At 41.3% G+C, this 202198-nt stretch overlaps 2 protein-coding genes and 1 long non-coding RNA gene across 8 annotated transcripts; 2 read left to right on the top strand and 1 right to left on the bottom strand.

The window, feature by feature from the left end:
- Positions 1-387: 387 nt before the first annotated feature.
- Positions 388-186298, top strand: PLCB4 (phospholipase C beta 4). 5 transcript variants are annotated; one of them, XM_068186058.1, is made up of 39 exons: positions 388-479; positions 20148-20207; positions 101578-101678; positions 103835-103915; positions 104217-104276; positions 105491-105634; positions 114645-114724; positions 115270-115323; positions 120491-120572; positions 121282-121382; positions 122016-122073; positions 126812-126920; positions 129871-130081; positions 130669-130762; positions 131328-131407; positions 131856-131940; positions 134869-134959; positions 136077-136172; positions 137263-137363; positions 139067-139102; positions 141650-141791; positions 142481-142565; positions 142798-142922; positions 144911-144962; positions 147254-147356; positions 148974-149138; positions 151908-152112; positions 155842-155930; positions 156311-156461; positions 159123-159172; positions 159293-159358; positions 163943-164058; positions 167881-167956; positions 173386-173561; positions 177839-177940; positions 179082-179139; positions 179601-179687; positions 181712-181748; positions 184485-186298. In XM_068186058.1, the coding sequence occupies exons 3-39, from the start codon at positions 101595-101597 to the stop codon at positions 184571-184573; spliced, it is 3621 nt and encodes a 1206-aa protein (XP_068042159.1). In that variant the 5' UTR covers positions 388-479; positions 20148-20207; positions 101578-101594; the 3' UTR covers positions 184574-186298. The 5 variants fall into 5 exon arrangements, with proteins under 5 accessions (XP_068042159.1, XP_068042160.1, XP_068042161.1 ...); XM_068186059.1 differs by lacking the exon at positions 139067-139102; XM_068186060.1 differs by lacking the exon at positions 181712-181748.
- On the bottom strand, positions 185190-189174 carry LOC137471626 (uncharacterized). Its single transcript, XR_010997726.1, has 2 exons — positions 188849-189174; positions 185190-186897 (listed from the first exon to the last, which is right to left on the bottom strand). It is a non-coding gene; the product is annotated as an uncharacterized lncRNA (long non-coding RNA).
- Positions 189175-189612: 438 nt separating this feature from the next.
- Positions 189613-200202, top strand: LAMP5 (lysosomal associated membrane protein family member 5). 2 transcript variants are annotated; one of them, XM_068186080.1, is made up of 7 exons: positions 189613-189782; positions 190224-190322; positions 190596-190768; positions 190955-191086; positions 191166-191271; positions 192700-192888; positions 199047-200202. In XM_068186080.1, exons 2-7 carry the CDS (start codon positions 190283-190285, stop codon positions 199223-199225), a joined length of 819 nt encoding a protein of 272 aa, XP_068042181.1. In that variant the 5' UTR covers positions 189613-189782; positions 190224-190282; the 3' UTR covers positions 199226-200202. The 2 variants fall into 2 exon arrangements, with proteins under 2 accessions (XP_068042181.1, XP_068042182.1); XM_068186081.1 differs by lacking the exon at positions 189613-189782 and having other exon boundaries at positions 190018-190322.
- The last annotated feature ends 1996 nt before the right edge of the window (positions 200203-202198 follow it).

Raw genomic sequence — 202198 nt, 5'->3', positions numbered from 1 at the left:
GGGAAGGGGGATTTCCTCCTCGCCCTTTTCCAATACGTGTAGTGAGCAGAGGCGCGCCGGCGCGGGCATCCTCCGGGGGCACGTGTGCGGTACCTGCGGGTGCCGGGCAGCGCCGCGGATCCTCCGCGCCCGGGGCCGTGCGGGCGGAGCTCCGCGCCCGCGGCCCCGCCGCCCACTTGCCATGCGCTGCCCGCAGCCCTGCGCGGCGGCGGGGGGAGCCGGCGGCGGCCCGGCCCGGCCCGGCCAGCGCAGGCGGCGGCCGCCCTGGGGTTTCCCCCGTCCCTGCCGCGTCTCTCGGCGCTGCGGGGGTTGAGGCGGGCGCGGCGGCGGGGGAGGAGGGAGGGGAAGGGAAGGGAGGGGGGAAGGAGGAGCCGCCGCCTCTGTGGGGCGGGCGGGTCGCACACACAGACACACACACACAGACACTGGCACAGCGTGAGGAGGAGGAGGAAGAGGAGGAAGCAGCCTCGGCGCTTGAGGTAAGGGCGGCGGGAGCGGCCACCATTGAGGCGGGGGGGACGGGGGGCGGCCGTGGCTCCGTCCGCGGCTCCGTCCGCGGCTCCGTCCGCGGCTTCGCGCCCTTGGCGGCGAGCGGCGCTGCCCGGGCCCCCCGCGCCGGGCCGTAACCTTGGTCTCCCCCGGCCGCGAGGGAGGGGCACGAGCGTGGGGGGCTGCCACCAACCTGTGGGGCTGTCACCTGTGAGGGTCTGTCGCCCTGTGGGTCCCTCAGACCCGTGTGGGGCTGTCGGACATGCGGGGCTGTCACCTGCGAGGGTCCCTCACCCCCTGTCGGGCTGCCATACGTGTGTGTCTGTCACGCATGTGGGTCTGTGGTACATGGGTGTGTGTCACATCGGTCTGACATGTCTGCGTGCCGCACACGCCTGTGTGCGACATGCACGCAGGGCTGTGCGCACACGCGTGTGCCTGCGTGTCACCTTCACGCGTGTCCGTGTGTGGATCCGTGCGTGGATCCCTCTGTGTGTGCGCCTGGCGGCTGGAGCCCTCCCCTCATCCTCGCTGCCGTACTTTCTGTGTGTATCCGGATTTTGTCAGTGCTGGGCGGTGTGACAAATGTTTCTGTGTAGTTAAGTATAACTTTCTTGCAGTGGGTTTTTTTTCTTCCTTTTCCCCCTTCTTTTGTTTCTTTTTTTTTTTTTTTTTTTTTTTTTTTTTTTTTTTTTTAATTCCCTGCAGGCTTGCCTTTGAAGATTGTTTATTTTCTTTCATATATATACAAAGGTCTATGGGGATACAAGTGCTCCTGTCGCCTCTGTCTGTGTGGTTGTAATTTACAAGACATTTGTAAATCACACACTGGTGATTTTCAAAGCAAGGTGCAAAAGCAATATTTCCATTTCTATTCCATACCCATTCCAAGGCTGTGCACTGTATTCCATGCACGACTTTGAATTATGTGCAGTCAGACACCTGTTACTTAATCTTGTTTATGCTTTCCAGTTACAGTTATACAGCCTTGTCTTCTTTATTTTAAATATCTCAAAATAAAGTACAAATATTCTTTTATGCTATCATCTAGTAGAAACCCAGGGATCTAATGCACTTGTGAGGTATTTAATGTGTGTTTGTTAGGTAATACTTTCCCAAAGGGGGATGACTTTAGAAAGTTATAGAATAATCATTATCTCAGGGGGAGTTTATATAATGTTAAAGTGTCCATGGGGATGCATCTCTAGGGAAGGTGGATTTGACATGGAATCAAAGTCTTGCACAGTATAAATCTTCAGTAAACTGTGCATCATCCTCTATTAATACGTAAATAATGTCTGTGTTTCTCAAACTTTGCTTGCTGTTGCACCATGGAATTTTCAGTTTAATAATTGGTGTTAATGAGGGTCCTGGGGAAATTGTTGCATTTTGGATCCTGCTAGGGGATGGAGCAGATGCTTCCATAACACGTTTGTGTTCAGGGCTATATTCTGGAGTTTACCTGAGCAGTGTTAGCAAGCTGATACTACTCACTTCGGGTTAATTTCCTTCCAACTTCTGGAAGTGTTACGACCACAGTACTTGCAGGCTTTCACCAGATCAAGGGTACCTAATAGTGTCATATACTACAAAAGAATTATTGTTATATGCAGACAAGCAATTTTTTATTGTGCAGAGACAGTTCCTCAATACGAATTGAGAACAGATTTATTCCTCCCTGCAACTGGTAACTTTATGAAGTAGTTAAATTACAGAGCTCTAGGATGAGAATTCTCTTCCACAGCCATTAATACCAGTGCCTTCACATGTCGGTTTTGATTAATCTCTTGATGATATCATTAAAAACCAGGTATTGATAGGAAAGTCAAACCCCTGGTGAAAATATAACTGCATGGCTGTCAAAATAGAATGTGAGGATCTGACTTGATTGCTGGCTGTGGATATGCACTTGGGAGAGTAACAATGCCTTTTATTTTAAAGACATGCACCCACGCATAGGAGCTTTGTTCTAAAATACTGTTTTCTGTCACGAATTTATGCATAACCTACACTCTCTGCTTTTTCTTAGAATGCAGGGAAGACAGAACCTTGAAGGGGAAGAGAGAAAGACCAAAATGGGCAGGAAAGAGAAGTCATTTGAATTTCCCCTACTGACAGAGGAAATACTTCCCTGTTATGTTTCACGCAAAATATTGTGTTATTTTCATCTTTTCAGAAATAATGGCAAGTTGTTTGGGCTTGATATACACTGCTGACTTCTGTTGCAGACTTTGGGCATTTGTTCCAGTAATATCTGGCTGTGATGGTGAACTTGGGGCTGTGCTAGAAGTCTGTCAAGTATTTGTTACAGCTGTGTAGGAACTGATGGCTTCATTTTCACCAGGCTTAGGTATACTGTGTTGAAAACTTCTAGGGATGTAAGTTTTGTGCTTATCAAGATGACTTGTTTTGTATTTCTGTTTCATTTTTTATCTTGTCATTTTTATGGGCTTTTCAAATTGTTTGGTGGTTTGCTTTCCTTGGTGGTTTTGACAGCTCAATTGCTATTCCCTCCTCTTCATAATTTGCCAGAGACTGAAGTCTAAAACTGCTGTTTTAATATATTCCTTGAAATTGAATTAATCCCTTTTCTAGAGGAAAGGGAGGAAGGGACAGAGGAGTATTTATGAGAATTTTAGAAATGAGAACCAAAACTTAATGCAGACATCTTACCTAAGAGAGACCACTTACAAAAATTGTACCTCATTGATTTTGGAGAAGGCTGGTTTCCTCTGTAGTTTCAATCATCTGTCCCATTAGATTTTGGGAAGTGTTTTAAATTGGTTTAGAAGTGAAATTTTCCAAGTCATAAAATCTCCAGTTGGTTGTTAGTGGAAATCATTACAAAGGGTTGCATAAGCATTATTTGTAGGATGGCTAATCAGCAGCCTGGGCTTAGTTCCATTCTCTAATAAATAGATGCATTGTGCTACTTCAAAAATTGCAAAATTGATGGCTTGAGTACATTTACTAATTTTGCAAGATATGTCATGCATCTGGTTTGGGGAAGACTCTTTGATGTCTGGAGAAGTTGCACACAGTGGAGGTGTTTATGATCCAGCCTGTTAACTCTTCAAAAGTTTTTTGATTATACTATTTAGGACATCTTATTCTTATGAAAGATTCATGCATAGCACCACATCAAAATTACCTATGTGCACGCATCAAAGGCTCAGATAAATTTTATTTGGCAGGACTTTCTGGGAGCAGGTTTTTTGGTCCTCTTGCTTCTGCAGAAAAAGAATGTGATTTTTGGACTTTGTATTCCAAAGAGCTGACCTGTAGAGGGTTAGAATATATGGGATATCCCTGGTATAAATACCAAAGGTACTGTGCTTTGGCATTAGCCATCCCGCTTTGCTTACGTCTTGCCCTGTGAACACTAAGCTATGAAAATCTATCTTGCTGGTCCTCATCCATTTTATGGTGGTAGTGCTTTCTGGAAGCTTAGTAAATATGGCTAAAGAGGCTTGTGAAACCGTGGAAGAAGACAGGTTCCTAGCCATTCTGGAATTAATTCATTAGGCCTAGTAGTAAGTTCCTTGTTCCAGAAGGACATGCTCAAGTATCTGAGGGCCTGGAATAGGGTGCCACAAGATTGGAAGCAGCATCAGAACAACCCCTCCGCCACTGTCTTCAGGGTGCTGATGCTGGGAATCTGCAGTCTGGAGGGCAAGACTCTCCCAAGCGGCTTCTGCAAGTCACAGAAATAGATGGTGCAGCTCAGCTGTGGCTTTAGAGATTCCTCTCCAGCAGACTTCTGGGTGATGGGCTGCTGATGTCTTCCCTGCAGGGATCTTGGAGGGAAATCAATGCTTGCATCCCCTCCTTGTGAAGACCAACATCAGCTTGTACGAGGTAGTGAAGTGCTGTGGCTTCTTTTGTCAGATTACCTTACAAGTCAGTCATTCTACATGTCAGCCACTGAAATAAGTACTTGTTAAAGTTGTACCTGTGCAACAGCAAAAGAATCTTGATTTTTGGAGAAGAATGAGACAAAACCTTCCTCTTCCTCTCCTCTGAAGAGCCTCCAAGCCTAATATGAAGTCATAGTATCCTGTTTCCCTTGTTACTAGTTTTGGATAAATGGTATTTGTGAATGATTAAAATGTTTCATTTCACCTTTAGAGTTCTTAGAGGCACTAGTCAGTCTTCCTGTGGGAGAGAGCCTGTTCCTGGGGAGCAGTGCAGGCGTCGCTGAAAGGTTAGGTTAATGTGGTGTATCTGGTCATGAAAAGGGAGAAGTACAAAGTATCCAGCTTTTAAGGCTACTTGCCTTTTGCACGGTGTAGGCTTCTGTGGCACATGGGGCTGTTACTTGTATCTCTTTGTGGTTTCCTGTTCTTTTCCATTGCCAGTGAGTGTTGTTAAGCTCAGTCATGATCCTGTCCCACCTGTGGCTCATAGCTGGTCGTGGGAGAGACAGACCATGGATACAGCGTGGAGCATCCCTTGTCCTCCCCTGTTTCATGACCACCTTGCAGGTGAATCCATAATCTGACTTTATGCAATTGCTCCATGCTGCCTGGTAAAAAATTCTATTCTATAACCCATAGGTGCTCTTAATTCCTCATAGTGGGTTTCTCACCTTTCTGTATGCAATAGCCAGGGATCAAAGTGCAGGTTAAAAAGTTGGTTGGCAGCTGTCATACATCCAAAACTAGGGCCTTGCTTTCCATTTTATATGGGATGTATAATTCTAACACCATGAGGCCCTTCTCCTGGAGAGGTAAGAGTCCCTTGTCTGATCTTTCCTCAAAATAAGAGCCTGTTCTTTCCCCAGTAACAATAACTGGGAGCTTTAGGCAAATGAGGTGAGACAGCCTGTTTGGAATGTGCTCTATTGTAAGGGCTGTTTGCGGACTGGTTGAAATTGGTGTTGCTGAAGTAACAAAGTGCCCCTGCCCTCTCAATTCTGAAGAAACTGGTTCTGTTCAGTTGACTTTGGGGCTCTCAAATTGTAACTTCCTTTGTGAGCCAGCCTTGCAACCTAGAAGACCTTGAGCAGATGTGTAACATTACAGAAGCTGGATGCAAAAAGGTCTGTTCAAATGAAATCCTCTACATTGTTCCTTCTCAGATGTTGTACCAATAGATCATTTACTTGAAAAGTCTTAATCTAGTCTTGGTGTTTGTATTATGTCATTTTTACGTGCAGCACCATCTGAAATTATGAAGATAAAAAATTTACAAATGTCATCGAGCTATCAAATAGTTACATAGAAGTAATTTATGTCTGCAGCTGGTCTAGCAATATGCCAGCCAAGAGGGAATATATATTAAGCTACAGAAATTTTGGGTGCACTTTAGTAAGGAGGAAATGGATATGAAAAAGGTATTAGAGAGCAGGCTCTTTATTCTTGAAGTCACAGATAAATTTCCCTTTCTAACAATTTTTGCATTCAGCCTGAGCACACATGTTCCGGCAGACTGGAAGTAATCAGCCAGGAGTTCAGTGACTAATAAAGGGGGCAAAAGAGAATAAGGACTTGAAAGGTTAATAAGGAGCATCTCTTGGATTCCAATGACCTAGAGTATCCATGATCCTGTGAACACTGCTGATGTGGAAAATAACAAGTAATAAGGGAGTTCTCTGAGATGTAAGCTGTGGTCTTGAATGACATAGGTGGGATGAAAGAACTTCTCATACCAAAGGGGCATTTTTTTCCTCCTTGATCTTGCAGACCATTCCAAAACTCTACAGGTTTTTCTGCTCCCATTTTTCTACTCCTTGAACATATTTATTTACCATGCCTAAAATTGCCATGTCTCTCACATTTGCCCTTTGTTTTTCTTTCCTTGGGATGTGCACTGTTGATGTTGCTGCATTTGCTGTACTTGTTGCATGTGCAGATGTTCTGTACTCTCCTCTCAGCCGAGGCTGTGTGCTGGATCCAGGGTGCTTGACTCCATCTCTGCCATCAGACTGCTGCTGCCACTGCTGAAAGGAAACAGAGGGAAGAAAGGGATTGATAGCTGCAGTGAGAGCCCGCTTGTTTTGAAATACACAAATTAGGATAATTCGTACAGAATTCTTCTCAGTGAAGTGTGTGTTGAAATGGGATATGAATGCCTTATTGGGAAGTAGGAAATTGAGCCATGGAGTGATTTCTTTGGCAAGGCTAACGTGATCTGTTGAACCCAACAGAATTGGTATAATTTTTTCTGTGAAGGACCGTGATCATGGAAAGAAAAGCATTTCTGAAGAAGGCGTGGAGAGAGGCTGATGAATTCTCTGTAGGTTTGTTTGCAGCAATGAGAAGGAAGCTCAGATGTGTTAAAGGAGAGGCTGGGTAGCACGGTGCTGTGTCTGCAAGGCAAGGCAGAGGCTGTTGGATGATTTGATTTTACTCTTTGTTTTTCAGATATAGTTCTTGAGGATTAGTGCAGATTAATTGGGTGCTCTGGTGGATTTGGAGAGCTGTACTGCATGTCTGACATCAGCAAAGAATAGACTGAGTAATTATTGCTTTCTGGTCTTTCAGCCTGTGTTATTTGCGTACTGCTTCCCTAGCAAAATACGCTTAGGAATAGTGGTCATACAGTAAATGACAAGGGAAGATGGAATGTGGTTGCAGGTATATCAGAGCAGATTGTAAATGAGGTGCTGCAGTCTGGCATAGGAGCCGTGAGTTGCAGGTAACGTGGATACTTTGGCACCCCTGCTTGGCTTGTCGTTTTCACACTGGAAATCTCCTGTATCCGTGGATGCTGCAGGTGCGGCGGAGCTCTCGGAAATTCCCCTCAGCGTGTCTGCCATCCCTCACATGATGCGCTTATCTGCTTTGATTGGAGAATCCCCGGGCTGGAGGAGAAGGTGGGGGCTTCGCGGGGCGGGGAGCGATGTGACCTGGGAGAACAACAGAGGGCTCAAATAGGGCAGCCCGGGCGGGAGGAGGCTCAGCTGCCGCTCGGTGTCCCGGAGTGCTGCCGGTGCCACATTCCCTCAGGCAGGGCAGCTGGGGCTCGGGGAGCCTGGCGGCCTCCTCTGCTCGGTCTGGGGCTGGCAGGAGCAGCCCCCGCTGTGCATCTGCGTTTGCCCGCGGGAAGGTCCTGGCATCTCTCTGCTGCGACTGAACTGATACGGAGACTCATTTCCTTTTTCCCCAAGCCCTTCAAATCTGGCAGTACGTAGCAGTCTGGCTGTTCTTTTTGCTGATGGTCTCGGTTTTTGCTATGAAATACAGAGTAGCTTTTTGATGACCTGTGACTGTACCAGGTGGCTGGGAAGAGACATAACTTCTAAGAAGACCTTGGCCCAGGTGAGGACAAACTGGGCAAAGTTTTTTCCTAGTTATACAGGTTGCTGCTTTTCTGCATTCACATGTCACTGGTATAGTTTTGCTTTTCTCAAGCAGAGTCCTATCTACTTGGATGCATCCTAAAGTACTGTGCATGTTTGGATCTGCATGCTTTTAATTTTTTGTTTGTGTTTCTTTACAAACTGAGAAAGTACTGGAATTGGCATATGTGCCAAGCTTGGTAAACAGATGTTGATAAAATGGTCTCCTTTGAGATATCCTAACGAGAGCATGAGGTTAACTAGAAGAGCCATATAGAAATAGTTGCTGTGCCATTTCATCTGTGTGTCTTTATACTAGAAAATGTCTTAAATTAGTCTTTGCATCAGGTAACAGAAGTATTTGCACTGCTTTTATGGGAGTAATGCCATCTCTTCCCTGTGGAACTAGTGAAGAATGACACCTTGGAGGAAGCATGTGGTACTTAACTGGGAGAGTTAATAAGTTGGTGTGGTGCTGGTGGGCTCTGTAACCTGCAGGGGCGCTTTTGTGGATGGATGTATGGGCTGTGTGCTTGGGAGAGGGAACCCCCAAAGGCACTCCTGTGACCCCAGCTGCTGCTGATGGTCACAGAGCTGTCTGCATCCAGCAGGGAGCAAAGGTGCACAGAGCCTTGGAAGGATAGGAAAGGGTAACAGCAGGATCAGTCCTCTGCATTTTGCTTTTACCTCTCTAGAGAGCTGGGTGAGCATCACTGTGGAGAAATGCTGGGTGTTGTTCTTATTGAATGTTTCTGCTTGCTCGGTATAGAAGGGATAAAAATCTTCAGCTCCTGTGGTCTGGTTGAGCTCATTCAGAAGAATTCTTACTAGTGAAGTTTGTACTACAGAGCTGTGGTCCCTGTGTGGATGGAAGAATCACAGCTTGCTTAGACCTTCATCTGGTAGTCTAAATCTTGTAAAAAACCTTCATATTCTCTGCTGTATCTTCATTTCCAGTGCTAAATCTTTGGATTGCAGTCTCAGAGAAAAGATGATCTGTTGGGTTTTGGCTGCGGTGACAGTCTACCAGTTGATTGATTCAGGGTTTTGGGGGACTTTTTTTGGAGGTTTTCTTTCTTAAAGACCTAAAAAAATGCTCTTAAACGTTCTTAACATTCTTTAAAAAAAGTTGTTGTTCTTAGTTGTAATGACTTTTGTTTGTTTTGTGTGGATTCCTGTTTGTTAGTTTCTTACAGCTTTCCTGTGATGAACTAAAAGCCTCATGTAACCTAACTGCACTTCCAGATGTGGGGAAATCAAAAGAATATGTTTGCAGTAATTCTTTGCTATACAAACACATGAATTTATTTTGTAAATGCTTCTTGTATTTTAAAACACATGAGGTGAAAGCAATACTTTACAGGAGTAGCTGTGAATTGGCATGAAATTGGTTACTTCTGAAAAAAAAAAAGAGCTTTATTGTTGTTTTTTTGTTTTTTTTTTAAGTCTGTGGCACTTCAGTTTTCAAAACTGAATCAATATACCAAGAAATGCATGCTGTGATTTATATACCTCTGATTCAGTTATGCTCAGTTTATAAACAGTGCCTGGTAATCTTCCCTGATCTCATCCTGCTTTAATTTTTAATTTACCATTGAAAAGACACTGCTCACTTTAATCTGGAATAACCACCTCCTCTCCCCACAGTAGAACAAATGAATAATAATATTGTGAAAACAAAGATCTATGTGCAGCTCTCAAATATCTGACACGTTAAAAACATCAACTGAACTGATCTGAAATTATCTGGAAAAACATACAGGTAGTTTTTCAGGTAATTTTGAATCATCAAATGATTGATTCTCTGAGTGGTTTTCCATGATTCGGGTGCTGAGCAATGTGGCGACACTTCGAGGTTTTTGAAAGCTGGAAAACAGTTTTTGATCCTCACAGGTGGAAATGGCAGAGGAAATTGCATTGCTGTGTTAAGAGTTACATTATTTGGTTTTAAGGAATTGGCTCCATCCCACTGTAGTTTAGTGTCAGAATGTTTGCTGGGTATTTTCATTCTTACTTCTAAGTGCAGTTGTTTACAGAAGACAATAATACTACAACATATGAAACATCTTTTTTGTTAGTCTTTTTGGGGGTTTAGTTTTTGAATTATTTAATTTTTATAGAATCAGTTAGGTTGGAAAAGGCCTCTGAAGTCATTGAATTCAATCTGTGATCCAACATCACTGTGGCACTGAGTGCCACGTCCAGACTTTCCTTAAGCACCTGCAGGGGTGGTGACTCCACCTCGCCCTGGGCAGCCCATTGCAGTGTCTAACCACCCTTGCTGTGCCTAAATCTCCCCTGGTGCAGGCTGAGACCTTGTCCCCTTGTCCTGCCACTGGTTTCCTGGGAGGAGGGGCTGACCCTCCCCTGCTTGCAATCTCCTGTCAGGGAGTTGTACTCCCTCAATAAAGGGATACATCTAAAAGAATAGCATGAACCTTTACCAGCATTTAAATTCTCATGAAGACCTTCATGAATAATTTGAAATTTAAAACTTGTGTTGCTTCACCTGGTTTATTTGAAAGATCTGTGGAAGCATTTGTTCAAAGCATTAGTAGAAGTAATTATTAGAGTAAGGTGTTGGTTTTGTGTTTGTTTTTTGCTTTTCTTTTTAGGAGCTATGAAACTATATATGTAAACATTTCAAAATTGTAGACTTATGGTATTTTTTTAGGTGAGCTATATCTCTTCCTTAAAAAACTGACTGGTAATTTAAATTATAACCACTTTTCTGGTGATATTTCTTGATTTCATAAACCATTACCTGAAATCCTTCACTTACTGAAAAGCCAACTTATAGTTTCAATTAAAAAGTGCTTCTGCGTACATGAATACCACATTAATTATACAAATAAATTTCTGGCTGCCTTTCTTTTTGTAGAAGTTGATGAAAAGATAATGTTTCTCAGTTAATTTTAAATCATTTAAAGGAAGGCTTATTTAAACATGACTGAAAGTGGATTAATCCTTTTCCTCCTTCCATCTCTTCCTGCTATCATCACATCTTGGGTTTTAGAAATTAACAAATGTTGTCTAAAGGTCTGTGGCAGGGAATGTTTTTATTATCTCGGTGGTCTTCAGTCCAGCTGGTAATTAGCACTTCTTTTAGTGACTGAAACATAATTTTAACAAGATTTGGCTCTTCAATTTGAGCAGTGTCTGTTGACAGAGCGTGGGTGTTGCAAGCAAGTAACCTGAGTCCATTTGAGTCTTGCATCTCAAAATTCGATTCAAAATCATCCTACCTCATCTGAGGGGCCTTTTGGATAGTTATTGAAATTTATCTTTTCTCTCTTACTGCGATGCTGTTGTGACTGGGTTTGTGCATCTGCAGTTTTATCAGGGATGATTCATAGGCCGAAATGGTGTTTGTCCACTCAGTGCTTCATTCCTTTCCCCTTTCAAAGGGAAAATAATGGGAAAAAAGCTATTATATCTGAAAGATAATAGCTTCTCTTTTATTGTTTGACAGTGTGTGGTTTTGTTTTTTTCTTTTTTTTTTGTCTTGAAATTTGACCTAACAAAAGAAAGGTAATGAGAATCCAAATAGTGTCAGGATTGGCAGGGGGATTTGCCATGTATGAAGAAAAAAAATGACCTGAGTACAGCACACTGCAAGTGCACAAACCCAGCCCTCCAGAGCTGGAGATTGATTTAATCAGTCTGTGTTTTTTTGAAGGTGAAACAGTTAATTTGAGACCTTAATTTCAGAGCTTTATTTGTTCCCTATGGTCTCCACATCCGATGGGGCTCCGTTTATCCCTTCCAAAATAAAGCGTACATCCACAAAGCTGGCTCAAGCTTTCTTGTTTGTAAGATCAGATGTCAAAAGCATTCACTTTTTAAGGATGGAGAGGTACTGGTGGAATTTTAGATGGCCGTGTTGAGACTGATATAATTTCAAAACCAATTTTTAGCTCAATTTAGCTGAGCAAAGAGTGGCAGTCAGGACACTTTTGATCCTGTAGGAGGAGCGGTGGTATTCCTGGGTTAGGACGGGTAACCCATTGTGACACAGGAGGAGAGGGGCACAGACAGAAAGCTGTTTGTTGCTTGGTATTCTTTTGGTAATTCCACCACCTAGTCCTCTTTCCCTCTCCCCCTGTCTTTTGTGTATGGGCATAGCTGGTCACACTTTAAAAAATAGATTTCTTTGATCTAAAGCAAGACTTGGGTTAAATTTAGTATGACGCACACTCTCACCCACAGTGTTCTGATTAGGTATTTTTCAATATCTACCTTAAAAGTCATGATAATGCCTGAAAAGAAGGCTCACTGTCTTGTGAACCACGAGATCCAGAGCAGATTTCAGCAGTGCACATCAGAACAAGTGCATAGTTCCAGCCCTGAAAGTATGAACTGAAGTACAGCACAATGTAAATGTCAGCTCAGGAATGTGAGGTAGGTTTGGTATGATCCCTTAAGGATTCTTTGTTCATGGCCTAAATTGCAAGGTTTCTGGGGCAGGGACTATCCTTGCATTATTTATTTTATGGTATTTATTCCAATGTTTGTTTTTTTTTATTTAACCTGCTTGGTGCCCATTTGCTGATACCTCAGATGAGAGAATACACTGCAATACAGCATTTTTAATTAGAATATATATACAGAACTGATATATGCAGGTTAAAAAGAAATGGCATCCATGCTGTTCAGTTCAATGTGCTGAAGTACCTAAGGGTATAAAGCAGCTTTCAGACTGTTTAATCTCTTTATATTCCAATTGTTGAGACCTTTTTTAACATGGCGAGATGACTTCCCCAAAGCCTGCAGCCCATGAGTGTTAGCAACAGGGATCTGGTAAATTACTTCTTGACCTTGACTTGGAAATCAAAATGTAGCAAATCAGGGACATGGCCATGCTCTACCAGTCCAACTCCCAGGGGTGCAGGGTAATGTATGGAGCAAGGTGTTGCTTACACTGCTCACACTCATGTGCCATGCAGTATTAGGGGCCATTATCTTTAATACCTTTGTTATGCAACAGATCCAGTTTTGATTTGTAGCCCAGAAAGAGGAAAGTTTCAATTTTAGAAGCACAGTCTGTTATAGGGTACTTATCAAGCAGTCTTTTTGCATATGGACATTGACAGCAGTCTTGCAGCAGAAATGACAATGTTCTTCTTGGTGTTGTTTCTAAGTTTGAGGATTCCCTGTGTAAGTCTTTTAAGTCAGAACATAACTCAGGAACATTTTTTCTTTTCTTTTTTTTTTTAATTGTTTTGGCAATAAAAATGGTATGGACATAGTCTGAATCAGCAAAGCTGGCTTAAGGGGACGCTCAAGTGAAAACCATATGATATATAAAAAGGAATTTTCTTATTTTCTTTTGCAAAGAATCAAAGTAGCTGTGGACATCAGGCCTACCACTGAACATTTTAAAACTAATTTATAAGTTTGTTTATTTCTGTTTCCTCCCTCTTTCTTTGTGTTCTGTGAAAGGCAGCAAACAGCAAACCCTGAACAAGCTCAAATGCACAGCTGGATAAGAAAAGAAATAGAAGGGGCTGGGCAGAAATTGCAATCTTACAAAGCATAGATCTAGAAAGCTGTTTCAGCTATGCTAAAAATTATTTACACTTTGCAGTCTTGCAGTTCTCAGTGATCTAATAGTGGTTCTGGAATCTCTTTTAGGCGTTGTACATATTTGTTAAAAATGCTCCTTCACCCGAAGAATTTATTGCACTGGAATGGGAGGAGCCTAGAGCTGAACACAATTTTTGGTATATAAGCAACAGAATAGAAGTGTGAAACATTTCCAGCTACATGTGTTTAAGATCAGCCTAAAAATTCAAGCTGTATGTTTTAATGATTTTTGATCAAGTGGAACTTCAAAGATTTTGACTTCCCTTTAAAGTGTAAATTTTTGCATTGGACAATGTAGCACAAACCAGCATTGGCTGCCTTCAGATGAGATTTGCTTCAGTGCAGCTGGCAGCATCAGGCCCAGGATGTTTGCACAATGAGGCTTTGTAAACCTCCTCTGCAGAACTGCAATGCTTTGATCTGTTTACTGGACAAATCAAAATTAAGCTGATGTATTCTTTTTTTTTTTTTTTCCTTTCTTTTTTTTGGTTTTTTTTTTTTCCTTTTTTCCTTAGGAGAAACTAGCACTCAGGAAATCTGGCCGGCCATATCAGATTTTGCCCCAAGAAATTGCATTAGTTTAAAAAAGAAGCATTGTACTCCAGCTTAATGTTTAAACTCAGTGTCAAAACGTTAGGGCAGAATAATGCACACCGATAATGCAAATGGTTTTCTTGGGTGAATTTCAACTCCTGTGCTAGTATCTGGGAGAATATGTTTACTTTCTTGTATTGAAATATCACGCTATTTCCATCACAGTAAAGCCACTTTCAGCTAGCTGGTTGCAGCCAGGTTCAGCGATAAGAAATCAAAATTGTTTTAAAATGTATCTCTGTTTATTACAGTGTAACTTTGCTTTTATACTTTGTATTATCCAGTGACTAAACATGTTTACTTTAAACGGGCTATGTGTTCCAGGAGGGTAGAAGCAAAACAAAAGTGCGTTTGAACTAGTTGTAATTAAATTTCAGCTCTGTACATTTTCTCAAGACAAGAAAAGCTGCTGGCATTTAAACCTTGCAATGCATTATGGAGTGACTACCAGTCAGATCCTCCTATGGAATTAAAACAAATTGGAAAACAGAGAGAGAAAGGGGAAGAGAGATTTGTGTGAATTAAATGACTATGGCCTGTGGTTTGCCAGGCTCTCCTGCTTTGTTGATGATGGCTGGTTATGTAAACTTCTTCCCACCACTTTCTTCTTGAACTTGCAGCAAAGCAGTTTAGTGTGGTGTAACATCTGCTGGCATAAAAGTGGTTGTAAATAAAAAAATCTTTACTGTGCAGCCCAGTAGGAAGGAAAGAAAGGATAGAAAGGAGTGTTCTCTAGAAACACAGATGGCTTTAGTCATTAATAATGTTTTATGAAATAATTTTTAAAATATGATTGCCAAAAAAGGGAATTGTATGAAGAAGTAATCTGAGTGCATCTACTTGGTACATTTGGAAGAGTTTGCTGTTAAACTTTCCTGGACTAGCATGCCCAACATGATTAGCCATGTAGTCTCCCAAGAGTGATGGGACCAAGAGGTTTCCATAAAATGACGGGCCCATTCTATGTTATTTTGCACGGTGCAAAATAATCTTGTGTCATAGTATGGTATGTAATTATCTCAGGAAATATTCAGGGGGGAAAATAATGCTGCTTAATCTCTTTCTCTTGCTGTTGTGGAGGATTGGGATAAAAAAGCATAGATCACAACATGCCGTGTTAGAGCTGCTGGCCTACATTTCAGAGCGAGGTTGGCAAGGAGCAGGCTCCCAGTTTCTGGAACACAGAGTACATCCCAAAGAGAACTATTAGGCTGCAGTAGGATTTATGTGAGGATGCAGAGCTTTCCCTGGAGACAACAGATTTTATCTTGGTGATATGATGTGCTGGCAGCTGCTGGCTTGCTGGCCTGAAAGGAGTATCCATCTTCTTCCCATCTTGTCACCTGCTGCACGATTCCCAGTGCCTGCGTTAGCTGCCCACTTTCCATGTTGGAGTCCAGGCCTGTTCCTTCCTTTCTGTTCTCTTTGAATATGGTGAGACACCCTCAAACTTTACTCTTGGTTGGAGTGCAGGTTTTTATGATAATAATTAATTTCATTGGCCCAAGCCGAGTAAAAGCATTTTTCCATAATTGACCTGGATTCTTTGTAATGCTATAAATGAAGTCTTGGATTGTTAATGCTTTCATCAGCAGTGAGTAATTTCATAGATTGGAAACCTCTTAAACTGCAGCATGATGATTTTGGTTCCAGAGAATTTCTAGAGGTGACTAAAAATTGAGAATTCCCCAGAAAAAAAATAAAAATAAAAGATAAAAGAAAGAATAATAACTTTTCTAAACCATAGGTAAAATTCTGTGCAGAAGCTATAGAATAGTATATAATTACCTCCAAGACACACTGAAATTCTCTGAGTCAAATTGCAGATTGTGTATCTTGGTGCTATTACATTTGCATACTGACAAGAGTTTGTAGTAACTGTTCTATGTTGCACAAATGCTGCTGTTTTTTATTGCTTGGTTTAAATTATGTGGGGTTTATCATATAAATATGATTCATTCTCTGTAGAAAAAGGTCTAAAATATTCTATTATCTACACATCATTTTGGAGGGTGTACTTTATTATCAATTGATATGCTTTTCATGGAATGGAATCTCTGGGCTTCAAGTACTTGACATCTCTGTGAAAACAGTCTGCCTGTTTCAGGAGGGCAGTGCCCTGAGTCTTACTCAGCAAACATCAAGGAGTGATTGTACCTTTCAATTTAGTTATATGCACATTGATCCCGAGTCAAGAGCTCTCTTGACTTAGGATTTCATGGCTGGAGGCAGGCTTTAGGACTTCTGGGGTGGGTTGTGTGTGGTACTGGTAGGAGGCTGTGTGCTCTCTTTGAGTAATAAGTTTCTGACTTAGTGAAGCTGAATGCAACAGCCCTTTATAGAATTCTGTGGTTTACAAAAGTGATTTCCATCACGGTAATCCTATGACCATTAATTGTGTTTAACTGTGTGGTAACCTGCTTCTTTTGTCTGTTTTGGGAGCCATACTGTCAAGTTTTTATTTACTTGGGATGAACAGCCATCTGTGCCTGTAGTCAGTGCCATCCAGGTCAGAATCAGTGCAGAAAAGGTGCAGAGCTCTCTGGTAGCTGAAGATGCCGCTGATCCTCTGGGTGAGCACACGAAATGTTCCAGAAGGTTATGCCAGAGGCTCAAATGATGTAATGCCTCGAGCAGGAAGCCACCGAATTATGTGTGGAGCATGTCAGCAGCAACAGCCTGATGTCCCTGGCAAGGCTCCACTCCAGGAAGGAGCTGGGCTTTCTCAGAAGCCTCACAGGAGAGTGAGTGATGTGCAGCGAGGCCCTGCTGGAGGAGCCTGGCCCGTGGGAGGCAGGGGGTGCTGGGAGGCAGGGGGTGCTGGGAGGCAGGGGGTGCTGGGAGGCAGGGGGTGCTGACACCACATTTCTCACTGTGCTTTCCTGCCCCCGAGTGTGAAAATGACAGGGAATTTTTCACGTTTTCTTTTTGCCTTGTGTGTTTGCCACTTCTTTTGCTTTGTTGTTTTTTTTTTTTCCCTTACTCCTAGATCCTGAAAGAAAAATAAAAAGAAAGAAAGGACCTTTTTAGAAGCTACACATCCAGATTAGGGATATACAGGCAATTCGTGTCTGAAAAATGTTAATAGTTGTGTATCTAAAATTAACTAATGAGCTATGGTCAAAATTCCTTTTCAGCACAAAATGAGAGAAGGTTTGGTAGGTAATGATCATTTCAGTATATTGACAGACTAAAATTGTCATGTTTAAATTAAGTCTCTAATGGTCTTTTCTAAATTGGGTACTTGAACTTCGCTTTTAATTAGAATGAGGCAAAAGGTCCTTATTGGAATTCTAAAGTTATACTCTGGGTAACTCAAGGAGGTGATTATCTGTAACCAAGTGTCCATCAATGGGAAAGTCTTGCAGAAGTGTGTACTTGTCAGGTCATTTTCTCTGAGCATTTCAGAGTGACAGGTGAAAAAGAGCCTTGAATGATGGATCCCTGTGGATAAAAACTTGTTTTCTGCCTGAAACTAAAAATAAAAGAATAAAAATCGGTTAACAAGCCCAGAGTCTTGGTGAAGGTTGCCCATCCTTCCCATAATGAAGGATCATTATGATTCAGCTGGGTCTTTTGGAAAAGTAAGTCTTTTCCTTGTAGGTTATAATGGGGTTAGGTTGAGAAGAGAGAGAAAAACCATGGGGTGTATTTAAGGTGACAGCAAAGGCCAGGTGACAAGTGAAGAAACACATTGTGCCTTACTGAACAGTAGTGAAGAAATGTGTGTTGTGGCCAGAATGAACGCTGGGCACATCAGAATTTGATGCCTCTACACCTCCCTTGGTGTTCAGGTTCAGCTGAAATCCTGTGATATCTAGTTAGGTGTTCAGGAAGTGAGGAACATCAAATCAAAGATCCTTTACAAAAAAAAAGTGGCCATCAAGGTACTTAAGACCAGCTTATTCACTAAAAAAATATTTATTTTTCTTTAGAACATGGGAAAAATGAAAATTGTGGGGGTTTTGTATTTTAGCCTTTACACCCAGTTCTGGAATGAAGGGCAAACCTGAGGCTACAGCCACTGTCTGTTCCTCCATCAGTTGTCCTGTTACTGTGAATTACAAGCTGTTCAGTGTTTCTGCAAGTGAGACTTCACTCTGGCTCTAAATGTTTGCCTCAAAGAATTTACAGTCTCGCTGAAAGGGCCACTGGAGATTTTGGACACAAACAAGCTTCTGAAGAAATACTTAACTGGTGGAAAGACAGAGAGAGAGATTTTTGGTATTTGCATAGCTAAAAAGAAACTGATTTTCTTTATTAAATTTATGAGATTGTACTCATGTGTTTACATGGAACATGAGAAATTTCAGGGCCCCGTGACAGTTCTGCCCAGAAAGCTGTGGATGATTAAAACCAGTGGGGATGCAGGTTCTGTTTCTGGTATGTGCATTAGGGATGCTGGGATGCTCCTGGTTCCAGGGGAGCTGGGCTGGATCCCACGCTGATGTAACCCTGCTGAAATCTGACTGCATGCTGCAAGGGAACAAAAATGGCTGAGGTGTATCTCTCACTGCAGACTAACAGCAGTTTGTATGCTTGAAAATAATCTTGTCATGTCTTTGTTTTCCCAGCACAGACGTGTTTTGGACAGGGAGTTTATTTTAGCATGAAGCTGGCTCTAGTTGATCCAGAAGTAAGTGTAAGGATGCTTTTGTGTGAAGCTGCAAAGTCCTGGAGACCCAGTGATATCTTGTCATGTAATTACGAGCTGCTGAGGTCAGTCTGAAAGTGCATCAGCAGAATGAAAGAGTTTGAGGTATTAAAAAAATAATTTAAAAAAATTTGAAATCACCGTGTAGTCTCTTAGTAGAAGAGCATGCTGTCAATATTTAATGAGAACAAAGTATGTAGCCATAATCCTCTCAGCATTGCTATTTATGATTTGAAACAAATTCTGTTTTAATAGATGTTTTTGGCAACTTTGGGAGGATTCAACAGAGGAGGAAACCATTTTTTTGAACTGCCCTCATTGCTGTAATTGTGATTGCTGTGGTTCTTGGTCCCTCTGGTCTCATACTCGGGGCGTTTTATGTACCATGAGTTCTCAAAGCAAATGCTAGACCCACAACATGCTCTGGCTTCCCTTGGCTGAGACACTTGTTTCTGCAATCTGTTTCTAATATTGAGATTTTTTTCTTCTTCTCATAAAACTTAAACCTCATAAAACTGAAGAATATCAGGTCAAATTTAATTCTGTGTATGCACCTAGTAGATATTGAGATGTTCTCAACTTTAGGCTTCAATTTATTTTTTCTATAAAGGAAGAAAGAGGAAGCTTGATGGAAGAGAGAAAAATACAGCTTCTGATCTAATGTGCAGGAGCTCTTGATAGAAATTCATTTGAAAAAGCAGCAGTCAATTTCATGTTATTTTCAATAATGCTGAAAACACTTGCTTTCTTTTAACAAAATACTGTCTCCTATAAAACATGGATTTCTAATCTGAATTTGGATTTGATTTCATTGTTGAGCACTCTTTTCATTTTCATTCCTGTTTGTGTAAACCTGCTGCTTTTCTTGCTGAAGGGCTGTTGTGCTCATGTCCATTTTAAGGTCTCACACTTAGGTCTTACAGATGGAAATCAATTGGGTTTGTGCATTTGAAAAAAAGAGGAGTGAAAAGTAACACCACCAAAGCAGCCCTGGCCACTTGTACTGCTCAGAGGTACAGAAGTGTTGCGTGCCCCTGTGCTGCCCCTTCCCCTCCAAAGATGGGGAGAGACTGAAGAAGTGGATGCTTTCATCCTTCCAAAGTTTTGGCAAAACAATGGAGGAAATGCATTCTAGCACTAATAACAATAGCATAATTTACTTTTTACCCAAAGCTAGGATGATAAAGAGACCCGATTATATGTCTCAAAATAAAATACTTTATTTTCCCTGCTCCTGACACACTGCTCCATCCTTAGTCTCCATTGTGTTGCTTTCTAGTTTTAAATGCTTGGAAGAATGGGTGCCATGTGTTCCTGTCACCTGCAGCTATGATGCTTCTGCTTAAATAACAGGAATTTCAAAATAAAATGAACTTCAAATGAAAACTCACTCAGTATTTGTTTGCTACAGTGTAAATATTCTGATCCATAAGGAGAAATTATTTCTGGAGGAAAAAGAAGGTCTTGAAATAGTTTACTGGGATTTTATTAGGTAATTAAATATGAATATGCACAATTAAGGCTTTTTTTTTTTCTTTTAAGGGAAAGGAAGACATTTTCTACAATGTGAATTTCTACGGAAAAAAATCTGATTTTCAAAAGGTATGCATTTTCTGTTCTTTTAGTATTTTAATTCTGTTTTTTACTACATTATCTACTTCCTGTTTAAAATATGGTTTACCATTGCAATGCTGCACTGTCCATGTCAGTACAATGAAAAATGTGTTCTGAAAAAGCAGCAGTTGGGGTTCTTGAGAGGAGTTATTAGAAATTTAGATCATAACTGCAAATTCAGAGGATGCTGTGCTCTCCTGAAACCAGATATCCTGACATTAAGGAAGTGTGTACATGTGAGGTTGATCAGGCACAGGCAGATGAGGGTATTCACAGTTCTCAGAGGCCTTATCTTTTTGAAGTCTAACATTCTGGAAAGTTTGGATGAGGAGAAATTGTTCTTTTGTGTGCTCTCCCTCAGGCCAAATAAACTCCAGTGATAACCATTCAAAAAAAGCAGCAAAGTCAATATAAGTTCTGGAGTCTCTGTGTTCCAGAAGATTCTTCTCACCTTATGTTTGTGGAGAACAACTTTTTTACTTTCTTTTAGTACTCACGGATGGGTCACTTGCATACCAATTTATGTTCTCTTTCTAGTCTGAGTAAAGTTTTATCCATGCCACTGGCATAAAGGATTCTTACCCTTTTGGCTTCTGCTGTCTGAAAACTACTTTTCTTCCAGAAGCACCAAGCTGGCACAAAATTCCAATTGCTTTAGCAATCCAGGCCTTGAGCAGGCTCAAAAAGTTGTTGTGGCAAATGTTTGTTTCTGGCTAATCCTGACAGACCTCAAACTTAGCTTAGATGAGTTCTTTGATTCCTGTTCTACTGCAGAGGTGCAGAGCAGGGCACAGACTTCATGCACGAAATTTTGAAGTGATAACGACGAGATGGTGCATTTGCTTTTAATTGTTCTTCTAAAACCACACCTAAATTCATATGATGTTGTCTGAAATGAAATCATGCAGATTGAAATCGCAGATGGGGATTCCAGTTGCTGATGGATCTGCTCTAAAGGGATCTTTAGTAGGAAAATTTCATTTCAGAAAAAGTCATTGACACCAAACAATGTGGTTGTGGTGTTTACCTAGAATTGTAGAATTGGAAGTAATGGTACAAAGGTTGTAGGCAGTGCTCTACCTATCCTACCTTGGCATTATAGATTAAAACAGACTTGTTTTCCTTGTTTTTCACTCCTGTATTGTTGGTTTATCCATGTAGTCTGTGCCACAAGTATTTGGGAATCTGTTGCACTGTGACCTGGTGTTCTGTCACAGTTGGTTTGTTTATTTGTAACTGATAAAAATAATTCTTCTGTGGGCACAAGTACAGTTTAAAAAAATTGAAAAATAAAAAAATAACCCTACATTGGCCAGAAATAGCTTTCTTGGAAAGTAGAAACTTCTGTAAATATCTTTGTAGAGCAATGGTCTGAAAATACAGATAGGGCTGACTTCTTATCCAGGTGCAACAGTAGAAATCTTACTAGCAAGAGACTTAGAATGAACTCCCATTAATGGCAGAACTAAAAGTGATAAAGGAATAGGAGATGCACGAATTTGCCTAGAGTGTCTGTTACATTTGATGCTTTCAAAATAAGAGTAAATATTAGAGGGAAAAGCCCCTTTGGAGTTAGTGAAGGAAATTAGGGATGTTGCTTTTCATTTTCCACTGGATCCTCTTTTTAACAGTTTTAACATAGCATGAAGGAGGATATGCCATAGGCTTTACACAACATCCTGAAAGCCAAAGACATCAAAAACTTTTTGAAAAAAGGAACAGCAAATCTCAAAACTCCTGACTTTCTGCATCAAGTAAATATGAAGAGAACTTGGCTCCATAACAAAACAAAAGTAGCCCCCAGCAGTCACAATTTGTACAGCCAGGTTTAGGGTCTGTGAACAGCATACTGCAGTTAATATTGGTTGCACTGAGGATGCCTGGGAGAGGTTTTCTGGGTAGAAGCCTGTTAAAATATCATATTGTTAAAGATTAAATGGGACCATTCTGTGCTGTCCTGTGTTTCATTACAGTGTGATCCCAGGCAGTATTTCTTCAGGAGATGAGGTCAGGCAGTGCATCCTTAAAGGTTTATTCTGTTGACATAGTGGTGGGTGGGAGGACAGGCCTGTGCAAATGGGAGATGGTGCCTTTATCATAACATATCATATACCTGTAATCTTGTTCCCCTTAGGAGAGCATTAGTCATGTTATTGAATAATCAGGAGCTGCAGGAACTTTGACCCCTCTCCTAGTCTGAAAGAGATTGAGCTGAAGAGAAAACTAGCCAAAGAAAACCCTTTAAATAAAAGGTGGTTTCCAACACTGTGGAAAGGAGAGAGGGCTGAGTCCCTGTTCAAGTTTTTAGTGTAAAACTGGGCATGATGTTCACTGGGCATTCCTGATTGGAATAATAATTAAAACAATGTACTGTTCCTCGCAGTTAGCTCATTGATTTTATTCATCAACACTTCACAGTTGATTTTTATGGAGGTGAAATAAGATCCCTGTGGTATATTTACAGAATTGAAGACCTTTTTATGTGAAAGACAGAGTCTGAATATTTGGCATGTGAGCTTTTGATTAAATTACCTGCTCCTGTGCTCCTGTGGGTACTTATGTGTCACTATATCTCTGAGTTGGGGAGCTAAGAGAAGCATTCCTTGGCCAAACCTTGGTGAAGTTCCCTCTGTGTAATCTGCCTGCTGCAATTACAGAAATATTTTGCACTTGTTTTTCTTGTACCTACTGAGCATAATTTAGGATGAGTTTTAGTCCCAAACTTTTTGCTGCCTGTTCATTATAAGGGCATGTTAGCTGATCCCAAATGGAAGTGACACTTTATAGGGGAGAGAATAAAGAAAAGTTGCCCTTCTTGTTAGGGACCAAAGCCATTTGCTCAGATTGCTGTTGTCAAAATAAAGAGGTTTTCACTACTAGCTTTAGGCTGTGTCTCCAGTGGATATCTTTTTACTGTTCCTGAAAACACAGCAATTAACATATTTTGTGGGGGTATTTTCTACTTGAGCTGGATTTTGCATCCATTTTAGCCATGAATCCCCCAACTGTTCTCTTAATCAGGTCCATTGAATCCTACAGCCTATCTGATTCTTTATCCGTGTTATCTCTGTCTTCTGGAAATTGAGTCCTTATAGGTCTGAAAACTTATCTGCTGTTCATAAGCACCAGGCATAGCTCACTAAGGTGGGGTATACACTGAGCTTCCCTTCAGATGGCCAATGTTTTCTTTATAATAAAGTTCTCTTATTCTTAGCACATTTCTAGTTCAGGAATGCTTAAAATATCTTTGGTCATTAAAACTTGGAGTCAACAGTATAAAACAAAAATAGAAAGGCAAAAGAAAAATAAATAAGCTTACTGCATCCAGATGAAGTATTGTTTTCCAAATATTCCCTGCTGCTTGTGATCGTGTTGTTGTCTTCGTGCTTTCCTTTGGAAGACTGTTCTGCCTAATTACAGCAGAATCCAGCATTGTGCAGACATTTATGTGAGAGAGGTGAGCATGGAAGGGGCAGAAAACATACTGAGAAAGATTGTTGGTTTGGAGATGAGGCAGAGCTCTGGGAGCTAAAAAGCAAGTGATAACAAAAGCATACTGATAATTTATGGCATGTGTGACTGTCTTGGTTGTTAGCATCTCTGTAGTTTTGTGTACATTTAAACTGACACTTGTGATAAGGAAAATAGAGGCTGGGAGTGAGAATGGAGACTAATTTCTTGTCCCTGGATGCTTGTTCACACAAAAAGCCTGTGTGAACAGTGAATCAGGGACTGAGCTGGCCCAAAAGCAGACCTGATAAATAACATTCTAAAAGGTCATTTATGATCTGGAGGAGAAAAGACTCCAGGGGGATCTTATTGCCACCCTTCAATATTTAAGAGGGTCTTAAAGATGAAGACAAACTTTTTAGTAGGGTCTTGTGACAGGACAAAGGGTAACGGCTTTGAATTGGAACTGGGTATATTTAGGGGAGACATAAGGGAGAATTTTTTTACAGTGAGGATGATGAAAAAACTGGAACAGGTTTCCCAGTTAGATTGTGGGTGCCCCATCCCTGGAAACACTCAAGGTTAGCCTGGGTTGGTCTCTGAGCAACCTGGTCTAATTGAAGATGTCTCTGCTCATTGCAGGACTAGATGACATTGAAAGGCTCTTTCCAAACAAGAGTATTCTAAAAGATTTTTTTTTTTAAATTTGAGTCAGTTTTCATTTTTTCTGCCAGAGCAAAAGTTAATGGTGAAAGAATGAGTGACTGGTGGACTTCTGGAGAGGATTCCAAAGTTTACCAGACTGCTGCCTCAAATTGGTCTGTGGTAGGTCTGTCTGAAACCTGAATCATCAGACATTCTAATGAAGAAAAAGGGAGAAAACAAATCTTGGCTTCTGTAAATTTTAGTTGTTTATGATAAGAGTTGTCTTAGGCTGAGAAAGGTTGTTTTCTTTGTCTGTGTATTTCTTTAAGTGACTGCCTTGTAAAACTGTCCTGAATGATTTATCTGCCATTCCTCAGGAAGGAAAGACTATTTGCTGTTTCTTGAAAAGATTATATAAAGAACTAAGTCATAGTGTTGTTTTATTCAAAATTTCTATTTCATCAATGCCTGAAGTTAAACCTTCTTCTTTTTAAATGTGTGAAGACCTGATTTTATATCCAAAAGTGCAGAGTATGGGAAGAACAACTCAGAAAACGAGAGACATGTACTAAACAGTAAAACCTGAGGGAAGTGAGGTTCTTGCAAACCATTTTATTCTGTGCAGGTTCAGCTCTCTCAGGCATATTGGGGGTCTTTATGGCTTCCCCTCTCCCCCTTCTTTTCTTTTTTCTGGTTGTTTTCTTAGTGGATTGTATTAGATCCAGGAACAAACCAGAGCACAAGAGTCTGCTGTAGTTATCCAGCAGGAATGTGTGAAATGGAGAGAGTGCAGTAGAAGGGAGTGGAGGAAGGAAACTCTTCCCTTTCATGTTTCTCAGCCTACCCAAAGCTGACATGACTCAGTGCCAAAGCTGGAGGGCAGAGATGTGAGTGACATTCCCGTGTTCCCAAGGAATACCACTGCAGACACATTTGTGGGATTTTTGCCACTGACTTCAACTGAGGCCAATTATGAGAGAAATGGAGAGTGAAAGAATTAGCAGGATGATCTGAAAAGTATGGAGAGAGCTGTGAGATAAAGGAAGCAAGGTAGCAAAAGTGGGAAATGTCATCATAAAACTGCCAGATACAGGAAATACCTACGTGGTGGGAAAGAAAGCGAGAGGTCGTGCACAGCTGAGTTTGGACAAAATGTTTTATTCATTTCTGACTCTCTTCTCCTGTTGAAACTATCTGCCAAGACCTACTATTGATACAGCAAGATTACTGGCCTGTTGGATGCTCTCTTTTAAACTGATATGTTTCCTCCTGTCAGATGAATAGTGCATTCATCTTTAACCCTTACTGTTTTCTGGCAAAGCCAAAAAGGAAAACTACTAAATTATTGCCAAAAACTGCATTGTATTTTGAAAGGATTTTTCTTTTCATCCAGTATTTTCAACTACTTTAAAATTACTGAAAATTTCACAGGGATATTTGCTCTAACTGCTTTTGTGGCAGTTAGATATGGAGGCAGTTTTGATATGGAGGAGTAGTATTTGGTTGAACATAAAAAAAATAAATCTGTAAACAGATGCTAATCAAAGGCAAAACATCTTAGTATCTTCTGGCTTTCCCAGAGCTTGCTTTTGTTCTACTGTTCATATCTTATCTGTTGTAATTTTGCTCTTAAAAGGAGTATTGCAGTAGAGAACAGGGAGTTGTGTGTGTGTGTGTTGTGGAGTCTGCCCCACTGCAGCTGCCTACCTAGACTAATCCCTTTTGATCACGGTACCTGTAAAAACTGCAGGCTTAGAAAGTGGCACGTGCTGTTCCACATCAGAATGATTTCTTGGAGGCAATGGAAATATCTGTGGCAAATCAAATTGACATGCAAAACTTCATTTATAATCGTGGCTATTATGATTTCCTCTTTCTCTGTGTACATATTTGGGATCTACTAAGTGTAAATTTTCCAGGCTCGACAGGTTGCATAAGCCAGAATAGTAGGAAATAACTCCCAGAAGAACTGCTGCCAGATCTCTGAAGCACGTATTGAGCTGTTTGATCTGAAACACAGTGTGTAAGAGGTGCTGTGCCAAGTTTTGAAAGGTACAGTCTGTGGAGTGATGAGACTGCTGTCTAGTTATTTTCTGTACCCAAAGGGTAGAGACAGACAAACAGGGAATGTTGTTTATTGCTTAACAATACACGCCACTTTTCAGTTGTTTATATTTTAGCTATTGTTTCTTCTTCTCAAACCTAATGAGACTTGTTAAACATTAGAATGAAAAGTAGCAAGCAAATCTACTTAGATTTCATAGCTGCACTTTTTGCTCTGTGATCAGTACCAGGTGAGAACTCTGATTGGAAACATGATCATTTGCAGTTAGCAAATGGGAGGACATCTCTGGAGCTACTGTAGATAGTGCAGGTATTTCTTGTGTTGATGTATGAAGTGCTTTTTCAAGATCTGCAGCACCCCTTTCTTGGTCATTTCTACATTTTTGTACACTTGGAAGACTTGGACCATTTTTGCTGGGTTTGCAGTAGGTGTTTTTATAAATGACCTGATGATCCTCCCTTACAAAGGAAGCAGTGCCTCACTCACCTCACTATATCAGATGGTCACATGTGTGTATCCAGCTCCTGGTTGTGAACATTTGGCCATACAAGTCTGCCTGCCTGAAAACTACCAAGATTATTTTTTTCTCTGCAGGCCTTTATGGTCTGCTTTTGTGCCGAGGATGTAGGAAGCAACTAGCTAGATATTGTGAAAAGTCCAAAAAATAAACTTCTGTGGTTTAAAATTATTTTTCTTTTGGTCCTTTTCTACATGTCTTAATTGAACAATTTGTTGCCTGGATTCTATAGAATCTTTTTTCTTGTTAAGTTGTGTTTAAACACAGTTGGTGAACTGGGAATCTTACCCTTTTAAAACGTTAAGCAGTTTGAGGCCATTTCCAGTTGAATATTTTGAAGAAAATCAGAGGCTTTCCTGTGCTCATCAGTGATGTATCAGCACAGAGGCTCTTCTATTGTCACATATAATCTGGAGTCAGTTTTTTCATTAGCAATACTCCTCTTTTCTGTGTTAATTTGCACTGAATTTGCTGTGAAAGTGATGGTATATTGGTGGGAGGGCAGTTGTTGTGTCCTCTGCCCAGTAAGTGTGTTCAGCAGCTTTGGCTTGGCTGTGCTTTCCCTGTCCCTTCTTTTCCTGGCAGGTGACACAGGACAGCAGGTGACCTGAGAGCAGGAGATGATGCCATTGAAGCCACTGCCTGTTGTACTTGTGGCTGCAGCAGAAGGTGCTGGAGTCAGAATTATAAACCCAAACCCAAGCTCTTTGACAGTTTACTGCTTATCTTTCCTGTGCCTTCTTTTTTTTTTTTCCTTTAAGAACTGTGTCCAGAACATGAGGTTTGTTTCCTTATCTTGAGTATTTTTGTTAGCACTTGATGTGAACTTGATATAAACATTGTGAATTTGAGTCAAGTGGTTAAATGTTAAAACAGCTTCCCACATGTGTTGGTTTACTGCCAGGGAAAGAAATACAGCAGAAATGCTGTATTTAACCACTAATCAAACATTTATTATTGTTGAAAGAATGATCTGACAAGGATAGAGCTGGACTAAAATGTACAGGTTGTATTTCATGGAAGGGAAAAGCTTTATTAATATTTGAAGAACAGCTTTAATTAGTCTGACTGTTGGTAGGTGTGTTCATTTTCTCAATGTACATCTGATATAGCATTTTTCACCAACTTATAATTGGCAGTTTCCCATAGGAAATAATCATTATTGGTATTATAAAAGCACTTTGTATCTATCACATTTGGGAAATGAAAGTTTTGCAAAGGTCAGAATAAAGTGTGCCCCCAATTATGCTAATAACTCATACCACAAATGATCCACTAGAAGGTTTAATAGCTTGGTAGTCCTCTTTAGATTTTCTGAGAACAGGAAGAATTAATATTATATTTTGACATTTTACAGAAAGGTGAAAAAAGTAATCTTCCTTCTCTCTAGCTTTGGAAGTTTGTACCTGATCTCTCTTAGTTGCTTGAGGATCTTGAAATGTTGGGTGGGTTTCAGTTAGGATTTGTTGGGGTTTTTATTAAGAATTCTTTTTAAAAGCATTTTGTTCCTCTTCACACACAGTGTCTTCTTTTTTAATGCTCCCATGGTTGCATGGTATGTAGCATGTTTTGACATTTGGAGTTATCTGTAAGTTTTATTTGGAATTTGACAATAAAGTATAATAGACTGATTCTTTTGCTAGATTGCTTAAGTAATTTAAATTAGTAACCTGGTAGGAAGTAGTAAAAGTTATTAAAAAAAACCTCTTCAAAATGAAAATTTTACTGCACACTAAATTTTAATTTTGCTTTTCACCTGAAAAAAAAAACAAACCCACAGAAAAATCCGGTTTCCTTTGAGGGGAATTGCACATCTGCACTCAGCAGCAAAGATTGAATTAACTAAACCATCCAGAGGTTTTCCAAATGTCACAACAAATCTTCAGGATATAATTAGTTAGAAATTGTTGGATACTCGGTTTTCTTGTGTAACATATCCACCAGAAAGATTTCCTTAGGGCCAGGAGTCTGTGTTGCTTGAAATGGCTTTTTCAGTTTGTCATTTTGAGGCTGAAACATTACTAAAAGGCTAGATGGAATGATTTACTCTTGAGAGTGATTTTCCTAATACTTCCACAGTTCCTGTGCATCTCCTGAGTTGTTAAAGAACCCATCAGGAGAGCAGTCTGAAAGCTAACATTTGCAAATGTCTGCAAATTGAATTATAAATGTCTCTGGTAAACAAAATGTTTGCTGCACTGTGTCAGCTCCACTTCGAGGTCTGGCTGTACCAGGTACCTGGGGTTTGTAAGATACTTTGGGAGAATATAAAAGGCAATTAAATAAATAGCTCAGATTCATTCATCTCACGGGGTTTTTTAAGTGTAGAAATGTTTTTCCTTGCATTCTTTACTTGAAACTATTGTCCCTTTTCCTGTGTTTTCTGTAAGCTTTACTTAAACAGAGATGCAGATGGTTTATTGCTTCTTTTAGAGGAGCTGTAAACAGGGAATATTGACAAGTCTGGCACTGAAATAGGAGGCTGTTAGAAATTTGCTTACCCTGATTTGATGGGTAAAGCTGCACTAGGAGAGCTGCTGCTTCTGCTTTACTGGAGGTGTTGTTTTGCTGCTTGCAGCGATTAGGGCTGTAGCAAGACTGCCTTCATAAAATGTCTCTTACAGAAATGTTCCTTTAGGACAATTTTTCAAGCAGCATTGCCAGCAAGGCCTTTCTTGCACAAACATTTCTGTATTGAGCGTGTTCTGGTACAGTTGACCACACGTATAAATAAAGAGAAGGATGGGAGCAGGCTGTTGGTAGACTTTAAATTTCAGTCTTGGTTTTGTCCTCCTGGGAATAGTTTTTTTCTGTTTTGGCATTTCTTTATTTTTCCATTGTCAGCTGTGATAAATGCTTGATGCTAAGTGCAAAGACTCTTCATCTTGGCTGGATTTTTATACTCAAGTTCTCTCCACAGGCAAATTACTCTTCTTCAGATTAAACACCTCAGTTCAGTGAGGGGACATTATTAACTCCAGGCAAGCTGGTTTTACCTAGAAGATTATTTCTGTGCAAATGTTGTGAAGAAGGGATAAAGGCAAATTTGTCAAAGCTACCTGGTGAAACTCATACACATGTGATTCCATGAAGGATTCTGCTTTTTGTAGCTACTGCAGACTGCATGGTACAGTGCAAAACACATTTTCCAGAGCAAACCCTAAATTCTGGGCATGGGGCACACAACAGAAGGTAAAATTAGGATCCAAAAGTAGTTTTACTCAGCATATGTGGTGAAGTACATGGCAGTATTTATATCTGATTAGGTGTGCACTGCACTCCTTACTCGGCTATGGTTTCATTAAACGTTCAAAATGGTGCGGATTTTATTCTGTAGCTGTGTGAACAATTAAATCCTCTGAAATTTTTCTTACTGTCCTAATTTTTTTTTCCATCTGAAGCTTTGCTAATGCAGGTCTCATCACTGCTCACTCTGCCAGAGAGTCAGGTATGTCTCCTGATGGTACTTGTGCTTTTAGACCAATGGGGACAAAGTGATCCAGTTTTTCCTTCCTTCCAGGTACAATTATGGGTCTCAATATAATAAAAATAAAATGATTGAATATCTACAGAGGTTCATATGGCATATTTTCCATTTATTTTAAGTTGGGAAGCTAAAATATCTTAATTGACAATCCCATAAGGTTTATTTTTTATGAACTCTCTTTTCTCTCTGCGGTTTTACATTTTCAGGGTATTGCTAATTCTGTAAATTTAGCTATCAGAGTATTGTAATTTAAGGCCAAATCCTTCTCATAGTTGAAAGAAAAAAATTGAATTGGTTTTATTGGAGTAGAATCAGATTTAAGGGGCAGAGCCTGAATAGTTTTTAATTATTCTAATCCCTGGACAGCTTTTCAGCCAGGACACTTCACAGGCACTAATAACATTTTATATCAGTTGAGTTTCCCCTGATGTAAAATATAAAGATCATGAGTTTGCTGTATAGCCTGCTAACATCAGTGGGACCAGTTTTTCTAGTTGCATGAACAGGCTCTAAGAAAGAAGCTGTAAAAATTTGTATTGTGGTGCATTTGTGGATTTTTTTTGCTTGTTGTTTTTCTTTTTGACCTTTCTTTCCCATGAGTCACTTCAATTTATTAACTTAGTTGGCATTTGTTGATAGGATCAGGTCTTTTCACAAAGTCTTGCAGCTCCTGTGGCAGGTTGTCGTTGAAATCCTTTATTTTGGTGCTTGAGTGTCTCGTGTTCATATCTTGTACTGATGTGGGAAAGCAGAGCATCAGAAAAGTGATGCTGGTAAATCACAGCGATTATTTTCTTCTCAACAAGCAGTTAATTCTTTAACCAGGCAAGTGTTGCCATTCCCACTCCAGTTGTACTCAGCAATTTCAAAAAGTGGCAAAGTTTTGTTTGTCAATCAGCAAACAAATATTAGAAGAAAAACTGTCGTAGAACACAGGACTGTGGTAATGGGTCAGGGGGTTGTGTGACTCTAATAAGCCAAATTAATATTTCCATTTCTTGAAAAATACAAAGAAATGTGTTTCAGGATCTTACCTTGAATTTAGCATGGCTGCAGATAGTCTTGCTGTTCAATTCTCCATTTACCTTGTATGAGAAGAAATATTTATAGTCTGCTTTTGCTTAAGAGAACCTTTAATTTGCTCTGTAACGGAAAACACCAGTGACTGAGGAAGCTGGTTTAGGCCCTCTTGTTGGGTGGCAGAGGAGATTTTGTCCCTTTCCATGCATGTGTAGAAGGACAAGGAGAAGTTCCTCCCCTGTGGCTTCTCTAATGAGCTCTAACACAAAGCTAAGCAGGTTAGAATTTCTACACTCCGTTAACCAAGCAAATCATGTGGTCACTTCTTTTTTACCCTATTCTGCTTTTAGCAGGGGGTACAAAAGTGAATAATGTATTTATTTGCTACTGTGACAACAGATAAAATTCCTGATCTTCCTTTAACATGAATGGGAGCATTGCTCTCCTAGTTTGAGATGCCAGGATTTCACCAGATGTGCCTACTGGCTGCATAATTAAAAGCTAATTCTGGGTTACCACTGGACTGATACTGCTGGAAGTAGTTCCTGGCCATGGATAATGTGCTTTCCATCACAAGTGAATTCTTCTCCCTTGTTTTTACTGCCCATGTGCAGTCCACTGCTGCTACACGGTGGCTGCTCAGCCCTTTTGCAGTGAGGTCCTTTCCCATACTGTATCAATTTGCTTTTTGAATTATGGGAGATGTTACAGGCCACTCCCAGGGGGCAGTGAATTAAAGCATTCCTGCAGAACTGCTGAATAACAGGGTAGAGCAGTGTGTAGATAAACATCTTTTGGAGTCGCTGGGGTAGATGTGTTGGACCACAACAGTCAGTGTTCAGAACTAAATTAAAGGTCAGCAAAACACAGAGTTCCTTCAAAAGTCTGAAGCACCATGTGTGTCTGACTATGTTTTGTTTCTGGAGACATAAAAAGAGATGTTCCATACCCAGAAAAGTAGCAAAGAAACGGCATTTGCCATGCCAGCTAAAGGGTGTGAAAGGGAAACCCATATAGCCCTTATTTTGATTTTTGTGCTGATATTCAACATACAAGTGGTTATGATGTAAAATCTAACCACGTCATGTACCATTTTTTGCAGAGGAAGGAAATATTATTTTAAAATTTTTTTACTGCTAATGATTAATACTTCTTAAAAATAACTGAAACCAGGACATATCAAACCTAAAATGGTGAGCTTTGAATCTCTGTGTGGGCTGTCTCAAGTCCAGCTCCTGTCTCGCAGTAGGCCCATATATGTGTAAGTATGACAGATAAGGAAGGGCTGAAAATGAAATTCCTGCATCCTTCTTGATGGAAGGAATAAATGCTGGTCTGCAAAGACTCTTTATGTAGATCATAGCCAGAAAGATGCTACATGGTGTTAAGTGTGTGTGTGTGTGTATATATATATATATATATATATATATATATATATATATATATATATATATATATATATAAATATGTTTGTGACCCATGATCTGTTTTTTCCTCAAGTCCACAACATCTCAGGTGTGTGTCTGAGTTTCGTGTGTGGGTAAGGGCCTTGGGGGTTATTGTGATGCTCCTACCATTTGTTTTGCTCTTTCTCTCTTTGCTCTTTCTCTTTCTTCTTCCCTCAGTTTCCCCTTTCTCCTACAGCAGCATCAAAGAATAGGATGTGCTCTTTCCACAGAAGCTCCTTGGATAATGTGAAGTTGAAGGATATTTAGTAACCAAAGAGGAAAAGCTGGAAAGTTTTACTTCAAATAGTCTTTGGCTAATATGGAAGAAAATGTGTAGTGCAGGCTTATCTAATAGAAGGAGCTGTGGCTGGTCAGTTATTAGCATAAAGTCAAACTCCGACTCAGTGGCTGATGGTTTCCACAGTATTTCACTAGTTCCAAGGTCTGATTTCTTAAGAGCTTCATTTGGCAGCACTTAAAAATTCTCCCTTATAATGCAGGAGAAGACAAAAGTCTCTTGGAGGTTGGGCATAAGGTTTGTTGTACACTTTTAATTTAGAAAGAAATGTAAATTTGTCTGATACTATAAAAATAAACTTTTTGTCATGTAAGCTGTTCCCTGTTTGGTGTGGATGGAAAATTCTCAGTCAGTGGCAGGTAAAGTCAGCATGAACACAGCCCGCTCCCTAAATAATTTATCATTGATGTGGTGTTTAATTCTGTACTAAAAAAATAAACAGGCACATTCCTTTCTTGTTTACATAGAGATTTAGAAATAGTTATATTGCCCTTCATTCTTCTAGGTTTTATTAGAAGAGACATTGAAGACAAATGGAACAGTGATAAAGCTAATAATAGGTCTTTTATGGAATGTGACTTATTTTGCCAAACTAGAGCATTTTTACATCCTTGTGCTTTTAGGCTGACTTTTCTGTAAAAGGGGGAAAAGGGCACAACAGAGATTTGATTTAGATTTTATTTCAGCCGTGCTGAGTCAGAGTTGTTTGTTGTTTTCTGTGAGCTGCATGTATAGTTTTTATTGTATTTTTATATTACTCTTCTTTTAGAATTGAGATGAACTACTGTTTCTGCTTTTCCTTCAGTCATGAAAAATCTCTAGAGATGTTCTGTCCAGTTTGCATATTTGCTTTCTCAGCATTTGTGCTTGAATGTATGTACTCACCTGCAGCTGCAGTTCTCATGTCAGCTCTCAAAATGGACTTGGGTGTCCTGTAAATCAACAGGCAAAATGCTGAGCCTCAGGAGCTGGAAATGGGGCCCACTAGTGCATGTTGCTTTACCCTACCAGGTTTAGTTTATTTGGTTGTTATCCTCACATGCATGATGCTCACATTGTGTGTATAAGGGATTTCACACACAAGTATTTGCCCAAGTAATTTTTAAGACAGAGCACTTCCAAGGGCAGGATGACAGCTCTTATCTTCAGAGTTCCTCCAGTGCTCCTGGCACAACAGGAACATAGAGCTGGCTATGAATAACTGAATGTCATCAATCAGAACTGTTATCAAAATAGGAAGCTACTGTGACTGTGATTTCTGCTCAATGTCTCTGTTCTAGCTGTTGTTCCTAAAACTAGTGCTCATGTCTGACAGCTGAAGGCCGAATCTCTCTTGCTTCCCTTTGGTATTATATTTCATCCCACACAGTAGTGGCATCCCATAAATGATAATTGCCATAGGTAGAAATAGTCTGCAGCAATATTAAGCACCAAAACACCCATCCCCAGCCTGTGCAGATCTTTGGAAGTCCTTGCAGTGTGGTTCTGGATTGCCTTCCTCATCCTCTCATGAAGGAGGGATTCACCTTTTCAAATATAGAGCAGTAACCTTCTTCTCCCTCCTCCCACTTCTCTCAATTATCAGGTGTGCACTATATCTAATTTTAAATTGACTTGTCACCCTACATCCCATCTGCAGGGGTTTACAATTTTAAACCAATTGCCTTTGAGGTGACTTTACATACTGTTCCATTAACATATACATATCAATTCTAGGGCACTTACAGACTACAGAATAAAATCTCCTCTTGAGCAACACATCTTCAGGGAAAAGAAGTAGCTTGCACTTGATTTGCTGTCAAATGAGAGCTGTGATATGTCAAAACCTAACACTGAGCAGGGTGGTTGAATGACTTGAGTAACTGTTTTAATACAAGACAATTTAGGGTAGTCTTAGTCTAGATAATAAGTAAAAGATGGATTTTTTTTTCTTATCTTGGTAGTGTTCCATTATCCATGTATGTTGTAGTAAAATGTAGGAGAGAATGAAACGGTACGTGCCTGAATTTGTGAGTATATGCATGACCACCCAAGGTATTGAGGTGTCCATAAAAGCATTTTTACATTCATTTTATTACAAAATTACATAAATAAAATGGTGCGAGCTTAGATTGCATATGGGAGCGTTAAACCCCTTGATTTTGTGTTGAGTATCACGTTGTTACCAGTGACATGATTCAGAGTGTGACGCTGCTGGAAGGGCACTATTCCCACTTGGCTCATGGTCCAGAGGCTGCTGTCACCTCGTGCAGGAAGAAGCTTTCTGTGTCTGGAAAGAGCACTCTTCCATTTTATACTGCACACCAAAGTCTGTGCTTCACTCTTTATCCTGAGGAAAACAGCGTTAGTGGTGTGATACAGAAAAATCACTTTCCTTGGGAGAAGACATTTTTCTTCCCTTTTTATGCTGCCAGAAAAGATGAAGTGATTTGGCTTTCCAGAGGTTGTGACATAACTGATGGTTTCTTTTAGAAAAAGGAGAGCCTCCCTCGCCCTGAGACATGAGTAACTTGAGTACCAAAAATCAGCAGGTCTCTAGCCCAGTGCCAGTAGCCTACAGGCAGCTGCCCCTGGAAGGCTCCCTTTCAAAGGAAAGGTAGCTCAGAGCTGAGGGGTCACTTGGAAATAGCAGTCAGGAATCAGGAACTGCTATAGAGGCAAGGAGAAGGTGCTCGAGAGGGAAGGCAGGGAGGAGATGAAAGAGGCTGGCAGAGTGAAGGCAAGGGATGATGGCAGCTGTGTCAAATACCTGTGTGTTTGGGCAGGAAGAAGACTGGGGATTATTTACCCCAAAGTAGCTCCAAGGAGCTGATTGCAGATCAGCTGTAATTTGAACATGATTTTCAGGAATTTATTATTCAGGCCTAATTTTCAAAGACAAATACAGGCAAATGCTGTATCTTGGGATCAAAAGGAGTAAAGTGCAGTGAAATGTCAGGTTATTGTCTCAGCCTGAGCCTGAGCCTCCGAGGCAGCCAGACCATGCAATGTGCCAGAGGCGAACCTGCAGAATGAACTCAGGGAAGCTTTTTATCTCAGTGGCAGTGGAATATTTTCCACGGCTGTGCTGTAATAGCTGGATCTGGTTTTATTTTGTGAAGGGGTAAAAAGGCAACCAAGAGGTGACAAAAAGAAACGTAAAATTGGTAGAGGAAATGAAGCTGAACCATTTTAGAACTCAATCTTTTTTTTCTCTTTTCTCCTTTTTAAATTTTTTGTTTTTTAATTTCAAAATATAAATAAAAATATTCTTTCAGTTAATTGCAGTGTGTATCACCCAGCTCTGCCTAGGGAAGGGCAGGGAAGGGTGGAGGTCTGGTAAAACTCTGGCTTATTGGCTCAGCTCTCCTTGCTGCTTCCTACCTGACTTCTGTGCTGTAGTCACTAAAAGCTTTGTCTAAAAATCCTTTCTCATGCTATTTCTTTGCTTATCGCTTAAGGAAAGTAAAATCTCTAGCCATCCAAATGTGCTCCACATTAATCCAGTGTGCACAGTAAAGGCAGTCAGTGAAAGAGAAGCCTTGTGTTCTTGGTATTTACTTATTTTTAAGTAAATGCATCCACTGGACTGACATTCACCTTTATGCTTGTGCATACAAGGAAAAATGCCAACTCTTCATGACACGCACAAGTGTCTGTAATACTTACACCAATAAAATACTGAAGCCAACAAAATGTTCCAGACTATAGGTTGCTACAATATTTTATTTAATCCCTAATGTAAGTTTATCTCAGAAAAATCTCAACAATGAAACACATGCTATATGTTGAAAAAAAGGTTCTAAAAAGTAAATAACTCCCACCTTGGTTTGATTTCCTGCTCCACTGCCTTGAGTTGGATAAGTAGCATGTTGCCCAGTTGAATTACAAATGCTTCATTCTAGGAAGGAGAAGGAAAAATATACAGAACATTTTGTCATATCTACCTGTATCATCTCTGTGTATATCTTACTTGCAAACAGCACCCATCCCTATGGGTATATAGAATATATGACTGTAAATAAGAGATTCAAAAATATTTATAAAATAAAATTATAAAATCTTAAATAAAATAAAATTTACACAGGGAGACTTGCATGTAGTTTTGTGCATGCACCCTTCTGGAATACAGGAAAACCCAATCTTTAGGCAAGAGAGAACAAAAAAGAAAAACCCACCAAAATATCCAAACAGAAAATAAGTAGCTGTTCCATTTTAGAACAAAGGTAGTCTGAGGAGAATGTAATGCAATAATTCCTGTGTTTATTTTTAATAGTTTCAAGCTGGAGTTCTCCATGCTCAGGGACTGAGGGGACTCTCCCTTGAGGAGCTGCTGAGTCCGCTTGGGACTGGAAGGATGTGCCTGTCCTAGGCTGAGGCACCACTGGAAGCCCTTGCTGGCTGCTGGAGGACACTGGGCAGGTTTGCTTCCATGGGAAATTGGTTGTTAGGCACATGAAAACCGGGCTCGAGGGAAAACTTGCTTGCATTGGCTTTTCTCTATAAAACACTTTGGTCTCTCAGGAATTGCCACGTGACTTTGGAAAAGTGTCCCGGTCACAACATGTGGTGTGGATTCCACGTGGAGCCTCACTAGGTGGATGGGCTGAGACAGACATGACCTAGCCATGGTTTTCCTCAGCTTCTGCAAAACTGCAAAACCTAGGAAGCCAGTCATGTTTCAGACCAAACTGATGAAACCTTTTATATCTCCTCAGTAACATTTAACACACTGCAAGTCACCTTCCAACTGGTAGCTTTCAGCTTTTGCCCTTTATATTTATCAGAAGGTGACCACAAAATAAACAGTGGTATTTTTTCTGTCTTTGCCCAGTTTACTTTGTGCATTAGACAGTGCTCTGTAAATTATAGCTCCACTTTTTCTCTTGAATAATCACTCAGGCGTGTTCCCGTTTCACTGTGCTGGAGATCCGTTTAAAGGTTACCCAGTCCTAGGAGAGAGAACTATGTTTTCAAAAAAAAAAAAAAAAAGAAAAATGAAACAGCAAAATTAAATGGATTGCTGAGGGAGGAATAGGGAGAGCACAGTAAAAAGAAGTTTCTTGGATTTTTTTGTTTCTTGCTTTCAGGTTGCTAATGCTCTTTCTGATGTTTTGTCCATGTCACGTACAGCTTCATGAAAAGTCATGATGAAAATAAGATTACTTTCATATCTATATCTAAATGTAAGAAAATGCCTCCTTACTAGAATAGCAGTTTGACTCCAGTTTTTGGGGGGTGAGGTTAATTAAATTGGCTCCTAAAAATACGATGTCCTGCCGTCTTAGTGTGATGCACTTTTTGTGTCCTATTTCTTTGTGTTCTTGCCCTTCCTGTTCTGTTGGGGTGTGGAATTGGGAAAGCAACTGAACTGAATGAAGTTTGGGGATAACTTTTTGGTAGGAAATGGAAAACAAAAGGCTGGGATAGAGATGTGTTACCTGAGGGAAATGTGAGAAAATTTATTTTTAAAGGTGGGTTTCCCCATTTGCCAGAAGATGGTTTGGCAGGGGTGGGAAATAGCTCAGTGCAAGGAGAGGGTAACTCTGTGCATTCTGCACATACATTTGTAATGATTTGTGAGTAGTTTTTCTTTTTAATTAGCATAGTTGAAACCTAGAGAAAGAAGAGAAAATGGATATGGGAGGGAGCAGCATATTCCAGCACAGGAAGATGTTTTGAGGTGTTAGCAAGTATTAAACCTCTTATTCCTGGTGCTACCACACACCTTTATGTAAGGAACAGCTTTGATTCTTCACTGTTCCAGTAAATTATAGTGCAGGCTTTAAAGGATAGTTTTTTGGTCATGACCTGTAACATTTTTTACTGTAAAACTGGAGATAATTTTGGTTTATTGTGTGTTACTTTTTTTTGTTTGTTTGTTTCCATATTAGTAGTTTAAATTTTGGAAAGTTGAGAGGGCATGGCAGTTTGCCAGCATTAATAAGATACAGTTTTCTGTTTTAGTTTGGGAACTCAGCAGAGGCGATTCATGGAAAAATTGTGTTTTATAAGTATGAATAGTGATTGGTTTAGATGCTGTTTCCTGCTGCCCAGCTCAATTAAGGATTCAAATAATAGGATTAGCAGTAGATTTATGGAAAAATTGCTAATTTTAAATATATAAATTCGCAGAAAAATGAAAATACACGTATTTGAGATATACGTAATATTAACTGGACAACCACATAAGTTTAACATTCTGTTTATTTGTTTTCTTTACTAAAATTTGCTTCAGATTTCTTTGTACTAAGATGTTGCTGTTGGATACATCAGCTATTTTCATCCTTTCTGAGTAAAAAAAAAATTACCTTTCTGATAGCATGCTAATAGGTGATTATCTTTTTGATTTGTTAAATGTAGTAATATACACCAGAAACACCTCTACTGTCAATTTAAGGTTTAAAAGAGAACAGATGTCAAGGTTTGTGACAGGTATATGCAACTGTGTAGTTTCACTCCTTGTAAACTCTGTACTGCAGCACAAATGCTTTATGAATATTTATTAGGGCATGGTTCAAGTTGCCCAGCCATATTCCTACACTTTCCTTATTTGTAGACTATAGGAAAAGAGGACAAAAAGATCTTTCTCAATACATTTCGTCAATAGTGGAGTTATTTCAATTCAAGTTGATGAATGTTTAGTTTTCAGCTCTTCAGGAGAAGCATTGCTTTTCCCAGATTAGAGTTCACAGTAGTTTATTGTTTTTAAAAATAAATAAATACTAATTAATTTTGCTAACATCAAAACCTAAAGTATTTAATTCCCCTCAGAGGTTTTAAAATAGGCCTTCAAATATATTTTATTCAGTGGATGATTTTACAGGGAGAGGATTTGATTTGTTAAATGTCAAGCAGTGTTATTTGTGGGACTGTTTTCATTAATGGCAGTGTGAATAACAGCTTTCCTGAACTTATTCCTGTGTTTGCTTTTACTGAATCAGAATTTAATAAGCTCGCTGTGTGGAAAACTGTTGTCAGTCTCGCTTTTGGGCTTTGTTAAGGAGCCCGTGCTTATGAAAACAGAGATAAACTTTCTGTTATTCAATGCAGAACATTTGGGAAATGAGGGCGCATGCAGCAATTTTCAACTGTTCTTTTAACTGTGAGCCAAATTATAAAGTAGAATAGCTCTGAGAAAGCTTTTAAGTTATACCTTTTTAAAGGACTACTGCAGCTTCCATCTTCTCTCACCTTTACTCCAGTGAGACTGTGTATTTTGCTGTTTAATGTAACATGCAATATATGATGGATTGTTTTTCTTTACCCCTCCCTTTTCCACTGTGAAGGGATGGTTTAGTTTTGGGTTTGTTTTGCTTTCTTTTCGAAACTTTGATCTTTAGAATTTAAATTCCACCTTATGTTTTAAAAATAATGCTACACGAAGGTGGAAATTCAGTGATAAACTGATATACCATAGTTTATACCAGTGCGAAATAGAAATGTGAATTGTAATTGCAGTCATCAAGTGGTCATTGCCATTGTAGAGGAGGAAGAGCTGGCACTGCCTTTGCTGAGAAGCTCCCACAACTCCTGACAAAAGGCTTTTCCAGAGGCAGGGAGTGTTTGTTCTGTGGCTCAGGTCACTCAGCTGTTCCTTCTCAGTGAGTAACTCAGCTCAGGCACTGCTGAGGAAGTTGATTGAGAACTGCAGAACATACCTTGTTTGACCTCTGTGTTCCTCTGGATGTGAGGGAGGCTCCAGGAGAGAGATGAAGTTCCACAGCTGAAGTTGTGCAGAGCACTGTAAACAAAGCCATCGTGTTCTCTTCCTTCACTTCAAATAGTACCTTTCTTTTAAAGAAATCAGCTATATCTCAAGTACAGATTAGAATATCTGCTGCAAAATTACAGTATCTGCTAAAATCAGTAGTTCCTGCTGGCTCCCCTAAAACAGAGATGAAAAACCAGATACTGAATTTCTCACTCAGTTCTGAGCTCAGCCCTTTTTTTGTTTGTTTATTTGGTTTTTTTAAAGAAATGGGGCTCGTTTGTCATGATTACTAACACACCTTTGAAGATCGGTCTTGGCCAGGTTCTGCCCCTGCACTCTGACATATGGGGTGTGTTTTTCTGCCTGCTCATGAGGAGGAAGCTCTGTGCAAAGCCCAGGCAAATCTGCCTTTGGTTCATCAAGCTGCCCTTGGTGTCAGAACAGCAGCTGTGCAGTGGGACCAGCAAAAGGCATTTTTGAAATGCTTTCCTCGAGAGCTTCAGCCCAGCGAAAAGGAAGGTTGTTTCAGCTCTTTTGTACATGCTTAATGGCAGGAATGCTTGAGGAAATGCCTAGTGACCAGGCAGGTAGTAGCTTGAGAGCAATGAATTTTTCTCTTATTTACATCTAATATTGTTGCAAGTCCTTGGGTGCTCACACCGGGTTACTGTAATACTCAAGTAGGTCACTTCTTCCACCTAAACTGCTTAACAGCCTTTTTAGGGTCAAGTCACATTGGTTAATGTAATGCAAAATTACAGCTTTCTTGGTTTAAAACAATAATGACAGTATTCATATTCTTTAAAGTATTTGCTTATTAAGGAATGTATTCTTGTTCTGCTCCCCTTATAGCAAGAAAATGTCAGCCCATATCTTCAGATGCCATAAACTTCAGCAAAATTTCTAGTTTTTACCAGACATGCATCCGTTCTTTCCCCTTTTCCTACTAATGAGGGAAGATATTTATTCTAGCTGTGCTTTTGTATTATTACGTTCTCCTGGTATTCACTGGGTAACAACAGCTGCCAATGTTCTGATCACTTCTAGTCATAAAATGTTCCACATGAGTTAATCTCTGTAGTTAACTTACACGGTGATTTTGAAGTAATTCAAGACCTTATACTGTTTGCTGGTTTTATTTTAATTTGACTTTAGAAAATGTCTTTTCATCTCTACTTTTGGTTGAATTGAAGAATAGTACATTAAGGGAACATAATCATAAGAGGTTAAAAAAAGCCCTCATCCTCCACTCTCCTGAGCCTTCTGTATTTCTCTCCCCACATTTTTGTACTACTTAGAAAAGAGCTGTGACTGATACTAAGCTTTTTATGATTAGTGACATTCTCAAGTACTCATTGCTGCACTGATTGTAATTTGTATTGTATTTGCCTTCCAGTAAAATGCAGTATTTCTAATGATTTTATAATTTATTACATTGGGGAAATGAGGTGAAACTTTGCTAGAACATGTTAATTAACGTGCATAAAGAGAAGCTCACATTTCTTTTTTGGATGTAGAAGTTTTTCATTTTGTAAGTAAACTTACAATGCAGTGAATGTCTCTAGATGTTTTTAAGAATCCTTTCAGTTCAAGGAGTATATTCTAAACAAGATTTCCACAATTTTAAAACCCAAAGGAACTCTAAAAAGCATCAGGAGCTGCGAGAGAGAAATGGGAGAGAAGATGTTTGCAGAAGGTGTCATAAAAGCAGAAGTTGGTTGGTACATGAGTTAAGCAGAAATGAACTATTAAGTTGCCACCCAGAAGAAAGGGCACATAAATGGCAATGTTTATGTGCCCAGAGAAGTGTAGATACAGTTTTAGGAGATAATGTTGTCTAGCCCTACAGGTAGGATTTATCTTGCCTGGCTTTGGCTGCCTAAAACAAGTCATCTTTTTAAGCTGTTGTTTTGCTTGTGAAGTCACAGGAGAGAAGAAGGCATCTTTGGGGAATGATTCATCTGCCTTGTTTCAGACAAATACCCTAGGAGGTTGTGACAGTGTCCTCTGGAGGTGTGACATTGTGCATTGATTAGCAAGCCAGACAGATAACTCAGCTGGGGCACAGCTGAGGTGGGGAGGACATTCCAGCTGCACTAAAGTCCTCTTCCACCTCTCATTTTCTCTGTGAAGCTAAGGGGATTTGTAGTTCTTCATTTTTCCAGTTGCCACACGTGCTGTTGTCCAGGATTTACAGAGAATAATTTTTCCCTTGTGTTGTTGTTTTAGTTCAAGTCATTGCTTTTACAATTGCCAAGTGCACTAAAAAAAGTTACTTATATTGAGGTGATGCAGCGTATGATCTGTTACTGAATGTTGTTCAACGTTATATAAATTAACACCTTATTATATAAGGTGGCTTATATAAATAACAAATAGGAATAGTAGGAATTTATTTTAATTCTAGAATAGCTGGACAAGTCTCTATTTGAGTTGGTTTTTTCCAGACAAGCAGATAAAAGTTTAACTGAAAACCATACTAACACAGCTTTGCTCCCCAATGACAAGTGTCTGCAAAAATATCCATTTGGTCTTTATCGTCAAACATCAAAATATCACCTGAGACTATTCACTCATCTATGGCCTACATAAATACTGTAACAATGAAGGGGAGAGAGGTCTCTGTCATGTTCCTAATGGATTAAGAATTTGATCTCAGTTTTCTGATGAGAAAGGTCGTGATTACTCAGATTGAACAGAAAGTCATTCTAAAGGTTACAGAACGAGAACCAAGTCTCAGGAATGACACAATACTCTCTTTGGCCTTTATATGGTTTGTAATCAGGCACTGTTTATTGACCTTTGCAGATTCAATTTTATTTTAAGTCCCAAAAATGAATACCTTCTTTTTATTATATGAAACTGTCATAAATAGAAGATGGCACAAGTGTTAAGCCTCTCACACAGTGCTGATACTGAAGGAAGCTTTCTTTTTCCTCCATTCTGCTGCTCTGCAGGCAGCTGTCAGCTTGTTGTGGTGGGTCTGCTGAAGCCTTTCAGCCTCAGCTGGGTGGGAGCAGGCCTCTGCTCTGTCCCACTTGTTGAGTACTCTCTGTGTTCGGGATCCACAGCCCATCTTCCATGATCTCCATCCCATATTCCTCTGCCTCATCCCTTGTCTTCAGAGTGCCACACTGGCACAGGAAGAGAGCTGAAGGCTGTGTGTTTTCAGCTCCTCCTAACACCTTGCTCTCTGTGAGGAGCCTGGTCCATGTCCTTTAAGACCCCCATGGGTGCTGCTGGAGCTGCTGTGGGAGTCCCTCAAGCCACCCTTTCTGAGGGCAGACGAGTGCTGCCCCCAGGGAAAGGATATTATCCCTGCCAGTCTCGGGGCTGGTGCTGGGCTTGCTGCAGCTGGTCCAAGCCTTCCCTGAGCGCTGTCCCCGGTGTGGCCTAACAAGCACTGAGCAGGAGGAGGTGAAACCCCTGCCCTGCCCTTCAGTTGAGGCCAGCCTGCTGCTGCTGCTCTCTCCTGCCAGAGCACGCTGCTGGCTCGTGCTCTGCTTGCTGCCAGGAAGGACCCTTGCTCTTTCCTGGGAACTGCCGAGCCCAACCACCTCGTTGTTTACCCACCTAATTGGCCACTTCTCCAGATGTAACACCCCAACTGGATAGGAGTGGGCCAGCCTGTTCATTAGCTAATAAACTTTCATTTGTTTTCCCATATTAGCATTAAACCTGTGCAAACCCTGTTGTCTGACAGTGAAACGTCGTTCTTGCTTGTTCATCACCCCATGGTAAATGGCTGCAGTAACCCCCAGTTACAGGTGATTTGCTGATACTCTCACATCCTCCTGACTCCCATGAGAATACGATACAGGTGTTTATGGTCTTTCCATATATCCACAGCCTGCTGTACACACAGGATTTTCTTTTGCTCCTCTGACAAGAGTGGATGAAATCTTTGCTTCTCAGCAAGAAGCTTTGTCTCAGTGTATGTTGATCATCATATTCCTGTGAGCAAAGTGAAATCAATAAGAATCCTCAATAATTTTGGTAAATCTCACAGAAAGCAATTTAAAAGCTGATTTTTCAGTCTTTGGTATTTGAGATTTGAAGTGGAAAAGCAGTTATTTGCATATTGAGAGGGTGCAGCATTTAACTATAAATGGAAAGGAATGAATTGCTGATGATCACTGCTAGCATTTTCAGTTGTATTTTTGTGTTGAAGGCAGACTATGCTCATAACAGAAAAGCTGAACTCAAAGCACTTTGCTTTCTCTTGAAACACAATGCTGAATAATAATATCGGGGGGGGTTTGTCTAACTTTCTCATTTGGTTTTCTGAAACTTCAGAGACTGTCAGAACTGGGAGAATTTATTAAATAGAGCATTCTGTACTGAGGATTTTCGTGCACTGCTGCATGTCCATATTGGTATCTTCTAGGAGGGAATAGATAGGTAGGATTGTAAAATGCAATAATTGCAGTAGCTCAGGATAAAGCCATTATTTTGTGAAATCAGGATAAGTGAGGGCTGTATAATTTTCATGTAAAAATCAAGTCCCAAAGGTTGATTAGAGGTAGTATGGAGGCAGCCCCACTTCCTTCCCATCTATCACCAGAAACCTTTTTTGGAGGGGAAGGATGGCAATCCCAAAAGAGAAGCATTTTTTATACAACCACTTGGTCCTTCTGCAGAGAACTGTTTCTCTGTTATTTTGTTGCTGTTACCCATTTTCATCTAGAGGTGAAAATATTTTGAGCCCTCTGCTTGTATCTAATTTTTAGGCAAGGGATTTTTCAGAAGTATTGAAAGCTCTTAAAATTTTGTCCTCTACTTAGCACAAGAATATTCCTGTTAGATTTACTGGAGCGTTTAGACGTGAACACTTTTCCTGTGTGGGCAAGTCAGAGGTTCCTTTGTCACAGAGCCTGTGATAATTTGGATAATTTGCACAATCATTTGTATGTTTGTGTGCCCTCGTGGGTTTTACATACATGGCATGGTCTGGTATTTAATGGGATTGCCTGCTAAGGGCTGTAAATTACAGGAGTTATGGATGAGAGTTATAATAGTGCCTTAGAGCTGAGGAAGCTGAGGTCCTTTGTGAGCAGTAATTAATTAAAGCTCAAACCAGTCCCATGAGATGGCACTATCCCCTGTTTTACAGATGGTGGAACACAAAGGATGAGTGTATTGTTTAAGGGTGGGTAGCCAGGCGTTGTCAGATCAGAGATTAAACCCCAGACCTCCTTTTTATAGGGCCATGTTCTAATTCACTTTGTGTTTCCAGTTATTTGAAATTTGCTGATACTTATTCTGTAAAGCAACTTTTTCATCTCATTTGATCTTTGCTGTGTGAGATGATCCTTGAGAAAAAGCAGGGCATTCCATCTATCTGCTTTTGTTGTAAGTCTCCAAAAGGGATTAGGTTACAAATTCTATCTCTTTAGTACTGTCCAGACTAACTCAAAATGTAAGCACATTCTCTTCTCTCAGATCACTGTATTTTATGCTGGTACTTTGCCTGTAAGAACTAGAACAAGATTATAATGCCACCTTTTCTTCTTAGCATGGCCATTAGCGGTGGGGTGGGAGTGGGTGTTCTGCTGCTCATATAGAGACAGCATCAGTGGGGAAAAATGGGACGAGAAAGACCTTTGAGCAGTTCAAGTGTCATTTTAAGAAATGTTGCTACTTAAAACTTTGCTCGTAGTTGTATAAAGAGTTCCTCCTGTTGGAGGTTGAATGATGTCAAAGACTTTATCTGTGTTTTGGCATTTGGTATCACACAGCAGCTGAGGCTCTTTGGTCTGTGGGATTTTTCCAAGTGAAGAGGGAGCACATGTTCCAGTAGGAATTTCAGCACTGGCGTGTGTTTCCTCTGGAGGTGATGAGGATGTCATGTTGCGTCCGGAAGGCAATCTGGAATGCTGCCCTCATTGAATTTCTTTGCATGTCTCTGTGAATGAAATCATCTGCTCTCTGTCAAAGGATCTGAGGGGAAGGAAGAAATTTTTTTTTTTTTTTTTTGAGTAACAAAGTGCTATGTAGTAAACTCATTGACAAAATCCTTGTTTGGCTTTGTACTTGTTTTAAAAGCCTTCCTAAAAACCTGATCTCTGAAGTAGTCGGCAGTAGGTTAAAGTATATTAAAGTATACTTCTGTATAAAACTCTTCTAATTAACTGAGTTTGCTGGCAACTCTTAGTCTAGTGCATCCATGAAACCAAAATAGCATCACTCCTGAGAATTCCACTGAGTGAGATAAGCCAGTAGGATCATCTGTGTTTTGCTCTTTTTGGGAAATAAAAACATTTGACAGATTTCCTTAAGCATTTGTCTTTGGTTATTAGGAATCAACCTGAGGACTGCTGAAGCTGGTACTTTCTGTTTTAATGTAATTTATTGCATTTTATATTACTTTTATGTACATCCATTTTTGCAGAGTGTCTCAGTTGGGTGGACTGGAAAACAGCTGTGGTGATAGACTTGAGAAAACCTTTCACATGGATGGATGCAGGGTTTGAGGTGCCAAGCAGACAGGCACAAGATGCAGAGTCCTCACCCAGAAATATGTGAAACTACAGCTCAGCACAATTCCTTTTCTTTAAAAAAAAAAAAGGTGGGGTGATAATATCAGTCTGATGATGACAGATTATTAATTAATTATTAATCACTGAAGAGAATGGGGGTCAGGCAAAGTTTAATGTAATCAAATGCATGTTTTCCATAAAATCTCAGTTGTGAGTGGAAAACTTTAAACCAGCCCTTTTAATAATCTGTGTCAAATTTAGAAAAGCTTGAGTAAGGAAGAAACTATGCAAAGAGAAAGTGAATTTAGCTCTGTTCATGCTGACTGCTAGTTTTCAGTAATTTATTAACTTTTGAAGGTAGTATGATCAATATTGTTGTTTTGAGGAGTGAAGAGTGAAAAAGATGAGTGGCAGAGAAAGAAAGAAAGTGCATTGGAGGGTGTGCAAAATGAAGATTGGAAGCGTTTGGCAGGGCATTTCTCATGTGCTTGGAAGTGTAAGGGGAGGCTTATATTCACCCTTGCTTTGGTAGTGTTGGTCCCTGCCCCATGCCTTCTCCTCTCTGCGATGCTTCTCCTGTCAGGTAAGTCCCCCTCTGCTGAGACAGGATGTAAAAGTGGGAACAGTAGGAGGTTTTGTGTCCGGATCCTGTGGTCTGGAATGACTCTGCTCAGATGCACACTGCTGTGCTCCAGTGAATCATGTCCCTCTCTTCTGAGATGACAGCTTTCTTTACAGAGCAGGTTTCCTATTACTGAGCAGAGATGAGTGGAGGTGAGGGAATGAGCAGCTCTGCTGCTGGGATCCTAATGGTCCTGACTCTGTCTGATGCTTACCCATGCTGATTTTGGAAACTGGCTGTTCCACCCTTCTCGCTCTGCATGTGTTTCACCTGACTCCTGAAACGAGTTATGTCTCCCCGACTTTCTTTAACTTTCATTTTTGCACCATGTTCCCATAACTACACATTGTTTATCTTCCCCACCCTCCATGAGCTCTGCCCTGAGGTATACCCTTCTCCTTGTGCTCTCTACCTCCTTCACCTCCATACACACACCTTTCCCTGGGTACCCTAGGAGCTTTTATCCTTCATCTCCAAATTTCCTGCTCCACAGCCACACATTGCCACAGCCCAGAGCAGAGATCCTGGCTCCTGCCTCTGGCTGGCACAGTGCCTGCAGCAGGGGGAGACCAAGTGGCTTTAGAGGGCTGAGCTGCCAGCTTCCAAATGAGGCTGTAGCAGCAGCAGCAGCTCTAGACCTTAGCTTATGTGTAGGATGTCTCAGGGGACAAGATGCTCTTTGTGATTTCCTATTACATTTTGTGTTTGGAAAAGTCAGGAACAGCCTTCACTGAAAATTATCAATGTACCACTCTAAGAAGGCTTGCCTACCAGATTTTACCAAAGCTTAGTTTTGGTAAAAATTGCCTTTTCTGAACCTGTCTTAAATGAGCACCGGAAGTATCAGATTGCAAACTGGTTTAAATAATTTCTCTTCATCTTTTTTTCTTTTTCTTTTTCCTCTCAAGTGACTGAGTTCAGTTTTCATGAAGGGGAAAAATTCATTGATGCAAGTGCTATCATGTTGGCCAGACACAAGGGATGGGCAACACTTTGCCCCCCAGATCTGCTACTGAGTACTCAGAGGCACACTAGGTGTCCTTGTGGTGTTACACACACAATTCATGCTCTGTAGAATTTAACTGCTTGTTCTGATTCCTCACACAAGATGTTTAACTTACCTGAGACTGGCTTTTGCTTGATTGCCTGTTAAACAAATTTGTTACTTAAAAAATTTTATTAATACTTCTTTTTTCCCCTGACTCTATATGAGAATAAAACCCAAGCATTGATTTTTCTTGTGTTCCTGCTGAAATGGCTTGGCACCAGAATTATAATTCTTCTACGTCTTGGGCTTTAGAAGTTGAGACATGAGATTTGTCAGAATTTCTCAGTTCTTGGCTCTTCCCTCATAAGTAGTTGGTGAGATTCTGAGAAGCTTCCTGGTCCCTGGTCAAACAAGTCCCATATTTTCAGGACTCTTACATATCTAACAGTTCTCACTACAGACAATCAAATTATTGAATGGTGTTGCAATCATTTTAACAATTGAGTCATGTAGTTGCTAGAATTTCACAATTGGTATTTAGTTCTCAAACCATTAACAGGCAATGCCTGGCAATAAAACCAGCCTTCCCTTTTTTGTTGTGTAGAATACTTTTTGAAAAGAGTATATGTAAAGCCTTCTGATTTTTAGTTTAAATGTTAACTTGAATATGTTTTGAAAGATTAATAGAATTACCTGTTGCTATTTTGCCTTCTAAGGCCAATAGCGTCTTCATGCTTTTGCACTTCACTGCTAAAATTCATTCTTATTAAAGAAAATGAGTATGAGCAGTATGTTAGCAATGGTGATAACTTGCGTGTGACAGAAGGAGTAACCTGAGCACAGACAAGCCACTGCATTTGCTGCCTGACATGACCCAGGGAGTGCATAACTCTTTGAGAGATACAAGTCCAAGGTACAACTTGAACTGGACATGAAGACCTGAGACAAAACCCTGTTATTGCGATGATGAAGAGAAACCATAAAGCTTGAAATCCCCTCTAAAAACAACAACAAAACTCCCAAGCCCCCAAACTCTTCACTTATCTCAGGTTCTGTTTTGCCAGTTCAGTTTTCCCTTGGACTCTTCCATGCTCACAGAGAAGGAACAGAAGTTCTTCTCAAGGTGTTGCTTTTCCAGCTGTTACTGACTCTTTATTCTGCTAAAATGTGTGTGAAAGTTTGTGAAAGATGAGTTGTTAGTTAACATGGGGCTTTCTGGTTTTTCCCATTAGTGAAGGGTAGTATATTTGGATCTCTTTATATGGAAATGAATCCATGTTCTATTTACAGCCATCTACTAAAGACTCATCTTATGAAGACAAAATTGAGTTCTGGGTAGCCAGTAAGATTTAATTAAAAGACATGATATAAAATTAATGCAGCCCATCTTCAGCTTCCTTGCAATCTGAACAGCTGTAAATAAGGGGCTCTGACTGGCTGTGCCAGTGGGCTCAGGGAATTGGTGTGTTCTGTATGTTTTCTAAGTATTGACTGAGTTTTGAATTATGTGTCCAGATAGTCTCATGAGAGCTGTTCCCATGTCTGAGGGCTAGAAGACCGGAATTCTTTTTTTCTTCCAATTTGCAGTGCCCTTTGGGGCCCACACACACTCACAATATTCTTAGTACTGTGATTGTTTTTCAGTGGTGCTTATCTCTGAGCACAACAGTAAATTGAGACATCTCTAACTAATTACAAGGGAAGTATAATCTGGAATTCAGCTTATTTTGGGGGGCTGGAATGGCCGTTTCTCTGTAGTAGCAGAGGGATAGTGGTGTCACAACTGCAGATTTCTTGTCCTTGGTATGTGAAAGTACTGGGGTGACCTTGGTTTTATTTGGTTTAGTTTGGAACCAGGGCTTTGCTTTCTCCTCAGGGTTTTCATGTCAATGGGGCCTGTGTGAGAAACATTTTAACTCAGCTTTTGTTACGTACCAAAGGGGCTACTTCAACCTTTTATCAGTAGAAGCACTGCACATCAGGCTTATTGAAGGCCTGTATTAAAAGTTTGTTTTCATTCAAAGTTTGTTTTTTTCTTTTTTTTCTGGTAGCACAGACTACGCCCACATTTACACCTTTCAAATACTATTTGCAAGGCTGATTGTTTGGGGTTTTTTTTAATCTTAAAGCTTTTACTGCTTTGCCAACTTTTAAAAGCTGTATGTCATTCTGTTTGACAACTCTTTAGTCTCTGTGTGACACCAAGTACTGTTTGAATAGTAAATGATGGTTCCAAATGCAAAAGCTTCAAATTAAGTGTGTGAAACAGCACAATGATATAAAAATGTATCCTGTATCGTCAAGAAGTGATTAAAGAAGTAGCTGAAATTATGACCAAACCTTGAAAGGAGGTGGAATAATTTGTTAGTGGTCTGTTCCCTGCTCAAAAATTGAACTTCTCTCAGCCTAATGAGTGAGGGGTATCCTGGGTACTCTGTTTTTAGTAGCAGTGCCTCACTGATAAGGGTTATTCCCCATTTGTTTTTGTTTAAGTAAAGGTTAAAGCTGGCTGAGTATAAACTGACTGTGGGAAGCTGATTTTCACCCCACCTTCATCCCCAAGGCTGAGCTGTCAGCCAGGATCCGTGGTGAATGTCAACATTTCAGGAGAGGTTCCATCCCAGGTGTGCTGTCACCAGAACCTGCTCTTGGGGAGCACAAGGGTTTCATGCTGTGTGTGCTCACCACCCCTGAAAAGTGAAGATTTTTGGGTGTCTGATTGGATCTGATTCTACTTATGGGCACACGATGTGAATTCATCTGCTGTCCTGTTAGACACATTAATACAAGTCTGTGTAGAAAGCTGAATATATTTTAGCTGGCAGTTAAAAGAATCAGACATGTTTGGCCTTATTTCTGGTGGTTTTTTATGAGATAGAGGTTTTCTTTTGCAACTTAGTCATCTTACCTCACTTTTGTATTGCAACTATCATGAATCCTTTCAAATTGAATTGCTGTCTTCATTTTAAGCAAATGAAAGCATATTTCAATATTTATGATTTGTTGAAGCAGACAATTGGCCGAGGGAGATTGAAGTTTTGGGTGTAAGTTACAGGAAGTTGGCAAGCAAAATGCTCCAGTGCAGAACCCAAAGCTGCAGTAGAGGTAAATATATATTCACAGAAAAATGTAAATCGATTGTTCACTACTCTTCCGTGGCATCAGTAAAGATTTAATCAGCTTCAGGTGGGATTTTATCCATGCTAGTTTTATAGTAGTGGTTTAAGTAATCAGGCAGGGCTGAAAATGAGATTTTAAACCTTTGATACTATACGATACTTCAGCCTTCCAGGCACAACATTTAATTATAGCAGCCAGAGTTTGCTTTGGCTTTAATGAACAATTGTGTCTGTGTAGATGAGTTGGGTTTAAAGAAGAGCAATTCACACAACTGCCCCAAGCTGGAAGAGCACCTTCCATGAGGAAAAGCCTTCAGCCTGTGTGGCCTGCTGTGCAGTCTGTGACTGCAAATCCTTTGTGAGGGACAGGAGCGAGTCATGTGGTGGTTCTGAGGTGTGACCTGGGGTGGGGTGAGGGAGGGAACCGCTCTGCTGCTGTCTGCCGAGTGCCCTGTAGCACCCATCACTTTGGTGACCTTTGGCAAATCACATAAGCTGTCTGTACCTTGTCTTCTGTGCAAGGAGAATTTGCCTTCTTCACAGTAGTGTTTTGAGACCTAATTAAGATTTTTCATGTGCTTCCATAACCTCAGATGAAAGGTGTGCACAGAAAGCATTATAATTAACAGGAGCTTATCAGCTGAGCTTTACAGAATAATTCTCATAAAAATAAAACTAAATGCTTTGTAAGAAGCTTTTCTCTATGTTCTATCCCTAAAAAGCATCATTTGTGGATATGATATTTTAAGATTAGTAAAAAGAAATGTTTATTTTCTTGTACTGGGATATTCTTCTGAGTGTTCTCATGCCTTATTGTGTTAGGGATCTTGAGATTTGGGAATGTGTGCATTGCTCCAGGATATATCCACATAAGGAGAAAAATTGATTAGACTGTGTTTGCAGATAGTTTCTCACTTCTGCTATAAACATAGGATTGTTTTCAAATTATTTTCTATTTCTCGAAGACAAAAAAACAACTCAACAAGTTAAAAATTAATCAAGTTTACTGCCACTTCCTGTGGATTTTCTTTTTCTACATTTGGTGTGTTCAAGTACTGCTGCTGCCAGAGGGAGAGGTGGAGCTGCTGATGACTTTTAAGGCCATTTTGCTTACTCCATCTGCACGGTAAACACAGGGTGTGGACCTGCATCAGTATCGGGATGGCAGCATGACTGGTGTTGGAAGGGAGCTGTGGCTGGTGCTGTACCAGGTGTCTGCTGCCAGTACTGGGTAGTTACAGCAAAAAACAAAGCAAGGAGCAGGAGTGGTGGGTGCAGTCCCACTGCTCCATAGTGCACGTGGATGAGTACTGAGTGTTTGGGCATCAGTGAGTTCACAGTGATTCTTGTCCTTACTTTAGTACCAGTACAAGGCCCAGTTCCTGCCCTAGACAAACACAGAATTTTATAGATAAGGCCCATTATGTGATGACTGTGATTAGCATTATTTACTGCCTGGAATTTAAACTGTAAAAATTTTGCTTCCAGAATGGATCTGATCTGCAGTTGTTTTCAGGGAGCATGCAATAGAATCATGTTCAGTGATCTGGGTGGTCTGCTGGGCAGGGCTGGTTTGTGTTTGTCTATAAAATCTGTCACCAGGCATTCTTCCACAGTAGTCTGTTGTCTGGTAGGAAATGTATTTCAAGCAGAATTAATATTATTATTCCTTTTGGCTTGTCTCTGCTTTTAAGGATAACTGGAAAAGAGTCTGTGTGGTGGGGCACTGAGACCGTTTGTCACAATGCTTTTATTGTCCTGCTCAGCTGCAGTGCAACATTCATTTAGTGCTCTCGGAGCGTGGCATTTCCGTTTGCAATGCAGCACAAGGGAATTCTGATTTCATTTCCTAGAAGATTTTGGCAAAATTAGAAGGCAAGTAACTTATCTTTGTCATATTTTGGCTGGATGTTTTATTTTCTGTTTTCTATTTTTTTTCCCCTTGGATCAGCAAAATGGAATACAACTGCAGAGGCAGCACTGGATAATTTGCTTTCTCAGTTAGGTGATGTTCAGGAGCAACAGGCAGTGATGATCCAGTGTCATGATGTTGTGAGGATTCAGACACAGGTATTTATTCACATTATGCTGTGATTTATTGCAGTATTTATCACTTGTTTATCTGTCTTGAATTTAGCACTTTGCTTGCAGATTTTAGACATGGCTTAGCCTGTCTTAAATGCAGACACAGTGCCTGGTTTAAAGCATTATTGGCTTGCTTAAAAGTGAGTGGAGAGATGTAGAGAGAGAGAGGGTTAGTGTGGTAGCATGGCAGGTGCTTGCAGTCATTTCCCAGGTGTGCAGCCAGGGCGAGCAGCATGCCAGGAGGGTGGATGGGATGGGTAAGGAATGCCCTCTGTGCCCAAGGCTCAGTCCCAGCCAGAGCAGGGCCTGGAACTGGATGTCAGGTGGAGTTCCTCGGTGAGAGAGGCTGAGGTGCTACAGCCTGAGCGGTGCATGGCTGGAAGGGCAAGGTCTCTGGGAGGCCAAGAGCAATGGATTTCTCTTCTTTCCCTTCCTGTCTGCTCAGGACAAGGCCTTCTGGCTTAATGATCTGGTAGTGCCCAGCAGTCCAGGCTGAGACAGCTGCATCCTCAGCAGGAGGAGTTGGTTTCCCCAGGGAGAGCAGCACCATCAGAGCTCTGCCCTTGCTGTGGGTGAGCCGTGTCCATCCCGCAGCATCAGGAGCTGAGTTTGAAGTGCTCAACACTGGGGTGAACAAACAAGCAAACCTTTACTTAGCCAAGCACTAATTAATATAATTGATGGTTCAATACATTGCTTTGTGCAACTTAAGACTTGTTTGGATAAGAAATATTCTTTCAAATTTAGTTTTTGGTAGGTTTTAATAGTTAGGAGCCAATTCTCACCTGAATTCAAAGTGTGCTGATTCTGATTTTGCCAGTTAATATTGTAACACGTTCATTTATTTTACTGGCTAATGCAATTGAACCAGTACAAGCCCAAGGGTGAAAGCAGCCATCTTAGTAAAAATTGATTTATCTTCTCTACAACACGATATGTTCTTTGTATCTCAATGATGCAAAACTGATAGAGCTAAGGTAAATCAATCTTCCACTGCAGGTGAGGCCTCAGGGTGGGAAAAACTATAATATTTGAGAAATAAAAGCAGCAAAGGAATATTTACCTTCTTTGAAGAAGTATTTTAACATTTGTGACACTTTCCTTGTTATCAGACTCTTTTTGGATCCTTTGGAATATCTGAGATATGTCAAAGGTTATAAGGTTGTTGCCAGGCACTCCAGGACTCGCGTTAATGCACTGAAATTGAAACACAACAGAAAAGAAAAGAAAGCTCCCAGTGAAATACAGATTTTTATCTTCACAGTGGTTAACATTATTTTTAAGGTCTCCTTTATGTATTCAGTAACTTAGGACCTGTCAGCACATCCTTTATGAGCAGTTTCACTGTGTGAAGCTGCACTCTTGGTCGCTTTTATTTTTGTTATTTATTTGTCTGATTTATTTTTAACATTTATGGGAGTGACAGACAGTGGAATTTTCTTTCACTCACGCAGTAGCATGCAGGAACAGCACAAGATATTGGAAAAGAAATGCAATAAAATCATAAGAATCAGCCAGCAGCTGGATAGATTGAAACTATAATGATGGGACTGTTATTGTTTTATTTGAAATGCATCAGATTCTAAGTCAGTGATATCCTCCTGAATTAACAGCCTTTCTAATTAAGGGGGAAGAGTTAAATTGTGATCGTGGTTCATTGACTTAGAGGCTGCCTGAATGATTTATGTTAAATGATGGGGAGTGCAGTAGGGACATGTGTGAGACATTTTCCTTTTGAAACATAAATGAAATAAATTATTTACCAGTTGAGTTCTGTTCATCAGTTGTGAACCATTTGTTTTTTCAGTTCTGTTTTGTAGCACTGCAAGTAAGATGAGTACACATACACAAATAAAGGCAAAACTAGCTTAACACACAGTGATTCATATGAAGCACCATTTTAATTCAAAAGTGCACTTGGGGGATGTCTTACATGCTAGATAGTAACTTGCATTATCTTTTTAATTGATTACGTACCTAACAAGTTCTGACTTTTTGGCAGAGGTTTTGCTGGCTTTCTTTGCCACAGACTTATGCCACAGCCTTTTACAGTGTAGAAAATTGGAATACTGAAGGACTTAAGAGGCTTGTTTTCTGTAAATTCTTACTCTTCACTGCTGAAAAAAAATGCCATAAAACTGCACAGACTGACAGAAATGCTGTCAAATGCAACAAAATTATACAATTTTTTTTCTTTTTTTTAAACTTAACGTATAAAGTTAAAATAATCATAGAGTGGCCTGAGTGGGAAGGACCTTAAATATCATCTTGTTCCAGCTCCTCTGCCATGGGCAGGGAAACTTTCCACTAGATTAGGTTGATCAGAGCTCAATCCAACCTAGTTTTAAACACTTCCAGGTATGGGGCATCCACAGCTACCCTGGGCTACTTGTTCCAGTGGCTCACAGTCTTCTTAAAATGAGCAGAATGGTTCAAATACCTACAGAAAAGTTATGAGGTGTAGAAGAACCTTTTAATAAATGTCAAGAACAGAAACTTTACATCCAAAGCATGTAGCTGCAACAGAATATGATAAAGCACCCCCTCTTCAAAATTCCTTGTTCAAAATTTCCTGGAAGCAAACCCCAGAGATTTGTATGTGTGGGAAGAGATATCCCAAGAGTGGGGAGTTTCTCTGTGAGGAACATCCACTGTAAATGACCATTTATGTCTCTGGTGTAGGGAAGGCTATCCCATGGAGTCTGTAAATCCAGACAGGCTCCACTGTGCAGCCAGGGATAGCTCGGGGATTAAATCTGCTGCTGAGCCTAATCATGTTGGCCATCTCAGACTTGCCTAGGTGTCTCGTGCTGACCCGGAAGCCCTGGATGTCTGGTGTGGGATTCTCAGGTCTAGTCCTGTGGGTAATTCCCTTTTCTCCTCTTTCAAAGCTCTTTAAAAGTATCTTTCATCTCCCCAGTGTAGGAAGGAGAGTCATGCTCGCTGCCTCTTTGCAGGTGGGCCAGTATATTCATGATCAGATGCTTTCAGCCAACAAGCTCTGTCTTTAAAGTGTCAAAAATCATTCTTCATGTAATTTCCTGTCACTCCTATTTCCAGACTTCATCAAGTCAATCATTTTGACAACCTGACACCAGCCAGATACACTACTGGGGAAAATTTATACATAGGAATGTTCCTGGTTTTGCATGGAGAAACAACTGATTAGACTTTCATGCCTTTTAATTTTATGTTTTTTCTAATTAAAATGGTCTTTTGTAGGGAATTGACAAAAATTGAGCTGGAGTTTATAGCAGACAAATTTAGGAAATATGGTGAACCAGGAAGCTTCTAGACGATTTTCTGGTTCTTTCAACAGTCAGACTGTATCTCACATCACAGTTTACATTACAGATAATGTTAAATAGCATATGGTTACATTCTTTGGATTAAATCCTAGTTCTTCCTGAGTTAGTGATAGAATTCACATTGATTTCAAAATCATATTCATTGCCTGATTCATAAGGTCTATTCTTCAAAAAAAAAAAAGGTTTCCTTGGGAGAAATTTCAGCCTGGAAAAAGCAGGAATGCAAGTTGTCACTAGAGTCTTGTGGAGTCTGGGGGAAAGCAGAGAGTGAACAAGTATTAACTATTTCCTGCTGGGCAGTTTACCATGGCCACTAGAAGCTCGGAGCTCAGTTCTAAAAAGCTGGTTGTGATTATGCAGCTCAGCTGTGGTTTTTAAGCTCTCACCATCCATCTGTTGCAAATAGTGACAAATATGATTTCATTGCTTTCTTGTGCTGTATTCTTAATTTTTGGCATACATAGGAGATCAGAGGGAGATTTGGATGGCTTTAAACAAGCAAACTGATGCAACTGGGTTTGTGACGCTCTTGAAGCACAGCATAACAGTGTTGTGAATTATTTCATGTGTTTTCCCAGAGCTCATTCCATCCAGCTTTGTAATCAGGGCTCTGAGGGCTGAGTGCAGGCCAGATGAAATCACTTGCATTCCACCTGCCTGCACTGGAGCAGACTCTGGACTATATATAATATGTGGGAGTAAGTGATAAGATCACCATGAATAGTCCCTCTGTTCAGTAACGATCATGGGGAATTCGAAGAATGTCTAAAGAGACCCATCTTTCTTTTGGAAGGAATTTATTCATAGCTTTAGGAGATTTAGGTTTCAAGGAGGTTATAAAGTGCCCATGCAGACTATTGCCTGTATTTTTACAAGTAAAATAAAAACCCAAATTTTTGCTGTCGAGCTGTTTCAAGTGGAGAATATTTTTCCTCGGAATGATAGCAAATTTACTTTGAAAAGTATACAATTTTTCCTTACAATTTTTCCATGGTAAGCCTCACTGAAGTAAGCACAATCACAAGATTAAATATGTACAAGATGAAAAGATCAAGGCCTCTCTGTATTGGGTGCAACTTTACACAACCTCCAAGTGGTCTTGCTGGAAGTCCTAAGTGAAATTCTTAGGTATAAGGCTTTGTTTTGGGAACACACTGAACTGACAACATCATTTCAATACACGATGCTCTGAGCTGTTCCTTTTTTTTTTTTTCTTTTTCCAGTCTCAGTTAGAAAGAAGTAGTTGACAATCTACCTTTTTTTATTATTATGTTGGGTAATCTTTAGTATAAAACTCCACAGAAAATCACTGTAAATAAGAATTATCCATAAAGTTTTATGTGACGTTTTATTAGAAAGCATTACAAAATGATATATTACAAAATATTATATACTACATAAAACCTGTTGGGTTAACATAAAATTTGAGTGAGACTTAATTTATGCACTGAAATTTATTAGAAGATTTAGTTGATGCATTAAAATCTTTGCCAAAACTGTCTTATTAAATGAAATCCAAATTTCAACTGTTTACTCATATAGTCCAACCACTTGGATGAAGGTATTTGCTTGTCTCTGCAAGTTTGCATATTTCTTTTACACATTATTCCTCTTTGTTTATTTAGTATTATTATCTATTATATCTCTAAATACATCAAACTGAAAATGTCATCATAGTTTTTATTGTTTGCACTGGAAATGCTTAACTTCATACTTTTAACATTGGAATTTCTTTAATCCAGTCCTGTGTTAAATGTCTGTATATGTTTTTATTCAGTTCTAACCAGGATCACTTGACCATGGTGAGATCATGAATATTTGTGTGTGTTCATGAACTTTTCTCTGGATAAAAAGTTTCCAGTGCTGAAACCATTACCATTCAAATGATGTGAAAATATTCAAAGTTCATCTATCATGTATAAGCTCCAACAGGAATGCTTTTTAAAATGGGAAACAGCAGTAAGTTTAGTGAGTTCCATGAGTCCTGTGTTGCTACAGATGCATTTTGGACCAACAGAGTTAAAATAAAAATATAAATAGGACAGCACTACATGTCTGTACATGCACAAGTGTGTATTTTCCTGGCACTGCTGACCCTTCAGCACTGGGCCAGCAACAAACTTCAAGTTGACTTAAATAAATCATCACCTAAGTGGTCTAAAGGACAAAAATGGATACATGCAATACTCCAAAATCCGTTATTATTCTTCAAATCTGTTGTAATGAGAGTCACTCTATTCTTTTTTTCATTTATATCAGTGGTGGAAAAGGCTATGGAGGAGAAAATCTGTTTTGATCTGAGTTTTATGAAGAAAAAGGAAATAACAAAGAGATACTAAATGTAAAATATGCGACTTATTTTATTGAGATTATATTATTTTGCCTTGACTTTATTATGTTTATTATGTCACAACCTTTTTATACTGCCAAAGTGTTCCCAACAAAAAAACTTCATCAATTATTCTATTGCCATGCTGGGGCTGCCATTTTCAGGTTTAATCCTTAAGAGCACAAGATGAAAGTTTTGGGAATCATCACTTGGTATTTCTCCTTGTTATTTTTTCTTTTCAGTCCTTCACAGAATTGTGCTACTCAGAGTATGAAGCCCTCGCCAAGTATATTTCTCTTTGTATCTGTATTCTATTTTCACTGCTTGCAGACTAGCTAGGGTTTAGCAGTTAACTTCTGTTCCATGTATTTGTTTCCTACCTTTTGAGCTCACAGCTTGGGTCGCCTTGCAGGGAGCCCCCGTGTGTGTTGCTCTTTCCCTCTTTCCTCGGTGTGGCACTCTGGGAGGGATATCCCTGAGCCCTGCTGTGCTTGGGAGCCATGGAGCCATGGAGAAGGGCTGAGTCTGAGTGTGGAGAAGGCAGTCACAGGCCAGTTTTAATCCCCTCTGGGCTGATGGTTTTGCTGCAGTGATTTCAGTGCTCCTGCTCTGCAGTGGAAGGTTTTCATCCCTCCTGAGGCACCGGGGAAGGAACCAGTGATGCCTCAGAAGCAAACAGTGGGTTCCACCAGGGTAAATGAGGCAGTTACTGCTGTGACCAAAGTATTTTCTTATGTTTTTTCCCTCTGTTCCTGCCACAGCCTGTTTTGCAGAAAGTTTTTGTTTGTTTTCTGTGGCAAGCATAGGCTTCTGTTTGAGCATTCTGCACATCTTTGCAGCTGGGGTGTGGGTATATATTGATTTTTTTTCCTTTATGAAATGGCTTTGTGGGTTTGAAAATCTTCCTTTAATATTCCAGCTTGAACAGAGGAAATAATATAAAAGATTGAGTGCTGTGGGAAAGAAGAGTGATGTATAACTGTCATTTCAAAACACAATCAAAATCTTACCAGATACAGAATCTCAAAATTTGGAATACTCTCTTCCCCACATCAACCTGGACATGGCTTTTGCTGGTCCTCTTACAACCCTCTATTGACAACCATGTTCCTTACAAAAGCAGCTTGAAATCACAGCCTTTACATCCCTTAAAACATTAATCCCTTGTTCCAACACGTTGTCAAATGTCAACTGCTTGTTAGCATGATGCAATTAAAGCACACATAAGGCAGCAGTAAAGAAAAATACAAATGTTCTGGCCTGCACGAAGTAGAAATAAAAGTGTGAGGATGCAGGTCCCTGCTGTATTGCTCTGGGTATAAAGTTTTCATAGCTTTCTAAGTTTGCTATTCCCTCAGCTGTGCTCATGTTTCTGCTTGTCAATCCAAACCTTAACCCTCATCACTGAACCCATAAGAAAAAAGAAGGAAAGAGGCAGGCTTTGGTTGGGATTTTTTCCCCTGTTAAAATAAAATAAAGACATTGCGTTTGCCACTGGGAAATTGCAATGGTCAGCTCAAACTGTAGTCCCTGTGTAATTTCTGCATTCCTTGTGTGATCCATGTATATGATTTGAAGGCCCTAATGCAGGTGTTTGCACTTGGATGGACAAACCCCCCACTTCCCCTACTCTTTTGCTGTGGGATTTTTAGGAATGTCTCTAAGAACATGTCTTCTTCCTGCTGCCAGAATTAGGACAAATTGATCCACGTGATTTGGCCAGAAGCACTACCAAGACAACTCTCCAAGAAAAGAACAAGAATACTGCTCTTCCCTCTCTCTCTTTGCTGTATCCCCAGGTAAATGCTGGCCTTCTTATTTATCTTCCAAGTGGTCTAGCAGTCCTTGTATTAAGGCAGAAATTACTGCTCTGCCTGGAATTCTGCTGCAGTGCTTCCAGTCACAAATTTTTTTTTGCTACAGCAAGAATAAAATATTTCAACTTTTAGCATACTGTACAGTTGACTAGCCACACTGGGCACCAGAGAGATTCTGTATCGTTGGCTTTGGCAGTTGCTAGATCTAAATACTGCTCCATTATATTTTTATTGTGTTCTCTTATAGCAATTGAGTGTTTGAGCTTTTAGAAACAAACCGAAAATGTTTGCTGTCCCCTGGCTGGGGGTTCCTTTTCCTGGCGGTACCCCCGCAGTGCCATTCAGGTGCCAGCTATGTGTGCAGAGAGCCCCTTTGTTGTTGTGGTCCCTCTGCTGCCCGGGCTCCAGGTGCAAGGTTCACTGAGTGCACAGGTGCAGGGGCTGTGCTGGGAGCAGAACATCTCAGGGGCAGCTGTGCAGCTGCTCATGGTGGATTTTTAACTTGGCTTCAGCTTTAGGTCAGAGGTAGACAAAAAGAATGAAAGCAGAGGTGTGTGTTTGTTGTTCCTGGTACAGCAATAGTGAGAGAGGGTTTATTCTGTGCCTGTCAGGGCTGGGTAGCTGGAGTCCAGGCTCAGCTGGGACAGGATGGATCTTGTGCTGCCTCATCCCCTCTGTTACTCAGCTGCCACACTGCAAACAGTACGTGGCACTGGTAGTTTGGGTTTTTTTCCCTGTTATCAACCTGACTGTTGATGCCATTTGTGGCTTTGCTATGATGCTGATTTGAAAAAGATAATATGTAAAATTGTTTTAAATAACAAAGGGCTTGAACAGATCTTCCATGTTGTAATTTACATCTAGCTATATGTTACTATCAAGTTCAACTAATTAGCATATATCTTAATAGTCTGAAGGGCCCGTGAACCATTTTGTGGTTTCCACTGTGTCTGGAAATTAGCTGAGTTCTGGCATGCATGGTGTAATCAGCAGGTTTCAATGTGGTGATTTATAAATTACACAACATGGTTTAAAGCTCTGCTTTACAAAACTAAGAGAAATTGATTGCCTGGTGTGCAGCTGGTCAGCTGTGTGACTGTACACTCATTTCTGTGGCTGCAAACTGAAACTCACCCTGTGCTTCAAGCCTGTTATTATTGATAAATTTAATCATATACTTCCATGTATTATCCTGTCAGTATGCATAGAATTCCCATTTGGCAATCCATTTGATAGCTTAAGGAGGCCCTGGACTCCAATTAGCACCATGTGATAGAGTTAGGCCTCAGTGCCACCTCTTGTGAATTGTTACTAAATGTTGCCAATCAGCTGTTTATATATAAAATATTCCTTTTTTTTTTTTTTTTTTTCCCCTAAGTTAAGAAGCAAGACTGGTAAAAGCAGATGATATCTTTTATCAGGCTGACTGCTGAGACCAGCCATTAAGCTTTTGGACATAGGCTCTTTTCCAGGTCTCTGAAAAATAGCTCTGATAATGTCACTTCATCATCTGTGTGGTCTTGCTCCAAAAAGATTTGCAGGACTGTGTTGGAGGTTCCAGTTCTTTCCTTATAAAAAAGTGACTGGAAATGACTTCTAAAGTTGTGGGAGGAAAAAAGAATTAAAGTTTATATGAAATATCCCTTTTTGCTTGTTCTCACAGGAATGTTATGGGGATCTTTCTTCTGTGAACAAAGCTAGAAGCTATTCCATGTTTGTGCCTTAATTTCATATAAGCCTGAACTTGCTTCTTCAGATGATGTTCACAGAAGAATGAGATGTCAAAGCCTGTCCCAGAGCAGTTCTTAGATCTCTGACAAATGGAGCTGTTCTTATGCTTGACAGGCTCACTACATGTTGCCTAATACAGGAATCCGTTTTATGCGGGACCAGAGTTCGGTTTTTTCCTGTTTACAGAAAAGTTTCAAGTAAAATTCATAGTTCCACCTGGAGTAACTAGAGTTGTCCAGCTTTGTTTAGAATCTGGATATGAGGTAGGGCTTGTGTTGGTGAAGTCCATTTACAGACTTCTTTATGGCAATGAGTGATACCAGTTGTCTCTGCAGATCTTTTTATACATCACTAGTGTTCCTTAGCCCTTATCTCAAAGTATTGCTTGCTCTTCCCAGAGATCAAGAGACTTCTGATGACTAATTCCATTAAAAAGAATAACACAGAAAACAGTATAAATTTTTTGTCTGTTCTTCTGTGAAACAGTTTCAGGTGGTGTTAGAATGTAAAGCAGAATGCAAAGTGTGAAGAATGGGAGTTAACCCCTCGATGAGACTGTTAGATCAGGTTGAGTTTGTCTTTGCCTAGTGCTTGGCTGACCTTGGCAGATGGTTGGCAGCAAGCTGGCAGGGATTTAACCTGTGCTAGTGTGGGCAGTGTTGTCTTATCTAAGGGCAGGAAAAAGAGTGACAAGGTGTTGCAGCCCCTCCTGCTGCCATGGTATGGCTGTCATACTCCTCCAGACTCAGCTCTGGTGGCTTGTCTGTCATGGCTTTACATGAAGAAAGGGTTTTATGCCTTCATTTTCAGAACTGCTATTTTAATTGGCCCTTTAAAGTTTATTTTTTTCCTCTTATCTCACAGCTCCATCTACTGTTGGTGCACTTGGTGATGTTTAGAGTTTTCCTCTAAACACACACATGGTAAATAGCTGTTTTCACCTTTTGTGCACTCTTGGGCTTTAGTACCTTCTTTGTCCTCCTTGGTCTCCCCCAGACTTCTCTGCTGCTTTCCTCTTGCCCATGATTTACTGTGAGTGCTATGAGCATCCCCAGGACACTTCTCTGAGTGACAATTTTATTTGTTACTCAGCTCTCTTTGGGTCACAGACTGAAGACTGCTGCGTGAGGGGATTGCATGGCAGATGGGGAACATCTGCTGGAAAAGTCTTCTTATCTGTGCACACATCTAATTGTTATGTTCCTGTTACTGTAGCAAACTTGCCTTGATAATTGCAGTCTTACTTCGCTTCACCAAGTTGAAATGGTTTCTTGGGTTTTAGCCTCTGTCTCTCTTGGCTCCTTGTACATCAAACATCAGCTTTCCTTTTGTACTTCCAGGGCTCTTCACCATGATTCCTGTTGCCCTTGCTCTGTTTCTCTTGCTAATAAGTAATACTCTCACCTCTGACCAGTCCAGGGCCCAACCCTTTGTTGTTAATTTTTTCCATTCTCCATTCAAGACCTTTTTACTCTTTTTGTGGCCTCTTGCAGCAAAAGATGGCACCACAACACCTGATGAACTGCCTCATTATCCTTCTTCAGTGCCTCATGTAAAGTCTCTTTTCTGTAAGCAAGGCCCACTTTTGAGGTTCTTGTGCAGAAAGTATTTCCTCACTGCTTCCAAGGAGCCCCCAGTTTAGCTGTGTGTATCTCTGGCAGCACTTTCCATGAGCTCTTTAGGATGTGGAATAACTTTGGCTCTGTTTTGGTACAATGCCAGACAGAATGGCACATGGTCTGGCAGTGGTACTAACATGTCCTTGCTAAACATCTGAGCAGCAACCGGGTGAAGCCTGGTCATGTGGCAGGTGGGATGTTTAGAAACCTTAGGAATGGATGTGCAGGGGGATCATTATCCTTGTATTTTGTAGCTCTCATGCTGTACTCCTGTGATAGCACTCCTGTGCTACTGGAGCTTGTCTGTTACTCATTCTGGAGTGAAATCTTCCCAAGTTTATGTTGCTCATCTAAGGAAGACATGAAACACAATTAAAATCAGCTAGCATTTATTCTGGGAAGATATAAATGTGGCAGCACTGTTCAGCTGCTTCTTTGTGATGATTATTAATCATTCAGGATGCTTTATGAATGTTAAAAGCTGTCCTGGCATGCTGCAGTGGGGAATGGGATGCTTCATCCAGAGCTTCCAACACTCCCAGCTACAGCCCATCCTTCTCTGTGCAAAACGTTTCCCAGGAAGGATTTAGCAATGGTGGAACCAAATCCTGTTCTGAAGTGTTTGTCTGGATACTGTACTTTTGTGGAGTGTGGGAGGGGTGTTTTTGCAATACCAAGATCTAGCAGATGACACCAGGTCTCGTACTGACCATCTTGTTTTGTTGCTTCACAGAAGGAAGAGTTTCCCAGCACAGCAGTCTAATTAGACCACTGTTTATCCACCCAGTCCAGAACTCCTTTGTAAGTTGCTCACTCATAAACTAGAAATCACAGTTGAGTAGCATTTGCAAATGTGGTGCTGATGGAGTCTGTCCCCACTCAATGCATCACCTTAAACTCTCAGTCCACTATGAGTGTGTGCACACACACATATATAGAGATATCACTTCATATATTATCCTGTACTTAGCATGATGAAACCTTTTAAGATTATCAAAGCAACTTACTTCAGCATGTAGGTTGTAGAGCTTATGTGTTTCACAGCAGTACTGGCTTACAGTGTTTTATAATGTCAGCCTAGCACTGTTTGCACTGCTTTCTGTGGAAATGTCAGGCTGTGAACCTCATCACAAGCCAATTTTGTCCTTAAGAACAAAGAGAAAGACACTTTTTTTTTGTACTGTGGTGTAGTCACTGCTGGAGTATCCTGTCTGTTGCAGAGACAGGAACAACTTGCTGGTGTTGGAGGGGAGGTCAGGGAGCTGGGAGTGCCACTGAAGTCTTTGTTACCTGATCCAATGGCTTAAGACAGCCAGGACCCAAAAGAAACACCTTTATAACTGAGGAGAAAGCTTGGGGAACAGTGGGGAGCATGGGTTGTTGCTGCTGAGAAACTGGTGTTTGGTACATTTGGAAATAGTGGCATTATTCCCACAATTAGAGCCTGCTCAGTTTGTCAGGGAACAGTCAGGGGTGGTGAGATATAAATGACCAGCTTATGAAGAGGAACTTTGGGGAGTAGCAGTTAGAAACTGCTTCTATACACCAAGGCTGCCTCAGCAGCTCTATGATTTTTGAAGTACAGCTAGGATTTCCCAAAGTGCAGTTTAACAAAGCCTTTTGGACTTGCCTAGCTCTGGTTTGGTCCATGCCAACCTCAGTAATTGTCATAACAAAGCCAGGCCAACAAAAAGGTCAGTGAAATGCTCCATCTAGTCCTTGTTCTCAGTAAATGGGAGACTTCTCCATGACTGAATTCTGAGCTCTGTTGCCATGGATGAGTGTCACACAACATTGGCAATTGGTAAAACTGCTGCAAAGCCTGCAAACTGATAACAACTATTGGAATCGGTGGCTCACATTTAGAAGTACTCATTTTTCATCCAGAAAATTCATCCAGAATTCTCCTGGAGAAATGAGGGTGAGGTTCAATGATAAACTTTGACTACTGGGTGGCCAGTCTGCCTAAAAGCTGTCATCTCCTGGGCCAATGTCACCAGGGGCTTTGGATGACCCAAGGGAATCTCAGAGGGCAGCTGAGAATGTTTCATTTTTTTCTCTGCAGTCTGTACTATGCAGAAAAGTCTTCACACAGAAAGCAGTGAGGGAGAAGGGAGTACTACCTTGTACAGGGTTTACGTGGAATTGCCTTTGTCACCCATCAAATGGGTTTAGCTCCAGGCCAAACAACTCCCACATTCCCAGCTCCATATTCTCCATGGATATACCAGAGATATGTACAGATATTGCTGTATCTTGGCTTTCCTCTTTGTCCTGGCTTGTCATTCAAGTGGCACTGATTATCCCTAAATGGAATCTGTTTGTTACTAGTGATAACCAGTGATTAGAATACTTGAAAAATATTACTGTTCTCCTGAAAATAAAGCTAGTGCTGGGCAGAATTTACTAATCCAAACTTGAGAAATTGTGGGTGGATTTTTGTATTCCCAAAGGGTTAAATAGCTGACAATAGCAAGGCAACTGACAAACAGCAACACAAATAATTTTTGGCATTCATATTAGGTCAAGGAGAATACATGCTGCTCAGAAATCAAGTGGATAATCAAGCATTTGGCTATGACAGAACAATAATATCCAGGCTGTCCTGGAGTTCAAAAAGCATTTGCAGTGTTACAGAGCTGCAGTGGTGGTTTGGTGCACGTGGATGTGCTTGTGTGTGTGTGTGTATCCTAAAAGAAAATGAGTTGCCAGTCATTTAAGCTTCAAAATGCCAAAAATTATTAGCTTGTGTTTGGACTTAGTTTTAAGGTGCTCTTTAAGAAGTATAAATAAGCATGAATTTTAAACCAATCCAAACTTCAGCACTGGAGTTCACTGTTGGACCTGTAACAAGATTTTGTGACCCATGAAGGCTCATCTTCATCAACTGCATTTGCTTTCTGTAATTAAACCTTATGATGGCCTTGCTGACTTTCCATATTTTATATACAGCTTGGAAGCTTGTTTGATCCTCTCATAGAGTCATTTTTTTCTCACAGCAGTCCTAAAAGTAAAAGCTGCACTTGAGGTCCTTGAAATAACAGGTATTAGAGAACTTTCTCTTATTTTAATAAAGTACACAAGGTTGCACAGTGGATGAGATCTGTTTAGCACAGGAACTTGCTGGAAATACTGGGAATGAGAGCTCATATTCAATAAGAAATTTCTGAAAAATTTGGGCTTCACTTAAAACATTTCAGTAGCTGTTGTGTCTGGTGCTTTTTGTATAATAAAACAACCCAGTGACTTTACAGCAATTAATAAACTCCTTGTTTTGATACTTGCTGGTGCTTCAGTGAGAGATACTTTGCAATGTCAGGCTGCTGGTACAGCCTGAGTTTTTGCCTTTCAAGGATAATATGTCACCTTTGTCAGATGTTGCCTCTTTTGGTCCTCAATCTGCTTGGAAGTTAGTCTTCCTTTCCCTTTCCCTTTCCCTTTCCCTTTCCCTTTCCCTTCCCTTTTTCCCTGCTGCTTCTGTTTGTTAATCGTTCTAAGACCAGAAGGAGACACGTTATTGTGAAGAAGGTGAATAACAGAAGTAACCAGGACGTCTTGTCTTTTACAAAAACTTGAGGACCTCCTTTGTAAAACTTATCATCAGTTAAAAAAAAAATTACTTGCCTTTTCATTTTGTACTTCAAGTATTTTATACCTTGATGTTCTCTGCTACAGGCAGTGTTTTGTATTCTGTTTGCTGAGCTGGTGAAGTCTGAATGTTTCATAAAAGCCTCTTTGGGAGGAAGAACCAAGTAATTTCCCCTTCATGCGAGCAGCTGGATTATTAGGGCTTCATAACTTCTTACTCTCAGAGACAGGAGCCAGAGAAAAGGAAGGTGGGCCAGACTTTCAGAATTAGGGAGAAAAATCCCTCGCAAGCAGCAATTTATTGCTTTAGCTCTAAGCTAATTTACTGAGTCACTGTTGTGTGGTTTAAAGGTTTTGTGTTCTCATGTTGCACTGTGATTCCATAGTTCTTTGTGTTCTCATGTTGCACTGTGATTCCATAGTTCTGAGGCCATCATAAAAATGGAGACCTGGAAGAAAATGCACAGAGACAGGCGTGGGCAGCAATCCTGCTGTCTCTCCTTGGACACCCATGCCTGGGTTCCAGGGGTGGAATTTTAGTCAGAGTTAGCAGATTAGATTAGGTATCTGTCAGCTTGGTTTTCTGTTATTTAGAGCTTGCTCTTACGAATTTAACAAGTTGATGATACAATGAAACCACATCAAGAGAAGCATTTGACACCAAAATACTGCTTATGGCTCAAAACTCCTGAGAAATACAGAATATTCTGACAACAGTGTAGTTACATGCTTGGTCTGATCAGGTCTGGTCCCCTGGGTCTCACCTCGTGGCTACCATTGCTAGAAGAGTCTTCTTCAAGAGTTAAAATCCAGTGTTTGTTGCTTCCCTTCTTTTTGAGGCAATAATCCAAACTGTGCAGGTGCTGTTCCATTGTTAGCAAGTGAGTGCCGGCACAGCACATGGGAAAATGCCAAACTACAAGGAGCTCGCAGGGGGAGCAGAAGATGTCAAGCATTTGCTTTCCTCTCTTGTTGTATCAGACAGGCTCTGCTTGTTGACTCTATCCCTGTAATAAGCAGTGAGCACAAAGACAGGGGAGTGTGTTTTGTTCCCCCACAGTGAGAGACAGGTGAGAGCCTGCTGTGCCACGTGCTTGTAAAGCCGGCACCATTCAGGCTTTGGGTTCAGATGAATTTGAGTGCAGTGATCAATCCCCTCTTTTCCAGGACTTCAGTAACAAGGATGCCACCATGCAGCTGCCTTGTTAATTCTGCTTGGTGCTTGGAGAAGGGTCCGAATCGGAGTGCTTGGCTTTGAACATGTCAGGTACTGCCTGAAGGGCCCAGTCCAGGGGAGTATTTGTATCCCCTTAGGAACTGATGTGGACTTCTCTGCACTGTGGACCTCTGGAGTTTCACATAGCAGCTTAACCATTAACAAATGAACTCCTAAATTCAGGGTAGATGGTATCAATAATTCCACAGCCAAGTTCAGCTAGTTCTGCCTAGCACACATCTATATGCTGCTGAGATAAAACAAGCAATCAAACAAAAACCCCAGACTCAACAGTGTACCTGGGTAATATTTGCCATCAGCAGTGTTACTGAAGCTGGTGACACTGTCAGCAACCCCATGCTAAGAAATTTCTGTTCTACCATATGACAGCAGTAACTAAAATAACCCAGCCATACAGAGAGCCCCAGGACTTTATTAGCTTTGAAAGTGGACAAATGTGCAATAAAAGAAGGTTTCTATTAGAATAGAAATAAACTGTGATCATGTAAGAGTTAAAGTTGGGAAGATCAGACCTGAGGAATTAAAGATATCTTTTTTTTCCTTTTGTTTTTTAATTTTCTTTTATTTCTATTTTCCTGGAAATATCTGTAGTTCTTGCACCTGTAGGTGGAGGCGACCCTTTTCAATACTGTTGAAAATGAATAAGTACAAATTTTCACATACTATTTTAATCCCCCCTTTTGTTTGCTTTTGCCTCTTTATTTCTTGCATCTCAGAAAAATTTATACAGCAATGTGTTAATTAGCTCTAGAAATTCATAGCAATGACCGAATTACATTCAATAATGCCAGTTTTAGTGCAGTGTGACACACCTGTGCAAGTCTCAAATTCCCTCTCTCCAGATTACTTTCTTAGTATTGGTCTACGAGAGGCCAAATTGTGTATATGTCTGTATAACATACTGTGCATTTGTAGACAGCCAGGCAGCGTGTTTTCCTTGTAGAACCAATTTGTGCACAGGGCTTCTTGCCAAGAAAACAGCTTTCCTGACATTTAGTGAATCTCTGAGTCAGTTCAACTCAGCACAAAACTAATTTGCAGAGGACCTGTTAGCTGGGTAGAACATCTCTGGGGATGCTGGGGACAATGCTGGGGACAATAATCACAGAGAGAGGCTTGGTTGGTATAGAGAAGGAGAAAGAAAAACCCTACATGACCCATCTGGTTGCAGTCCACTTGAAACAGACATTTAAAATAGACAGTTTCTTCAAAAGGAAATTTTAATCAATACCTTCAGAAAAATCTTTTGGCTTTGCCCTGCTCCCTTCTTGTAAGGGGATAATGCTGTGCAGAGATCTAGAGGATTTTTAGGAGCCTGGTCTCCTAGCTTTAATCATCTTGTAAAATTCCATATAGACACATCATTTGGGTTTTTTTTTCAAGTCTATATCTTATTTTAGAAGTAGGTAATCTTTGAATATCTGTATCTCAGCCTCAGCTGGAAAAATAGTTCACTTTATGTATGTTCTGATTGTTAGGAATGAAAGCTTTATTTCAGGGTGGCTGCAGGAATTGTAACTCTTCAGCTGTGCTGGTAAGAATGTACAGCCAAAAAATGAGATATAAGATCTTCTGCTGGACTACTTTTGAGTTGATCTGGGATGACAGAACCTATTTCAGGCCAACAGTTATTCTAAGGTTTCCATGGAGATTAATGATGTCACAGGAGCAACATCTGAGTGCAGTTTGCTAGAAAACAAGGCTATAATGTTGTAGTGGAGAAGTCAAGTCTTTGCATTTTTGTAAACTCACAGAACAGTGAAGCCCATTTTCTCAATGGATTGCAGTTTGCTTGTGATTTGTGCTGAATGTGAGCTGCAGCCATGCTTCCAGTGTGGTGTAAGGGATGATTTCAGGACTCCTCATACACAGCCTGTTACAGCTCCTGCTGCTGCTCTCCTCACCTGCATATTGCAGGCATTCTTGTGTTGCTGTATTAAACCCTGGCAATTTCTGTCTGCTCTCAATTGCCTTAAGGGTGATGCCCAGGTTTCCTTGTGAGTATATTTGCAATGGATGAGTATTAAAACTGCAATAAGTTACAGCTCTGCTGAGTTTTCTGAAATGTAGGAGGTGCTGCAAAAGACAGCAGGGGAAAGACAGTGAAGAAGTGACAAAGCAGGAGAATACAAAAGGTTAACAGAGGCCTAATTTAAAGCTAAAATGTGACCCTCAGGAATTTGAAAATTGTTATCATTACTTACAGTTTTATAGAGACTTAAACTCCACTCCACTGCAGAGATTGCTGCCCAAGGACCTGAATGTGTTAATAATGAAGGCATTGTATTTCTGCACAGGGCTTTTGCAGTGGTAATGATTAGGAGACCCAAAGGTGCCTCAATACCACTGAAATTCCATAGCTTTTTAGCAATTCCTGACTGGGAAGCAGGCACTGCTACATCCCTCTTATTACCTAGTGTGTGTTTTATTTCCACAACTGTGGTTTTGCTATTCACTGTTTAAGGGATCTTTACAAATATGTTTGCCAAAGTAGAAGTCAAGAAGCAGTACTTGAATTTGGCAGAGTATGGGGGAATAAAAACTTTTTCAAAATAAGGTAAATGGAGGGGAAAAGTTTTAAGATTTTTTATGCGTAAGTTGAATTCAGTGTTGTGACTAAAGTGCTTGTTGCCTCTATGAAAGCAGCTGCCTGTAGAAAGGAGTTCATGTCTACTGAAGAACAGTCAGAATAACAGTAATGATGGTAAACAATGTCAAGTCTCTGCTTCCTCTGGTTTTGTCAGGAGATTAAGCAGAAAACAGTTTTTTTCTGGAGCATCTACTGTGTTTCAGTCAGTAAACTTGGCTCTTGTTTCTTAACTGTAATTGTAACAGAAACAACTTTTGTGTAGAGGGGAGCACCAGACTATGGAAACTCGCTTTGCTGACTTGCACAAGTTATCAAAATGTACTCACATTTCAGAGAATTTAGCATTTTTTTTTAGAAAGTGAAGTGGCAAAGCACCTCTGAGCTCAGATCCTTTCATGTCTGAGTTCAGCAGGAAAGGACTTCTTTTTTCCCCCAGGCCAGTTTCTGAATTCCTGAAATGCAAAGCTTTTGCAGCAAGAAAATGGCCTACTCTGATACAAACCAATTGACAGCTCCTCCTGAAAATCAGGACAAGTTAATAGATTCCACATGTTCCCTGCCCCAGTTCTGCAAATTGATTATTTTGAAAAGCTAAGTAAGCCTATCTTTATTTTGCAGGAAATGTTTGGTGCCATTAGGCAGCAACGCTGTTGAAAAGAACAAAGCTGGAACAGCTTTTGATAATGTCCTCAGAGAAATGGCCAATTGCTGTACAAGTGCTACAAACAGGACTGTTTGTTCTCACTGGGTGCTGAGCACTTGAAAGTTCACACACTCCATCATGAGCCTGAAAAGGAGTGAAATTCTTTTGAAGTCTTAATATTGGGCCAGTTTGAAAATCTGCCTCTGTGTCTGTAATCTGCTCCGGTGTGACTGTTCTACAGTAATGCAGTTCTAAGTGCTTCATGATTACCTGGAGGGTGGCAGCTCTTGTATATTACTTGATTTCAAAAAAGGGGAATATTTGTTGTGGGATTATGTCCTATGAAGCAACAGAGTCTTTTTGCAGGTCTGGGCATAGCAGGTTAGCAAGTTTCATGCACTTAGAGCAGAAGTTATCTCAGTGTGGGAAGTGAGGCCTGGGTGTAACCACTGCAGGCTGTGATCTTGTTCTTGCTATTTCCTGTGAGAGATTAAGGTTTAATGAAATGTTCTGTAGTCCATAGCAGTGCTGAAGCACCTTTGTGTTTGTTAAATGGACAGAGAAAGTTCAGAGTGGAGGGAAGTTACTGAGAAATATTATTGTTCCATATGTTTTTAAGCACATTCCTTCAGGAGAATAATCTTTCACATCTACTGAGTCATGCAGATGGTTGCATAATTGATTGATGTGTTGTATGCAAGTATCCTCCCATCCATCTAAATTTCTCCCTTCAAACAATGCCTTTTGACTGGGTTCTGTTACTTTCTAACCATGTTTGGCAATGTTTTGGTATGCTGAGTTTACTTGACCAAATACAAAGTTTACTTAACCAAATATAAAGTAACTGCCTGACAAACACAGAGATAAGAATCACGGAGCTTGCAGCAGTGCATAGCATCTTTTTTAATATTGCTGGGGGGTTTTATACTTTGCTATAAAAAAAGAACAGTCAGATATCTGCTTCTACCTCTTTATTTTCTGATGACCTGTCACCCCTTCTCTTGGCCCACTGTGCCAGTGGTTTTGGCAATGAAAGAGCCTTTTGTAGGTACAGGCCTCCACCTGTGCGCTGTTCACTAGTGGGAGGCCACACTCGCTGTTGGGAGCAGCTGATCTTGGGCAGAAAAAGAAGAAAAGAGAGGGAACCCTGTGCCCAGGTCATACTGAGCAAATCCTTCAATGCTGCTTCTTGTTTTTAACAACTGATTTCTCTTTCCCCCAAAACTGGAAAGGCAGATGCATAAAGCACAAAGTAAAAAGGAGCGTCAGATCACTTGCCATTTATCTGTAGCCATGTCACATCTTGGTTGGAAGGAATAATTGGTCTAGGAATGAAGCCTGAGACTTCTACTGGTGGCTGTGTCACAGTTTGGGGCTCATAATTTCAGTTTTTCACTGCAGGGACATTGTCATGGTTTTGACATGGGAGGAATTTAGGGAAGGGAAACAAAAAGTTTTTGTGTAACTGGCAGTCTGTTGAACCACTGAGAATCTGGACACGCCTCTGTGAAAGACGCATGTTGAAGACAAAAGAAGAATGTTAGAGAAGTCTCCGTAACATTAACAAGAAGGAGTTCTCTCCTTAAGTAAGCTAAAGAAAAGCTATTTTAGAGGTGGTGAACTGACTGGAAATTTTAGGTTATGTTTCTTTACATTATCAGTAGAAAAGAAAAAGTTGTAGAGGGAAGAGAAGTATTCTAAAAGGTTTGCTTTGACTCTTACTACTTTTTCTCTTTTAGTTACTGTTAATAAAGTTTTCTTTAAACCCTTTTAAAATTTTGACCCTACTTTGCCTTTCTCCCAATCCTATCTCACAGCATGAAATGAGTGCACTGGTAATTGACCAGCACCAAAACCTACCACACTCTTTAGTACATCAGACTAGAAAATCTTAAAATTAAGAAAATCTCAAATTGGCAAACCAAAACCACTACACACATGAACGCTGTGCGCTTCAAGCCCTTCATTTCTGCATGGAAGTGGATGTTTGGGAGTGCACAGGCTGCAAATAGCTGCATGGCTGACTCCTTGTTCACCCCCAGCAGGAACATCTGCCTGCAGAGTCCTGCAGGTGCAGCCACCACACAAGCATTTTTCCCACGCTCTGCAGCCATCCCATCATTTTAGAGCAGGGCCCTCTAAGTTGATATCTGATACTTTGAAGCTTTGGGGTTTTTTTTTAATCGACTATGTTTGCCACAATCACACTGCTCATTTGCTGCAGGAATTTTCACTTTTAGGATTGAGTAAATCAGCTGGTCCAAGATTTTTGTATTGCCTATGTCACAGACAAAGCCTTTTAGCAAAGGCTAAAAAATTGCCAGTTCTTTACATACTCTTAAGAAAGGACTAGTTTTAATTGTGCTGTTTCATTTGCATTTTGATGTAGCAACATAAAACATCCCAATATGCCTGTGTGTTCTTCAGTTTATAAAATTGAGTAGTTTGCTTCTGCATGGGAAAAAGTCCCAAAGTTAGTAAAAACGTGACTGCTATGATTCTTTCTGTGTTAATTGCCTTGAAGGGCTCCATATTATGCAGACAGAAAGGTCTCTGGCTCCTACAGGAGAGGGAGATCTTTCGGGGGAGAGCACCAGGGGCTTATACACACAAAGCTTGGGAGGAGAGATGAGCTGCCTTACCTAGTGATGCTTAATAATAATGATTGGAATTTAGTTTTCCACAAGTTGGATTGGCGGTTAATCACAGAAGAGTTCCAGCAGTTAAGCCAGAACATTCTTCTGTGCATCTGTTTTTGATGCTCTGGAGAATTGTGTCTTTCTTCCCTGGGACTTTGGGGGTTGGCTGCAAATTTTGTCAGAAAGATCAGAAGATCAAGGGGAAAAAAATCTCTCTAGCTTCAACTTTGCTATTTCTGTTTCAGTCCTAAAATCATGGCTCTGTGTCCAAAGCTTGTCTGTTTTCAGCTCTTCTCATTTAGTTACTGGGTGATGAATAACTGTAAACTTGTCTCACCTAAGGTGCTGTCCTAGTTTTATCACTGAACCTTATCCATAAAATATGGAACCTTAAAAACTGGTGGAAATATATAGCTTTTTTCTGTCTGCAGTGCATGTTTCTTTATTTATTTAAAATCCCTGTGTAGGCTCTTTTTTTTTTTTTTTAACTCTATGGGAAAACTGAAGAAAACAACAGGGCCACATGAGGGAATTCCATATTTGCTCTTGGCATTTAATTTCCATAAAGAGGAGGATCCTGTTGACACATAACATTTCTTTTTTTTTTTCCCAACTTGCAAATGTTATGAAAGCATTAAAAGTTAGTTCCTTGTTGTCAGGGTTCCAAGATAGATGTTTGCATAGTAGATTAGATGTAATATTTGTGGAGACTTGAAAACAGCTTTTGGGCTGGTGTTTCATTATCAGGATATGAAGCTGTATCATCATAAAGTGCATTAATTCTCAAATGCATGTTTCCTATACAAAATTGATGAGATTATAGAGAGATAATGTTCCACAGTGATTGCAGAGCCATGAGCAGATCATAAGTCATGTAAAAGCAGTGGAATGTGCAGTTATAACTTGTACTCTGTGTTAAATATGGTTCATTGTACCTCAGATCTTGCCACGTTTTTATCATGGCAAACTTTGGAACGAGATGGCTTAAAACTGGAGAATTGGTGTTTGGGAAGATAAAATATCGTATACAGGGAAGTATTATTTCAAAATAAAACCCTGACCTCCACTATCTGAAAACCTGTACAGATAACATCTACCTCTTGCAGGAAATTCCCTCACAGCATCCCTAGAGCCTCTGTGCTGCTCTGTGGCACCAAAAGCTTTGCCTGCCCCGATGCTTCTGCTGGTCCCAGTCCTGAGGATAGCTGGATAAACCCAGGAATAATGTCTGTTTTCCTACAGAGATATTGAACTGAGGATTGCATTCGTTGCCTCTCCTGATCCAACTTTTGCAGTCTACTTAAATGGGACAGTGATTAGACTCTTTGTGAGGAAATTACATATTTAACTGTCAAATTGCAGAGATGGAGCTATTTTCAGGCATCCAACTGCCCATCTTTGTGCAGCTAAAAATGGCTTGTCTTGCCTCAGACAGAGGGATGGCAGGATGTGCAGGCCAACGAGCCAGTCGAGCCAGGCTGTCTTGCCCCTTCAAGACTGTACTGCTGGAATTCTTTTAAATACTCTTCAGCACAGAGTTCATGTAAATTAGCTAATTACCAGCCTCTGCTTGGGCTTCCATGAGTGCTGAGTAGTGGAACAGAATGATTTAATTTCCCTAACATATTCTCTTGGCACTTTTGCATGTGGAATATGTTGCTCTAAAGCATCCCTTGATACCAGATCCTTGGCTGTGCTCCAGAAGGAGTTCAAGTTAAAAAGCATTCAGCGTAATTCCAGGGTTGGCAAACCTAGAGTTGTCACCTTCCCTGCTTCCTATAATTTTGCTGTCTATAATGTGGGTTTTCCTCTTCTCTCACAGAAGATGATCTTGCATAAGTGTTTAAACTGTGAATCAGGGATTACAGCTGGCACTGCTTATGCATATGATATTCTCTTGGGAGAGTAATTAAGCTGAGGTGAAGTAATCACATGAATCTTAATATTTGCAAATTCATTACACTTAAAAAAGGACTGTAGAGTTCTCAGTTACATTGGCAAATGAGTGTGATTGCCTCCCACTGTAATTTTCATCTTTGCCTTGTGCTTATTCTGAAATGTTTGCTGCTGTCAGAGGCAGGAGTAGTGTATTTTAATTTCCCATTGAAATTCTTGTGAAAGAGTTTGTATGTAGGGTACAGGGACATTTTGACTGGCTGAGTGTAAATTATTTAAATCCCAAAAAGTTTTGGGATGTGGCCAGATTTAAGCTAACAGGAAAAGGAATTTAGTCGAGGTCCTGTTTCTCCTCAGCAGTTGGGTCCAAATCCTGGAAACACTCTCAGTATGTGTTCACTCATTAATTTTACTGCAACTATCAAATAAATCTAAATATAGACATTAGTACTGGCAGGTATTAGCCAGCTAGTTCTATTAATTGAAACATGCTGATGTCACTGAAGAGTTCTTTAATGGTAGCTGTGTTCTTTAGCTGTGTAGATACCATTAAAAAACAAAACATGTTTTACTCCTCAGACAGGAGGAGTAGTGTCTACATGTTATTTATATAAGCCTTGGCAGTCAAGAGGAAGTTGTAGATCCACTAATTATGTGTTGTTGATTGCCTGTCTCTCATCTTACTCCAGTGTTTCATTGGCCAGAGAGATCACAATTTCCAACTGAGAAAATAGATTTCATTTTCATGATGCTTAATAGTTCGACAATAATATTTTGTCCCTATAAAATGGCAATCATAGAACAAAAATGTGCATTGGAAGGTCTGAAGTTCAGTGTGTGGTATGTGTTCCCTTGCTCAGCAGAGATTCCTTTTGCCATGTCTTTCCAAAATCACGGATTGAGGTTCCATTTTGATTTATTTCAACAGCATCAGTCTCACAAGTACCAGAGGACACCCTCTTGCAAGGCACAGAGTGGGTGCTGAGTGAAGCCAGCTGTAGTCAGGGTTGTTAACCCTTTGAAGGTGGTGGCAGATCACAGTATTGATGTTACTGTTGAACCATGTTACTCACATGTTTTTTCAGATGGGACAGCATGGAAATCTGCCTCAGAAAGCTCATGCTGTTCGCATTCTTCCTTCAGTCCTTGCATCTTTTAAATACAGGATTAGAAGAAGCTGGATTGAAAATTTTAAGTAGTAAATCTCATGCAAGTACTATAATTTGTTTCAGTGTCCTAAACATGGTAATAAGGATTGTGTGGAAAAGTGCTTTGGTCCCTTATTTCTTTTCTATTTTAAGCAGCTAAAAGCATCGGTCTGGCACTAAGATAAAATCCAGTTTATTTTGCAGCCCTAAAAGATTTGTGTTCCTACCTACTGGGCATCCTTAGTTTAGTAATAATTAATTATAAAATAGCCTAAATTTAAAGAGGAGAAGAGTTTCAGAATTGTGTAAACTGGAAACTATGTAGCAAAAATATTTCCCACTTTTCTTTCAAACTTTCAATGGCTTGTTCTTTAAGCAAAGTACTTCCAGCCAAGTTTCATAAGTTGGGATGCTTTCAGGATCACTTCTGCCCTCTGGCTCAGCATGGGCTGGTGTTTCATCTGTCACATCATGCATGTTTGTACATGTGTCAGAGTCTGCACACCTGAATTCCTGATTATGGGTCATACTGGAAATCAGTATTTTTAATTACTGCTTGTATTTCAGGGGAAAAAAATAATTTAAACCATTGAACTTGCCAGAAATTTTAAATTAATATCTACTGCTGAGTTTTCAAAGAGCCTAAAGATAGCTCCTCTAGAAGGCAGCTTCTCTAGGCATCCTCAAGAAATTCATACAGGGTTTAATGCAAGTCCAGCAGTACAGCTAAGTCATACCTGGAGTGGTTTTGCTTTGGGCTGGGGTTTTTTAACTGTAGTCCTCTCCATGGCTTCTGAAGGAATGGTAATTACTGGTGGTGGTGTGCTTCCTACTTGTTTATGGTAACAAAATGCTGGGAAGGGTTTGGAGCACAGAACCTCAAGAGAAGCATGGTCCCTGCACCATCTGCTCTGTCATTAATCATCTTTTACAGCAGATCATTTCATCAGTTAAGGAGCTTTTAGACAGATTACAGTCTCCAGAATTGATCATTGGAAAATTGATCATGGCTTAACCATGGCTTTTAAATATTTGATAGGTTTCTGCAAAGAGGAAAGAGAAAATGCATGTGCTGTGGCAAATGCATGTGCTGTTTGGGGTAAGAAACAGGGAAATCTTTGAAGTAAAGGTTTTTTAGAGCTGGAAAAGCTTTTCCAGGGCAAAGGACAGTGAAACTTTTGAATAGGTTGCCTGCAGAGCTGGTTTCCTCTGGAGCAATAAAGGTGGAAATTTGTCACATCTATCAGAGTGGAATGGATTTGGCCCTTCCAGGGTATGAATAATGGAGTACATGACTTCTATGAGCCTCCTCCAGTTCAAGGTCCTAATGTTTGGTTTGGTTGTCTTGTATGTAGGATTTTATAGTTGGTTTTTGGGTTGATTTTTGTTTGTTTGGGGTTTTTATCCGTAAAGATGCACAGACCTTTTATAAACATCATTCATGAAGCTAATGTCATTATTTAATTTACTAAAAAGTGTTGAAGTTATTCTACATTAACATTCAAAACTGCCTGAAATCAGACACTTACTGATTTATTGGGATTTAGTCTTTCAATCATTTATTAAATCTAACATCTATGTCCCTCTGCACAAGACTTGTAACTTTTGAATCCTTTAGAAGCAATTAAAATTTGCCCAAAAATTTAAATATGTTTAGCTAACAATGAGGTATCTCAAAGCAGTCTCTGTGCATTGAAAAATCCATGTTTTATATATATACACACATATATGTGTTTATATACACATATACATACACATGTGTGTATGTATATATAAACTTTATGTGTGTGTTTGTGCACTTATATTTAAAATCTCAAAACCTGCTGTTAAGGCACAGGTTATTTTGAATGAGATTGACAGCACATCAGAAGATTAAATCTTCTGGTTACTTTGGATCTTTTAGTCACTAAATATTGAATTTAGAACAGTCTGCTCATTTTATGGAGAGAAATAATTTGAAATAGAGCTACCCAAAAGGCAAGATCTTATCTAGTAGCAAAAGCTGTGCTTGTTAGTATTTCCAAGCACATAGAGCACAGCTGAAAGAAATCAGATTAAAATAAAGCCAGTATTTATTCTTAAGTGGAGTTCACCTGATGCCCTAAGTTTTAGCTTTCATATTATCCAGATTCTGTACTACATTGATGTATAACTCTGAACTTCATATAAAGTGTTAGAAAGTTCTCTTCACAATCCTTTTCCAGCCTGAGAACTTGCAGCTTCAGGCCCAAAAAGTACGAACAACAGCTAATTGAGGAGAGCAAACTGGGAGAGTGGGACTTCGTAACCTGAAGCTGTAATTGGGCAATTAACCCCAATATGGAAATGGACCAAAACTTATAAAAGTGTGCAAACTCGTGACACACCCAAGGTGTATCCTTTGAGGCCTTTTAATAAATCCCTACTTCCTTCTTTAACTCTGTTCAGGCAGCCTCTCTGGTCATCACACCACTAGTCACATCTTCTGCAGCTGACAGTCACTTTGATGTGCCACTATACTTGATGACATCTTCATATCGATTTTAATCCATCCTTTTTAGTCTGCCCAGTCTATTTGCATTGTTTTCCTTCTCTTGAGGGATCCCTGCGAATAGGAATCTTGGTGTCTTTAATATGGTTGAAGTCATATTTTCCAAGAAATGACCATTCTGTTAAAGCACTTACATTAAGAGCATCTAATAAAAGTGATTTAATAGAGGGAATTACAAAACTAAGCAAAGTTTAAGTCCTATTATAAATTTCAGAGTCCTCTGCAGCATTTAGTTTGTGAATATTTGGAATGTACCTCAGGGAAAATGGTTTTGGATCCAAGCATATTCAAAGCATGGAATAAGAACAAAAAGCCTGCAAATGAACTGAAAATCTTGCAGATCCTACATGATGAGGTGCTGAATTTTACTTTGGCTTGACTATTAGAAATGTTGCCAGCTCTGATTGAGGAGCACCAAAATGAAGTAGAAGCAGGGTGCTTATTTCATCATTAGCTTGTGTGGTAATGGAAATCTGTGAGAGGCTTTGGGGGGGATAATTCTCAAAGTGGATTGGGATAAATCCTGTGATGACAAGAAGTAAGAATGCATGTGTTACACTTGGAATGAGCTTCCAGGCTGCCCTGGAATCATTCCATAGTGGCTGTGGCAGCATGTGACTCTCTGACTATCAGAAAGTTGACCTTATAAACAAGTCAAAAACCATAGGGAAATGATTAGTGAGCATTTGTGATGTTCAGAGGAGTGCACTGGGAGATGCAGGTAGAATTGTGACCCCTGACTTCGAGGGACCGAGCTGTGCTTTGACTTCACACGTTATTTGGACTCGATTTGCAAGTATATTTAAAGATTGAAACATTTAAATGATTCTCTGGAGCTCAGAGAAGTGTGTGAGCTGAATCCCACAGGTGTTTCTGGCCACATCACTGAACATATATATTATCATTACATCCCCCTGCTCCTGTGGAGTGTCCCTGGATTTCAGACCTGGACTTGGAGTAGCTGTGTCCATCCAGCTGATCAAACCTCTGCCATCCCACCCAGTTTGAATGTTAAAGCACGGGTGCATTGTGCAATGTCAGATTAGAAGTTCTGGTGAAAATTGCCCTTTGATATATAAAACGAATACCACTGCTCATCTGCAGAGTGAGAAATGCAATTATTCTCTTAGGTCATCTCTGTTTTCTGTCATTCATAGCCTTTTCCCTGTCTGTGAAAGGGGTCTGCTTTTCTGGGGAGCTTTCCAACCATGTGATGAACAATGCTGTGCACAGCCAAGTGTATTACTGTTATAGAATTTGATTTTCTAATCCCAAAGAGATGTAAAGAGGAATTTTCCCCTTGTGCCTTTTTTTTTTTTTAAGAACAGTTGACAATATACAATATGCTAGAAATTAGCGTGAAAATAACAGTCCTCTTCTAATTCAAGTTCATTTGTTCCTCCAGATGTATACAAAAATTTTAACTTCAAAAAGCTGATTAGCTACATGCCAGCATATATTAAATTAAAATAAGACTAGCAGTCTGTGAAAAGGTAAAACTGTGCTATATATTGTAAGATTTCAGTGGAGAAAATGTCTTTTAAGTCATTAATGCTGTCTAATATTTTCCCTTCAATTTAGTTTTGGGGTTTGATTTTTTTTTTCCGCTTTACCCCTTTCTGCCATTTACTGCCCATCAGAAATCTATTCAGTGTTTTTTCAGTAAACAACAAAAGACTTAAGCACAGATTTTGTTACTATGCACTGCTGTGAAGCAGCAGAATGTTACAGTTGTTATTCAGGAGTAGGAAATGAAACAAGCTGCCTTTAGTTTTTCTCCCTGCTTTCTGTCCTAATTGTTGTGCACAATGCACAGAAACCTTCCTTAAGTATTCTCACTTCCAGTTGATTCCACCTGTATTCCTCACTGTTCCTCTGGTTTTCTGCCTATTTAGGTGGTTAATGCTGCATTAGCAACATCTGTACCTGTTGCATGCTCTTGACTATTGGTTATGTGCAAGAAAATACCCCCAAGGTTGTATGTAGCAGAAGTGGAATCTTTACTGTCTCAATGCTTTGAGGTAACATTCTTTTGCATTCATGCTGCACAAAACAGGCAATGCAATTTAGAAAGACTTGCTAATAAACATAAATTCTCATTCATTAAGGAGGTGGGACTGCCCTGGAAGGAAAATCAAAAGTTAGACCAGATCACCTGGTTCTTCATCAAGGTGTATGTCCTCTGGGTTTGTAGTTTCTGTCATCTTTTTAAATTGTTTGCTTGTCTTACTTGGGTTCGGCACCAGAATGGTTTTTTTAAAGTGTTTATATTGAAACCATGCAAAGACCTTTAGAAAGGGTGTATAATTAAGAGTTGAGCCAAATGCTTACAGCCAGACAAATTATACTGGCTAATCTTCACACAAAGATTCCCTAGGTTAGCAATTCTGGATCCAGTGTCCCTCTGTCCCAACTAGATCTCTGTTTTTTAAAAACTATTTTTCCTTTTTAACCTATAAACTGTCTCCTATGGAATTCATTCTGCAGCCATCTCAAATGTTTGGCAAGCACCTCTTTTTTCCTCCTTCTCCAGCAGAAGAGGAATAAGATACAATTCTGCTGGTGCTTCAGGTGGTTTGTATCACTGGAGACAGGCGAGGTGCCTCCGAGTGCATTACACTGATGGGAAACAGCTGCTCCTGCTACAGCTTCAAACCCTTCCTGCAGCCAGGGCTCCCTGAAACTGTGCACACTGACTGCCCAAGGAGTGTGCAGGCGGAGCAACTGAGTGTTGTGTGCTTGCATGCAGCTATTTGTCTCTGCTCTTAACGATGTTTCAGAGACAACCAAGTCACATTTCTAGGTTTTATTTGTGTGTCTCAAGCTGTGCCAGGGGAGGTTCAGGTTGGGCATGAGGAGAAATTTCTTTACAGAAAGAATGAGTAGACATTGTGATGCCTTGTCAAGGCTGACCTAGAACAGAGGCTAGACAGAGTTAATGAATAAAGTAGGGATTTATTAAAAGGCCTCAATGGACACACCTTGGTCATCACAAGAGCCCAGCCATGGCTACACCCTAGGTGAACCCAAAATGGTCACAAAATGGACGTGCAGTCACAGGGTCTCACACTTTTATAAATTCTGCTCCATGTGCATATTGGAGTTAATTGTCCAATTACAGCTTTAGGTCATGAAGTCCCATCCTTCTTGTTTTGCTCTTTTCAGTCCACCACTGTTTATGCTCTTGGGCCTGAGATCTGGATCATTTGTCCTTGGTCCCCAGCTAGAGAAGGAATTGCTTTGTCTCCCTATTCTGTGAAGAGAGCTTACCATCCCCTAATATGAAGCCCAGACCCACACACTAAAGCAGCACAGACTCTGAAAAATATACAAGCTAAAGCCTGAGGCATCAGTTGGAATGGGCTGTCCAGGGAGGTGATGGAGTCACTGCCCCTAGAGGTGTTCCATTAAAGACTGGATGTGGCACTCAGTGCCGTGGTCTGGTTGACACAGTGATGTTCAGTCGAACGCTGGGCTCAATAACCCCAGAGATTTTTTCCAATGGAATTGGTTCTGTGATGCTGTGTGGAAGATGGATGCAAAGATTCCTGTTTAACTGTGTGCTGTCAAGGGCTTTGGGAGAAACAGAGCAAGTTGTGAAAATTGTGATGAGCATGTGCGTCTCAGACTGGCTGATTCTCTGCCAGCAGAACGCCTGGAACTTGCATCCTTTGCATCTCCCAGGTGTCCCACCATCCCACTTCTCTCTCCCATTGTTCACAGCAGAGGCACTGGGCTCCTCCCTGAAGGCAACAGAGCATTTCTGTGTCATCTCTGTATGTTCACTGCCACCATTTATCATTGTCTGCTTATGTCTTTTACAGAATAAGAACAAAATAGGTTTGATGTGCCATTCAAGGTGTTCTTGAGATGGGTCACTTGACTCTGGCCAGTGGATGGTTTACATTGAATCAGTGCTTGCAAATTCTTGCAAATGCTTGTGGGGTTCTCTTGGGTCCTTCCTAAGCAGTGCTATGTGAGCTGAGCACAGATTAGAGTCAGTGGGGGAAAAAAGCCTATTTTTCCTGGTTCAATTTGTTTCAGTTTCCTGAGTTTTAGTCGCAACTTAATCCTTAAACAATGGATTTGTTGAAGAAAGCTTTCTATTTTAAAGGCTGGAGCACAAACCTGGGGTTTGGATTTCACCCATGCTTTGGCTGTAGTAATCTTAGATTGCAGTGCACATACCTGGAGGGGCTCATAGTTGGAAGACAGAAATCTATTAGAGAGCTGTGTTTTCAGTGTCTTGCTATGTTACACAGGAACAGGTAGTCATCTTCACAACACACAATCAGTATTAGAGCAACACTGCTCATCCAGAGTGATTTATGGAGGTTTCAGTATCTGCAGGCTGTTCTTCTGAAGAAATACGAATGTTACTGGAGAGTTTTGGAGAATATTACTGCAGTCTAGAATCATCTCTGATTTCTTTGTGATAGTAGAAGGCTTTCAGCCAGCCTGTTTTGGGTGGCTGTGGATGCACTGCAAAGCAGCAGTCACAGGAGTGGTGCAGCAGAAGGTATGGCTGCCCTACACACTGTAATGGGTAGAAATTCCCAGGATCCCTGCAGCACTATAAACCAGCTGGGAGCAGCCTGGCTGTAGGAACAGGGAGCTGTGTGTGGCTGAGGAGCTGACTGAACCAGCCAGCACAGCGAGGTGGGTCTGGCACCCCAGAAGGCAGGTGAAGCACAGCCAGCTCGGAGCCAGCTCGGAGCCTGCTCGTGTGTCTGCACGGCGTAATTGTGCCCACTGAAGGCTTAGGTAGAGCATTCCCGAGCTGCTGCTTCCCTGCTGCCAGCTGTGTCTCACCTACACCTGGTCTTTGACCAGTGTGGGCACTCGGGGACCACCTCGTTCCAGCTGGAAACATCCCTTAATTCATGCCAGAGGATTTCTGTGTGTGAGCAGAAGGGTGGATTGAGGCGTCATGTTCTCCAAAAATTCTCTGTACTCTTGACACAGGAAAAAAAAAGGAAAGTCTCTTAATACCCATGTATGAAAAACAAACCAAACAAAAAACTCTTAATTTTTATACAGTTTTTTGTTTTTCTTGTTTAAAACATTGACTGAAACCTTAAAGATGTAGTGCATATTTTTTAAGAATATTTTTGTAAACAATCTTGAGTGCACTGGTAAAGCAGGTCTGTGTGGGCATGCCTTGACTGCAGCTGCAGGTTTGATTGCAGAGTAGGTGGCTTTGCTCTGCAGTGTAGAATTGCTGGTGGGATTGCCTGATGGAGCTCAAGTTCAGTTCGTGGCACATGCAGTCATAGGGGTTCAGGGAGCGTGGCTGGAGTTCCTATCTACAGCTGTGCCTTGTTAGCTTTGGATCAGGTAGTTTTTATCTCAGTGTATCAACCTGGTTTCTTTCTTGGTTTTGTACTTCTACTCCAAAACACAGCCACAATGGAGAAAGACAGGTTTGGATAGAGATAATGTTATCTTGTGCCTGTCAGGACCGGGTGTGAAAGCAAAAGGAAGTTTGATTTCTTTAATTGTAATGGAGTACTGTCTGTTACACAGCTTGAAAAGAGCAGCCTTTGTTTCCTAGATCTGATAGTTCTGCCACAGTGATAGGTTTGCCTGAGTAACTTATTCCTCCTTATCTTGTGTATGAATTTGGATTTCCAAGGAAAAGCAGGGTTTCCCTTCTTATCACATCCAGCACCTGCAGGATCTTGTATTCAACCTGATTTTCAAGTATTGCCATCCTGAACTTTAAGATCAGGTAGTTGTTTAACCACAGCTTCAGAAACAAATCAGGAATAATTTTTTTCCATCTTCGTTTTGCTTAATAGTTTGGCTGTTTCTTTGTGTTCAATTTCTTAATAAATCATAGGATTTATTAATAAATAAATAGGCTCTTGAAAATGTTTCAGCTTACCAGCTATGGTACCTGTTGGCTGTGGGTTTGCTTTTTAACATTACATTAAGCAAGTTCCTGAATGGCTTTGTAACCAGGTCTTAAAGCCAAGTTTTCAGTATGTTGTAAAATTTAAGAAGTGGCAAAATTGCTTTAGGATTGGGAGATTAGACCAAGAGTCCTGGAGTCCTGGCAAAAAGGGCTGCAGAGTATCAAAGGTGAGAGGAATTATTCTCAAAGTCAGCCAGTTTTCAAAATCCTAGTGGTCTTTCCCATCAGTGTGTGTGAGATGCAATTTGCTGCCATCTGGAATTTGCTGCTCGTGGCTCTATCTGTGCTCCAGTCTGTCCTTGGTGCTGTCTCGACGTGGCTCCTGTGTGACCTGGTCACTGCAGAAAACCAGCAGAAAAGAGCAAGAGCTTTCCATCCGTGTCTGGCTGTGACCTGCTTGAGATGGAGTCACTCAGGCTGGCAGGAATGGGATCATCACAAAGGAAGCAAGAGCAGAGAGTTAGGACTGCTCTTCTCGGTGAGAGGGAGTTGGATTGGTTCCTTTTCTGGCCCCTGATGGCTCCAAGGGGCTCAGTTCTGCTGGCACTCTGAGCAGGCAGCTGCGTGCTGTTTGTGTGGGGTTTCTGCAGGGACATGACTCTGGCTGCCCTGATCAGGGATGGCCTCCAGCACACACTGGTACCAGCTTGGGGACACAGATGTCCCCAACCCTGCCTGTTTACAGAGCTAATCCGTGCCCTTCACGTGGTTAATCAGGAACACTCAGGGGTGGGCTCAGTTCACACTTTCTCACACACAGATCTTTATGTGAGTTAGTTTGCGCACAGCAATGAGCAGTATTATTCGTTAACCCTTAACGAGCCCATGCTATTGAGATTTTGAGAAAACGGCAGAAATACAACCCAGGAAGGGAAAGCTTGGTCACTGTATTTATGAAATCTGTTATTTCTGTTTTCAAGCCAGCCACTTCTGTTTCAAGAGAAGCAGTAGCCTTTCCCTTCCCTGTGCTGCTTTTATCTCCCATCCAAAAAAGCCTTGCCAGCAACCTGGTATGTCAGTAAGCACAGCCTGGCTGCCTGCCTTCAGGAGGCTGCTGCCAGCTGCTTAGCTTGAAACACTTGCAGACCACTCTCAGTGTTCCTGGGGATGGCAAGAGAAACACCACCTGGGCCTAGTCCCTTTTTCCTCCATGTGCCATTTCACTCAGATGCCCAAAGACAATATACATGGAGCAAAGAAAGGATTTAATTCAGCAGTGCCATGACTGTGCAAAGCACCCTCTGACATGGACATGGACTGTACAGAAACCAACACTGCAGGAGAGTGTGCTGACAAAAGGAAAGATTCATTGATGATCTAAACCCTATATAAATATGCAAGCAAGCAAGCAAACAACAAACCCACAGCGTGCAATTTCCCTGGTGCAAGCTTTTAATTTGTACACATAGTTATTTCACAAAAGATTCATCACAAAAGTGTCACAAAAGTGATATCTTGCTTGGTCTGTTCTCCACTGTACAGTGTAGTTGTATAGTATCCCAGTGCTCCAAAACCAATAAAATCACCTTCCCTGGTGATGCTGAAAAAACACATTCTTGCTTTTAACAGAGGGGAATATCCTGACCTGCTCAGGAGAAATGATATCTTAAGGAGAATGGAAACCAATTTCTGGCTCAGTGGTGGGTCCATACCTCTACTGTATAAATCCTTTTGCCCGTGGTTTTTTGATGTGGAAAAACTGCCATTTTCCTCCCTTGAAACAACCTTCCCATAGATATTCCCAAGCCCTAGGCTGTTTTCCTGCAAAGTGTGTTCTGTTGTTTCTTTTTCAACTCCTTTGACTGGCAGTGCACTTTATGGTCCAATCACAAAGAACAAGAGTTAATTAGGGTCTTGGAGGGGGATTAAGAACATTTTAAACAAAAAATCATTCTCTGGATGTTAGGACTGCTTTGGGAACAAATAGGGTACAGGAAGGTGGGAAGTGGGACTTTGATTTGTGATTTGACAGTCCAGTTGTGACTGGGCCAGAGTGATGTTCTTGTCACATCACGTTGTCCATTAATTCTTTTGGCAAGTTTTATTTCCTACGCGAGTCGGCCACGAGGAGTGGTGTCCAGGGATAGTGTTTCTTCTCAGGCTTTTTCCATGGTATGCAGCTGATCTTCCAGCATGCAAGTCACCCGTGCTGACAAGAATCAGATGCACCTGTTCCTTGACCACAGCCCATTCCACAGATGCAGATTAAAAGCCCCTAAAAAGAAAGGCCTGGAGGGCGTGGACCAGTTGAGCTGGGTAATTTCACTGCCAGAGGTATTTTTAGTATAAACTGTGTGCTTGCATCTAAGTTTGGAGTGATTGTAATTATGTTAGAAGTTTTGTTACACAAAAATAAACAGCTGCTCAGGACCACAAAGCATTCTGATTCACATGTGGCAACGCTTTTCCTAATGTGCCCATTGGGATTCCTTGCCTCAACTCTACTGCCTGCTTCAGCAAAGTGCTTTGCTCTTCATCAATTTCAGCAGAATAGTTTTGGTTATTTTTGGGGGGATTTTGTTAACTGGGTTATGAGAGGTGCTGTCATCTTCTTCTCCTCAGCAATACCTGTACTTTGATTATAAACTGCAGATATTTCCTTGCAAAGAAACACTATATTTACATATATACTATATTGCATCTATATGCTTCACATTTCCCTGGGCTGGTCTATCAGATCTCAAGACTTCTGAAGATTCCTGCAATGGATTTATGGATGTATGCAGAAAGTGTGGGCTGCAGAAGGACAGCGTTCACATTATTGTGCTTACAAGGGGTTTGCTAGCCAAGGGCAAAGAACACTCTTCCTTAAGCTTTCAGTCAAAAACCGGTCTAGACATTTTTATCACATTAAACAGTCCTGAAGCATTTAATAGGTATGTGACAGGAAAAAAAAGCAGTCTGAACTAGCTGACCAGTTTTCTTATGGGAAAAGCCTGCTGGGCTCAAGTTTTTATTCCTTGCAATGGTAATTATAATGCTGGACATGCTTAACAGTGATGAAGACAAAGCTGGTTTTAAACACGTAAAAAGTTAACTTTCTACAGGGTCTGCTGTGTTTTGGGTGTGATGCTGCTCTTTGTTTTGATGGGCTGTGCCTTTGCTGAGCCTGTGTGCCACTTGTTACTGAGCTGTAGGAGGCCAGAGTGGATGGTGGCAGCTGTAGTTAAGCACCACTTGAGAACACTTCAGTTCATCCAGCCAGTGCAAATGGCAAAACATTTTCTCTCTGTCTCTGCAAGTGTCCCTTTATCAATTTTTATGATGTAACTGGTTAATATCTGTTGATTCCCACTGCATTTGATGGCTTCCAAACAGACTGCTCTTACTTTGACCTCCACCCTCACGTCTAGAATCAGTTCTTTCACCTTTCCAGGCTTCTTCCCCATTCATCTGTTGGTCTGTCTGCAGCGTGGGGCAATACTGAGCTCCTCCCCTACAGGAGCCCTGCCATCCCCCCTCCTGAGCTGCCACAGTAAGTGACCCCCTCTGCCCATGCCTGGAATGTTGGCAGTGTTCCTGCCACTTCTCTTTTTCACCCCCACTACACAACACCAGCATTGTTTTTCTTTTGGTCTTTCTTAGTGTATATTCCACCCAGTTCCTTCCTTTCCAGTTATATTGCAGTTACCCAGCTTCATACTTGGAATAATCTCTAAAAATAGCCTTGCCTGTGCTATCCCAAATAATTTCCATTTCAGCTTTACCAAACTATATGCTGTTCTCTTCTAGCATGGTGAAAGTGTGGCCATCTCGGGCACTTTGTCAGGCTGCCTCAGCCCACATCAGTGCCAGACACCCCATCCTTGCTTCCTGTAGCTTTTCCTGTTAGTTCCTTCCTCCTCTTTTCAATTCTTATGCTCTTCCCCACACATTTCACTTCTCTCAGCCCTGATGGCTGTCTGGAGGCAGGAGTGTCCTCATGGTATTCATGCTTTCACCTTTCCAGGGAGAGAGGAGAAGGCGCTGCTCATCTCCCTGCCTGTGTGGGTGTGTTCCCCGTGTACCTGTGAGGGCAGAGCTATCCTCTGCTTGAGCTATGTGTCCCTTTCCTCCTCAGCACAAGTGGGGGTCACAGCAGCAGGTGGCAAGAAAGAACAGTGATGATGATGATGATGATGACGAGCTCCGAGAGGGATCAGCTCCAACTCTCCTGTTGTTTGACACTGAAATTACATCCTGAAGTTAGGAATTCAGAGAAATTGAGTCCCCTGACTCTGGTGTTGCCAGCTGGTCCAGAAAAATCTGAATAAATGGGGTTTCTCAGCATGCAGTAGATCTTGCTGTTTATTAGGAGCTGTCAGAGAAGTGTTCCAAAGGGGCTGTGTGGGCCAGCAGGCCATACCAGCACTCCTGACTGGCAGGCTGGCCCTCCTTTCTGTCTCCATACAGGACAAATAGGTTACATACCAACACTTTTATTTTTATCCCTTTAGGAATACTCTGTCAAATCATCCACTTGGAGCAATGAAAAATTGAGATGCCTTTCCTTCAGAAATGTCATATCTATATTATGAATAGCTGAACAAGCCAAAATGCATCCAGCAGGAAATTCGGAGAGGCTGCTGGCTTGGAGCACTCCCCCACCCTGCTCTTTAACAGCTGACATGCCTGGTTTTACCCCATTTCTTCAACAAGCCATACATTCATATTCAAATATTAGTGACTTTTGAGGGTGCTGTTCTGAAGTCATGTAAACAGCTGAATGCCTCCATAATGACTGTATTAGCACTGTGAACTGTTCTATCAGATGACGTTCTGAGCAGTCTCAGGCAGCTTCTCTTCACCCCACAGAGACAACGGCTGTCAGTTTGGTGGCCACTGCAGGGATAGGAAACAGAGCACAACGTCAAGAGAGTTGTTTTAATATTTGATTAATAGAAATGAATATGTAGATTGTGCAGGTTCTCTGAGGCAGGGATTAGTGAGAGAGACTGTGATGCCATGTTTTATGCATTCCCATTTTTTGCTTGTGGTTAACTATGAGCTTACAGCTAAAGGATTGGGGATATTTTTTCTTTATCCTTGGCCACGTTTTCTGCACAATCTTTCCTATTGTTTTCAGAACTTCTGGGCAGCGGCACAACAACCGTTTAAAAAGAAATATGGCTGAAACAAATTGACAAGAAACGCTTACTCTGCCACCTACCTACCATAATGAAGGAACAATAACTAAAAGTTCAGAACCAGTTGCTTTTCCTCTTGTTTCTCTGCGAAATTCAAGATATAAATAAGTGATAACCTGGTGTATCTCCAACGTGGCTGTCTGTATTTATCCTGCTGGAAAGAGGGCTTCTGGATTTCCAAATGTTGGGCAGCAGTTTATTTTCAGCCTTGCCTAGTTGTGATACGCTGTTTAAAACCAGGGCAATCTCATTTTCAGCAAAAAGGCCCACTTTGTTAATGATTTAGCACTGGGGGTTATTGGTGATGAAAAGGGTACTTAGCATTGCTAATTCTGTAAGACAAGTCTTGCTAGCCTCATTCTTTAGAGGGAGGAAGAGGAAAGTGGGAAATAGTAAAATGTCCATCCAGGACTCCAGAGCTGTCTGGCTCACCCCCAGCTGCAGCCTGGATCCTTTGACTCCTACCTACCCCAAAGGGGAAGTGTTTTTCCTGAGCAATTGATGATGAGTGCTGGTTTTGCATACAACAGGCAGACTGACTGCTGCGGCGTGAAAAAAGCAGACAAGTTGAACCTCTGCAACAGGGTTTAGGCCAGGCAGTTTATTATTTTTTCTCCATCTGTTAAATGTCATTGTGATTCGAAGATGTGCTTTTTGCACAGGAGTGTTGAAACACACGCTGTGAACCCCATGTAGTTTCTTTTCCTGATACTGACTGGGAGATTTTCTGTGATGTGAACTTGAAATCTTGGCAGAAAATATCATCATTTGCTGTAGCAATTCAGAAAAGATAATTTCCATTCCAATCAGCTGATAATGCCCTGCCTGCATTCCCCTACCTTTGAGATGTGACTTTAGGGTGATGATAAAGGGAGGAAGGGAGGGAGGAAGGAAGGAAAGAAAGGAGGGAGGGAAAGTGTTGAGATGGAATCTGAGCAGCATTACATCTTCTCAGATAGATACCAAAATCTTACTGATGTCATGGATTAAACTGCATAATGACAATCTTAAAAGTATAAATGCCCTGTGCATTTCCATGGTGACTGTAGTTCCTAGGCTTTATCCAGGCTACCAATAAATTTGTAATTGGTTTAAACTTCCAACAAATACCTACTTTTAACACACTGCCAACTGTCAAATAATGAACACAGCTTTTTGATATTAATGCATTTTAGACTGCTGGAACAATTGCCAATTACCTTAGCTTTGTCTGAAATTTTAAGCCAACAATGTGGATCACTCTTGTTTTCTCAGAATTCATCCAGAAAACCAGCGAATTATAATGTCACTTTCCTAATTTTAGATTTTAAAGTAACATCTATGTTCCTCACAGCTTATTAGTTTTTAATATATCTGTATATTTTGAAAAAGATCCTAATAAATCATGTCCAAACTTTATTAAAGTTTGGTTTGAACTAAAGTACCTGACCATAGGAGGGATTATTTCAAACACACAGGGATTTAGAAGTTATTACAAAAATATGATCTTGACCTTTCATTGGATTTTATTAATATAAAGTCCGGGCCTGTGTCAGTGTTTGGAAACAGACAACTGTGTCCTCAGGATGTGGTCACGGAGCAGCTGATAGTTGTAGTTTGTTTTATTTTTGTTTGAGGTACTATATTGTGCTCTTTCCAAAACTTTTCCTTGCACTTAGAAAGGAAAGACTGCTGATATTAATGCAGTTTGGAAGTTTGTCTTCATGGTATTTGTAGTTAATAACTCAGTCTTAGGATCTTGCAGTTGTTTTATGTCCTTGGATACCTGAACTCCTGCATTTGTAGTTGGAGTGATGCTCACTTACTGTTGCTTGGTGCTTATCCGTACTCCCACCTGAACTGTTTCTAGAATTTTAATTTCAAACATTTATTCCTGTCTTCCTATCACGTTAAAGTACAGGAACCACTTCTGTTTCAGATGTTTTAGAGCACAATGCACCAGAATAAAGCTAAAAAGAAGAAACTGAAGTTCTAAAGGTCAAAATCACCCATGATTTTAATTCAAATAATTTGCACAAACACTTTGTACAGGTGTACCTAAAAGTGAGAAACACTACTCACTGACTTAAGATGTATTACACGTCAGCAGCAGATTAAACAACAGTAGAAATTAAGTATGGTATTAATTGCCCAAACACCATATTGAAGACTTGTTTTTTTAATAAATCTGACAAATCCCATTCCTTTAGGCTGTAATTTGCTGCTATAGTGATACAAGGTGTCCGAGTTTACAAAACTGTAAAGAGAGAGTTTGGGCTTCAGTAAATCAGGAAATACTTGAGATGTTTTGCAAGTGCTGAGTGTTGGTTGGTTTGTTTGTTTGTTTGTTTTGTTATTCCATGAGGTAGCCTTTGTTTTAACACTGCCTTCCATTGAAAGGCACAGAGTGAAGTAATTAAACTTAATAAAAGTCACTGCTGGTTAAATCCAGACCCACTGTATACATCTATCACATGCTATAGCAATTCAGAAAGGATCTTGGCAGCGATTACACAAACCATTGTTTCCATCAAAGTCCAATTTGCTGTCTATTACTACCTAGGGATGAGATGGCTTCCAGGAAATGGTACACTTGATATTATACTAAATGAATCTTGAGCACCTCTAAGACTTCTGCATGACTAAAGATAAAAATGTAGCATCTTCCACATTTTTAGACAACTTAATGTTTTGTATGGTTGGTGTTATTAGAATGAGACAAAACAGGGAAGGGTCTAGGGAGTGTTTCCTCATCACATGCTCACATGAAAGGAAGTTCACTTGACAGATCTAAAGCAAAATGTTGCTGTTAGATGCATTCTGAATAATATGTGTAAATGAAAATCAATTGTCATTTACTGTCTTTTGATGAGTCAGATTGCTAAATCCTCTGTACAATTCACAACATTATGAAATAATGCTGAAATAATCCCTTGCGGAGATCTGTGCCTTTCCCTTTTCCTCTCACCTTTGCTGTTACAAAATTGAGAATATGAACACCAAATTTCATATCAACAGAAGGAAAGGATAGTAAATACAACTTTACTTATTCCAAGAAATTTGTAGTTTTGTAGTTTTCTATGTCTGGTTTATTAATTTTTAACACTTAAGTTTTTAGAAACATCCAGTTCTGATAGCTCTGCATTTTAGCTCACTATTCCAGTCATACATTTTCTAGGATTATGTATAGATTCTCTTATTGCTTTAGGAGTGTTTTTGAAAATGAGAAAAATATTACCTTTTCTTTGAACACTTTGGTGTTGCAATTGCAACTTTATTTTTGTTTTTCCAGGCATTTCAAGTGATATCTATCTGAAGGCTCCTTTTGGTCAGTAAGTGAAACTAGTAAAGCTGGTTTACAACGGTTGCACACAAGGACTGATCCCAATGTGTGATGAGTCCAGAAGACTTTGGTGATCAGTTCAAAAGGGAAACTCTGCTCTAGTGGATCTGTATTGCTGCTAAGCAGAGAAATAATTTGCCTTCTTGGGCATACAAATGTCTGTAATTTAGAAATCTGTGAGAAATTAGACCTGAGTGAATCATCTGAGAAACTTTCCATAATGGCTTGATTTAAATGTATTTCTAATTGTCAGAACAGAGTTTTGTAATACTGTTGGAAATATACCAGAATAAGTTTATTTACAAAACCAGCAAGTCTCTTTCTATTCCGTTCACTTCTCATAAAGGCATATGCTGTCCCCCTCAAGGAGGATGGGTGGTCAGCACTTATGTCAAAAAATGAGAGTTTTCAAATGAGTAGGAAGGTTTGGGAAAACTCTAGTTATGAACAAACTAGGAAGCCATTAAGACAAGAAGAAAAATATGTGAGGAAGCTGGGGGCTGACGTTTGAGTCCTGTGTTTTATCCTAGGAATTCCACTTGTTAGAAACAGTGGCTGTCATCAGAGGTGGTGACTGAGGCACAGCTGGGACCCGAAGGCAGGACCAGGAGCAGGTACTCATTTCTGAGCTCTGCACGGGCAGCCTCACTGACCTGGGGGAAATGCTCAGCAGATGAGCTCAGAACAGGCCCATTCTTGTCGTGGTCTAAGCCCTCAGCTGCCCCTGCATGCCAGTGCATTCCAGCAATTCAAATGGAATGGAAAATGAGACAAAATGGAAATGGAGAGCAGTGCTAGGTGATGTGTGCTCAGGTATTCTTGTCGTGTGTCTGGTATTCTTCTTGGACCTGTTTTGGGGAGAACTGGTTTCAGTTGCTTGCATTAGCTGTGGGAATAATGTGTTTAAAAATAGACTGCTAAAAAATTAATCTTGAAAAAAAGGAAAAAAAAAAACAAAACTATCCAAATTTGACTGTGGAACAGCTTGGAGAGCTGGGAAATCTTGGAACTGTCTTATAGTATATATTGGGCACTGCAGAAATTCAGCAGCATGACCCTGTTACTTTTTACATAGAATTCACACTATAGTGGCTTTTATTTTCTTAAAACTTACTCTGAATTTTAAGTTCTAGAGTTGAAACCAAGGTTTCATGTTCAAAAGACATAAAACTGCATTTTGCTTTTTTTCATTTTCCTTGTCTCTGCATTTTGCTTATGTTAATGTCAGTACCTTTATGACCAAATGAATTTGACCTTGAGGAGTAAATACATGAAGTTTTGACTTTTCTTCAAGTTTCTAGAAATGTTTACAGTATTTGAATATGAAAGTACTTCAAAGCCTCATTAAAAAATGAAAGGGGCATTTTAAAAAGAATTTCAGTGCTGCACTGCCTGTTTGGTCATGGACAGTTGGATTTTCACTCTAGTCCACAGCTTTGCAGGGAGACTTGCTGGACTGGGATGAACACCATAAAAAATCCCCAAAAGTTAGAGAAATCTGCTGATCTAGATCTGGTTGTCTTTGTAATATAGAATCTTGTTTACCAAACAGGACTGATGGTGAAGGTTACATATACTTCAAGGTGGGGAGATGTCCTGGGATGACTGGGAATGAGAAATAAATTCATTTTTGGGGTTTTTTTAATTGCTTCCTTATATCTGTAAGAAAAACATCCTGGGCAAGATTACTAAAGTCAGCATAGTGTTGGGTGGGTGCTGCACAAGTTTAGGGGATGTAATTCCAAGAGGTGAAATGGCAAACACAGTGTGTAGAGCCTCCTCACCTGTCACTCAGCAAATAGGGATTCATTCCAGAGGCAAAAATAATAATGAATAAAAAAAATTTGACAAGTCCTGTTAAGATACTCGGGGCTAAGCAAAGTGCGGAAATTGTGTTTCTGTGTTTGAAACTGGGGGGGTCAGCTCTGAGGAACTCTGCTGTCCTTTCCAGCAGTGTCTCAACATTGACAGGATGTTTATGGGATGCAAGGAGTATCCTATCCATCATGCTAGCCAGCCCTGTGGATTAGTTTAGAATATCACCTCTTTCCCCAAACATTTGTCTCCTTCATATTAACAGAATCCTTTCCTCCTCCTGTTCAGCCACACCTTGTCCTTCTTTTGGTCACAGAAAGAAAAACGCCAGGATTTATAGCCCACACGCCTCAGATTTAGCTTAGTGCAGCCAAGCTTACAGAAGAGGAAGACTTTTGTGTTAATTAATGCTCTTCTGAATATGGTTAATTTTGTGTCCTCGCTCTTTGGGTACTTCAGGTGAATTTCATGTCATCCAAATCATGCCTTCAGGTATAAATCAGTGTTGGAAGAAAGGGAGATACTGCAAGAGGCATTTAACTACTGCACTTCACCCACATCTCCCTCGTAGTCATTAATTAACTCCTGAGGTGTATTTATAACAGTGTTCTTTCTACTTTTGTGAATGGTATGTATTCAGAGGAGTTATTATACTTTGAGAACTCTTAAGTCAGTAAGAAGATTTGATTTCAGTTTTTGAGGCGGTATAAAAGTTTTCAAATTAAAATTTTACTGCCTTTAAATTTAGTTCCTTAACCTTCTATGTCTCCCAGTTGAATCCTCACACATTTCATTGTTATTTAATTTCTCTAAAGAGGCTAATTCTTGATTCTCATCATAGTGAGAATATATGCATGCATATATTTGCATCCATATGAAAGCTACAATGTCATGTTTGTTTGGGTTTGCTGGTTGGGATTGGTGTTGTTTTTCACTGTCTTTGAACTGCTAAAAAAATTGATGAAAATTAACAGAGGTCCAAAGAGTGACAGGGGAATATTTTGTATTTTAGCTTGGTGATCTTAAAAGCTAACAGGGTTAAGAAGAAAATGGATTTTTGAGAGGAGTGTAAAAAATGTGAGAGACTGAAAAGAGCTTTTCTAAAGGCAGTGAGAATTTTCTTCACCTTCTGCACAGCTGCCAAAGCATAAGGCTTAAAAATGTTGTTACGATTCCTCCAACTCCTTGCTGCATGTACTCAAGCTGTCTTTCTCTCACACTTCATCTGTCTCTGTTCATCTGTAAACTGAAGTGACCTATGAGAGCAGAGCTAAAGAAGGGGCTGGGAAGGTGGGAAATAACAACGAGCTGGAGTCCCTGAGACAGAAGTTGTTTGCTGGATGAATTGTGAGCAGTCAGGCATGTTTTCTTGCCGCTAAACGCAAGGTTACGCAAATAAGATGAAGGGCTGTAGTCCTGGTTCCTGTGACAGGGGGTGGTGCTGGGTTACTGGTCCTGGTCCAGACCCCTGACTTCAGAAAGGCAGCAGGGAAAGTGGAGAGGGCTCAGGCTGACTGCAAGGTTTGAGAAATGTGCATTGCAGCACAAACTGAGGAGCTCCTTCTGTGTAATGTCTCAGCGATGAAGTAACGGGTTCATCAGACTGTGTGAGTACTCAGATGGAGGAAGGACCTCTGTGGAGGAGGCTTTTCCAGAGCTCTGTTTCTGGGACTAGATGATGAGCTCAGCTGTGTTGACCAGGTGCATGTGTGTAGTGTTAAGGTGGTGAGTCTTTCTGAGAGTTAGAGTGTGTGCCCAAGCACTCTTCCCATCCAGGTTTCAGAGTGCCAGATGTGGAAGGAGCATTAGGATGTGCCCTACACAGCACTTCAGGGCACTTGCAGAACTTTTAAATCTGGGTTTGTGTGGGGTTCAGCACCAGTATAAAAGGGGAAAAAGCCATTTCTACAGTCTTGGGACTGTGGAGGAATATTCTTCACAGCCTTAAAAGTGCCATCACATTTCTGGTGTTTTAGCACAGAATGTGTCAGCTTTTCCCAGAGGGATGGGAGCATTTATTGCTGCATGAACTACCTGTTGTATTTGAAGACCATTCTGATAATAGAAGACATTTGAATCGATAGGGGAACAGCCACCATGCCATAAAAATAGTGGTTATCACTTCAGGTGTGTATGTTTTAAGTTTCCTTTGCCTTAAGAACAGCCACTATGTTTCCAATTTGTTGTGATTATTCTGAGCTGCTATGTGAAGTCCATGAGCTGCAAAGAACATGGCCCCATCATGCTGCTGCAATGGGGTGGCTATCCTGATATCCAGCTTCCCTCATGAAATGAGGGAAAAGCAGCTCTAGGCTGATCTGAATTGGAAGAGACATGAAAATTATATGTATTTAAAAAAAAATTGGCACTTTCCTTGAAAGAATCTCAAACCATCTCATAATACTCATTAATAAAATTATATTCCTTGTTTACAGTGTGGCAAGGGCCAAATGCACAGGAGTGGCTAAAAGAAAAGGGAGCTTTTGATAAGATATTGGATATAGATGATCTATTTTCTTCAAAGCTTCACTGGGAGAAAAAAGGTACAGACTAATAGTTTAAATATAATTTAGCCTTTTTTTTTAAGATTAGGAAATAGACACCAATTATTTTGAATTTTCATCCTGTTTTCAATTAAAATGAACACTTAATGGTGACATGTATATATAACTGTCAAACAGTGTTTTTGATTTCTCTATCAATGACCAAAAAAGGGCAGGAGATGGGTTAACATGAAAATGTACTTTGCATGTTTTAAGTAGTAGGGTTGTTTTTTCAGTAGAAAATTACCAAAATAACTGTTCTTAAAGCAAATGTTGGACAGTCTTTTAACAGTTCTTTTGTTCTCATTCTTTTTCTTGTTAGAAGATGTTTTATGTGAATGAAAGCAAGACAGACAAGGGGCATACTACAAAGTTCTTAGGCTCTTTTAATCACTTGCCTTTATTCTGGGTTTAAAATTCAGTCAGAGAAGACATCTCTGTGTGCATGCATTGCCCAGGCTGTCATGCTCTCCCTGGAGTTTTATGTGACTCTTTATTCTTCTGGCTTGGAGAAATGTTCCCAGGTCTTGTGCCTGTGCTGCAGCAGGTGCAGGGCTGGTCACCCTTAACCCGTGTGGTGCCTCTGGGGGCAGTCAGGAGTGGCTAAGCATCCCCAGCTGTCACTGCAGGGACGAGCAGGACAGGCTGGGCTCAGTGGGGTGGCCCTGTCCTGCTGTCACCCTCCATGTCCCCTCTCACAGCACAATTCCCTGACATCCAGCACTCAGCTTACCTGGCCTTGCTGCTGCCAAGGGCATTCCCACTCTTTGTGCCCCAATGGATAAAGGGATGATCAGGATGCTGTGTGACCTGGATGGCATTAGGAAGCAGGAGCAACCACTTCAGATGAAAAGAACTTAAATGAAATCTCAGAGTATTTAGCTGGGGCATTTTCTGCCCCATTTTCTGCCCCATTTTCTGCCCCATTTTCTGCCCCTTCCAGTGTAACCTGGAAGGCATTGGAAAGCAACTGGATAATTTGCTGTCTTTATTGTAATGTCCATACAATATGACTTCTGGGTTTTATTTTAAATTGACAATTTTGTTGACATTTGTTCTCTTGCAGAAGTGCACAAGACAACTACCTAGTTTTATTTAATGGCCTATATCTCTAAACAGGATTTTTCCCTATGAATTTTGACATATATATTATTCACATCTTGAATTATGGATAAAATACAACTGAAAATACCCAGGAATTTATTTAACATAAATGAAATTTGAAACAGAAAAATGTATTTTGCCACTGTAGCATACAGTTTAGGATGTTAAGAAAAAGTTTAATCTGTCTCTGTAACATCTGGTGTTTTCCAGTAAAAAAAGAAGTATTTGTCTGCATTACAGGTTGTGGTATTTGGTCACCTAGAGCTAGGTTAATCCCAGCCTCATTGTACTCTAGAAGTTACAGTGCAAGTGTTTTTCAAATGATTAAGTTCATACACACATTTTACAAGTATTTTCCATTTTAAAGATATGAAACAAAATTATTCCTAGGAGGAAAGCTCTTGATTTGGAAATGCACTGTGACTTTTTAGTACTTCTGTATGAAAGAAAAAGCTAAAAGTCACTTTTTTTCCTGCTTGGCCTTTGAAATACTCCTTTTGAAGGACAGTAATTGAACTGTGCTTTTCCATTCCATTTCAGGTTTTTCGTCTGTAATCATGGCAAAACCTTATGAATTTAACTGGCAGAAGCCAGTTCCCTCTTTTATGCAAGATGGAGCTGTGTTTGATAGATACGAAGAGGTAAGAAGCCAGTTGCCTTTCATTTGCTATTCTCTTTTAAATATGCAGAAGTTCCAGAATATTTCATGTTTTGCTTTCACTATACACAAAGAAACTTTAATTTTTTCTGGTAATACTCTCAGAAAAAATTGAAAAAAAAAACTTCTCAGAAAACCCTTGTCTGTGGGTAGGCAATACCAACAGACTTTATTGCTACATAGGGGTTTTTTGCTTTTAAAAGAAATAGCTTTAAAATATATTTAATCCCTCTGATTTGACATAAGCCCTGAGGAAGAGAAAGGGAGAATTGGATCAAAATATCTGTAATGTGTATAAAACTCTCATCTTTGCAGATTCATAAAGCACATTATTAAACAAAGTGGATCCTTCAAATTTTTGTACTATCTATCAAATGGACGGAGGAAGAATGCTGCTTTTTTTTTAAATATATAAACTGAGGACCTGTCTATTACAAGGGAAAGTCAGAGAACACAGCAAATTCGTTTTCTGATTCAAATGCATCATTTCAGAACTGGAGTGGTTTTATCTACTTTAGAAAATCAATCTGCACTCTATCTGAAATATGATTACTATGATCCTGCTTTCAGCTACGCTTTAATCCACATTTATTAAAGGAATGCAAAACAGGACATTTTACACAGGCAGCTGAAATAAAGTACTGAGAAGTTTACCTTATACTCAGCATTGATATGCTGGTAAGAATAATTTTATCAGGGGCTATTTTTAATCTTGTTTGAACAGGAGATCTCTAGAAGTTGCAGGTAAATGCCTTCAGGGATATTAGTATTTTCTTATCTTTTGAAATGTAAGTAAAAGGTATTTTTTGTCACAAGGCTTGTCAAGATAGGGATAATTGGTTTGCACTGGATTTCCAGATTTGGGGCCAGATAAATGAAGTAGATAGTGGCGGACATGGGAAAAAAAAGCTTTTTTTTCCTTCAGCAAACTCTGCTGCAGAAACAGCCTGTGAGGAACGGAGTGAGGGGCGCAGCCCCTGGTTGTTCTCTCGCCTTTCAACAAGGAACAGAGAGTGGGCAGCTACAGCAGAGAGTTCTAAGTGCTCCAGTTTGGGTGTGATGGCAGGGACACTGCTGGGCACCTGGGTGTCACCGCTTGGATGTGGTGGCAGGGACAGTGTCAGGCACAACTGTTCTGTTCTCAGCAGGCACCTCTGGGACACTCCACAGCTCTGGGCACACGTGGGGCGAGAGCTGGCACCAAGCTCCTGCTCCTTGCAGCTGGATTTGCTGCCCCCCAAAACCCCGCAGAAATGGAGTCCTGCTTTCCCCCCGTGGAGCAGAACGTTGTTTGCCCATCCTGTGATGCCCTCCTGCTCCCAGTTGCTGCAGTTTGTTCCAGGTTTTCTGTGGCAAACTTGGGAGCCTGCTTTGTTTCCTCACAGAGGGCTCTTCCCACAAATTCACGTCGCTATTCAATTAAGGAAGTCAGGAAGTTCTGGATCCTCTTTTTCTTGAAGAAGTGATTGATTCTGCACACTGTTTTCCTGCATTTAGCTTAATTTATGATGTTCTAATTGAGGCTGGAGGTGTGTGGAGGAAATTTCTTTTTAAATTCAGCTAATCTTATTTTTTGCCTCGCCCAGTCTTTCTGGAATGCCATTCTTTCCTGATTTCTTCTACAAATCAATATCCTTCAAGCTCTGCTTGTCATTTACTCTGCTGCAAAGTGCTCACAGCATGTACACTGCTGTAGTGCAACAGAAAATTGCTTCCCAAATTCTGCACATTAAAAGGAAATGTGGCCATTTGATCGTGAAGGTGGCATAGGCAAATTATATATTTTTTACCTTAAAGCATTTCATTTTCAATAAATTTCTTGAAGTTCCGTTTCATTAATATTTTTTATTAGGTAAGAATCACTGCTTCTATTAAATAAATCATCTTCATTTAATTGCAACGCGGTAGGAAAATATTAATTATGTGCATTCCAGTGTCTCAAGTGTCAACAGTAAGACAAATCATTAAAAGTGATCTCTTTTTCAAAAGCCTGCCTCCCTTGTTTCTATTTTTTTGGGAACAGCAAATTCTGCAGGAGGGTCTTTGGGAAGAAACAGAACAGTCCTTTATTTTTGAATTATAAATAATTTATATTTGTTAAACTGACTAAAATAATGGTCTGTATTTTCTTTTCTATAGGAATCTTTTGTCTTTGAAAGCAACTGTCTCTTCCAAGTGGATGAATTTGGTTTTTTTCTGAGCTGGAAAAGTGAAGGAAAGGTATATTGGAATTATGTCAGGAATGTATATTATATGCTATTGCACTTTATGTATATTCTGGTTTTTTAAAATCTAAAATACTGTGTTAGTTTATTTACGAAACTAGTCCTCATCCTATTCTTTTTAGAATTAATAGAAGTGAAGAATTTAAGTGGGAACCAACTCATATTAAAGGGAAATATACTGCTTGGGTTTTATTAACAGAGTTTGCCAATAAAATTCACTGATTATTTCTGCTGAAATTCCCAGTGGAACCATGTCTCAGCAGACCTTTGAACTTGCACCCTTTTTGTCCTTTCAGGAGGGACAGGTATTAGAATGCTCCCTGATCAACAGTGTTCGTTTTGGAGCTGTACCAAAGGTACTCTATATTTACTTTATACTTTCATTTGAACAAAGAATATTTAAGCTGAAGGTGAAATGCAGGATGCCATTCATTTCTTTAAATAATACCAGTAACACAGCTTTTATTTTGCAATCATAGCCTCAGATTTGAAATTTTGCAGTGATTTGTTGTGATTGCAGTGCGCAAGTTCAGTCATCTGGTCTTTCTGATGTACTGCAGGATTTAGGATGCACTGAAAGCTGAACAGACATTAAGAGCACATATCAGGAGATTTTAATTATCTTGTAACAGTTTATTGTGATACTTGTTTTAGGAATCTGAAAAAAAAAGTTTCATTTTGTTCTGAGCTGTTTGAATTTATTTTATCTTCTCACTCTGTTGCCATAAACTGTAGAAAGATTTGTTTGCATCCCTCTTTATGCATTTAGGTGGACAGAGAGGGCAGCTGGTCACAATCTGCCTCTTAAAGAGTATCAGCAGAAGTACTAGCTAGGAGTTTTGGAGAACCCCAAACCTTTGGAAATATGCTCAGTAGTATTCAGAAGGAATATGCAGGGTTTTCTGCACTGAGTTGTGGCTCTCCTTCCAGCAGGCCTTCAGTTTAGAAGATTTGTTGTGAGCCCTGCATTTCCACTTTCACATGTTAAGCGGTTTTGTGTTGCCTGTAGGTAACTCTCTCTTAGAAATCCTTTTGGGAATCCACAGGCCAAGATCTCTGCCCCACAGAGAAGGGGCAAGAGATGTGGTGATGCAGACAACCCCATCCTCCCCATGCTCACAGCCACACCAGTGTGCTTCAGACTTCAGCTCTGTCTTTAAAAAAGTATGCCCATTAAATCTCCAGCAGCAGGGACAGCAGTTTGTGTGACACGTCGCTAAGAAACGGCCAAGGAGTCACAGAGATTGTGACTCTCAGAAACTATGGACTTAACTGGATTGGAGTAATTAACTTAGAGATTAGTACTGATCCTCTGTTTCCAGTCCTTGGAGTGATTAATTTTTCCTCTTTGTGATGAAAATATGAGTTCTCACAATCATGTTCCTAACTGTTAGAATATATTGGTTTTTCAGGTTTGCACAAAATGTTTCTGAGTGAAAGCACTCATCTACGATGACTGGCAAAAGTTTAAAGGTGTAAATGGATAAGGAGGTGAAAATGCATTTTTACCATAGTGCCTTGTATAGCAGAAGTGTTGCAAATGTAACAAGTTCTTCATTCTGTTTCACAGGATCCCAAAATACTAACTGCACTCGAGGCTGTTGGAAAATCAGAAAACGAGTTGGAAGGACGGATAGTGTGTGTTTGCAGTGGCACAGATCTGGTGAACATCAGCTTCACTTTCATGGTAGCAGAAAACACAGAAATAGCCAAGGTATTTCACAATTAAACAGTGTGTGGAAGTTGAAAGAAGAGCTCATCAGCAGTGCTCAATTGTTTTTCCTAAGTCTGCCTGCATGGCTGACTGAAATACCTGGGTTAGTGTCTGCTGCCTCGTTCTTCCAGAGGACAGCAAACGTCCATGTGGAGCATGTCTGTGTGCCATGGTGAGAGTCAGTGCACAGTGGGTCATCAAAATTCGACAGTGAGACCATTGTGTATAGCACAGAGCATTCCCTGAGCTGGTCAGTGCCTCTGTGTGGGGCTGGCTCAGCAGATGAGGTGGTGATGCTGGGTCTGTGACAGGGATGCTGAAGGGAAGTGCAATTGCTGCCATTTTCCTGGTGGGTGGAGTTCAGCCCTTCAAAATTCTGTTCTGATAACCTAATTGTATCATGTGGTTCATATTATGTAAAAAAACAAAAGCAGGAAAGGAAACTCTCTGCAGTTATGGGGATCCCAGTGTAGCCAGGTTCTTTTCTGCTTCCCGTTGACATGGAACAGCCCTAAGGAAACAATGGTGCATTTTTACACGTCATCCTTCCTGAGAGCTAGAGACTGCAGTTCTCATGCAAGTCCTGGCCTCCACCTGCCCTGGTACTCAGCTGTAAACTGCTCTGAGAAACCTGCTCAGAGTGCTGATAGTACACTGCTAGCTGAGATCCAGACATTCATGGGGGTTTAAAATACGCACTCTTTGCTTTTATTCTCTGTCTGTATGTATTTAGGGTATTTAGGATTATAATCTGTTCTGCCTGTGAGATAAATATTAAATAGTGATCGGTATCATACACCTGGTAAATCAGCTCCTTTAAAACTGTTTGCTGAATGCAACATCACTAAATCCCTTGCCAGACCTGGTTTATTTTTCATTGCTTTGGATCCATACCTTTGGAATCACTGGCAATGCTGAGTAAACTCCTTTATAGGAGAAACACTTGTATGACTTACAGGGGTACACTAAATTGATTTTACTGTGTATTTTCAGCAGGCCTTAAGGGAAATGACGTGTCAGAGTTATGTTTTGAAAGCATTTGAAAAAAGAAGCAAAGCAAAGGAGTTGTTGGCACCATTCACTTTCATACTCAACCCAGCAGCATCTATGATTTATTCTGAAAGCAGCTGCAGTTAAGTTTCTCAGCCACCTTAGATCTCAATAACCTGTATTAGATTAATTGGTTTGTGAGAATGTTGGCCCATTACAGAGGCTGTCACAAGAGATGAGCTAATTATGCTGTAGAAAAGATCTGCTCATTAACAGCCAAGCCTTACAGAAATGGTGTGTCATGCTGCAGTGGGCAGGCTCTGAGAGGCCCATGGAAGTCAGAGTCCGGCATTTGGGAGCTTTTCCACCAAAATATATATCCAGAACTGTCGGCAGTGATGATCCACCTCATCTGATATGACATGTTTGAGCATGAGGGAGAGCATGAAGCAGATCAAGCCAAAAAAAATCAATGCAGAGCTTTCTAAGTTGTCTTTGCTGGGGAATTTGGCCTGTACTGTGTTGACCTTTGGTATATGGTAAATACATCAACTTGCTACTGCACTTCAGTGCTCAAATGGAATTTTCTAGGAGTTATCTGTACATAAAAGTGCTCCTGCTTAATTCTTTCTGTTGTGTTCAGGAGGAAACCTCTTTCTTGTGGGACTCAGTAAATCCCCTCCAGAAGAACCAAGCTTTCTCATGGCATTGAGTAGCTGTGCAGCTGCTAACTGCAGCTTAAAATAGGCCTCAAATTAATCTGTTCAAAGCCCCTCCTTTGAAATGACAGAGGCAAGAGTTTAGAGGAGAAGGGGCAATGACTAAAGCTTAAGCTGCCCAGATATGTGTGAGGGTTGTAACATTTGTGTACGAAACCTGCAGTTTCTGCTGTCCCCCCCTGGTGAACAGAGCCTTGGTCTGTACCTGATTGGGATACTTTAAAATGAGGGAATTGAGTGGCAGATTCAAGCGCAAAAGCTCAGAACCTTTCTGCCTAGAAAGGCTTCTGTAGGTGATAATTTACAGTTGAAACAAAGCAGTTGTTACTCACTGAAGGCTGGGTTAGAATGGGACTGGCTAACCGTGACAAAGAAAACTGGTGGAAGTTCCTGGCATCTTCAGCCTATCCATGCAAGGAGTGATACCACTGGGAAGCAGGTTCTGCCAGGTCCCTGGCACAGGGTGGCAGAGTGGGACAGTCCCTGAGGGACTGAGGGTCCCTGGGGGTGCCCCAGCTGTGGAAGCTGGGCTGGTGCCTGCTGTGGGCAGTGCTGGACCCTCCCCTCTGGTCCCATCCCGGGCTGGCTGTTGTCACCTGTGTCCCGTGTACCCCTGGTGCTCAGCAGGGCTGGCCAAGGCATTGCTGGGCTCCAAGTAGAGCTACTCCAGCAACAAGAGTGTGTTTATTGTCTCTCCACTTGTCTCCAAGCTCCAGCCCTGGTATTTACATTCTATCTACTTAAATTTTATTGGTGTTTTCAGCTGAGAAATTGGTTTTCATTTCCACTCTTAAAACAGCCACAAAATAGGGTGTACTCTGTCTCTGATTGCAAGCAGCTGTCATGGTCTACTCCTAAAACAGCTCCACTGTGGTAGCAGAGAGTGACTGTAAAAGGTGGAATTTAAAACCTGATGTTTGGAATCCTGATTAAATCAGGTTAAATAAATTATCCTGAGCTAAAATTAACACACACATACACACACATATATTAGAGATGAGAGCATATGTGTGTATTTTTCTTTTTTACTTCCCAGATGGACTTTCTATGTCCCAATAATTGGATAATCTGTTTTCCTCAGTCTAGGACAGTTGAAAAGGCCAGTGAGTATTTGGAGGTGAATTTCCTTGGGGCAGAAGTGATCTAGTGCTGGTGTGAGGCCTCAGCCCTTGGCACATGGGCTGCCTATCCAACGCTGGTGTTAGTCCAGTAAAGCTGTTGTACTTCAGCCACCCAAAATCTGGACTTTCTGTCTTCTTTGCTTATCCACTCTGGCAGTGCATTTAGAAGTTTAGCTTAAAAGGTAAACCTAAGTCAGCTTCTTTAACATTACTTAGTGCAAATCAGGGGTGAATTTGCCCAGGTGGTTGTTCTTTCCCAGCTTCGGCTCTTTCCTTGGAAAGGACCATCTCTCCACCTCAGAGATTTTGTCCTTCTGCTTGAAAGTACTGTTCCCCATGCCCTGCTGGCAGAAGAGTTCAGTGAACACTCCTAACTCAATTCAAGGAAGAGCCTTAATGTTAAAATCATGGTTATAGGCAAAGCTCCCACCAGTGTTTAATATAATCTGGCTTTGGGAGGTGCTGATCCATTCCTCTGGCAGTGCATCCAGGATGTGAACAGTCATGGAGGAGACAGAGTGGGAAGGAGAGTGGAGCAACCTTTTACACTGGTTTTCCACCTTTAGTTGGATTTGATGGAAAATAGTTGTATTCTACCTGTGTGTCACTGAGACAGTGATTCACACTTTGGTGACCTAACCTGTGAGGCACCAGAATGAAAAGAACAGGCTAAAATGCTTCGTTACTCACACAACATATAGGTAAATGCAGGCTTTATCACACAGCTAACAATATTCATGGCATGGAAGTCAATGCAGTTGAAAACATTTCATTTTGACATTCTTAAACTTCTCAGCTGGGATGAGATTTTTTTTTTTTAAAGTTTAAAATGGTTATGACAAGACAAAGCACTTCAGGTTGATAGTTTTTGTTGGTATTTCTACTAATCAAACTCCTTGATTTACAAAAAAATTGTGTTTCATAGAATCATAGAACAGTTTGGGTTGGAAGGGACCTTAAAGACCATCCAGTTCCAACTCCCCTGCCATGGGCAGGGACACCTTCCATGAGACCAGGTTGCCCATCCAGTCCAGCCCAATTGACCCTGCCTTTTTTCCCCGCCTTTGAAACAAGCTGTTAAACATTAGCCCAAATCATATTCTTTAGAGGGCAAATAGAAAGTAGCAGAAGATTCCCATGGGAATATTCCACAAATATATTACAGAAAAGTTCTGTTTTCCCAAAGCTTTGTTTGTTTTGATGTTTCAAAGCAAAGCTTTTCAAGGAACCTGCAAAACACTCTTGAACAGATCTCTAGAAGCCTCCTGCTGTTCTCTGTGTCCCACTGTGGAAGTATGTGGCTTACATCTCATAACCCATGTGATAAACTTTTCTAACTCATTACTGCGTTGAATATATGACCACAGCTTACCTGTGTATGTTATTCTGTATATTTTTCCATGTTCTTTAGAGAAATCTCCATCTCCCAGCCTGCAGTGGACTACTGGTGCTTTGCATGTGCTTTTCTGCCTTTCCATGTACTTTCTTGGCTGTGCCACTGTGGAATCATCAGTAAATTGACAAGTTTAGCCCTGGTTCTCCATAGCCAGGAGGTTGATTTCACTGTGAAAGCTCCACTGTGTTTCTCTTAGTTTGCATACAAGAACAGCCAAAGTGGCTCTTCCAGCTCCTTTCAGAGCAGACCCCTCCAAGGCTGGAAAAGCCACTCCAGGGTAGGAAGCTTGGCTGAAGTGTGGCAGCAGTCTGGAGACATTGGGTGGTTCCCAGTACAGAGCCTGTGAGCCTCAGCTTTCCTGCTGGAATACCTGAAGGTCAGACGGATCCCTTTTATCTCTGTGATAATCCTTGCAGTGTTTTCACAGTGATGTCCTGCGAAAATCAGTGCTGCGGTTGGTCAGGGCAGCGGGGAGGTTTGGCACTGTCACTCCTCGGGTCTCCTTGCTGTGTCTGCCTGGGTGATTTTCCTTGAGCAGAGAGGAGTTGCAAGATGTTTGCATTGAGGGAATGGGGACATCTGCTGGCTGAGGGCAAGTGCCAGTGATTCCTGCCAGCCCACGCGTGTCCTGGGGAGAGGTGGGAAACGATTCTCTACGGGCTTCCTGAGCCTTCAGGCTATGGAGTCCTTGGCAGGCAGTCCCAGACCCTGAACACCAAAATCAGAGGGCAATACCTCCCTGGCTTTTCTAATGCCTGGAATAAGTGGCATGCAACCCTGGAGAGACTGCACTGGAAAAGGGAAGGTAAAATCTCAAGAGGTCTGGTAATACTGATCCCATCGGTGAATAAGCCATGCATGGCCTTGTCTGGAATTTCATGAGCTGTAGGCTATGGTGGTTTTTAACCTTTCATAGTTCTTGTCCTTTTTAACCCTGCCTAAACGAGAGGTTGATGGCTAAAATAGAACTGAAAGGCCAAACTTATTTGTGCACCCTGCCAGTTGTGCCCATGTTTCATCAGTGAACCTCAGCTAACACGGGGTCACTAAGTGCCTCAGAAGGATTTAAATCTGACAGCAAAACTAAGAGAGTGCTTCTTTGATTAATTTTTCTTGCTCCTTCTCCTTCTAGAGATGTTTGACAGTGTTTGATCTTGTCAGAGAAAAACAACACAGTGCTTGTTCCAGCCTGCAGTGTAGATTTTGGCCTCTTGTATCAGCCTAAGGGGTTCTGAGCTTAAGATGCACTGGTGTGTGGTTTTGTTTCTTTTCATGACTGTTCATTTTCTAAGAGTAGATATCAGGGTCCAGATCCCTCTATGAATCTGGAATAATATTTGTATATAGGAAGCCATTCAGGAGTTACCTTGACAGATTAAAGGTACTGAACCATATTCTGAAAATTAGAAAATATTCAGCACTAGCATCAGTAAGAATCAAATGTGCCCTGATTTCTATCAAAGACATATTTTTTTTCCTAAGACCAAGGTATTTCCTATATACCTAATTTCAGAATTCCACTTGTAGGATTTTCATCCTTTGCATGGACAGTGACTTGAAAATGCTGAGGATGAAAGAAGAGAACAGAGGATCTCTATCCCTGTTACCTAAGTAGATGTACAGGTCTTTCAGCTTCATCTGTAAAATAAGGGATGCTGTCATAGAATACAAGCAGGGCTGCTGCTGTATTTGCCTGTGTGTTAGCTGAGAAAAACCTGAGCCCTTCTTTCATCCCTCCTGCAAGGTCATCAGACAAGTGTACATTAAATCTGGGAATGGTTTGTTGTCAGGAAAGCAATATACTGCCATCTTGATATTGGATTTTGTGAGTATCTGTGCACTGGATCACAGTGCCTTAAAAGCAAGTATGAAGGCAGTATTAATGGGAGACTATTCTGGCTCAGAGGGACAAAAAGTCTGACTGTGTTGAATGTGTTGTTGAATTTTGTTTTCCTTTATAATCCTGGTTAATGTGGGGCCAGCTGATGACCGTGGGCAGCGTCTGACGTGACACTGCAGAAGCTGCTCTGGCCCCAAAGCGAGGGGCAGGCAGCCAGGTGCTGCTCTGTGAGGTGGAACAGATGGGCAGGTGTGGCTCTGGAGCTGCCACCTCCTGCCCAGGGCACATCACACCAGCATGAAGATGGTTTGGAGCTGGACAGAGGCTCTTGGGTCCCTCCTTTGCTTGCTGCCAGCAGCAGTGTGATGCTTTTGTGGCTCATCAGTGTTTGGCTGGAGGTTTGTGCTATTTTGCTCCATGGGAGTGCAATTCCTGACTTGGCATCTCTGTCAGGGAAGGACATTAACACTGAAAAAAGGTTAGGGAGACCTCTAAAGTGGGAACCATCAAGACAACTCCTGCAAAAAAAAATCACTTGGGAAGTGCTTAGTGTATTGATTTCTCTCTTCACTTATGTTTTTTTCTAGCAGTGTTCCTTTTTGGCAGCTCTTCTAGATGAGCAGGAGTAACTCCAGAGTTGAGTGCTGGCCAGCCTTGCTTTTAAATGTTAGTTTTTGTTATAGCTGGTGTAGCCATAATCCACTACCTTCAAATCAGAATGGATCTGTAGTGTTAGCTCCAAATGAAATGGTCAGTACTGCTGATATGGCCAGTTCTGTACCAGTGTTATTTTTTTGGCAGAAAAAAATGGCAAAAAAACTGCAGCTTATTCCCAACATTCATTTGGTGTAATTTAATTTTTGCAAGGGTTTTTTTGTTTGCAGTGAATATGCCACTGACTGGTTGGGTCAGTGTTGGAAGGCTGAGGAGTTTTGAAGGGCTGCAGACCACTGCAGATCATACAAGGATAATTGTTTTTGTAACTGTGACAGTGTTAATGAAGCAGGAATGTTGTATTTCATTGATTTAAACAACAATAAAAACAAACAACCAAACAAGACAAAAAAACCCCAAAACAAACAAACCCCCCCCCCCCCCAAACCCTCACAAACCACAAATACCAAACGTAGGCTGTTGATGATAGTTGAATTTCAGCAGTTCTAGGAAATTGAAGTCGGTGTAAGATTTGTTCAGGCATTTACCCTGGAATTATCACAAGCACCATTACTTTATCATCTGAGGTGAGGGAACATTTGTAGGAAAACATGAGTGTTTCCTAAATCTGTCAGTGGTTTCTTGTTCTATCAGTTCTAATAAATAATATTATCTTGCCCCATGAACCTTGCTTGCTTTATCTTCCTAGGCAGTCCTTTCAGCCTATGACTACAAAGTCATTTTACTCATGCAGCTGGAAAAAGGGAAATGGGAGGGCAGACTCATACTGGGGGGTTGTTTTCAAGCCCAAAAACACACCTAAGGAAACCCCAAATGCTACCTTTTTTCCTAAGTGATAGTTCTGTTTTTCAAATTATTGACAGACACACACTTGATCTCTTTAAATGAATGTTTCATGCAGTACTTATTTAAAAGGTAACTTAAAAAAGAACACTTAAGTATTAACACATATCTTAATAAAGTGACTACTTTTCCTAAAGCAAAACAGATTTAATATTTCATGAGAACAGGAGTCTCCTTAAGTGTGCTGCTTATCTGTTGAATTGACACCTCAGACCTTGTTTTAACCCCAGGGATTTGCTGCCTGCAGTTTACAATATGCCATTTCCCAAAGAGGTTAGTACTCTTCCAATATAAATCATGATTTTTTTCATCTGTCTTGCAGATGTACAGCACTCATTCATGAAAAGAAAAATACACTCATCTGTGTCTATTTATGAGTGTCATATTCTGGATCCTGCCCAAGTCAGCTCAAGCTGCATGCACAGCATTTGGCCAGAAGCAAAAAGCTCCTTTATTCCCAAGGTTAATGTTTAGCAGTGGACCAAATCCCATCTCAATTCCACCAGTGTAAATTATCAGTTGAGTAATCCTAGTGTTACAATGGCATAATTGAGATGGAACTTGGCTTGTAGCACTGCCTTTTTTTCCTCTTGCCGTGGCTTTTTCCTGCCAGGATTCTCGCTGAAATCAATGAGGGTTCATGTCAGGGCCTAAGCCTTAAGCTGCTTCTCTGCAGCTCTGCAAAGTCGGGGGGCAGGCTACAGCAGAAAAATAGATCCTTGGAAGAGGAATTACAGAAGTGCTGTAATGCTGCTCTTGGCTGGAAGTCACCCCAGGGATTATTTGGAATGCTGTGCATTGTAAGGATGAAAACAAGCAGGGCTTGAATGTGCAACAGGATGTTAGAGCAGTTGTTGTGCCTCCTCTAGCTTAATGATCTTTTATTTCATTCCTTTTCTAAGCTGGACCAGTGAAATATGTCCTCACACATTGGATGATGGTGCTCAGCAAGAGCTGATATTGCTTCCTGCCACCAAAAGGGAGGCCAGTGTTCATACAGGATATAAATGGAGGCCTCAGCATAAATAAATATCAGCTCAGCAAGAGCTGATATTGCCCCCTGCTACCAAAAGGGAGGCCAATGTTCATACAGGATATAAATGGAGGCCTTAATAAATCAGTCAGTGGATCACTTGCCTTGGCTGGCAATAAACTGATTTATTTGGCACTGCTGATACTACATGTAACATTTGGAAGAATGGAAAGCACAGTCCCTTTGTCTAGTGGAGGATGAGTAGTGATGGGTGAAATGGATGAAATGGGGCTGGGCATTTCCACGGTATGGGCTGTGATGTGGGCAGTTTTTTCCTCAGCACAGGTTATTAACATTACCCATGGCTTCAAGGAGGAGCCTTCCCCCAAGCCTAACTTTCCTAGTTTTCCCTCTTCAGTTTTGCTAATTTGGTATTGTTTTTTTGTTTTTCAGCAATGGGTAGAAGGGCTTGGATCCATCATACATAACTTTAGAGCTAACAATGTCAGTCCAATGACATGTCTCAAGAAACAGTAAGTTACTTTCTTTCCTCCCCTTTCTCATTTCTTTTTCTCTCCTTGTGTTTTCCTTGTGGGAATTGGAAAAAATGTTTCTTATAGTTTGACATTTACAAAACAGTACCAGAAAGAAAATGGTGTTAAATGAGTTAAGAATGTGTCTTTTATTGAGACTAAAGATGTCTCAAGGCTATATCTGGCACCTGCCCAGGAGAAATTACAGGAGAATTTGTAACTGTTCATTTGATTTATTGTAGTGTATGTTCTAATTATTGGCTGGTTTGTTTTTTCCTTGATGCATATGCAAGCAAAAGCCTGTGAGACTTTGTCATCTTCACACTGGTGTTAATTGCTGTACTGATTTTTTTGGGCTGCTTTTTGCCTTTACAGTTAAAGAACTGCTCTGCCTCAAGCACTAAAAGGTTACAGAAAAATGTTTTTATTGCAGAACAATTATTTGTTTGTACTCATTTAGCAGACATGGCAACAAGTTAAACATAAGTATCTAGACCCCAATTTTAATAAATAATGTTTTAAAAATATTTCATTCCTAATTTCAGCTGGATGAAGCTGGCCTTTCTAACAAATACAAATGGGAAAATTCCAGTTCGGAGGTAAGCATATTGGGGAGCTCTATGTTTTTTTACTTCCTAGTTCTATAATTTTAATAACATTCTGTGGCTTAATAATGGAATATAATATTAATTTTATTACTAATACATATGTAAGAGTATGTACAGAACTAGACAGTCTTATCTGCCCTCCTTGGTAAGCCAGGCAGGACTTCTTATTACCCTAATAATTTTTTTTTTTTTTGCAGTCCATTGTAATGAAGATATGAGTGCTTCCAATAGTTTTCAAAGTCACTTAGAGCTAAGAGCATCAGATTTCTCAGCCTAACATTCCTCAAACCCTGGGATGAGTTTTTCAGTTGTAAAATTTGAAAAAGTACTTTAAAAATGAACCATAAAAGCTTGCAGGACAGTTAAGTAGAGGACAAAAAGGTACTTTTAAATTGCAGTTCCTTGTTAAAGAGGTGTTTATGCGTCTGCCAAAAATGCTCTTTCTTTTATAGGAACTCCAGGATATTTTGTTTTGTCCACATAGTAAATGAACTTGTTGGGTTATTGTTGTTGGGAGCAGCAAAGCCAGAACAGCATCTTTCCTTCTGTGCAGCTGATAACTATTACAAGTTACTGGTTTTCAGTCCTCTCTGGCTAGGCAGTAGTGCTCCCCCCTCCTGCTCTAGGACTTCATTCTTGCCCATACACTGAGCTGCTTTTCTCTTCATAAAGTACATGCAAACCAGATTTTTGGGACATGCTGGTTTCTCATAAAGAGAAACTCGCAGGAGGGAGCAAGAAGAAGGACTCTGTAAGATCAGCCCCACACAACATGTTTTTTTCTAAGGGAGGAAAAGAGGATTTTGCATCTATAGAATCTGCAAAAAGACAAAGGGCCTGCCATGCCATGCTGCTTTCCACATTTCTTTAGCTTCATGACTCTGGTGACACCTTGACAGTGTTAAAGCTGCTTCAGTGTGTTCATCTTCCAATTCTCACACGGCCAAGTCCCTGCTTATTCCTCAAACTCAGCTGCCATGAAGCACCTCCTATGCAGGAGTCCCATGAGGAATATCATCAGCTGGAGGGTAACGAGGAGGGAACAATAATACCACAGAGACAAATCAATTTTCAGTACTTTACAGCTTTATGCCTGTGCTTGAACACAGAACCCTATTCCACAGTATGAATTTATAGTGTGCTAACTTGTCTGAAACTGTTTCTGCCTTTAAATATTTTACATCACATTTAGTGAGGCATAAATTCTCTCTGTTGGGCTGCAGCATACTGATTTGTGTATGAAGACTGTATATTGCTTAAAAATCCAGTTCACTGGGTCCAGTGTATTAAATCTTTACATTTGAATTTGCACTATTTACATGTTAACATAGATCAGTCCCTAGCAGTTTAATTTATTGTAATAGTAGGTTGCTTGTAAATTTGAAAGGGACCTGCTATTCCATGGAGCTGAATCTCCTTTGCATCTGGACATTCCAAAGAATGTGCTATCTTGGTCTGGGTAAAATGTGGCAAATTTTTGGGACTCACACAGGAAGTGGGGTGTCACCTACTCAAAGGATGAGGAAAGGTGTCAGTGCGAAGAGCAATATGAATGGAGGAGAAGAAAAACCAATGTGCTCTGCAGAGCTGCTTGGAAAAGAGGGGGAGCCAGAGCCCTGAAGTGGGATGGCAAGGCCATGGGATTGGCCTGATCCAGGAGGAGCTGCTGATCCTGTAGTGGGACACAGACACTCAGGGGTCAGCCTGAGATGGGGGCATTTCACTGCCTCCCCCTTCTTCCATGAGCCCTTTGTGCAGAGAAGGGGAGAGATCAAGAGGAGACAGGAGGAGGGAGATGCATGAGGAAGGGATGTGTGTCTGAGGAAGGCAAGCCAGGGAGCCCTGGGAGATCTGAGCTGAGTGCCTCTGCCTTGCAAGGGGCACCAAAGTTTCACATTTGCCCCCGCAAGCTTCCCCCAGTACCTCTTGCACTGGTTTAAACCACTGGTTCTTCCTCTCCAGCTGACCTTTCCCTTTTATCTGTTTTAAATTCACTGTTATTTATTCAGCCCTGCTTCCTCCTCCTCCTCCTTCTGCTGCCAGGGGCTCCTGTAGCAATTGCTGTAGCTCTGGGGATACAGATGGGAGGGTTTCTCTCTCAGAAACAGAACCCCCAGCAGGTCTGTTCAGCCATAGGTTTGTGTATCACAAGATCCACCTGTATTTCATTTTTACACAGAAGTGCAGTAAAACACCAAGAGAAAAAAAACCCTCACCTGTAAAATCAGAGCTCCTTGCATTTCCTCCTGAGTTTGAAACAAATTTGCAACTGTCACTTTCCCTATAGGGAATGATGAGCCTTGAGGAGGTGACACTCCTCAGGCTGTTGGTGGTAGATGCCATAAATATTCTCCTGACTCTTGGCTGTGCAGTTGGGAGTTACAAAGTCACAAAGATTTTTCTCAAGCTGCTTTTGGATTTTAATGGATTCTGGGGCGTAGGTCTGTTGCTATTGATGTGCTGTGTTTGGGAGAGAAGAAATTCGGGCAGTAAGCAGTGTGAAAACCTTGGGAGAGTAGCAGTTTTGCCTTTTGGGCTTTGATAAATTTTAGCAGTCTGAGTCTAGAATTACATTTACAGCTCTTGCAAAGACATGGCATTTGTAAGATATTTTGTATGTTCAGATTTTAACACTACTGTAACAGATGAGCAAACAGGTCAGCGTTTGTAAAGAAAAAAAAATCTACTTGGTTTCTTCAACTTTCTGCTGGCAGAAAATACATTTTCTTTGTGAATGAGTTGCACGTGCTCATCTAGAGCCTGGTTAGAAATTAGCTTTGCTCAGACTGTGCTTCTCCCTTTGTATCACTACATTTAAAAGGATTTAAGCAAGTTTAGGTTCTAACTATGAAAATACATAAGAAAAGAAGAAAGGGCTAAACTGTGACAAATGAACCTTAAATCTGTTTTTCAGTAGTTTAATTAAGTTAATTTGAAAGTAGAGGTTTTTTAAGTGTGTTTCATATCAATTACTCCAGAGTGCCTGGAAGAAATCTGTTGCAATACTTCAGTGTTGGTTGGAAATCAAATTTTCATAATTTCTTGTACAGTGTAGGCAGGTCAAGCCAAGCTGATAAATTCACTGAAGCCATGGTAGAAGATTGATTTCCATAGGTTGTGGTGGCTTGATTTTTGAGGTGATGGTTGGAAAGTGGTGAAGGTCTTTTAATCCATCAACAAGCACGATAGAGTCATATCCCTCGGTTCCAGAGATGGGAAGTATTTTAAATATTTATGAAGAAGTACACAGGCATGTTAGCATGAGCCCCAAACCTCTGTAGGTGGAACATGAGGAGTAAACACCTGTAGGTGTCAAGATGAATGTAAATCTGCTAGGATGAAGTCTCTTCTGATTGAAGGAAAAAGAGTTTTATTTGCAATAGCCTTGGCAAAATGAACGTGTCATGCTGTATTTTTACAATCTTTTTTGATACATGCAATCTTCTCTACACTGCTGCTGTCATTACAAATTACTGCTGTGTTTGCTGTCAGCTTTTGTGAAATAAAAAATACATTTGGCATCAAAAGTAAGTTCCCTGCAGCCATGGAATCTTGGCACACATCTGATTAATTGCTTACACCAATATTACATGTTTTACAGGACATTTATTATTGGAGTCCAATTCATTATAAAAGACATAGAAATTTATAGGGTTGGAAATAGGTTGTAAATTGTAGAGCTAACATTACTCTGTGGTTTAGAATTAGCAGAAAAAATAGATGCCTGAGGATTTTGTTAAGAAACAAGTGCCTAGAGTTAAACTCAGTCTATATTTTAGTGAAAATATCTTGGTACTTATCAGCTTTGGAAAATTAAACAGCTAACTTAGATGCCTAAATAGGGACATAGAAATCTAACTGTTGTAAGGACCCAGTAAGAAGGAAAACATGGCTAAGTTTTGTTAAAATATTTTTTTATCATTTAGATATTTTCACTTCCTGATCTTAATTTTATTAGTATGAAAATATTTACATAGGCAGTTTAGAGTGTTTTGGAGAATAAAACAACCATGAATTGCTATGGCAACTAATAGCAGCCACAATTTGTTTCATGTCTCTTGCCAAGTGAAATTATTTATTATGCATGAGATTAAATAAAAGTCTCAGCAAATGTTTGTCTCACTTGATGATAAAGAGCAGCACATTCTTACCAGCAGCCATCGAGTGTTTCCCAGTGTGCAGCTTTTGTTGGAAACACATCTTGGATGCAGACTTCAGTTTCTCTCTCCAGATGAAGACACCAAAACCAAGGGGTTGTGGGTCACAGCATTCCAGCTCAAGCCCTAAACAGAAGGAGGAGAGCTGTCAGATTTGGATCCCCCCTTTCCAGACCCAGAGATTATTCTGACTCTTCCCAAATGGAAACAGAAATAGACCGCTCTCCTATTAATCACACCAAATAGCTGCATTTCTTTGGGATTTATCTCATTCCAAGTGAAACCAGTTTGTCAGTGGTATGGATGGTGAAGTCATGCTTTGGGAAGGAGCAGGACGCTCATCAGTTTGGTGGAAATATTCCAGTGGCAGCTGAGAGGGTCTCTGTGCAGCATGGCTGGGACAGGATATTTATTCTCAGTGGCTGTGAGGTGAGGGAGCATCCAGAGGGAACACTGCAGCAGGGAATGGGATTTGGCACGTGGCTGGGAGTCTCTCGATAGCAGCAGCTGCTTGAAAAGGAAAGAGGAAGGAAGCTGCCTTTGGGAACAGCCCACTCTACCTTGTGGAGGCACAGTTTAGTGCCTGGGATGGAAGGGAAGTCACCACAATCAGGAATGACCAGAGACAGGAGTCTCCTCCCTTGGAGAATCTGCTGCTTTCTAAACAGTCATTTGTACCAGCACACAGCTTAAAAGAGCAAACAAAAGAGTGCTTTGCATGGCTCTGTACCCCAGTGTATTGGGGGGGAAAGCCTCTTTTGTTTTGTTTCAGTTCATTATTTTGATGTATTTTCTGATGGCTGGCTTGCAGGCAGAGCAGTGCTGCTCTCTGGAGCTCAGAGCACTTCTTCAGCTGCACTCTTACTTGGAAGCTGCTTACATTTATCAATTGAAGCCAGAGGAAAGTGTTGGCAGTGAAAGCAAGAGAGAGAACTGATTGTTTAAAAAGTGACTAACATTTCTCTGTTGTATTTTTTTTTCTCCACTGTTTTTTGTTTTAGCATAACCAGAACCTTTGCATCAGGTAAAACAGAAAAAGTGATCTTTCAGGCACTGAAGGAATTGGGTCTTCCCAGCGGAAAGGTATTTAGTGGTTGTGAATAACTGGTTTTGTTTACTAATAAGGTGATGACTCATTCACGTTTGTGGCTGTAATCGAAGTCATTTGCATCACAAAAAGCGTGCCTATTGTGCTACTTACTAATCACTGGAGGTTGTTTACTAGAGCCAAAATGTAATTAAATCTGTATGACACAGTGGTCCTTAAACCTCTTAGAGGAGGCTTCCCTTCTTTTCTGTCACAAACTACCTTTTGTTCATTTATGCTAAATATATGAACACAAAATATGCATGTAATTGATTTTTTTGTTGAATTTCTTCCGACTCCTCCTGCTCTTTGTTCCCCTCCTTTGGAGAGCTCCTCTCCAGTTCTGTCCCACCAGCGGCCCCAGAGAGGTGAAGGCTTGAACTTTTTTGGGTTTAGATTGGTTTTTTTTTAAGCTTCAGAAGAAAAATAGATTGTTTTCCAGCTCTGTGTTTATGTAGAATTGTTGTTACTGTGAGGTTAGAATACAGTCACATCAAACAAATCTATGATAAAGATGGACTTAGAAATACTTTGAGAGAGTACCAAAAAAAAAAAAAAAAAAAAAAAAAAAAACAGGTAAATTTATACTTGGGAAGGAGCTAAACCAGTTCTAATGTTGCTTTTTTCTGATATAAGATATTCTCTTGGGAAAAGAGGACATAAGCTCTCTTGTCTGGATAAATGTACCTTTGCATTTCATTGCAGAATGATGAAATTGAGCCTGCAGCTTTTACTTATGAGAAATTTTATGAGCTTACCCAAAAGATATGTCCCCGAACTGACATAGAGGACCTCTTTAAGAAGATGTAAGTTCAAATTTAATATAATCCTGCTTTAAAGACATTTTGTTGTATTTTTAGTCCATAAGTAATAGTAACAGAACACTGTAAAATTTATCTAGACGTGAATCCTAGTAGCATCAGCCGTACTTTTAGAACAAGCTCCAGTTTGTTTTACCCCTTCCTTCCTTCTGAGACTATTAATGTAAAAGTTCACTCTGTATTTTAGAGCAACTTTTACATGAGTTAGAGGAAGCACCTGGAACTTTTTTTTTTTTTTTTGCATTGGCTTTACTAACTACTGTAATTTTTAACTTGCTCCTTTAGGTGATTAACACAGTATGTGAACTAATTAAATTAAGTAAGAAATTTGAAGTTTGAAAAGTTTCTTCATCCAATTTATTCTCAGCTGGAGGACTTACATGTTGTTATATGATGTAATGTTTGTTCAGGGATGGGAAGATATGTTGTGGGAGATATACTGTGCCAGGCATAGACAGTTAGCATGTTTTCTGTGACTGTTCATTTTCAGATTATAGAGCTACATTCAAGTAGAAAATAGTAGGTGGTTTTAAAAGTATCAACAGTGTCAACATGTAAATCATACCTACTGTAGCATCATGTACAAAAACTCACATTCTCTAATAAATTCCTTTTCAGCAATGGAGACAAAACTGATTATTTAACGGTAGACCAATTAGTGAGCTTTCTAAATGAAGTAAGCTTTTTCATACATTAACTACCATAAAGTCTGTCTGCAGTGGCTTGCTTCTTCCAACCTTCCCATTGCATGCCCCGTGCTGTTATTTGCTGTGTTTCTGATCCGCTGATTTTCCATTGTGGGAACATCCAGGTGCAAAAATCAGCTCTAGCCCTGTGTGCTGTTTTGCTTTCTACATGTTGGCCTTGCAGCTGCATCTGTTGGTTACTTGTTGCTGTGTTGTGGTGTGTGTCCTGTGTGTTTTTTACTTTTTATACTGCTCCATTCCACTAAAATACACCCAGTATTTGATTGCAGGCAGTTTTTTTACCTGTAGGCCCCAGCTAAATATATCTACTAGTCCTTCTAGAATAGTAGAAAAACTGAAGTAGGTGTTTATAATCAGGGATTTGATTCTCCTCAGCAGTAGTATTTCAGTCTGTTTCAAATCTAAGAGCTAAGAGGATATTTTAACAGTTTGTATATGATTTTTAAAATACCATGTGTGCAGAATAGGAGGAAATATTTTTATTGCTGTATTTCCAGAATACAGTTGTTGGCAGAAGTATTTAGTATTTCTTAAAAGCATCAGAGTGTGTGAGGTAGTTCAATAAACAGTGTGGGCCTGGCTCTTTTCTAAAGCACAGTAAGTTATAGAAAACTGCCTCCTTTGCAATTCCAGCAATAAATGCAGCATGCGGATTTGACAAGAGCACACCCATGGAAAACAGACACATCCCATTTGGTTTTGTACCAGTAGATTATTGTCATCCTGAACATGGGAAGCTGCCAGCCTCTCTATGTGACATTTTTAGGTGCATTAAAAAAAAATCTCTCCATCTAAATTTGTTTTACTAGTTATAGTTCAATTTTATATATGTTTATATACATCTATATATATGGTTTTTTATTGGATACTTCAGTCTGAAGATCCAAGATGTAAGTTTCCTATGTATCAAATTTTGAATATAATTTTATTTTTCAGTACAGAATGTGTGCCTTACTCTTCACTAAACCTGAATTACTTGTTGAAAAGGTATTCGGAAAGAAAAGAGAGAAGATTAACAGCTTGATTGCGTAATTGGGGTTACACAGGCTTAATATTGCTGCCATGAGACATCCTTTTATCACAGCTATTTCCACAATTCAGTGTCTGAATGTTTGCAGGGCTGGGGTCAGAGCTAAGGCTTGTCATCTTTGCTTCTGCATTTGAGAGAGAAAGGACAGCGTTGTGATTTAAATGATAAATTATCCCTCTAAAGCACCTCAGCCCCCAGTTCCCATGTAGTGCTAGGTACATTTTACTGCTTGAAGCACATGGCCCTATCCCCACTTTAAACCATGTAAGCTTCTGACTTCTTTAGTGTCCCTCTTCATTTTCAGGTAAATTACTGTTTTATCATTATTTTAAAATTGATCTCTAATTATTTTAGTTTAAAGTGTAGTTTCTTGAAGCCTAAACCTCTGAAGAAAAGTTGCCAGCATTTGTAAGATCTCCAGTCTCCTATCTCCAGTTACTATCTATAGTTACTCCTATCTCCAGTAACTGATTGAAAAATTGAGTTGCTGTGCTCTCAATTTTGTGTGACTTTAGCAGTTCTTTTTACAGAATTAGAAACATTATTTTACATAGGTAAATATAGGTAGTATTGGGGAAAAATGCATCTTGTTGACTACATTCATATTGACAAAATATATTTTGCAGTTGGAAATCCTGTGGTTGGCCCCTTTAGCTGGGGACCAGAGCTGGGAAAAAATGCTCAAGTGTTTTTTCTAGGGTAGAACACTTATTCTGGTAACTGAAACCAATGCCTTTGGTCTGTGTTGGAGGTCTTTTGGTCTCCAAACAGAGTTTAAAGTTTTGGTCATAATTTGAAAGGCACAAAATGACCCAGAATGTGCCTCCTGAAGGGATCATTTCTGTCCCCTTGGCTGCTGGCCAAGACTGCAATTAGCAGTGGTGTCTAATGCTGGCAAATATAAAAAGGTTATTATCATTACATAGGAGAGGGGAGCTACTTGGCAGAGCAACTCTTCATGAGACTCTTTAACTTAAATTATTTTGAAGTAACTTCCAAGGCATGCTGCCGAAGCTCTAAGTGTTATGGGTTTTTAAGAGAGCAGGAGGATATGTTACTGGGTATGAGAGGAGAGTGAGCAGCTTTCCTGGAGTTTTTCCAAACTCCTGTCTCTATTTGACTTTTAAATGCTGCTGGCTGACAGATGATTTAATTGTGCTTCGGTATTAAAGCTTCTGGGAAGTTTTTAGAAACTTAATTGTTGTCATGCACTGAGTATTTGGTCTAGATCTCCTAGTTTTAAAGTAAAATTCTGGAGAAAAAAATAAAAAAGGAAAGATAGCAGAAAAGGGACTGAAATCACTACCACTGAGATTTGCTCCTGCAGTTCATTTAGAGCAATAAAATAACAAGGCAAGGAACAGTTTAAATGGAATTTTCAGTAGTCTGACCAGCACTCATCCATTCTTTTGGGAGGCAGGTATGGGGAGATCCTTTCCTATTCCCAATTCCTTGCTCTTCCTCCCTGTTTCTCCTCCACTTTCTTCCTCTTCCTCCCTCCTTCCTACTCCCTCTTTCCATCCCCCAGCTGTTCACCTCCCCAAAGGGCCTTCTCACCACTCCCAGGGCAAATGCTGGTTTTAGGCAGAAATGGGTTTAGCACACTTTGAGCTGCTGTGTGTCTCAGTCTGTACCCACTCCGAGGTGCTAGAGGCAGGCTGGGGAGGCTGAATGAGCTTTTCTGTCTTTGCGAAACCTTCTAGGCACCCTTTTTCCCCGTGTTTTTAGTCAGTTCAACCTCATCTGGCTGGGAGTGCCTGGTGTAAGGGTGCCCTGTCTGGTGTAAGAAGAACAATCAAACACAGCTTTGTTGCACATACACAATTAATCCTGGGGCATGTTATCTTTTGAGATGAAATTTCACACTTTAAGTTTTGGTCTGCTTTTGAGTCACAAGTTGCCTGTGCCACCAAGCTCCGAGGTGCAGAACGTTTCCCCAAGAGACACTAGAGAACATTATCACTTTTTAAAGCCAGATCTTTATCAGTTGCCAACTCTATTTTTTAAACAAAGTGAACGTAAAAATACACTTCTGTTCCACTGGAGGATCGATGATGAGCAATGATCACTGCTGCTGGAAGAATATTTGCTCTCAGCTCCTTCTGATAACTCTAGGACTTTTTCTCAAGAGGAGACTTTTTGCTTTATCCCATTTATTTTCTTCTGTTTGCTCATTACTAACTGTAGAAGAAAGCGAGTGGGGAAGAGCCCTTTTCCTGAGCAAAGAACCTTCCGTACTATTTCTGACCATTTTTGGAGGTGGTATATTGTCACTAAGAGCAAAAAGCCTTGTCATTTGTCACCATGGAGCTGTTGCATGCCATGTTATGGTGTTGTTGGTGTGTGCTGCTGAGCAAGTTGTGTCCTGCATCCATCTGCTCTCGTGTGGTGTTTGATCTGAGTGTTCCTGGGCATCCCCACAGCCCCTCTGGCCTGGACAAACCTGCTGTGTTTAGATGCTGCAGACTGCCAGTAGCATTACTTGAAACATCCCTCCCTAACTGCATGATTGAGTTGGCATTGGTTGTAATTTCTTGGAGTTAATTAAGCACACACACCAATGGATTGGTTGTAAGAAAAGAGATTGGATTGGCTATTACTTTTCTTACATGAAAAAAAGAAAAAAATTGTTTAAAAAGTTTCCACATAAAGGAATTACAGCCAATGCTGATAGTTCTGTGTAAGCCATGTCAACACCATCCTGTCCACTCCAAATTATTGACTGCCAATATGGGGGTGGCCTGTTACATCTCTGAATTCTACTGAAACTAAAGCTTGGAAACTGTGCACCTTCTGGGGTAAAAGAGTGTTTTCACAGACATATTTATTTCTTTGTTTTGTTGCATCTGCCTACATGCCGCTACTCCATCAATTCCGGTTTTAATTTTCTTTTAATGGAGAATCAGGCACACAGTGTGCAGCTCTAATGCAGCATGGAGAAAAAGCCAAAGATACATGGCACACTATAAAGTGAAAACATACAAATTCTGAATTTTATTAGTCTGTTAGAAATCACTGCTAAATTGTACCTAACGTGACATATACTATGAAATCCTAATATTGTAAATTATTGTGAATTAAGAGATGATGCTATGAAATTCTTGTACATATTTATTCCAAGAACCTATGCTGGTTTTTGAATAGTTAAAAACATGATGTTTCCACGATTCACAAATAATCATCCAGTACTTGCATATTTCTAAACTCAGATTTCAAATTCTATATTTACAGTATAGCTTTATTTTACTTTTTTGCTTTAGCTATATATATTGTGTAAGACTTGCACTTTTGCAGAGGTGATTACAGTACCACCAGTCAAGTCTGTCACTTTGCAAAAATGATGTGAGAGAGAATTTACAAAGGGACATTTAGCTCTTTATTTTCAACATCTCATTTGCACAGATTCCATGTGCAGTTATAGTTTTCATGAATAAGCAAGAGTAAGACCAGTTTTCTTTTTTAAAAATATTTTTGTGATCAAACTGCCTAGGTTTTTTATGAAAGTTCATTTTTTACCTAATGCTGAAGTTGCTGTTGAGCAGTCTGTAAATTTTGGGCTGCTATTTTTTTTTTTTTAATGTCTACTTCTTTCTTTCTCATCTGCAGTAATGAAATGCTCTTGGATGATAGCCATGCACTGTATTGTTTTGCTGAATTCTATTGTTTTCTCACCTTAGCATCAACGAGATCCTCGGCTCAATGAAATTTTATTTCCTTTTTATGACACAAAAAGAGCAATGCAGATAATTGAGACATATGAGCCAGATGAAGACTTGAAGAGGAAAGGTAAATGGGGGAGGGAATTCAGAATTCACTGGGTTTTGGGCATTTGGGGAATTTGTTCTGAAGCATTCAGACTTTTAAGAGGGAGTTTACAGTCCCTGTGGTCTGGGGACAAGCACTTGTATAGGGTGCTGGACCAGGAAACTGCTCTGCTGGAAAAAATACCTCCCCTTCAAAATCAGATTTTTTTTTAGAAGGATTATGACCCTGATCCAGGTTAGAGTGTGGGTGCAAATCCTGATAGGAAAGGGAGAGGCTGGAATTGAGTAAATACAGAACAGCAGCTCCTTCCAGCAGCAAGGCAATGTGCACATGTCTGTGGTCAGGGTCTCAGAGAGACTGCATAGCTCTGAAAAGTACAGATATTGTGCAAAAATAAAAAAAGAAATTACCATATGCATCCACCTTCTTATAATATATTCCCTCTAGTGCCTGAGGGCAGCAGCCCGGCTCAGAACAGGGTATTTTATGTGGGCGATCTGAAAAATGTTCTCTCGGAGCAAGGCTGCAGGAAGTACCTGCAAGCCATTCTTGGGCTGCTCATGTCCTGAGCTGCTGTGAGTGTGGGAGGCGTCGGGGGCTGAACTCAGTTCCCAGTTCTTACCCTTTTTGCTGCAGCAGCTGTGTTGGGATCAGCTGCAGAAATGAAACACGTTGCTTTCCCTGACCTTTTTGCTGGGCTGCTGTTGTTACAAGCAGAGAGGAGACTGCAGCTTTGTAAAGCCCATCCTAACAAGAATCCTCTTGCACAGACATTTAGGCTCATGGATCAAGGCAGAAGTATTTATACTTCCAGCAGTGCTGCAGCCTCTGTGGGTGAGGGATGTTCAAAGCAGGCAAGAGGAGGAGGCAGCATCGAAGCCTGCCCCAGTAAAGCCTGAGGCTCTCCCTCTGTGTTTAAATGAAGTAAACTCTCAAAGTATTAATTGATTTTTGTCAGCTCTATCCCAGTTGATTTATAATTTTTAAAGACATTCATATTTGATTCTTGGTGCTAGTGTATTCTATTTTAAATATTTTCCAGCTCCAGGAAGGTGTGCTAATGTGGCTGCCACCTGTTTAGGATGGAAGGTGTAAAAACATATTTTCTGAAGGTGGAAATAAATCTAAAATTGGAAAAAAAATTCAACCATGGCTAATTATAGCCTCTTGGATTGATTTTTATTTCTATTAGGTTTTCAATAAATGTGGAAAACCTTTTGCAGGGATGGGTTTAATGAGTATAACAACAAAACAGGAGAAGTCCCCTCTGGGTGCTCCTCCAGGGATCTCAGCAGGGGCTGTTCTCTTCAGCTTCTTTCCCCCTCTTAGATAAAACTTTGCTGTTGAGCAAAATACTTGAGGACAACCTTTCTTTTCATTTGTTGTTGGGTTTTTTTTTTTTTTTTTTTGTTTGGGGTTTTTTTTTGTTGTTTTTTTTGGGGTTTTTTTGCTAAATGATGTAGTTTAGGAAACAAGGCTGACATACAAAAGGCAGTAGCAATAAGCATCTGACTCCTCCTCAGTCACATTTCAGTGACAGCAGTGAGTAAAGCTGAACAAGTTAATACTGGGCAGTTCAGTAACCAGAGTCTGCTCAGGAACACTACAAACCCCAACAATCCTGGTGAGAAAATACAAAGTCTGCGCTGCTGAACACACAGAGCTCTGTTGGGTTGCTGAAGTCTCAACTGTGTTCTGTCTAGAACATCCATCCAGCTGTGACATTTTTCCACAAGATGATGCACTAGGAGTGTGTATCATCTGACATATGCTGTGCTGCAACTTTAAAGTATGTGGTGATAACAAAATAAAACCATTCTTCAAGTTGAAAAGTCCCTTTTGCCACCTTTCTTTCATACTCAGGATCAGCTGAGATGACTTGAGTGAAACAATCTGGAGCAGTTCACCTCTGGCTGACACCAAGCACAGAAAATTTAATCTCCAGTAGAGGATTTTTTCAGAAAATTAGAAGTAGAATGGAAACTGGGATCACTCCACTTCTCTGTATAAGAGAAAAAGAGACTTAAAGAAAATAAAAATAGGACTGCTGCAACCTTGCCTTAACAATAGCTGAGTGTTCATACATTACTTCAGAGAAAGCAATGTCAGAATTAGTGCCAGGTAACCATTCCCTGCAGGAGCTCTTTGTGAGTAATCCCTTCTTTCCTATCACAGATAATTTTCATTTTTCAGACTCTTGGCCTCTTTAAAACTGATATTCCTAATTACTGATTATTCCTAATTTGGTGTCATTAAAAATTATCCCTTGATTTGTATTTTTTTATACTTTATTGAAGCATAGACCAGCAGACAGATAAGAGAGAGGTGTTATGAATTCTGTGTTCTGAATTACTGTATTCCTTGTCATTGTAGATTTCTGTTTTCATTTACAAAGGTATGAACATGTATTTCAAACAGTAAACTGGAAAGTATTTTAGATTTTTCTGATGTTTTGTAAATGAAGCACTGCAGAGATTTGCAGGTACACGTCCCCATGTTTCTGTCAGTGGGGAGCAGTCTCTGCACGAGCCGGTTGACAGTGATGTAGCACAGGACTAAATATGAAAGGGGGGAGGAAAGGGCCACAGAAACCTCCTCCATGTAAGCTCACAGCCCCTGACTTTAAAAGTCCCAGAGATCAAAACTGTTGGGACTGATCTGAGGAGATGTCACTACCTATTTGCCTTCTTCACCTCTTTTTGCTGTCTTAGTTCTGCTGATGGTGAGTGCGGGACCTCAGGTGTTGAACTGGTGGGCACCTGGTTTTTAATTTGGTTATCTGGGAATGTAATGGCACATTTTGCACCAGCTGCTAGAAAGCCTGGAGCAGAGGAAGGGGAGAGCTGCTTGCTTGCAGGAACCTGTGTAAATAACAGGTTCTGTGCTGGAATTCCTGCTCTATGAGGTGGTTTGAGTCCTGTGGACTCTAAATTCCTGGTAGTAATTCACCATGCCTTCTTCTTCCTTCCAGGTGTCATATCCAGTGATGGGTTTTGCAGATACTTGATGTCAGATGAAAATGCCCCTGTTTTCTTAGACCGTTTGGAACTGTATCAAGAGATGGACCATCCTCTGGCTCATTACTTCATCAGCTCCTCTCACAATACCTATTTAACAGGCAGGCAGTTTGGGGGCAAGTCTTCAGTGGAGATGTACAGACAAGTGCTTTTGGCTGGATGCAGGTTGGAAGCAGAAGATAATCCATATTTGTGAATCTAATACTTTAAAAATAATGTACCTTGGTGTTGATATCTTGTATAAGTGACTGTGTAAATATGTTAGTGTGGCAAATGAAAACACATGTGTTTGTTTAAGAATCTTATTTTTCTGACAAAAGTAATTCCAGTCAGAGGAATGTGGAAATCCATATAAGGAGACAGTTTGTGAGAAATTTAACAGAAGTTTGATCTCAGAATGACAGCTGAAGAATTTCAGAGGGCTTTCTGCTTTTAATGACAAAATGTATATGTTAATGAGAATCAGGAAATTTATGATTTCCTGCTTAATTTCTTGACTTAGTAGAATGAGAATAAGAAGAGTGTCACAGTGCTAAAGACATTAATGTCCAGATGAGAATATACTGACTCACACATGCCATATTTAAGGTGGTATATCCAAAGTTATAGAAATAACACATGTACAGCTTAGAAAGAGTTTGCAATGCCCAAAACTGATTTGCAACTTACTGCTCTGACCATCACTGCTAAAATATGTCCCAGGTAGCTCACCTGTAATAAAACACTCAAGTTTATCTTCCTTGGATCTTCAGGTGTGTCGAGCTGGACTGTTGGGATGGCAAAGGTGAAGACCAAGAACCAATAATAACCCATGGAAAAGCAATGTGCACAGACATCCTTTTCAAGGTAAATGCCTGGCCTCTACACCTGGCAGCAAAGCCCAGGAGAATCCAAGCAGGGCAGCCTCCCCTCCTCAGCACTGGAATGCTGCTCCTGTGGGATGGGATGCACTGACACGGGCAGGGTTTCTGGCCCAGACTTTGGGGCTCATTCCTGACTTGCACCACCCACCCCTGCGCTCCATCTGCCTTCCCACAGAACCTGCAGGAAGCAGGCTTGCCGCTTTTGCCCCGCTTGTTCACATCCTGGGGCTCTTTGCACCACAGAATAAATATCTTCTTTGTTGTCTGAGAAGTTCCTTAGCTGTGGGAAAAGCCTGAAGATGCAGGAGTTTCTGTGGGAGTAGGAATTCTCCCATTGATGGCTGTGGGTGAAGGTGCCATGCTGCTGCAGGTGCAGGGAGGTTGTGGTGGGGCATCAAGGGCACAGGGGTTTTTCTGTCTTTCTCTTCACTTGCACATTTAAGACATCCCTGTGTTTCTCAGGGTGGGGTGGATAATAAAAAAAATCCCTTTTATTATGTTTTTAATGTGATCCATTCAGACTTGCATCCTGTTGTTGCTATTTGCAGGATGTAATTCAAGCCATTAAGGAAACAGCATTTGTTACATCAGAGTACCCTGTCATTCTTTCATTTGAGAATCACTGCAGGTACATGGTGCCCATTTTTAATTTTTAAATTGTGCATTGTCTGAGAGAGATGATATAGTTTAAAATATGATATGATACTTGGAAACTGGGAGGGGGTAATGCAGGCATACTGAATGTCACTTAATATACCATTAATATACTGATCAATCTTTATGTAGCTTAATAATGGCAATATTTTTATCTGTGATAAAGCTCTGAAATGTGTTTGGATGTTCCATTAGCTGTGTGAGATTCAGTTACTCTACTTTTTTGGTCTTGTTAAATTCATCTATGTCAAATAATAGACTCTTATTGACAGTATAATTACAGTAAAGTAATACTTCTCTGTTGATACAAAGTGGGCAGTATATTATTTGGGATGTCTACATTACTTAGCATTATTCTTTTGTGCTGAGTGATAGTGATTTCTTTTTTATATTTAAAAATTAACTGGCACAATCTTTTCCAGCAAATATCAACAGTACAAGATGTCAAAATACTGTGAAGATCTTTTTGGAGATCTCCTGTTGAAGCAGCCTCTAGAAACACATCCAGTATGTTATATTGTGCCAGTCTCTCTATTTTTTGTATTAGTTTTATTTTAAAAAGATGATAAACTGAGGTCATATCACCTTTAGAGCTGTTCACTGCCAGTCCTGTGCTTTCAGAAATGACTAGTGGTTTTGGGTGGCTGTGCTTTTTGGTACAAACTTGTCTTTATCTGATTTGTTTAATCTCTTCTGTACAGGGCTCTGGCAAGCAGCCTGGGGAAATCCCCCCCTTGATGTGGGACGTAATATCAATACCTACATAAAACACACCACATGCATTGTCTTTGCAGGTCATACCTCTCTCTGAAATTGCCAGTCACTGTTTAAAAACAATTAATTATAACGATTACTTATAAATTGCATGGTCTCAGCTGAACAAGCCTCTTCTTTCAGCTGCATGTTGCATGTTTCATGCTCCAGGTCAGGTCCTGCAGTCTAGGTGGCCCCACTGGTGCATTAAGAATTAAATTAAGCACCAAAAGTTCCCTGCAGCCCCACCTGGGCTGTGGAGTGCACCGTAACAGGCATGCACTTTACTTTCCTGCATGGCAGGAGAAAACAACAGACACTCCTTCACAAACACAGTATTTGAGACTTTGCAGCTCATTACACAGTGTTTGCTGCTCCTCCTCCAGACCTTCCTTGCTCCTTAACTCGGGCTCGCTGTGTGCCAGCCATCACCCAGAGCCTGCAGAAGCTCTTGCTCTGGGGGACCACAGCAAGAAGGACCCTGCCTTACCTTTCAGTAAGGGGGGCTCCTGGCTTTGGCACCCCTGGAGCTTTGCTTTTCCTGGCTTTTCCTGCACGTTGCAGGTGCAGCAGCACACAGGGTTTGGTCAGTGTCAGGTGTTTGACCTTATCACTCTCTGCAACTTCCTGAAGGGTGGCTGTAGTCAGGTGGGCTTGGTCTTTTTCTTCAGGCAGCACTGACAGAACCAGAGGACACAAGCTTCACCAAGGGAAATATAGGTTGGGTATTAGGAAAAAGTTTTTCACTGGAAGAGTCTGAAATGGCCTGCCCGGGGAGGTGGTGGAGTCACCATCCCTGGATGTGTTTAAACAAAGCCTGGATGTCGCACTCAGTGCCATGGTTTAGTTGAGGTGTTGGGGCTGGATTGGACTTGATAATCTTGAAGGTCTCTTCCAACCTAGTGATTCTGTGTGAATTCTGTGAAAAGTGCATCCCAAAGAACTAAATCTGCAGTGACGTTCACAGGACGCTGACAGGCCCCTCACAAAAAGCTCCCAGCAGCTCTCTGGGAAGCCTAAACCAGAGCTGGCCAAAGGCTGCCGTGCCTCAGGGCCCAGAGTTTAGCCTCAGCTGCCTGTGCTCCATAGCACTGCTGAGCCCTGTGCTCATTCTGTGGAGGACATTCTGTGTCCTCTGCTGCTCGTGGGTGAGTTCAGTCCCCAGCTGCTCACAGACAGAGGCAAACACTGCAGAGATGGCAGGAGCAGCTCGGAACGTGCCCTTGGCAAGAGCTTGGAGCTGATAACCTGGGCCAGTACCTGAGGGAGGCAGACTTAGCAGAGGCATGGCACTTGGCTGGAGCAGATTTGGTTTGAAGTAAAAGCAAATATTTGTCCAAACGGGCATCCAAGTGTGGCCTTGTCTGGGAATGCAGCCTGGCAGAAATGAGCTCTGCGGCACTGACATCTAGTGGAGTTACAGCCGCAGTGCTGTCAGGAGCAAGTGCGATCATCCAGCCTGCTCAAACTCCCTGCCTGGCTGGTGGGCAGGACCCTTACCCTCCCACGAGGAGTTTTCCACCCATTCTCCTGGAGCTGGGTTGATATGGTGGGGTTTTTTTGTTCTTTTTTGGTTGTGGTTTGTTTGTTTGTTTGTTTGTTTTGTTTTGTTTTGCTTTTTTTTCAATTAATGGTTCTTTGTTCTTCTGGAGTGCTGCTTCTCTCTAGCTCAGATTTGGATTAAGAGATAAGAGATAAGAATATCTGAATAGTTCTTCTAAGAATTGTTACTATTAAGGAAATACCTTCTATTGCTGTATCATTTAGGCTTCACTGGAAACCCCAGTCTGTTATGGTGCTAAGAATGCCAAGTTCTGGGTTCAATCTCTGTATGGGCTATTCACTTGAGAGTTGGACTCCATGATCCTTGTGGGTCCCTTCCAAGTCAGAATATTCTGTGATTATATCAGCAACTCCCTGAATAATATTCTTAGCAAGCCTGAGGTGGGGACAGTGCTAATTACCTTACCCAAATCTTTGTTTCTTAGCCTCAATGATGCAATGGGGCTTAAATCAGAGGATTTCATACTTTTTCTCTTTTCTGAATAATATTTTTTCTCCTTCCCAAACTGGAACTTTTATTAATACTTCCTTGTGTGTGTATGTGTGTGTCCCCTTTGCCTTTGAGAAATACTGAATTTGTGACCCTACTGGCAAAACCAGTCCCCATTACCTAGCTGAGGACTGGGTAGTTTTCCATGCCCCAGTGCCAGTCCATTTCCACTCTCCAGGTGGGCTACTGCAGCTCAAAGGGACCATAAAAAGTGAGTTATTTAGAGGTCAAATGATAACAGGCTGAGCTGTGGCTTGGGCTGTGTGAGCCACAGGGAGGGAAAGCAGGAATTCCTCTGAGAGGAGGTGCAGGTCACATCCACACCCCCTGCTGGGCAGGAGAGAAGGGGAAATGTTTAGAGCAGTGCAGCTGAGGCTGGCACAGGCTGGAGACCTGAGTGCTGGCTTCATCCAGCAGCTTTACCTGAGCACAGCTTCCCCCTGGGACAGGGAAGAAGGAGAGCAGACTGTGGAACTGCAGTCACACAACCTCCTGGGGTTGTGCCTGAGGTGGCACTGCTCCTTCAGTGCCCCTTGGTGTGGCTGCCCTAAAATCCAAATCCCAAACAGGGGCAGAGAGGCCAAATGGCTGTCATTATTATTGAGCATTTTCTTTGAATTGTTTTACAGCTTGAACAAGGTAAAGCCTTACCATCTCCTAATGACCTCAAAAGAAAGATTCTCATAAAGAATAAAAGGCTGAAACCTGAAGTAGAAAAGAGTAAGTAACATTTGTCAAATACTAAATAAACAAAAGTCCAGATCGCTACAAACAGACTTTGTTACCAAAGTTTCCAGATTGTTTGTACTTTAATATGGAAGAATGGGAATTATATGTAAATAGCATTTGTTTTGCCCTTGTGTTTCATTTGAGTGCCAGTCTAGGCCTTGATATCAGCATGCTGCACAGGCACAGACAGACCCAGAAATGTAATCCTGGGACTTTTATCAGACTGTTGGTTGAGCTAAAATGTAAGGCAGATAGAATCTCTTGTCAATTCTGCCGACACCGCTCTGTTTGCATTGCTGTGTTCTTCCAGGATAAGCATGAAATGAAATGGAATTTCAAATTGCTCTTCTCGCTGTTGTTGCCAGTTCTGATATTTATCTCCTTTCAGTAACAATAATGTTGCTGTATTAGTTCCCAGTATGGCTGTAATGATAAACCCTGGTCCTTCTCCATTCAAAGATAAGTACCCAGACCTTGCACTGGCTTCAGTCATACATGTCTGTGCCCCTCCTGTCTAACAGAAGTGCACATGGAAACAGTTGAAAATCCAAGCACTTTGCCTCCATTTGCAGGGATCAAGCACTGAAGAGGCAGCTGTCTGTTTATCCTGTGACGAAGTTATGTGCTTACTCCAAAGACCTTTGTAGTCTATGGAAATTTAGGGGGAATTTCTTCACAGCACGGGTGATTAGACATTGGAATGGACTGACCAGGGAGGTGGGGAAGTCACTGTCCCTGGAGGAGTTTAAGGAAAGACTGGATGTGGCACTCAACCACTCTGGTTGACAAAGGTGGTGGTTCAGTCAAAAGTTGGATGCAGTCTCAGAGGCCTTTTCTAACCTAACTGATTCTGTGCTTCTGTGAAATATTTTCCTTAACTTCAGTGAGCTTTGGGCACAGCCCTTACTGACCACTTTTCAGATCTAACAACAGTCTGGGTTTATTGATGCTACTTTGTAAAATTTTATTGCCAACTGAAAAATCAGAGGACTCATTAAACAGAATGATCTGAGGATCAAGGAATCAGTTGTGATGGTTCTCTTGTATTTCTTTGTGCTACAAACTGGTCATGTCACGACTCATTTAATTTCATTTTTCATATTAACAGAACAGCTTGATGCTCTGAAGAAGATGATGGAGGCTGGGGAAACTTCTGCTCCTGTAAATATCCTGGAGGATGATAATGAAGAGGAAATAGAAAGCGGTGAGGGTTTCCTGGAGAAGGGCTCTCAGACCTTGCCTGTGGCAGATCCCAGGACTGGGTGCTCCTTTCCCACGTGCCCGTGCTCTGTATCAGAAGCAGCAGCAGCTCTGGGCTGAGTGCAGAGCCATCTGTACATACCCCAGCCTTGCCACCTCACCCCAGACAATTTTAACTCCCATTTACTGGTCAGAAGTTGTGTTAGAGCACCAACCAAATCAGATTTTCATTCTGTCTGGGAGAGAGAGACTAAGAAGTTGTGATCTTTGTTTTGAAAACACATATTGTCACTGTGTTTAACACTTGTGTCAACATCTGAGGAGATTACTGCATTATACTTTATAAGGATAAAATGAGGGGTAGGATTTTTCTTGCCAAACCTCAGTTATCCTCATTGTAAATGTGCAGCTCTGAGCCAGTGATGTGGCCAGCAGAGAAAAATACACATATTTAGGGTGTGATCCAGCTTGTCTGTTTTAAATATGCACCTTCAGAAGATGTCAATCACACCCCACCTGCCGGTGTCTGAACCAAGGGACTGGCCTGTGCCCTATGTCACAGTGAATGTCCCAGCTTTAGCCTACCACCTGCTCCTCTCATTTATTTGACTTTTTTTTTTTTGCCTTTACTTTTTAGCTTTGAGTACTGTAGGTTCTAATGGAAAATCACCTTAAAAGTAAATGAGAACAATTCCCTGAGTGGGGGCACGCAAGGAGCCTGTCAATGCACTCAAGAAGCCTGGCCACTGGCATCTTCTTAGATCTTTATTTAAAGAACTCTGTCATCAGTTCTTGTTATTTCCCAAGTCTATTTGCTTTATTTTTTTTTACACCTTTGCTAAGCAAAGTACTGATTACTTCAGAAATACAGCAAATAAAATTTCTTTTACTAACCATCTCAGGCCTTAGCTGTAATTTACTGCACTAGGAAACAGTTAACTAACTCTTAGAAATCTAATACCCTGGATTTTATTCCTGTTTTTAAAAAATTCCAAACCCAAACCTCTCAATTCAACTATCATTTGTCTCATGCCTTGCAAAGAAAACAGCAGCTGCTGTGGTTTTTGCACTGATACTTTTTGTTTTCTGTGCAGCTGACCAGGAAGAGGAAGCTCATCCTGAGTACAAATTTGGAAGTGACCTTACTGTAGATGATTACAGTCAAAAAGAAGCTGTTGCCATCAGTGTTAAAAAGGTGGGATTGCTTCTTTCATATATATATATATATTTGTGAAAATTTTCCATGGAGGTTGTTGCAAAAGGCACTCTGCTTTGTGGAAACATCAGAGCACTTGTTGGAAGGTTCAAACATGAGATTTTCACCAGATGCCCTTTACCTTTAGGTTCATGAGAACAAAAAGCTTTGTAGCCAAAAACAGTCTTCTCTTGTTCAGGTGGGATATGTACTCATTGAGGAAACAGAATCAGTATGTAGGGAACAGTATACGAGTGGAGGATTTCATCAGAAATACTAATTAAAGGCAGCAAACAGTTTCCTGCTCCAGCTTCTGGTGTTTTACTTTGCATGTCAGGTGCAGAATCCTAATAAGAGGTGGAACATCTGCTTTCTTGCTCAGCAGTATTTTTGCAGGGCTGCACTCAGTGTTTTCACTGCAGGGTTTTCTGCATCATTTTTCATGGTCACCCCCTAGGGTAGGTTCTCTCTTCCACTTACAGTAGCGAAGGCAAAGCAGGACAATAATTCCCAGTGGGCTGGTGTGGCAGGGGGGCTCTATCAGGCAGCCAGCTGGCAGACAGGGAAAAGGTTCTCTTTATTCCATGCAGACCTGACCGTTACAGTTTATCAGTAATTTGAATATTAGTTGATGGTAATTAGATACAGAATATTGGAATTCAGAACTAAGCTGCTATGGCACTAAAGGCATTAGTGCTGCTTGCTACAGAGAAAAGCCCACATGTGAGAGCTAAGCTAACTTAGCAGATTATGTTCCTCTGCCGCTCAAGTATTTTGGCCACTTCTTCCCTTCTCCTTGGTTTCCTTTGGATCTTTCTCCAGACAGAAGTATAGGTGTGGAAAATAGCAGTGTGTCTGTAGCAGTACCAGACACAGACCTGCCTTCTGTGAATCTCTTCAAGTCATCAACTTTGCTTCCTCAGGACTTTTATGGATCCTCCCACTGAAGTATCATTTCACTTCTTTGCATTCCCTAAATCACTTGTCCTTAACTACCTGAATAGTTTGGGGTGTCTTGGTTGGATGGGTTTGGTTTTTTGTTGTTGTTGTTATTGTTTTGAGGATTTTTGTTTGTTTGTTTCCAGATTAGTTGCTCATCCTCAGCACATGTCCTTGGGTAACTTCTCTGCTTCTTTGCTGATCAGTGACTTGATCTTTATTCTGCAGGAATGTGCATTCAGTGCCAAGACAGTATTTATCTGAGATTCTCAGTACTGGTAGCTTTTAATTGAAGGCAGACACCAGACTGCTGCATTGCAAATAACATCTTGAGACAAGCCTTCTCCAATGTGGACATTTCAAGCACAGTTTACAGCACTCTTCACCCTCAGTTTTCAGAGCCTGGGAGTTTGCACATCCAGATCAGATGATCTTTATTGTGGTATCTTTATCTGGGTGTGTTATTCTTTCATTCTTCTCTGAAGCTTCCTGTCCCCAGCATCTAGTGATAGCTCTGGTTTGGGCTTAACTGTCTGGCATCCTTCATCCTATTCCCATGGCTGAGTTTCAGATCTTCTGTACTCAAATTTGGAATAGACTACAAATTTTTGAAAGTGTATGGAACAGATCAGCCTTGCAGGAAGGTGGCAAAGGGTTTACTATTTGCTAAATGCATTAGTTTTTTGAGGTTTTTTTTCTCCTTACTATGAGTGTTTCCTATTGTTTTTTCTTTGGGTAATGTGTATATATTTTTTTTCCCTCAGGCTGTTGAAGATTCTGAGCAAGAAAACAATAAAAAGGTGACACAGGATGTAATGTAGTCTATTTTATTGCTTCATATATAACATGCATATTACTTACCATGCATTCTCAGTGGTTTAGCAATTTTATGCTCAGTTTCACTACACCTATTTTTGAAAGTGACTCTACCTCCCTTTTGTCCTCAAGGGTTCTTCTGCTATACTTTTATACTGGGTTCAGGGCTGTCAGAAAATCTGGGGACAGACAGGAGTGCATGACCTTTGCCTGCTTAGAAGTGTCTGATCTCATGCACTGGGAAACCTGTTCTCTGAATGGTGTTGAGATGTATTATCCCTGCTTTATTTTTCCCTCTGCCCTTAGCCTGACTGCACTTTGTTTTCCTCTTTCTTCTTTTTGCTTTCCCTTGGGACTTCTGCATTTATCTTCTCCCAGGAATCCCTTCTGTAAGACTCTTCCCACCTCTTTCCACTCTCCTCCTCCTCCTCTTCTCTCATTCAAGCTGCTCCTGTTCATAACCACACTTTATTTCAGTCTGTGTTGTTTTCTAAGTGAGTTCTGCTTCTTTTCTTGAGGGGTGGGGAGGTGCAAATAGCATGGAGATCAACTTTCCCCCTTGTCTTCTCTATCCTCTAAAAGGCTTGTGTGCTGTTGTAACCATTCCTTTGTTTCTGCAGACTTTAGGAAACATTCCATCCTTGCCCCTTTCTTAACGCATAGTTTTAAAGTTGTGAACACTGCAGAGTATAGCCCTACTCTAAAAATTAAGGGTCTGCAAGAGAATAAGATAAAACAAATGGCTAGTACATTGTCTTTGAGCCAAAGTGTCACTAATGCAGTCACAGAGCTGTACCTGCAGGGTGCCATTGCCTGGGCACTGAGGCATCACTATCTCTTTGACCCCTTTTTCACTGTGGTTCCTTTAGCTGTAGGTGTGGATGGATCAAGGCAGTCAAATATGATTAGCTGTTCTGAGCAGTCGACAACAGGCACTTTAAAGAACCCTGGGTTTTAGAAGATGGGTGGTCAGTTCTTCCTGAGTTAATGGCCTTTCAAAAGTTAAGACACTGAAAAGAACTGGTTTCATTGAGTAAACTTTGCCTGAATTTGACCTAAGCTCTCTTAACAGCTATTGACCTAGTAAAAAAAAAAAAAAAAGCCTCTTTTCTACTAACACAGGGATGTGCAGTTGGCATATCTTGGGATCAGATCTGTGAAACCTCAACATGCACGTTTCTGAAAAGCAGTTGGGTTGAGCCCTGATGATCAGCATTAAAATATGGCGTCTGTTTGATTTCACAGTCTGCTGGAAGTTTAATTCAGTCCAAAATGCACATACAACAATGTGTACCTGGACTCATTCTGCTAACTCAGTCATTCTATGCAGTCAGAAAATTGTGCTCCTTGTGTGACTATAATCATCTCATACCAAGGCACAAATGGTCCCAGTTGACATGGTTTTCATTCTTTGAGATATGTCTGCACTGCCTGGCAGGCAGAGGTGCCATAATTCTGGTAAGTGGGTTCACTTTTCCTTTACTCTCTCACCTCAGGGAGTAAATGAATTGCAGTAGAGTAGGTTCTGTGAACTGCATTTTCCTCCAAGCCCAGAAAGGGCTTGGTAGTGCTTCCTCTTCCTGACTATTTCCTGAGTCAGTGATGAGGGAGAACTTCTGACAAACACAAGCTGCATTCTGAATGTTTGAACACACTTTGTACTTCCCAGCAGAAGGTCACTCTCAGCCTACAGGCAGATTTTTTGGTGGGAGAACAACCAAAAATGCATGTGTGGGAAAAACATGATGAATTTGCAGATTGCTTAACTTGACAGAGATTTTCTTTTTTCATTTCAGTGAAAAGAATGTGTTTCAAACTGTTTTAGGGGAAGGCAAATATTGGACAGGTAGAGCCAATTCAGAAGTGCTTCCTGATGTGGGTTTCTAGCAGATGAGATACTTGCAGAAAACTCTAAGTTCAGTTATAAATAAAGTGCATATTTGCATAGGTGATGGATTCAGGTTTTTATCAGTTGAAGTGGATAAGAACATGAACTTGGTACTGTATCTCTTGTCAGTTTTGTGACATCTTTTTGTCCAATGAAGGCTGTGGTTCCTACATTTTTGTTTGCTTCTGTTAGGAAAGATTAATAGTGGAACCCATTTGTGTTTTGATGGTGAGGAAGTTCTACTGAGTGCCAAGTATACACAGTGTCTGTCAGAAAATGCATATTAAATCACAGTTTTTGGAATTTATTTGACAAAGATAGATCATCATCTCCCAGCATTGTTCAGGCTGTTGGAATATTTATCTTGTATCCCAGTGTTATCCTACTAACTTCATGTAATATTTACCCACTGCTTAGGAGCTTTTCTATCATCAGCCCTCTTGCATGCATCCTGTAACACTGAGAGTCTTATATCAGCAAGAAAACAAATTTTAACTTGTGACACTAAACTTCCACTTTTCTTGTATTAATTTGCACTGTCTTTGACCTGCAGATGTGGCTATAATTCTGTCCCACCTTTGAAAAACCCAGCAGCAGTGTTTGCACACAGAAATGGTGATTGTTCTTTTTAATGTGTTTCCAGGGTTTAGTAACTGTGGAAGATGAACAAGCGTGGATGGCATCTTACAAATATGTAGGTGCCACAACCAATATACATCCATATTTATCAACAATGGTCAACTATGCTCAACCTGTAAAATTTCAAGGTTTCGATGTAGCAGAAGGTAACATAAAAGGTTGAATGAAATACAAGTATTTGCTTAACCTAGGTAGTTTTTAAATCTCTACATTTCCTGAATTTAGAAATAAAGGTGTAAGACTTTTTTAGTTTAATGACCATCATCAGTATGTTTGTGGACCTGTTTCCTTGATTGTGAAGTTAGCATGTTATTCCATTAGTCATCCACACGGAGTCACTAAATTACTGGGAGAATATGAAAGTGTTGAGATTGGTTCTATTCCGTGGGCCTTTCCAACTGAAATGCTTTTTTTTAGTTCATCTCTCTCTGCAGTAAGGTGAGCACAGCTGTCACAGTGGGCAGCAGTGAGCTGATACTGCACACCAGACAATTTATCATGTTGGTTTGCCTTATCTACCACACAGCTCAGGCTCTGAGTAACAATGTTGTCCTAAACAAAAAAGGAAAATGTTGTTGATTTCGCAAGGAGGGAAACAGAGAAGCGAGTCAGAAATACTATGAAATTTCTCATCACTGTAATTTGATTCTATGAAATTTCTCATTGCTGTAATTTGACTCTATGAAATTTCTTATCACTATAATTTGATTCTATGAGTAATAGATAATTTGGAAAGAGACCTAAAACTGCTGTGTCCTGCTGTTATAGTGCATGATTTTGAGTTGTGATTTGTCATTACAGAAGTGTTTTAAAATGTCTTGTCTTTTCTTCCTAGAACGTAACATTCACCATAACATGTCCTCTTTCAACGAATCAGTCGGACTAGGGTATTTGAAGACTCATGCCATTGAGTTTGTGAAGTATCCTTTCACCTCTTCATCCCACTTTTCTACCAGTCCTAAAATAAAGCAGTGCACCTTTCTAGATTTAGTGTTGCATGTCTACAAAGGAGAAAGGGAAGTACCTCACGGAAGGAGAAATAGTGAGATGAGCAGAAGAGGAGTGTTTTGATGTTGAAATGGTGAAGGTACCAGGCCATGCCTCTACATTTCTATGATGGTTTTGTTTGATTTTCCTTGATGAATTCTCTAGTTACAATAAGCGACAAATGAGTCGGATATACCCGAAGGGAGGCCGTGTGGATTCCAGTAATTACATGCCTCAAATTTTCTGGAACGCTGGCTGCCAGATGGTCTCACTGAACTATCAGACCCCAGGTAGGCAGCAACGACCAGTGAACCTCAATCCTAAAGAATGGCTTGGGCAGTAACTCTCAGACAGATGCCATGGATTTGCTTCTGGCATTTCTGGAGGAAACGGACATATGGCTAAATAATACAGCGGGGTGGAATCACGGGAGCATAAGACAAGGAGCAATAAAAACAGCCATGCTCAGAAGGAAAATTCAGTCCCCTTTTATGGAAAAATAATGGAGTACTGCATCTTCCCACAGAAATGGTTTTTATTAATAAAAAGTGTTAATTACAGGGAAATCAGTGCTTGCACAAAACACAGCTCTGGCCCAGTTGGGTGCATGTCTGCAGAGCAAAGATGGAGTGCACAGATTAAGATGGTAAAAAGTAATGACTGTGTGACAAATGCATTTCTAGACCAGTTGTTGTGAAGTGTTAGGAGTCATGTGCTCAGGTCTGAGATCCAAGCTGAGAGAATGATGCCAGGGAATGGAAATGCCTCTCCACAGGGTGATTTGAGAGGAGACGTACTGTTCCTGTTCAGCGAAGGCATGAGTATAGCAGGGCGGGCTTTTTGTTGTTCCAATTGGGTTTTTTAATTCATCTAGGAATGTCTTCAGTCACATATATATAACAGACCAATTTCCCATTGCTTGTTTCTGGCTGTGGCAGTGCTTTTGTGCTCACTTCCCCCTCCCTGAACAGTGTCTTTGGTACAGTAGTGGTACTGCAGTACTGTGATACTTGGTCATTCCCTCTTCTTGGTCATCCTCTGAGTTCTGTCCTGCAAAGCTGTGCCCCAGGTTCACCAGCTGAGGAAGCAGGAGAAGGGATACACTGGAATATTCTGCTTGTAGAGCACTCCACTGGACATGCCAGGGAGGTTGAAGCAGAAATGCAAGCCTCACTTTGCTCCCAGCACTTCCTCTGCCCACTGCATGTCATTCCCAACCCCTTCATATTCCGCATTAAGAGTAGTAGTTGTCTAAGTGGAAGTGAGCAACTTTCCTGTGTTCCTCTTCTGTGATTCAGCTGTGCTGTCAAGATGAAGGTGGTTGAGGAAATAAAAGTTACAGCTGCCCAGTAACTCCAGTAATAACTCGTATGGGCATATGACAATTCTGTATTTTGTATATAGAGCACCAGCAGAATAGATTTTGTTCCCTTTGAAGGTACAGTCAGTTGGGCAAGAGAAATACCTGTTTTGTTGCTAAACCAGGAAATTATATTCTTGTGTAAGTAGAAAGCTGCAGGAAAACATTTCATTTTTCACAAAGTTTGGGAGAGGGTTGGATGAGAGGGAGGTTGTTACATGTTTCTGATATGTCTTCCCATACAAGGGCTGTAACAGTGCACTCCCTAAAACTCACATGCTTTTAAATATTGAAACTTGCTTTTAAATGTTGAAACTAAGCAATGCTGCTGTTATCTTTGTGGTTTCTTGGTGTGGTATTTTACTCAACTAAGTCCACAGAAAACCAGTGGAATATGCACCTCACCTTCTTTGAGACATCAGGCTACAGACAGCTTCATCAGAGGTGGTTGTCATTGTGATGGAATACATTCTTCAAGGATGTCTCCTCTAGTATATTTTTTATTCTCAGGTTATTTGAACTGTTAAAGCTCCTGCATCCTTCTGTTATTCAAAGTGATCTGCAGAAATGTGGACATCTGCACTGTAGATACCAAGAGTTAGATGATGGAAATCCCATCCCAGGCACTTGACATGTCCACAGTTGTTACTTCCCTGCCAGCCAAATGTGTTTGAATTCAGGGAAAGACTTTTTCCTAAGCATAGCATGGACTTCAGTGAGCTTGGTAAAGCTGTTACTCCTGTGAAAAAATATGAAGTTTTCCTGTTGCTTCCTTTTATTTATTAGATGTGGGGTTTATATGCATTCAATTTAATTTTTGTTTAAACCTTTTATGCTGGAAAAACAGTCTTATTTTCTGATCTAGTTCATGATCTGCATTATTCAGCAGGAAAGTTAATAAATTTTCTCTCTTGGCAGATTTAGCAATGCAGTTGAATCAAGGAAAATTTGAGTACAATGGATCGTGCGGGTGAGTGATATGATTTAAACTGTTGTCACTGTGTATCAGAGTCCTTTACTAAGGTTTTAATAAGATTTTGTCACTGTTAATTATGTGTTACAAAACGAAAATGGGATGCTAAGTAAATAGTAGAAATCAGCAGAGTTCAGGGAGAATTATCCCCCAAAAGGAGGTATTCTAATGAATATGCTTTTAATTTTGCCCAGTTTTTAAATGAGATCCAAGAGGCATTGTGTTCATATTATGAAGATCATGAATACTGTACACAGTTATTCAAATACATCTCCATCTTCTGTTCTCAGCCTTTCTTTGAAGATATGCTTCAGGATGGAATTGCACAGTTCACAGAATTGCCAAATTTACTTGGACAAGTGGAATCTGAATACATAGGGAACATATTTTTAATCCGTGCACTCTTAATCGGAGCACAGATTTCACAGAGAATCCTGAAGTGTTTCATCTAAGTTCTTGCTCGTGATTTTTGCATGACAAAGGATGTTCAAGGGATGCTGATAGATTTTTATCAAATGCTGAGCATAGACCTTAATAGGATAGACTGATCATTAGCACCAGGAGAAAAGGAGAAGTTTAATGAATCACAGGAAATGACAGTCCAGAAACATGTCAGAATCTGCAAACTCTTCCTGGAAAGGAACTACTCTTTTACTACTGCAGATCTTACTCAGAAAGAAAGTCTGAGTAGATGGAGCTTGGTAAAATTGCTCATTCGCAGAATGGGCACACAGTGCTTGGCTGTTCCATGCCTTTATTGCAGTTGTGAGCACTCTAGAAGAGGCTCTTGGCTTTGACAAAGGTGCACTCTCTACAATTTCAATCAAAACAACAAGAATAGAAGAAAACCAAAGCTTTCTTATGGCAGAGAAACCAAAGAAACAAAATCTTTGTTTTGGTTCCTTTCTTGTTGGACTCACCAGCTTAGTAAAAGAGTTCCTGCTTACTTTTGCCAAATTCTCTGAACGATGGGCAAAATTATCAACTAAATTCTTGGATTCTTACATCAGTGTTTTAATAATAATGTAGTGGGATTGCATGGTAATGTTTTGCTATGCATTGTAAATATGGTGGTGTTTCAGTCACAGAAGGGAAATGAAAAACTGAGCATTTCCTCCTGCCTGTACTCCTCTTTTCTCAGATTTGCAGCTTTCATGCTGATGAAACAAGATCATTTCAACATTTTTTATTTCAGCAGGCTGAAAACAGAGGCTAAGGATAGTTAGTTCTCTTCTGCCCCAACCTGCTTTAAATTAACAAAATATTAAGAAATCAATTTTCTAATGGAAGAAAAACATTTTTAATGGAAGAAAAAGGAGTAATATTACTTCCAAACAGAAATAATTTAATTTTAAAAAGGGTAAAAGTATTGACATTCTTCCCACTGGAATTTTTCTAGCATTTTTTAACCTCTGAATTCTGTCTAGGCCTTTATCATATTAGATACCAGTGATTGACTAGAGAGACTAAGGGTGGATAAAAATTCATTTTCTAGCAGCTTTGTCTGTCAGGGCTGCAGAATTAGCAAGATTTTTCTAGTTGCATATTTTCTTCCATCAGTGGAAGAGAATGTCTGTAATGTGCAGCCTTTCTGCAGTGATCAACTGCTGTTTTATTTTGATGCCAGAATCTTTGGGTTTTGGTGCACCAGAGCACAAATTGGCTTCGTTGATATGTTGATGCAGTGTGAGGTCCTCAGGGAGGTATTGTGAGTGTTATTGTGGTGGTACCTTTCATGCTGCTATAATTAACAATCTGTCAGCACTGACATTATCAGTTGTTTCCCCCAAGGTTTCATAACCACAATGAAAAAAACAGCTTCAAGCTGAAATTTAGTGTATAAGTCTTGAACGGTAAGGAACTGCTTCATCTGGAAAAATAAAATTGAAAAATCCCTCTGTGCTTTTCCAAAGTGTTAAAGTATTAAAACAAATGAGAGCATCTGTGTTTTATTACATGGTAACTCCCTGTATTTTTAAACTGTATTATTCAGTTGTTTTGAAACGTCCTTGATTATATTACATTTATTTTTATCTTAAAATCCCAGATTGATTTCATCTCTCAGTAGCTGGTAATTCAAAATGAAAATTAGTGTTTATCTGTGTTCCAGACAACCGTAATACTTTCTTTTACTTCCTCACACTTGCAGCTGGAATGAGTCTGTATTTTACACTGCTGTAGGACAGCTCATTGTTTAAATGCAGAACATCCATTTCATATGTATTTAACACAATTTTAATTTCCAATCAAGAATAGGTTTCCCCTTTTTTTTTTTCCCTTGAAATAAGGTATCTACTAAAGCCAGATTTCATGCGACGACCAGACAGGACGTTTGACCCGTTCTCTGAAACTCCTGTAGATGGTGTTATTGCTGCAACGTGTTCTGTACAGGTAAAACAGCAACAGACAGCTGGCATCACATCCAAAAGCACATTTTAAATGACCAGAAATTGGATATGTGCACTAAATGTGCTTGGACTGGATAGACTTCAGCAAATTGTTTCCTTTTTTTTTTTTTTCTTTTTCAATACTGCTGGCTAAGATGCCTTTGTTTCCTTGATCTGAGTGCAATATGATAGAATTGGAAATGATGTGTTATTGCACATGGTGGTGTTCTGACAACCTTGGTGGTCTTTTTGAAATACACAGGCCCACACAAATGGGTAAAGGAGTGAAGTTCCTTCCCATGCACAGTATGAAATTGCACAGCATGAAATTGCACAGCATCACTTTTCACCATAGAGCAAGGAGGAGTCTGGGCACACCCGGACAGGATATTTTCAAAATGAATGGAGAAAAATGGTTGGTGTGAGGCAGGCCCTTACTTTGGAGTTATCCATGAGTAACAAAGTTCATAAAACTCCTGTCGGAGTTCTACAGCATGGTTAGGTACCAAGTTCTGGGAGAGGCTGATGAGTGTAAAACCTGTTTGGTGAGCGAAAGGCTTCAGCTTTCATTTAGCTTTTTCCATGGGCTGCATTTAAATTTCACACCCTTGCTGGCCAAGCATTCCTCATGCATTCTAGGTTGAACTAAGTTCCATTTGTACCTCTAGTAGAATAAGCATGTTTTATTTAAGTTGTTTTTCTTAAATGGTAATCAAAGCACCTTCCTTCCAAAAAGGAAGTGGGGTCAGATGGTTCCTAGGTCATGTATTTTGACATTTATTTTTCTTTTGTGACTAAAACTAGTAGAAAATTACATTAAAATTTTGTGATTAAGGAGCTGAGTGGAGCAAAATCCAGCAATGATACCCCTCAGCCATGTAACTTTTCAGATCTGTTATCCAGAGTGTTCCCCAGAAGGATATTAGGTCATGGAAACAACAGGATTTGGAATGAGTTTAAGTCTGTGAAATCATGTTTCAGTTTTTTTCTTCCCTCCTTGATTGTAGTAATGAAAACATTAGCTGTATTTTTAAGTAATGGATCATCTTGGTGAAATAAAAATTTTCCCTGGAGTAATCACCTGTTGTGGCTAGATTAATCTTAACTTGGACTGAAATGGCAACAAATCTTCATATCTCTAACGATACTGAGGAATCATGTGGGTTTTTAGTTTTTTCACTTTTTAAGCATCCTGCACTTTCCAGACACGTAATATGGAGTCAGACTGGCACGTGATTAGTTTCAAACCTTCACCTAAGTGAAAGCAGACAGTAGTTTCCTTTACCTCTTGTGGTCAAGATGTATCATAGAAAAAAGTGCCTCTGAACAGAGTATTAAAAGTTGTGGAATAGCAGTGCCAGCTCTGGTTGTTCCATTCAGTGTTTTCATACAGTGAATGCATCTGTGAGACACTGGCTGGTAATACCACTTCAGATAAAGATTGTATTTCTATATGTGATCACAGAAGCTTTTCCAAAGAGGTGCAGTTTGAAATACACCGTTCGCACACGAGGAGCTAAACGCATCTGTCAGCTATAAACCATTTCTCAGTAAGAAAGAGCCACCATTTCCAATATCCTTCCTCTGCACTGCTTTTCCTTGCTCTGTTGCTGTGTTGCAGGTGATATCTGGCCAGTTCTTGTCAGACAAGAAGATTGGTACCTACGTGGAGGTGGACATGTATGGGCTGCCCACGGACACGATCCGCAAGGAGTTCCGCACGCGCATGGTGATGAACAACGGCCTGAACCCCGTGTACAACGAGGAGTCCTTTGTCTTCAGGAAGGTAGGATGTGGCATCTCTGCAGAGCACAGCCTGTGCTTTGCTCGTGCCCGTGAGCTGCCCTACCCTCCTGAGCCAGCCCTCCCTGCTTCAGCCTGCCTGCTCACATGGATGAGTGCTGCTCCATGGAAAAGGGTTTGTAGGGCCCCTGTTTACTGCTGTAAACAATGGAAAGCTGAAGTCAGCTTTCAAGAGGCTGCTTGGTTTTGGTTTGTTTTGGTTCTGTTTTTTTCTTAATTTTGCTTTTGTTTTATTTTTCTAACAGATAACCTCTGTAGCTATCACATGATTTTTTTTTTTTGTTGTTTTTGTTTCCATTTGGCTTTTTCCTCCCTTTTGCTTCCTCCTCCCACTTGGAGGTAGCCACCTCCTCTGTGACCATGCCTGTGTTCAAGGTATGCAGTCTGCTCAGAATGAGCCCCGCTGGTGGACACCATCATTCCCTGGAGATTTCTTCTTCCCTGCCCTGGCAGTGGCTGCTATCTTGCACTGTTCCTTCAGCCCAGAGGGCAGGTGAGATGCTGCATCCAAAGCTAAGGTCAATGTCATTACATGGAAAAGTTGGAAGGGTGCTGTGTTCCTCAGGCGTGTTGCCAGCTCCCTCCTTCAGTAGTCCATGTGCATCATGTACCTTCTTTATTTTTTTTCCAATACTGAAAGAAAAAACAACCCTTTTTTTCTCGGCATGGGGGATTTAAAGAGAGACCATTTGTCCGTGTTCAGTTTTTGTCTCTCAGTTTTTATATATATATGATACACACATATATATATATTTATTTTATTTTTCTTCTGTTGCCTGGAGTTTCATCCAGACTACATGTGTTACAGTGCTGTCTTGGATAACATCTGTTTTGCTTACACCTGTTTTGTTGTCATGCAGAATTGTTGCTCTTTTATTCCAAAGTTCAGACTTCTAGTCCAAATTTCAGACTTTTTGCTGAGTGGTGATAACTCTTCACACTTGGGTATATTACACACTTAATCTGCCTTCCTAACAGCATAGCCAGTTTTTAAGAGAAATTTAGTTGATGATAGAGTTTTTTTCTGAGCTCACATTCTGGAATGAATGTTACTTCAGGTGCTGTTCTCTGTGTGTGAGGAGACACAGGGAAGATGCTTATGTACAAGCAATTTGGCTGCCCGTGGCTTGCTGGCCATATCACCAGCATCTTCTGCTCTCTGATTTCTTACATCAAAAGGGCCATCAATTCGAGGGTGCACCCCTGTGCAGCCTGTGTGTTGGGACATGGGTACAGAGGCTGAGGCCAATATTTCTCATTACTACTCTCCAGTGAGCAATCCCATGAACACATGCTCTCTTGAGCTTGTAGGTCAGCCAAGAGATTGTTTTTCTTCACCTCAGGCCCTTATCATAGCTTAGCAATGTAATCAGCATACCCTGAAGATCAAGTAGGGGGGTGGCAGGAACACAGCAGGAAGGATTCCTCCAGCTGGAGATACTGAAGGCACGGGGTGCACAGTGCTAAAACATCATGAGAGGGTGGAAGTGCCTAGCAGGACACCACAGAACTGATTAATGCAGAGGGAGCAATAAACTCAGTCCCCACTTCTGGTCCCTGGCAAATCTGTGTCAAAGACCATCATGTAATGGAAGATATGCTGATCTGTGACCTGTAGGGGAGAGATCTTACCTGCCGTGCTTGGGTTGCAGTGTTCTTCTCAGGCTGATGCTTAACCCTACACAGTTGTTCTCAGGTACTCTGTTTGATTGTTCTTCTGTCATGTTTTCTCATATTTATTTTAATTGAAATAAAGTTTCAGTCGCTCTGACCTGGGTTCTGTGTTGTCCCTCTGTTGTGTAAGGGGAGGAGGGAGTAGGTGCTGGTGGTGACCTGTGATGGGCGTGCTAAGCGGTAGTTGAGTAGAGCAGGATGTCCATGAACTGCTCACATGGGTTCAGAGACCAAAAGCAGCCTTTATTTTGTGCTCCCCAAGACTGAGAATGGATGTGGCAGGGGGAAGGTCTGAGGGAGAAGGCAGACACAGCTTACTGAGGTCTTCCCTTTTGTCCCACAGGAGATGGTGAGTAGCACCAGGTAGGGAAGGAGTGGGAAGTCTTTCCCAGTGTGTGGTGGGGGTGGGCTGGCAGAGGAGCTGCACCTCTGTTAGTCTGCCTCCTCCTCACTGCTGCAGGCACAGAGGCAGCACCTCTGCTGCAGGGAGGGCAGGACATCTCTTTGTTCCTGTCCTGGTCAGCCCAGCTGGGGACTGACAGGTGCAGGAGGCTGCAGCATCCCTGTTCCCATGTGTGCCTTGAACCCCCACATCCTGAGTGCAGCACACCCACCTCTGCTGGCAGCACAGCATTTCAGCAGCTCAGACATCCCCAGCAGCCTGTGCTTGCACTCTCCTGGCCCTTTTGGATGCATCCCAAATCCCATCTTTCTGTCATAATTCCTACTGATCCAGCACTACCTGCCCTTTGATTGCTGCTGTATCTGTCATTTCCCATGCAGTATTTACCTGCCTTCTTATCACTGCCACCAGTCTTCAGTAATGAAAAATAAATGCACAAAATATTTAGCTGCTGTAACTGTGAGCTGCAGGATTTACATAACCTGAAATCTACCCGTTATTTAGGGTGAAAAAAAGCTTTTCTAGGAAAGATTTAATTTTGAAAACTGGGGTTTGCAGGGAATGACCTGATCTTACAGTGCTGATAGTTTCTGGCATCCAGAGTTCATGCATGGGAGGCGGGGAGAGAGCTGCTGTGTCAGTGCCATTAAATGTCTGTGTTTTGTGGCTTTCCAGGTTATCCTCCCTGACCTTGCTGTCCTGAGAATAGCAGTGTATGATGACAATAATAAGCTGATTGGTCAGAGGATCCTGCCTCTGGATGGGCTGCAAGCAGGTTACAGACACATTTCCCTCCGGAACGAGGGCAACAAACCCCTTTCTCTTCCAACGGTTTTCTGCAACATTGTGCTTAAAACTTACGTGCCTGATGGGTTTGGAGGTGAGATCAGCCTTTGTCTCGGTGTGCTGTGGCTCTTGAGTGTTGGTATGCAAGTCCTGAATGCTCCAGGGTCACTGTGCCAGCCAGAAGCACATGTGCAGTGCTGGAGGATGGAAAGATTCAGTATTTCTAGCTTTCTGTATCTCCTTGGAATCTCTGGATATTGAGAGAAGGAATCTGCTTTTTGATCAAGGGCCTGCCTCAGTGTTGATGATAAAAGCATTAATGTACTAAAATGAGAAAATAATGTGGAAAATAAGCTACTACTACTTAGCTCAATTTGATTGTTGACAATTAAGTCTTTTTTTAAATTACATATTGTGTGACATAAATATCTGTAAGGTTAGGATGTACGTTATCTATATAGATTGGCCTATAAGTATAAAAAATACATGCAGAAATATAGGTTATTTTCAAACAAAACCAATTCTATATTCTTGGGAATATTGGCGTATTTTTTGGATATAGCCAGTGAAATAATTCAGCATTGAGAACATCTCTGCATTTTTCTCTCCCGATTGTACATGTCTTTAGAGTGGTTTAATTGTTTTTTGGGTTCTCAGGATAGTTAATTTAATGTGAGCCATATTCATGATCAGGCTGGCAGAGCTGTGGTCATTTATACTGAACAGTGGCAAATTGCCACATGTGTGTGGGAGCAAAGAGCTGAGAATAATCATTACACCACTAATGTAATGCTTGAGTAATGCTTGAGTTCCCCTGACAGAAAGGGCTTCTTTACCCCAAATGAAATTTGCTTGTGCATTGGACAATACATAAACCATTTAAAACTGTAAAGTAGGAATTGTACAAAATGCTGGCGCTCTGACTCTGCAGCAATTACCTTGGGAGTTAATGATGAAAGATATTGATCAAACCAATGTTTTTCTCTTCACAAAACCAATTTCAAACCAGCTGCCCTGACAAGAATGGCTGCACTTCTCTGAGTGTGATTTCCACAGTAGAAACCAAGGAAGGGAAGGTTGACATAACCTATCTTCAAGTCTGTGTTTGCTGGTGCTTATCCAGGCTTTAAAAAATTAACAGGCTGAGACTTCAGTAACAACATTTCATGGGAAAAAGGTGTTACAGGAGTATTTGTGTTGTTCACATGTGAAATCCTGGTTTCTGGCAAGTCAGCTGGAGTTTGCCACGGGCCTTGTAGCACCACCATGCCATTATGCAGCATGTTTCATCCACAGTATTTAACTGCAGGGACTCTGTCCCAAGAGAAATGTAAGCTTCTGCCTAAACTTGAGATTCTCAAGGGTAATTGAACCATCAGTCTAAGAGACATGTTTAAGTGTGCCCTTTAATTCTTACCTGTACTGAAGCTTTTGGCAGCAAATGACTCAGTTAAAATATTTTCTCAACTAAGGACATGCTTCTGGTTTAGGATTGATGTTCTATGACACCAGACTTTTTCTAAGAATAGAATTTAAACTTAGCACTGAGTTTGATGTGGCTTGAGCTGCTGAGTGTGCTGGACCCATAAGGAGCAAATATTTGTTTAATTTATTTTTTAAACTGCATTCTGCATGTGCAGAAGTGAAAGGCTGGTTTTCCAAAGAGAATTTCAACACCAGTTTAGAATTTGCAAATTGCGTGCTACAGTGTCAGCCGTGCTGTTGGTGGTTTGTTTGGTATAAAACATTGCTACCCCTAAGTAACAGTGTTGTTACAGTAAAATGGGGAGGGCTGGTGGTTGTAGTTTACTGTCAGCAGTGGCAAAAGCAGCCTCCATATGAGCAGGAGCTAAATGAGCTCAATTCTAGTTCTCCTTTCCCTTCCCAGATAGGCTGGATGTGCCTCATGTATTTTCCTCCTTGATACAGAACAGCAGCATGGTGAACACCTGGGAGAGAACTTCTGACACTCAGGTGGAATCATTAGTATTCTGCTGGCATGTGATTTTAATTACTTATCATCTGCAGTGAACTCATTGTTTTATGAGCTATCATTAGGATCTCCATGGTTGTTTTAGCAAACCTGTAGGAAGGTAGAGCTCAAGTCAGTGGCTGCCTACTTTCTTTTTTCTTTTTTGTTTTTTTAACCTGTATGAGTAAGATTTTAAAATGTGCCCCGAATAATAACTAGAACGGGTGATGCATTGTAGGCTTTAAAAGATGTTTTTATTTTTTAAATTTTATAGCTTTGTAATTTCTTGTGGTTTATTTGCATCAGCCCCTCTGTTCCCAATAAAAGGACAATAATGGCACAAATTGATGCAAATGAAGCAGCATTCTCCAAAGAGAAGCTTCTATTCTAGAAATCTGTAGTGAGTAAGCCTAGCTGTCAGGTTAGTGGTTGGTGTCCTCTGTAATGCACTCTTCCAGTGATTCTCAGAGTTTTGTATTGAACTGCAGCTCTCCCACAGAATGCTGCTCCCCACCCCCAGCTCACCTCCCCGGGGAGAAAGGGGAGCATAAGCAGAGGACAGGGATGAGTCACCTCCCCTCAGAAGTGCTGAGCCTTTGGGGATGTGCTGGTGTGGTTCCTTGCACAACCCACAGGGGTCCTGCTCTCCCAAACACGTTAGGCATTTTTACCCAGCAGCTCCTGATAATCAGCTTCAGTTTCCAAGTGATGCACGGTGCTGGCAGGGTAGCCCTGGCTTTTCACTGAAAAGCGTGTGCCAAGGACAAAAGGACATCCTTAATGAGTTAGGGAGAGGAGAAACAGTCCGTGCTCAGTCACAAGCCATTGCCATGGCTAAAAAGAAATCCTACATGGCTTTTGTCTGTGTGAAATAAGTTTCATGAGACATCAGTGGGTCACAGCAGTTACTGGAGATGACCTATTCGTGTAGCTAAACAGATCTCAAGGGTTATTCTGAGTGTCTAATACAACTGTTTTGGGAATGGGAGGCCTGTCTGAGTTGTGGCTTCAGAGGAACATCCCACAGAACAGCTTAGGTTGGGAGGGAGATGATACAGTCCAGCCCTTACTTTGAACAAGAAGTTCTTTGCCATACCTCTTGATGGGTTGGATATTTTCACTTTTTTTTTTTTTTTTGACTATTGGAGTTAAGCACAGGAAGAGATTATTTGATATACAGGTAAAAAACTCCTGCGACTTTGTCATGCTGTGAACTTGTGTTGCACATTTATCTCTGCACTGGAAAACAGATCCAGTAATCTGTCTGGTACCCAGGGCTGTGGTACTACTGGTGGTGCTGTGTCGTGTGCAAGATTCAGATGCTGGCCATGCCTAGAAAAGCCATCTCACAGCCTGTCATGTCCCAGACATGGAATATCATAAAGGCTACTGAGAATAGATTTACCAGAGAATAGATTGCTTTAATTCCCCTGAAACTGCTCTTTAACAAGGAAATATAATGGCATTTTCTGCAATTCCCTGCAGTCCCAAGTCAGTCAGCACCCCTCAACCAAGGGACAAAGTTAGTGCTTTGTGGCTCAGGAGATCCCATCCTGGTCTCAAATTCTACAGTCAGTAACTGGGAGGAAGTTAGAGCAGTCTGACAGAATCACTGGGTTTTTCCTAAATAAGGTACCTGGATTAAAACCACGCCTTGGTACAATATGAACTGTTCCATGTTCCAGGTGCTGTGGAAAGAAGCACTTCCAGTCCTGCCAAATTCACTACAGAAAGCTGAACTCCTGTTGCAAGCCATGTCTCATAGTAACACGGATAGAATAAAGCTTTTGTAAAATACTAATTTCCACATGCCTCCAAAGCTCACAAAAAAGTTGATTTTTTTTCTTACAGATATCGTGGATGCTTTATCAGATCCAAAGAAATTTTTGTCTATCACAGAAAAAAGAGCAGACCAAATGAGAGCTATGGGTATTGAAACTGTAAGTAGAATCAATGACAAACACAACCCACTTCTATCCATACTGTGTTCTTTATTTAAAGTGAACTGGTCCTTCTCCAATCATTGCACCTTATCATTTCTCATTTTCAAATATAAGCTTCTTTGTCTGGCTGATGTCATTTACTGAAATACTGACTGGCTTTTCATGGATCCCATTAATACAACCTTTAGGAGGAGAGATTTTAATAAATGGGGACCAAGTTTTATTTTAGTAAGTAGCTACTTGGAATAGGTTTACTATAGCATTGTTTGAAAATATGTTGCAATTGCATTATGTTTAAAGTAAGCCATTCAGAAATTTCCCCAGCTTTTTACGCTACAGGTGAAAGAACGAACAATTTATTATGATGTTTCTTTCAGAGTGATATAGCTGATGTACCAAATGACACTTCAAAGAACGACAGGAAAGGAAAAGCCAATAATCCCAAAGCCAATGTAACACCTCAGAGCAGCTCTGAGCTTCGACCCAGCACCACCGCAGGCTTTGGCTCTGGCACCGACACTAAGAAAGGTACCCAAAAATCCCATCCTCTGCTCTGAAGTGGTTCACAAAGCCACACAGGAACACTCATCATTCAGGTTTAATTCTGGAGTTATATTCATTCTTATAATTTTGCCATTGGGAGTTGTCTTTGGCTAATTGCAAAAGAATTTAGTGTATTGCTAAAATGACTGTATAAAAGGTAATGCAGCTTTATTTCACAAAGTGACCTCTTCGTGTAGCTGTATACCTGTAGTATGCAGCTATTTTTTTTTTTTATTTTATCTGTGTATTATACACATAAACTGCATGGCTCTGGGAATAGTTTGCTAGTAAAGATTCCTAAAGGAGTGCCAATAGGAGTGACTATTATCTGGCATAGTCCACAGAAACTCTTCTGCTTTTTTTCTCCCCTCACAAATCCCTTGGCAGGGTTGCAGATTTAAGTAATTAAAGGTATTTAGAATTCATTGGATTCTGTAGAGATTTCCCAACAATTAGAAATGTTTTCACAGTGTGGTTTTACTCTGAATGGTGATTATGGAAATGGCATGTTTATTGTAAAAAAAAATGTAGATGTGCTCGTTTATAAGTGAATAAGTATTTTGTCCTAACTCTTCACCGTTCCCTCTACAAAGGCATTTTATATATTCAAATGGGATTATTTGTTTCTCCCATATCATCACAGGTAATGAAGATTAAGTGAGAAAGCAAATTTGTACAGCTGAATGAAAGACAGTAAATATTTCTGTTAGTGGGCCACAAGAATTAGGATGTGGTACTCTCACTCATCCAGCTTGGCCCAAAGGTATTGCCAGGAGGGAAAAGGAGTGTGCAGGGCTCTTGCTCTCAAATTTAAGCACACGTGGATGAGTACACTCTTGGGAAGGGATCTCTTGAGAGCCCAAGTGCCATTTCTCTGGAGTCACTTCATGCAAACCCCGGGTCACTTCATGCAGTGAGGTGTTTTCACATTTCATGTATCATGACCCCGATGTACAAGTGTTAGCTTTAGTGTGCATTAATCAAGCATAAATTTGGTGAGGTTGACAACAGATTCCTGGTGGCCATGGAGCCAGACCTGGACAGCTAAGGAAATGTTCTATGTAGTGGTTCTATGCAGTAAATGCTTTAAAATAAAATCCTGAGAAAGTCTGTTTAGAAACCCAGCAGCCTGATGCAGGCCTGAGGTTTTAGTACTTCACACTTTCCTGACTGCAATTTTCATCTGTATTCTTGCATGTTAAAATAGAGCTGCTCGTTTCTATATCCCGTGTCATGATCCTTATTTTGTGTTTTCTTATCTCTATGATTAACTAAGATCTGAATAATTCTGTTATTCAGAACTGTTAAAATGCACAACTCATCTTGCTGTTAGAAATTACAGCAAAATGGGGAAGGCTTTGAAATGCACAAGAATGTGGGGTTTTTTTGTCTCAGATTTTCAGTACGAGTCAAATCAGTAGTGTTTTTGAAAACTTCAGCCTCTATCTGTGCCTACATCTGCTCCTGTCTCATTTACTACACTAATGTGAATACCATGTACTTGAGCAGAGTCTTATGCTTCTAAGAAAAGAAAATATTCATATTCCCTAAGGAGATTGCCTACCTCTCCTCCCCTCCTCTTTTTTTTTTTTTTTCCTTTTACAGTGTCTGAGCATTTTCCAGTTAAATTCACCTTAAAAGCCAGAAAGTCCTTTTCAAGGCAAAGGAAATCTTATAGTCCATAGACAGTATTAAGAGCTGTTAACTAAATATGTTTGCAGTGTATTTATACACAGGCCAACATTTTTGTGTGAAACCTCAGGAAAACCTAAAAATTACAACTCTCATGGCATATTATTGACATTTTTATTAACACTTACATGTAGCATGTGCTTAGTAGTTTTTAAAAAAGCCCTTAATGTGTCACAAAGTATTTATTAAAGCATAAACATTAAATGAGATCAGGTTTTGTTTGCATTTAAAGTGACCAAAACATTTTCATTAATTTATTTTTCATTCTATATATTACTGTTAGTCTTGTGTGATAGAAATTTCATTAGAATTTTCTTTTGGTTTTCCATTTCTCCTTAATTTTTTAACTTTCCTTTAGTCTTGGAGCACATTTCTACTCCTTTTCCCATAGCCTGGTATTGAGAAAAATGCAGATTTTATTTTTGTTACCACACAGGCTGCAAGTTAACTTTCCCTTCTGTGTTTTAACCTGAGGAGAACAACACCTAGCCTCAGTTTTGTAGTCTTGTAGAACCCTACCCAAGAAACCTCCCCACTGCAAGAAGTGGTGCCAGAGCAATCTCCAGCTAGGAACCGAAATTCTGAAGTTGTTTTAATATTCATAAATGGTTTGCTGTGTTTGCAAAAATGACCTTTTTCAATTCTTTGATTGTTGTGTTTTGACATTTCAGTCCAGAACTGTAAGAGATTAAAATACACTCATTGATTCAATTCTTTTTCCACAAGGCAATTGATTGAAGAGTGCATGGGAAAAGGAAATTACTGTATCTTAGCTAAATCTTGACAAGTAATTTTCTCATTAACCTGTGATTATTTTTTTTTTATGTGGTGAAAAACATTAATTAATTTACTTGTTAAATTAAATGTAGGTTGCTGTGATAAAACTCAAATTTTGAATATGAGATATACTAGTATGTATGAAGTTTTAGATAAACTATATCAATACCTTCCCAGGTATAGACCTTATTCCTCAAGTCAAGATAGAAGATTTAAAGCAAATGAAGGTAAGTATTGACACAAGCTTTTCAGGAGGTGCTCCTAATTTTTTGTTTAAGTAGCCAGGATTTTATCTGGCTAAAGTCAATATGGCCACAGAAAAATTGATCCAGCTTATTTTTTTTCAGGCTTATATAAAGCATTTAAAGAAACAGCAGAAAGAGCTGAATGCCTTAAAGAAGAAACATGCCAAGGTATGATCATTAAGGGTTCTCTGAGCCCAATTTTAAACAGTTGCTCACTAGCACAGGCAGTTTCTAATTAAATTATAGGGGAAGACTAAGGGATGGTATTTGGATTCCCAAGAAAGGCATACATGTTTTAAATGGACTGCAATATGCTGCAGTGAGCACACTTTCCCTTTGGCAACTCTTTGTGTGTCTGCCTGAGGCTGGCTGCACGTCTGTTCGACCCATACAAATGCTCAAGGCTCACCTTTTTCAGGTAATGATTTTGTCTTGCTCCCTCTTGCACGACTTATTGACATGGAAAAATCAGGCAGTAATGATGGGAGGGAGGCGGTGCTGTAATGAAGACAGGCACTGGAGAAACTGCAAAATCACCAGAGAGAGCTGGGATGTGTAGCTGAGAAATGCAGAGCCCTGGTCCTCCTCATTTCTATCTGTTTTAACCACTTCATAGTCAGCTTTTTCATGGCAGCGATACCACAAATACATGTATCACTGCCACAGATACACTCTGTGGTAGGAAATCACAGCTAATTTTGCCCTGCTCTCTTTCGTTAGAAAACCATTACTCTTGTTACAGAAGGAGTTATAATAAGTGAAGAAAATATCTCAAGTTATGAATTTTGGCAAAGAAAATCCACAAATCCATTCTGGGCTGTTGGGGCTGTTGTTCCCTTGTTCTCTTTGCTTACCAGTTCACAGCAGATCTGATGTCATGTGGTTGCCTGGGCATTTCTAATATCAGTCTTTGTGTTTATTTTCCTGACTGTTGTTTGGGCGTGAGACACTCTGTACAATGAAGTATGGAGAAATTATTTTCCATAATTGGCATTTTTTTAAGGTTCTTAGTATTGAAAGCCATTTAAGAAAATTAACTAATTACATTTCAGCCTCCTTACTGACTGTGCAGAGGGGAAATGATTGATTTCTGCATTTTTGTCTTGTGTGCAAAGACCATGCTCAAAAAAAAAGTGTCTGTCCCCAACACTTTTTGATATCAACAGTTTCTAGACTTCATAGGGCTGATCTTTTTGGGGGCTTCTAATTTTTAAACACTATTTTGTCATTTCACTGGCCAGCAGCCAGCAATTTGCTATAGCAGTGGGCCTGTGGTTATGGAGAAAACAGACATACTCAGGGGTCTCTCTCCCTCAAACATGCGACCCACAGGATATCTGAGCCAAGGCTGTTCTTGCTAGTATTAAAAAAAGTGATCCATCTGTTCAGGCTTGCACTTGCTTCCTCTGATCTGAGGAGCAAATTGCCAGCGATAATCTAGAAAGGCCCTGCACTCAGAAGGGCTTTCAGCATTTCAAGCACAGCTCTTGCATGCCTGAGCCAGCCTGAGTCCTGCTGCTCCTAAGTGCAGAGGGTGAGCTTGTCCTAACAACAAAGTGCCTGCCCAGGGCACGCCTGGCTAAAGGCCCCAGCTAGGGCAGCTCCTGGAATGCGGAGTCAGCACTGGTCTCAGGGCAGCGCTGGGTGTGCTCACCACTGGTCCTGCTGCATTTGATCAGCTGAGATGGAGCAGGACTCTGCAGCTGGTGACCCATGATCAGCCTCAGGAAGCCTGTGTTTGAAGCAGGCTGAACCTAAAAGCACCAGAAATATGCTGGCTCTCATTTAACCACAAACACTGCAGAGATATGTTGGAGTAAGCGAGCAGAAGCGAGTTGTCCATGATGCTTAAGGAGAGAAAAGTGGAATGCTTTTCCATCTAAAACTGGCTTTGGAAAATACATTATGGCCAACAAAAATTAAGTGGTGCCGGGCTTCCTGGCACACAACACCCTGTTGCTGTTGTTCTTTGATGTTATCTTCCACTCACTTACCTCAGTTCAGCATTTCAGCTTTTTTGGCTCCAGCAGCTATGATAATATTCTCCAAAAATCCCTCTGTTGGGATTGCTGAAAAGCAGATGATTGCTCTTGGGAGCAAAGAACACAATCCAAACCCCAGTCCAGGAGGAATCTATCAGCTGCTGGTGCTGTAGTATTCCTTGTGTATGACTTTTGAAAAATGGTGGCAAATTCATGTAGTTGTCACCACTTTAAATCTCCTTGTTAGGAATAACTTCTCTTGAATCTTAGCTCTGGTAACCTGTGCTTTAGGTAGTTTAAAAAGTGACTGGACCTATTAAAAAGAATATGTCCAGTCACTTCTGCATAATGTGCAGAAATTCTGTTTTTTAAACAATGCATCCATTTAAACACCTGCATCTGGCTTCTTCTGAGGTAGAGTTTTTCCTGCCTACATTCCCTGAAGTAACCTTAATCTCCCAGTATGAATTAATATCCATCTTATATTCAGCTACAGAACAGCTGATGTGTCTGAATGATGACCTTTAGTTTATATCTCTTCTTTATCAAGTTATATGGTGAGTACTGTTTAGGGGAATGACCTGGGGTGGCATCACAGGCAGCTGGGCAAAGAAAAGGACATTTCTCAGTCAGCCAACTTCACTTTTTATCAGCCTGCTTTTATGGGCCCCTACTTCATTTTAATATTTTTCAGAGCTGTCAGGTAGTTTCTGTGCTCTTTGGGCTAGACAGAAGAGGAAGGATAGTGAGAGATTACCTTGATATATTCTCTACCAGCCCAGCAGCTCAACAGAGGATTGTGGTGTACAGTTCTAGCAGTCTCAGACACAACAGGGATGGTCACAAGTGCCCCTTGAGGAATTTAATATGGTTCTAGACAATAACCAGAATTGCATAATTGATCTAAATCCCCAAATTCATCTCCTGCACATTCATATTGACATTGAAAATGTGTACTGTTTGAATTAAAGCCTAGTAAAAAAGAACATGAAAAAAATCTCCATTTCATGATGCAAAAGTAGGAGTACAAAAGACGAGGGGACTGTAGACAAATAAAGTTCTGCAACATGGATTTTTGAACTGGAAATGTTAGTTCCTTCTTTATATTTCCTCATCCTTGTATTCTGTAATGGGAATCCTCCAGACCTCAGTTTTCAGCTGTGCACAGTGTTTTTGTTGCTTTAGGGAGATACTGGACAGGAATAACAGTTTGTATAAGGGGAATTTATTCCCTCTTCCCTTCAGTAGCCTGAGCTGTGATTTCTGCACACACATACTCACTGTTCCCAAAGGAACAGCAAATGACTCTATTCTTTTCCCATGCATACTCTTGCTGTGATTTGAGTCTTTTTATACCAATTTGGTGGCCTCTCAGAACACTGGCAGAACTGTTGCTTCAGTTTGTAATGACGTAATTTGTGAATATATTCATGTGAAAGGTGTGCAGGTTCAGTGGGCTTGAGGAAATCACTAGAACCTACCTGAGGAGACTTTTACCTGCAAACTTGCTCTGAATCAACCTAGAACAGGTCAGCAACTGAAACTTTGCATTTGAAAACAAAAAATGCTACAAAAAAAACCATTCATATTTCTTAGAATTTTGGCAGAAGTTTGGGCAGAAGTCTCATGCTTTGCAGAGCTTGTTCTTAGTCTTTTATGGCAAGAATTGGATAGTTCTGCTCATTCAGAGGAGAGTGGGTATTTTCAGAGATGCTCTCAGTCACTTCACCTGTGGCTGGCTGATGTTGTCAAGCCCGAGCCATTCTTTTCACTGTCCCTATTTCTCCCTGCCTGCTTAATCACTGCAAACACCCCCTGGTGAGGCTGGCATGTTTTAATATTGACAGAATCAATGTGTTTCCCTTTAAATCCTCTGTGGATCAGCAAATCCAGTTCCCCACTCTGAATACAATGCTTGGAAGCTGTATGTGCTCCCTGGGGAGGTGCTTGGCAGATGTTGGAGTGCTGGGGTACAGCCCAGTACTAGATTTTTGAAAGTATTGCAGTATTGGTATTAATGTTTTGGTAAAAGTGAGTGTAAAAGTATTTAATTAGCTTTTTTAGAGGAAGAAACAGTGATAAGGCAAAGGTATATATAAAATAATAATAATAAAGAGCAGTAGAATAGCAAGTGTGGAAAAGGTGCAAAAAGAGCTATAAAAAATAAAGTCCTGGATGAAGCTGTTTTAATTAATGAGGTTCTTTTTGCCATGATTGTATAAAATGCAGGGCAGTTGGGTATTAATAAAATAACATGAATGAAAGAACCATTTTTCCTATTGCAGTGTAAATTCAATAGTTGCTGCTCTCCGTGCTGGTCAAATATTTGCATCATTATGATCTGCTGTTCTGATAAAGGAAAATAGAAAGTTAAGTTGTATTGCACAACTTGCTGTCACTTGCTAAAGGAGATGTCTGCCACAAGGTGGGATTTCTTAATGGTGAGAGTGCTGCTATCACTGGGGATCATGGGCCAGACTTTCCGAATTGTACTTAAATGGACATTTATTCCAAGAGATGACTTTTTTCCCCATCATTGCTTTATTTCTACCATATTTTTAAAGTTCACTGCAGGTTTCAATTTTTCAGACAAAAAAGGAATGTTTTAGTGCTTGTGGTGGAATACCTGGACTGTTTAGTACCACTTGTCTAGACCCGATTAAATTCCATTGTCAAAATTGTCCATTTGTACACTGATATTTTTTAGGCTGTAAGGAAATTGCACATCAAAAATCCAGCAACCTAAAGGTGAGGTCCTACTGTTTTCCAGGAGCACAGCGCCATGCAGAAGTTGCACTGCACACAGATTGACAAAATAGTGGCCCAATATGATAAAGAAAAGGTGTCATACGAGAAAATGTTGGAAAAGGCAATCAAGAAGAAGGGGTAAGATATTTTTAAAATTATTTTTATTTAGACTTAGATTTGATATCTTATGCTTTTGTGGTCTGGAGTAAAGTGTTCAATAAAAAAGGGCATTGCAGCTTGAACCAGCATCATACATCAGCCTGAGAGTGAGCTCTGGCAATGGGCCATAAATGCTGGACTCACTCTGCCTTTCTCTAGTCTTCTGCTATCAGAATTTTAAAAGTAAAAGCAAAGGATTTGCCTCTAATTTTTATTTCTGTGGTCTGGTGTGGTCTCACTGCACTCCCCAGGGAATGTCACTATTGTGTTCAGTGAGAGCAGACTAAAGTCCTCAACAGCTCTAGTGACCAGAAAGAAGCAATGTTTTGATTTTAGGGGAACAGCTGGCTTTTAAATCCTGAATGTTTGAAAATAATAGACTTTTGCTGTGCTGTTGAATTGAAGTTTCTCTTTGGCAAAAAACTTACAGATCCTCAGCTGGGATAAATGAGTCTTAGACCTTTGACTGGGGTGGAGTTGTTTTGACTTGCAGAAGCTGATGGCCTGGGATATTATCTGTGTGAGTCTCCTGTTTGTCCCAGAAAGGTTCCTGGAAGATGCTGATGTCTTTAGTAGAATGGCTAATTCTAATTTGGAACCCAGCGGCAGGACCTGCTTCTGCCTTGCTGTTCATCTGGCAGCAGTTTCTCCTCTCCACCTTTCACCATGTCCCTGGAATTTCATTGAGACAGCAGGAATTACTTTAGTTCCATACCCAGCTATGCTAACAGTTGCTCCTAATTTCATATTGTTGTCATCTGGCAACAACATCTGGCAGCAACTCACTGAATACTGAACATAGATGCCTGTTTGGCACTGGATTCTTCCAAGAATACTTTTTCTATAAATTGCTTGGAATGGTGGAGGGCTTTTGAGTGCACATGCTGTAAACTGCCAAAGGAACAGAAGCAGGACTGTTAGAAGTGAACAAGGTAAGGAGAATTCTCCTCACTAAATTATTGAAAGCTCACTGTTTGTGCTGTACTTTTTTTGTTCAAGACAGGAGAACTGTAAGCACACAAATACTTACAATCTATGGAGTTTCTTCCAGAAAACTACTACTTCTCCAAGTAGAGAGGGGACAACTGCAGGATTGATTCATTTAATGTGGCTTTGATTCAATTTCATTGAATATAACACAGCAGAAGGTTACTGATACAGCTGCATTTTTAGTTAAAGTCAGGTTATTTCCTACAGTGGCAGAGAAGTGAGCTCTGGGCATTGCACCATAATTATTGTGGGGGCAGAAAGGTTTCCCTGTGCTCTGGTATTTAAGAATCTCAGTGTTCCTGTTGGCCTGAGAAGGAGCCAGTGCCTCTGCCTGTCCAGACAAAACAGCCAAGGAAGGTATGCCAGGAAGTTCAAGGTGGAAATGGCTGTCTCTGTGCAATAAATATGGGGAAGTTCTAGATAACAATGCTCTCCAGATCACCCCAAAAGGGGACAAGTATCAAAACAGTCCATAGTTTGATTCACAGTTTGAGGTCACTTCATTGACTACTTGCAGCATCTTTTCTTAATTTTATAATGCATGGAAACCAAAGCCTTTATGCTAGTCTTATATTATGAGTTAAAAATAAAATTGGAAATGACCATTCCAGAAACAGCTTCAGTGCAAAGCCAGGCACTGTTCTTTACAGTTCCTGGCCAGTTCCATACTTTCCATGGACTCCAGAGCTCTCAGTCACCTGATGGCATTTTCAGTTTCACAAGACTGACTGCATGCATCTGATTAACAGCCAAATCATAATCAGTATCTGACAGACTTCCTGTGAAAATACTTTCTAGTGTCACAGCAAAATATTTTAAGGGCTTCCTTCAGGGTGAGCCCTGAAAGCCCATTCTGCAAGGTATTTATGCCCACCCCAGCTATGCAGAGTATTAAAGGACATGCTTAAAAGTGAATACATTGGTTGACACTTAGAAATTTTACTGAACTTAAATGATTTGATGAATTCAGGGTTCAGTGAGTACAGGACATGCTCCATTTCCTTGGCTATCATTCTGGAGCATTTGTAAGGAATAAAAGTTGTAAGAGAGCTTGTAGAACATGTTTTCATGGCATTCATATTGAAACTGTCAGATTATTTCCTGATAAAAAGGCCTTTGATAGATGTAAAGACAGCTTTCTCTTCTGATCTTGTTGTGCAGTTTTTTTGTGGTCCATTTCTGCCACATGGTGTGACAAATGCCAACTGCTTATTGTTCAGCAAAGTAGGAGTTTTTAATCACATGCTAATTCACTGACAGATGGACAGGATTTTGCTCCCTGTGCTATTTCTGTCACGCACTTGAAATACTTACAAATCTCAGAGAGGCATATGGAAATAGGTATGGTTGTGTTCCCACTCTGAACTGGAGTCAGGGCACGTAAAGATCCTTCTGGTTGATTGGGACTGTCCAGAAATCCAAGTGTGTCTGTGTGTGTGAGCTTGGTAGGTGGCACTGGATTGGGCTGGCCCTGGCTACTTGTTCCCAGCTGTGACTCCATGGCTCAGCCATGGGCTCTGCCACCACAGCTGGGGGCAATTCCCATTTTCCATTATCCCAGGGTCCAAACTGTCTGGGAGTTGCCTTGACACATGATGAAAGCTGTATTTCCAGAGACAGGATCAGCTGGTGGTTTGGACGTCTGGGACTCTGAAGAGTCCAGTGATTGAGCTAATGAGGCTATTTTGGGATAGAGTATGACTGATTCACACCTAAGAATCAATGTCTTTCATACTGTTCAACAAATCAAATATTCCATTGCAGCCACACCCTGATCACAGTGTTATCAAAGACACTTCCCTTTCAGCTGTTAGGTTTTTTCAGGCAGAGGTAACAGTGGCCAGAACCTCTCTCTATGACTTTAGATTGCTTCCAAAGTGTCAAATAAGTGTTAGAAATAGCTAGAAAAATTCCCATGCTCTGGGTAGAAAATAAATGACTAGTTGCCCTTGGGAAAACAAGACACACTATTTTCAGTAAGGGCTTTCCTGGTACTGTTTGATGATAAAATTTTCTGCTAATTTCCATAAGTTTAGCTGTACTTTGATATGAAAATAGGATTTAGACTTGTTAAGAGTTTCATAAATCTGCTTTTCTGGAGCAAACATGGATTAATGTTACTGCAGTCAAGCAATGACCATCATTATTAGGGCCAGCTGCTGCTGATAAATGAACATGTCCCTGTCCAGACACAGAGCTGCATCACTTTGCATCAGTGGATGATCCAACTCAGAAATATTACAGTGCTGTCCAAACAGACTTCTCTCAAGATACTGTTTTATTCCAGGCCCCTCCTTTGCATTCACTTATTTTCACAGAGGGACACCCACACTTTCTGTAGGTGTCCAATTTTAGTACACCCACATCACCCTGGGAGGTAATTATTCAAATTGCATAGTTTTCTCTGCCTCAAACTAAATGTAAGTAACCAAATTACTTTTAGAACAAAATCAAAAATCATGGCAAGGATAGGGCTGTAAGTTTTCAGGCAGAAACTGATTTCTCTTGGCAAAGCATTATAAGCCTGGAAAAGGAACCAAGTGTCATAAATGGAGATGCCTGACACATCCTCGTCAACCGAATAATTGCTGGGCAAATCTAGAATTAATCATGTGGTATTTGAATTGACTGATCATTAATCCAACAATATTTTGTAAGTTGTGAATGGATTGCCAGAAGAAATAATTTCATTCCAATACAGTGCAGCACTTCAACTTTGATTAACATTTTAATTAGTAAGCGCTGACTGAATGGGGAGATGTTTAACTTGTGGCACACATCACATTTGCAATTTTTCAATTTTTTTTTTAGAGGAAGTAATTGCGTTGAATTGAAGAAAGAAACAGAAATTAAAATTCAGACACTAACATCAGATCACAAATCTAAGGTAAGCAAACAGCCAATTTTAACACATGCAACTTCTGAGAGATTTTGAGACCAAGTGGAAGTTAATTTTCCTGGAAGCATATGAATCATTTTCAGCAATAATAACACGTTGAAAAGAATGGGAGTAATTGAGTGTCTAAAAGTGTTTCTTAAAAAAATTTTTAAAGCAACATCAATTTCCTGCTGTTTTGAAATTTTTGAAGAAAGCACCATATTCATGCCTCGCGAAGTGAAACTGGTCATTTGTATCAGCTCTAGTTAAACAAAGAGAATATGTGTTATATGAAATTTGGATGCTAAATACATTCCCAAAATACATACATAAAGAAGTTTCTATTTCATTTTCCATCATTGTTGCCTTGGCCTTGGTAATCAGTTTCTTAGGGAATGAGGAGCCCAAGTTGCTCTTGAACCAAATGCTTTCTTATTTCTGGTGTTGTTTTATTTTGTTTTTTTCCCACTGTTTTGTTGCTTTGTTTTCTCCAAGGTCCTGGGGAATAAAAGTGCCCTGGGACTCAACCTCAGCTGATTTGGAAAAGCTGTTCTCAAGCTCATGGCTCCCCTGGAGTTGCTCAGAGCTGTTTCCTCTGTACTTCTGTCCCACTGCTGAGTTCACTGACTTCCTGTTTCCTTTGGAAGGCTTCTCCAGGACTTGCTGACATATTTTGAAAGCTGTCCAGACTAGAGGGTCGCAGGGGCACCAGGAGGCTCATCCATGTACAAAATCAGCTGGAGGGAGGACAGTACTGGAGACTGACCCCAGTAAAAGCTGAAATCAGTAAAAAGAATCGGACAAGAACAGAAAATACACACAAACACAGTCACATCTTTGAGGCTAGAATAAGTTAATTTTTATCTTGCCTTCTTTGAACTTTATTCTCTGGTTTTATTATTTCATGCAGAGAAGATCCTAATTCTCTAAACAAGGTTTGCTTTCTTGTTGCTGCCCTCTCAGCTATTGGTGTAGCCAAACCCCCGAGAAATAAAACCTAAAGTACTCTCTTATGACTCTCTTTTCTTCCTGAAAAGTCCAGGACCCTTTCCTTAAATAAAAGCAAATTTATTAAGTCAAAAAATAAAAAATCTTCATTCCTCTCTTATTAAAACAAACTCTCTGAGGAGCACTGGCTCCCAGTCATCCAGACATAAGCTCCAAAAGTCATTTGAAATTACATTACACAGAAATTTATTTGCTCTGATCTCTCTCTCACCTGTATCACTCATAGTCTGGAGTTAGGTGTCATTTGTATACAAGGAACATCCAAATGTTCATTAATCTTCCAAATCCAATAAATGTGACTCATGTTCTCCCTTTCCACGAATATATTCAGTTTCTGAGCCCTGTTCCTTTCAAAATCCAGTTTTCACAATGGTTCCCTTTAATTTAATCCATACCTGGAAAAAAAAGATTGATTTTTTTGTCCACTCCCATGTCAGGTTTTAGGATGACATTTTGAAAGGAGACTTAAATGTAAGAATTGAAATGTAAGACTTCAATATAAGACTTGAAATTCCAAGCTTCTGATTATTGGATAATTCCCAAAGATCTCTTCTGCAAGTCATCCCCCTCTGAGGATTCCTCTAACGATTTTCAATGTCCTGCTCACTGTGGTTCCATCAAAATTGTCCAGATTATTTACCAGCCTCTTCTGTTTCAACTGCTGTGTGTGGGCTTTTGAATTATTCCTGGAGATCATTCAAAAGTTTGCAAGCAACGGGTTGGAAAATGGTGCTCAAGACCATAGGGAAATTAACTCTTATCTTAGATGAAGGTAGGTGCAATTAAATTAGATTAAATTCTGAGATGCTGAATGCATTACACTGATATAGTGGGAGTTTGATTAATTAACAGTTGTTCAGCATTTCTCAACATTTGGCCCACTAATTTTGATATATCAGATTTGAACATAATTCATCTTTAATTACGGCCCATGTCCTCCAGTACAGCTCTGTGCCACAACGTGCCTGCCAACACCTTTAGTGGCAAACAGACCTTTTCATCTCCAAAACTCCTCCTGTCATGAGGTGACATCCAGCCCGAGTTTGACATAAAATATTGAAATGAAATCTGAATGTCCCAGCGTGTACTTCACACACAATTAACCTAGCAAATGCAAATTACTTGCCTGCATTAGGAAAGTAGGTCCCAATTTCAAGAGGACAGAAGATAAAAAGAAAAAAAAAAAAAGGAAAGATTACTTCAAAGATCATTCCTGCTTGAACTTGGTGACTAAACAAACTTCTTGCATATATGCTTTGCAAAAGAAGGTTCCTTATCAGGATTTTAATTAGTCTCTTAGGCCCAGTGTAGGAACAGATGAAAGGACAGGCTTACTCAGTCTGCAGAACAGGAAGGAGAGAAGGAAGCTAATGGTTATTTTTCCTATCCTTTAGGACAAGCAACACTGCCTTAATAGCAGAAAGTAGGACAAGAGCACAGCCCAGTAAAAATTAAATAGTCATTTCAACTATGCTGCTAATAAATTGGAGAAAAGCAGGGATGTTCTCTGAATTTACTACAGCTGAACTTTGAAGTGTATCACAGATCTGCAGCAGAACTGGATTTCAGATGATTTAATGGCCACGAGTTTTGAGTTCTTCTGAATCTGAGTCAAATTGGATATTTAAAGTCTTGTAACTGGTGTTTGGCACATCCCTTACATCCTTCTCGTCAGGTTATATCTTGCTGTACCTAGAAGTCTAGACTGCTGCCTTGGTGGAGATGTAATAAAAGAAAGTTTCACATTTCAAGCTTCACAGAAAAGTTTGTTTTACAAGGACGTGTACCTGCTTCTTATACTGCCTGCTGCTTCTGGAATTAGCAGCACATCACAGCACATCTGTCCATGAACACAGGCAGGGTGTTCTGATTATTTCCTCCTTCTTAGATTAAATACTTTAAGTATTACCACACTTTGCAGGGTTTGTCTTTGTTCAGGCTCCTCTGTGGTTTATAATATTCACCATTTAAAAACAATTATCACATTATTCATTTGCAATGAACCTTTGAGTCTTTGTTCCTCTGTGTTTGTTCTGGCTTTGGAAACTTTTTACAATTAAGTCACAAAATACTTCCACCATGGCTTCCACTATTTATTTCACTATTTTATTATTTTTATTGTCATTTTTACTTTTATTATTTTTTATTGTCTTGTATTATTTTTATGTCTTTTTATTATTTTTTATTGTCATTATTCTTTTTTTGTGCAAACGTCATTTTGCATTTTCTCTACAGTGTAAGGAGGCCTTGAATAAAAGCAAACTCTTCTTTGTTTACTGGAATGCCTGTGGTGGTGGTGCTCCTGCTGCCTCCTGCACTTGGCCTCCTGCTGCCTGGGCCATGTAACAGCATCTGTCTTTTGGAAATACTAACAATTTCTAACACTGTGACTGTGGGAGTTTTCTGAGGGCACAGTCCCTTTGCTGCTGTGCTCCAAATTACACCCAGGATTTTGGACTGATCTACCTGCACCATATTGAATTCAAATCATGGATGGAGCTGACTCCATCTGGAAACTCTGCATGGAAAATAAATAAGGAACGTGTTTTCCTAAAACGTTCAGCCATGACTTTTAGCTCTCCTAAGTCCATCCTAGGTCCCCCTGGGGGTTGGTAAGCCAGAGGAGATCACTGTTGAGAAGAGATTCATACAACCTAACTCAAGTGTCTTGGTGCTTGAGGCCCTGGAGATGTAAGAGGGGCATTTCCAGAAAGTGTGAGAGTGATAAATCCTGCTTTGGACCTGCCCACATTTTCCCATCAGCAGTACAAGGAGCATGGGCTAAGCTTGGCCCAGACTGAAGTGCCTGAGGCGATGCCATGGGTGAGCTGGAGTGTCTGCCCCCCAGCCTCTCAAAAACCCCATCTGAAAAGTTTGTTTTTCTTCCTTCACAACATCCGAGCATTTATTTGTACTCATTTTAAAACTGAATCCTCATGTTTTTCAGGCTCCGAAGGCAGTACTGATGAACACCTCATTAAAAACACTACTCCCACAAACGGCACCGCATCCTTTATATCATTTCATGCTTGACAGGCTCTGGGCTTAGAGCCCCCACATGCACAAAAAGAAGCATGGCTCATTTTGCTGGAAGCACACTGACTCTTATGCACACTGATCAATTGGGCTTGTGTTAGTCATACCAACTTCTGCCTCAAAAGTATTTTTTTGTTTTCTGCAGAAAACTCCAGGTTGCTCTCTATCAGCTGCTTGTACCTGTTTTGATATGAGACCACCATTTAGCTGTAGTTAAGTGCAAATCTGGCTTTCAGGTAGTAGTAGTAGTCATCTTGCTCTGTTCCAGAATTACTCACTTCTTTATTTCATTGATTCCTTCTTTATTGGGCAACATGAGGTTTAGGTAAGAGGCCCCTCAGAGGAGCCTCTCCAGGGCAGAATAGAGACTGGGTCTGATAAAGTCTCCACTTTTTTCACCTTCATCACTGTGTGCAAGACAATCTGTTCTTCGTTTTGCAAAACCCAGCTAAGATATTTAACTGGAGTTTGCATAATTCTCTTTCTAAGCAAAATGGTGGCAATTTTTGTTAAAAAGGATTGAGTTTCCTTAAATGGAAGATGACCCAGATGTTATTGATTGTAGTTGAAATTATTGCCTGAAGATGGATTTATTGGGAGGCACATTTTGTATACCATTTATGGAAAAGTAGAATAGTATACCCAAAAGATGATCATTAAAGGTTAATAAAACATATCTTTCTATTAGCTTCCTTTTGAAATCAATGAGCACAATATATTATAATAACAACTCTGGTGATTTAGGCTTCTTAATACTGTCTCTTGGGAACATTCCAAAACTTTAATCTCATTATTCTTGTGAGGCTTGGGAGATAAGCAAGAGAAGAATACTTGTCAGATTCCTTGCTGGTTTAATGACTGTAAAACAAAGATACGTAGCCCATCTTCAGATTCAGGTTGTACTAAATACACGATTTCTCTGTAAATGCTCTGTTTTTGTGAAACTGTCTCCATGATATCAAAGGCTATCTTTAAGCCCTCAGAGAAATCCTGCTCACTAGGTTTGTCCATTGTTAAGTTCAATACTTTCAATACATATATTTTTCATGGCAACAAAAGTGTGAAACTGTTTTATTATTAGCTCGGTGTTGGAGAAGGTATTAAAACAATTGTAATACAGTGAAGAGCATATTTATTCAGCCACTCTGTTCAAGGCACTTTAGGTAATAGTGTCTTAATAGTAGGGATTGGTTTATGGTGTTTCTATACCCACCCAGCAGTGCCCTCAGTAGCTTTGCTACCTGTGAAGCAACTTCATTTGTGCAACTTCATTTTTCACAATTTAGCTGCGTTCTTTAGAACCTGTTTTATACTTGTCTTTACATCACTTTCAGCAGCAGGAGGAGTTGCTCTATCTGGGAGCCTCTAACAAAGCTGGTGTTACCTTCTTGCAGGTCAAAGAGATCGTGGCTCAGCACACCAAGGAGTGGTCTGAGATGATCAATACACACAGCACCGAGGAGCAAGAAATCCGCGACTTGCACTTGAACCAACAGTGTGAACTACTGAAGAAACTGCTCATTAATGCTCACGAACAACAAACCCAGCAGCTGAAATTCTCCCATGACAGGTGAGTGGGGCAGTGCTGCCTGATAATGAGTGCTTGGTTTAGTTCTGCTCTGTGTAGTGCTTTAGTTTTTTGCATTGACAGCTCCAAAGGCACTGGGCTGAATGCACGGTAGAAGTAGAAGAAGCAGCCATACAAGGTTTAGATTGTGTCCTGGTAAAAGATGTGTCTGTCAGGGAAGGCAGGAACCTCTCAGAATAGAAAATGTGACCCCCTTCCCTCCAAATTATTATAACTCTGAAATCACGGGGCTGTCAGGCAGAGGAAAGGGAAAAGGAGCAGCAGTTCTCTACTGTGTGTAACAAACAAACAAACAATCAAACAAGCCAACAAACAAACAAGCCAACAAACCAACCAGCCCCGGCAGAGCAGAGCCCGGCCCCAGCCGCTCCCGGCCGCGGGCGCTTTCCCTCCGCCGCAGTTCCGGGCGCGGCCGCCAGGGGCGCTGCTGGCTCCCGGCCGGGCGGGGGCGCTGATTCCCCGCTCCAGCAGGGGGCGCTGTGGCGCGAGCTCGGCCGCGTCTCCCTCACGCGGCGATGGCGGCCGGGCTGGGCAGCGACGGGGCTGTGGGGGAGCCTCGGAGCGGAGCTGGGAGGGCAGGGGCCAGCGGACCCCAGAGCGCACTGGAAATGTAGCAGAAACCCGCTATCTCTGCCCTCCAAAAGAAAGCCCCTCAGCAAGGAGAGTACACCTGCACTCTTCCCCCGCCTTGGCAATTTCTTTTGTTTCTCTTGGGTACCTGGTCATTATTGTCTCTTAGCAACAAATGGGACTAAATTCCCTGAGAGAAAGAAAAAAAGAAAAATCAGAAAAATCCTAACCTCCAACATCCAACGGGTAGATGTAGGAATGGACTTCTTAGCTGATTTAGATCATCTGAACCACCTCAAAGGCAGCAGGAGTGACGAAGCATTGGTAGTTTGCATTGACTTTACCCAGGAACTTAAATTCAGAGGCTGGAAACTGAGAAGTATAAAATACGGAAATACCCTTTGGAGTTGCTGTCAGCTGGGGACTCGTGTTTATAGCACTGCTGGCTGTAAGAAAGATTCGTGTGAAGTGAGGTCAAAAGGAGTTGCAGGATAAGCTACATTAGACTGATGTGTTATCTTCATACAATATCTTGCTATAATCACACAGAAGATGCTATGTGACACTAAAGCTTTTGTAATTAACCATCCTGCCTATTTGATATCAAATAAAATTAAATGCACATTATAGTCACAGTGCTAAAAATGGTGGTAAGTAGAGGAATCATTTTTTTATCCTATGTTCTCTTATCCGAATCAACCTAAAAGCATATGGACGTAAAATATGTGTGTACACAAAATATATATATATCCATATGCAGATTCATATGTATTTGTCTTCAGCATCTTTCACACAAAAACTGTGGGGAAAAGAAATAAATCACATTTGATGAAGGCATTGGAATGATTTTTTAAAATTCCTGAGTGAAAAAGCAGCGTGTCTTTGCATCAGAGAGAACACATGCTGGGAGCTGCAAGCTTTTCATCCAACAGAGAATTGTCCCAGCAAAAGGCTTGTCGTGAGCTCATATTTATGTTAATCTCTGTGTTAACCCGTCTCTTCAAGCTGTCCTGCAAAACATACCCAGTCAAATATGAAGTCCAAAAATTGTTACATTATTATACAAAGTCATAATTCAAAAACTATTAGCCAGAGGAAGGTGCAGTCCTTGGTTCTGTACCTCTAAGTCATATTTGGCGACATCAGCCCAGGAAATCACATCACTTTTCTTTTTTTGAGTCTTTTTTTCCATTCTCCTTGAAATTCATCAGTATGCTTGGAAGATGATTTACTAATATATGGCCTGTAAAAGTAATTTTTTTGTTTTCTTTTCCATACATAGTTCCATGTTCCCTTAACTTTGCTAGAAGCTGTCATTTCAGCCTACTAGTATATATACACTAAGGCAAAGCTTAAATTTTTTAAAAAGCTTTTTTCTCATCGTTTTAGTCTTTGGGTTTAGAATTTCTGTATCTGTATGTTGTTTAAACATCCCTCTGTCATTTCTTGTATATGATTCTTATATTCTTAGCAATGGATTTTGCTTTCTTATTAGAAATCATTTGTGTTCAGTCCATATATTGCTCTGTGTTTAAAGCTACAAAGAACCAGATCTAAAAATTTACATCCTGATAAATACCAAGAAGCCTCTTTGCTCAGCTGTCCCAAGAATAACAACCTTCAATATTCTTTATGCTTCATTCATTGCAATTTACTGTGTTTCTGCTTGTTTGGGAATTATGTGCAGACAGGAGACTTTGCTGTTAAAAACAAATTTAAGACTGTGTCTGAATCTGTGAATATTTCAGAAGAATTTGGACTGTGAAATATTGAAATGTGAATAATAATGTCCCAAAGAGGCATCACACTTCATAATTTGTAAACTTTTTAATGTAATATATTGTGTGTAGGAAGACATGTCTTTTATCTCCAGAGGCTGGGAGACAATTCAGGTGTATCCACAGGAAAAAGGGGATCTGTGTGAGGGCAGCATGGGAGTGGAGCAGGCTCTCAGCAGGCTGTGCTCAGCACTTCCCTCTCTCTGAGCTGGGTAATGAGTTGGATATCACAGCAGAGGGCACAGGGCTGTAGTAGAGATCAATAATCTCAAATGATGCAGTTGCCTGCTGTAGGGAAGACGCTTTCCCTCCATGGGCAGCACAAATAGCAATTTCTGTCTGTGCTTTTGGCTCATTTAAAAACAAAGCAGAAGGCAGCTGATACTACTAAAAACCTGAAACTTATTGAGCTCCGGGGGTGCTGAGCCCCCTGCCTCCCCAGACTGAGTTTCCTTGTCAGATCTGGATGTGGTGATCCTGCAGCAGTTCAGAAACTGGGGACATGAGGCTGTTATTCATAAGTATTATGTACTCCAGATAAAATAACCTGAGAGAGAGAGAGAGAAATTGTGTGGTGGGTTTATTTTTTACTAGAAGAGATTTCTATTTATTCAAACAATACTGGTGTCAGAAAATGACACGTTAATGCACTTTGATGTCATCTAAATATATATATAAATTTGAAGGATAGACTTACATGCTGAAAATTAAGTATCCCTTCGAAAGACATGTTTGTATAAATTTCAGAGGTGCAGTCACTATGACTCAGTAGGGAATCTGCAGCTAAATCTTGCAGTGCCACATTTTTCAGAATCCTTTTTTATTTTTCTTTTCTTTACCATCCTGGCTTATCCACTTCTTCCAGTTCCAGGAATCACCACTGCTTGTGGGAGGGAGAGTGTTTTTGCTGGAGACAATGTGATGTGTTGGCCCTTTCAGCCACCTCCATGGCCAATGCCTCATTTCTAAATCATCAGTGATGCACCGTAGTCCTCTAATCCTCTTAACTTCTTCCACTCTAAAGTTGTATCTGATGCAAACAGGCTAAGTCAGTTTGAACACCTACACTGACTTTTTTCATATCCTTCAGCACAGTAATGAAAATAAATTATTTCAGCACTCCTCTTAAGACAATGTGTTTGAAAATCACTTCAATTTCAGTGTAGAAAATAATAGCTTTTATTTGAAGAAAGGATTGTTGGAGTGAAATGTGTCTTCAACACATCATTTTTTCTAGAACTCAGACTAATTTTTGCTGTGATACCACTGCTTTTAAATCTATATTCAGGAAATGTTTAACCTTACAAACTCTGGGAGGGAAAAGGGAAAAAAAAGCACCACAGTTCTTTAATAAAATTTTTTAAAAAGCTCTCTCTTTTCACAGGAAAGGTTAAAAGGTTCACTGAGCCGGTAGGAGAAACCAAACACAAGCCTGACCATAGCCTAAACCACTCTTTTCAGGCCCACAGGCCCAAAGAAGAAGTTTTAAAAGGAAGTGTGTCAGCTCATACCACAACTAGAAAACATTATTACTGTTGATACTGCTGTTACCTTCTGCATGCAGGATTTGTAAATTTTTAGGCAATTGTAAAAGACAAATAGCATTTTTGATAGTAGCTCGTAGTAAGACAACTCATAAAATAGGGAGAAAAGAGAGTGTTTTATACCCTTTTACAAGATTCAAAATGTAAAAAGACTTTGAACTCATCTTTCCAATTATATTCTCTGAAATAAATGGAGATTTACTGAATGCCTGTTCAAACTGTAAATTCTACCCAAAGGAAGGGAATTCTAGTGTTGTTCCTTCCTCTTCCTTAATACTTCAAGGAAAAAGTAACCAGAGTGTAGAGGAACCCAACCTCCACAACAGTTGCACCTCAGGCATTAATAACTGTGTTTGGTTTTGCCCAGGGAAAGCAAGGAGATGCGTGCCAACCAGGCTAAAATATCCATGGAGAACAGCAAAGCCATTAGCCAAGACAAATCTATCAAAAACAAAGCTGAAAGGGAGAGGTGAGTATCCCTTCCTGACAAGGGAAGAAGGCTGCCAAAGGCTGACAGGGGAAGCCGTGGGTTAATCCCATTAAAACCACGCTTTTATGGATGGAAACTGAAGTCAAAAGATTGTGCTGGATAAATTTTTAGATGAACGTTTTAGGAAAAAATTGTGATTTTCTCATATTTATCCTTTTAATAACTCTAATGCCCTGATCATCTTTGACTGACTAGAGTGGGTCCAATCACACTATTAAATTTTAATTATTGTACTTCAAGACCATTATATTTTTTTGCTTTTCCAGTGAAATGACAGCCTGACTGAGAAGGGAGTAAAAGCAGACTCTACACAATGATGTCTTATAAACCTTCAGGGTTTCCCCTCTACTTTGGCCTTGCCATCTGGCTTGTTCTTTCCTTTTTTACATCCCTTCCTTGGCACTGGGCTATTTTGGTCTCAAAGCCTGAGCCAAGTCCCTTGAGTGCTGCACACCCTCTGCTCATCAGGAGGATGAGCTGTCAGAGCCCTCGGTAACCGTTTGCTTTGTTGTGTCAGACCCCACTAATGACTCCAAGGTAAATCTGTTCCCAGATCTGAAAGCAGTTCTGGTTTATGGGCTGATTCAACTGTTTGAACTATTTTTGTTCTCTGTCATGGCAGAAATCTTAGGAAGAGACACTTGAGTTATTTTATGTAACTATTAATAGTATATTTATATTTTTGCATAAATAGCAGCTTTAAGAAGATTGCAGTATTGATAAGTGTAACTTCGCTTATGATCATAGGATGATTTTTTTCCATTACCACTCTTAAGACACACAGCACTTTTTATATACCAAAACTGACAGCAGAGTGTAGCAAGGGATGTACAAATTAATTAAACCATTTGTTTTGAAGTTTTGTCCACTGCTCTTGAGTAAGGAAAAAGCAAACTTCATTCACAGCAGTCAAGCCTTCATTCATACTGCCAATATACTTGGAAATCTCTAAATGTAAAGTTCTGTAGCCAGAGGAGTGTACAATTTGCCATTAGTCCCACCTGGTACAGATAATCAGAAAACAAAATACACCTGAAGAGTTTGTGATTCTCTCTGTTGCAGCTTTTGGGTTTCTTTTTTTCCAATGAGTCTTCATGGTGAACATTTTCATTTTTTTCAGGCGAGTCAGAGAACTGAACAGCAGCAACACAAAAAAGTTCCTAGAAGAGAGAAAAAGGGTAATTATAACCTTGAAAGTCACTGGGCATTGCTTCTGGATGTTCTTTTTCATTCCTCTGTTGAGAGAATGAGAAAGATTCTCATTCTGTGTTGAGAATCCAGCTCTTGTAGATTTTTGTCTTTGCTTTGCTGCACATACTTGTAGAATAAAAGACCTGACATCTATACAAGACGAAGCTATTTTGAATTAACAGAATTACTGCTCATTCCTGTGTGTTTGCCCAGTTTATGTATGATGTGCAATATGTATAATATGTATCTTTTAATTATATCTATTAATTAATAGTATAATAATATTAAGATATTATTAAGACTGGGTGATATACTAGGCTTACTGTGATGTTATATGCCACCTAAATGGGCAAGACAGCATACATGTGTGTATCTTTCAAGCAGGTTTTTATTTTACTTGTTAAAAATGTGTTATATTCTCCCACCCCCATTATTGTCTCAATCACAGCTGGCAATGAAGCAGTCAAAGGAAATGGATCAGTTGAAAAAAGTTCAACTTGAGCACTTAGAAGTCTTGGAGAAGCAGAATGAGCAGGTATCTTGTTTTAAAAGCTTAGAAGAAAAGCTAGCTAGAGAAAACAGTAACCAGAGTCAGGCTGAGTAGAATCCTCTGAATGTCTTTACCAAAATGGGGACTTTTTCATGGTCACTACCTCCTTTGGGAGTCAAAATGAAGAGGTTACTTAAATGATGATGCAGCAGCAGGTTTGTTTCAGCTGAGCCTGTGGGAGCTGAACTGCTCAGCCAGAGTGCCCTTTCAGATGTTCAGCCACAGTGATACTCGTTAGCCAGATATGACAGTCATTAAGGACCCAGCATATCCATTTTAATTACTCCCCAAAAGTAACTCAAGCAAGTCGGTTTACTTAATTTTGGAACTTACATTTCTAGTACTGATTGAAAAATTAGAGGTGAAACGTGCCCAGAGCATCTCTGAGCTCTGAGAGACTAAGAGTTTGGACTGAATTCTAGAGATGTACAGTAGCATGGGGAGTTTTATCTGTACTAGTACACCCTTTCCTAATTAAAATACCTTATTATTTTCTGCTCGTTTATAAGCTCTTTTTTTTTTTAATTGAAAAACTACTTGGCAAGGAAAGGAAAATTCTAATCTTGTTTCTGGTGGAAGCAACACTATGTTCTGAGCAGTTCCCTTGCTGAAAGGTTGAGCCAGAAGAGCTGGAATAATTGCATGGACTTGCAGTATGCACTTAAAAATGTAAACTGCAAGGGGAATATACCCAGCAGTTCAGTGAGGTGAGAGAGAAGGGGAGCATTTAATACTCACTACTGTTAAGGGCTGTGTACTCACTTCTTTGTTTGGTAAATGTTCAGAACTTGAACTCTCTGGAAGACACCATAATACAAATGAAAGCCATCTTGCAGAGAGATAGGGAAGGGAATAGTACAGGCAAATCAAGTATTTCCATTGGCAGGAGAGAGCCCCAAAGCTGCAGCCTGGGTAACTTGCAGGGGGTGACAGCACTCTTAAGATCTCAGCTGGCAGCACCACTGAGGCCCAGCCACCACAGCTCTGCTGATCACTCCACCTCCTCCTGGGTAACAACCACGAGTCCCATTCCGATCCCTCACAGGGTTGTTGTAGACCAGCATGAATGGATCTGGCAGTCAGTCTGCTCCTGAGCAGCATCTAAAGGCAGGAGGCAGGAGCTGGGGGAGGCAGGACATGGGGGAGGAATTTGGGCCATGGCAGATCTGTAGTGTCACTGCGATAGCTGCCAAAAAAAATAATGGGCTTGATCCAGAGCTTTGGTGTTATCAATTCTTTCTTTCCACTGGCTTCAGAGAGCTTTGGATCTATTTTTTTAAATACATGAGGAGAGGAGAGAATTATTCTGGTTGTGCTTTTGAGCATAATGTGATAACCACAATCTGTATAAGGGAGCTGGGACAAGTGTGAGTCACTGAAGGGTCACCTCTTTGAGCAATTAGTTACATCCTCACCTGGGCTTGCAGCTCTGCTGAGGGATGGCAGCAGCCTACATGAGCTTGCTCATTTGCCACTTAAGTCAGATAAATCATCAGCTATTAAATGGAATAAGCTGCTCCGTGTGCTGCTTATCACTCCTGTGTGGGCATGTGGTGGCCTCCACCACAGGAGTTGTCCTTAACAGCTTTTTAACTCACTCTAATTTGATCCATCAGAGCATATCTTTCCATACGTGCTGTTTGGACCATTTCCTTGTAGCCCCAAAAGTGCACCAGTGCAACCCCCAGCTGGCTCTGGTATCACTGTTACAGACACTGATGTATGGAAGTCAGCTGGATTCAGGTGGTGTTTGTTTAATGAGGATTTTGAAACACTTTTTTTTTTCCTGATCAAACAAGGCAAGAAGATGTTCATATAAATATACAATGGAGAAAAGTAGAATTATGGGTGGAAACAACCTTCAGTACAAACTGTTATAAATTTAAATTTGTTTTGTTTTATGTATGTTTTTCTTGCATTAATTTTTCAATCTCACTTCAGTTTTCATTCATTTAATTTGCTTCTTGTTGTATTACTCGATTTTGACATTTTTATTTTTGTACAAACAGCTTTTGAAATCCTGTCATGCAGTGTCTCAAACACAAGGTAGGATGGATGTATAATAAGCAAACTATTATTTCAGTGTGCTTTCCTTCTAAATTAAATCATTATCATTGGAGCCCTCCTTGTAAATGCAACTGTTGGGAAGTGCCACTGACACAGTGAGCACAGTGCTAATCTTGTTTGCACACAGATATTTGAGCCTGACACAATATTAGCAGTATTTTGTGCTTTAGCATCTGAAATTCAGATGAATATGAACAGTGATGCGCAGAGGAAATATTTAGAGATTAACTTGTACATTAGCTGCTGTTACTGGAAGATCTGCTTAGAGTTCTAAATTGTGTCTGTGAGAGTGTCTATTGATCTAAGTATTTTGGTGTTAATACACATATGATTGACTGTTAATGCTGATAGTCAGACAAAAGGTATCCACATATCTCAGTACAGTAATAAAATAAGTAATTCCATGCTAAGAATAGCCAAATATAGAATAGATGGCTGGAAATAGCTTCCTAGTGTCTGTGGAAGAGCACTTTAAAATTCACCTCAAATTCCAACGTGTTACAAGCTCTGGCAATTACACTTTATGATGTGGCTGTGCTTCTGTGGCTTCTTAAATAATCGTTACTCCAAGAAATCCCTATTAACCCCTGTCTTTCCAAGGGAAAGAGCTGCACTGGGCTGGAACATCCCCTTGTGCAGCACTGCCTGATCTGAATTACTCCCTTGAACCGATAACATCTTGCACTACTGACAGCACCCACTGTAACAACATTTATTTATGGACACATAATAATGAAAAAAACTCTCATTCAGCTAGTGGGGGAAAATACTTTTTTTACTGTATGTGTTTCCTAGCTTGTGTGAGATCTCAGTAGAGAGCACCCTGAAAGCAGAGTCCCTTGGCTTCCCCTGACTCCATGGATCCACTGTAGGTTCCAGAGGCTTGTCCTGTTGTGCTGGTGTGTTCCCATCGGAATGCAAACTCTGACCCAGCCTCAGGACGGCACAAATGAGATCCTGCTCCTCTGCTAGATGCTAATGTGGTCTTTGAAGCCAGGTTCTCTAAAAGAATTCTGTACACAGTACACTGGGACACAGAATATTTATAGGACACTCTGTGCCTGTAGTCAAGTCACAAGCCTGAAACGTGAAATGTGTGAGTCACTAAGAAAAAACACCGTGTTTGTTCTATTTGGATGTTTCATTTCACACGCAGGTGAAAACCAGCCAACATTTCAGAAGAAGTTGTCCATATTGATTTATTTATTATGTTTCCATATTTTCATGTTAAAATTATTTCTTCATTACTTTCAAGCTTTTAAAGTCATTTAAATGGAGAATGTCAATTAATTTTTAATCATATTTATGACGGTTGCTTTGCTGTTATCATTACTTTTTTTCCCCAAGAAGATGATAAGGAGGATTAAGCAAGTGCAGGGCTAGATTTTTCAAGAAGGCAGGTATGTCACATCTGCATAAATCCACATTTATCTTGAAAAGGAATAGAGGTGCACCCTCATTACTTTAGACCTACACCTGCCCATTTTCACCTATGCTAATATGTGTCACATCCAGAATAGATGACTCCTTAAGTAGCAGCTTGTATAGCAAAGTTTCCTGTCTAAGCAACTTTTACAGCTTCTGGGGGAACATAGTTTATATAAATCAAGTCCCCTAACCATTATTCCCTGCATGATGGATAATACAGCAATTACACCAAAGAAAATAGGGGCTTGGATTGTCTCTTCCTAAAACTTGTCCTACTGCTCCTGAGTTTGATTGTATAGATGGGTTAGATTGCCCTCTGGGTCAATTTATTCAGGGTCCTTGGGGCATGGATTTAAATGATTTCCCAGATTGAGAACCCCCGGGGGAAATGGAGATGTTGACTCTCAGTTCCTTTAAACTCCAGAGTTTCCAACACAGTAACAGGAGGAGAGAGTGTGGCTGTGTGTGCATCTGAGAGAGAGAGGAAGGGAATTTAAAAAGTGCCCTCTAAGAGGGGATTCCCAGGCCAGTCACCATTTACACACAGAGCTTTAACTCTGCCTGCAGAGCCCAAGGCAGGCACAGTTTATAGTGAGGTCTGGCATGTATTCATTGCTGGATTTTGCGTTGCTGGATAGTGCATTTGGATATAGTTTCAGGTGGATTCAGGATGTGTAATCCCATGGAGCACATAGCAGTGTTCTAATCTTGAGGTGAAAAATACCCCCTCTGTAATCATAAGGATCTCCAGGTTAGACAATTTTTTTTTTTAATACACTACTTTTTAAAAATACTACTTAGAATCTTGCCTACTGCAAGGGAGATGTTACACTGATGGATTTTTGTCATTCCTTGTCTTTATGAAAGCAACAAGCCCAGATCATGGATGAATTTCAGGCGTTTACACATTGCAGTACTCTCACGACAGTAGTAAGAATGCATTCCTGGACATTTCCTATCTGGAGAAGCAGTAAATTGGCATCTGCCTAACTTCTTGCCCAAAACTGGGGCTTCTGCATTTTATCATACACTTCTTTAGAAAGTCAACCATAACTCCCAGAATACAATAAAAAAATATTTCCTAAGAATTTGTAGACATAAGGATTACATCCAATTTTGAAAATAGAGTGACATGGGGTGGGGGGACAAAGGGTGTAAAAATAATGTTGTTACCTATCTCCTCAGTGTGCTTTGCCTGTGTTTCACTCAGACACTCTCATGTGAAATGTGCTTCATTGGGAGCAAAAGGTCTAATGCAATGCTTCACGCAGTTATTTTGGATTGCAGGCAAAGGAGATGCAGCAGATGGTGAAGCTGGAAGCAGAGATGGATCGCAGGCCAGCAACAGTGGTTTAAAGCCTCAACAAGCAAATTGAAGTTGGAGAGCACAGCATCCTTAAAATGAGAGCAAAATTCAAAATAACATTGCTGAGGTTGAAGAGTGGGCTTTTGGTTTGGTTTGGTTGTGGCAGGGGTTTGTTTTGGGGTTTTTTTGTTCTTAATATATCAAGGGTAGCTATGGACCGCCAAGTCTTAAGGTTTGCATTGTTTCTTTTTTAACACTGGGCACTGAATTTCCTTTGTTGGATTTCCATATGAATTTCCTTTGTTCAGAAAAACCCCGACCCAAAGATGAAGAGAGCTTTTTAAACCCCATCCTGTTTTCCTTTCTGTATCTCACCAGGCACCTTGCCTGTGTCAGAATCACACGATCAGAGCCTCGAAACACAGGAGTTAGCTTTAACATCATGTCAGATGGCAACGAAGCTGTGGTTTGACTCGTGTAATTTCCCATTTGTGTTCTCATGTGTGATGTGCTGTGCAGAAACCCCGCGCTGCCAGACCCCGCCAAGGCCACGCCTTGTCAGATGCTCCGCACCTGATGTTCCCTGAGCCCACTGAACGTGACCTTATGCCAAGTAATAATTAGGATAGTAAGGAGCTGAGTTTGGGTAATTTTAAATTATATCTAAATGGGTTTTTTTCAGACAGCAGGCACTTGAAAGGTAACTGCATATATTCAAAAGTACAGCGTGTACAAAGTCATCGGCCAAATTCATCAGCTGCAGCAGTAACTTGACAGGGTATTTCTGCAGCCTAACGATGTCATTCACAAGTGCCATATCAACTCTATCAATTCTGAGGGGAGCCAGTATCCTGTAGAAGTCACTGCAGTGGATAACCTGAGGGAAATACAGTGTATTCGTGCCAAAACTGATCAGTGCTCTAAGGAATTACGTATTAGGCACTTTAAGAAAAAGTTTACATCCTACATTGCTTGTAAAGAAATTGCATTTTGATCCTGTTGTTGGAGATCCCGGATACTACAGTTCATTGTAACTTAAAAGATTGTTTAAATGGCTTTTGGCAAAGAGTTTGTAACTGTGAAAATGTAAAAAGTATTTATACACTTGGGAAACACAACATTGTAGAAAATCACATACATGTTGCTACGTGATAAAATTAGTAAACAGAAATGCTAAGAGTATGTGTGCATGTGATACAAATGCTACTAAGGCTGTCATGCCTACTATATGACCACAGTCATGCTACTAGCTGGTAAATACTGAGTAAATGTATGGCACAGAATATTGTTTGATTAATTACAAAGACTTTTAGCATTACAAGATCTCTATATATATGTGTGTATATTAATTATGTGGGCATTCTTGATACTTGTAGTAAAAGAGAAGTACATAACTAATTTAATTTTACACAGAAATATTTATGCAGATTTTCAGAATTTCATATCAGGAATAACCTTTTTATGTCCATTAGATATAAAAACAATTTGCTGATGTGTTAATTTGCATGTTTCCAGGGCTTGCTGTAGTTATATTGCAAAACGATGCATGTAAGCATTTGGCTTGGAATTTGTCCATGCTGCCAATTCAAAGATGACTGCATGGAAAACTGGTAGTTTAGAACAAATCAGATTTCTGATTTCAATGTACTAAGCACCAATTACTTTGTTGTATATGCTTGTACAAACAAATTCTACATATTCCTATAAACAAAATAAATGAAGAGAGATAATTATGTTATTGTCAGTCCTGAGATGAAACTTTCAACTTCTCTAATAAAAACCTTAAAAATTCAAATCCTTTAGTTTTGACTGCAGTGAATTGCAGGGTGGTGGTGTTATTAATTGCAGATTTTTAGCAAGTTGTATTTCCTGTAAAAATGTGCATAGTGTAAATATATTTCTATCACAGCTTATTTAGTCAAAGGAGTCTTTTTTATTGTTTTTTAATTTTTTATAAGTGATAGAAGCATTGTGCAGCACTAGAGAACTGCCCCAATGAAGTGCAGCAGCACAACCTGGAAATGCAGCAACCCGAGCACAGCGTAGCAGCAACTGAGACAGAGGTCAATGAATCTTTAGGTGTTTAAAGCAAGGTTTGAGCAGACTCGTGATGCATATTCAGAATTCCCATTCTGATGCCATAGCCTGTGAAGGTAGCTCCTGGTCCTTTATGATCCATAATGTTTTAAAAGACAAGTTGTGTACTGAGAGCAGCTCTCTAAGCCTGGCTCAAGTGCTGGATGAAGCTGGAAGCAGAAGTGTTTTCAGAGCATGCTGAACAGGATTTTTATGATGATTTTTCTTTTAATTAAAAATGTCCTCTAAAACACAGCTAGTGAAGACAGTGCAGTGAGCTGGAATTTTACACTGTTGCCTACTGCAGTGGTTTTTAGCCTGTAAGGAGAAGCAAATGACAGAACAGATATGGAGAGAACTGGATGGTGAAGCATCTTAAGCTTATGTAGAGCCTGACTGAAAAACCCTGCCCTACCTGTTAAAGAAACCACTGGGAATGGAGGGCTTGCCTATTTAATTCCTTGGTGACCATCCTATCCCCTAAGGGGAAAACACAGGTCTTGGAAGGACAGAAAATACTGTCCAGAGCCTCTGTCTGAGTCTGTGCTCCCTGCCCAGGCAGCAGCGAGACATCCATCAATTCAGACAGAAAAATAAGCTTCTGTGAAACTGCCGAGTAGGAAACCTCAGCTGCCAGGCTCAGCTCCCCACACTGATACGTATTTCATCCACTGACAATTTAGCATAAAATGCAGGCAGTAATTTGAAATTAAGTGATGAATTTTGTCAGCTAAGTGTTTTGAAATACTGTTTAAGCAGTATTTGATTCAAAAATTATGTGAAGTTTGGCCGCTAATGTAATGAGGTGAGAATTTCCATTGAGATGAAATAGGCTAATCAATTTGAACATTGATACTGAGTTAAAGCAGTTTAAAATGTCATTCCCTGCCGGGGTGATAGATTCCACTTCAGTGAAATTTCATGGAGGGAAGTGGCAGATTTTCTCTCTCTGAATCGCTTCAGATAAATTCAGCTCAACTGTGATGGGGAGGGTCATGACACCTAGGCAGCCTGCTATTCTTTCACTTGCAGTAATTTGGGGGTTGGTCATTAACTTGACTGTTTCTGGGTGGGGGCCTATTTAACCCCTGTACCACCTGCATGCAGTTAAACTGCATCACCCAAAATACCTCTCAGGTGCTGTAGCCCAGGGGCTGCCTGTGAAACCAGCTGCAAGTGGCAAACTCGGTTGGATGTAAAGCCCTGTTCCTGCTGGCTGCGTCAGTAGTGGTCCCGGCGCTGCAGCCTGGCTGTCCCTGTACTGTGTGCCCCCTTCAAGGAGGCTGGTAAGAGTTGTTATGTCTGGTAGTTGGGGGTAGCAAGGGGGATTCAGCCTTCAGAGATACCCAGGTAGTCTCCAGAGCTGGGAGTAAGGGCAGGTGGCAGGGCTGGTTTCAGGTGACCTAATCTGGGACCATAAACTGTCCGTGGTCACAGCATTTCAAGGTGGCTGATGCTGCACTGGCTTGCTCGGATGAGATCTTTCTGCTCTGTGTTTTGGGGGTTGCTTGGTGCTAGGAAGTCTTCGGCCTTTCCTTTTTTTTTTTTTTTTTTGCCGTGGAGAGCAGAATGAACACAGCTCTGCAGGCTGGAAGTGGCAATTGTCCCTGTAGCTGAAGGCTTTGTTGTGCTGTGCAGCTGGGGGAGCACAGTCCTGTGCTGTGGGGCAGCATTGCCTGCACACCTGCTCTCTCCCAGCTGCTCCCTAGACCCTCCTGCACAGGCTGGATGCAGGGGCAGCTGCTCAGAATCATGTATTTTGGGCCTTAAAATCTACCTAGAAATCTCACAAAGGCTGGAAATTAAATAGTGGAGTAGAGAAGGAAATAAAGGGTAGTGAAACACTGAGCTAATCAGTGTAGGACCTGAGGAAACCAGGACTAAAATCACCACAGAAATACAGCCTGTTACAGTCAAAGGTTATATTTTGTTGAAGACTAAGTTTTTTTCCCTTTATATAGTCCCCTGAAATTATTATCCATAGGTTAATTCTGTATCACAACCAACACAGGTCTGACTCTATTTGGGGGTGTGCAGGAATGGCTTTTTATCATGAAGCCAGGAGAGAGAGTGGAAATGGTCAGGATATATTTAATATGTACAGAAAGCAGAAAAGAAATTTCAACATTATAGTTGTTTTTTTTTTTTTTTAATATTCCTTTAGTGTCAGTTTTTATTGTTTAAAAAAGCCATTTCCCAGCAAGAAAGCCCCTCTCTGTACGTGTGTGCCCTGGCAGAGAAAGGGCAGCTGCCCACAATCAAAACTCACCTTGCAGTATCTTGCTTGACAAAACCTTGGGCCGTTTCCTCCAGATGCCTTTTTCTGAACTAGAAATGTGAATTGGTAGTGAATCCAGTAATGCTATCACTCCAGATCACTGCCGTCCCTTTAGCTTTTTACAAAAAAAACTATCCTCAGTGTAGGACTCTTCATTCCTGCTGCTCCTGGGACCGGTGTCGCTGTAAATCGTAAATATTTGGATGCGCTCCTGGTCCCGGGGCGAGAGTGGCAGCGCGTTAAAGCTCCGGAAAATGGTCCCGGTGAGAGGCGGGAAGAAATATTTCAACGTGGCATCAACGGAGCAAGGGAGCAGCACAGGAGTTGGCCGCGCTTCCACCGCACGGAGCGGCGGCGCAGCCGGGCGCCCCGGGCTGGGGTCGCCCGCTCCTCCCGCAGCCCCGCTGCCGCCAGCCCGGGAGGGCAGCGCCGCCCCTGCCCCGGGCTGACAGCGAGCGGGGGAAGGCGCTGCGTCGGCAGGGAGTTGAGGGGCCCCGGAGGCGGCAGGGCAGGGGGCGGGCACCCCCGATGCTCTCTCCCCGCCTCTCAGTGCCGGGCCTCGCTGTCTCGCACCTTTGACCCGGCCAGGGACAAAACCCTGAGTGCCCCGGCTCAGCCGGCACCTGTCCCACCTCCGAGCGCAGCTCCTGCCTGTCCCCCCCAAGAAAACGCCCCGCACGGGCGGTGTTGTTTCTGTTTTAAGGCACCCTCTGGGGGCTGTTGGGCTTTATGTTACGGTGAGCGTTGTGGTTTGTCACATCTTAGAGCCCAGGTGCGTCGATGGCCGTTCACAGAAGGATGCGGGTTTGCTTCCGACCTTGCCACACAAAAATAACTGCACGTTTCTTCCTAAATTAACACGCGGAACAGCTGTTCGCCTTCACCGAAATTAGTGACGCTCCGTGAGCAGCCGGCACTGGAATAGGTATCCCCTCCTCCATCCCGCCGGCTTCTCCGGCAGGGACCGCCGGCACAACGCCGGGGCGAGGGGGTCCCGGCCCCGCTCCCAGCGCCGGCCCTGCCGGGGAGGCGCTCGGGGTGAGCGGAGTCGGGCGGCCCGAGCTCCCCGCGGGGATCCCTGGCAGCCCCTCCGCGGGTGCCTCGGCGCCTGAGGGGGGGAATCCCTTCTTCCCTCCTCCCTGCCCGGCTGCGCGTACGCCCCGTCCCTCGGCGTGGGCGCTCCATCAGCTCCGCCGGCATCTCCCCTCCTCCTCCTCCTCCCCGCACACCCACACACTTTCCCCGTCCCTCCTCCCCGCCACTCCGCAGCAGAGTGTTTTTGCAGCCTGTGCGGCTCCTGAGCAAGGAGGTGTACGGCTTTTTTCCCCCTCCTTTTTATTTTTAATTTTTTTTCTTTTCTCCGGAGCGGACCTTTCGGAGGAGCAGCTGCAGCAGCCGCGGCCACGCCGGGACCGAGCAGGGAGGATGGCCGGGGGGCGTCTCCCGGGGCTGCTTTTCATCTTGCGTGAGTACCTGGGTGGCGAGTCGCGACACGGAGCCCTGTCGCGACCAGGCAGCCGCTGGCGCTGACGGAATCGGCGCTGTCACGGCACCGATCTCGCATCACCGCCACCGGCTGCCACATCTCCTCCAGCTGCTCTGTCGCGACAGGAAAGCCCCGTCACGATAGAGTAGCTTGCTCCAGCGGGCTCGGGGGTGGAGGGGGGTGTGAGGATGAGGCAGAGGCTGGGGGCGCCGGGCCCGGGGCTGCCGGCGCTCAGCCCCGCTGTGCCCGCAGACGCCGCGGCTCGCCTGGCCGCCGAGCAAGAAGTTGAAAACCTCTCCGGGCTCTCCCCTAACCCCGAGAAGGACATCTTCGTGGTGCGGGAAAACCGGACAACGTGTCTCATGGCCGAATTCGCCGCCAAGTTCATCGTCCCTTACGACGTGTGGGCCAGCAATTATGTGGATGTGAGTGGTGGCCGGGGGCGGCCCGGGGGTCCGCGGTTCCAGCAGGACCGGGGATAGCAGGGGACACACACACGCACACATCTGCCGGTACTTTCGGAAAGTCCTTTATTCCCTCCGAGGATTTTCAGCCGGGACAGTGGGGGCGACTCGGGGATCGCCCCGCTGAGCCCCACTCCCCTCTTGCAGCTGATCACGGAGCAAGCCGATATCCCGCTGTCGCGGGGCGCCGAGATGAAGGGCAAGTGCGGCACGAACGAGTCGGAGCTGGAGCTCTCCTGGCTGGACCAAGCGTACACCCTCAAACTCTCCTTCCTGAAGGTACGGGCTCCCCGCACGCCGGGAGCCGGGCTGGGGGCGCGGCGGCTCCGCGGGGTCCTGACCGGCCCTGTCTCGGCAGGAGGGGCACAACACGTCCCGGGGCCCGGAGGCGTCCTGGAAGCTCAGCCGGATCCAGTTCACCTACGACACCTCCGAGCGCACCTACTTCAAGGATGCCGTCAGCCGTAAGCGCCCGGGCTCGGGGCTTAAGGGAGATCCCGGCGGGCGGGCGAGCGAGCGCGGTGCCGGGCTGTGAGGGGAGCACCCCGTGGCTGTTCGCTAAATGTAGCTTGCGGAAAAAAGGAAACTCCAAATCCTCCCGACAAAGCCGGGACCAGCTGCCGGGTTTAAACCGCATATTATATTTTTTTCGGTTTTTTTTTCTTAGCTGTTTTTTTTTTTTTTCCCCTTGTTTTTAATCACCGCTTGCCGGGGGAGGGAGAAGCCAGCTCTGCCTGTTTGCTGAGCTGCCCGGGCTGTCCTGTGAGACCCAGGGCCCGAGGGGGTGGGACAGGGAGACACCTGGGCTGGAAAATCTTATTTCCTTTTCTGGGGGGAGCATGTTTTTGAGGTTAATCCCCACGATGGTTGAATAGGTGGGAAAGCAGAAGTTCCCCAAGATAACTGAGATTGACATTAATATCATACCCCTACACACCTCTGCACACAGCAGCCTCCTCTTTTCTCACTGGGTTTCCATTCCTTTGGTTTTCATTTTGTTTGTATTTCATTTTGGCTCAGAAGTGTGTTGTCTTGAATTGAAAAATGAATATTGTCATTTGCAAATCGTTCTCCCTCAGGATTTTCCAACTCCAGTGAGTAGGGCGTTTAGAGTTGTTGCCATAAGGCATGCTGGTTTGGGGCCTGTTTTTCCACTGGTGTTTCCAGTGTCTGAGTCCCCAAAACACGGAGCTGGCCGTGCCGCATCAGCCCCTGCCCACGTGAAGCGCTGGTTGCCTTTTTGTGCTGCTGGAGGGGAACAAAGGGTTGCGGAAGAGCGGGAGGTGAAAGACACCCCTCATTCCACCTGGCTCAGCATTCGGCCTTCACTTGCAAAACAAGCTTGGTGTGACGGGAAAATATTTTCTCTAATTTATACTTGGGTGAAACGGTCCCGTTGTATTTTCAGGAAAGGCTTTATGGCCTGTCTTGCTTTGCGGTGTGGTCCCCAATGGCACTGCTCTTTCCCACTTGGATCCAGAGCCCAAGTGCAGCCTCAGAAATGGTTGATTCCCAAACGCAGGGAGTACAGCCACAGTCCCGGGCTGACCCCCGAGTGTCTGTGAACGGGAACCATTTCCCCTCATGGACTCCAGGCGCTGTGACGGGAGCGGAGCTGGCGGCAGCGGAGCCAGCTCTGCACCTTGTGGAGCAGCTCCGTGTGCTGGAGCTGTGCGCTCCCCTTGCGGGAGGCGATCCCGGTGTGGGAGCTGCCCTGGCTGTGTGGGGTGTCCCGCAGAAGCCGGGTTCCCGCCCGGGCGGACATTCCGGGAGCAGCGGGGCCGCTGCTGCCGCACCGCGCCCCGGCCGTGCCGCGCACGCGTTGGGCTCGCTGCCGCTGCTCGTGAGGCCCCTCGGGGCCGGGGCCTGACCCGCGTGTGTCCCCTGGCCAGCCGGGAAGCACACGGCCAGCTCGCACCGGCTCTCGGCCCTGGTCACCCCTGCCGGGCGGTCCTACGAGTGCCAGGCGCAGCAGACCATCTCCCTCGTCTCCAGCGACCACCAGAAGTCCGTGCAGCTCCTGCTGTCGGAAGTGCGGCTCCAGCCCTTCGACATCCCCGCGGATTTTGTCTTCAGTGAAGGTAAGGAGCGGGCAAAGGCACGTCCTGCATCCCCGAGGTGCTGATGCTGCCACGGCCTTTGGGGATGTTGCAATGTACTGAAGGAATTTGGGTCCCACCTTTTCCAGAGCAACCTTCCCCTGTCTGCAGTCTGTTTACCAGTGCTCCCTGCAGTCCCTCTAACCCATTCCTTGTCTCCATGGTCCTCCAAAAGGCTTTACAAATTCAGCCTAGCTGCCAAAACATGGGCTATCCATATATGTATGTTGGCTTCTGTAAGGACTTGTAGAGTCAGATGGCCAGAAAGCCCCAATGCAGCATCCCTGGGAAGCCCTGCAAGGCTGAGATGTCTCCGCTGCAGCACAAAAATGCTTCAGCACAGCCCCAGGGGCTTCTTAGGGCTGCTGCATGCTGAGGAAGCTTGGGGCTGCAGTGGCGGAGGATGCTGGGGGTGCACGTTCCTGGCTTCAGTTTGATGAATGCCCATTGTGAGGGGGAAGGAAGCGTAGCAGGGATTTCAGTGAGGCTCCTCGAGCACCAAACACATGGGATGCCATTCTGCTTCTGGGATTCTTTAACATCCATGGTAGAGAAAAGAAAACCTGAATTAAAACATGCTCCTTGTGTCAAAGGGTTGCGCTGGAGTCTGCAGCAATGCTGCCATGGGACAGGATTCCTGCAGTTTCAGCTTCCTTCATCCCAAGGAACCCATGGTGCTCATCCTCCCTGGCTCCCCCTTGGTTTTCCCATCAGGTTGAATGAGGCAGTGTAGTCATACCTGGATTAGGTCAGGCTAGTCCCATTTCATAGTGCTGCCTTAGCACTAAATAGTTAAGCCTGTTATTGTAACCAGGTGCAAATAAAATGTGTAATGGCCAACTCTTTTAATAATGAGTTAGAAAATGGTGGTATTCAAGCCTAGCATTAAAAACGTAGAGCTTTATTATTTTGCATGTGGGAAATATTTTGGAACACAATAAAAGCTCAGCACTGACTGCAGAGCTGTGGGGTTGCGCTCACAACTCTCATCCTCTCACCGATGTCATAAATTCATGCTGTTGCTGGCTCTGGCAGAGCTATGCCTGGCTGAATGGCAAGACCAGTGTAAGACTGAGTAGGTTTTATCTGTGGGCAGGATGTTTTTGTATCAAGGTAGTACCACATTTTTCTTAGATTTACAGGGAGAAAAAAGTAGAGCTTAATAGTTTGCTGTAATTTTTTTGTTGGCATAGCTTTACCCTCTTTTTCCTCCTGTGCATCCAGGATTCCTGCACTCAGGGTTGGGCTGGGCAGACCTTGGGGGCTGAGAACAGCATGTTTAAAATATGCAAGTCTGTGTCTCCGTGATACCAAACTCATGAACTCCTAGTGCTTCCAGTTAAAACAACCAAACTCGGGGCTCACTGCCAAAGGAATCTACCTGCTGTCTTTGTGATATGCTCGTTCCTGTCAGGCAGTAAATTTGTTTCTATTTTGTTTTCTCTTTTGTTGCTGTAGTTTGGTGGGCTTTTCTTTTTTCCAGCACACAAAGAGATGGTGTTGTTTTAGCAATCTTTAAACACATGGAGGGAATTCCTCCTCTGGAGGATGGCGTGGCTTCTCTCTTTGTCAAGCTCAGTGGGGTTTTCTGTAGTTGTTGCTCTCATTATTAAATTACACTCCTTTTTGTTGAATTCCACTGGAAGTTAACCAGCAGAGAACACCTGGAGGGGTGGTCAGAGGTCCTGGGAGGTGATTTATCCATGGAGTTCCATCCAGGGCACTGCTGCTCTCCCAACAGCATGTTTCTTCCAGCCGAGCTTGTCCTTGGCACACATGTGGCAGAAAAGGATCCTTTGTGGGGTCTGAGAATCACTGCCAATCTCAAATTACGGTAATTAGCCTTCTCCTTTTTGCTTCATTAATTTCCCATTAGATAAAATTCCTATTAATTATGAACAAGCTACAGAACATTTAAAAATATTTTGGAGTAGAGAAAGAGACCTGCTAGAGCAGAAGAATCACCAAGATGCAGGAGGGTTGGGGCCCTTTTCCCACAAAGAAATTGGGGGAAGGTTTTTCATTACTCGTGACACTGTCCAGGTAGGGATAGGTTAAAAAGCTTGTAGGCAATGATTGGATTGTCTTTGGTTTTTTTTTTGAATGCTTGAATTCACGTGCTAGAGTATTATTTTGAGACATTGCTTCCAACCTTCACAGATCCACATTTATTTATTTATTTATTTGCATTTTTATTTTTCAATAGAGAAGAAGCAGAAGTTTTTTTCATTCAGAGTTTGCTAATCTATTTTTTTAATAGGGAAGGTGTATGTGTACATTTTTCAGCTTAGAAGATGAGTAAAATGAGAGCTGGATCAAGAGGGTGGGAGAAGATTTAAACTGATGAAACAACCCCAGAGAAACTGTGAGGTCTTCTGATTTTACATCTAAAAATTTGAATATAAAGCAATATGATGAAAAATACTAATACAAAGGGATACAACAGCTGATAATCAGAGACTGGGATCCTGGGGTGGTTCAGAGGGAGCTGTGACCTCCCACTTGAGGGCCACATTTTCTCAAGGGTCCTTTGCTCCAAGGTATGCAGCCACTTTTTAGAAAGCACCTGGTCCTTCTTTCTTTTTTTTTTTTTTTTTTAAGTGTTTACTTACAAACATCCATCTCAAAATCTCAGAAACCTTGCCATGCCGGACACAGCAGGGCTGTTTCTCTTGGACAATCCCTGTGCTGATGCTCGGGCTGGTGCTGGTGCCTGCGGGAGGGCGCTGTGCCTTTTGCCGGGTTTTGTGCCGCGTTTGCTCTGCAGAAGGATTCTGGAAGAGGAGAATGGGCTCTTAGGTGGTTTCACAGCCCGGTACTGGAATTGGGTGAGCGCTCACCATAGAAACCGTGGCAGTACGTGAGCCTGGGAGGAGGCACAGCACAAAGGAACGGCGAGGGAATGTTCCTGAACACCTCCTTTGTATCCATCTGCAGAGGGTGTTGCACAGGGCAGGGACTGGGGTGACACCACCCTGGCAAAGGGGTGACCCTGCCGTGTTCGGGATGCAGCAGAGCTCCCAGCGTTGCCTGAACTTCCTCTTTTTTTGCCAGGGACCTTCTTGCTTCCCTGGACTGAGGGTAAAACCCAGTAATTTGGGAAATGCCGAGATCCCTGTGACCTGGAGTGAAATACTGGGGAAAATTTGACAGAAAGGGCTATTTTCCTGCAGGGTCATTAATTTTGAAATCGTAGTTGTTCCCAGTGCAGTGGATCTTCGTTTGTCAAGCATCAACCTACTTGAGGGGGTTGAATGTCCAAATTTGGCTGCCATGGACTTTATGTAGACTCTTCTCCCCTCCTGTTCCCCCTTTGCCTGTGCTGCTGGAGCAGGAATGATACCTGCTGCCTGCCTGCCTCCCTGCCATGTTGTGGACCTCATTGCCTTTGCTTTGAATTCTTGGGGTGAAAAACACTTCATTTGAATTCCTGGGGTGAAAAATGCTGTCTAAATGTGAAAGTACTTTTATTTGTCTTAAAACTAAGTGGATTAACATTAATATAATGTTAAAATAGATGATTCATCCTCCTAGCAGTGAGCACCCAGAGAGCCTCACTGCTGCTGCAGGTATGTTTGTGCTTTGCACATTGCACTTCCCAGTGCCTCCATACTGGGTCCCCCACTGCCATTCCCCCTGCAGTCTCCAAAGAGCCCAAGCTTTGGAGGTCTGCTCCAAAAGGAGAAAATGGATGTTTCTGGTAAGGCGAAGGTGTGGGTAGGGCAGAGGCAGCTGCTCTGCCTGAGGAGGTGCAGTGGGTCCAGCTGAGTTTGGGGATGTGCTGCTGGAGTCTGATAGCTTTGCTTAGTGCCTTTTTTTTTTTTTTTTTCTTCTCCTTCCTGTTGGCTTTCTTTATGATTTTATTTTAATCCTGTTTAAATAGTGTCAGGATAGAGAACTCTCTTCCTTGGTTGCTCGCAGGAGCTGACACCTTTTTGAGTTGTGACACAGACCCTTAAACACAGCTGTGGCTTTCTGTGGACCACGGATCCCTGGCCACATCCTCTGGCGTGTTTTGTGCCCTGCAGCCAGTTTGCTTTGGCAAAATTTGGTGGAATTAAAATGTTACAAGTGGTTACTTCAGAGCTGGGTCTGTTTTCTGCACTGGTGCTTTCAGCTTTGCCTTCTCCACTGTCTGGAGCCCCCCACATCCAGCCCCTTCTCCGGGAGTGTTCCTGTTAGGGGAAAGGTGCACTGAAAACCTGGTGTGTTTGAGCACGGGGAATCCTCTCAGCTGGGTTTCCAGGAGCTTTCTTTCCATCTTCTGTTGTGTTTCAGCTAAACCACTTCCAAAGCAAAAATCAGTGTCCAGCCAGAATGATCTCCTGCTCATTGGCACCTCAGCACACCCTGTTTGCAGCCATGTGGAGGTTGCACAGGAGCTCCTGGAGCTTCCCATGGGAATGGTGCTGCTTTGTACCTGTGGGGAGTGGGGTCAGAGCAGCCCTGGCCCCACAGCACTGCCCTGTGAGTGGCTTTTCCTGCAGTCAGCTCAGCCTGGGCTTGTGTCCCTGTGAGCTGCTCAGGCCCTAGCATCCAAAACAGGGAACAATTCCACAGAGCACTAGAAACCCAATTCTGGGAGCTAAGTAATCATAAGGATTTCTCCCCCTGTTCTCCTTACTACAAACAAACAAAACCCCTGCATTGCAGCAATTGCTGAATCGCCTGTGCCACAGTCCTGGTGATTAATCACTCCTCTGGTGAAACAGTGAGCAACTGGAACTGAAAAGGACGTTCTTTTGTGTTAGACAACATTCCACTTTTGCTTTTTTTTTTGTTTTGCCTCATTTACAGCTTGAAATGTTTCCTGATGCCATCGCTGGGAGGAAGTTGCACTCCAGGAGCAGTGAAGCTCCTGGAGGTGCCGGCACCGCTGGAGATGGGTCCTTGCTCTCACCTCCTGCCTGGGGGTCTCTGGGTTTCTCCTGCTCTTTGCCACATACTGTTAGATTTGTGGAGCATTTGCTCTTTGTGGTTATTGCAGATCTCTGCAATCAGCTGCCCGGGGGACCCATCTGGACAGTCTTTAGCAAGGCGGAGAATTTGTGGTGCCCTTTGTGTTCACTCATCTAACACACAGACTTTCTATTTTCCCTTTTTTTTTTTTTTTCCTTAAAGTTGTCATTGTTTTCAACATGTTTCTAATATGATGAAGAACATGAGCCATAGAATTGTCCTTCCTGTATCACGTGCCCTTTTTTTTCTCCCCAGAACTGGCATTTTTCTTCTTTTTAGCCTGGCAGCCCCATCTCAGCAGCATGGGCCCTGCCTGTCCATCAGCATGGAGAAGCAACAATCCTATGGGGAAAAATGTGCATCATGACCCTGTCACTCTGGCCTGCAGTAGACTCTGGAAGTGTGAGGGAGCTGAGCCAGGATTACCAGTGTGCTATGTTTCCTGACCTTAGTGGCCTTTCCAAGCTCAACAGAAAAGTATTTTCCCATTGTATCACTATTTTCTAGTGGTTTATTGGGCTATGGCAGAGACTCATCAGCCAGAGACAAGAACATTGGCAGAGCTCACGTTGCTACTGCTGCTCCTTTGGCATATTTGGTGGACAATGTGTGGGGTGCTGTTTGACACAGACACAGCCCTGTGCTGTGCCAGGGCTGGTGTCATGCCCGTGGGGAGCTCATGGAGAGGGGCAGTGGTGCTGTTGGACCTCTGCCAACTTGCAGATAGAGGGGGAATCTCTGGGTGATGTGCAGGGTTGTGTCTGGTGCAGAATTAAAGCCTTATTGATGCTGAGGCCTCTCCAGACTCTCTGCCTGAATAAACAAAGCAGCTCTTCAGCTCAGGAAACTCAGGCTTTGGCTGCCCTGTTCCCAACAAGGCCATCGATGTGTGGCAGAGAGGGCTGAGCTTATGGGCATGGAAGTGTTTTTCCAGTGCGTGGGCTGGTTTGATAGATGTAGCCTCACCCTGTGTTGTGAGTGATTCCACTTTGTTCCAAAGCAATTGATTTTCTGCCCGGGGCTCCGTGGGCAGCTGCGGCCGCTCCGTCCCGCACAGAGCCGTGACCGGGGAGCTGCTGGCAGTGCAGCTCACAGCATTTCAGCCACGTCCTTCTTTCCCCTCTTTCTGCCCCTGCAGAGTCTCAGCCACGTCCCTCTTTCCTGTGTTTCTTCCCCTGCAGAACACAAGTGCCCGGTGGACCAGAGGGAGCAGCTGGAAGAAACCCTGCCCCTGATCCTGGGGCTGATCCTGGGGCTGGTTATCGTGATCACCCTCGGCATCTACCACATCCACCACAAGCTGACAGCCAGCCAGGTGCAGATCCCTCGGGACAGATCTCAGTACAAACACATGGGATAGGGACCAGGACCGAGCAACCCGAGCATTTATCAGGTAGAAAAAGCAAAAGCACTTTTTTTCTGTGGGCCAGGAAAGGTTCTGGGGGGGCAAGGGATGGTATTCACAGCACCTTAATCCTGAGTATTTCATGGAAACACTGAGGCTAAGGCTTGGCTTTAGCATAAACTCTGTAAGAAGACTCAGTGTCTGAGGTGTCTGTAGGTGGTTTGAATACCCTCTCTAAGCAGCTGGGCTGATCATCTGGAAACAGAAATGCTTCATATGTCAGTTTCACACTGGGGCCACAATTAGCTTTCTTGTTTTATTTATTTTTTTTCCTTTTTCCCATCTCAAGAGATTCTTACCTCCTCCTGCATCACCTTTGGAGCATTCAGCCCTCCATGTTCCTGTCCCTGCAGGAAGCAGGGCTGGGAGACAGAGCCCTCTAATGGGCTTGTTCAGGCCCTCTAATGAAGGGACTCAAATCACATCCCCAAGATTGCACTTATGTTAAGAAAAGCATGGAGGCAAATGCAGATGTGCTTTGGGGAAAAAAAAAAAATTCAAGGTCACTAACTCCAGTGGAGCAGATCACAGCTGTGGAGCTGACCCCACACTTGAGACTGAGTGAGGAAAGTTTGTTTTTGCTTCTTGAGCCACATCTGAACTAAACTTAGAAAAAAAAAATTAAAAAAAAAAAGAAAAAAGTATTGATACACAAATTATAAAGTGCCGTGCTACTGCAAGTCAACTGAGAAATGCTTCTGGCTGGGCATCCTGCACGTATTGTGATTGTGGTTGAGATGTTACATTGCTACCTGCAACTGATAATTTTCACAACAAAACAAAAAAGAGAAAAAGAAAACAGTAATGTTAAAGTTACTATGCAGATTATTCAGGTATAATCTACTGTAACAGAAAAAAATATAAGGGAACCTTGAAATCTATCCTTAAATGTAGACGATTTTTAAAACTAATTAAAACATGTACATACATAATGCTTGATTTGCCTCCTTAATTTGAAATGATGTAATGCTTTGTACTCACTCCATGTTACCAATGGAATCAGAACATAAATCCGTTATCTGAATGGATGGCACATGTAGGATTTATTTCCAGCAGTGGTTGTCCTGCAATCAGCTCGGTGAAGACACAGTGGTGGTTCAGTGTTCTGTGATTTGTTGGTTGTCCCTAATTTTCTCCTATCTCTTGATTGTTTTTCCTGTGTGTTGTGTGGGCAGTGATGCGTTTTATTCTGGTACAGTCCAGTTCTCACTGAACCCTTTGACTCCACCTGGCTCCAGTTTTAACTCAGCAGGAGTTAGTCCGGGCCTTGTGTCAATTTAGGGTATGGAAAGCACTTCCTTGTTCTTAAACTGATTTAATTCAAACAGAGGCTTGATTGTTTTCTTTCAGCTTAAAACTCAATCAAAGAAAAATAGTAATTTCAATGTTGGAAAAAAGCAAAAGAAGAAACTTAACTATTCTTTAATGCTGTAGTCTTCTCTAAAACTTACGGGTTTTTTGAAGAAGGTGGATGCAGCATAAGCTTTTAGTCCTGTCTTATTCTTGGTCTCATTTCTGTGCTATGCTCAGCTGTTTTCTCATTTGGATGCAAAAAGCAAAATTGTGGCACTAATGATGATTGTGGCTTTGCCCTTTTCCTTTAGAACTGCAGTGAAAGGGTCCTGGGTGAGCTTTAGACTGACCAAGTGCCACTGCCTACAATAAGCTGGTAATTAAAAATGAAAAGTTTCTTTTAGAGGCAGTTAGAAAAAGCCAGAGGTAGGAGGAGGGTGAGTAAAAAGGATTAAAGGTTCATCCTTAATAGAGAGGAGCTTTGTCCTGCCTCACCCTTGTCTGCCCTGGGGCCAGGAAGGCTCTCCCAGCCAGCTCCCATCAGCCAGGCACATCTGCCACTGTGACCTCCCAAAGAATAATCCAGTACAAAAAGGCAGCCAACAGCTGAGCTGCAGATGCCAGAGGAGCCCCTCCGCTGCCATTTGTCTCCTGGATAGGCCATTCTGGCAAGGGGCTGTGGGAAAGATGGGAGAATGCACCCAGCTGGAGCCATCCCAGTCACGCAGAGGACATTCCCACCGGGCTGGCTTCCTCCCTTGGAAGCGGGGGAAGTTCAGGGGGCTCACATGGAGCTGCTGAGGGCAGCAGGACCTGGGGCTTGGCTGAGCTGCTGAGTGTGGGTGCAGGAGAGGCAGCGGCTGGGGCCACCATGCCCAGGCTGCTCTGGGAGGTGGCTGTGCCTTGTCCAGGGAAGGCTGCTGGTGGGTTTCAGTCCCTTGGCGTGGCTTCGCCTGTTGCAGCACATGAGCAAGACCTGCCTGCTGTAACAGGGAGGCGCTCCCAAAGATCAGCGTGGATTTAAGATGGAAAAAAGGCTGATTATGGTGGCCTCTGTGAACTGTCTTTAATGCATCCTGCACTGACCCTGTCAGGGCACTCACAGGGACTGTCCCTGCCCGACCCTAGAGCAGTGAGGTGTGGCAGTGGCCATTGGATGGGGACAAACCCCACCAAAAGCTGCTGCTGCTCCTGTGCCTGCTTGAAGGGCTTCTGCTGCTTTTCATGTCAGATGAGGGTTTCCCTTAGGAAGCACTTGGCAGCACCTTCAGGGGGTGAGTGTGTCTGTAAGCTATTAGGAGCACAGTTGCAGGAAAGCAATAATTAATATCTTGATTTTTCCAAACTGACAGAAAATATTTTTGTTGGATTGAAATGTTTTTGCTTTTCGGGGAAGAAAGGAAAAAGAAACAATAATTTAAACTCAGTGACAGTTTGTGTCCCAGACTGATGTGTCTTTGTTGGGGAAAAAAAAAGTTATTTAAGGTTTTGGGTGAAAACCTTTTTAAATCTATTTGTTCTCCCCATCCTTTTGCTCACATTTACTAAAATTGATCTGAATTCTCCACTGCTTTAAGCTTTTCCAGCCCATTTTAAAAAAATTATTTGAGAGATTATGTTCAGCTTCCCTCCAGC

The sequence above is a fragment of the Anomalospiza imberbis genome, chromosome 3, assembly GCF_031753505.1.
Source record: "Anomalospiza imberbis isolate Cuckoo-Finch-1a 21T00152 chromosome 3, ASM3175350v1, whole genome shotgun sequence".
Lineage (NCBI taxonomy): Eukaryota > Metazoa > Chordata > Aves > Passeriformes > Viduidae > Anomalospiza > Anomalospiza imberbis.
The sequence above is the reverse complement of the archived record's forward strand: the minus strand, read 5'-3'. Positions and strand labels throughout refer to the sequence as shown.

Bases quoted from the DNA above. Each gene is read 5' to 3' on its own strand.
- PLCB4 (XM_068186058.1), top strand. From the start codon at position 101,595: ATGGCAAAACCTTATGAATTTAACTGGCAGAAGCCAGTTCCCTCTTTT. The intron at 101,679-103,834 runs GTAAGAAGCCAG...TCTTTTCTATAG, and splicing joins TGTTTGATAGATACGAAGAG to GAATCTTTTGTCTTTGAAAG. The intron at 179,688-181,711 runs GTATCTTGTTTT...TTGTACAAACAG, and splicing joins TGGAGAAGCAGAATGAGCAG to CTTTTGAAATCCTGTCATGC.
- LAMP5 (XM_068186080.1), top strand. From the start codon at position 190,283: ATGGCCGGGGGGCGTCTCCCGGGGCTGCTTTTCATCTTGC. The intron at 190,323-190,595 runs GTGAGTACCTGG...CTGTGCCCGCAG, and splicing joins GGGGCTGCTTTTCATCTTGC to ACGCCGCGGCTCGCCTGGCC. The intron at 191,087-191,165 runs GTACGGGCTCCC...CTGTCTCGGCAG, and splicing joins TCAAACTCTCCTTCCTGAAG to GAGGGGCACAACACGTCCCG.